The sequence below is a fragment of the Cupressus sempervirens genome, chromosome 10 (assembly GCF_028749045.1).
Source record: "Cupressus sempervirens isolate cs-2001-9-10 chromosome 10, ASM2874904v1, whole genome shotgun sequence".
Classification (NCBI taxonomy): domain Eukaryota; kingdom Viridiplantae; phylum Streptophyta; class Pinopsida; order Cupressales; family Cupressaceae; genus Cupressus; species Cupressus sempervirens.
This window is the reverse complement of record NC_143127.1, coordinates 612,703,725-612,992,082: the sequence shown is the minus strand read 5'-3', so window position 1 is coordinate 612,992,082 and position 288,358 is coordinate 612,703,725. Positions and strand designations below refer to the sequence as shown.

General features: G+C 36.4%; 3 protein-coding genes across 4 annotated transcripts; 1 reads left to right on the top strand and 2 right to left on the bottom strand.

Moving 5' to 3' along the window:
* Positions 1-73,925: 73,925 nt before the first annotated feature.
* Positions 73,926-270,059, bottom strand: LOC149535333 (putative serine/threonine-protein kinase SIS8). 2 transcript variants are annotated; one of them, XM_089807165.1, is made up of 14 exons: positions 269,764-269,913; positions 268,445-269,315; positions 244,649-245,086; positions 241,907-242,007; positions 240,038-241,470; positions 239,791-239,831; positions 196,889-196,957; positions 182,489-182,589; positions 142,787-142,865; positions 142,543-142,641; positions 142,236-142,304; positions 83,522-83,571; positions 83,182-83,358; positions 73,926-74,617 (listed from the first exon to the last, which is right to left on the bottom strand). In XM_089807165.1, exons 2-14 carry the CDS (start codon positions 268,973-268,975, stop codon positions 74,368-74,370), a joined length of 3,438 nt encoding a protein of 1,145 aa, XP_089663291.1. In that variant the 5' UTR covers positions 268,976-269,315; positions 269,764-269,913; the 3' UTR covers positions 73,926-74,367. The 2 variants fall into 2 exon arrangements, with proteins under 2 accessions (XP_089663291.1, XP_089663290.1); XM_089807164.1 differs by having other exon boundaries at positions 268,445-270,059.
* LOC149535335 (uncharacterized) lies at positions 130,877-131,759 on the top strand. Its single transcript, XM_089803482.1, has 3 exons — positions 130,877-130,986; positions 131,072-131,472; positions 131,577-131,759. Exons 2-3 carry the CDS (start codon positions 131,083-131,085, stop codon positions 131,757-131,759), a joined length of 573 nt encoding a protein of 190 aa, XP_089659608.1. The 5' UTR covers positions 130,877-130,986; positions 131,072-131,082.
* LOC149535334 (uncharacterized) lies at positions 156,403-159,447 on the bottom strand. Its single transcript, XM_089803477.1, has 3 exons — positions 158,285-159,447; positions 157,429-158,127; positions 156,403-156,459 (listed from the first exon to the last, which is right to left on the bottom strand). The coding sequence occupies exons 1-3, from the start codon at positions 158,420-158,422 to the stop codon at positions 156,403-156,405; spliced, it is 894 nt and encodes a 297-aa protein (XP_089659603.1). The 5' UTR covers positions 158,423-159,447.
* Positions 270,060-288,358: the final 18,299 nt, after the last annotated feature.

Here is a 288,358-nt window from a genome sequence, read left to right as displayed (position 1 = left end):
AAATTTCTAAAGTATTCAATGTATTTAGAAGGATTATTCAAAGATATATGAAGAGAAGAAATTTGTTAGATGAAAACAATGAGAATAATTGGGTTATATATATTTGTAGGCCTCCTCAAAAGAATAAAATTTATAAAGATGTAAGAAGAGATGTTGTTGAGCATTGGACCAACCACTCTTGTGTTTCTTCGAATAGAAGGCACATTATACAGATAAAAGATGAGGAGACCAATATAAAAATCACACATCCGAAACACTTTGTAGATACAACACAAAGTAAGATATTTGAAGCTTTCAAGCAATAATTTTCAACTATGGAATTTTGTTAAAGAATGTTTGAGAGGTTTCTCCTTTGTTTTGTATGCATAAATAAGGTACATGAAACTTATTGTCAAAACCATGTTGAATCTCATCTATACTTGCAATTATATAAAAAAACTATGGCAACACTTAAGTCAGATATGGTCGTCCTTGGAGGTATGATACAATTTGTGAAGTCTATTTTATGTGAAATATTAGAAGATTCAAATGAATTTTAATGCATAAAAAGTGCATGCATTTAGTGTGGAGATTTGTAAAAATTTCCATATCAAATAGAGAATATTGATATTTTAACATCAATTTTGTGGAATAAATTTGAGTATGAGACATACCAAACTAAGACTGGAGATGAATCTTTAAAAAATGCATTGAAGGAAAGTAAACTACCATACCTTGAGTTTATGAAAAAATTCTATATTATAATTTATCCACATATCCAACATTGTGATGGCACAAGATGACAAACTAAATAGTTTCATGCTTCCAAAAATTGTTTTGCACCTGGATGTATTCTTTTAATTGTAGATTTCTTTTTGAACTATACATTTCCCCCTCAATCAATGATTCAAGCTCAATATTATCATTCTGATCAAGCTACAATAATTATACAAGTTACTTGCGGACATGCTTAATATGATTTGGATGGAGTAGAAGTACTAATTCAGATAAACACATTATCATTAAGAAGGTTTATTATCATATATCATCAATGATAAGGTTCATGATAGGAGCTATGTAGCTCATTGTTTTGTATTTTTTTTGAAGATCTTGTGAATCATGGGATAAACGCTTCAAAATATTGGATTCGGTTTGATGGTTGTGTTAGGATAAACCACAGACAGAAATAAAAACTACATGAAAATATAACCAATAACAGAAAAATAATAGAACACACAAAAATGAACACAAGGCACCAAGATTTAACGTGGTTCATCCAATCCTTGGGCTACGTCCACCAAACAACAAGTTTGATCTTATTACAATCCAGTGATTACAACCTGATTACAATCCGTAATCCCTTACAGCTCAATACCGTCGCAAGAACCAATTTCGCATCACAACATTATGAAAAATACCCAACCCTAAGCCCTTTTATACAAGTATTAAACTGCTTTAGGGTTATAACATGTCGGCCATATGTCGGCCACTGCCCAAATTTTTTTTTTCGGGGCGATGCCCTGAACCCCACTATTTATGAAGTATGTACAGTACTTTCCTGATCAGTCACCACAATCTAACAATCTCCCACTTGGGGACTGATTAGGCTCCACACTAAACAACAATCTCCCACTTGGAGACTGATCCTGTAGCAATACCACATGGGGCTCCCACTGGATCAAACCATCCTGGACTCTACTGTTCTTTTATTCATGTTCAGTCTAAAAGACCAATCGAAGCTGAAGAGGAGTTCAACTTCTCCCTTGTTACAACCTTTGTCAACATATCTACTGGATTGTCATTGGTATGTATCTTCTCCAGCTTTAACTGTCCATCCTCCAAAACTGACTGAATGAAATGGTATTGCAACTGTATATGTTTGGTCTTAGAATGCAGAGCTGAATTCTTAGCAAGATGAATGGCACTTTGACTATCTGTGAACAAATAATTATCCTTCTGAGGATGTCCCAATTCTTCCAAGAAGAACTGAAGCCATATCATCTCCTTGGCTGCCTCTGTAGCAGGAACATTCTCTGCCTCTGTAGTGGAGAGAGCATTAATCTTCTGTAACCTAGAAACCCAGCTCACGGTTGCCCCACCAACAGTAAAGACATAAGCTGTAGTACTCTGCCTGGTATCAATATCCCCAGCCAAATTTGAGTCAACATAGCCCTGTAAATTAGTAGTAGAGCCCCCAAAGTGTAAACACTTATTGGATGTTCCTCTCAAATATCTGAGAATCCACTTGACAGCATTCCAATGCTCAAATCCTGGATGACTCATATACCTGCTAATGACTCCCACTACATGTGCAATATCTGGCCTAGTGCATACCATAGCATACATCAAACTTCCTACAACTGAAGCATAGGGTACCTTGGACATCTTATCCTCCTCTTCCTGTGTCTTGGGACACATCTCCTTAGTCAATTTCAAATGACTAGGTAAAGGTGTGCTGACAGATTTAGCATTCTCCATACAGAAATATTGCAACACCTTCTCAACATAATCAGCCTGAGATAGCGTCAAGGTTCTGTTCTTCCTATCTCTGCAAATCTTCATACCAAAGATTTTTTTTTCTGCCCCCAAATCCTTCATAGAAAATGCATGTGCTAACTGGCATTTTAGCCCCTTAATATGATGCATTTTAGACCCAACTATAAGCATATCATCAACATATAGACATAAAATAATGTAGCTATCATCATCCAACCTCTTAAAATAAACACAATAATCTGAATGACACCTGTTATATCCATGCTCATGCATAAAACTGTCAAATTTTAGATACCATTGCCGAGGTGCTTGCTTCAAGCCATATAATCTGTTCTTCAATTTGCACACTAAGTTCTCCTTACCTTTGACCTCAAAACCTTGTGGCTGAGCCATATATATTTCTTCATCCAAATCACCATGAAGAAAGGCTGTTTTAACATCCATCTTCTCTAAATGCAAATTTTCAGTAGCCACAAGACTTAAAATAGTACGAATAGAAGTCATTTTAACAATAGGAGAAAATATCTCATCAAAATCAATTCCCTTTTTCTATGCAAATCCTTTTACAACTAACCTGGCCTTAAATCTTTTCTTACCTCCTTCCTCTTCTTTCAACCTGTAAACCCATTTATTCTGTAAAGCCTTTTTACCTGCAGGCAACTTGCACAAATCCCATGTCTTATTTTTTAGCAAAGAGTCCATTTCATCTTTCATTGCAGACTCCCACTGAATCTTAGTATCCACCTGCACAGCTTCATCATAACTTTCAGGTTCACCAGCATCAGTAAGTAAAATAGAATACAAAGAGGGAGAAAACCTTTGTGGAAGTCTAATTTGCCTTGTTGACCATCTAACATTTACTGGTGTGTGTGGTATTTATTTTTGCAGTTGTTGCACATCATGAGGAATGGCTGGAACATCAGCTTTTGGAGTATCATCCAGCACTACATAATCATCTTCTTTCTTCTCATGTTGCTGTAATAGATTTTTGTATAACACTTTCTCATTGAATATGACATCCCGACTTCTAACAATTTTAAGATTTTCAAAATCCCAAAGCCTATAACCAAATTCATTAATGCCATATCCAAAAAAGACACATTTCTTTGATTTAGCTTCTAGCTTGGTTCTATTTTCAGAGTCTATATGAGCAAAAGCTTCACAACCGAAGGTCTTGAGAAAAGAATAACTCACCTTCTTACCAATCCATGCTTCCTCTGGAATAACACAACCCAAAGGAGTAGAGGGACCTCTATTAATCAAATATATAGAAGTATTGACAGTCTCCACCCACATGTGTAAGGGCAACCCATCATACAACCTCATGCTCCTTGCGCGCTCCATTATAGTCCTGTTCACGTGTTCAACCACTCCATTTTCCTGTGGAGTCCTTGGAACAGTTTTTTGTCAACGAATACCATTAGTGGAGCAATAATCTTCAAATTCATGACTGCAATACTCACCACCATTATCAGATCTGAGACATTTTAATTTCTTACCAGTCTCATTTTCAACCAAGCATTTCCATTTATTAAAAGTTTGAAATAGATCAGATTTCTATCTAAGGAAATAAACCCATACTTTTCTAGTTTCGTCATCAATAAATGTAACATAATAATGAGAGCCACCAAGGGAAGATACCTGAGCCGATCCCCATACATTTGTATGCACAAGCTCTAATTTCTCCTTTTTGTTTTCCTTCCCTGTCTTTACAAAATTCACTCTCTTTTGTTTTCCATACACACAACTTTCATAGAAATCCACATTCACACATTTTAGACCTGGTAAAACTTTCCTTGAATGAAGTACTTTCATACCTTTCTCACTCATGTGCCCAAGTCTATTGTGCCACAACACTGTATCAGAATCTACAACACCTATTTGTTCTCCCTGCTCAACTGCAGTAATTGTTCTTGAATATTCATTTTTCTCTGAAACAATCAAAGTAGAAGGAACAATATGACCTGTACAAAGATATAAGGTGCCTACTTTCACACTTTTTTCTACTACAAGGGAACCTTTTGAAACCTTCCAATTTTTATCATTAAAAGTAACTACACAACCCTCATCACCAAGTTGCCCTGCTGAAATTAAATTTCTACTTAGTTTTGGAACATGTCTTACCTCATGTAGTAGCCAATGATTCCCATTCTGCAACTTAATCTTAATTTTTCCCTTTCCAACAATCTAACAGGGTTCATTATCCCCCAAATAAACAAGCCCAAAATCCCCTTGGACATAATCAATGAAATAACCTCTATGAGGTGTAGCATGAAATGAAGCACCAGAATCTAAAACCCATGAATCATCAACACTCTCTAAAGATAGAAGCAAAGCGTCCTCTTCGGATTTGTTACTTACCACATTTGCCTCCTTGTCTCCATCTGATTTATCTCCTTCATTTTTCTTTCGATTCCAACAATCTTTCTTTTTGTGCCCTTATTTCCCACAGTACCAGCAATCATTTGGTCCTCTCGATTGAGACCTCCTCCCCTTTGACTTTCCTCTTGATTTCCCACGATTTCCAGAGTTACTTCCTCTTTCAGTCGTTCTGCCCCTGCTTTGTGCATTTAAAGCACTTCCTGATGTAGATCCACCTGAGGATTTTCTATGAGTTTCCTCACTTAAAATAACACCGATCACATCATCATATTTTAGGGTACTAGATCCAGGAACAAAATTACTCACCGCCATTACCAAGCCATTCCAGCTTTCAGGCAAAGAACACAAAATCAAGAGAGCCCTAATTTCTTCATCAAAATTGATACCCACAAAAGATAATTGACTAGTAATAGTATTAAACTCATTTAAATGATCTGCAATAGATCCACCTTCTGCCATTTTCATATTAAATAAACGCTTCATGATAAATACCTTATTTGAAGCGGAGGGCTTTTCATACAGTGTCACTAGGGTTTTCATCAAATCTTCTGTCATCTTTTCTTTTGTAATATTAAATGCCACCGATGGTGCCAAGCATAACCGAATGCTTTCGAGTGCCTTTCTGTCCAAAAGATCCCATTCAGCCTCTGACATAGTTCCCTAATTCTTGGCTTTTCCTTCCAACGGATTCCATAAATCCTTCTGATATAAATAGTCTTCCATTTGCATCTTCCATAACTGGAAGTTCTGCCCATTAAACTTGTCAACCCTCAATTTACCCTCATCTGCCATCGCTTCCACTCAACTGTGAGACTCCCACTTAACCGTGAGACTTTCCTGCAGAGGATAACTGAAAGACAACCTTGCTCTGATACCACTTGTTAGGATAAACCATGGACAGAAATAAAAACTACATGCAAATATAACCAATAACAGAAAAATAATAGAACACACAAAAATGAACACAAGGCACCAAGATTTAACATGGTTCACCCAATCCCTGGGCTACGTCCACCAAATGACAAGTCTGATCTTATTACAATCCAGTGATTACAACCTGATTACAATTCGTAATCCCTTACAGCTCAATACTGCCGCAAGAACCAATTTTGCATCACAACATTATGAAAAACACCCAACCCTAAGCCCATTTATACAAGTATTAAACCGCTTTAGGGTTATAACATGTCGGCCATATGTCGGCCACTGCCCAAAAATTTATGAAGTATGTACAGTACTTTCCTGATCAGTCACCACAATCTAATAGGTTGTGCAAGCAAGTACATTTTTTATGAATAACATACATATTTGATTAAATAAATTTGATAAAAAAATTTAAATGTTCGTTCATGTATATTTGTACTTGAATTCACCCCATGGAAATTTAAGCCCATAAAGCATTTTATTGGTTATCCATGCAAATGCTAGACACAATGTTAAGCTTCTTTGGAACTTCTTTGTAAGTGGACATGGTATAAGATCCCTCCTTGTATGTACTTATTAAATATGGATTTCTCTATTAAATATGTTATAGGAGATTAGAATGGATGTGAAGTAACGTCTTATGGTTTAGATGTCCTAATAGAAATTGAGATTAGTTGATACATTTATGTTTTAAATACTCCATGATTTGAGAGCTACCACATCATCTTGACTATTTAAACATTAATTTTTACTAACAATGATACGAGGTGTTTCACCTTATGATAATGATGTTAATTATGGTGCCTTAATGATTAGGTCATATGCATTTAGATAGCTCAGTATGCCCTATTGACGATGTTTATGATGTTTAAATATATGCATGCCTAATGATGATTATTCTAGCATTTTGTTTCGAATTAAAGAACATGTTATGATATACTAATAATGCAACTTTTAGTGGTTAAATATATGAGTAGAAATGAGATAATAATTATTTATATGAAAAGTTGATGTTTTGATTAATGTGATTTTCTAAATGAGTTATATATATACACACACACACACATGTGATTTTTCTAGAACTACTGATGTGTGAAATGAAGTGTGCAAGATTATTAGTTGAAAAATCTAATGGAGAATTGAAACTTGACCCTATGTATAGTTTGTGAAACTAGGGATGAGTCTAATAAAAGATGCAGACCCCGTTGTTTCGTATTTTATTTGTATCATAAATTTAATGTGTGTATCATTCTGTAATAGTTAAGTATTAATGTTTTGTAACAGTGATTTTATAGTGTCACTTGACACTCATGATTCGTATATGCATTTTAGCATGATAATTAGGGTTAGCTGAGTAACCTAAGAATTTGAGTTGGACTAGGTTAGTGATCTAATACTAATTAGTTAGTAATCAAGATTAATTACCCTAATCAAGGTTTAGTGATATATTGCATTCTTAGGGTTTTTAGGAAGTCCAAATATTCCAAGCATTTTTACAGGTCATTAAATAGTCCTAGAGGCCAAAAATTATGAAAACTAAGTACCTAGGGGGTATATGTATGGGTTGGAGGCATTTTCCACCCCTCTAGTTGCTTTTGTTGACTTTTGTGATCACCCAAAAATCCCATTTTTGCTTTAGTGCGAAAATTGGGTTTCACCATGAGTTGTCAAGTTATACTCCACCATGAGGTATGTCTTAATACAAGATTGAGTTAGAAGACTCTAAAGCCTTTAGTCAAGTGGGAGAGTTATTGCATTTTGTAGGTGGTTGAATTGGAAGCCTATTTAGTGGTAGATTTGAGAATGGAAGGTTGTTCACCCAACCTCTAGCTTTAGAGAGAAAAGTCAGGATTGAAGGAGAAGAAAGGATAACTCTTCTCAAATTTCAATTTTCCATAACCATATTGTGAAGGTAGGAATCCTTCAAGCTTGTGTCTTCATGTTGTGTTTCATTTCTTAAGGTAGGTTTTTGCATATGTATGTTCATGTGTTTGATGAACATGTTTGGGATGAGATTGTAATGGGTTTTCTTTAAATATTTTCCTTCGTGTTTTACATTTGGATTTTTGAGGGAAAATTGTAAGGGTTGTGTTGGTATTACTCACTTTTGGACAAGACAGAAGTGGCCATGTACATGAGGAGGGCTTCAGTTGGACTCTGATAGTGCAGAGTCTCTCCTCATGATGAGGAGAGGGAGATAGTAGGGTGTTATGGGCCCCTACTCCTCAGTACAAACCATTTTTGTGTTATGGGCCCCTTGATGAAATTGTAGATTTCATAGTGGCTACCTTGTTATGGAGCCAAGCAGGATCTCAGAGTTGTTTTCATTTCAATGTGTTGGGAGATTTCTCCTTGGGATTATGGTCATGTTGTAAAAATGTTATTAATAAAATCACCTTTGAAATGATTATGATCTTGGGTTTTCTTCCCTGGTTCTTTCCCAAGGGAGTCCTTGAATCAGATGAATGAATAAAAAATGGGGTGTTTTCGTTCATATGATATTATGTGTGATTAAATTTATATGCATATGTTTATTGGAAAATGGATGTAATAATGTTTTACCTTTATTATGGCATTTTTATACTCTGATATTCATTTGATTAATATTAATTGGACGAAATGATGAAATATGTAGAGTTATACAAAAATGATTTCAAACTATATTAAGAAAATACAAGTTTATAAATGACATTTTCATTTTGCATGTTCGTAATTACCAGGAAGCATAATATTCCTATTTGAATACTCAAGCATTACATTTAACATTATGTTTTAATCATCTTAGACAAAAAAAATTCCCCTTGGCTAAATAAATAAATTGGACAATTCAACACTTGAATATATATATATATATATATATATATATATATATATATATATATATATATATATATATATATATATAAATGAGACTCGAATTTTTTTTTCACATCCTTAGAGTAAAAAGGCTCTCTGGAATTTGTATTGGGGAAGAAATTAATTCCTCCCTTTGAACAGAGCATAATATGAAGATTCCTTAAAAGACCCTTATTTGGATGTAATTTATTTTCCAAATTTAATAAACAAAGATAAAAGAAAGAAAGTACAAATAAATAGATATTTAACTATCCTATGTTATCCTAAGTTTTCACCTAACAAACTTTTAATCTTAACTACCCTTTCCCCCTAAGTCTTCATCTACCCCTTCCCACTTACATCAATGTCTTCAAACACATGGGGAACTCCACAAATCCCTATCCCAATAAAGTACCTCCCTGAGTACCAAGTTGGAGTGAGGAGGGAATTTGGAGTAATGGGTTTTCAAAAAAAAAACAAATGAATTTAATGCTAAACCTTTTGACCACCTCCTTTTGGAATGACATCACTACACACCTTAAAGGCTTCCTTGGTAGGCATCCAAAACAAAAGAGATGGCCTTGTAGACCAAATTCAACACCTTGAAATTCTTGGACAACACTCTCATAAAATCTTTTTAGAGTTTGGGGAGACTAAATTAGTGTGGTGATAGGTGGCGGCTAGGAAGGTTGAAAACTTGAGTTTAGAAAAAAAAATAAAAAAAATGATTGCCTTCTTCATTCACCCACCCAAACTAAAACTACATTATCTCCTTGGGCAACATGGGAAGTTTGGTAATTGTGCCCACTTGGGCTGCTTGGGGCCACCATGTCCTTGGGGATAGGGAGGGTTGGGGTGTTGGGGTAGGTTAGGAATGTGTTAGATGTTAGTTTGGTTAAATGTAGTATAATGTTAATAAGGTTTAGTTAGTAGTTAAGTGTTAGTAAGGGGGTTGGGTTTAGGTGCTGGGTTACGTTAAAAGTTGAAGTTAGTTTGTTAGGTTCTTTTTTTTGTGTGGAAATTAAAATCGTTAGTATTGGTAAGAAAATCTAGGATTTAATTAGGTAGTATTTAGTAAAGTATAATGTTATTATAAGATTGTTATTATGTTAAGTTAGAGTTTGTAAAATTAAAATTAGATAGATAGCTTTATTTGGTAAGTAAGTTAATAAAGTAAAGTTAGAGATAGATTAGTTGTTAATGTTTTATTTTGTGGGGTTTTAATTTTTATTTTTATTTTGGTTAGTTAGTATGTGCATGGGTTTTAAGTTAAGTGTTATTAGTTTTCATTTTAATTTATGTTTATTAGTTAGTAGTGTTTTGGTTTTTTTTTAATATGTACGTCAATAAGATTATGGTTTTGAGTATGATTAGTGGTGAATTATTTTTGGATGTCTTGAGGTTTGACATTCTAAAGATTTTTGGACAAACTTTAATAAATATAAATAATTAAAGATGTGAGATTTAAATTATAAATTCAAAATCAGAAGATGCTAGGGTATTGACAGTGTTATAGGTTGAGGTTAACTAGATAACTTGTTTAGGGAATTAGGTTATGTTCTAAAATGATGTGAATGTTGTAAATTATTTAAAAGACTAATAGAAATGATTTAATTAGTTCAATGGCTATACTAGGATTTAAATGTGTAATGGACTTAGAGTTGTCTAGATAGCTTGATAGAGTGGTTTGGCTTTTGATTAGAAGATGGGGCAATGTTGTGATTAGTGTTTATAATAAATATTTTATGTTTTTAATTAGTTCTAAATAAGTTATGATAATATCCAGAATTAAATATTAATGTGTTATTAAAGACTAAACTTTAAATATAGAATTAGATTCTCCTAAGGATTAATCTATTATAGTGTTAAAATGGATAAAATCATAGTTGACTTATGAACCTGGAAACCCTAAAATGTAATTTGACTTGGAAGTCATGCCTTTGTGAATTGGACCAAAATGTAAATTGATCGACTCATTCAAACCGAGCTAAGTGTTCCTATAATACTAGGACTTAGGGTTTAAAACCTATGCATTGTGTTGGAATACCAACTCTATATCTTTATGATATGTATTCAAAAATTGCTTTAATCCTTGGTCAAACTTTCTAGAAGGTTTTCAATGTAGCTTGCAAACATATAGTGAATAAATTATTTTAAAAAAAAATTGTTGGTGTGTTTTTGCCCCGAATTTTGGGCATGACATTTTGGTAGCATAACCTAGTTCCATGACACTTAGGGCAATAATGGGTCCATGTTAAGTGAGGACATTTAAATTTTACTATATGAAGAAGGGATTTCTCCTTGCATAAATTTAATAAGAAAATGTATTCCTTCTAAACTATGACACCAATAATTAAACCTAAGTAAAATTTGAACTGGTATTAACGAATTTAAATGGTTAAGCATATTAGATAACCCGGTCTTAATGACTCAAAATGAATGATTAAATACAAGAATATTACATTTATATTAAAGTAGATTATGATATCATAAATAATTCAAAATTATATTGAACACGATCACCTCGAGCGAAAACTAAATTAAGAACCCTAAAACAACTTTGAATTATGAGAGTGGAAACAAGTAAATAACCTAGAAGTCAAAGAGAAAGTGTTTCACATCATCTCTAGTAGAAGTCAAATTGTGCTTGATCTGATCACTCATGGAGGAATTGTAATTCATATCAAGTATGGAGGTAATCAGGTAGACTAGTATTAATTTAGATGTTTGAAACATAAGTAAAGGAAACCTATAACCTTCATAATTAAATTTTGTACCTTTGGATTAAAATGTTGAAGAGATAAAATGGATGGTGAGTAAATAGGAAGGTAACACTTGAAGAGTATACCATGTTACCAAGTTATTGGGATACCTCCAACCTATTATGAATTTAAAGTGTATTATTCTAGTAAGCCTCACAAAGAAGACGCGAGCTAAATTGAAATCTACAAGTAACCTTTGGAAACCTTGAATGATAGGATTACTAATATGAGAAGCTATTCAACAAGTGAGATAGCTAGGAACACACAAAGAAATGGAGTATCATAGTCTATTATGAGGAATAGAACCCTAATTGGGGAATAAATCTATCTAAATATATAGTGGTAAGAATGCAATTAAATGGTGAGGAGCTTATAGCATATAGTATTGAATCAATAAGATAGGAAAATGCAAACTTTTGAGTTAGGGTTATAAGAGTCTAATTATGTTAGCAAGCTTAATTGTATAAGTATGAGTAATACTAATTTTTAACTATCAACTGAATGCTCACAGACTCTAGTTTTAAAATTATTGGATCAATTATAACTCTATAATTTAGAGAAAGTAAAGTCGCAATGAGGTCATCAACCTAATACAAACTAAAGGTTTAGGTATTCGACTTAAGTAATAAGAGGGTTATGTTGGAAAATTGATTGAAAAGATCATTATTGAAGAGGGAGATTGTTGCAAAGAAGGAAGATTGTTGGTAGAGAATGTTTTCAATCATTTTTTTGTCATTGATGTCAAACCTGCTATTTGCTAGAATGACAATTGCTTATAAGATCCAAGTACTATCACTTAATTGATTAATGAAGAGGATTTAATCAACAAGATGTGACAAAAGTACCTAAGGGAAAGGTTGAGTTATGGTTTTGTAATGAAGTGAAAGGATCAGTTAAGACAATGGTAAAATGATGTATTGACAATATACTTGAAGACATAGAGGTTGGCCACACTTAGAAACACTAAAAATATAAATTGTAACAAGGTTGTCTACAAAGCTTAACTAAATTCATCAGTGAGTATCGAGAAAGCTAGTTCATGCCGAGCAGATTTTCAGTTAGTGCCAAGCAAATGCAAAATCTAGTGTGTGTCGAGTGATATAGAAGGAGCCAAGAAAGTTTAGGTGTTGAGTAAATTTTAGGTGTTGAGCATCAAAAAAACTTAGTGGATGCTAAGTGAATCCACAGGAGGTGCCAAGCATCGGTAAAAATGTAGTTGGTGCCGAGTAACACAGTATGTGCTAAGCACCAAAATTTTAATAGTGTCAAACTACTGCATTATTAGAAAAGTCAAAGATTCTCCAAATCTGAGCTGACAAGGTTGTTACCTTAAATTTTGTGAACTAGATGGAGGATATGGATGATGAGCTGGAGGCACATAATTTTAGATAAATCATTTTTGGGCAAATTCTAGAGGATTCTTCATGATGTTTCTAGAAGGAACAAGATATGGGTTAAATTCAATGAATCCTACCTAATCCATTCAAATTGAAATTAAAGGAGGGAAGAATCGAGCATGAAATAAGATTCCAAACTTCTATTTAAGGAGTCTCAAGCCAAGAAGCAAGAGTTGTTGGTGTGCCAAATTGCAAAGTTGTTGAAGGGTGTCAAGGAGAAGGCATCAAGGAGAAGAAAGAAAAGAGCACAGAGACTCTTCTTTGATAAGTGGTCAGAGAGAAGAGATTGCACTGGTATATCAAGCATGGAGACTCAAGGAGACAAAGCTTGAAAGGAGGAAAAGCTATCAGAGCTACAGAGACTGAAAGCTAGGCAATGTTATGAGTTAAAAAGTGATTTAAAATCTACAAGTCAAGTTGTAAGCTGTATCACATCAAAAACCTTTTTTGTTACTCTCTAACAATTGTGTCAGCTAGGGTAAAATCCTATGGACTTAGGTTGGTTTAATAGCCATTTGTAAATCCTTTAATAGGGTGGCATTCCAAGTGAATGTTCTAAAGTCCTCTAACTAGGTCCACTTCTAATAGGGTGGATAAATCCTTTAACTAGGTCACATTTAAAAGTGCGTTGTAGCCTTTAACAGGGCATCACTTCAAAAGAGTGAGAATTGAGTAGCATGTTACTGGTGATTTTTTCCAAATTGGATTTTCACGTAAATCACTGTGTTAGGTGTTGATCTTTCATGTGTTATGCTTGCATGTTGATTTATAGTAACTTGCTAAGTAGGAAAAGTTTAAGCTTGGATGAATGAACAGCTTGATGGATCACTTTACTTGATGAAAAAGTTTTAATTGGACATTTGGACCTTGAATAACTAATTCATCCCCACTCTTAGTTATTCTAAAGCATTTCTAACAATTGGTATCAAAGCAATCTGCTGATTTAGTTTAAAAATACTAGAAGCAAAAAGATCAAGATGTCCAAGAGAGAAGTTCCCAAGCTTAATAGAGATAACTTCATTGCTGGAAAAGTCTAATGAAACTACACCTTGGATCAATAGGTGATTATGCAAAAACCTCAATTGGAGTGAAACATGTAGAGCCAACTAGTGCCCTTATTGTAGATGATTTGAACAAAAGGAAGGAGCATAATCAGGCAATGCTGGAGATTGCCTCTGCCCTCAACTATGCTGAATTCAATGACATCAAGGGATGTGATTCTACATTCAAGATGTGGAAAGCCCTGTTAGATATCTATGGAGGAGATCAGAATGTTCAAAGAGCAAAAAGAGAAAGCCTCAGAGGAAAATTTGATGACATGAAAATGGAGGAAGGTGAGAATGCTACTCAATATGCCTCTAGAATGAAAGAATTGGTAAGTGTATATGAGAAATATGTTAGCAAGAAACACTAATCTATTAAAAGACCAAAGCATTAACTAGCATAAAAATCATAACATATGAGATAGACAAAGTGAAAACCCTCAAATGAGAATATGAGCCATGGAATGGCTCTCCCAATGAGGATGGTCACTTGATTTAGGGATGAGTCTATTATGTGGATGTGGGATGTATGCTCAAGATATTCAAACTATGCTTCAATGGAGATGGAAAATGGCAAATTGGTAGCTTTGTGAGCACTCAATTTGGCATTATAAGGGTATGGTTAAGGGCTTTGTTTCTCAAACTAGAATTATAACTTTAACTCAAGGATTGTGATGTAATGGCTTAGGAGGGGATCCAATTTATAGGCTAAGGGCTTGAGGGTTTAAGGGCTAAGATGCAAGGATGGGGAAATGGTTAAGGAGGGCTAGGATTGCATGAGAGGAGAGCACATGGATTGTGCTTCCTTACAGCCAATTAGGGAGTGACACATGTCACCGGGGGAGTGGATGGAGGAAAGGACAAGGATGAGTCAACAAAGGAGGCTCAAGGCCTTAAAGACCCTCATAAATGGCTTGTAAGAGCAATGAATGGGCTTGTAAGAGTCTTTATGGCCTTGTAAGAGCATTCATGGTTGGGTGGTTAGGATATTTTCGAGGGAGTTGAGATTGTTGACTTTGCTTGGCTTAGGAAAATCTTAAGCTTGCTTAGGGAATGTGACAAGGTTAGGGGTGGGATTAGAGGTGATTTAGGATTTAGATTAGGGATGTTAGAGATATGCAAGTGGATGGCATTCAATGAGGGTGGGTGAGTTAGTAGCTAAGCTTGGTTAGTATGGGTGGATGGGGTGGATTAACCTAAAAAGGGGGTTTAGAGATAGGCTTAGGATGAGGATGAAGACTTTCTAGAAGAGTCTAGAATTTCCTAGGATGAGGATAAAAGGTTTTTTAGGAAATAAATAAAGTTCTATTTATTTCATGGGTTTGGGTTGAGGAGATATTCATTAAAACATTTTTAATAAACATGAGGATTAATATTTAACCTTAATTAAATATTTTGAGTTGGGATTAAGGGTAGAAAATGATGGGATTAGCCTTTAATCAAAATTAAAGAAGGATTAGAAGATTTTGGAAGAGGTTAGTGGTCTTAAGAAAATTGGCCAAGTTTTGGGCAAAAAATAAATTAAATATTTATTTTGGAATTTTTGGTCAATTTATTAATTAAATAATTAATACATAAGGAAAATAATGTTTAAATAAGATTTAAACATTTTTGGGAGGGATTCCTTAATTAAAACAAGGGGATTTAATGGCATAAAAATAAATAAATAAATAAATAAAATAAATAAATAATTAATAAATGATGATGTCATCAGGGAATTTTTCAGAAAATAAAAATACTTTATTTTCTAAAGGATTTTTAGGTGTCTACAGTAAGTGCAATAAGGAGTTTGGGTGGTCATTTGGAAGATGATATTGTCAATAAAAAATACTTAATAACCTTACTCCCTATCTATGCTATTAGAGTTTTAGCCATCCAAGAATTAATGTGTGTACCAGGAAACACACTAATCTTTGAAGGTATAGTAGGAAGACTTACTACATTTGAATTGTCCAAATTTGATAACTATAGACCTGAGAATCTTGAATCTGCTTTCAAGGCCAAGATGACATTAAAAGACACAAAGGAGGTGAAATCAAAGAAGAAGAGTAAAAAAGGAAAATATACATCCAGTGACAGCAACACATATGAGGAAGATGTGGAAAAATTGGAAGCATTATTGGCTAGAAGATTCCATAGAGGCAAAGGTAAATTCAAAGGTAAGCTTCCTATCATTTGTTTTAATTGCAATGAAGTAGGACATATTTCTGTAAGGTGTACACAGAAGAAGAACTAAAAAGAAAGAAACAAGTACAAGAACAAAAGAGAAGATGATAGCATGAATTACATGGACAAAGGAAAATGATGCTACATTGTTGAAGAGGATTCTGATGAGAATGATGATAAAGTAGTCTATGTAGCCATGAAGGATGAATCAGATGAAGATGAGACAATAACATTGGTAACCTGTGTAAACAAAAATGACAAGTGGATCATAGACAGTGGATACTCACATCATATGACAGGAGACAAAAGTAAGTTTATTACCTTTACTTAGTATGATGGAAATAGTGTTAGATTTGGAAATGATGCTCCATGTTAAATCAAAGAAAAAGGTTCTATTAAACTTACAAAGAAAATTTCATGTGATAATGCATACTATGTTGAAGGATTGAACTACAATTTGTTGAGTGTATCACAGTTAGGCAATGTAGATTGCAAAGTAGAATTTGGAAACAAAACTGCCAAAATCTATGACTTTGATGAAAATATGATAGGAAAAGGAGAACAAACTAGGAGTAACTTGTTTTACCTAGATATGAAAGATGCAATCTGTCTCATTGTAAAACTTGATGATGTGTGGTTATGGCACAAAAGACTATGTCATGTTAACTTTGATAATCTGATCAACATTAGTAAAAAGAAGAAAGTCAGAGGTTTGCCTAAGTTGAAGAAGCCTAAAAACACAATGTGCAAACAATGTCAACTAGGAAAGATGACCAAGTCAAGTTTCAAAAGCAAAACCTACACTTCCAAAGAAGTATTAGAGCTAGTCCATATAGACTTATGTGGTCCAATAGAAATACAAAGCTACCAAGGAGACAGATACATAATGCTATTTGTGGATGACTACCATGTTCCTAAAACAAAAATTTGATGCATTTCAAATGTTCAAGTGGTATTTGGCTAGGGTTGAGAGAAACAAGAAAGAGTCTAAAGTGTCTAAGATCAAACAGAGGAGGAGAGTTTACATCAAAAGAATTTGAGAAATTTTGCACTGACAAAGGAATTTAAAGACAAACATTAGCAGCAAGAACTCCACCTCAAAATGGAATTTCCAAGGGAAGGAATAGATCAATAATAGACTGTGCCAGAACATTGTTGATGGAGAAAAATGTTGCACTAAGTACTGGAGAGAAGCTGTAAGTACTATTGTTTACACCTTGAATCAAGTCCAAGTCAAGAAAGGTACAAATGCAACACCTTTTGAATTATGGTATGGTCACTCACCTAATGTAAAACATTTCAAAGATTTGGTTGTAAATGCTATATTCTTAAAGATACCAGAAATGAAAAGTTTGATGCAAAAAGTGATGAAGGCATATTTCTTGGATACTCCACTAGAAGTAAGGCATATAAGTGTTTGAATACTAACACTAACAAGATTGTGGAGATTGCAAATGTAAATTTTGATGAGCATGCAAAAGTCCAAATTGATGAATCTATGAAGCTAGAAGAGTACAGATCTTTTGTATACTTCTATGAAGGAATGCCTATTGAAGATGATATTGCCAATCAAGTTGGAAATCAACAATAAATCTTAGTATCAGCCGAGTCACAACTAGTGAATGCCAAGCTGCATTCAAAAGCCGAGTTGCAGAATGAAGAAAATGCACATTCTGACACTAAAGGTAGTATACATGAGAGAGATGATGAAATACTAGAAAGAGATGTACATAGTGACTTTGAAGCTGAAGAACCAAACATGGAAAGGACAGAACCAAGACTATCTAGGTATGTGAGAAGACATCACCTTGTAGAAAAAATCATTTGTGACAAGGATGCCAGACCAATGACAAGGAATAGACTGAGGAATGAATCATGTTTACTGAGCAAGATTGAGCCCAAAATAGTGAAAAATGCACTACAAGATGATAATTGGCATAAAGCTGTGGAAGAAGAGGTAGATCAGATTGAGAAGAACAAAACTTGGACCCTAGTTCCTAGACTAGCTGATAAGAATGTAATTGGTACCAAATGGGTGTTTAAGAATAAAATTGATGAGAATGGTGAGATCACAAGAAATAAGGCTAGATTGGTCTGCAAAGGTTATGCACAAGAAGAAGGACTGGACTATAGGGAAACATTTGCCCCTATTGCAAGAATGGAAGGAGTTAGAACATTACTTGCATATGCTACTTACAAATGTTTCAATGTCTATCAGATGGATGTTAAGTCTGCTTTTTTGAATGGCATACTAGAAGAGGAAGTCTACATAGAACAACCAGAGGGATTTGTTGATGAAAACAACAAGGATATTATCTGCAAACTGCATAAAGTACTCTATGGTTTGAAGCAAGCACCTAGAGCATGGTATGAGAGACTACACAAATATCTTGTGAAGATAGGATTTGAGAGAATAGATGAAAAAAACAACCTGTACATCAAGGCAGAAAAAGGTAAAGATATTTTGATATCTGAAATCTTTGTTGATGATATAATATTGGAGGAAAAGATGTTCTATGCAAAGATTTTGTTGATAAAATGAAACATGAGTTTGAGATGTCAATTTTTGGAGAAATCAAATTCAGTGTTGGATTGCAAGTACATCAATTGAAGCATGGCATATTTGTGACCCAATCAAAATATATCAAGGAGATACTCAAGACATTTGATCTAGAAGATTCAAAATCAGTCAGCACACCAATTGTAATAGGACATAAGTTATCCAAGAATGATGAGTCAGTTGAAGTAAATCAGACAATGTACAGATCAATGATTGGAAAGTTGCAGTATGTTGTGGATAGTAGACCAGACATTGCATTAGCAGTTGGAATAGTGGCAAGATTTTTTGTAAATCCAAGAGAAAATAATCTTATGGCACTAAAAAGAATATTGAGGTACTTAAAAGGAACTGATGACTTTGGCTTATATTATAAGAGGAGTGAAAAATTTGAGTTAAAAGCCTACACTGATGTAGATTAGGGAGGTAATATTGATGATAGAAAAAGAACCAGTGTAGGAGCACTTTTCTTAGGTAAAAGATTGATTACTTGGACCAGCAAAAAGAAAAGTTGTACCTCACAGTCCACAACAGAAGTTGAGTATGTTGTAGCTGCTATCAACTACACTGATATTGTATGGATCAAACATCTATTGCAAGGCATAAAGGAAGAGGTAATTAAACCTATGATACTCTATTGTGATAACACAAGTGCCATCAACATATCAAAGAATCCTGTGAATCATGCCAAAAAAAAGCATATTGCAATTATCACTATGTAAGAGAATCGGTGGAAGACAAACAAGTAAGGATGCAATATGTCAGCTCAAAGGAATAGATTGCTGACATCTTTACAAAAGCACTACCTAAAGATGCTTTTGAGTATCTTAGAGGTAAGTTAGGGGTGATATCCCTAGCCAAGGCTACATAAGTAACAACAAAGATTGTCCTACATCAAATGAGTTGATTATTAAAATATTACACATTGATGCAGAGGATACTTACTTTAGGATTTTTGCCTAAAGTAATCAAAGTACAAAAGTTCCAAATCAGTCACAAGCAAGGTGACAGAGTGAGAAATTGGAAATTCTAGAAAATGCCATACTTGCATGATAAGATGTTGAAATAACATGTCTTTGGCATTGTTGTCATAGAGGGAGAAATAGCAAGAAATTGATCAATAGCATTCAATTGGATAAAGGGAGAAGTAGCAAGAAACTAATCAAATCTACAAAATCAAATGGAAAGAGAGAGAAGTAGCTGATACAAAGATATAGAAGAAAGGAAAGAAAAAGGAAACAATAGCTAAGAGGGAGAAGCAAAAGTAAAGTAGTCGAGATAACAAATTGCTGGAGATTATTGGTAACACATTTTTTTTTTTTGGCATTTGATTTATTGTTTTAACCTAGTTAGCATTTTGATAACCTAGTTGATCAATTTGGTTTGCCATCAATGCCAAAGAGGGAGATTTTTGGAAAATTGATTGAAAAGATCATTATTGAAAAGGGAGATTGTTGCAAAGAAGGAAGATTGTTGGGAGAGAATGTTTTCAATCATTGTTTTGTCACTGATGTCAAACTTGCTATTTTATGGAATGAAAATTGCTTATAAGATCCAAGTACTATCACTTAGTTGATTGATGAAGAGGATTTAATCAACAAGATGTAACAAAAGCACCTAAGGGAAAGGTTGAGTTATGGTTTTGCAATGAAGTGCAAGGATCAGTTAAGACAATGGTAAAATGATGTATTGACAATATACTTGAAGACATAGAGGTTGGCCACACTTAGAAACACTAAAAGTATAAATTGTAACAAGGCTGTCTACAAAGCTTAACTAAGTTCGTTAGTGAGTGTTGAGCAAGCTAGTTCATGTCAAGTAGATTTTTAGTTAGTGCTAAGCAAATGCAAAATCTAGTGTGTGCTGAGTGATACAGAAGGAGCCAAGCGAGTTCAGGTGCCAAGAAAACTTTAGGTGCCGAGCATCAAAAAAAATTAGTGGATGCAAAGTGAATCTGCAGTAGGTGCTGAGCATTAGTAAAAATGTAGTTGGTGCCAAGTAACACAGTATGTGCTAAGCACCAAAATTTCAATAGTGCCAAGCTGTTGCATTATTAGAAAAGTCAAAGATTTTCCAAATATGAGCTGACAGGGTTGTTACCTTGAATTTTTTCAACTAGATGGAGGATAAGGATGATCAGTTGGAGGTATAAAATTTTACATAAACCATTTTTGGATGAATTCTGAAGGATTCTTCATGATGTTTCTAGAAGGAACAAGATATGGGTTAGATTCAATGAATCCTACCTAATCCATTCAAATTGAAATTAAAGGAGGGAAGAATCAAATGGGAAAGAGGATTCTAGACTTCTATTCAAGGAGTCTCAAGCCAAGAAGCAAGAGTTGCTAGTGTGCCAAATTATGAAGTTGTTGAAGGGTGTCAAGGAGAAGGCATCAAGGAGAAGAAAGAGCAGAGCACAAAGACTCTACTTCAATAAGTGGTCAGAGAGAAGAGATTGCACTGGTATATTGAGCATGGAGACTCAAGGAGACAAAGCTTGAAAGGATGGCAAGTTTTTAGAGCTATAGAGACTGTAAGCCAGGCAATGTTATGAGCTAAAAAGTGATCTGAAATCTGCAAGTCAAGTTGTAAGTTGTATAAGGTCAAAAGCCTTTGTTGTTACTCTCTAACAATTTTGTTAACTAGCATAAAATCCTATGGACTTAGGTTGGTTTAATAGCCATTTGTAAATCCTTTAACAGGGTGGCATTCTAAGTGAATGTTCTAAAGTCCTCTAACCAGGCCCAGTTCTAATAGGGTGGATAAATCCTTTAACTAGGTCACATTTAAAAGTGTGTTGTAGCCTTTAATAGGGTAGGCCTTTCATAGGGCATCACTTCAGAAGAGTGAGAATTGAGTAGCATGTTACTGGTGGTTTTTCCCAAATTGGGTTTTCACATAAATCACTATGTTATGCGTTGATCTTTCATGTGTTATGCTTGCATGTTGATTTATAGTAACTTGCTAAGTAGGAAAAGTTTAAGCTTGGATGAATGAACAGTTTGATGGATCATTTTACTTGATGAAAAAGTTTTAATTGGACATTTGGACCTTGAATAACTGATTCACCCTCCCTCTCAATTATTCTAAAGCATTTATAATAGGTTATAAGCCACGAGGCATGATAAGAACAATGATGATGACCTATATCGTCAGCAAGGAGATAGTTGGGAGAATGAATAAGTAAACTTTGACAACATCCTAATAATGGTTCTATACCTACCTAATTGTGAACCTACAACCTAAGGATGAATTCATAATTCATTTATGACTAAGATGCATGAAATATGAAATTATTGATAAGAACAATAGCATTTAGTGCATTCTCGGATGATAATTAGAACTTGTGTAAACAATGGAATAACATAGCTAGTAATATATATAGGTTGGAGAATCATACCAATTTGGTGAGATTGATAGCACAACTTTAGTTGATATAATGTGAGGAGTTTGACCTAAGAAGGATTATGGGTATATGCCCTAATATGCAATTAGTGAATTGAGGATAAGAGATTAGGTATTGTAACTGTAACTCAGAGTACAACTCTACTAACATTGATGTCCCCACATGTTTAGATTCTTCGAAAAGAAACCAATGTAACAACAAGAGGATGAAAGGGGAATCATTTTAGTATCCCAACATTTGTAATTTTGAGTGAGTTTTAAGGAGGGAAAACCCCTTAGTACAAAAAACCCTAATTATAGAGCAATTTTGATAAAGATAAGTATGTAGTTAGTATGTGGGATCAATCACAATTTGAGCAATATAATCTTCAAACTGCCATCTTATTTCAATTCAAGATCCCTAAAATCTATTTGGAAAACTTAAGATTCCTCATTTCCTTCATAGACCCTGGTACGATCATATTATGTCAGTACTGTACATTTTGTAAGTAATTAGATTTATTTCCTTATTTGTCCGATTTTAGATGTTGGTATTTTAATGTTCTTTCTTTTTTGCCAGCAACGTGATGTGGGGCTATTTAGCCAAACTATATTATTGATGATTCTATTTGCCTCTAGGTCATGTCTTTACTTCTTGATTAATTTTTTTTTCTATTGTGGCCACTCTTTATTTCTTTTGTTTTAGACCTTTGCGTCAGATGTTTCATCCTTGATATTGAATTAAAATTTTGAGGCACTTTTGTCTAAATTTTGTTGCCAAAGTGACATATGATGGGCCTACCAAAGGGATTTCTGAAAATAAAGTGATGTATAGCATTAGGGTATGGGGTTATTAGTGAGAGTATTCATGCCCCACCCTCTCCGAGGATTTCAACAATAGGACTAGTGAATATTTGTTGACTGTTATGAGTGAGTATGTGAAATTTGGAACACCTTATGATACTATTATTATTATAGAATCTATAATTATTTTATACTAGATTAGAATGTTGTTTATATGTGACCAATATGTTTCAAGAAGTGTTGACCTTGGAAAATGTACCCATGTCAAAATAATGGATTGAACTTCACTTTTAGTAATGGTAATTAGGAAATTAGGTTATCGCCCCTCAGTGTGAATAATCATTCTTTTAATAGGAGTAAATTTTGGTATAAGTTTAGACAACGTCTATCTTGGAATGAACATTTTAGTTGTGCGACTTCCAGGAGGAATTCAAAGGCTAGTGGGGGAGGATGTAAGGTCCCTCCTCATATGTACTTATTAAATATGAATTTCTCTATTAAATCTATTATAGGAGATTATAATGGATGTGAAGTAATGTCTTATGGTTTAGATGTCCTAATGGAAATTGATATTAGTTGATACATTTATGTTTTAAACACTCCATGATTTGAGAACTACTACATCATCTCGACTGTTTAAACATTAATTTTTACTAACAATGATACGAGGTGTTTGACCTTATGATGATGATGTTAATTATGGTGCCTTAATGATTAAGTTATATGCATTTAGATAGCTTAGTATGCCCTATTGACGATGTTTAAATATATGCATGCCTAATGATGATTATTCTAGTATTTTGTTTTGAATTAATGAATAGGTTATGTTATACTAATTATGCAACTTTTAATGGTTAAATATATGAGTAGAAATGAGATAATAGTTATTTATATGAAAATTTGATGTTTTGATTAATGTGATTTTCTAAATGAGTTTTAAATATGTATACATGTGATTTTTCTCGAACTACTGATGTGTGAAATGAAGTGTGTAGGATTATTAGCCAGAAAATTTGATGTAGAATTAAAACTTGACCCTATGTATAGTTTGTGAAACTAGGGATGAGTCTAATGAAAGATGCAGATTGAGAATTGTTTCATATTTTATTTGTATTATAAATTTAATGTGTGTATCATTTTGTAATAGTTAAGTATGAATGTTTTGTAACAATGATTTTATAGTGTCACTTGACACTTGTGATTCGTATATGCATTTCAGCATGATAACTAGGGTTGGCTGGTAACCTAAGAATTTGAGTTGGACTAGGTTAGTGACCTAATACTAATTAGTTAGTAATCGAGATTAATTACCCTGATTAGGGTTTAGTAATATATTTGCATTCTTAGGTTTTTTAGGAAGTCTAAATGTTTCAAGCATTTTTAAAAGTCATTAAATAGTCCCAGAGGCCAAAAATTATGAAAACTAAGTACTTAGGGGGTATATATATGGGTTGGGGGAATTTTCCACCCCTCTAGTCCCTTTTGTTGACTTTAGTGATCACCCAAAAATCCCATTTTTGCTTTAGTGCGAAAATTGAAGTTTCACCATGAGTTGTCAAGTTATACTCCACCATGAGGTTTGCCTTAATGGCATGATTGAGTTAGAAGACTCTAGAAGCCTTTAGTCAAGTGGGGGAGTTATTGCATTTTGTGGGTGGTTGAGTTGGGATCCTATTTAGTGGTAGATTTGAGAATGGAAGGTTGTTCACCCAACCTCTAATTTTAGAGAGAAAAGTTAGGATTGAAGGAGCAGGAAGGATAACTCTTCTCAAAATTTAGTTTGCCATAATCATATTGTGAAGGTAGGAATCCTTCAAGCTCATGTTGTGTTTCATTTCTTAAAGTAGGTTTTTGCATATGTGTGTTCGTGTGTTTGATGAACATGTTTGGGATGGGATTATAATGGGTTTTCTTTAAATGTTTTGTTTCATGTTTTACATTTGGATTTTTGAGGGAAAATTGTAAGGGTTGTGTTGGCATTACTCACTCTCAGATAGGGCAGAAGTGGCCATGTATGAGAGGAGGGCTTCAGTTGGACTTCGATAGTGAAGAGTCTCTCCTCATGATGAGGAGAGGGAGAGAGTAGGGTGTTATGGGGCCCTACTCCTCAGTACAAACCATGCTTGTGTTTTGGGAAATTGAGAAGTGAAAGAATGGAAGTTCTTGTGATATTAGCCTTGAAAGGGCATCTGTAAAAGAATAGAAGTTCTTGTGATATTAGCCTCGAAAGGGCATTTGTTATGGTGTTCTAGCCAACTTCTCTTACCTAGAAAAATCCACCTTCTCTCTAGTCTGGTTCAATGAAAAACCTATTGTGTAGACCTAGATGGGAGTAAATGATTGATTGTGTCTTCATGTTAAAATTGTTTGTCTCCCAGTCAGTTTCATTCTCTCCATAGTTCCCTTGATGAAATTGTAGATTTTGTAGTCGCTACCTTGTTATGGAGCCAAGTAGGATCTCAGAGTTGTTGTTTTCATTTCAATGTGTTGGGAGATTTCTCCTCAGGATTATGATCCTATTGTAAAAATTTTATTAATAAACTTACCTTTGAAACGATTATGATCTTGAGTTTTCTTCCTTGGTTCTTTCCCAAGGGAGTCCTTGAATCAGATGAATGAATAAAAAATGGGGTGTTTCCATTCATATGATATTTTGTGTGATTAAATTTATATGCATGTGTTTATTGGAAAATGGATGTAATAATATTTTACCTTTATTGTGGCATTTTTATACTTTGATATTCATTTGATTAATATTAATTGGAAAAAATAATGAAATATATAGAGTTATGCAAAATTTATTTCAAACTATATTAAGAAAATACGAGTTTATAAATGGCATTTTCATTTTGCATGTTTGTAATTATTAGGAAGCATAATATTGCTATTCGAATACTCAAGCATTACATTTAACCTTAAGTTTTAATCATCTTAGAAAAAAAAATCCCCCTAGGCTAAATAAATAAATTGGACAATTCGACACTTGAAAAAATAAATAAAAAATAATATATAAGTATATATATGAGACTTGAATTTTTTTTTCACATCCTTAGAGCAAAAAGGCTCTCTGGAATTTGTATTGGGGAAGAAATTAATTCCCCCCTTTGAACAGAGCATAATATGATGATTCCTATAAATATCCTTATTTGGATGTAATTTATATTCCAAATTTAATAAACAAAGAAAAAAAGGAAGTAAAAATAAATAAATATCTAACTATCCTATGTTATCCTAAGATTTCACCTAACAAACTTTTAAACTTAACTTTCCTTCCCCCTAAGTCTTCATCTACCCCTTCCCACTTGCATCCATGTCTTCAAATGCATGGGGAACTCCACACATTCTTGTCCTAATAAAGTACCTCCCCGAGTGCCAAGTTGGAGTGAGGAGGGAGTTCGGAGTAATGGGGTTTCAAAAAAAAGCAAATGAGTTCAATGCTAAACCTTTTGATCACCTCCCTTTGGAATGACATCACCTCATAGGTAGGCATCCAAAAAAAGAGAGATGGCCTTGCAGACCTAAGTCAATGCCTTGAAATGCTTGGAAAACACTCACATAAAATCTTGTCAGAGTTTGGGGAGACTAAATTAGTGTGGTGATAGGTGGCGGCTATGAAGGTTGAAAACTTGAGTTTAGACAAAAATAAAAAAATAATGATTGCCTTCCTCATTCACCTACCCAAACTAAAATTGCATTATCTCCTTGGGCAGCATGGGAAGTTTGGTAAATGTGCTCATGTGGACTGCTTGGGGCCACCATGTCCTTGGGGAGAGGGAGGGTTGGGGTAGGTTAGGAATGTGTTAGATGTTAGTTTGGTTAAATGTAGTATAATGTTAATAAGGTTTAGTTAGTAGTTAAGTGTTAGTAAGGGATTTGGGTTTGGGTGTTGGGTTATGTTAAAAGTTGAAGTTAGTTTATTAGGTTGTTTTTTTTTGTGTGAAAATTAAAATGGTTAGTATTGGTAAGAAAATTTATGATTTAATTAGTTAGTATTTAGTAAAGTGAAATGTTATTATAAGATTGTTATTATGTTAAGTTAGAATTTATAACGTTAAAATTAGATAGATAGCTTTATTTAGTAAGTTAATAAAGTAAAGTTAGAGATAGATTAGTTGTTAATGTTTTATTTTGTGGGGGTTTAATTTGTATTTTTATTTTGGTTAGTTAGTATGTGCATGGGTTTTAAGTTAAGTGTTATTAGTTTTCATTTTAATTTATGTTTATTAGTTAGTAGTGTTTTGGTTTTTTTTAAAATATGTACATCAATAAGATTATGGTTTTGAGTATTTTTATTGATGAATTATTTTTGGATGTCTTGAGGTTTGACATTCTAAAGACGTTTGGACAAACTTTAATAAATATAAATAATTAAAGATGTGGGATTTAAGTTATAAATTCAAAATTAGAAGATGCTAGGGTTTTGAGAGTGTTATAGGTTGAGGTAACTTGTTTAAAGAATCAGGTTATGTTATAAAATGATGTGAATGTTGTAAATTATTTAAAAGACAAATAGAAATGATTTAATTAGTTCAATGGCTATACTAGGATTTAAATGTGTAATGGATTTAGAGTTGTCTAGATAGCTTGATAGAATGGTTTGGGTTTTGATTAGAAGATGGGGCAATGTAGTGATTAGTTTAATGATAAATATTTTATGTTTTTAATTAGTTCTAAATAAGTTATGATAATATCTAGAATTAAATATCAATGTGTTATGAAAGACTAAACTTTAAATATAGAATTAGATTCTCCTAATGATTGATCTAGTATAGTGTTGAAAGGGATAGCATCATAGTCGACTTATGAACCTGGAAAATGTAATTTGACTTGGAATTTGTGCCTTTGTAAATTTTACCAAAATGTAAATCCTTTGACTCATTCAAATCGAGCTAAGTGTTCATTATGTTGGAATACCAACTCTGTATCTTTATGATATGTATTCGAAACTCGCTTTGATCCTTGGTCAAACTTTCTAGAAGGTTTTTAGTGTAGCTTGCAAACATATAGTGAATAAATTATTAAATTTTTTTTTGGGTGTGTTTGTGCCCTGAATTTTGGGCATGACACATGAAAAATAATAGCATAATGGAGGAGGAGTGTGCATGAACCATGCCCTTTGCGAATATGAACTTGCAGGTGCAGATGGTATTTAGTGCTTTTTATGTTTAAACTTACATTCTTCAATTACTATTTCTTTTAATCTAATAACATTTTTATATAGGTAACAACATAGAGAATTTAAAGAAAGATATTGAATGGTGCCAAACTCATTTTGCTACTTGAGACACAACATACAACAAACACTATTTTTCGGAAGTGAAATATGAATTTTTTTACCTGATTCACTATTTAAAAAAAATTTAATCATGTGCATTTTGAACTTTTCATCATATAATTATTTAAATCCAAAAATGTACAAATTTCATATATCATATTTGTAACAGATATTGATTGATCTAATTCTTACAATTGTCAATCAATTGTTGGTATTAGAAGTTTACATCAAGGGATGACCATTGGACACCACAAGCCTCCAATAATTCAAGTAAGATATAAATCATACTTTTGTGTTGATTGCATTTTGAATAATGCAATGAGTCAATGCAAGAATATTGCAAATGGATATGTTTCATAATGATATATGAAATAGTTTATCAGAATGCCTCCTTATAAAGATGATGATATTGACATAGATGTGCATGATCTTATATATTCAATCGCTAATAAACATGATTATGATTTAGCTATTACATGTGCATTTGTATACACATTTTGTTAACTTTAAGTGTTTTGAATACAAAAAAAACAACAATAGATCTTGCCCAATGTCTGTTGTAGTGCAAGGTAGGAGAATCCCCAAAGGAGATGTTCTAGCCCCCAACATTTAACCACACAAAGGAAACACAACAATAATGGAAGATTTGATACCAAATCATTATGTTTATTCATAAAATAACTAATTACATGTAATTTTCTGGGCTGTAAGGCCTTCCTAGTTATGACCAAATACAAACCAAGTACTAGTTCTACAAGATCCCTCAAGATCCTATCCAAACCTTAGCTTCTCTAGATCCACACTCTAGTAGAAACCTCCAAGGAAAATTTAAACTTGTGCTCGCAAGCCCACCAAGAAATCTTCTTGTTTCCCAAGCCTCGGCTACTAGCTCTTCTCCAAAATTCACTCCTCTACCACATGCTCTTCTCCAAGATGGATGAATAATGACTAAAGACTCCACAATACCCCCTACTTATACCCAACTAAGCCACAAGTTGGCCTAGTAAGCTAAAAATTAAATAACCCTTACATTAAATACATGTAGAGCCATAAGTTGGCCTCCAAAGGAAATTAAATACCAAATGCCTTTAAAGGCTTACATCACTTATTAAATACATCAAAAACAATTAACCAAGACCCAAATATGTCCACACAACTCCACCAAATCCCTCCAACATGTAGGATGGCCAACTACCCTAGGGTGCTCCTCCATTAGACTTCCCAAGTGTGAAAAGATATTCTCAATAGCTAGAAGAACATCTTTTAGGATTCAACACATAAATCCCAAACTGATTCTTCACATACATGTCCTCCAAGTCTTTAACTTGTACACTCTTTCCCTTGTTCTACTTTTACTTCTTCACATCCATCCTCAATGTTCTATAGGTTTTCTATCCATGTTGATCTCTAACCCTTTCAAAATCTACCAACTCAACTCGGCTACCAATACTTAGGTTCCTTTTACCGACCTCTTCATTCTACAAAGGAATCAAGGAGTGCTTCCCGCCACCTTTCACAATTGTAAACACATTCTTGAAACAACCATGCACATCCCTGCAATCATACTACCAAGCTCTACCAAACAAAAAATGAAAACTATTCATATCCATAATATCACACAACACTTGATCCTTATACTTCCCAATATGGAAATCAACAAGACACGAATCCCTCACTTCCAAAGTATACTCCCCTTGCAACCAGCCAATCCTATAAGGATAAGGATGTCTTGTTCTTCTCAAACTAAGTTTCTAAACCATCACCTCAACAAAAAAGTTATCAACACAATGACCATCCAAAATCACATTATAGACTTTACCACCAAACTTACAATAAGTTCTGAACAAATCACCCCTCTGACAAGATTCCAGTGTCCTCTAACCAACTAGTACTCACTAACCTAGAAAATTCTCTCCTTGCTCAGGTTCATGGTCTTCAACCTCATTCAAAATAGCTACTCTTCTATCACCAGCCTTCTGTAGACACTCATAAGCTTATTTTTCCTTGTTCATGACATCTAAAAAAAGTACCCTTAAATTCCCCTCTACCTATCCTTCTCTTCTAATAAAAAGGTTTTGGTTCATCTTCTACACTCGATTTAGCCTTTGTTGAGCAGTCCTACTTCTCCTTCTCTTGGTAACTGCCTTGATTCTTCCTCTTCAGCTTCTCTCCTACTCTCAAAGTATATTGATAAGAATCATCAACTGAAGAAATATTTAGCATACCAACCTCATCCTAAATATTTAATCTCAAACCATTAATGTATCAGGCTACCTTCTCCTTTGACAATTCTCTATGCCCAAACTGAATAGTCCACTTGTAGAACTCATTGGTATAATATTTCACAGTCATATCCTTCTGTTTCAAATTTTGTAACCTCTTAAACAACTCAAGTTCATAATCAACAGGATTGAACTTAGCCTTCAAATTAGTTACAATCAACCTCCATCTAGTGATCTTCATTTCACCTTCCTCCTCTTTGTCTCTTTGCAATTCCTTCCACCAAAGAGCAACATGTGCCTTTAGCTTAGTTTGTACCAAACTTACTTTGAGTGGATCCTTAATATCCTCTAACTCAAAGTAGTCTTTCGATTCACCAATCCAATTAATCAAATCTTTAGGATTAAAATTACTTTAGAAATTAGAAACCTCCATCTTATGCTTCAACTTCAAATAAGATCCAAGTCTAGCAAACTAATCATCCCCATTTCCCATAGGTCCCTCCACATGATCAATTCTATTCTTAGCATTTGATCTAGCAAATTCAAAGTCTTCAACAACTTCCTCATAACCATATTTAGTACCCACATGCCAAGGTACACCACCTATAGCACTTACGATTTCAAAAATCATATCACTCTTCATCAGTGCCATCTTAGATCTGAAACTAGCTTTAACCTTATCTATTTTAGATTTAAAATCTACTTTGACCTTCTCTACGATCCTTTCTTCCACAAAATTAGTTAGATCATCAATTTTCCTAGGGTCCAATATTCTTGGAGGCATCTTCCAATATTTTTGCAAACCCTATGCAACAAATACACAAATCCATAAGATCAATTAGCTTCACAAGATCAACCTTCTCTTCCAGCCTCCACACAAGTCCTTTTGCAAACTGCCTCAACTTCGATGCTCAGTCTACACACTCAAGAGAAACCTTTTCTCTGATACCACTTGATGTATTGCAAGGTAGGAAAATCTTAAAAGGAGATGTCCTAGCCCATAGAAAATAACCACATAATGGAAACACACCAATAATGCAAGATTTGATCCCAAATCACAATGTTTATTCATAAAAATAACTGATTACATGCCATGTGCTAGGATGTAAGGCCTTGTCGTATTTGTTAAAATACAAAGCAAGTAATAGTTCTAAAAGATCCCTTAAGATCCCATCCAAATACTAGCTAGTCTAGATCCACACTATAGTAGAAACCTCCAAGGAAGATCTAAACTTGTGCTTGTAAGCCCATCAAGAAATATCCTTGTTTCCCAAGCCTTAGCTACTAGCTCTTCTCCAAAATTTTCTCCTCTACCACATCCTCTTCTCCAAGATTGATGAATAATGACTAAGACTCCACAATACCCCTTACTTATACCCACTAAGCCACAAATCAGCACAGTAATTTACAAATTAAATAACCCTTACATTAAATACATGTAGAGCTACACATTAGCCTCTGACATAAATTAAATACCAAATGCCTTTAAAGACTTACAACACTTATTAAATACATCAAAACTAATTAACCAAGACCCAAATATATCCACATAACTCCACAAAATCCCTCCAACATATAGGATGGTCAACTTCCCTAGGATGCTCCTATATCAATTTTTCTCCTGCTTATTGCTGCCTCTTCCCACTTGCCATTTTCAAATTTCTTCCCTACATCTTAGACCCTTGGTGTTGATGGTGAGGGGGGTAATTTTCAGTCTGCTGGTGTTTTTACCACCTCTAGTATTATTGTCATTGGTAAAGCCTTGACCATTTCTGATGTTATTCCAAGCAAGGCTTCCTCCTATGGTGATCCCTCCTATGTAGATGTTTTTTGCTCTATTAGGTTTAATGACGACTCTCTCATTTTAGGTCCTTGTGATGAGAGTGTGTCTCTTGCTATTGTTGGAAGAGGTGTTGATTCTCTTGTGAAAACTACATGTGTTTTTAAAAGTATGGTATTTCCATCCTTTATTATTTTGCATGTTGTGTTTAAGGGTGTTTGGGACCTACTATTTAGAGTAAGCATTCTTATTCTGTGGAGGTTGGTGTAAAGGGAGGACTTTCTTGCCTACTGTTTATGTCACTTTGGTTGAGTCTCTCTCCTTTCTTGTTTACCCCTCCATTGCTATGGACCTTGAGGAAGAAACTATATTAGACATTGATCAACATAATAAGGTCCTCTTAGAGGATGCAATCATTTATCGCTTTAGGGGGCTCTGGCCTAGTGTCTCGGGGCTTCATGCTTGGATTACTATGTTAGAGTGGGGTTGCCATTACACCAAAAGATTGATTTGTCAAAATCCTAAGGGGAGCATTGAAAAAATTTCTAACATACTAAGCATTGTGAACCTCTAATTTTAGATGCTATTAAGATTCTTTCTTTGGCTTAAGGTTTCTACATTGCTAGATTTGATAATCCAAAGGATAGGAGGGTTTCCATTTGTGAATGTTTTTTTTACTTGGGAAAACTGATACCCACTAATGGTTGAATCTTGACATCAGGAGATTAACCCTTCCTTTGACTACTTTTGTAAAATTTCCATTTGGGTACACCTTCCTAATCTCTCACTTCATTTGTGGATGGACTCGATTCTTGAAACTGTAAGTGATGGGTTAGGAGAATTTTTAACGGTAGATTCTAAATCCTTTGATATTTTTTAATAGAACCTATGCTCAAATCCTTGTTGATATTGACATTGTTAAAGGCCTTCCCTGTAGAGATTAAACTTTGTACCACACAAAGGTCTTGGATTCAATCTTTAGATTATGAAAGTTTGTCTTTCAGATGCAAAAAGTGTTTCAGAACTAGTCATGTGGAAGAAAAATGTGAATATCCAGAACAACTAATCCTAAGATACCTTCCTCTTGGTGGAAGGGTGCCTCCATGCAACATTACACTATTTTTAAAAACCCATCTAAGGAGGCCAGAGATCAATGAGGCTGTAAGAAGTCTTGATGAACCTGCTAGATCTAAAATGGTCTTAGATCGGATGAGTCTCACAATGCCTTGGTTAGCAACAAGGTGGTTGGCTCTTTTTCTACTTTTGTTGGCTCTGTTAAGCTCCCTAGTGTTGTCCCTACCACTTTTGGCCTTTCCCAAGAAGGTAGTGTTGTTCACTCTATACCTTGTTTTCTTAGTGCTATGATAGCTGGTGTTGTTAGTGCTCGTGCCTCTTCTGGTGGGGAACCGACTACTATGTTTGTTTCTCTATCTTTGGGGGTGCAACCCCTTTTTTTGGGTCTATTAGCCTTTTTTTCAGATACAATTGTTTATGTTTGAATGGGTTATGTTAGAATTCCTAGTCCCTCTATTCCAAATCTAGCTCTAGGCCCTCCAGGTTCTGCTCGTCCTATTACCATTCAATCTATCACTTCCTCGAACCCTTCTCAATGTGGAAGATATGCATCATTGGATTATTTATCCTAGCAAAAGTTGTTGCTAAGTTTTAAGAGGGGTTAATAACTTTTAAAAGGAAAAAATAAAAGTTCACTCATGCTAAGTTTGATATGACCCTTTGCTCTCATAAAGGAAAATTTGATAGAATGTGAGGGCCCTTTTGGTGTTTTGGTTTTCATATTTTTCCATGCATCCATTTTGGTTCATGGTGCTCATGTGGGTTCTACCTTGTCATGCCTCTAATTTGTCCTACCTTTGTGTGCTTTGCTGAAAATCTCTTATCTTGGGTAGTAGTTCCCTTGTTTAACTGCTCTATAAAGGGTTTCAAGGTCCCTTCAAAACCTATTTTCACCTAATAAAAAAAAATCACATGTATTCCACTATTTTTTTTTAGTAATTTATAGTGATTGACTAAACAAATCTATAATGTCCCCTTTTTTGAATTAAGGAATGAAGGTTGGAACCTGTGACAAATTGTTAGTACAATAGGAGTTTACATAAAAAAATGTTATAAACATAGAATTAATTAGTATTAGTCTAAATACTACCATATATAAACCCTCCTAATCCCTTAGAGAGAGACTCTTCTTAGATCACCTAGCCCTCTGGTGAAAATTACGTCTCAGTTTGGAGATCATCATATGAAGAGTATCTTCCTAAGGCTAACTTAACTTGGTAGAGATCCCACCTCTGACCAAGTCTTTAACATATGCATATGTTTGACCACTACAATATATATTGTCTCTTAGAGATCTCTTATAAAATCTCTCTCTAGGATTCCCCTCTAAGGAACCTTGACATTCACTTTAGAATGCCATATATTCTAATTAATCTCTCTACTATGCTCTTACTTGGCTAAATGTAAAATATCTTCAAGGAATTCTCTTAACATTTAAACTATTGATATCAATTTGATCTTACCTTTAGTGTCTCTATTATACTTCAAGGATAAATTTCCTATTTGTGCGTATGTTTAAACGTGCACGCGCGCGCGCGCACACACACACACACACACACACACACACACACACACACACACACACACTTCTATTGATTGGTGGGTTGCGAGGTGATCTATGGTTGTTCTAAATATAGTACTATCTTGAGGCAAAGAATCTTCCCTATTAAATTAATGATGGTTTCAGGATAGTTTGTATGTATGCAATTGGATGATGACTTGTACTGCTTATCTCATGCTCCTTCCTTGATTGCTAATCAATTTTCTATGCTACTATCGAGTGTGAGAGATTGCTCGACATCTATACAAGGTAATTAATGTCACAGAATGTGAGGTGTAATTCTTTTCCTCTTTCTTGTCTTCAAGTATTTTGTTGTTCCTATAAACTGAGTTGCTAGTCTTCGTTCCTTGCTCTAGCCTCTTCCCATAATGTCTAGTCATGACGTTCATGTGCCTTGTTTGCCTATTATGCTATATTGATAGATTTGTATTATCTTCTTGTAATTCTTGGGTGACAAGTGTGTTCCTTCTATCCTCTTCTTACTTCGTTTCTTAGATGCTCCAAACATAGGATCCTCCTTCAATATTTATACCCCTCAAAGTAGATAGACATGTCATTTGAAGTATATGAATCATTTGGGAGGATGCTATTCAGTAATTTTTAGGATAGGAAAAGTCCTTTATTATTTTATAAATATATTATAATAATATATTATGTTTAATATATAGTAATATATTTAATATTGCTATATATTTTTTATTGGTATTTATTTGTTATAAGAATTTATTATATTAAATAATTATAATATAATAATATATGGTATATTAGTTAGTTAGCAATGAAAAATTATTCTCCATTTATTAGAAAAATTAAATTAGATATATACTTATTTTGGGTCCATTCCAATCCCTCCATCCCTGATTTGCTTGTCCTCAAGCAACTTAACACTTTCTTCTCTTTCCCAAGTGGCATCTTCCTTAGGTAGATCTTTCCATTTTACTAAAAATTCTCACTACTATGCAGGGACAAAATTTTTCCACATGGTACAACCTGCTATCCTAAAACCTTCTTGATTCTGGATACATGAAAGTCATTGTGAATCCAACAATTATTTGGAAGTTCTAATTCATAGCTCACTTCACCCACTCTTTTGATTACTTTACATGGTCCATAAAATTGAGGTATGAGTTTCTCTATTCCATTCTTCTTAATGGATGTTTGTTTGTATTGCTGTAATCCTAAGATTACTAGGTTGCCTTCCTCAAATTATCTTTCCACTCTCTTCTTGTCTACATAGATATTTTGTTGATTTTGTGCATTGTGCAATTTTTCCTTTAATTATTTCATGATGTCAATATTCTTTTGGATGAATTATTGGGTGCTAGGTACCTTACTTCCTAGGATAGTGAATTCCACGAATGTGGAAGCTTCATAACTATATAATGCTTTGAAAGGATTCATTCCTATAGACATGTGATATGTTTTATTGTAGCAGTGCTCTTCCAAGTGTAACCAATTGATCCATGTAGTTTGATGTCTTGTGACATAATTCCTTAAGTACCCTTTATCCATTTGTTTACAATTTCTATTTGACTATCAGTTTGTGGATGATAGTTGGTACTAGGAGCGAGTGAGGTTCTAGCTAATTTGAAGAGTTCTTACCAAAATTGGCTAAGGAACTTGGTGTCTTTGTCACTTACTATATTCTAGGGCAATCCATGTAGGCAAAAGACTTCTTTAAAAAGTACTTTTTCTATTTGAGGAGCCTTATATAATGTCAAAACTAGGAAGAAATGAGAAAATTTTGTGAGTCTATCCATGACTACATAGATGTTTTCTTTCCCTTGGATTTTTGGAAGTCTAGTTAGGAAATCCATAGATATACTCTCCCACTTTTGGTTTGGGAGGGGTAAAGGTTGATAGGTTGTAATAATCCTATCAGATGGGATTGTTTGATCTTGTTTCATTAACAAGTCATACTTTCTTGTACATGTTTTTGGATGTCCTTCTTTAAGCATTTCCATGAGTACCTCTCCCTTATATGTTTATATGTTTTGTAATATCCTAGATGACCAACTAAGGGATTATCATGATATTCCTTCATAATTCTTTCTTTTATTTTGAATTTTGGGTCAAATATATCCTTCCTTTGTAAAGGATAATGTCATTTGAAACCTTGAAATCTTCATTTGGTGCCTTCCCTTCTAATACCTTGGTTGCAAATTCATCCTTGACATAATCTACTATTATCATATCTTTCCAATTCCTAGATATGCTAGAAATGATATTAATATGAGACCTTCTTGATAACACATATGGTACTCCATTATTAATGCCTTTAACATATTCAATATCGAAATCATAGGCTTAAATTTTGCTTACCCACTTTTGTTGTCTTCCATTTAGATCTTTTTGATTCAAGAAGTGTAAACTATTATGATCGATTTTGATTATGAATTTTCCACAAACCAAGTACTGACAAATTTTTTCCAAGGCATGCATTATTGCCAACATTTCTTTGTCATAGATAAAATAATGTATTTTTAGCTCCTATGAGTTTGCAGCTTTCAAAATCTATAGGATGTTTCTTTTGCATTAGTATTGCTCCTATGCCTTCTTCTGAGGTATTACACTATAGTTCAAATGGTATGGAGAAATATGGCATGGCCAATATTGGGCATGAACTCATAGTAACTTTTAGTTGTTCAAAAGCTTGTTGTGCTCTTCCATTCTAGTTAAAAGCTCCTTTCTTTGTCAAGTCTATAAGAGGGGCTACAATTTTTAAGAACCCTTTAACAAACATTTGATAGTAACTGCATGATCCCACAAATCCTCTGATTTGTGTGAGGCTCCTAAGATTTAGCCATTCTTTTATAGCTTTGATATTTTCTTTGTCCACACTTACTCCTTCTTTATCAATCTTGTGTCTAAGGTAAAGTATTTCCTCATGTTCAAATTCACTCTTTGAGATTTTGGCATATAGAGATTCTCTCTCTAAAAAACTTAGGACTTCCTTGATGTGTTGTAGGTGCTCCTCCCATGTCTTGCTATAAATAAGAATATCATCAAAAAATATAAGAAGGAATTTTCGTAGTTGTTGTCTAAAGGTATGGTTCATATAGGATTCAAAAGTTACTGGCACTTTTGTGAATCCAAAGAGGAGTAAAATGAATTCAAAATGTCCATAATGACATCTAAAGGCAGTTTTTGGAACATCCCCATCTTCCATTTTGATTTGGTGGTATCCTAATCTTAAATCAATTTTGGAGAAATAGAAAGCTCCATGTAGTTCGTCCATTAGCTCACAATTCTAGGGATACGGTATCTATTTTAATAGTTTTTTTGTTTAATGCTTGATAATCAATGCACATCCTCATAGTTCCATCTTTCTTTTTAAATAATACTACTGATGATGCAAATGAGCTTCTACTAGGTTGTGTAGACACCTAAATCTGATTACATCACTAGGTAATATTATTTAGTCATCTTCTAGGATATTATGGATTAAATATTTTATATTTAATTAATTAATCATAATCCCCTAATTAATTAATTAATTTAATTAACTATAGTCTAATTGATAAAATTAAATGATTACCCAAAATCAATTTATCAATTAATCCCCATTCCTCTATTAAATTAAATAAATGAATAAATCTATTTAATTTAATCCCACATCCTCCTTCTATTAAATAAAATATTTCATAAATCATCACAAATCCCTAAACCATCCCTAAAACCTATCATCATAAAAATCCAACCTATTCACCCATGCTAAACTCACTTAGCTAGCTAATTAACCTACCTCATTAATCCCCAACCCACTTATCTCCTAATCCCCCTCCTAAACATGTGCACAATTTTAAGCATGGGTTAAGACTTTCCAACCCAAACCAAAATCAAAAGTCTCCCCTCACCCTCTTATGTTCCTATCCAAGAGCATTTATGGCTCTTACATGCCTTAAATACTCTTAAATTCCTCTTAGATTCCTTTTCCACACTCCTCCTCCTTCATAATTCCCTTTGGCCCTCCACTTTGACCATCCAATCCCCTTGTGACACTTGTCACAAGGCTAGGGATTTGAAGAAGCACAACTGATGTGCTCTCCCTCCTTGGATCCTATCCCTTCCTCACCCTTTCTCCATGCTTACATCCTAACCCTCCATCTCACCACCCCTTAGCCTATAAATTGAGCCCTTCCCCTCTCACAAATCATTCAACTTCCATGCAAACTTATAATGTCCCTTTGGAGAAATAACCACTGAACCACACCCTTGCCATGCAAGAATCCTCATCACCCCATACACCATATTTCATCCATTCAAAGAATCTTACCCATTGAAGGCTTGAAGCATGCTTGAGAACACATCCATCCATACTCAGACACATCAAAGTTATCAAGGTTACACTTGGGGGGCTTACCATTCATGGTTTGCTTTCCTCCATAGTGTTTCCTTTGTCTTATCATATGTAGTGCTAATTTACTTAGTTTGTGAATGTTAGGTAATTCTTAATGTTCTTTGTACACTAGATTTCATAGCTCTACATATTGGCACATCCAATAAGACACTGCATTTGGGTCACTTTTGATCATGTTTGCACCTATTTTTCTAACTAACATATTGTGATTTTTCTTGCATGTGTTAGGATTTTAAAATTTTTTTGTAGGTGCATAAATCTCAATCCAATAAGTGCTCTCCCAAACATATGACCAATTTTCCACCAACTCACTTCAAAAACACTTAATTTTCATGACCCTATGGTTGCAAGTTCACGGGAAACATACCCGTAGCATTACAAACCTGAAAATGCAAGATCATGTTTAGCTTGAATCCTATATACCACATGGTAGTTGAAACCTTCCCCATCATTCTTTCTATTTAATCTTTCCACAAGAATGCTTGTTATTGCTAGTGGGTTCACTGGAAAAACTTGCAAGATCGCTTGGCCAAAACAACCAACCCAGAAATCTAGTTTCCAAATTTTACCTTCAAACTCACTAATAAACTGGTCAGTAGGAACACCTTCCAAACCTGTGGAATTTTTCTATCGTGGGTTTTCACTGTAAGCATTTTTCTTGCGTCTTACTTTTTCTCTATTTTTCACTAGTTTTTGTACCATGATCCCACATTGTTTGATTGTATTCCTACATTGCGAGATCATAGGTTGACTTTTGTAGGTTTGCTAGTTTTATTAACCAATTTAGTTTTCTAATCTTTTTCTACAAGAAGATAGCTCGTAGGTACCTTGCTGGGATTCTAACTATCTATTTTTGTAGGTTTACTTAGTTTTAGTTGCCAAAAAATCAATCTTGAATGCCCAAGGACAAAATTTACACATTTTAATGGAATGAATGTTTACATAATTAGAAAAATCAAAATCTTGAATGCCTTAAAGAATGAATTAAAAGTTTTTTCATGGAATGCATGCTTGCATAGTTAAATCAAACAACTTCACAAATGTCAACATGTTAAAATCAATGAATGCAATGAACTTTCAATTTAAGTGTTAATGAACATTGTGGATAAACACTTCAAATTTTGGGCTTAAAATGAACATCACACAATCTCAAATGCCTTAAAGCAAAGTCGTCCTTATTCTCACCTCTTTCAATGTTTTCTCTTGCTTGATTTCTTTTATTGACTCAGCTTTATTATTTTGACCATCACTGTAAGTTGGAAATGAACCATTTATGTTAATTACAAGTGTCTTCAAATAGTCAATAGGATGGATACACTAAAAGCTTCTAAAATAGAATGAACCAAGTGCCTTAAGTGTCTTGAGATTGTGCCTTTTAGCATATCTTTGACTTCTCTACTTTTGCAAATTAGGACCATTTAAATATGTGATGCATGTATTGAAATTTGTTAGCAAGATCATTTGTAACAACCTAAGAGTGCTTCTAATGAGTTCATCATCCTTTGGGAAGCACGTCCCCTTTGGATAGAGGCTCAAACTAATAAATAATCTAGCCAATATATAAATGAGAGGAAGGCTAAACCTTCTTGCTCCATTAGGAAAGTTCAAGTAGTGTGTTTTCGGGGGTAGCCTGAGGTGGGAAATTTTTTCCACAATTTCAACATGTCTGGAATAGATTCTTAAGTGGATCACATACATAACAACTAGAGTGGCTAACTTTATAGACCTAATTATGAACAAATTTAGTAGCTACGCTTTTATCCTTGGTGTATTACTCATGGTGCAAGATAATATAAGGCTTCTCTGAAGTTACTTGACATATGTGTTTTCCCTCGTAGAGACATAAGGCTACTTGGGTTTCATCTCCAAGAGTTGTTGTCCTCGTAGAAGGGGGACTTCTATTTGTCATACCTTTAAGGATCATTGACGTGTAAGTTCATCGATCAACTCTTGTACTGACTCACCTCTTTGATTAGGGAAAAATATCACACTAGATCTAGAAAACATCAGATGTGCACCTCCTGACAAACCTAATGAGTAATACATTGAAACCAAAGTGACCTTAGGGATAAAATGTTTGTTTGAATTGTCTTATTTGTGCAAAAGACTTGTGAAATTTTTTTTGTAGAAAATACACATTTTATGGTTACTATCAAATTCTTTTACTAAAGAGATCATTTGTCGATCTCTCTCAAAGTTGCTTTGTCCTTTGAGAGATTATTTTCTCACAAAACACCATATCTGGTTATCAAAAAGAGTCTTATCTTTGTTGTTTCAAAATAGTTGTTAGCAAGTCTATTCACAAGTATTGAAGTTGATGAAAGATCAACCCCATAGCTCCCAAGAATCACCTGCATGCAAACACTTGTCATAGAAGAGAGAAGCAAAAAGCTATGGAGGCTAAAATTGCTAGATCCATAGATGAGACATTCTTGATGAGAAAAAATAAAGGTTACTATTATCAACAATGAATTAATCTCAATGAATGTTTACAATGAGAGATCATTTTATAAAGGAGATCGAGACCCTAAAAAGGTCTAACCTAGGTTGCATAATAATAATTAATAAAAGAATTAATTATTAGATGCCTAAAGTTTAGCTTAAGAAAACTAGAGTTAATTAGGAAATATATAATTACTCTAACACCCCCCCTAAGAAAAACTTAGGGAGTAGCTAAAAACCTAAAAACTACTACTGAAAGTAGATTTGGGTCCTAAAAACAAGCCTGATGAGGTACCCAAGCACAACCAAATCTCTGAAAAGAGGAGAAATAGAGAGAACCACATGGGAAAAACCTTACTCCAAAAAGAGATGGAAAAATATGTTGAAAGAAACTAGTGAAGGACTGAAGAAGCCTCTAAACTAGAGAATGTCCCATAAGATAGGAACAAAAGATGATCATGAAAAACACCATTGAAGCATGTAGAAGCTGCAAAGATCTCTCAAAAGTAATCATTGATATGAAGAACCTCTACTGAAATAGAACCTAACCAGGTAGAGAAGACTATAATCTATATTGAATCAGGAGGCACACAAAGGAAAACAACTAAAATCAAAGATACAGATGGCATGAAACAACAAAGCTTGAAGAACCAATCAATCAAACCAAGGAAGCATGAGAAACAATAGAAGAACCCCCTAATGTAGACAAGGGTGAGGTGATAGGCAATTGAAACAGTGGGCCAAAAGAACTGCATGTCAAGGAACCACGATCAAGATGCACAAAAGAGTACATATGTGTGTACTAAGGTGATCAATCTTAAACACAACATGAGGCTAATGCCACAAAGTGACACTCACTAGACAAAGGAAGATGAAAAATAAAGGCAAAACGTCAACCACCCATGACACTTTAATCATGATTAGTGCATGTACAATAAGGCACAAGATATGGTGAATCCAAAGAATATAATAATGTGCATGAGTGTCCTCAAATAAAATTTCTTGAATTAGAAGACAAAACAACTGAAATAAAAATCTAGATGCAATATGATACTTTATCTCAATGCATTTGCAAGAATGAATACAAATGATGTCTAAATAGACCATAAGGGACATAAGACTAATAAAATAGATAGTATATGTCATGAGGAATCATTTAAAGCAATGAAATTGATCCTCAAACTTGAAATAACCAAGTTATCCACTAGAATGCAAAAATATAGAAGACTAAATAGAATGTTTTTGGAGAAGAATTTGGAAAATCAACAAGCATCATTGCAAAGATCTTGGAAAGACCTTTCCAAAGATATAAAGTTTTCCCAAATCAGAGATCAAAAGCTCAAGATATGTCTCCTAGAGTAAAAAAAATACCCTAAAGTCATCAAAACTAAAAACCAACTATACCACTATGATGGGCTCGAAACTAGCTTTCTGACTATATGTTGTTTATGGAAAACACAGTCTGTATGCTTGAGATATGAGCAAAAAAGTGAAGGTAGGTCCAAATAGATCCCAAGGAGGTGACAAGAATGCTAATGAAGTGCTGACATGGCACTAACACAAGCAAGTGATGAGTCCAATTTTGATGGTCAAACAACTATCCAGGAAAAAAATGCCTAAAAAATGACCCCTACCAGAAATAAGAATATCCAATCACCAGAAACAATACAAAGATGAAATAATGTCATCGATGAAAGAGTCATTGCTAGAGTAAAAATTTGGTGGCCAAATTAGACATGTGCCAAAAAAGTATGCAATACTTAGAAAAGTGGAAGATAGAGCTTAAAAAAATTCAGATTGCCATAAACCACTATCTCTTTGGAAAACTTCCTAGAGTGAGAGCTAAAACCACATAGCAAGGCATACACTTCCAAGAAGCATGTGGTGATATGCTCATGTGTATTGGAGAGGTGGCCCACAAAATATGAGCTCCTAGATGACCTTCCCAAGGCCATGAATAGTGTGTCCCCACAAAAGAGGTGGATGTCAATCCCAAAAATAGGGGTAGCATGATGCAATGAGCCTCTAAAATTTGTGCACTGATAAAGATAGAGTTAGCCCAAAATAATGCCTTCCTTAATAAGCATGGCATAGTCACCACCATAAACAAGGCAATCATTTCCAACCTCTAATAAGAACATAGTATTGCTGATATGGCTCTCCAATCCAAGGCTCCACCCAAATCCCACTCCAAGAAAAGAACTGACACGATAATCTCTAACAATGCAAAAGCAAATTACCAATGGTAATGCCAAGAAACGAGCTGACAGGAGCGCAAATTTTTTATTATTATCAAAAAATGCATGCATGTGCAGTATAAGGGGCCCATCAGGAATGGATATTCCCATAGAAAGCCTTCAACATAGAGGAGGAAGAAGGATCACTCCAACAAAGGTGGCACAAAGTACGAGCCACCAAAGAATCTAAAAACCTCCAAAATATCATAGAATATCAAGCATCTTCTTCAAGCTCATCGAAAAACCCTTCAATAAAGTCACCAAGTTCATGAGTGCCACCCTAAGCCATGATTTCATGTCCTCCCTCTGATGGATCCAATTCTACCAAGCGATAATGAAAAGAGAGCCATTTAGCTTGTCCACAGTGCTCTGCAACACCTCAACGTGAACCTTAAGACTCCCCCATTGTCGACTCCTTTCAATTTCCAACTCAAGTTTCTTGTAGCACTACACTTTTCAACTTTGGCCTCCCTGCATGGATCAAGTGGATCAATATTTTTCAAGTGCTCCAGTGCATCTTGTAAATACAATCACAACTTCAAGAAAGAATGCACAGTCCAATAAAAAAAAAGATGCCTTTCGAATTGAAGTAGCCCAAAATCACAAGAACCACCAATAACACCATTACAATGCATGGGAGGAGGGCACAAGCCATTGATTGAGCACATGAACCAAGACTCCAATAAAATCTCCACCAATCACAAATAAGTCAAAGTCTAAAACTCCCCATAAAGGTTGAGCAGGGGTGACATGGTCAACTACCAAATCACAACACTAAAAGGGCATAACTCATGCCAAAAACCATGGGACATGGCCAAAAATAAAGGCCAAATTGGGTACTTCCCAAGGATATTGCGGAGCAAAATTCGTAATGCCACTCCAAGCCATGAGCTAGAAAAATAAGGTGTGGGTGCCAAAAAAATGGCGGGGTCTTTTGAAACGCTACCAACATGTATAGTTGTGGCTAGCTTGGAGATGGAGGGGGCCAAGTAATTTATTCAATCAAGGTGTGAATTCCCAAAAATACCTTGTGTAAGATGAAGACTCCAATCGCAGGTGCCATGTGGTGCAAAAACCTCCAACAACATATGGAGTACAATCAGGTGTTGACCATGCTCAAATGTAGGAGTCTGCACCCAAAATAGGTGGGGATTTGAGCATTGCTCATTGAAGGAGTTGCCATAATTTCTGACAACCTACAATTCAGATCCCAAAACACCTTCCATCATGCATTTTTATTAAACATGTTTTACAAAAAAAAATAAAAGTTTTTGTAAAAGAATTTTGTGACTTTTAAAATAAAAATAAAAATCGTCACCTTGATTTTTGAGCCCAAGGTGGAATGACCTTGGGCTAAATTTTTTTGCCTTAGATTTTAAAAGCAACCAAACTTGATGTATTTTATATGGAAATGGGGGTTTTTGAGCGATTTGAGCTCAACAATGATGTTTGTTTTTCTCAAAGTGCCTAAAAAATTAGTGACCCCTAGATCCAAAATAAATTTTTTCTTATAGCTTAGATTTGAAAATCGATGCTAAAACCCTAAAGAATAGAACATGGGCATGAAGATATGAAGCTCTAATACCATGTTGAAGTTGATGAAAGATCAACCCCATATCTCCCAAGAATCACTTGCATGCAAGCACCTGTCATAGAAGAGAGAAGCAAAAAGCAATATAGGCTAAAATTGCTAGATCCATAGATGAGACATTCTTGATGAGCAAAAAGAAAGATTTCTATTATCAAAAATGAATTAAGCTCAATGAATTTTTACAATGAGAGATCATCCTTATGAAGGAGATCAAAACCCTAAAAAGGTCTAGCCTAGGTTGCATCATCATTATTATTAAAATAATTAATTATTAGATGCCTAAAGTTTAGCTTAAGAAAAATAGAGTTAATTAGGAAATATCTAATTACTCTAATAAAAACAACTTTAGTCTAGTTGATTTTACTCCAACTATTCCAAAATCAATGTCATTACGCCATTTGCTGATAAAAATTACTGCATATCCACTCAAAATCATCCATTATTAGACCAAATTTACCTTCACTATCTCAAGAAGGTTGTTAGCAAGTCTATTTGCAACAATCCTAGGCCTAGCATGTTCTATTTTACTCCTTATAGTTAAACTAAAGCCATTTTTTCCTTTGATAAACACCATTTCTTAGGCCTATTTTGTTATCCAATAGATCTATGTTGTCCAACCTAAAGTAAAAGGTATATTGAGCATAGTCACTACCTTAAACCAATGGTTGTTATAAACCTATTAAGAATACCTGATGTCAGACCAACCCAAAACTAAGTTCAATAAGGTCAAACTTCCACATTATAAAGAGATAGAATCAAAACAAAAAAATTATACACCTAATCCAAGACTCAACAAGTTAGATCAGATTAAGAAAGAAGGTGTTGAAGTTGCTCTACAAACTGAGTGGGATCATAAACTTTAGAACTTACCCCTATGACGTGGAGTCAATCAAAGCCTTATCAACTATACTAGCTATACCCATTGTTGATTAGGATCTTCTTCTTCCACACACACTTTGTACTTATCATATCATATATTTAGGTCTCCATATATATCTTTATCCTACTTAGGCATTTTATAGATCCATCATCTTTAGGTCATGCTTTAGGAATCCAACCCTATCCAAATCAAACATCATAGATCACAATCCTACATCCTCTCCATAATACTTAAGAATTTTATGTCACTTTGTTGAGAATTGTCTACCCTACATCCTACATCCATCACACTATCTCTATTATCCCTCAAATTAAGCATTGTTTAAGGTAAACTATCTTTGTCTCGTGTGTCCCTCATCACCTTGGGCAAAAGATTGGGCTCCACACTTGATCATCATTTATCTTCCAAAAGGTCACAAGTCTACCTTAGAGTTAGCATCACCATCCTATCTTGAGCATACACACAGGGAAAAACATCTTCTCTCTTACTTTGACATCACATCATTCATCCTTAGGCTTCCTAGGTATCATATCATTAGACATAAGGTCCTTCTTGTACATCTATCATACATCTTTGTGCATCCTAGAAAATCCTTCCATCATAGTTTTGATTTCCCTAGAAAAATATTACAAAATCATTCACCCATCTATCATTGCATTCATTGTCCTACCATATTGCACTTCATCCTTAGGAACATCATCATTTCATGCCACCTACCACATGTCTTGCCAAGAATAAAAGGAAGAAGAAAGACATGGATCCTAGTCTTAGTGGTAGTTCAGCTAGTGCACAATCATATCCACCAGTATCTACAATCACACATGATCCACCACCATAGAATCCTGAGGAATTTGACCCCTCACTAGACATATAGGCCTTTATGAATCAACCCAGACACACAACTATCAACAATGCCATCATAGATCAAAATAGGGAAACCATAATGGAAAACTTCTTAAGAGATAATGTTGGTGCCTTCAACTTTGGAAGACCGCCACCTTTCAACATAACTGATCCTAGACATCCTTTGCTTGGATGATTACCACCACATATCATTCCATTTGATCCCAATGACCCCCTTTTTATACCAAATAGAGGATATTAGTCAATGCAACCAAAACTTACAAATCCAAATATACCATCAACCCAACTCGGTGCTCCAATCCCACAGAGAAATCAACCCACCATAGCATAATCTTTAGTCCACACCAGATCCCATCATACCACCACTACACTTTCTGCATCTATAAACACCACCAACTTCACTACTCAATCTACCTCTATCCCATTTAGGAGCACTACACCCTCCACTTCCACTTCATATGCATCTACTAGTGCTACTCTCTATCTCTCTCAGCAACACAACCAATCAACATCTCATTATACCACAATAATGCCATCCTTGGGGGTCCAAAAATCTACCTTTTATCCCACCTACTATCAGTAGTAACCCATTTTCTACCAGTCATAACATTGCCACCTCATTTCACTAGGTCCTTGGAATTTTACACAATCACAAGGTCCACCTACCTACCTTTTAACTAGAAATCCATTCATGCCTAATTTCCAACCACCACCACCATTTTTTGTCAACCCTACATCTACCATCACAAATTATTTTTCTATGCCACCTCTAGGAAGCAACCAAACCATACCACAATAGTTAGTACCAACACTAGGTGCATTTCCTTACACTATTTATTTGTTGCCATACAATTCCTTGTTGCCACCTCATCCAAGCACTCAATCCCAAACTACAACACCACTATATCCACCACCTCCACCTTTCCAAAAAATCCCACTATAGTCATCGCATGTTCAAACTTCATTACAACATCCTCCATCCAAAATTTAGTCCTATGCCTATCCTACACTATAACAACCACCTTATCAAAGCTACATCCAAAAAGTACAATAATATGTCCAACCACCATTCCAACAACCCATTACTCTTATCCCAATAATAGTTCTATCCACATTTCATCCACCACCTTATATGAACCAAAGCCACCTACCTTCACCTACACAATCAAATACATACCCTCCATTGGGGGCACTGAGATTAGGGGCACCGGTCATAACTCCTATCAATCCTGAATGGGAAGAGATGAAAAGTTCCCTAAAATCACTCAAGGATGGAAATGAGTCCAAGACCTTCAAGTTTGAAAATGATTATCCATATCCATTTGACAAGATGATAACCACGATGCCTTTCCTAAAACACTTTGAAATCTTAAAATTTGATAAATTTAGGGGAAAGGCAATCTGGTCAAACATGTCAAAGAGTCTTATATGCACCACAAGAAGTGGCTTATAATGACATATTCCTCCTGTGGATTTTTCTAAAAATTATAGGAGGCCCCACTCTTCAATGGTTTTGTCACATACCTGAGGGCGCAATTAGTACCTTTTCTAATCCGATGAAAGCCTTTGTAGCCCAGTATGCTCATTTAGTCGAGGTTGAGTTATCGATAGTGGATCTAGTTCATACCAAACAAAAAGGAGGGGAAAGCCTCATCAATTATTGGCAACAATGGCAAACTCTCACAACTTGGATCTCATGCACCATACTCAAACATCACCTTGTCAAGATGTTCATTAATAAAACACATCCAAGTCTTTCACACCACATGGTTATGAAATGCTTGAAAATATATAAAGACATCAAGGAAAAGGGAATGGGCCTCGAACAAGGGCTCATTAAAGATGGTGTCATCAAAATTTACAAAAAAAAAACCCAAGATCGAGGGAAATACAATGAAAAACCATGATATTAGAACAAAAATTAAAACGTGGTCATTGATGGTGCCACTGATACATGATAAGTTCATGTGGTGGGAGCAACACCCAGTGAACCTAATTTCCCTTATCCACAAATGCCACAACAACAATAGTCCACTTATCAATAGAGCATGTACCAACAATCATATCAATATCCCCCATCACAACACACTCAACACAATCCACAAGGAAAAAATCCTCTAAATCAGATGAATGCCATTACCATCGCAGCTGGGTCAAGGCCGCACGTCCAGAGGCAATCCTGAGTATACACCCCTTTAGGGGAACCACTCGATGTCATCTTTGAAAATTTGGCTAAAAGCAATCTTATTCGACATCTAAAGACTAAACCATTATAAAAAAAACTAGTCAAGGGCATCTTGGTATAAAAAAATGAGTTTTGCAAATTTCATCCTGTTAAAGAAAACCCCACCCTCAAATGCATGCAACTCAAAGACTACATGCAAGATCTCATTGATAAAAAGGAAATCATAGTGGAGGCACAAACTTCCCCAAATGCAGGATTATTGATATATCAAAATGCATTTCCTTCACATAACAAAAATGCGAGCAAAGCCCTTGTGAATGATACTAGCACTAACAACACGAACAAACCAAATAATGATCAAACCAAAAAAAACTAAACAATGATCAAACCAAATAAGGTAATAACCACAATAAATCACAAAACTATACCTCGGCCTACTACGACTATGGAAATCTGATCGGTTGCATATATCAGATAGAGCCTTTTGCAAATGTCACCAATATCAAAGGCCCAAACAATCAATGTACAGTTACCACAAGAAGAACTTGACTCAACATAGCTAGACCATCTGCACCTATCCCATCAGCCCCAAAATATAAAATCTTGGAACAACTTGGGAACAACCCAACCCAAATTTCTATTCTGGAGCTCCTGTGCACTAGTCCACTTTATAAGGAAATCCTTGACAATTCTCTTCATGAGTCTCATGTTCCCACTAATATCAATGCCACCGAATTCCAAACTATGGTAGGTCATCTCTCTACCTCATGTGCCTTGTCCTTCAAAGCTTCTAGCATCCTAACTATTGAGCCAGATCATATCCTTCCACTCTACATAACTGTCATGGTTTTTGATTTTGCTGTCAAAAGGGTCATGATACATAATGGATTGGCCTTAAATCTCTATACTTTAAAATTCATCAAACAAGTAGGGTACACTGAGGAAGATATTATAAATGAGGTCAAAACTATCAAACCTTATGAAAACTTGGAGCTTACCACCAAAGGAACTATCTTGCTACCCATCAGAGTTGGCCCTGCCACTTAGGAAACAATCTATCATGTAGTTGATCTTAACCTACTATTCAACATTCTCCTTGGCCAACCATGGATCTATGCTATGAAGTTTTTTCTCTCCACATATCATCAATGCATTAAATTTCCTCATAATGGAACTGAGATAACCATCCACATTAATCCTGAACCCTTTGGTTATTGCAATGTGATAGATGCCTCATATAACAACCATTTCCCTAGAATTGAGATTGGCAACACCATGGCTAGCTCCTTCGGTACTTGCCACGATCTAGATACCCTACTAGCCTGCACTCTTTCCACTGTTAAGATCAACCACCAAGGTTTTGGAGAATACATTCTTTTAGATGCCTTTGCTATTAGTGTTCTATCACTTGATCCACATAATTGGGGCATTCGACCTATTAGGGACCAAAGCTAGACATGATTCCTCAGACCAAAAAACTCAGATCCACCATATTTATTGCAAATGGGATCCTAAATGGAGAGGAAACCACCCCTGATATTGCTTCATAGCTATACAAAGCACCACCTCCAAAAGGTAAAGAGTTCCTTGAATACTTTAAACAAAAATAGCCACACTCACACTGCCTTTCTACTGAATAGTGGGATTATCAAGGAGGTAGCCTAGGCCATGAAGAGTCAAGCATTAGACACCCTGTAGAGGCATACAAGGAAGTGAAAAAGAATGGTATGAGATATGGACTCCCCACAACTAGGGGTATCACAAAAAACTGTCATAGCTTTTTAAATATCTAGAAAAATCTCGTCAAGGTCGAAGACATCATTGAGGAAGTCAAAAAGAAAGCCTACGATGATATTTTCCTTGATGAACTTATCTTAGGGGCTTTTGTACTCTATGAACTATCCATTAACCTCATCGACCTCCCTCTCACTCATCCTAGACTCATCAATTAGGGCCAACAAAGTGTTATTCATGTTGACAAGTTCTCTATGGAGCATGCGCTCCTTAGATTCATGGGAGCTAAGACACCACACAAAAAGCCACCACCACAATCAACTTGTTTCTACAAGTTGGATCCCAAGGTTACTTTGGGGAGGAGGAAATATCTAGTCATAAGAATGATCAAAAGAAAGACAACAAAAAGAAAAAGAGAAAAGAAAAAGTATTCCTTGGTGAAAAATCTTCTAGAGCACCATCAAATCACTTTAAAAATGAAATAAAAATAAAGGATGTATCCAACGGTGAAAACCTTTTTGAGGCACTTGAGGATGGAGATTTCATCGTTCCCCTACAAGATCACAGGCTACTAGTGTCATCAATCCTAAAAGAGAAAACTAGACCAGTCAATATCAGTCTATTAGAGACACCAAAAATTACATGCATTGCAACATCTTTACCACTTGAACAAGTAGGTCTTCTCATTGAGGTGCTTTGAGAGAAAATATTGGTCACTTTGCATGGTCCAATCAAGACATACTAGGGCTAGATCATAAGTTAGTGGTATACAATTTAGTTGTAGATCCAAAGGTCAAACTAGTCAAGTAAAAACTTTGAAAGATGCATCCCAAGGTAGCTTTATTGCTCAAAGTGGAGTTAGAAAAATTGCTAGATGCAAAGATCATTTGCCCAATTGAATACTTAGATTTGATCTCTAACATGGTACCTGTCACAAAGCCTTTTGGTGATATCAAGATTGGCACAGACTTCATAGGCCTCAACAAGGATTGTCCAAAGGATTATTTCCCATTGCCAAATATAGACATGATTTTCAATCTCACCGCAGGCAATGAGATCTTATCGCTCATGGATGGTTTCTCTTGGTACAATTAGATTTAGATAGCAGAAGAAGATCAACATAAGACAATATTTGCAATCCCTTGGGGGACCTTTTGTTATAACATGATACCATTTGGGTTGAAAAATGCTAGGGCAACCTATCAGCAAGCCATAATAGTCATCTTCCATGATCTTTTCCATAAAACTCTTGAAGATTATGTGGATGACATATTGGTCAAATCTCTCAATGCCCTTGATCACTTAGCTCACCTCAAGGAAGTGTTTGATCGGCTAGCCAAATACTGATTCATGCTTAACCCCAATAAATGTGTCTTAGATGTCACTTTGTGGAAGCTTCTAGGCTTCATTGTATCATGTCGTGGCATTGAGATCAACCCTTAAAAGGTCAATGCCATAATGGATATGTCTCCTCCCAAGACACTCAAACAAATTTGCTTTCTCCAAGGGTAGCTGCAATTAGTCATAAGATTCATCTCACAGCTAGTAGATAAGTGTCAACCATTTACACACTTGCTCAAAGAGGACCACAATTTCAGATGGGATCCTCTTTTCTAGCATAGCTTTGAATTGATCAAGCAATACTTGGAGAATCCACCTATCTTGGTTCTTCTAGTTGCAAGAAGACCATTAATATTATACATCACAGCTACCCCAATAACACTAGGTGCACTTCTCACATAGCTTGACAAAGGAAAAGAGAGGGTTATTTACTACATCAGCCACACTTTAGTTGGGTATGAGCTTAATTACACACCCATAGAAAAAGCTTGTTTAGTTGTGGTTTTCACTACTTACAAGCTTCATCATTACATGCCGAGTCACACAGTGCAACTAATATCCAAGATTGATCCTCTAAAATATATGTTGTTACACATAGTTTTCACGGGCCTCCTAGACAAATGGATTATGCTTCTTAGTAAATTCAACATCCAATATGTTGACATAAAGGCCATCAAAGGGAAAGCTATAACATATCACTTGGCCGATGCACCCTTGGTTGCTGATCAACCCCTCATTATGGAGTTCCTGGATGAACATCTCTTCCTAATAGAGGAACAACCATCATGGAAGCTATATTTTGATGGATCTTATACATCCCATGGTTCTAGATTTGGCATACTCTTGGTCACTTCTCAAGATGACTACATTCCTAAGTCTTTCAAACTCCAATTCTAGTGCACCAACAACATCTTAGAGTATGAAGCTCTTATTACAGGGCTCAAAATAATAGTTGACTGGAACATCATAGAAATATAGGTCTTTGGAGACTCACAACTAATTATCAAGCAAGTCCTTGATGAGTATCAAACCAAGCATGATAAACTCTAGCCTTACAAAGAATTGGTTGATCAATTAAAATAACATTTCATTCAAATCTAATTCACACAAGTACCCAGATTACAAAACTAGGCTGCAGATGCCATGGCCACTATTGGTTCACTCTTGGAGATTCCTTGGGAGGCCACACAATATGAATTAATACTTCAGAAACTACACGAGCCTACATATGAGAATGATGAATCAACATGGGTATGCATCTTGGTTGGTCCCCAATCCCTATGGTACCAGAAAATTCATGCTTACCTTAAAAATGGTATCATACATCCTCATCTCACAAGAACCCAATGCCAAAACCTTATTCACAGAGCATTCCACTACACTATCATAGCTAACAACTTATATCAGCAAGGTTACCATGATACTCTCTCTTAGTATTTAGACCAAAATGAGGTTGTAATGGCTCTCAAAGAGGTACATGCTAGACTTTGTTGTGCTCACATGAGCGGTATAGTCCTAGCCAAACAAATACTCAAAGTTGGATACTATTTTTGGAAATGATTGAAAAGATCATGAATGAAAAGTAATGGAACTGGTAAAGAATGTTCTCAATCATTGTTTTGTCATTGATGTCAAACTTGTTACTTGCAGGAATGAAAATTGCTTTAGTGATACAAATACTATCAATTGGTTGATTGACAAGGAGGAGGCAATCAATAAGATGTAACTAGAGCACCTAGAGAAAGGTTGAAGTTATGATGTTATAATGAAGTATAAGGATCAACTAAGCCATTGATGAAATAGTGTATTGATGTCATACTCTAAGACACATAGAATGGGCACACTAAAACACATCAAAGATGTAAGGTTTAGCTAAGTCATTTGTAAATCCTAACTAAGTTCATTAGAGAGAGCCAAGAAAGCTAGTTAGTGCTGAATAGATTCTCAGTTGAAGCTGAGCAAAGTTTAACTTTAGTGAGTGCTAAGTGATCTTCAAGTGCCAAGTGATCTTCAGGTGCTGAGTAGCCTTTAGGTGTTAAGTGAAGATCAAGTGCCGAGTGAAGATCAAGTGTCAAGTGAAGATCAAGTGCCAAGTAAAGATCAGGTGCTGAGCATGATACAAGTGTTGAGTAACATAGAAGAATCTTAGCATCAATAAAACCAATAATGCCAAGTTGCTGCATTATTTTGAAATTCGAAGATTCTCTAGATCTGAGTCGACATGGTAGTTATCTAGAATTTTGTGAATTAGATAGAAGATAAGAATGATGAGCTGGTGGCACAAAACACTATGTAAAATGTTTTTGGCGAATACAACTAGATTCTAGACGAAGTTTCTAGATAAGAGCAAGATATGGGATAGATACATTGTATCCTACCTAATGTATTGAAACCCTAAAGTTGGAGAGGGAGAATCAAGCAAGAAAGGTATTCCAGATTTCTATTTAAGGAGTCATAAGGTCATGAAGCATAGAGGAGGGTTAAGCATGAAAGGATGAAGTGCTAAAGAAGGTGCTAAGGAGAAAGAGAACATATATACTTTGTTTCGATAGATGACCAAAAATATGATTGCATTGGTATGATGAGCAAGAAGACTCAAGGTGACGAAGCTTGAGATGAAAAGCTGTCAGAGCTGAAGTGATCAAAGCCAAGAAAATGATTGAATTGAAGTGTAATCTGTAATCTATAAGATATGTTGCAAGTTGTATCAGATCAAAAGCCATTATTGTTACTCTCTAGCAATTGTAACAATTAGTATAAATCCTATGGACTTAGGTTGGTTTAATAGCCATGTTGTAAAACCTTTAACAGGGTGACATTCCAAGTGAATGTTCCAAAGTCCTTTGACCAGGCCCATTCCTAATAGTATGGTGAAATCCTCTAACAAGGTCACATTTAATAGTGTGTTGTAAGCCTTTAACAGGGTAGGCCTTTAACTAGGCATCACTTCATAAGAGTGAGAATTGAGTAGCATGTTACTGGTGGTTTTTCCCAAATTGGGTTTCCACGTAAATCATTGTGTCATGTGTTGATCTTGCATGTTTGATTCCTACATGTTGATTTGCTGTAACTTGCTAAGATGGTTGATTTAAGCTTGGATGGATGAATAGTTTAATAGGCTCACTATAATTGATGAAAAAGTATTATTAGGGCATTTAGACCTTGGATAATTGATTCACTCCCACTCTTAGTTATTCTAAATAATTCTAACAACTATTGGCCTACCATAGAACATGATGCTTGTGACTTTGTCAAAAGGTGTCTAGCTTGTCAGCAACATGCAAATATAATACGAGCTCAAGCTCAAGATCTTTAACCTGTTGCACCATCATGACCATTTTCATGCTGCGGGTTTGACCTTATAGGTATTATCAAACCTCTATCTTTAGAAGGTCACAACAATAGATTACTTCACCAACTGGATAGAAGCAGTCTTGCTTGTCACTGCCATAGGAGTTCAAGTTTCCAAGTTCATCCTTTATCATATTATATGCTGCTTCAGTATCCCTACCACTATTTTTTTAGAACATGGAGGTAATTTTGAAAACTTCAATATGGAAGAGTTGTGCACCTCCCTCCACATTCATCACCATTTTTAAAACCCCTACTTTCCACAAGGTAATAGTCAGGTTGAGACAACTAACAGAACCTACTCAAGATCCTCAAGAAAATTTTCAATGATTCCAACTATGATTAGCATTTGCAAATTAACCTTGTCCTATGGGATTACTGCACTTCATTCCATAAATCTACAGGCGCAACCCCATACTCCTTGGTCTATGGTGTTGAAGTCGTACTACCTATTGAAGTTGAACTCCCATCCTTGTGCATTTCTTTGCGAGGAAAAATATCAGATAAGGATTACAGAGTAGCCATACTCACACAACTAGACCTACTTGATGAAAAGAGGCAACATGACTATGACCATCTCATGGTCTATCAAAATTTCCTCAAATGCAACTTCAAAAAAAAGGTTCACCCATGCTAGCTTCAAGAAGGTGACATGGTCCTCAAAGAAAATATGAAAGTCCAGGTAGACCAAGAAAAGAAGGACAAGTTTGAGACCATATGGCTTGGTCCATATGTTGTTATGACATCTTTTGGCTTTGGAGCTTACCAACTATCAACCCTAGAAGGTGAAGTACTGAATGATCGCACCAACATCATTCACCTCAAGAAGTTCTATGCCTAAGCTCCTCAGTGTGTCCTACTAGGCCTATGAAAAAAACCAAAAAAATAAAAATAAAAATCCAAAAAAGCAAAAGAAAATAGTAAAAAGAAATCAACGTCCAATGGTGAAAACTTGGCAATTCAAGTGCCTTGGATAGGTATCATGGTGAAAACCTAGCAAATAGGTTCCATGTGTACTTGGACTTCCCATTATCTATTAGTGATCTACATCTGTTCACTATCTCCCTCCATATCTTGTTGTCCATCTTCCCATTTTTCCAAGGTGTTCCAACGATCCCATATCTCCATCCCTGAGCTTGGAAATCAAAACAAAGTAGTGTGTTATACCATGATTCTTTCCACATGTATCCTAACTCATATTTTATGTTCCACATGTATCATATCCATGTATCCTATCACATGTATCATATCACACATAGCTTCTCTCGTGTACCATATCTGTGTACCGTACCACTAGTAACTCTAGTAATGGTGCACTCTATCAAATCATTCACGCTACATTCTCATCTTGAGATTTTTTCTATTTTCAATATACCACTATCCTTTTACTCTAAACCTTTGTACAAAAACCCTTGAGCATATCTTGATTTTTTTTTTGCATATCCTTTTTTCCAGTCCTCCCTATTTTGGGTCATTCTTCAAAGTCTGTAGAAAATCCCTTGTTATCAAAGAGTTTTCCCTAGAAAGGTTATCATTTCTAAACTTGTCAAAAAATTTTGAATACTACCAAAAGGTCCTTGTAGGATGCATCCTTCCTCATGTCTGATATTGGTTCGTCAGTATCCAGTCCTACCAATATCTTTGGAAAAAGGTTACTATTTAATGGATTTTATCTTGCCTTCGATACTAGATTTCACTTTTTGGTTCTTGAAGTATCTTTTACAAGAACTTTAGTTGTTCCCTCCTCAAGGTTGCCATGATATTTTATATCATGGTGTGTTGCAAATGGGGCAATTCGAGCACAAGGTTTTGATTAGGTCTTTTTTTGCTTCTGAGTTAATTGGATGTGACCCTTGCATGTTCCAAACATGTGCTCATTCATGATCGAAATATCCCTAAGGGAAATATCATTTTCTTATGGACTACCCAATATCGTTTCCCCTATGATTCCTTAGGGGTTCATGTGTAATGTTGGGGAAATCCTTGTGTGCTTGTTCGATTCAGTCTTATGTAATATTTGGGTACAAGGCTTGATGTTCTTGGTAACCTTGGCCTACACCCTATATTCCTATGTCAAATTAAGTGCTCAAACTACATAGTGGTACTTCTTAAAGAAGTACCCCACCCTCAAGCTTTAAGCATCATTCTATCATCCCATCACTTTGTTCCATGACAAGAAAATCTCATTCATCTCCCTTTTACCACATCCATACTACCAAATCCTACATGTTCTTATCTGACCATACACTTCTATCCTACCTACATAACCAATTTTTATTCCTAAAAGCATTGCTAGATCTCCTATCATCTTATCCATGTTCCACCCCATCACCTCAGATCCAATCTAACAACCTATTCCCTTTTCCTTTTTGTCTGATCCACTAACCCATCGCATCTCCCTAAATCTCCTATCCCACAAGTATTATGTTCAAAGTTGTGCACATTTCTTCGGCCCTAACCAAGGCTATGGTTGATCAGTGATATGCTAAAGATCCTACCCCCACACACATATCCCTATCATTCTACTTGAATTTCATGTCATGTCCACTCATCTCTTACCAGATTACCATGATCTTTTTCATTTTTAGTCATCATTTGCATCATAATAATTCTTTAAGTCCCAAGTTACTTGTCGTTTCCATCATCATAATCTTTATGGTTCATTTTAGATCCATTTTCATTATCATAATTTTAAGATCCATTTCATTGTCATAGTTTTAGATCCATTTTCTTTATCACAGTTTTAGATCCATTGTTCATCATCATAGTTTTAGATCCATTTTGCTTATCATAGTTTTGACCCATTTTATTTATCATAGTTTTAGTTGTCCACTTCCATTATCATAATCTTAGGTTCATTTCCATCTCCATAATCTTAGGTTCATTTCCATTATCATAATCTTAGGTTCATTTCCATTATCATAATCTTAGGTTCATTTCCATTATCACAATCTTAGGTTCATTCTCATTATTATAATCTTGGGTTCATTTCCATCATCATAGTTTTAGGTTCATTTTTATCTTTTTCCATCATCATAGTTTTAGGTTCATTTTTATCCTTTTCCATCATGATAGTTTTAGGTTGATATTTATCCTTTTCCATCATCATAGTTTTAGGTTCATTTTTATCTTTTTTCCACTATCATAGTTTTAGGTTCATTTTTATCCTTTCTCATTATCATAGTTGTAAATTCTTTTTTATCTGTTTCCATTATCATAATTTTTAGGTCCATTTTTATCATTTTCATCATCATAGTTTTAGGTTCATTTTTATCCTTTTCCATCATCATAGCTTGTCCATTCATTTTAGTTATCATTTGCATCCTCATAGTTTTAGGTTGATTTTACTCATCCTTTTTCATCATCATAGTTTTGTAAGTTCATCTTAATTTTATCCATTTTACATCATCATAATAATTTCATCAGTTAGATTCATTTTTATCATACATCTCATATAGAACCATCACATTCTACATCATAAAGTGTAGTAACATCATGCATATCATACATCTCCTATAAAAAGCATCACATCTTGCATCAAAAAGTGTCAGTATAATCATTCATATCATATATATCACAAATCCACCATCACATCATACATAACACATGTCAACCCATCTTATACATCTATCCACATGCATCCCGTAAAAAATCAAAATAGTACAGTAAAAATCACATAGGCACAATACTCAGTACACATATATCCTACCCTAAAGAATACTTGTATATATACATCCCACATCCTCAATGAATAAAGAATGCATCACCCATCCCTGAAAGAATACAAAAGTCCATCATAGTCCAAACAAGTGTCCATACAATAACACTATCCACACAAATACATTCAGGTTTGTGCCCACAAATATACATCCAAAATACTGTACATCATAAAAAATACAACATATCACTGCTCCTCATCCTCGTCCATCACATCCTCATCATGAGACACATAAGGCTCCATCTCTACACCCTGTGTTGCCTCCACTGGTGGTGGTGGTGGCCTCATTTTCCCTCTTCCAGTGCCTGAGCTCTCTGCCTCATCCCTCCTACCCCCTATCCCCCTATCTTGTCTCTAGATCTGCCCTGACCTGTGGCTCTGCCTTGTGTGCTAAGACCCACTAGTCCTTTGTGAGACCCTAGTGCTCTATCCACTCTCTCCCCCACCCTACATGCTTGTATGAGTGCTAGTTGTACCCGACCATGTCGGTCTTCTATAGTGCTCAATCTGATCCATTGGCATTGTTGCATGATACCTCCATCTATAGAATCCTTCTCTCTCCTGAATGTCCTCCACCTCCCCCCTCAGCCTTCTTAGATCCTCCAAATCAGCCCCACCACCATCTGGGCCCTTAAGGTTTCTACCTCCACCCTCAACCATCCTAGCTCCTCCACCCTTCCCCCCACCACCATCTGTGCCTGCACGGTCACCACCTCTACTACCAGTCAGTCTCTCTCCTCCTGCACCATGTCTAATCTTCCCTGTAGGTTCTCCCTCTCCCCCTCCATCACCTCTGGTATCCCCTCTAACCACCCCAACTCCATCCACAATGTCCCCAATTCAACCTCTTCTCGGTTTGTCTATCCCTGAGCCACATCGCGCTCATGTCAAAACTGATCTTGCTCTATCCTAATTTGGTCCCTCTCTTGTTGTGTGTCTCACAACAACTAGCTCATGGTGTCATGTTCCTACTGAAGTGATGCGTACCTCCCAGTGAACCCAAAATCATCTCCTCCACTCGCAGATGATCATCCTCCTCCCCCAATAGGTGTCTCCCCCTATGTCCTCACCTCCTCCTATCTACCCTCTCCTCTCTTTGGTTGTGGCCTTGCCTCCTCCTGTCTCCCCTCCTCCTCTACCTCGCTCTACCTCTGCCTCTATGGAACCTTCCCCTACACCAATGCCTCAACCCACCATCTCAATCCTTGAGCCTCATATCTCCCTTTCCTTGCTTCTTGGGCGATCTCCCTTGCCACTATCATTTCTCTAGTCACCTATGCTTGACTTGTTGGCCTTAGGCACTAAAATTGATCTTTGTACTCCTGTGTAGGGCCAACATCTACCACCTCATCGAACCAATCCCAATCTTGAGGCACTAAGTCTCACCATGCTTGCAGCAACCCCTCTTTGGAGAGTTAGTCCAAATAAAGTCACATACTCTCTTATAACCCTCTAATACTAGACGGGTTCCTCGAGCACCACCTGTACCCACCCAAATGGTTGTAGCACCCTATTCAGCTAATACTACTCAGCAATATACTCCCATCGCCCAAAAATGAAACAAGGTGAAATGGTATAAGGCACCTGCTACCTCTCCTCAACCCATGGCCCAAGACCCATATACAACCTCCATATGACTACATGTATCTCATCCAATTGGACTCGCTAATAGTCAACCTCCTCTATATGATGACAGGTAAGAGGATCACCCTAGCTATATACCACAAGCTCCTCTGGTTACCTATCTCTCCACCCAATCGATCTGAATGCTGCAACATGCTCCCAGACCCACACCTATAGTAACGTAGGGAATCCTACGCTCCTCCCTTGGTGGCGCCTTGTGCCCTAGTAAACTATCTAGTGTAGGTCCTTATACAACTCCACTAACATCAATGAGCCCCATGCCGCTGGGACTCCATCATCCATGATCTGAATGATTGTTGGTATCAGTGCTAGTGTCACTCCTGTACCACCAATATCTAGGGCAATATACCTCGACACTAGCCCACACACATAAAAATATATCCTCTGATCCATGACCACTCGATCCAAATTCTCATGTAATGCAAACTAGCCCCTTCAGATATGAAACTTGACTCTGAGCCCCACCAATCATCGTATAGCCCTCTCTCCTGTGACATCCCTACTAGCCATTACTAATGTACCTCACATTGGTAGTCAGAGGATCCTATATACATCCTCTAGAGTCATCGTTACCTCCCCTATCAACAGATGAAATGTACCAGTGTCACTATGCCAAAACTCACATAACATTGTCATGATAGTCATATAGGTTCATGTATGGGGTAATTTGGCCAGGCATACTAGCCTAATGGCGTCGATCTTGGCCTAGTTCGCCAGTGTAAATTGCTCCCTAGCCTGAAGTATTGCAGCACGTTGCTCTCGCGATACCAAGGCATCTAGTGACCATTGCATCAAGCAAAGGGACACTCATGCCAATTCTCTATTCCTCTTACCAAAATTTCTATCTATGTTTCATCACCCTCCCTTTTCCTACCCACTCAAAACCTACCTCTATCCTTGCATTCCTGCAAGTGGGTTTGTGTTCCTATGAACCATTTTTCCCCTAGCATTCTCGTTGTTGTATTTTTTAGCGAGATCACTCCTTAACCTTTTCTAATCCTGCCCAAACCCTAACCCACGTTCCTACTACCCAACTTACACCCCGCGTTCTCACAACTCTAGATCACCATGGGAATGCATATTTAATGGTCTCCATCCCAGTTAAACTTAACACATTCTTGCATTGACTCTCTCTAACCCACCCTTATCTGCAGGACTACATTTCTGCTAATGGGAAAGCTTTCCTACGCTCAAGATTGCTAACCTGCAAAAATTGCTAAGCAGAATCATGTTCCCTCTAAATATGCATGTCAAACTCAATTTCCTGCAAAAATGGCTTTTGAACCTCATTTGTAACCTATCTCCTTGGCCCTTTTGTAGGATCACGAACTTGCGGATCCCTAGAGTGATCCCGCTAGACCCATGCCTGTAGGAACACTGTTTCCAAATTTTGGGATCGCTATAAAATATAAAATGCAATAATCACAAGGCAAAAGTTTTAGTGCTTACCAATTGGTCTGGTGTCCATTGTTCCCATACTTGTCATACCATGTTCTCTTGATGCTCTGGTCATCCTCGCGCAACCATCACTTCCTCCAAATCAGAGCTCCAAATCACAATATATCACTGTAAGTATGAGAGAAAATAACATTTTGGGCTCTCCTAGACCCTGTTATAGGCCTCCTATGGTGCCCTATTTCCCTCTATGACCCCTCCAACGACCCCCTTTTCCTCCATCCCTATTATTTTTGCAATTCAATTGCAATTTTAACACCTTTTTCATCCTTTTGCATCTTCCTGCTCACCCTGGCTTGCTGCACCTTTTCAAGAAGTTGTCAAGCCTCATTTTCTCTCTCCATCGCCTTCTTGAGGGGCACCACATAGTCCATTCTATCCTCTTCTACTCGAGACTAGGGTAACCATGTTGCCTTAAAAATCTTCTTCGCATCATTTATATTTTGACTTCTTTGAAATAGTGTTGTCCCAACATTATGTCAAAGAGGGGCAAAATGTAGACACCTAAATCTAATTACATCACTAGGTAATATTATTTAGCCATCTTTTAGGACATTATGGATTAAATATTTTATATTTAATTAATTAATAGTCATCCCGTAGTTAATTAATTAATTAAATTAACTATAGTCTAATTAAAAAAATCAAATGATAACTGAAAATTAATTTATCAATTAAATCCCCATTTCTCTATTAAAATAAATAAATAAATCTATTTAATTTAATCCCACATCCTCCTTTTATTAAATAAAATATTTAATAAATCATCCCAAATCCCTAAACCATCCCTAAACCCTATCATTAGCCAAATCCAACCCATTCACCCATGCTAACCTTGCTTAGCCAACTAATTAACCTACCTCATTAAGCCCCAATCCACTTTTCTCCTAATCTCATCCTAAGCCAAGCCTGATCCCCCTCCTAAACATGTGCACAACTTTAAGCACGGGTTAAGACTTTCCAACCCAAACCAAAGTCAAAAGTCTCCCCTCACCCTCTTACATTCCTATCCAAGAGCATTTATGGCTCTTACATGACTTGAAGGCACTTAAATGCCTCTTACATTCCTCTTCCACACTCCTCCTCCCTCATAATTCCCTTTGACCCTCCACTTTGACCATCAAATCCCTGTCACAAGGCTAGGGCTTTGAAGAAGCACAATCCATGTTCTCTCCCTTCCTTGCATCCTAGCCCTTACTCACCCTTTCTCCATCCTCACATCCTAACTCTCCATCTCACCACCCCTTAGCCTATAAATTGAGCCCTTCCCCTCTCACAAATCATTCAACTTCCATGCAAACTTATAATGTCCCTTTGGAGAACAAACCACTGAAACACACCCTTGCCATGCAAGAATCCTCACTCACACCATACACCATATTTCATCCATTCGAAGACTCTTACCCATTGAAGGCTTGAAGCATGCTTGAGCACACATCCATCCATACTTGGACACATCGAAGTTATCAAGGTTATACTCGGGGGGCTTACCATTCTTGGTCTACTTTCCTCCACAATGTTCCCTTTGTCTTATCGTATGTAGTGCTAAGTTACTTAGTTTGTTAATGTTAGGTAATTCTTAATGTTCTTTGCACACTATATTTCATAACTCTACAGGTTGTATAGTCCCATTTCCCAGAGCTCGTTGATAGTTTTCTCTATTTCCTCTTTATATTTGTGGGGATGCCTATAGGGTGTAGTGATTACTGGTTTTGCTCCTTCTTCTAATTCGATTGTGTGTTCAAAACCTCTTTTAGGGGGAAGTCTAGGGGTATATCTTTGAACACCTTCTTATACTTCTTAAGGATGGGTTGAATCTCTACATGAAATTCTTTTTTGTTAGTGGAATTATTCTCTAGGATCATACATTAGGCTATCATCTCTCCTTGGTCATGCTTTAATATTTTCTCCATTTTATTGCAAGATACTATCTTTGTTGTTTCGTCGAGCATCCCTTTTAATGTAATGTCTTTTCCTTCATGTTTGAAGCATATTTCCATATTTGGTCCATCCATGATGAAATGACCTAGGGAATTTATCCATGGAATTTCTAGGATGACATCATTTTGTATGTTCGCTACATAAAAGTCTCTTTTAGTCACATGCCCATTAGTGGTAATTTCCACTTGTGTGACCATCTTTCCACAATGATCTAGGGTGCTATTAGCCAACTTGACCCTAAAACCTTTAAAGTCTTGGATTTTTAGCCTTCTTTTTACTACCAAGTGTTTGTTGATAAAGTCGTGAGAAACTCTCATGTCCACTAGTGCAATTACTTTTTGTCCCTTAAGCATGCCTTTAATATGAAAAGGCATATTCTCATCCTGGGATATGACTGCCAATATTCCTTATTCTGATTCCTCCCTTCTTGCTCTCTTATTTGCTTCTTAAATTTGGTTTACTTGCCTTCTTTTGCATCGGTGACCTCATGCCCAAGGTTCCCTACATCTAAAGTAGACTTTTAAAATCAACTCTTCCCTTTGAGCTCATTTGTGTCCAGTGCTCCATGGCTTGTTACATAAGTAGCATGGTTTATCTTGGTTATCTTTCTTGGCCCCTTCACTCCGATAAATTGTTTCGAAGGGGAAACTTTAGGTTCTTTCTTTATTATTAGATTCAGTCATCGTTATTTTTCTTATAGCTTCTATATTTTGGGGCTCATGGGATTTCACCATAGTCTTTGTGGATTCTTTAAGACCTTTTATAAACATCTGTGTGAGTCTCTTTTTGGATAGATAGAGAATCATAACAAAAATTTCTTGGAATTGTTTAATCATGTAATGTCCTTGTTTGCTTAAGATAACTCTTGGAAGTACCATTCAATATCGTTCTCATCGAATCGGTTCATGAGTTTTTGGGAGAATTCCTCATAAGACTGCACATCTTTATGTCCTAGTGAGATACACCCCTGGGTCCACCAATCATGTGTTGCTCCCCCAAAAAGGATTACGAAAAATTGGAGGGTTTCTTCTTCTGTCATGGGATTTAGGATAAAAAATGTATTTAGTCTCTCTAACCATTGATGAGTTGACATTTCTCTTGATCCATTAAAAGTCGGGATTGTGACCTTGCTCATTTTGTGTTTAAGTTCTTCATTCACATAACCTCTAGGCATATCTCTTCTCTTATCCACACAAAATTCCCTAAAAGAGACTGCTTCTCTAATGTGTGGTTCTAGGGATGCATATGCTCTTGCTATATCTTTAGTACTAGATGAGACTTGCTCCACCCCTTCCTCCTCTCTTAGGTTTTCTCTTCTAGGTAAGAATGTAGGTTGGGGTAGACTCGTGCTTGAAGTTATATTATTATTTTCAAAATGGATTGAACTAGTTTCTCTTCATACGTTTGGTTGACTCCTTAAATTCTTAATTGAGTTTCCCATGTTTTGTAAGGCTTGTAAAAGGATCTGATTTGATTTCTCCATTTGGTTCAATAAATTTTGATTGGTTTGGTTGGTTTGCTCCATATATGATCTCACTTCATCTGCTAAGTCATTCATTGTAGTTTTTGTTCTCCTCTCATAGGTTTGCATAGGCCTTTACTCACAGGGTGGCAAGATTATGCTCTGAAACCACTGTAATGTCCCCTTTTCCGAATTAAGGAATGAATGTTGGAACCTTTGACAAATTGTTAGTACAATAGGAATTTGCATAAAAAGAATGTTATAAACCCAGAATTAATTAGTATTAGTCTAAATACTACCCTGTCTAAACCCTCGTAATCCCTCGGAGAGAGATTCTTCTCAGATCACCTAACCCTCTGGTGAGAGTTACTTCTCGATTAGGAGATCATCATACAAAGAGTATCTCCCTAAGGCCTCTGTTTTGGGATCTTTGATTAAACACTTAACTTGGTAGAGATCCCACCTCTAACCAAGTCTTTGAGCTATGCATATGTTTGACCACTACAATATATATATTGTCTCTTAAAGATCTCTTATAAAATCTCTCTCTAGGATTCCCCTCTAAGGAACCTTGACATTCGCTTTAGAATGCCCTTTATTCCAATGAATCTCTCTACTAGGCTCTTACTTGGCCATATGTAAAAGATCTTCAATGAATTCTCTTAACATTTAAATTGCTAATATTGATTTGATCTTACCTTTAGTGTCTCTATTATATTGCAAGGATAAATTGCCTGTATATATATATATATATATATATATATATATATATATATATATATATATATATATATATATATATATATATATATATATATATATATATTGGTGGGTTGCAAGGTGATCTGTGGTTGTTCCAAATACATTACTGTCTTGAGGCCGTGTTGGTAAACAGATTTGTCACAGTAGAATTTTCCCAACGGAGTGTGTGGCAAACCGTTCACAACAGTTGGATAGGCCTTTGAATATTTGGCCTTCCTCTGCGTTTAGAGGGGCAGCTCCCTCGTAAGATAAAATATGTGATTTTTCAATAAAGATAAGAAGAACTTAGAAAATAGAAAGGAAAACCATTGATAGCGAATGCACCACATGCCTTCAACGTTTTCATAAAAATGATGTAAACTATTAATGAGAGCAATCAAGGACTACGCTTGAGAACTTTCACTGACACAATGCTAATTCAACCATTCACGAATACTCACACCATACCATGGAAATACTCATAAATGAATCAACACCTCAACAATTCAGACCCTTTAGAAACAGAACGCCAAATGTACTTCCTTTATTTCTTTGCACCAAGAAAGTAAGAAATAACTGATTGCCAAAACAACAATTGTACACACTTTCCAAAAATTGTTTCGTTATCAGAGCATAAGTGTTCCCTATATCCAATTCCAAAAAGTCCCTTATTACATTGAGATTTAGAAATTTATAGCTATTCTAGCATAACCAACTTTTTGGGTTCGTAACTACCTCAAAAGTTAGAGTTTTGAATTTGGCATGCATTTGAAAATTAACTCTAATTCTAACTCATATCAATAAAACTCTAAATCCTAACTTTAGTTACAATAAGTAACATAAGTCACTTTTCACTGTAAGGTAATTAAAAATCTACTTCAGAGAAGAGACCACAATGTTGATTTCACTGAGGTAGCCTTCTATCTATTTCTTCTTTCCTTGTACTTTTATAGCCATCCCACTATAAAATCTCTATCCATACCACAGAGTATAACCATACACCAAAATATGTGTGCCTTCAAATTCAGCCTATGAGAAATTCCTTCAATAAAGTGATGAACATTTGAAGCATAAGTGGTCCATTGTGTATCATTGGTTAGGAAAAAGTGTCAATGTCCAATTGCATTCAGTCATTATTTTTGAAAGCTTATGTACTTGCAACATTTTCTCAAATGGTTGGCATGCAACATATGAATCACTTATTCATTATGCATTATTGCTGCAACTTCCCCCTTGAACAACGATCAAGATTGAGATCCCTGCCATCTCCAACATTGAGCCAATAGACAAAGGGTTGTGTTGTATCATCTTGAAACCATGCCTCATAATAGAATTGCAAATTGTGTCCATAACGGTGTTGTGGGTCAATAGCCTCAAGCCAGTGCTGTAAAGTTGGTTTGCGAGCCTTTTCATCCTTAGATAAGCCCTTTCCAACCTATGCAACCTTTGTTCTTGCTCGCTCTGTGCATATACTTCTGATGGTTTATTTGCAACGCATGATACCTGTCAACTTGTTAATGATCTTATATTGGCAGATTTGAGTTGTTACATTGGTAATAATTAATTGTTTCAAGCAATCACTTTCTACACCGGTGGCTTTCACATTCTCAAACACACCCCTGTTTTGTAGTGTCTCAAGACTTATGTGTGGATTTCTTCAATCATTAATCATCGAGCTTGATCACATTTCACACTTGCATCTCACTGTACATGATTAAGCTCTTCAATCTCTTCATTTGAAAGTCGGTTCTTGTGATCTTAATCTCCACTTTCCCTTGATGGTATATCTATAAACACACATTTGTCTGTAACGCATCTATACCGTTCATAAAGCTCAAGGACACAACTTGACATTTTGTTTGTGGAGTTGATTGTGTAGTGTTGAAGTTCCAAAGTTGCCTGCCATTATTTCTAGGCATTGAAAGGACCTCATTTTTTTTCTCTCTTTTCCACCAAATTGACAATGCCAACAATACTCTTAGCAAAGTTATGGACTTTCAGGATTTCGCCCATAGCCTGTTGGACAATTGCCATTGGTAAAGACCATCTCCTCTATTCTCTTGCAGGAGGTATATTGCTGTCCATTTCAGTTGAATTGAATGGCTGGAGAGACTCTTTAGCATGTGCTCTATTACTTCGGCATCCACAAGCAATTCTTAATCATTTAGAACATCATGCCCACATGGATTACTAATTAACTGATGCCACATAATGCCGTAGGCTATATTTGGTGATCGGCATTTGTAATCACTGTGAATTCGTTGCAACACCTCCTTCATAAGCATTTTCTCAAACATATAACATGCCTCCCTAGATGCTTCTATATTTTGCATGCTCCCATTAGCTATCGTGGCTAGAGAAATGGAAAGATGATTTTTCAAACAAGTCATTCACTGGTTGACCACCATTTTAACTACAACGTTGCTCAAGATCAACCTTGATGGAATAGTGCATATGCCTTGTGTATGGTATTACTTCAAACAACTCACGTGCCTGGTCTATGCCTAATCAATGTCACAGATCTGCAAGCAAGACAATAATTAGATGGCTCACTTGTCTGGTCTATGGTCTAATATGCCTTTGTCACAAACTGATATTGCTGAGTTTGATTCAATTATTTAATTATTTGGAAAGCATTCAAATTGAATCTCCAAGCCGATTGCTACTCCCTTTTCACATTTTGTCTCTTATCAGCAACTCAACTTTTAAAATAGAATGAATGCCAAGCCGCAGGTTGCAAAGAAAATAATGCACATGCCTCTATTCATACCATTATCATTTAAGTTTCCTGACATCTCCCTTGTTTGTCATTCCTTCAAACAAATCACGTATTGGCTTACTCGTCAAACTGCAGGTCTTGACTTGCATGGATAGCTAAGGGTATAAACTAGATTAAACAATCTTCATGCCTGGTCTATTTTTATCAAAATCATAGAGCTATCTTGCGTGGAGTGGCTGAGCAACGTGTTTCCAAGGTAGTATATCAAATAGTATGACACCTCTTGAAATCACAATCTTCACCTTTAAATCCACCATGGCTGACCTGCAAGTGCCTTCTCTACAAATAAAACCAATCTTCCAAGTTTATCAGTGAACTTTATTTCCAGCCAGCAATTGCTTTCAAGTTGAAGTTTGGGTTGGGAGGTTCAGGTTAGGATTAGGTTAAAAAGTTGGAGTATGGGGAGAAAGAGTATGGCTAGTACGTGGAGAGAGAAAATTTGAGTGAGAAAACCCAAACCCGCACTTCTCTCTAAAAGTTTGAGTATGTGGAGAGAAAATGTTGAGGAGAGAGTGAAACTCAAACTCAAACCCTGAACTTCTGTCTAAAAGCTTGAGTATGTGGAGAGAGAAAAGTACGGGGAGAGAGAAAGTTTGCTTTTACTTGAGGACTAATCTCTCTCTTTTTGATTAATTAATATAATTAAACCTCCCTATAAAATGCCCGAGTAACAGGCCGAACCTTCCTTAATAAATTAATGATGGTTTTAGGATGTTTTGTACGTATGCAACATGATGACGACTTGTACTGCTTAGCTCGTGCTCCTTCCTTGATCGCTAATCAATTGTCTTTGCTACCATTGGGTGTGAGAGATTGCTCAACGTCTATCCAAGGTAATTAATGTCGAGCATGAGAGGTGTAATTCAACAATGTCTATCTAGCAGAAAATTTGCACTTGATGTGAGAGTTTCTGAAATTAATTAATTAATTTATAAATCACAAAACAATAGTTCTGTGATTTATAAATTAATTAATCTGTGATTTATAAATAAATAAATAAATTTATAAATCACAGAATAAATAAATAAATAAATAAATAAATTTCACACTGTTTTGTGATTTATAAATAAATTAATTAATTTCAGAAACTGTCACATCTGGTGCAAATATTCTGCTATTTAGCCACGGGTGTCTAATTCTTGTCATCTTTCTTATCTTTGAGTATTTTGTTGTTCCAGTAAAGTGAGTTGCCAGTCTTCGTTCCTTGCTCTGGCCTCTTCCCATAACATCTAGTCGTCACGTTCACGTGCGTTGTTTGCCTGTTCTGCTATATTGATGGATTTGTCTTATTCGCTTGTAATGCTTGGGTGGCAAGTGTGTTACTTCCATCCTCTTCTTACTTCGTTTCTTAGATGCTCCAAACACAGGATCCCCCTTCAATATATATACCCCTCAAAGTAAATAGACATGTCGTTTGGAGTATATGATTCATTTGATAAGATGCTATTCGGTAATTTCTAGTATAGGAAAAGTCCTTTATTATTCTATAAATATATTATGATAATATATTATAATATATTCTGTTTAATATATAGTAATATATTTAATATAGTTATATATATTTTATTGGTATTTATTTGTTATAAGCATTTACTATATTAGAATATAATAATATATGATATATTAGTTAGTTAGTAATAAAAAATTGTTCTCTATTTATTAGAAAAATTACATTACATATATATTTATTTTGGTTCCATTACAAAATCAAGGGAAAAACTACAATCAATATAGCATGCAATTTTACTTGGAAAGTTTAGGAAGTGCATTCATTCAATAGCTCCGAATATTGGGATGTGTCCCACTTTCTAATTCAATATCATATCTTGGAGGCATTCTTTCTTGTTATAGTCAGGGCTTGACTATATGCAACAAACTCTTTTTATTTCCAATCTTGTTAAGAAGATTTGAAGATTTTTGTTGAAGGAAAATTATTGGCATTGCCCAAAGTTGTGTTAGCTGACCCAAAGAAAAACACACAGGAATAAAGCCTAGTAAGAATCATTTCTTATGATTTAGTCTCTTTTTATGTATACTTTATGTTATCCGAATTTTTCTTAGACTTTTTTACTCTAATTGACGGTAACTTTTAGTTTTATAAGAGTGCTCAATGCACAATAATTTATTAAAAGTAGTTTGTTCATTTTAAAAAAGGCAATATTACAATGATAAAACCAAGTGTGTACTTTACTATGTTTCGAAGTGTCTGTAAAAATCAGGATTCACACAACTATGAATTAGGTACCTTTCTCGATGATTTTCTCTAAAAGTGTGAAAAAATTGCATTGTTCCTTACACAATCTCTTTCTTTTTCTTTATGATTTTATTCTTATGCTTTCCTTAGGTGCCAAGTAGAATTGGTAGCAACTGCAATACATACATTAAAATGTTACATGATATGGGTTTATGGTTTTTCAAGAAATGGAATCGAGTTATTTTAAAAGTAGAGAGAGACTAAAAAGTTTGGTTCAGATAATTATAACAATTTCACTAAATCCTCCAATTTCAACAACTTCGGCAATTCCAGTGAACTTAATTAAAGGTAGTTGATTCATTACAGGACTTCATAATAGTGATTCATTATTTTTCAGCTTGGAGTACATGTTTAGTGTTAATATATTTACATTTAGGTCTATTTTAAATAAACCTTCATTAGGATAAAAACAACAAAATTATTTGTTACAAAAGCGTTCTAGCAGTATTTTCAATTTCTTTCAAGTTTATCTTTCAGTTTTTCTCAAAATTTTGTATGGTAGAGCTGAAAGAGAATTTTACAAGCTGCACATATATATCAATGTAGAGCACTTTCTATGCACATTTTCTTTATTGGTTCAATTCTAAATTTTCAAACACTTTTCGCTGTGCCCTTGCATTTGGCAAGGACTCTTGTCGCACCGTAACACTTGTTTGTGTACAATAACCATGGCACAACATCAATTATTTTCAGTTCTATTTTCATATTTTCTATGTTAGGCCTTTTCAAGTCTAAATATAGATAAATGTCAAATAAATCATCAAATGCTGTCATGTGGCAGCTTTCTTTATCTTCATAGTCAAGCATTGAAGACATCACAAACCATTGACAGTTTCTTAATGGTTTAGCTAAGTTTTAATTTGCTTCTTAAACTAATGTTTCATTTTCATTTTCATTTCATTTCAACACCCATTGTCCATATGGTGACATTAGCTTCATTATAGATATTGTGAAAAGCTCATGCAGTCAGATTATTTTTTATTCATCATTATCACGAAACAATAGCTGAGAAGATAATTTCAAAAGCCACCAAAAGATTCTGCCCTATTGAATGCAAGCCCATTTTCTAACGAAGGGTCTACAAATTATTATTATTGTACAATTCTAAAAGTGCTCTCAAATTTTCTGCACACAGAAATTAAACTGTGTTTGCGATAGTTTGGGAACATTCTATTGCATTTTCTTACATGAATAAGCATTTTGATTGGCATGTGGCATGCACAAACACAAGTTGACTGGTACTTCAAGACCATATAGAACTTGCAAGATGTTCAAATAAAAGCAAATCTTAGAAACAATAATATTGCTATATTACTCTCATGGTGCACAAAAGATTGTAAGAAATTAAGGATATGGTGGTGTTGAGCCATCTCTTCATGAATGAATAGAATTTTGTTGTTTTTCTTAATGCATATAGAAGTTCTTTTTGAAAAATGATATTCTATTGGATAGATGATCGCCTATTAATTATTAGTTTGAACAACATTAAATATAAAAATGAATGTAAATAACCATAATCAAATTTATGTCCTACAAAAAAAATGGTTGCACTTGTGCCAGCAAATATGCCTCCAAAAAGAGAAAGTATCCTTATAAATTGGAAAACTGTGTAACCATATTCTCTTAGAGGAACAATGTCATGCTGCACTGCTCTAACTTCTAGCACATTTATATTATCAAATAACAATCTCGTCTTTACAAATCTCAAGATTACAAGACAATTTTCTCTTGGTGTGATGATTAAGTGTAGAATATATGTGCGAAAATCTCCAAGCTCCAAAATTCCTGCAAAACATGATTGACAGGGCAAAACAAAATGTTCCAAATTCCGGTCAATTGATTTAACCAAATTCCATTATAACAATGGAAATTGCCAAGAGCATTGACAGCCTCTGACAATAACCGTTGAATCTTAGGCATCATTGTGACACCAGATTAAATAGCCACACAGATGAAACAATTCTAAACTCTTCTCTGAAATTCCAACCGGATGACAGTGTTTCGAGGCAAGACTCCAATTGACAATTATTGAAAGTTTATACCAGCTTGTGAGGACAGGGATTATAGACTAGAAAATACAAAACTTAAAACAAAACGCCTTTCTGATCACAGAAACAAATTCCCTGTCCGGTTTTTTCATTTAAAAGTCATGCATTTGAAGCTTGAAGAATGCAATGCGAAGATAATTTCCATCATCATTTGCCATATCCTTGTGGCATATCTACACGTAGTTTGAGGATATAAAATGGGACAAATATTCTGATGATTCACACTTTCGTAATATGCATTCTTTACTACATGAAACTAATCAACAAATGAATAAAATTTATTACCAATTAAGAGAAAGGAGAGGAAACTTTCATTGCACTGGGCACTCAGGGCCTCTGCTCCAGTTGCCAATCTGTGAATACAACTATACTCACTGCAGTTCCCGAAACCTTGACTTGACCAATTATTGGATCAAGATGAATCTCAGAAGCTTATTAATCATTGACAGCAATTTAAAAGGCTCAAAGCATCTGCACAGGAAGCTCTAAATACTTTGAAGTAAACACAGAGAGAAGCGACATAATCAGGATATGAATGTCAGGAGGACATTTTCCCAAGCAGCAAGAAAAAACAAACTTCTATTCTGTGCATTATACATTGCATGACATGTAAGATAATGAATATTTCAACGATTATTTTTACAGCCTTAGGCTGGAAAAATTAAGCACCCAAACTCAATACAGGCCTTGTTAAAGATGTCACGAACCAATAGGTTGTGTGTCTTCGTTCCCCAAAACTTTTAACTCAGTTTGGCTGGCAGCCATATCCTGCTCAAGGTGATTTTGTTTTGCATGCAGTTCAATCTTAGTCGGTGCTTGTCCCTTAGGTAACATTGACAACTGGCTATTTGACATACTCGACCTGGATGCCTGTGTAGATAACAAAGGTCTTTGTAAAGTCTTCAAAGCAGTCATGATATCGGAAAATGATGGCCGCAGCTTTGGATCACTGCAGAAAAAAAATACATACTAATCCAATGTTCAAAACTTTTCAATTTCAGATCAGCTAATTCCAAATATTGAATGTTCAACACAAACCTTGCTTACCTTGAAAACCAAAAATAGTAAATGCTCAAACTTCTAACAGATCAAATAAGGTGCACTTAAGAGTACAACGATTTAATACAAATTTTAGAGAAATGACAGAAAAAGGTGAACTCGGTCCTTTTATCATAAACAATAAAAATCATGTTACATGCGGATGCGTCCCCTATTTTTGGCCCTCTAGGAAACATTCGAGAAATGCATCCCCTATCGTTCCTCCATTCCCATCCCAAAATGCCGTGGAACATTTTTTAAAACCAAAAAAAGTCAATGTTTTTCTTAAGACATCAAAGTTACAAATCCAAGTTGGCTTTGACATTAACTAATGGTTCTAAGTTGGCAGTAAGTTGAATCTATGTTTCATGCATGCATCAAACTGTTGGAGTTGCAGGCTTATTTTGTGTCTCAGACAGGACAATTTTCTGATTTCACCATAAATGTTATCATTAAAATCCAGAGGATATAATGAGAACAAAAAAGCACATTTACCTGTTCCTATGGAAGATTATAGTGATACACGATGTCGACATTTCCAAATTTGGTAGGTGTGAGTACTGTCTTCTGAATAAAATGTGTAAGTCAGTGATCTAAATTCTTCTGATGATCAGATTATTCATTTTCAATGCAATAAAGAAATAGTTTTTGCATTGACCAGGGTAAGTGTACTTTTCATTTGTAGGAATGGATCTTTTAATAAATTAAGGAAAATGATAATCCCTGGCCAAACAAGAGGATTACAATGGTAATTTGACCCTATAAAAACATAAAGGTAACATGATAACATCTGATCCTGTGCCTGATGGGGCAAACAATCAACAACTTTATGAAAACAATAAAGACTGGATATACTAGGTGTTGGAAGTTAATTGGTAAGGTGAGATACTGAGAGGGGGGGGAATTAGGATCACAAAAATTTTTATCCTTCAAAATAACTTAGCTGTATTCACCACTTAATCCATCTCATATCTAGATCATGTATAACATAACTTTAAACTTGAAATGCTGAAATGAATCTAACTATTCATACATCCATAAGCTTAAAGATAAACACATAACACAAAAGATTTTGGTTACCCAAAAACCCTCCAAGGTGAAGGTAAAACTTGGGTGGGGATGACACCCACAAATCTTCACTACTGTAGTAACAAAGTTCGCCTGTTAGGGCTACAAATGTGATCACTTTTGATGATCTATCCTATGAGGGGTCTGCCCTATTAAGAGCTTTACACGACTGTTAGGCCTACCTTGATTGAAGGATTTAAAACTTACAATGAAGTAAGCACTCTGTTAGGAGATTTACCTTGATTCACTTGCCAAAATGTATTAGTACCTGATCCTTCAATCTGCACTCACAATGCTGATTACGGATCTTCTCTTTCCAACCTCTGATCTGAACTCCTATCTGATCTATCTTTACTCTACTCTTCACTGCTTCGCTCGGTCGCTATACTCTGTTACTTCACAACTTTGCTTGCAGCCTCCAAAACATAACTTCTTCGTATAAACATTCACAACACTTCACATCCTTACAAAATAGGGTTTAGGATCTGCCTTTAAAAAGACATCTGTAGAGTCTTCTAGAATAAAATCAACGATCTGGATGTTTCCCCTTTTGCCTCTTAATTTGATTGGTTAACTTTCCTTCATAGGGATTAATGATCCACATCAAAATGCATAACAAACTTTGTAACAAACTCTACGATCATTAAATGTCGTTTACATGTTGGCTCAAAATGGTTTACCTCAAAGTTTGTGCCATTCTAGACATTTTTGTTCAAACTGTGTTACTCGGTACATATTGTCTCTGATGCTTGGTCATAACTGTTCTGCCTGTGGACGCTTGGCCTCAACTAGCTCGACTCCTTTTGCATGACTCGGAATCAACTCTTTCTACTTAGCATTCATTAAACTCGGCAACCATAGAATTGTTCGGCTCTTATAGAGCTCGGCATCAACTCTTTCTACTTTACTCGACATTCACTAAAATCGGCTTGCATAGGGATACTCGACGACCATAGACTTGCTCGGCTCCTCGAGCTTGGCATATACAAGATTATGTACAAGCCTTTAGCAAATACATAACTCAGCCTATATAGAGTGACTCGGTCGCAGTGATGACCGACCAACTCTACCTTCTATATGACTAGGTGTTTGACACTAATAAACAAAAAAACTAGAGAGATCAACACCAGGAACTGGGGCCATACCCAGCGTAAACAAGTATGATGCAGGAGCATCCTGGGTGTAAGGGCAATCTTGCATCACCCAAAAATATTTTATTTTTAGCCTTTTCTATTTTAATAAGGACTAGTAGACAAGGTGATTACTATTTATGAGAACTTGCTATTTTTAGTTAGTTTGTCATACGAGCTCGGAATGTTCTCATTTTCTACAGGAAGGTTCATTTTAGAGATATAAGCCTACCATAAAAATATCATTGCTCCAGCTTAAATATTAGAGAAGTTATTGCAGATTTTCGGTGGAAAAATTTGCAGAAAAATCTTTAGGCTCACTGTTGGAGGCCTTAGAGTGCCCGGATGAGGTCTAAAAACTCGACGGAAAGGCGCTAGGGTTCTTTCTAGCCTATAGATGAAGCGTTGGCGTTTCCGAAAAGTGGTTATAATAGCCAATCAGAGCAATGGTTCATGAGTTATGGCCTTCGGAAATTGGGCTACTGAAATTTCTAAAATAATTTGTCAAAGATGTATTTGGCCAACTCTATGTGTATTGTTAGGATTTGTCGGCCCTAGGTATTAAGTTTGAGCATCTAGAACTTTCCCGGGTGGCATAAAACTGCCTATTTAAGAAAGGCCCGAACATTGTCTAGGACAGCTCTAGGTGATAGTTCACAACACTATCTTGCAGATTATTGTAATGAAGGCGCCCATTTTGGGTTAGCATATTGTAATTGAGAATTTTGTAATTCCGCATTTGCGGTGATAATAAGAAGTCCATATTTTGTTTCTCGCATTTGCTGTTGTTTCCTTGTTTCTGTTATGAGTTTATGGTATTAAGGGGAGTCCCTTGCGACAAAGTAGCTCACTATCATTTTGTCATGGCTTTCTGCTGGTTCATGTTTTGCCTTTCAATTCGTTCTCGATTAAAAATAAAAAATGATAATCATAACATTAAAATCTCAGCTCCACATCTGAATCGCATTTCATTTATGCAAAATTATGCATCATGAAGGCAACAGATAATTACTTTTTAACTCAGACTATTGCTATTCTAATATTGTTATGCTCAGAAATTATTACAGCAGTAGTATTATCAGCAATTTCATCAAATTACACTAACCCAAAAAGGCTGACCTGGATAGTAGAAAAGCCAATCACCAATCTCCTTCAACTTGCTTTAAGCTGTATGGACACCCCAAAAATTGTACGGCAGCTAAGAGAAGGGTGGGATTCCTTTCTGGAAGGCTGTAATAGCCTTGCTGGTGCTTAGTATATGCTGCACTGAATGTTTCCATAGCTTAAATGCCTTTACATGCCTTAATTCCACCTTTGTGTGGAATATGTGAGGTGTACAGTACCTTTTGTGAGCACATATAAAGGTACAGCTGGGGTATTTCACAGCTACTATGAATGTATTATTTTAATTCTTTTCTCATAGTACTCAAAGCATTATAACATATTTTATTTGTTTTTTTCATATGCACAGAACATAAAATCTCTGCTCATACCTGCTTGCACACACTACACTTATATTTTGAGGTTATTTCACCATTTGCAAATATATCATTTGCCTAGAAGTCTGAATAATTTGAATCTTAAAAACTGAAGCTGGCAAACCAGTTTATCCAAAAAATTAATCAAACTTTCTCTCGACCTTACCAAACCTAAAGCAATTCTGCACACCTGTGGATTTTAAGTATATCCACAAGAGATTGGTTGAAATGGGTTTTCATCCAATCAACCAAGAAAGAACCCAAGGATTTCCGTCGTAGAATTGTTCAACCAAAAGCAAAAGCTCTGAAAGCTCTCCAAGAAACAATGTGTCAAGAATCAATTGCTTTTGGCTCTCAACTCTTTTCATATCCATCTTTTAGAGAACTAATTAATTTTCTTTTCTTTTATTCCATTTTCCTGCTCATTAAGTGACAGTTTATAATTAATCCATTAACATAAAATAAAGTCAATTAATACAGCCAAGGTTCATCTTTTAATTAATTAAATATAAATAATTCCGAGAAGCTTAAGACTTCTTCAAATTTCATTACTGATTATACTTTTAAATTAGCCTTAGCTGCTGATGCATAGCATCCAGCCCCAGAGGCGGAGGCGGATGCGTTCAGGTTCTGATACGTAATAGGATGCCCTATGGATGCGCACAGAAGGCACTATCTGGGGCATCTGGATGTGCTTGGATGCTAAATTGAGCATCTAGGAGCATCCAAATGCCTCCATGTGAAAAAGGGCCAGTCAAATTTTTTTTGACCAAAAAACAACTTAAAAACCATTAAAACATATGCAATATATCATTTTATAACATATTTTTGCTCCTAATTCCTAAAAGAGGCCATTCAAGCATTTTTCTTCTCATTTTGTTTGCAGTTTAGCTCTTTTCTCATTTGATCTTCATTTTGGCATTTTGAAGGCAGCATGATTATTTTCAAAGAGGATCATTCATGGGGTGTCAAATAGCTTCCACAAAGGAGTTCTAAGCATCTAATGTAAGCATTTGATCCCATTCTTAAGTCCTTTGATGGTTTTTTTTGAGATTTTGATGATTTGTTTTCATATTTGTGAAGAAAATTTTCAGATTTTTTTTCATTTTTTTTAATACATAAAGAAACAAGTTTAGCTATCTATTTTAAAAATTTTGTATTAGTTTTTTCACTTGTATGCTTGATGTTCATGTTCTTTCTAATTTATATATATATATTTTTTATAATAGCAAGCAATTAGATTGTATTGTGCAAGAATGACCACTACCAGTAGTCAAAGTTCAATGGCAGGGCAAGGAAGCAGTAAATTCAAAATTGATATAGGATCTCCTTTATGGAGACATACCACAAGATTATCACAAGTTATAGGAGATGGGTTACAAATTTGGAAGTGTAATGTATGGTCATAGTAAACCATTCAATAGCTCATATTCTTGGGTCAAACTTCATTTTATGGGCCCTTCTAGAAAAGGAATGAGAATGTGTAAAGGAAGCAAAGATGGAAAAGGGATGATTGATGCACAAGTAGCATGATTTATAAGAGAACAAGAATAGGCTGATAAATTGGTTAGAAGATTGAAAAAATCTTCTTATCAATCACCATCCGGAAATTAAAAAAATGTGATTTCCCACTGATCTAGTTGTATCTTCCAAACATCCATTCTTGCAAGTACCTACCGGAAGAGGAAGATGAAGAGTAGAAATCATCGACCATAAAAGTACATTAGACATGACATTTAAAATGGAGGCAAGGGAGCCTGTTGATCAAGCCATTGCACGTTGCCTATATGCAAATGGTTATCCTTTCAACTTGGTGAAATCATCATATTGAAAGGAGATGGTGACAATCATCAATAAAGCATTGGCTGATTACAAAGGTCCTTGGCATGAAAAGGCACGTACTATCTATTGCAAAAAGAGAAGACTTTTGTAGAAAGATCTCTTCAACTAATTAGAAATTCTTGGATAACTTTGGGTGTTTGTATTGTTTCTAATGGATGGAAAGATACCAAAAAACTGACCATTAATTAAAGTGATTACAATGTCCCCCAAAGAAGCAATGTTTTTGAGGACAATTGATTGTCAAGGGGAAGTGAAAGATGCACACTTCATTTCCAGGATTCTCATTGAAGCCATTGAGATGGTGGCTAGTAAGAATGTGGTCCAAGTGATTATAAAATATGCCAAAAATTCTAGGGGTGCAGGTGCTTTGGTTGAGGCTCGGTATGACAATATTTTTTTGGACATCATGCATCATACATTCCCTCAACTTGGTCATGCAACAAATTGACACTCAAATGAATTGAGTGAAGTAAATATACAAAAAGGGGGAGGAAGTATAGATGTTTGTGACAAACCATCATATGTCACAACCGATATTTTGATCATCCTCCAAATTGGAGTTGCTGAAGGTAAATTCAATTTTTTTGATAAATTGAATATAACTTTGCTTAATATTTATTGACGTATTCTTATCAACTTGCTAAGGTTGTTGAGAGCCGATTTGCATCTCATATTATTATTATGAGACGACTTGTCAAGGTGCAAGAGGCATTGAGCCAAATGGTTATCTCCAACCAATGGGGTATGTGGAAAGCTTCACAATTAGAGAGGGCCCAAAAGGTCAAGGCATTGGTCTTGGACGATGATTGGCTCGTGTGTAATTTTTATTGGATTTCATTGGTCCTATCATGACTAAGCTTGGATTTGCTAATACATATAACCTTATTCAGGGGATCTGTGCCATGGCATGGACATGATGGTTGAGAAGGTAAAACTTTTCATACAAAACACATGAGAATGACCCCACAAAATGTGAGACCTTGTGCAATAAGGTGGAATGCATCACTCATCATCGTTGGGAGAAGATGACCACCCCATTGCACCTCCTTGCATATGCCCTATCTCTGTGGTACTATACGAGGAAGTATTTGCTATGCTAGATAGAATAGCACCATATGTGGACGAAGACGTTGCTACAAGGTGCTAAAAAGCTTTTGTAAGACTCTTCCTAGATCAAAAATTGCACAAAAAAATTAGGACAATATTTGGCTTATTTGCCTTGAGGTAAATAAGGTCGAGTTGCAATGAAGGACCAAAACAACATGGGAGCTATCACATGGTGGTACCTCTATGGTCAGCCATTTAAGCGTCTACAACCTCTTAATATCTAATATCTTCTTTTCACTTTTAATATCTATGTTTAATTTTGTAAACATTGTCTATGTTGCAAGTTCTTCAGCTTCTGAACGGAATTGGAGTACATACTCCTTTATCCACTTCATGAAGCGTAACCAGTTGGGCTTAAAAAAGCTGAAGACTCTGTATATATTCATACCAACTCACATCTTTTTGTCACGTAAGGAGGATCACTACAAGGAAGGGGTAGCCAAGCATTGGGATGTAGAACTTGAGTGTGCAAACTTGGATGCAACAATTCAAGATCTTACTGCAATCATGGTTGATGGTGGTGATAACATCATGACACATGGTGCATCTAGCACACGTGGAAACCATTTTGGGTTCAAATGATCTTGAACTTGTAACAGCTGGTGTAGTTAGAGATGATGAGGATATTTTGCAAATCCATATGATTATAATTCTGAGTAGTGAATCTTGAATCCTTGATTGATGAACATTGAATCATGAACTAATTTTTTATTTTGTAATTGTAATGATTTTCTACAACTTTGATTTGCTTTGGGATCGTGAACGTAGGTGTATATGATATCACTTATTAGTTATTTCAATTTCAATATTTGTGAACTATCAAATATCTTGATCAATGGTGAAGTATCATACTATCAAATGATTTAATTTTGTATATTTCTAGCATTTCTTTGCATATATATATATATATATTCTTTTTTTCTTTTTTTTTTTGGTGGGGGGCGGGGGGGCGTGGTGCTTAAAAAAAATTTTGAAGGCTTGGTATACATTCATACAAACTTGCGTCTTTTGTCATGTAAGGAAGATCACTACAAGGAAGGGGAAGCCAAGCATGGGAAGTAGAACCTGAGTATGCAAACTTGGATGCAACAATTCAAGATCTTACTACAATCATGGAAGAAGATGGTGATAACATCATGGCACATGGTGCATTTAACACAATTGGAGCCGTTTTGGGTTCAAATGATCTTGAACTCGCAGCAGTTAGCGTTGTTGGAAATGATGAGTAATGAATTTCTCAACTCTGATTTGCTTTGCAATTGTGACCATGGACATATATGATATGGCTTATTAGTTATTTCAATTTGAATACCTGTGAACTATCATATGTCTTGATCAATGGTGAAGTATCATACTATCAAATGATTTAATTTTGTATATTCTAGCATTTCTTTGCATACATATGTACACACACACACACACATATCCAAAATCCTCCAAAAAAAAATCGGGCATCCGTGCACCTGATTCTTGAATTCACGTCCGGGAACTTAGAAAATAGCTGACTTAGCTTATAGTAATAAAATAGGCTAATGGTCTCCACTAAATGACTCATTTGAAAAATGGGGATATTACATTCTCATATTCTCATGTTTTCTGAATAATCTACAAACAACAAAAATTAATAATTGATATTATTATTATATGAAAATATTTCTAAATAAATAAGAGTAAACAGAATGCAAGATGCCAGAAAGCATAAATCTAAAATAATTTCAGAAAGGAGAATAGTGGAGACTGTTTTAAGAATGTGTGCAGTCACATAATAGGTATAGTCTTTCTTGAACTTTATATTCGAACATTGTTAATCAAGACTTAACTGCAAAGTACTAAATTTGACATGTACTCACGTGTGCCAACATTGTCTTATGATGTCTGCAATCATAGGATTCATATCATTTGGGATATCAAGTTGTCGATGCTGAAAGCCCACAGCTCCTACTACTTGCATGGGATTCATTCCACCCCATGGCTGCTGAAGTGTAGTAAGTTCCCATAATATTACACCAAAGCTATACACATCGCACCTGCAGTTATATAAACAGTTTTAACCACAAAAAATCAAACTATTTACATAAATACATAAACATCAACCATATATAGCTAGTGTTAGATATGTATCACACATTCAAGTCACATCTCTCACATGGTTTATTACTTTAACTTAATTTGAATGTTAGTCAAACGTACTTTTCATTTGATGGTTCATTGCGCAAAACTTCAGGAGCCATCCACTCTGCCTGCAGTTAAAAAAATGGAAATTCAATAAAAATTCATTGCAAAAAGTAAATGCAATCAATGAACCAGAAAATCACAATAATAGCATTTAGTTACAAAAAGATCTTGTAGCATTAAGATGTGCAAACAAAAAGATATCTTTAAATACTTTAATCTTAAATTCAAAGTCTAGGCCCCACAGAATCTCTCAATCAGAAACTATCCTCATTGATCACGTCTTCAATGCTTAAAATTCTAGAAACCTGGGTATATAGAAGAGGTGATAAAGGGAAATCTTTCTTGTTATCATAACACATTGTTCATATTCCTTATTATGTGAATTCTAGTATGATGTGCATTCCTATTTAATTGACATAATTTTCATGTTTTATATTTCAAGTATAAAACTTCAAGAAAGCCTTACAGTCTGTTTGATTGTCAAGAAAACATTTCAAACTCGGGCAATAAATGACTAAATTATGGCTATATAAACCACTAGAATAGTTAATCCTCCATGGATGTTACAATGGCTGATGTTTGCAAACTTTGTAATATAAAACAATCCACGCTTATGTTCTCTAGGGTCTAAGTCATAATCAGGTTTGATTATTGTTAAGAATAAGAAAACTACCTACTCAAAACAAGCTAGTTACCATAAACCATAGTTACACCGCCCTGGGAGACGGGGGGATGGGGGGACAAGTTTCCGAGACGGGGGGACAGAGGGGCCTTGATTTGGGGACGGCAGGGGGACGGCGGCGAGGGATGGGGGGTGGCGGAAGGAGTAGGGGTGTATATACTAGACATATGGTATAGCATATACCATATCAACTAGAATATCATGATTCATGATCAAATGACAAACAAACAATGAACATTAAACATTGAACATCAGCAAATAATAAATATTAGTCTAAACTCTATATATCAGCCTTCAAATCAATAGTATGAGTATCTAGATTCTACTATCTAATAGTAATCAATGATCATATGAGTCATGACATAAAGATGATTACAATAAGTATCATGTGCCATGAATCATGATATCAAAATAAGTGTATAATGCAAACAAAAACTACAAGTCTCCAAGAGTCCAAATCAAAATGTCAAATCAATGGAGACTCCTTGGTGTCCCCCCACAATGAAGGAGACTTCTTGGTGTCCCCCCTCAATGAAGGAGACTCCTTGGCGTCCCCTCGCATCCCCACACTCGGAGACCTCTAGCCGTCTCGAAGACGTCCAACGGCGGTAGCGCTCTAAGTGGCGCCGCCCGAAACGCCGAGACCCCGTCCCCTTGTCTCGGGGACATCCTCATCTCGGAAACGGCCCAGTTTTTGGGGGGGGATGCGTTCCCGTGTTACACTGCCATAAACCATCACGTATAGAACACCATCATACAAAACAAAATATTAGACACATTAATGCAACTTGATTTCACTAAAAAAGAAAAAGAAAAAAGAAAAATCATATTTCAAACATTTCTCTTTGCTGTATCAATGCAAGAATGCTTTTTTACTTTCCATTGACAATTAGAATGGTTGAATAACAAACAGAAGGAAAGAGTACTTATTCCTTCATCAACTTGACTGAACTTATTCTTGAGAAAGCGTGACTGCTACTCATTACGTAGAAACATGAGCTAGAGCATTGATTTAAGAAGGAAACCCATTCTAACAGAATGTACCTCAAAAATTCTGTCCTTTATATTTAGATATACACAACACTAACACTACCTCATAAAACAATCTAAATGTCACAAACAATTATGTTGAGATAACAAGGGCAGTACGTGCATATTCAAGTAAATCATACAGTGCACTTGCTAGAGGGGGTTTACATTATATATAAATTCTTTTGGAATTTTTTTTTGGAATTTTTTTTTATTAAGGAAAAAACAGGTTTTGATGGGACCCCGCAAACCCGTTACAAACAGATTTTAAGGGTGATTGGGAACCCAACTAATATGAGATGCTGCAACAGATAGAGCATTTGCAAACCAGCAGCCCAAAGCCAGCAAACAGACAATAGCTAAAAATCACATAGCATGCAAAGCACTAGCTTCCCCCAAGAACCCAACACACGAGGTCAAAGCCTTATATCAAAGAGAAAATCTCCTAAGAAGATCCAATGGATTTTGAAGGCTCCCTGAACCATAAAATAGGGTCTTTAACATGGCTCCCAAAAGTTAAAACCATCACCACAGACTGCCACATAAGATAGAGCATCAAAGAGTAGGCAGAAACTATGGGGTTTAGGGAAGCACCCCAAACCAAACTAGGTTTTGACTTGGCTCCAACAACGACCTTGGGTTTTAAAATGGCTCCCAAAACCATATCAGAGATTTGAAGAATCCCCAAATAAAAACAGGCCACATCAGGAGGTAATTCAGGAAAAAACTATCTAGAAGCTAGGGTTTTAACATGGAACCACAAACCAACCATTTATGGGCAACAAAGATTTTCCAAAAGAACAGATCCAATCCCCCAGGAAATATTTCCCAGAAGAACAGACCCAATCCCCCAACAAAACTCTCCTCCACCTATATAGAAGGGGATACCACCTCTATAAGATAGTTTGAAGAAAGAGTCATCCTCCTTGAAAACCACTTCTAAAACCACCCCTCCTTACAACAATCAGCTGCAAGGGAAAGCCACTCTGTGCCACAGTCAACCTCACCCTCAAAACACATCACCAACTCCATAGATGACAAATCCATTAGTAGGAAATGAAAGCAAAGGAGACAACAACAAAAAGCACCCAGCCCACCAGTCAGGTGCAAAAGGAACCTCATAAAAACAAGGGAAGGCTTTGCCTCTATAGAAGTCTCCAAAGGAAGAAGCGGAATAGAGCCCCTAAGAGTCCACCAAAACAACGGGAAAAAGAAGCACCGGACTGCATCTAGGAACTGAACAACCCCAAAACTTGAAAGCCTCCTTAACCAAAAACATCCAAAGGCCAGAGTGGGCCCTTGAGAAAAATTTCAGTGTCCAACTAGTCACAACTAGAAAAACCAAACAACCAAAGAAAGGAAAAATCTCCCCTTTGCCTTAACAAATGAGCTAATCTCGCAGCCAACAAAGAAACAAAGGTGCAAAAAGAAAAAGAGAGCATAGAAGCTGCACTACTGAACAAAGCAAGACCAAAGCCGCTATAGGAACTGGATCCACACCATTCAAGGAAACCAGCCACATGCAAGGAAGATACACAACCAGAAGAGACAGGCCTCACAAAGGGGAGTGAAGTAAAGCATGCATTAATAGAAGCCAGCCTCATAGCTTCAACCACAAACGATGGATCAGAATAGCACTGTGGCTCATAAAAAAGCAACTAAATCCTTGCCCACTCACCCACAGAAGAGCCCCATCAAAAACCATCCAGAACCTAGCATCTTTCACCCACAAAAAAAATTACTTCTATCAATGTCCAGGTCTTCTCAACCAAGCCTCCAACCCAAGTGGACCTAACCAAAAGCTTCCAGAAGAATCCCCTAGCCACAACAAAGGACTTCAAATAGCACCGGCAGGAAGCATCTACACTTAACAAAGTAAGTAGAAGTCACAGAGATGATTGGAGCAACTCCAAAGAAAACAACTGCCTAAATTAGAGATGAAAAATAACCTGGAAGAATGGTCACATTCAAGAGGAACCACAAAAAGTAGACTACGGGACAAGCCTTCCTAGCAGTTGCAACCACAGAATCTACTCAAAATGATACATAGGCTCACCAAAAGTCTTGCTAAGCCTCACTTTTTAGCTTCCTCGCAGTAATTAATTGCTTTTGGCACAAGGAAGTGGTTTCATTTTCAGATCAAATCTGTCTTCAGATTCATGCGAGCTGAAAAAGTGGCATTTTACCTTGAAGGATGTGGACCCCGCATGTCCATTGATTGACACAACTGTAGACTACACACGTGTCGCATGGGCAGGAGCTTTTGGATTTTCCTTTGCTTGAAATTGGGCTGATGGCACACAGCGATGACACAGCGCGTATAGGCGAGCATTCTGAATTTGCCTTTCTTTTGAGCTTCAGAAACCTCTGCAGTTTTGACATGTGACACATGCTATAGTGAATGCTCTGAAAGTAAAAGCTCTTTGAGGGAATATAGCTCACCATCTTGTTGGATACTATGTCAATTTGGTAGTTTAACGACCCCAACTTTGCGGGGTCATAACTTTCCACTCGGTGCTTAGAATTTTGAACATAAATTATTAGAAAGGTCATCAAAAGATCTATTTCAGTCCATTAACACAATGCCTCCAGCAAACTGAGTTAAGGGACAAGCAACAATTTCGACCCCTCTATTTCGCTTTGAAGACCTTTGAAAATGGACATTTGTAGAATACAGAAAAATACCAGATAAAGATTTTTCTAATTTTCTAATTTTTGCACCTTTTGTCACTTTTGCACTGCCTCTAATCACCTTTGGACTACTGTGGATGAATGTTGCAGTCGATAACATCTACAATAATTTCATACATGATTTCTATAAAAAGAATTCATTTCAAATATTTTTGCTTGGCTCTATTGGTGCTTGAAAATTTGAACAATGCTTCAACAAGAAATACAAGTAAAACTCATTTCAAACTGCTCACAATAAACTTTAAATCTCTATATTCACCTAAATAAACTTGTTGAAATGTTTTTTCCTTAATTTTTAATAATTTTTACTAGATAATTTATTCCTCAAAAACCATGTCTACCACTCAATACAAATAGATATGAGCTACAATACAGATTTTAAAAGGAAAACTCACCTAACCAAATATAGCCTCCAAGATTCTATGTGATCTAAAACTCACTGCATAAAAGAGTTTATATATTATCATCAATATTATCATCAATATCCTAAAACAACCTCCTGTGTTGAAGTGAATGGAAGTATACTATCACACAAACAAATCATTAGGCACACTTATTAGATAAGCTAAATTTATTAATGTCCAATAGAAGACCACAAAGCGAGTCAAAGGGACTGCCAAAAACAAGAAAAGGGGCTTGCGCAGAGCAGGGACAGGAAATAGTACCTAAAGAAAAGAAACAGAACAAAAGGAACAACCAAAAGAGGGATAAAGAGAGGGGAAGAGGGGAGGGGGGTCCCAACTAGGAAAAAATGCAACCCCAACTACAAAATATGCTCTGCCGAGAAGAACCTCAATTCAAAAGGGTAATTTGAGGAGCTAGCAGGAGTTTTGGATTCCTTCTAACACTTTCTGGAGGGAGAGGAGAACTATTGCAAAAGAGAGCAACTCCTGGAAACCCCATGCTGAAAATGGTTAGAAGGGGAACCAAGCTAGCGCTTGGTACCACGTGCTGAGTGAATCTTGGAGAAGGAGGTGATAAAGATGACAAGATTGACTAGTATTGTGGCACTGATGCTATAAAGTATAATGAAAAGTCCTGGAGCATAGTGGTCTCTTGAATATATATCTAAAAAAATTGGAGAGGGATTGAGCTTCCTTAAAGAGGCAATAGAATTTGCATTTGATCCCATAGTATATAGGACAAACGAAAACGAAAGGCTCCTCATGCTGAATATCACTCATACAACATAACCAACAAATTCTACTCTCTCTATCCAACAAATGATCAGACTCAATGTGAAGACGATGAGAATCCACCCTGAAGGAACCAAGGGGAATTTTGAGAGAATGTGCCCAGTGGTGGGATAAGTAAAGAGGACAAACAATGAGTCAATCTCTCAGCTCCAAAAAGTGCTTAGCATAGAATGCCATCTTTGGGCAAAGACACCTATAGCGGTTAGCCCTAGTGTGGATGAACTACATTAAATGTATTTTATGACAAACTTGTTCAACTCCTATATAGATGGGAGGAGATAGTGACGAGCATCCAAAGAGAACTATAAGGGAGGGAGATGATCCATCTTACTCCCAAAAAACTCAAGAAGGGCCAAGACTTTATCAAACCAACCATGGGCTTGACCCAAAGAAACAAAACCGACAATGGAATCAGAAGAGAAGTAAAAGAGGTAGGTGTTTTTGGGCTGCCCCTCCCTAAAATAGGAAAAACTCTACAAGCAATACAAAAACCAAATAAGGTCAAAGATTGCCCCAAGTCTAAAGAAGTGAGACTCAAACTCAATAAGAATGATCTTATGAGGGACAATCTGCTTGAATTTGATGATGCACCAAAGGAAAACTTGAATGGTTAAACCTGCTCTGTAGAAGCCCAATTAGACTCCAAAAGGAGTGGCCATCAAACCACAACACCATAAGATACCATAAGATAAGATAATATAAGATAATCTATTATTGTCCAATAAGAGACCACAAACAGGCCTAAGGGAATGAAGATACAATAGGAACCTAGAAGGTAGCAGGACCACCAAACGGTGTCCAAGTAAAAGGGAGCAAATAGAGCAAGAAGCCAAAAAAGGGAAACAAAATCAAAAAAGGCAAGATTACGAGACCACGAAACAAATAGCGGTTCGTAGTTGTCAAAAAGAAGCCCAAAATCGAAGGATAACTATTTGTGGGCAGAGACGTCTGAGCCCGTCGTTAGAGAAAGGGGGGCTACTGTTGCTAACGATGTAAGTGCATAAGATACTTTGTGTGGCCTCACTGATCTCGTGTGAGCAACAATGGACGGGTTCCAAGCCCACTGGGTTCCTCTGGGAGAGGAGTCTTGAGTGAAGAAGAAGGTGATAAGCTAGTGAAGGGACGCTAACCTATGGGGGCATAGCTCCTGAAGAGTGAGATCCCAAAGATGAAAGGCCTCTTGGAGATAGAGTGCAAGACATCGCTGATCATTAGATCTAAAGGAGGAGAGTGACCCACACTCTCTGAATAAGCAATGAAACTTCCCACAAATCTCGTAGTAGATCGAACAATAGAATAGAAAATGGATCTCTGTCTCAGCCACACCCATGTCACAATACTGACAAATCTGCTCATCCCTACTGGTCTAGTGATCTGTCTGGATACGAAGCCGATGAGAGACAACTTTGAAAGAACCTAACTGGATACGAAGAGCATGAGGCCATCACGTGGAAGAGTAGTAAGGTCAAACAATGATGTCATCTTGAATGTGAATATAGTGCTCTGCATAAAAGGCCATACGAGGGCAGAGGCTGCCCGACAGGTCAACCCAAGTCACGTGGATAAATCTCCTATAAATGTCCATCCCAGTGATGTCATGTCCCCATTTTTAGCAGCTCCTGCAGTTGCTGTCATGTCCCCTCTCTAGTCTGACTAGCATAGTTATGGCCTATTATTGGAGTCTCGTAGGCTAGCAGTAGTGGATAGAGACTCATATTGGATACTCAATGACCAGAGTTGGTTGTATAGTTAGTTTGAGAGTCAATTAGGGCAGTTGCTTAATCTTAGGAATTTCCCTAGAATTTAGGAGGTTGTGGTAGTGATCAAATTTGAGGTTTCCTTGGGACCAATAAATGGTTTCAGTTTTAGGGTGATAGGATATATTCCCTAGTTTTTAGGGATGGGACTGTCAGTTGGCGCACATTGCCTGGCATTAGTCACAAGCAGGTGACAGGACCAGTTCACTGGTTATTTGGTTGGTTTGGCTTTCCAGCTGAATAAAAGAAAATATTAATATTTCCTAAGTTTGCATTTATATAAATTAAAATAAAGCTATTTATATAGCTAATTGGAGTAATAAGGGGATTTTGGTTTCATCTGGTTAGACAAGCCTATGTGTTATAGCTCATTGGAAAGGTCTTGAATTATTATAACTTATTTTCATCATTCGGAAACCTTCGAGCACCTAGAGTTATGTTATTTAAGAAAAGGGGTGTTTTTCCTATACATAAAGGCCTTTTAATTGAGAAGATGCCATTTTATAATAAAGGGAAAGCCACATTCTCTCTTTAGGGTTCGATTGGCTTTGAGAGGGAGATAAAAGGAGATGTTGGCTCATTCTTTCATCATCTTTTACATCTTCAATCTTGGTATTTGCGATTTTTCTCTAAGGAGCGATTCTAGAGGACTAGGACGCAAACCCTAGAGCTTGGCTATTGGGACGCAAACCCCAATAGGTGGTTTCAGCAGCATTCTACAGTATTGTTTCAGCAATTGACAAAGATTGTTAAGTTCAGTGTTTGGGGGTGCTTGTGCATTACACATTGGGGGTCTTGTTTGGCACGTTGGGATCTTCTTGCTGCCTTGGTGTCACTATAGCAGCCGTATGACTACCTTTCAGTTGGCATGTGGTTTGTTGGTTGGCTTACGTCAGCCATCTCTACCCTTTTGGTGCGTGGCTGGTCCATTCTTGTAGCGGGCGTCATCATTCCTTGTTTGTAAACACCTTTGTTGGCATACTGATTGCATATCTTGCTTGGTACGATTTGTGGCTATTCTAGTTGACTGAATATTATATTATTGCACGTTGTTTCTAGTCTATTTCATATTTGCTATTGTTGTTAATTATTGTTTTACTTTATCTAGAAAATAAAAAAGAAGAAACAATCCTTTTGCAACTTCTATCTAATTCTCTAAGACCACAAGGAAAGCACAGGAAAATCTATTATTTAATCAAAATTTATAGAAGTTCAGTGAAACGATCCTTTTGGGATCTTTGAGTGGTATCAGAGCCTGAATCCTACTAGCCTGTAGGGTTTCAATGAAATTATCACAACAGGTTACAGAAAAAGGTTTGATAATTCATTTCAGCATTTGACATCTATTTTCATATATCTTCTATGCATCCTGGTGGAGAAATACACAGGCTCTACGAGCGCAGGAGAAATCAGTGGTGAGCAAAGGCTGCCAGAGAAGCAGAGGCACCAGCTATGGGTGAGGCACAGGGTGCTGCTGGTGACGGCATGTCTACGGAGATAGAGGAGAGAGTTCATGAGAACTCTGTTACTACGCAGCCCAAGATAGTCTAGACACTGGATAGATTACAGGATACCCTGGAGCAGATAGAATTGGATAGGCGTGGAGGTAGACAGGAAAAACAGGGAAGGAGCAGGTTAGTTTCCGTTGTAGGAAGCCAACACAGTCATTGATCCCATGTCTCGACAGAGCACTCCCTTCATTCCCATAGGTAGGAACGTGGACGTATTCTTGCTCTCGATAGACCTTTATTGCCTCAGTTTGGGCAAGTTGAGCAACCAAAACAGGTGGAGCTACTTGAGGTTGGATTCTAGGATTTAGTCATGGCAGCTACAGCTGAGTGGAGAACCCTACCCCCAGAGGTTAGGGATGTTTTTCCTTTTCCACAGTATTGTGCATAGCGTAAGGATAACACCAGGTTCAGAGGAGACAGGGGCTACAGACCACAACAAAACAATGACCTCAGTAGAGCTACTGGGAAGATCGCACTAGCTACCTATGATGGCACAGGTGATACGAGCACACGAGCTTGGGTGCATAAGTTGGATATCTAGAGGCTATACAGTTTGTGGTTTTGCATTTAGACGAGGTTGCCTATGATTGGTGGCACCATGGATTGGTCACCCAGGATCACGCCATGGTTCACTCCTATGCTGAATTCACTGAACGACTCATTGCTAGGTTTGATCGTAAAGACAAAGAGCTTTACTACCTAGAGTTGGCACATATTAGGCAGACAGGGAACATGGAGTCTTTTGTGAATGAGTTCCAGTGTATTGCAGTCATGGTTCCGGACATGTCTCATAGTCGTTGTGTGATGCTTTTCATAGAGTGTTTGCAGGACCGGCCGAAGGGACTGGTATGAGCATTCAGGCCAACTACCCACAAGAAGGCCATTGATGTTACATTTAGACTAGACACCCCTCCTACTCTTTATCAGGCAGATAAGAAACCTTTCAAGGATTCTCAGCCTCCCCAGAAGGTCAACACTACCTAGGGTAGAGGGGGACCACCTTATAGATCTCCTAGGATGGACCAGGAGTCGAGGAATGAGCTGAGGAGGAAGAAACTATGCTTCTCCTGTAAGGAGCCATGAGAGCCTGGACATCATTGCCTTGGTAAAGGCAAGGTTCATTTGATAGAAGTGACATTTGAGATAGGCGAGAAGATCCCTAATACTGATATTGAGGATAGTCTGGAGGAAGTTGAGCAGGGACACCCACAGTTAGAGCTAGACACTCTGAAGCCTTTGGCGTCAGCTAAAGTGACTATGGCTACTCTCTCTAGTTATCCCAGATTTCATGCCTTTCATTTGAAAGGTACATTGAGAGGCCAGTGAGTTATGAGCTTAGTAGACATAGGTGCCACACACAACTTTATTGACCAAAAGCTATTTGACAGGCGTGGGTTCCAATTCGAGGAGTTTGTTGGTTTTGGAGTGAAGGTTGCAGATGGTGCCATTTTGAGCTGCACTTAGAGGATTCCTCAGCTTAGCATCCAGATGGGGGACTATACTCTGACAGATGATTTTTATGTGCTACCCCTGGAGGATTATGATGTAGTTTTGGTATGCAGTGGTTACAAGGTATTGGGCGATACATCATTGACCACCACCGCATGCAGCTGGAGTTTCTTTCTGGAAGGAAGAAGACTATCTTGACGGTGGCTTTAGACGGTGATCCTAAGGAGGTAACTTCCCACAGGATGGAGACTATCATTCGTCATGATGACATACTATGGGCTACATGTTGTTTTGTGAGACCAAAATACCTACACCTCATGATGGCAGGGCCTTTCATGTAGACATACAGTCAGTGATGGATCGACATGGTCGAGTCTTTGGTGATATACCTCCTAGTGTACCTCCTAATAGAGGTTTCGAGCAATGGGATAGAGATGGAGGATGGGGCTAAGCCCGTGATTACTACCCCATATCGTCATCCTAGAGTATACAAGGGTGAGATTGAGAGGACCATCCATGAGTTACTAGATATAGGATTCATTCACCCTAGCTCTAGCCCTTTTGCTTCTTCTGTAGTGCTTGTTAAGAAGAAGGATGGGACTTTGCGGATGTGTATTGATTACAGAGCCTTGAACAAAATAAAATCAAGAATAGATACCCCATTCCACGCATTGATGAGTTGTTAGATGAGCTACATGGAGCCATCTACTTCTCGAAGATTGATATCCATTCGAGCTATCATCAAATTCATGTGTGGGATGAGGACATGCACAAGACTGCTTTCCGTTGTCACTATGGGCACTATGAGTTTTTGCTGATGCCTTTTGGCCTCACTAATGCACCTGCCACCTTCTAGTCTTGTATGAAGCACATCTTCAACAAGCAATTGAGGAAATCGGTTTTGGTGTTTTTTGGTGACATATTGATTTATAGCTGGACATGGGAGGATCATCTCAGACACATTGAGGAGGTGCTTAGCATCATGGAGAGTCAGTCTCTATTTGCTAAGTTGTCCAAATGTGAATTTGGACTCAGAGAGATTTTATACTTGGGTCAGGTGATCAGTGCAGAGGGAGTGAAAGTGCATGAGAAGAAGATTCAAGCAATTCGCGATTGGCCCTCTCCCAGGAACATTACTGAGTTGCGTGGGTTCCTTGGTTTGTGTGCCTATTATAGGGGGTTCATGAGGGGATTCTCTTAGTTAGCAACACCTTTAATAGATCTCACGAAGAAGGGAGCCTTCAGATGGACAGAGCAGGCACATGGAGTCTTTGAGAGACTCAAGGAGGTTATGAGCACTTGTCTAGTTTTGGCACTCCTTGATTTCTTGCAGCCATTTGTACTTGAGTGCGATGCTTCCGGTGAAGGCATAGGGGTGGTGTTGACGCAGAACAGACACCCCATTCCCTAAAAGAGTAGGAAGCTGTGAGATAATGATAGGTTGTATTCCACATATGACAAGGAAATGTTGGCTATCATGCATGCATTAGCCAAATTCAGACAATACCTTGTTGGCAGCAAATTTGTGATGAGGATGGACCATAATAGTTTGAAATAGTTTCTTGATCAGATAGAGCTTAATGATAGACAACAAAAGTGGGTAAGCAAGGTGCAGGCGTATGATTTTGACATAGAGTTTGTCAAGGGGAAGAACAATACTATTGTTGATGCACTTTCTATGAAGCCATCACTTGCTGCCCTATGTTCATTGAGCAAGATTTCGGCAAATTCTAAGGCTCAACTTTTACTTGAGTATTCCAAAAATAAGCATGCTTGTGAGATAATGGATGGGTTGACACAGGATGACGGATATAGTGTAGTGGATGATGTCATCTACTACAATGGCAGGGTCTACCTTGTTCCTGAATCACAGTTGAAGGAGCACATTTTGCATGCTTACCATGATACTCCTACAGTAGGACATCCAAGTTATGGTAAGACCTATAGGGCGGTACAAGAGAGATTCTCTTGAAAGGGTTTTAAGGATGATGTCTTACACCATGATCGTGAATGCATGACTTGTCAACTAAACAAGTCAGAGCATACTTTTCTGGCTGGATTTTTGTAGCCTCTGCTTATACCGAAGCAGAACTGGATAGGAATATCTATGGACTTCATTACAGGTCTTCCTCGAGTTCAAGGGGAGGATTGTATTTATGTTGTGGTGGATAGGTTGACTAAGTATGCCCACTTCTTTCCTATTGTAGCGAACTTCACAACTTCATAGGTAGCCGAGTTGTTTTTTAAGAGAAATTTAGACTCCATGGTCTCCCCAAGACCATAGTGAGTGACAGGGACAGTAGGTTCATGAGTTCCTTCTGGCACGAACTTTTCAGGCTAGCAGGCACAGAGTTGACTCCCAGCACTAGCTACCATCCTTAGACAGATGGACAGACTGAGGTAGTTAATAAGTGGGTAGAGGGGTATTTGCGCAACTATGTGTCAGGGCAGCAAAAGGCATGGGTGCATTGGCTGTATTTGGGCGAATATTGTTATAATACTATGCACCACATGTCCATTGACATGACTCCCTTCAGAGCTCTTTATGGCTATGAGGCATTATCTTTTGTTGATTTGGCTTGTAGTGACAGTAGAGTTCCCTTGGCGCAAGATTGGTTGCAGGAGAACCAAGATATCATGAGATCTCTTAAGGAGAACTTGCACCATGCTCAGAATCAGTAAAATATGTACGCTGATCAACACAAGATAGAGAAAGCATTTGAGGTGGGTGACATGGTTATCCTTCATCTATAGCCTTACAAACAAAGCACCCTTAAATAGGAAGGAGCTGAGAAGCGCAAGCCTCATTTTTATGGACCTTACAAAGTACTCAGGTGAGTTGGAGAGGTGGCCTATGAGATTGAGTTATCACTAGATAGTAGGGTTCATAATGTGTTCCATGCGTTATGCCTAAAGAAGGCACTGGGGCAGTATATTATGGCATCATAGGATTTACCTCCTTTGGACGAGGAGGGTAAATTGACTTTGGTCCTTGAGGAGATTCTGGAGGTCAAGGAGAGATGATTGAGGAGTAGGGTGATTCAGAGTACTTGATGAGATGTAGAGATTTACCCATAGAGGACGCAACCTGGGAGGATGAGTCCATTTTGCAGCATCCAACATTGAAGTTGCCTGTGGGCAAGCATCTTTGAGAGGGAAGGACTTTCATGTCCCCTCTCTAGTCTGACTAGGAGTCTCGTAGGCTAGCAGTGGTGGATAGAGAATCATACTGGATACTCAATGACCAGAGATGGTTCTACAGTCAATCTGAGAGCCAATCAGGGAAGTTCCTTAATTTTGGGAATTTTCCTAAAATTTAGGAGGTTGCAGCAATGATCAATTTTGAGGTTTCTTGGGACCAGTATACGGTGTCAATTTCAGGATGATAGGGTATATTCCCTAGTTTCTAGGAGCATCCCTAGTTTTTAGGGATGGGGCTGCCAGTTGGCCCACATTGCCCGACATCAGTCACAGGTTATTTGGTTGGTTTGGCTTTCTAGTTGAATAAAAAGAAATATTAATATTTCCTATGTTTGTGTTTAAATAAATTTAAAAAAAACTATTTATATAGCTAATTGGTGTAATAAGGGGATTTTGGCTTCATCTGGTTAGACAGGCCTATGTGTTATAGTTCATTGGAAAGGTTTTGAATTATTATAACTTATTTTCATCATCTAAAGACCTTCGGGCACCTAGAGTTATGTTATTTGAGGAAATGAGTGTTTTTCCTATACATAAAGGCCTTTTAATTGAGAAGATGCCATTTTATAATAAAGGGAAAGGCATTTTCTCCCTTTAGGGTTCGATTAGCTTTGAAAGGGAGATAAAAGGAGATGTTGGCTCATTCTTTCATCATCTTTTACATCTTCATTCTTGGTATTTGCGATTTTGCTCTAAGAAGCGATTTTAGAGGACTGGGACACAAACCCCAAAGCCTGGCTATTGGGTTGCAAACCCGAATAGGTGGTTTTAGCAGCATTCTACAGTATTGTTTCAGTAGTTGACAAAGATTGTTAAGTTCAACGTTTGGGGGTGCTTGTGCATTGCACATTGGGGGTCTTGTTTGGCATGATGGGATCTTCTTGCTGCCTTGGCGTGACTATAGCAGCCGTACGGTTGTCTTTCAGCTGACACGTGGTTTGTTGGTTGGCTTATGTCAACCATCTCTACCCTTTTGGTGCATGGCTGGTCCATTCTTGCAGCTGGCGTGATCATTCCTTGTTTGTAAACACCTTTGCCAGCATACTGATTGCATATCTTGCCTGGTACGATTTGTAGCTATTTTGGTTGACTAAATATTATATTATTGCATGTTGTTTCCAGTCTATTTCATATTTGTTGTTGCTGTTAATTATTGTTTTACTTATATTTGGAAAATACAAAAAAGAAAAAACAATCCTTCTGCAACTTCTGTCTAATTGTCTAATAAGACCACAAGGAAAGCACAGGAAAATCTATTATTTTAATTAAAATTTATAGAAGTTCAGTGAAACGATCCTTTTGGGATCTTTTAGTTGGCTTGGTCAGTTCACCATTGTGACCCTCGTGAGCTGACAGTGGGATTTAAGGGTCTTTGTTGTGGGGTTATAGGATTTCCAGCAGCCTATGGTGTGTTTTGGCTCCATTTGAGGGACTTACTAAGTCAGTTGTTGGTTTCGATGAGCTCAATTGAGTTAAAGGAGTTATTAATGTTCCCAATTTTATTTCGAGCTTCTAGTTTGGGGTCCAAGATTCTTGGAGGGAGCGCCTATTTATAGTAAGTCACCCCGTCAGGTTCATTCAACACCTTTTTTCACGAGGATCACTCTAGTGTTGTTAGATTTTGATTTTGATTCTTCTTTAGTTGTTTTCGCAAGACGGGTGAATTATTATTATTCATCTAAATATGTTGAGGTTGCCATTTTGTTGGCGTTGTATGTTGTTGGAACGGGGTTGAAAAGTTTTAAATCGTGGGCACAAGAAACAGTGGCATTGTGTTAGAAAATTATGTTATGGTGGAAAAGGTCATTTTTGGGAGCCAAAAAAAATTAATAAATTATATTGACACTTTATTATATTTTAATGTTGTGTCGAGGAAGCTTCTTAAGTGGAGTTCATTTGGGAAACTTGTGCTATTTGGAGATTATAAATATGAACCCACTTGATGAGAAAAGCATCCGATCATTTGATTATTTTATTTTTCTTTATCCTCTTTGTGACATTTTCCTAAAGTCCTGAATTTTTATGCCTCTGCTGAGGTATAAGGGTATGGAGTTTTGAGTTATTGGGACCGTCTCATACTGTATCTACTGTGGCTGAGAAGATAATTTATTTGCATCGTCCGTTACTATTCAACTGTGGCTAGGAAGATAATGTGGTGCTGAAGAAATTCAGTGATTTGGGTTACTGATTTGAATGCCCTTTATATTTGCTGTTGTAGGCATTTATAATTCCGCTATCCAGGGGTTAGAAATTGGTGAATGTTGCAAGAGTCTATGAGCTGTAAGAGCTTTGAATTTTCTGAATATTTTGTTGGTGAATGCCCAAACATAGGCGATCTGATTTTACAAATCTGAACGCCAACAGTGGCGTGACTTTCCTGTACTGCTGTGGTATTTCTATTCCTGGTCGGGCCTTGGAAGAATAATGACACTCCTAGTGTTTTAAGGATCTGTTATAGCTGATGCAAGTGTAGCATTCCAGGTTGAAGGAAGTTGATGTGAACATTGTCTTCCATCTGCTATTCTGGAAATAATCATTGGAAGACCAGGTTCTCTAATAATATTGTAATTTTCTCTTTTTCCAATATAGGTATAGTTTGAAACAGTTAACTGCAAACATGAGTACTGAATTGATCTATATATATTGCAACAGTCAAACAAGTTTTTTTAGCGTCATGCTATTTCCTATTGAGAATTAATAAATCTTAGTTTGTGAAGTCCAAACTTGTTGCACAATTAATGAGAGTTATATGCAGCATTAGTAAATTCAATTATAACTGCATTCATTAGCAATATAGAGTTAGCTAGCCAAGTGTTTGACATAATGCCCAACCAATGAATTTATGAATAAATTGTGGTTGATTAGCCATAACCAGACTAAGGGTTACAACAGGTGATCTCATTCAGCTTCTCCTGTGGGGGAAGGAGGTAAGCGGGAGCATCCAAGGGGTACTAAAAGGGAGGAAGGCGGTCAATATCAATATCCATAGAGCTAAGGAGACAGGAGACCTGGGCATACCAGCATCTACCACAACCAATGGGGTCAAGGGCAGCAATTGAGGCTGAGGAACAATAGGACAAGTAGGAATAATAGTATCTGCCATCAATAGAGCCCACAAATCCCCTTAGTCTGTGAAGTAACCAAACCAAGTCAAAGACCGTGCAAAGTCTAAAAGGATGGGCACCGAACTCGGCCAAAATAATACTGGTAGGAGTGGTTCGCTGACATTGGATAAAGCAACGAAGAAGAAGAGTTTGCACCCTCTCCACCGAAAGCCCAACCAATCAGTGGCCAATAAGGAGGGCCCCCAAATAGTTGAACCATAAAGAGCGGTAGGTCTAACTAGGGGGTCTAAGATAGAAATCTTAGATGTGGTATCTTGAAAATGGTGTTTGAAGCACTATCTCTCAAGCAAAGCAAGTGAACTAAGCCCTTTATTGACCCGCGGTGTTAAGGTTGGTCTCATATTGATACACAGCCCGGAGAACCTGATGCCCAAGTATGTGTAGCTGGAAATCATCTTGTGTCCCTCTAAAGAAAAAGTGAAGACGTGAGGTTTTCAAGCAATTGAAAACCATAACCCGCGTCTTGCCCAAGTTAGCCACCAGTTGCGAAGAATCAAAGAAGGGGGCAAGGCTATCCAAAAGATGTCATAACCAATCCGAGGAGGAGGATAGCAACACAATGTTGTTCACTAAGAGAAGGATGGAGATCAAGACCCGACGAAGATAACAACTATCCTCGGGGAGGGAGAATCTCCTCAGATAAGTCTCAAACTCATCAATGTAAATACCAAACAGTGTTGGAGAAAGAGGGCAGCCTTGCATGGAATCGGAGAGGCCCAAAGGAGTCTTGAGATGACCAACCACCCTCTCGTAAAGTCTCACAATAGCTACGAGTAGTACCTCAGAGATCCCAATATTTCTGACCCGCTGAAATAATGCTGAACGGGGAACAAAGTGAAAGGCATTGCGAAAATCTACAATGCAACAAAAGACTTTTTCCAAGCAATGCCTAGCCTTCTCGATAATGGCCTTGAGGGTGAGAATATGGTCTGTAGTCTGAGAATAAGCTCTGAAGCTAGCTTGACCTCTGGCCCTACAACCCAATTTGTCTAGTTGTCTCAAGAATACTGTGGCATAGAGTTTGGCAAAGGTGTGTCTAATCGTAATGGTCCTATAGTTGCCTAGATCAAAGGCTGGCACAACCTTGTGGATGTGGTGAATAATATGGTGAGACCAAGACGACGGAAAGCCAGTACACACCACTCTGTTAAAGAGAGCAGCAAGAGACAAACCAAGAACAGAGATCCCCAACTTAAAGAGCTCTACGTGCAAGCCTCCCTCATCAGCAGCCTTGCTACAACTCATCAAACCAACGATTCTAGAAAAGGAGGGATCCTAAATGGTGAAGGCGAAGAAAGGACCTGCAATCATCATCAAACCAACGATTATGGGGATAGAAGCTGGGGCAAGAGGGGCGGAAAAGTGCAGGAAGGAGATGATGGCGGTCTCTCAGATCGCCATTGAGATGGTGTCATAAATGGTGGAAGCACATGATAGATCCATAAAGGGATTGGCCTGAAGAGAGCATCTGAGGTGAGTGATGAAGACGTCATAGTTAGTGTTTGTGAAGGAAAGGTCGTGTGAGTAGGGGGCCAGCGTGGGGGCAGATGGTGGTGGAAGGGGGGGGAGGTAAGGAGGCATGAAAGGTGAGATTGAGGAAGGAATGGTCAGCCAGCAGGAGGTGGGACACGAATAAGTGGCTAATGAAGAGGATGAAGGAGGTGCAAGCGAGGGTGTAGTCAATGAAACTAGCACCACCATAATGGGTAAACAAGTAAACGACCCAGAGTCGAGGAAGAAAGGAAGACCGTTAAGAACCACGAGAGAAGAAGAGTCATAGAGATAAAGGAGGTGCTTGCCATACTGTGTTAGGGGGCCATCAGTATCATTAGAGGGACATTATAAACCAATTGTAACACTGTCAAACTCAGAAGTACAGAACAAATCAATCCACTGATCATGAAAAGGGGCATGAAGATCTCTGGTATGGGAATTGAAATCCCCTAAAACAACCAAGTTCCCCAAACCAAAGAATTTGTCAAATCCAATCGCTGAGGTCACCAAAAGGGTGTCCCTTGAGACTTTGGATTACATACAGAGATGTAACCAATGGGAAGTAGCAAACTGCAATGAAAAGATCCCCGTTAGATCTGCCTCTAATACGGACCCACAAAAACCTAGCAAGACTATCTGAATGCATAATAGTTGTCATGCTAACCAAGTGATCGCAAATGAGGCATGCAACTCCACCATTCCCCTTAACACCCCCAAAAAACCTAACCTCATCCCAATGAACTGAGAGCCACTGATACCCAAGAATATCAGAAAGAGGATGAGTAGAACTCTCATGCGTCTCGATAACAAGAATAACATCCATAGCACCAACAACATCCATAAAAAGACCAGGCAAAGACCAAAGAGTACCATTACCGTTCCAATAGTGTTAAGGAATCATAAAGCCTCCTCAACCCATCTTGATTGTAATGACCCTTGTCAATAGGCCACTAAAAACCTCTAATGCTGAACTGAGAAATTTTGTCAAACACTTCACATACAAGGGTCATATGACTGATATAGTATTTCAGTTTGCTTTGATGACTTTTTCTTCAATTTGCATCAATGAGAATCTTTTGCAAGAAGACTCAAAATTGACTACACAATGACCTAACATGAATGTGCAACTTATTTTGACAATATTCAATGCATATATGTAACTAAAAACTACTTGCAATATGCTGTTACAGCAAATAGTAATTATGACAAACACTTTGGATGCAACTTATGATGGCGTTCATGCACTTATAGCCAAGTGGCATTAATACAAACACTTGGTATGCAGAATTATAACATTATTTATGCCAAAAAGAGAACCTACAGCCAATTGACATTTTGTCAAATTATTGGCATGCAAACTAATAAGCTGATCATGAATGATAAATACATATTCAATTACAACTATATCAGACCAACAACTTATGTCTCCTTTATTGCACATAAAATGTCAACTACAATGCTAGTATGAAATGGCCAAGACTATTGGCTTACATTCGCAAGAATAATGCTTAAATCTGTTACAAACTTTCACCTACAGCCTTACTTTCTAATATGCATCTAAATGATAAGAAAAATGCATGAAATATCCAAAGGAACCTGATTCTAGATGGCTGTAATAATTTTCACCAATGTTGCCTTTCTGTTTTGTTATTTTGAATCTGCTTTTTCACTTTGCTTTTTCGGATTGCTTTTTTGGACTGCTTTTTTGGATTGCTTTTTGTACTCAAATATTGTTTCTCAATGTAGCACAAATAGAAGACTAAAGTATCTTCCTCCTAGTTGCAATAATTCTAGTGATATTTCACACCCTCAAAATTGCTATCAATAGGAAGTTTTCGTTTCCTATGACAAAGAAGTAATTTGCAGAAACCCTAGGCTCCACAAAGTGAAACAACAACAACATCAAATCTACCTTGCTGAGAACGAAGCCCAGGATGCCTATTTATTCTTTTTCTCCACTTTCTCCAGAAACTTCTAGAACACTATTTTATTTATTAAGTGACTTTATAAAATATTCTATAATTCAAGTCACTTTATTAAATTAATTAAATATAAAGTTACCTTTTAATATTTGTTTATTTGATAACTTTATAAATAATTAACTTAATACCACTTATTTATTTAATTAAAATAATTAATTAGTCATCCTCATAAAATATTCATTATTTTGGACAACTTAATTAATTAAATTAATTAAATCAAATTACCTCCAAAAAAAAGGGACATGACAGTCTGCCCCTTGAAATTGCTTGTCCCCAAGCAATCTCAGCAACAAGTACCATTCTCCTTGACCTGAATCCCAAGTGAAAACCTGTGTAATGTCCCAATCTTCACCATACTCATGTGAAGAAATCATCAGCATCAACAATACGAAAATCAACAACTGAGAAATTGCACTCAACACCCAAACAACTGATATCACTGACAAAATCATCTGAAGACCAACTGTAGATGCCAATAGAAGAAACCACTTTGCGGAACTCAAGCCAACTGAAACATCAACACTATCAAAACTCAAGTCCCTGTCTAACTGACACTCACACCCAACTGCACTTTGGATATGACAACAGCCATAGGTACTTGAGTCACTGCCACCAAATCCAAACTCTGATAAATTGTCCTGGGTGTGTCGATACTGCAGGCTGTGTAACTTGCACTGCCAATTCCATCAGCAAAAGATGGTGCCAATCCATCCCATAATGGATGGTAAAAAATTGGAGCCGATCTACACTTGCGTGAAATCAAATCTTCTATCTCTAGGTCAAAAGAAAAATGATGAGCGTACCCCACTGTATAATGCCGGTAGGAACCCCCAAACTCAGCTACTGGCTCACCATCACTGAACTGGGAATCAACAGATGGCTCCAATCTCCGACTCCGAGTGATTGTACGTTGGATAGGACCCTGTGCAATCCACTCAACAAACCAAACCTCAAAATCCTTGTGAGGTAGCATAGTAGAAAAGATCATTATAATCTCCCCAACTAATTTGCAAATAACACTAGTACCTCGGATGAGAACACCTTCTGACACTTTATGCGAGTCCAGATGAACACTTGCACTATCTAGCAAATACTCCATGAACGGTTTAGTGCAGTAAAAATTATACGAGGAAGCATCAACATACTCCCCTACACACCACAACTGATCCCTTTGTAAAGGTGGCACGACCAACTGTACCACACTATCATCTGTGTGAGAAGAATCAATCTGGAGACGTGACTCCACTAGTATCCCAAACTCATCAAGACCAAGTACTCCCAAATCTTGAACATGTGTGTCAACCCCAACATGTTCCTCAGTAACAATTGCAGGAGTGTACTCACCACCAACCACCTCAATATACAAATGAACTGGGTCTGGGGCTGGTGTAGACCGCAAATGCTCCAACTCCACGGTCACCTCCTCTAACTGGAACTGCGACTCCTGTAGATCTCACTGTGTGACCTCCAAAGCCTCCGTAGTCACTGTGAGCTCCTGGTTAAGCTCACTCACCTCCTCCTCATGATCGAAGAGTGCCTTATAGGCTGTACTCCCCCACTCAACCAGGTGATCACAGTTGGCTACCAACTGTAAGTAATCCTGTCTCAAAACCCTGACAGCTTCACACAAGGCATGAACCTTTGCCAAAGAAAGGTAACCACCACTGGACTCATTTGTCATAGAAGCACCCCAATCAATAACGGCCAACAACTGATGAGCGATATCAAAATGCTCAAGAGTAGTAATGATATCTCTCTCGCCAACTCTCAATTGGCCGGTCACATGTTGACTCTGCACTATGGGCCTCCTATTAACTGTCTCGAATACGCTGTCCACACTATGAGGGAAAGTTGAATCAAACGACCTCCCCTCAAGATCACCAACGCTCAGTGTACTTACATCTGAGTACACCTCCACATTCTGAACGCAAGCATCAGACTCATCCTCATCTAACTCCGAAGAAACTGCTGCTGAAACTATCTCATCATCACAATCTCTAGCTCCCTCGTCCTCTGCAACTAACTGAGAGTCCAGATCCTGACAAATATCATTAGGGGTCACTGACAAAGTAACTCCCTCAACTGACAAGGTAGCCGTGGCTGAAACAAACTCTTGCCACTCAGACTCTACCTCATCCTCATTCATCTTTATCTGGTTCCTCAAACTGTGTAAACCATGCGGAGTATCTCTAGCTTCATCCTTGAAGTCCTCCTGAAGTATTGTGTGCACAACATCTTCCTCCAAGCTGGTTTGATTTTTGTCCTCCCTAGATTCGGCTGCAAATTGCTCGTAGAGGTTTCTAGATACCTCACTTGTAGAGACCTCTTGTTCCTCGCTCTCTTTGTTCTGTGATGTAGTCCTCTTAAACATGAAAACCATCAATTCATTCATCCTTTTCTGACTTTCATCCAACCTTTTCAAATTTTGTTTAAGCTTCTTCATATCCTTGTCCCATTGCTTTTGGGTACTTGAAGTAAACATGATTAACTAACTAATTCAATGTCCAATCTACCCAACAGGATGGCAGGTCAATAGCTTCGATACCACTGTAATGACCCTTGTCAATAGGCCACTAAAAACCTCTAATGCTGAGCTGAGAAATTTCGTCAAACACTTCACATACAAGGGTCATATGACTGATATAGTATTTTAGTTTGCTTTAATGACTCTTTCTTCAATTTGCATCAATGAGAATCTTTTGCAAGAAGACTCAAAATTGACTACACAATGATCTAACATGAGTGTGCAACTTATTTTGACAATATTCAATGCATATATGTAACTAAAAACTACTTGCAATATGTTGTTACAGAAAATAGTAATTATGACAAACACTTTGGATGCAACTTATGATGGCGTTAATGCACTTATAGCCAAGTGGCATTAATACAAACACTTGGTATGCAGAATTATAACATTATTTATGCCAAAAAGAGAACCTACAGCCAATTGACATTTTGTCAAACAATTGGCATGCAAACTAATAAGCTGATCATGAATGATAAATACATATTCAATTACAACTATATCAGACCAGCAACTTATGTCTCCTTTATTGCACATAAAATGTCACCTACAATGCTAGTATGAAATGGCTAAGACTATTGGCTTACATTCGCAAGAATAATGCTGAAATCTGTTACAAACTTCCACTTACAGCCTTACCTTCTAATATGCATCTAAATGATAAGAAAAATACATGAAATATCCAAAGGAACCTGATTGTAGATGGCTGTAATAATTTTCACCAATGCTGCCTTTCTACTTTAATATTTCGGATCTGCTTTTTCAGATTGCTTTTTTCGGACTGCTTTTTTCGATTGCTTTTTCAGACTGCTTTTTCAGATTGCTTTTTTGGACTACTTTTTCAAATTGCTTTTTGTACTCAAATATTTTTTCTCAATGTAGCACAAATAGAAGACTAAAGTATCTTCGTCCCAGTTGCAATAATTCAAGTGATATTTCACACCCTCAAAATTGCTATCAATAGGAAGTTTTTGTTTCTTATGACAAAAAAGTAATCTGCAGAAACCCTAGGCTCCACAAAGTGAAACAACAACAATATCAAATCTACCCTGCTGAGAATGAAGCCTGAGATGCCTATTTATTCTTTTTCTCCACTTTCTCCAAAAACTTCTAGAACATTATTTTATTTATTGACTTTATAAAATATTCTATAATTCAAGTCACTTTATTAAATTAATTAAATATAAAGTTACCTTTTAATATTTGTTTATTTGATAACTTTATAAATAATTAACTTAATACCACTTATTTATTTAATTAAAATAATTAATTAGTCATCCTCATAAAATATTCATTATTTTGGACAACTTAATTAATTAAATTAATTAAATCAAATTATCTTCTTTTGGGGAGCAGACCTAGAGTCCCCACCAAGTGAAAGACTGTCCCTGATAACCGCCTTAAGGTTGTGGATGATCGCCCACTTACCCTCCTGGTAAGCAGTGGCAACAAGAGCACGGGCCTGTTTGAGCTCAGTAACTTGTGATTTAGTAAGATCCTCATCGAGATGAATCTTTGAGGGTAGAGGGAAAAGATTCCTACATGCCCGAAGTACACGCAACCTATCTGAAGAGTTGTGAAATCTGAGGAAAAAGGTGGATTCATATCCAATCCAAGATTTATCAATAGACCTATTAGGCAACTCTAATTGATTGCAAAGGAATGTGTGGGCAGCATCAAGAGGCTTAGCAGTGGATGGTGGAAGACCACAGACTTTCAGGTTAAGCTCCCTGGACCTCTGAGCTCTATCGTCTGCTAATTTGGTCTGCACTAACTCCTCAACCCTGTAGATATGAGTGGTGTTGTTGTTGTGGTAGAGAGAAGCCTAGGTTTTAAGTTGCTGTTCAGTGTCCATTTTCAAAGAATTATGTTTACCGGCTAACTCTGTTTTCTCATTAATGACATCCTTGATACCAAAAACCTGAGATGTGTTGGAGTTCACAGGTTCCCTTAGGCCTGCAGTTTCAAAGGTAGCACATGAAAGTTTAGCAGAGAGATCTAAGATCTGTAGAAAACTGGAGTTGATCAAATATTGTTGTTTTGACAATTTCGGAAATAGAGAATCATAGCTGCTTTTAAAGCTTGCATTCTTCGATTCAATTTTAGTTATACGCTCCATCAATTACTGGTAAGTGAGAATAGTGGCAGACCCTGCAGGGGTAGGAGGATCCATTACAGGCAAGAGCAGCCACAATAGACTGTCTAAGGATCCACGAAAACACTAAGAACACCATGCTGGAGAACAACAATAGACCAAGAGGAGTGGAGACTCAAAGCACAAGCCACCCTGGAATTGACTAAATGAAGGCCTAGGTATGTCATCAAAGGGCAGTGAAAAGAAGCTTAGACCAATCCAGTTGCAATGCTCGACAAATGAGACACCCAACCTGAAGAAGGCACAACATCCGCATACACAAACTACTAACGACAAGAAAGAAGCCACACACTTGACAATAAAGAGACCACCAAGAGAAACCCAACAGTCGCGGAAGGGGTTCAGCAGAGAACCACTGGAAGCAAGCAACGCCCGCACATGCGCTTAGAAAGGCACGCAAGAAGCTATAGGAAACACCAAAGCACTCACCTTCTTTGCATAAGAGCTAACACAAAAAAAAACCGCGAAAGCACACCAACAAGCAAGGCACAACTGTGAAGGCAACCAAGAGAACACCGACGGCAAGAGAGGAAGAATGATGAACGACGAACAAACACAGGAGAAGCAAAGAGCAATCGGAGAAGAGAATGGAGAACACGGCAAGGATAAAGACGATGACCAGGAAAAAAAAATGACACTAATGCAAACACACACAAATCAGATCAAGACCCAGCGATCAGCAACATGCAAAGCCATCAAGCTCGTGCAGCTAGAGAACCAACCATAAAGAGCAGTAGGCCTAATCACAGAGTCCATAAGTGTCATCTTGGATGTAGTGTCCTGAAAAATGGTGTTGTAAGCACTCTCTTTCAAGAAGAGCCAAAGAACCACAAACTCCTTTGATATGCAACTAGAGGGAAGGTCTCAAACAGAAACTAGGACCAAAGAGCTTGATCCCTAGATAAGTGTTAGAAGAGATCTCAACATCAACCCCTTCAAAGAAAAAGTGAAGGTGGTTTTAAGGTAATTGAAGACCATGACCTTCATTTTTCAAAAAATAACTGTCAGTTGTCTAAGGTCACAAAAAGCCACAAAATTGTCTAGCTGTCTCTAGAAACCCTTGTGGAAAGAAGCCAAGGGATCAACGTTATTAGCAAAGAGCAAAATAGAAATCAAAACTTGATGTAAATGGCAACCATCCATCAAATGGGAATGTTCCAGAAGATATCCCTCCAACTCATCAATGTAAATACCAAACAAGGTAGGAGAAAGTAAGCAGCCTTTCTTACTGACAATGGTGTTCTTGATAAAGTAAGAGAATCTATGGTGGGTCTTAAAACGACCCAAGACCCTCTCATAAAGTCTCATAATGATCATTAGAAGAATCTCAAAAATACCAATTTTATGAAGTCTCTGATAAAGGACATTCCAGGGCACAAAGTCAAAAGCTGCCCACAAAGCAGCATCTATGACATTAGAGTGCTTTTGTCACCATTTGTAATATTTTTGGGTAACATACTGAATCCTATCATATTTTTTCTTAATTCTATTGGTAGATGATCTTTAATATTTTTACATTAAGAGTTCACATTGCTTAAAAGAGACAAGAAAAAATTCCTTTCGGATTTATGAACATCTATTTCAATTTTCTATATTTACTTGAAAGAAATTCTTGAAAAGATTTCTCCACTTATTTCTTTAGAATTTAACTAGAGAATTTATTCCTCACAGACCATGGCTACAATTCAAAATATAGAGATATGAACCAAAGCATAGATTAACAAAGAAAACTCCTAACTTAATGCTGACTCCAAAATTAGGCAAATAATATTATCTCTTTCCTTGCGAGTTACCAAGAAAAACTAAAATGATTCCAATTCACACTCAATCAAAAGAGCTATAACATGTGAAGATACTTATAGAGAAAATTTAGAGCTAGAGTTTATCTGAACATTTACTTCTAAATCCTCATGGACCAAGAAACTCAGAGATTCAATAAAGAAGATATCTTTACGGACCAAGAGACTCTTATAGAGAACCAGCAACTTGAGGGTAAAGTAACATTCTCAAAATGGCTTCTTAGCATTGACAACACTACAATGAAAGCCAAGGTGTTGGATTTGACAAGAAAACAACAAATGAGAAGCACCCAATTGCACATTTTTCTAGCCGATCTAGGTAAGAACACTATAATGATTGAACATACATTTTCCAGAACTTTATGCCATAATGTTGGATGTGCAAATTTTAGAGCAGCTAGCAAGAGGTTATCTTAGAGATTGGAGGCAAGTTGACTTTAGGAAAGACCATCAACCACATCTTTACCCTCTGCGCTATTATCGAAGATGCTTGTGATTAGTCTTCCATATTTTCATTGTTAAATAGATTTCAAAAAGGTTGATGACTCAATTCCAGGATGCTTTTCCATAGGATGCATAATGTTGGCATTCTTGATTCTCTGATTACCACAACTTCCAAGCTTTATGAGATGATTTTTAGGCATTTCGTACCTGTCACAATTTTCTGAACTTTCTAATAAGTACCATTGGAGTCAAACAATGACATCCTCTCTCGGGAACTCTCTTAAGCATTCAGATTGATGAGTTAAAGAAGTTTCTTTGGCAACATACACTTATGGGTGATGGTTGCATTTTACATAAGGTGGTTATAAGAATTGTAGATTTTACATATGATGTTTTCTTCTCTCATTCGACCAAACAAATAGATGCACTTGCTCAATTTTGTGATGTTTTCTGGTTTGTGGTCAACCTTGATAAAACTAAGCTCATGATTTTCAACATCTTGAAATGTTCATTTTACATCTCAATTTTGCTACAAGGAGGCAACTTTGGAGATTTATTTTACTCACATGTACTTACCATAAATAGCAAGTCTTTGAATAACTGCTCCAGTCAATAAAACCCAAACTCAACATTGTTACAAAGTTGTTTAGGCACCCTATTAAATATAGAAATTTTGATTTTCCTAAAATAGACACTAACTATAAATAGTAAGTGTGTCAAACTAATCTAGACGGAGAGCAACCTTGAACATCCCTAATCTTTGGAGTAGGAATTGACCTCTTTTTCTGCCAATTGAGACCCTCTAACCTATTGACTTAGCCCACAAGAGCCACTAATAGGAAAATCTGAACCACCAACCATGGTGAAATAAATTGGAGACAACCATAAGGAGGTAAAACAAGGAAGCTCGAGATAAAAGATGAACAAAGATCTAAAGGCACCAATGAAATAATAGGTTTCTTATAGACCTTTTTCTATAGGGAGGATGATGGATGATGATTGATTTGACTAGTTTGATGTGATGAAGGATACATTTTGCAAAGACCAATGATCTATTGCTAAATTAAGATTCCTATCAGAAGAGATAAGCAAGACACTTGAACCTCAAAGGGACTAAGGGAGTATTGTTAGGGTACTAGCCAAATAGGGCCAAGGCCTTGACAACACAAGGACAAACCAACACAAAAAATGGGACATAAAGACACAAATATACAGATGAGACTAGGTAAAGACACAATTGATGCTATGTACAAGACAATAGTTACAAGATGTACAAAGGGTTGAGATAGTAGATTGATGATGCAAAGACAAATATGATGTTGCCTTAGACAAGCTGAAAAGTCAAGATGGATGGATGGTGGATGGGGTATTGTTGGATGTGAGAATGATATATCTTGAAATGACACAAGGATTGGGAAGGATGCATCCCAAAGGTGATTGGATTGAGATCAAGGCTTAAAAAAAAATTAAAAACAAAGCCAATGATGTAATTGGATGAGCTGATTGTTGTTCGATTTTAGGTAATTGGAGAAGATGGTTAGGATTTGCATACGATGGTAGATTGTGAGAACCATTGGAATAGGAATGAATGACACATTGGCATTGGATTGAATGGAAATAGCTTACAGCTAGATACTAAATACAAGGGATTTAGGAGGGATGGGGAGTTGGAGGATGATGCAGGTGCATCCTTGGGACATTGGCAAACTCGCATCACCAAAAATATTTACTTTCAAATTATTTGTTTATTGTTCATTTGGACAGTTTTTTTGTTGTTTTAGCCTGCGATCGATTTGGTTGGCTTGATTTCTTATGCGATCCCTATGGCATGGTTTAGGCATCATAAAGTTCCTATGTCTAGCTTTGCATTGTGTGCTGATGTTTCCAGATGAAGTTATCTTATGATTGGTCTGGTCCTATACTAGCTTTCCTATTCTAACAGTCACAGTAGCAAGTTTCAGCTTGCGATGAAGATTCACAACATGCGATGCAAATTGGTGCATTGTTCTATGTTGTTATATATTTGATCGATCCTCTTGTATGTTCGTACAACATATGTTATCATTTGGGGTTGTTCTTATGTTTTGGGTCTTGACCTATCTATTTTTAATACGTTTCCTTTGTCTTGGAAAATGATGATTGGATTAGCCGACTTGTGGTTGGTAATCTTGTATATATGTAGGGTTGTAGTTCTTGTTTAAGTAGTACTAAGTGTAGCAAGAGTGCTAGAGGATTAAGAGGTTAGAATAGATTTTGAGAAGCATGTGGATTATTTAGTGTTTGTTTGTGGATTCATAATTTTGAGGGAAGATCAATTGAGAAAGAGCAAGTGGATGTATCTATTTAGGGATGATCAATTAAGAGAGGCACTGGATGTATCAATCTTATTGCAGTTGTATATTGACAATGGTGATGAAATATTTGTATTAGTAGGCCAACTTGATGATATTATAATAATCTTTTTTTCCATTTTGTGTCTTTCTTGTGGGTTTGTTTGTCTATTTCTCTTGTGGTTTAATCTAACTGCAAGGCCAAACATCTCCTTTTGAGATTCTCTCTCTTGACTATGTTAGTGGAGACGATTAGGGGATTTGAGGATAGAAGCATTAACATACAAGGATTGATGGACGGAAGGAATACCAATAAAGGGATAGTGAGAGAAGGATTGGAAGATGAAAGAATTGGAGATGACGGGTGGATAGAAGATAAAGATTAGGAGATGGAAGGATTATGAATGAAGGGATGAGGAAAGATAAAGATTGGGAGATGAAAGGATTGGGGAGGAAGGGGTAGAGATTGGCAAGGATTGGGAGGTGAAAGGTGGATATGATAAGGTCTCCAAGGATTGTGTCACAAAGGAATAAGATGCCCCAATTTAAGATATGTCACTGGGGATGAGGCATTAAGAGGCACATGATAAAATGGAAGATGGGATGACAAGAGGATGAGGGAGTTAGATGGAGGACAAGATGATGGGTAGGGGAGTGAAGAAAATGTATGATAACATGATGGGTGAGTAAGGGAGAAAGATGGAGGATAATATGATGTGTGGAAAAGGTTGACAAAGGTGGGGGGGAGGGATTATATGGATTGGAGGAAGGATGTGTGGTTAAGTTTAGGTGGGTGAAAATTGTGATGGGAAAATGGATGACAAAAGGTGTCCAAAGAATAGATACTTGGTGAGCTCTACTCTTATCAAGATCCAAAGGAAGATGGCGGAAGGGAAATGGACAAGACATGATAGGTATGGTAGGTAGACGAGATCAAGTGGTGGAGTGGTAGCTACAAGAATTTGCCCCCAAGTGTGCAAACCAACTACATGGAGGAATTACACGTGATGCTTATTTACCAGGTGTTTATCATGGTACTTGTCCAAGGCACCTTTTTGTCAAGTTTTCACCATTGGATGAAATTGTTTCTCTTTACTCTTTTTTTAATGACTTTTAGAGAATTTTTGGAGGGAGTTTATAGAGAGATAATAGGGTGGATAAATGGATTTGGAGGAGATAGATTCCAAATGACACCAACAAAAATAAAACGGGGTAAATATGTTGGATATAAAAAACATGAAGTATTTTTTATCATAGGACTTTAGGCCAAGAATATAGCATACCTCAACGGGCTTGAAACCAAGTCAAATGGACACAAAGTGCAAGGATAGGTACCATATCAAGTTCATATCATACACAATTTGCAGAGCACCAAGAACATATGGACGAAGGATGGGATAGTTTTGAACGAGTGGGAATAAAAGCCTAAAAGTCGCCCCAATGACACAAATGAGTATCACACAATAGAGAAATTGTATGACAAGGAAGAAAGTGAGAAAACCGCTTGGCTTGAGCAATTGCTAAACAATGAGTCATATGTGAGGCAAGAGCTAAAAGATAGAATTGTATAGGGTTTGGGAACTTGCCCTACAAAAGAGAGTCTGTATGTGGTGACATCACATCTGTCCAAAGTAGAAAATGAGAGACCATACAGGACATATGAGAGAAAATTCTAGAACAACGACAAATCATATGCTAGTACTGTACACTACTGGAGAAACCACATATTACAAGCAAGGTGGTCACATGTGATATTTGAAACTATATGAAACAATGTCATACAAATGAGGCCATAAGGAAGATTTGAGACTGTATAAAACAAGTTTGTACACAAGTTGGAAAAGTGAAGCATGTCATATGAGAACAAATTTGTATGGAAGCCAAACTGTACATTGGCAGTGTAAAAAGCTAGCAGCCAATGATACAGAGAGTCGTACTGTATAAAAAGCCAAATGTATGGTGGAAAAAGTCAGCTATATAGTGTAGAATGCTAGTCGTACATGGAAGAAAAGAGGATGTTGTACAAGCCTCGAAAAAGCCATTTTGAGACATCATAAAAAGTAAAATACAAGCAAGAAAAGGTTGCAAATCATACACAAAGGTACCACCTAGGTTGAATGGATAGATCCTACCAAACAACATGTGATAACAAGTTTTGGGCCATCTTAGTGCCATCCTTCCATACAACAACGATTCCTTGAATTTCATTGCTTTGTTCAACAAATTGGAGATTGAGCACGGTGCACAACTGCATTTTTGGGCTTTATCAATATTGTTTTTGACATCTTAAAATTCATAAATATGTGTTGCCCCTAGACCCCTACAAGGGGCACTGCACCTTGACCCCACTAGGGGCACTACCTCATGACTCCTACAAGAGGCATTGCCCTTTGACCTCACTGGGGATGTTACCCCTAGACCCCCATTTGATTTTTTAAAGTACACTACAATGTTGTGCTTGCACAATACAAGTCATTGTCTTACACTTTTTCCATGTGTCTCCCTGACTGTTTCTTGATGTATACTTGTCATCAAGAAGTTTTTTTTTTGGGGGGGATGATGTACAATGCTTATTATTATGTTTGATAATATTGATTATCCATCAGTGTACTAATGGTCGTCAATGTATTAATTGTCGTTGGTTGACACTCTCAATGATTTCTAAGTGTTGGTTGGATGATGGTTATGTTCGTTTTGGCAACCGTTGGGTCCTTTAAATATGTTGTATACATCGCCAAGGAAGGTAGTAGTGTACAATAGGATGAATCCTTGGTGGACCATCTTTGGTCTTCTTCTCTGTACCAAATTCATGAGCTAATAAAGATATATTTTACTCATATATCTACTATGCACTATCATTTGTATTATTATGTCATGTATGCAATTTACCAAGCATACCAATTAACACCCTTCATCATGGTATAAAACTTAACTTCTAATAGAATTTATTCATAATAAAACTTAATGAAAAAATTTACAATACTCTAAAACTCATCCTATACCAAAAATGTTCAATTTCCCTATTCTATACAACAATTTTCATCTTTGAGAGTAAAAATGAACGAACAAATATACAAGGAAAGTCGTTCTAAGGTTTTGAATATCTATGGACGAAGGTCACCAAGAGACTATGGTACTTGTAGATTGATACTGGTACTAGTATGACAAATTTTCAAAAAAAAGGAAACGAGGGTACTTGGAGACACAAATTTTGATGAATAAGTTTTATTTTATATATATATCAGAAAGAGGTCAAGCCAGCAGATTATTTTATTATTATTGTAAGTAAATTACAATATAGTTCAGTCTTTGTTCTATGCAAGCACTGTTAGGAAAGAACAAAGTAAAGAAAACCTTCAATCTTGCTTGGGACTTATACAATCCGGATTACACATTACAAGTTTGACTAACCCACCTTAGACTAGCAGTAGCTGATGACAATCAAATATCCTCATTTACATGTCCAGAAATTTTGGAGTACCATTATTACAATTAGCTTGTTCCATAACCTAACCCTAACTTAAGCCAATTGGGGCACGATTCACACTCACCATGCCTTTAAAACTTAGTCTAGGTGTTACATATAAAACCTTTTTTATGGAATTGTATGAGGCAGAACCCTATTAACCAATGATGTCCTTATCTCTTATGACACCATCCCTGAAAATCAACCTGCCAATGTGAGCAATGAATCTATTTGCCAATTGTTAGTAGGAAAGGGAGTCATATATCACCGAATATTAGTGTTGCTCATATAATTATAAAATTTGCAGCTGAAAATCCTCCTCTCACAAACCATTGTGGAGCAAGCAGAATCAACTATAAACTGAGAAAATCATAAAGATTCATAACTTGTGTCCATCAAACCAGATCAAAACCAACTTCCTCATCAAGAGAGCAATTGCACATATATAACATATTGGTATAAAAGATGGAAATATCAAACAGTACTACCATCAGCTGTATGCAATCCACATGTGGTCTAAGAAGCAAAACGATGAAAATCATGTTAAGAATTCTGAACAGTGATTAGCAATGATAGCTAGTCCATTCAATCACTATAGCTATTTTAACCATAGTTAAAAAGAAAACAGTAATGTGCTCATTCAAACCACACCTTGAGCTATCTATTTGTCTACCTTATAGTGCGCTAACTATGACAATAAATCTAATTATAACCATGTCTTATTCTAACAAAATTTAACCAATAATGCACGAGATTAATTTGAGTGAAGAGATGGCTATTAGTATATAGATGCCAGCCCTCTACAACCCAGCACACCCTTCATAGGCTCTCACATAATACTAAACCATTGAATAAGCATAAAGAAGCAGGAAAAATATCCATTTAGACCTTAAAAAAACTGGGCTGCCAAAATTAAACCCTTTATGATGGTAATTCATGGTAGAAGTGCTCCCAAAATAAAAGAAGCTCATAATAAATGAGGAAATAAATATAAGAAAATACCATATATATATATATATATGAGCTGACAAAGATAACTGGAGCACTATCAAAGAGGAATGTATATCGGTAGACAGCTAAAAATGGTATAAATACATATTTGCAAATATATATATACATGCATATACATATACATATACATATATATAATATATATACATATACATATATGTATATGTATATATATGTATACATATATATATGTCTATTAACAGCAAATCCCATTATAACCAAACCAGATAATAAGAATACATTTGTATACATGTAAAAGTCAGTAAAAGTATAAGAGTATATAAAAACAAAATTATATATATATATAATGCAAACTTAAAAAGTTGAAAAAAATCATTTAAATTCATCAAAATTTGGGTGCAACGCTAAGTTCTGCAAGAGAGTAATCAGCTCAGGCTGGAGAATTCATTAATGATCAATGGAATGTAGTTAGGAGATAACAAGATAAGAACCTCCATGTCAGGAATCAGATAGGAAATCGTTTGCTTCATCTGGGCATAAACATAATTTAGAAACAGTTCAAGGTTCAAGTAGTTTCCTGGATACAGTGAACCTAAGTTTTAGAAAAGAGGAGCTACAGCGGATGCATAATGTGCAGGCAGCACTGTTGAAGCCATCTGTGTTAAAGTATGCAGCTTCGGTCAGACAAACGCTATGAATAACAAATCTGAACTGTATGCATATATACATATCAATATGACATACATATTGATATGTATATATACATATTGTCAATACATAAGTTCGATGTTATTCTGATATTGTTTTCTGAATACAGCTGATGCACTCGTATATATATTTCATTGATAAAAGTTCACATGTTCATATGATTATCGGCATGGCTGTAGATGCCGACCATTGTTTATCTCATATGATTATCGGTTTGACTGGAAATGTTGATACTTATTTGGCATTATCATTCATGCAAGTATTATGTGTGAGTTATACACAATAATGAATTGCTGTAATGTTAACCAATCTGCATTAGCAATTGTTATTGTTAACTAATCTATGTTAAGATATAAGGGTGAATGGTCATGGCCATTCACCCACATAACCTATCATAGATTATTTACATCATATGAATTCATTCTTGCAAGTATCAAAATCAATAAATACAAAGCAAGATCTGGAGAATAATAACAGTTCTGTGATTGAAAAATTCCTTATCTTTAGCAATGCAAATACATTTGCAACAATCCTTCACATTTTAACATGGTGTCAGAGCCAGGTTAAGGAAGAACCGATTAGATTTGAAATAGCAGACTATTTGGACTTCCAAATTTTTTTATTTGTATATAATGTTTTGGTTAGAAGGCCTTGATATAGTTCAGAACAAAAATTTAGAGTGGAGATTACAATTTGATATTTTCAAGAATCCAAGGTGTATGATTGAATCTGAATAATAACTTTTTGTGCTGCATCAATGGCTTCGATCATAGGTCATGAATATGCAGGGATTCAGCATTTTTTCTTCTTCCAAGAATTCATCACAGAGACCTAGGCAGCAACATGGAGTAAGAGCCTATGCGGGGGCCTCTATTTGGTGAAGAGTCTTTAATTCTGATCTACAGATCAATTATATCAGAACAGGAGCTCTTGTCTTGCTTTACCACCTTTGTTTAACAAAAAGTCACCACCACCTCTGGACAACTCATATGGAAATAAGTTTGGTTGGCAGTGAGTTACCACATCTGGGAAAAATTTTATTTTTGTTTTTGGCATGGTGGACAGTTTGACATTAAGTGTATCGGTTGGCTGCAAGATCCCACTATTAGCAGATGTCTGTCATTATTGAAGGGATAGGTTTAAGCTCGAAATAACTGGGAATATAAATACTGTCACTACTACAATTATTTATGCCTACAAACTAAAATTTAAATGCAAAGGAAGTTGGAGCTGAGACATTAATGTTGTTGCTGACCAGTATTAGTTTCAGGTTGCCACTGTGCTTGGAGCAGATATTCCAGTACTAGACGATTGGTTAGTGACAGCTTGGCTTTGCAATCATGATCACTGACTTGCATTTCATTATTGCTATTATATTTCATGCTCACTTTGCACCAGCAAATGAAGACCTTATATATAAATATATGCAGAACTGAGAAGCATAATAGATTGCATTTAAGGAAAGAAGAACTTGATAACTGCTAGACTGAGTTAGTAGCTGGGAATGCTTCTTCAAAGGACGAAGTCTAGAACACCCGATAGAAGTAAACTTGAAAGACCCGAGGTTAATATTGAGTATGCTTTACAATCTATTGGATACTAGTTGCTCTGGGAGGCTCACTTCTCAAATCAACCATAGCTATTTTCTACCTGCAAGTGTATCAAGTTGAAGTTTCTGTGCTGAAGATGACAATACAGTCCTATATCATATGTGAAGGTTTGGATTCCTTTGGAATATTAAGGAGAGAACTTTAGAATCTCTGAATAAGACAAGTTGGAGCATTATAGAAAGTCCAGCTTGTACAATCGCGCGCTATAGAACCTTTATTTGTATTCTCCTTGACACTTGCAAATATGAATATATGAATCGTACTTGACATAGTGCTTCAAATAAACTATGATGTGATGATTCCAGAGATGCTAGAAGATGCAAGATAGATAAAGAAAGCAACTACTAAAATTGTGCCCAAAGGCTAAGCCATTCTTGCAGGTCCATACACCTGGTTAAAAAAAATTCTGGGTGGTTAACAATTTTCTGGAAGTAGACTCAAAATAACCACTGTATGGGGAGCTATGAAAAATTCAGACCAAGCTTGTGATGGTGTCACTCCAAATCCTCAAGAGGGAAATTAACATTTCCCTTCAAGATTATTTTTATCAACTATTTGGGACGTCTTTAGGATGGACCAAGAAGCATAAGAAATTGAATTCAAAGGAAAGAAAACTTGATACTTCAAGTTATGAAGCTGAATTGAAGATGGACATCAGATTCAAAGGGAGCCTGATAATTTATTAGAGGAAATCTTGGACGAGGAGGTCAGAAGGTTGATATCACATTCAAGGTCTAAGGCAACCTTGGACGAGAAGGTTGATGCATATACTTGGAGGTTCAGATAGAAGCCACATTATCATGAATGTTTGGTGTCACCAAGCCTGGGGACAAATCCATAGTTTATTACATTCACTCATGTTACTATGAAATCAGACAAGTACATTTATGTACGAGAAACTACTCCTATGAATAATGTTGTGATCATAACATAGAGTTTTGCTTGGATCTTTGATCATAGTGATTTAGAGGGAGTATGTTGGCATAAAGGTATTTGCCATTAGTGACAACACTCATTCTACAGTTCAAACCGAGTGTCGAAGACACAGTTCAAACCGAGCGTCAAAGACACAGTTCAAACCGAGTAAAGTTGCACTTAGTGTTAACCAAGTGGAGTGTTAACCGAGTAAAGATAGAAGCAGTGTTAACCGAGTAAAGATGGACGTAGTGTTAACCGAGTGAAGATGTACTTAGTATTGACCGAGTGAAGAAGGACTCAGTGTTAACCGAGTTCAGTCGGTTAACAAAGAAATTAGTTTTTACCGAGTGACACTATATCTACCGAGTCACCAATGGTTACCGAGTTCCAGGCAACATTGTATGACTAGTATGAACCGAGCCCCTACCTCTACCGAGTGCATGACGATGCCGTGTAAGTAGTGTATGCCGTGTATCAGAAGGTCATCAAGTCTATCTGAAGAACCCGAGTTTATTTTACTATTTGGCCGACTCAGTTATATTTTGTTTACTTGTGTTCAGCCGACCTTGCATCTATAATTACTGAAATGGTATATAATACAAAGTTGTAATTGTTGTAATATGTGAGACATGTATGAATATATTGTGATACAAGAGACAGATGCGAATTCAGCAGCAGAGCAGTATATTAGCAAGGTTCACAAGGCGCAGTAAAGATTTCATCAATCACAAGAGGTGATTATTGCAAAGGATCTAAACAAGGTATATTTAGATTTGATTGGTTCATCCTAACAGGTTAATCATCTAAAACCCTCTAACAAGGTAGACTTAACAGTCTTTGTATAAATCTCCTAACAGAGTGCATACTTGTAAAGTATGTTTTAAATCCTTTAACAAGGTGGATCTAGCAATCCTCTTTGCTCCTAACAGGGCAAATCACCAGAAGTGATCATTATATGCCTTAACCGGCTAACTTCCTACTGCAGAAAAGAAGCTTTGTGGGTTTCATCCCCACCCCAGTTTTACTTTCTATTTTGGAAGGTTTCTGGGTCACCAAAATCTCTGTGCATATGTGTTATGAATATTTATCTCTTGCATGCATCAGATTAGGTGAATGAATGATTTTCCAGTTTATGCTGAATTAACTTAAAAGTTGTATAGTTACTGATTCACCCCTCCCCTCTCAGTAACTTGTTATATCTTGAATATTTACAACAATTGGTATCAGAGCTATTTGGTTCTCAGGACAAAGCTTGACAGCTTGAGCAAAGATCAAAGTCAATGGAGATATTCAAACTGGAGAAAGTTATAGAAAATGAAAAGCTAGATCTAGAAATGGCCATGGTTCAACTCAAAGAAGCAAAGGAACATCTTTCTCAATCCCTAAAAAGAAGAAAGGAACTTGCAAGACAAATGAATGACCATCTTTATGTTGAAGAAAGGATTGAAGATTTGTTACCATCAAGTAATTCAGAAGAAGCTGACAAAGCAATCAAAGAACTTCTAGAAAAGAATGGATCTCTGCAAGAAGAGGTAAGAAAGCTTAAAAGAGAGCAAGAAATACAGTCAATCAGGCTATGTGAAGTTTTGGAACAAAGAAACAAAGCACAAGAAGAATTGGAAGATAGAAGTCATGAAATTCATAATCAATCCCATTAGCATGAAGATCTTATAGACCAACTCTCTAATGCAAATGAAGAAATCAGGATTCTCAGAGCACAAAATGAAAGAATAAGGAATGATTTAAACACTGAAAAGTAAATCAATGAAAGTCTACAGAGTGACTTAAGAACTGAGAGACAAATCAATGAAAGCTTGGAAAATGACCTAATCTCTGAAAGGCAAGTCAATGAAAGAATGATGAAATTCCAAACAGATATAAATCAATTAAATCAACAAAATGAGGAAAACCTTCATAGACAAAAGGGTAAGACAGGTCTTGGATACAAGGAAGAAGGTGAATCCTCCAAACAAGGTGAACAAAGGAATAAAAGACCCACTTGTAATCACTGTGGCAAGTTAGGACATACATCAAACAAATGTTGTAGCAATGGGAAAGCAAAATTCAGTGGCAAGTGCTTCAATTGCAATCAGCATGGTCATAAGGCAAATGAGTGTAAAGAAAAACCAAAATTTGAGGGCAACTGTCACAAATGCAAAAAGCATGGTCACAAAGCATTCCAATGCAAAACCAAATCATTCAATCCAGCTAAACAAATTGTCAAAGCCATATTTGGATGGGACTACAACACTTGGTGCAGATGTCACTATTGTGGAGAATATGGACATTCTGGCATAAATTGTGCTAGACATCACCTAAGAAAAAAAGACACTACAGTAAGATGCTATACATGTACAGAACTTGGTCATATAGCTAAAAATTGCATGAATATCAAAAGAATTGAAGATGAGAAGAAAATCAAAGCAGACAACATTCGGAAGCAAATGAAGCAACAGTGGATTCCAAAATCTACCGAGCAAAATAAATCAAGTAATGGAAATGTCACTCAAGAAATGGGTGATTCCACCATTTCCAATTAACATTCATAAAAGAGAGATTGGAACTGCATCCTCCAAGATTTATCCTAAGCAGCTCCAAAGGAAGAAGGATGATCAAATCAGTATTTCAGATACACTTTGACTTCAAGACGGTTCAAGACTTTACCGAGTTCGGTCGGGTGTAACAAAGCTTCATTAACCGAGTAGCAGCTACCGAGTTAGGTCGGTAAGAGACTTAACCGAGTTTGGTCGGGCGCAACAAAGTTTCATTGACCGAGTTGTGTCAACCGAGCAAGGTCGATTCGTGACCTAACCGAGTTAGGTCGGTACTTCAATGTTTTCATTTGATCGCCGAGTTGATAATATCTACCGAGCTAGTGGATGACAACCTGTCATTTCATCTACCATCGTACCAAAACATTTATGGCGAATTTGTTGTCAAAAGGGGCAAAATTTGATCTCATTTTTTACTGCGAACAAAGAGCTAAGTTATCTCCTCCGATTCCAAAGCGAGCTTAAAGCATTTTCGAGCGAATTTCTCCAAAAGGGCAAAGAATCTGTTCAGAATTTTTCTACACCTACCGAGTAGCAATGGCATCCGGAAGTGGCAGCTCCAAGACAAAGAAAGGTTCAGAAATGCTGGTTAGAGGAGAGGAATGGAAGACCCCGAACTTCAAATTGGCACCGGCAATTGCAGAATCATTGGACCCTAACGGTGCTCAGTCACAAATCCCTCCAAAGGTACTTCTTATTAATGACATTCGCTCTCATTTCAAGTGTTCCATTCAAGAACTTGGAAACCTAGAAATTGACAATGCCCTAGGTGAAATGAGCGTAGATGGAACCTTGAAACCCGAACATAAACATCTTGAAACAAAAGGGTTAACCCATATTTCGCATTTGCCAAGGAACTTTCAAGTAAAATGGGTTAGGTATGTACTCTGTCGGGTTCACAATGGCCAATTGTGGTTAGAGCAACCAGTACCTATCACTAAGAAAATGATTAGCAAAATTATTGGACTCCCCATGTTGAGCAAAGCCAAGACTACCAAAACCCTAGGTCGGGAAGAATTGCAGAGACTAACCCAAGCAGAATGGGATGGCAGAGGACTTAAGCTCAGTACAGTAACTGACGTTGAATTGAGATTTGGCATTCACGTCATTGCTCATAAAATCTACAATTCAAGCCGTCCAAACAGTGTATCCTGTGAAGCTGTGGATTTGGCATATAAAATAGTAAAGAAGAATGTAGAGTTTGATTTATCGGAATTGCTTTTGTCCCAATTCAATAAAAATATGGAAAGCATAAGGACTTCCAAAAACAACTCCTGTAAATTTGGTTCACTTTTGATTTGTTTGTTTTTCTATATTCTAAAGTCCTTTCCATCTAAAGGATCAATAGTATGGAAAAAGGATATCCCAATTCTTTATCAAATTAATGAATTCATCGCCGAATTAGGTGAAAATTTTGACAGTGTTTTGGATAGTTATTTTGAAGAATTTAAGGAAAGAATGAACAATAGGTTCCGAATTCCTCCAAGACTTGTTGAAGAGTACAAGGAAGATGTATGTTTCATGGTAGACTGTGACAAAGTATACATACAGGCAGTCAGGCCTCGGGTATCATGGGTGAAACCTCTTCCCTATGAGGTAAATATTGATGAAACCAGGGACATCATAGAAGCACTGGTAAATGAACCTGTAGACCCAAGGCAACTAGTTTTTGGAACATATGATGAAGCTAAGGCCAGAATTGAGCTTCAAGTTAAAATCCCTCAGGCCATTAGCAAAGGAAAGAGGAGCATAGCCAAACTGAAAACAGATGTTGGCCCTCTCATGATAACAGAAGGAAGAGGAGAAGATGAAGAAGAGGTGGAAACCGAGTCTGAAAAAGAAGAAAAGCCTCAACGAAAGAAAGGTAAGGTGACTATCACCAAACCTACAAAGCAAACTACTTCAGTGTTCTCCAGGAGAACAAGATAGGGAAAGAAGGAATCTGTACTTGTTAAGCCTCCACTCACCCTTGAGGCAAGACTGAAGCAATTAGATGCAGGAGCTAGCTTCACAAACTTCAAAGCATTAAAGTTTGAAACCAGAACAGAACAGGAGAAAATGTAGATTGAGGAACTGGTACTGAACAAAATGGGTAAATGGAAATACTCCCCGGACCAGATAGCCTCTCAGATCTCCAAAGAGCTATTGGAGAGGTTGCAACCAAGATGGGAAGCTGCAACCAAGACTGTCAAAGACATTTATGAGCAGACCCTGAGGAATCTCCTACCGAGTCTCACTGATGCTGAAGTGAAGAAATCACTGAAAGACCACGAAGGTAACATGATGATTAGATTCCACACTTGTTTGATACTTGTCAAAGACATTGAGCATGTAGTAAATGATGCAACAAACATGTGGAAAAATATCTATCATCTACACAAACCTAGTGATGATACTGTTGAAATCAAGGACAGTGACAACAGTGATGATAATGATGATGATGATGATGGTGATGACATTGAAGACATTCCAGAAGACCTGCAATCAATAATGTTAGAAGTTGAGGAAGAAGCTGAAAGAGAAATGAAGGAAGAAGCAGAACAAGCTAAGGAGGAAGAAGATCCACTAATAATTGCAGCCGAAGTCATTGCATCTCTTCCTCACTCTGCACCTAAAACAGGTACATCAACTGTGGAGATAGCTTCTACTGGTGAGATTGTGAGCTCAATAGCCTCATCAATTGATCAATTTTCACCTGTCTCCTCTCAGCTCCGGCTACCATCTATGCAAGTGTCTACCACTTCATTAACCGAGCTGCAGCCACCTTCTTTGACCGAGTTATCCTCAGTCACAGCAGTAAGTTTCTCAAGTATATCAACTTCTACTGTAGAGTGTACAGTAAGTGTACCTACAGGTACTACAATTTTGACTTCTCTTGCTCCAATTTTGGCAACTGTTAGTTCTCCCACTCCATCCTGTACAGCAATTTTGGGAGCAACACCAATTTCTGATACTATTAACACTTCTCTCAGTCTTTCTCTAGTTAGTCCTATTCCAGTTTTGTCAGCTAGTCCAGCATCATCAACTATTGTTTCAATTTCAAAATGCAAAGGTGCAGTCACTACAGAAAAACCAAAGAGATACATGTTTTCCAGTAAGGCAATGGATGAAGAAATAGATCTGGATAAGGACATTGTCATTCCTAAGATAGATCTAGATACTGCATCAATTAATGAAATGAGAATGCTTAGTCAGCTATTAGAGCAGAAAGCTAGGCAAAAACAGCTGAGGCATGAGAGAGACCAGGAATATAGCATTATTGAGAATGCTAAGAATATCATAACAGATGCTATAGGTGTTGAAGTAGATTCTACTCAACACATTTTGATTCAGTTAGAAGAGGCTGTATATAAATTTAATGAGGACAGCTCCGGCCAAGAGAAATTGATTGAAAAGGCAGAGAAGAAATTTGACAATAAGGTGCTTGAGCACATTGCTCAGCATATTGCAGTAAAACAGGTAGAATTGTCTACAATTTTGAGTAATTTTGAACATTCTTTTAATAATGTAACTTCACTTTTTGGCAAACTCTGTGATGTTACCGAGTTTACTAAGGAAATAAGAGAAAAGTTGAATAAAATTGATGCGGATATGAAGGTCAGTGCCCAAATGCTGCAATCTGACCACAGTGCAAGTTCATCCCATCATTTGAGAATAAGGTTTTTGTCAGAGAAACAGGCAGAATTGCTGAGAGAGGAAGCAAGGATCAGGTCTACTCTGATTGACATCCAGAATATGATCCTTCCTGTCATGGACACAATGCAGAAGCATATAGCTCATTCTAAAACATTGATCCATGACAACAACTTCTCTATTGTAGATCACATGATTGAACTCTCTGCAGAAGTTCAAATTGCACTCTCCACCAGCAAAATTTTGCAAGAAAATTGGGATAAGACTTTGGTTCTTATTCTCAAGGTACATTCAGAATTTATCTCTCATTTTGGAATCTCCGTGTAAATATATACTGTTTGGCATTATTGTAAAAAAAAGGGGGAGATAGACTTCAAGAGCTAACTGTGCAAAAGATATATGTATTGACTTATAAATACTGTACATATTGTATGAGGGAGATATATGTAAATAAAAGGATATGTGTTGCAAGATTTGCAAAAAGATCAATTTTGAACTGTATGTCATTTTTATTTTGCACATAAACTTTGATTCATAATTGTTTTTTGTCACTAAATGCCAAAGGGGGAGATTGTTGGCATAAAGGTATTTGCCATTAGTGACAACACTCATTATACAGTTCAAACCGAGCGTCGAAGACACAGTTCAAACCGAGCGTCAAAGACACAGTTCAAACCGAGTAAAGTTGCACTTAGTGTTAACCGAGTGGAGTGTTAACCAAGTAAAGATAGAAGCAGTGTTAACCGAGTAAAGATGGACGCAGTGTTAACCAAGTGAAGATGTACTTAGTATTGACCGAGTGAAGAAGGACTCAGTGTTAACCGAGTTCATTCGGTTAACAAAGAAATTAGTTTTTACCGAGTGACACTATATCTACCGAGTCACCAATGGTTACCGACTTCCAGGCAACATTGTATGACTAGTATGAACCGAGCCCCTACCTCTACCGAGTGCATGACGATGCCGTGTAACGTAGTGGATGTCGTGTATCAGAAGGTCATCAAGTCTATCTGAAGAACCCGAGTTTATTTTACTATTTGGCCGACTCAGTTATATTTTGTTTACTTGTGTTCAGCCGACCTTGCATCTATAATTACTGAAATGGTATATAATACAAAGTTGTAATTGTTGTAATATGTGAGACATGTATGAATATATTGTGATACAAGAGACAGATGTGAATTCAGCAGCAGAGCAGTATATTAGCAAGGTTCACAAGGTGCAGTAAAGATTTTATCAATCACAAGAGGTGATTATTGCAAAGGATCTAATCAAGGTATATGTAGATCTGATTGGTTCATCCTAACAGGTGAATCATCTAAAACCCTCTAACAAGGTAGACTTAACAGTCTTTGTATAAATCTCCTAATAGAGTGCATACTTGTAAAGTATGTTTTAAATCTTTTAACAAGGTGGATCTAGCAATCCTCTTTGCTCCTAACAGGGCAGATCACCAGAAGTGATCATTGTATGCCTTAACCGACTAACTTCCTATTGCAGAAAAGAAGCTTTGTGGGTTTCATCCCCACCCCAGTTTTACTTTCTATTTTGGAAGGTTTTTGGGTCACCAAAATCTCTGTGCATATGTGTTATGAATATTTATCTCTTGCATGCATCAGATTAGGTGAATGAATGATTTTCCAGTTTATGCTGAATTAACTTAAAAGTTGTATAGTTACTGATTCACCCCTCCCCTCTCAGTAACTTGTTATATCTTGAATATTTCCAACAGAGTAGACCATGGAGATAGTTTCTAGACAAGATACATTATCACTAAAGAATGAACGGCTGATATTCTCACCAAGTCTCATACCAAAGTGAAGTTTGTGCATCTGGAGACTAGCTTGGAGTTGTGAAGAATGAAGCCCTTGCTAAGAAGGAGTCTTAGCACCAGTGATTTCTTGAAATGTACTTTATTGGATTCTTCTCTATGAGAGAGAAGCTTAAAGTGAAACTCTTGTTCCACCTTCTGAGAGTAGTTATGATGGATCCACCCTTTGATATGGCTTATGGTGGATGTCGTGTGTGATGACATGACAACACCACGTGAAATAATCTGTGGTAACTCTAGGTAAAATCTTTTATTGTCATGTGTGTGACTCCATGACTTTATGGGCCCCCCTATATACATTACTGAAAGGTGACAATCTCTCTGATAATGGACACTTGTATTCAACATTGTAAGCTGACAACTTTACAATGTCTACTATCACAGCAAATATCATGTTGACTTGATATTCATGGAAATGTCTTGATAGTTAATATCCCATGGACTTATTGATAGATATCATGTTGACTTGATATAGTTTGTATATCAATATCAGATTAATGAGAATCGCCCAAAAATCGCGTGAATTGGCGATTCAGTGATTAGATTCATGGATGGCGATCTTTTTGGAGTCGGAAATCGCCATTGCCAATTTCATCGGGCGAATCGCCTGAATTGCCCAAATCGGCGATTCATCCAAAAAATCGCCCAAATCGCCTGATAAAATCGCCAAGAAATTGCCCGCGGCCAATAAAGTATGGACTTGTAAAATTTAAAAAAATCACTTGTTTTTTTACTTTCTTTTTGACCTATTCTCTTTGTTATAACCCTAAAGGGCCTTCTATTTGTTTAACATGAGTAGAAGAGAGGAAAAGTGAGAGAGAAGAAGAGAAAATAAAAGCCATAGGTTTCTAACCGCCAAGAAGGAAGAGCACAAAAGAGATCAGCAATCTATTTGGGGAGGCCATCAATTGCATTGGGAGCATTAAGGAGCCAATCTCAACACTCCTCAACTCATTTGCAAGAGGTAAGTGCTCATTTTTTTTGGCATGTTAGTGTATTATGCATTTTTTGTTATAGTTTTTAAGATTTTTAGTTTAGATCTTGAATGTTCTTTATTTTTACTAAGTTGCAAACTAGGGTTTGTTGTTTTGTAGCTTTTATTAGCTTCAAACTTTGATATTTCACATAAAAAAATTTATTGCAGCAGCCTTTGCTTTCATTTTTCGCAAATTCGCAATGGGTAGAAAAGATGAATGTTGGAAATATAATGAAGAGTTTCCTGGAAGAACCAAATATCAAACAAAATGTATTTTTTGTAAAGAAAAAATAACTTCTGGGGGTATTTATAGATTGAAATACCACATTGCTGCTATACCTGGACACGATGTTACAATTTGCACTCACCAAACTCCTGAGGCAAAACACACTTGCTTAATGGCATTAGAAAAAATTGAAAAAGACAAAGCCAATAGGAAAATTCAACTTGAAGGGTTAAGGGGTATTGGCTCCCATGTTCTCGCATCCGCAACCGCATCCACATCTGCATCTGCATCAGCTTCCGCATCCGTAGGTTGTGTTGGAGAGGGTTCTTCTAGGCCTCCTTTTTATCCTAGTTCTTCTACTCGTGCTAGTGCTAGTGTTAGTGCTAGTCAGTCACATACTGAGACAGAGTCCCACACCAACTTAGTGCAGCTTAGAGTGCGGAAAAATAGAATGGATAGTTACTTTGTGCCCCGCATTACTCCTGGTTCCCAACCCATGCTTGAGGGCATGGGTTTGAACAAGGAGATTCATGATGCTGCCAAAAAGGAGATATGCAAATTTTGTTACTTTTGCAACATTCCATTTATTGTAGCCAGGTAATTGATTCTTTTTTCTTTGTTTTCTTTAAAGTTAAAATTAAAAGTAAAAGTAAAACTTTAATTATATCTACTTGTTTTATAATTTGAGTCTTTGACAACTAAATTTTTATTTGTGACAGGGCTCCTTATTGGCAGAACATGATAGATGCGGTTGCTATTTGTGGTCCAAGGTTTAAAGCCCCAACTAAGGCTGAGTTGAGCGGATACCTCTTGGATGAGATGGTAGAGGACATGAGGGTTGAGCTCGAGGAGAACCGAAAGGAGTGGATTACAAAGGGTTGCACCATCATGATTGATGGTTGGACAGATAGGAGGAATAGAAGAGTCCTCAATTTTCTTGTATCCTGTGAAGGTGATTGATCATTCTACTTTCCTACATACATAATTGTAAATTTTGATTTGTTGAATGCTAATTTGTTGATGATCCATTTAATATTCTAATTCGTTGTTTTGTTACTTGTAGGATATACCATGTTCATCAAATCCATCGATGCTTCTGCACATGTAAAAAATGCCACATACTTATGTGAGGCTATTGAGGAAGTCATAGCAGAGGTGGGAGAACAAAATGTGATCTAGGTGGTGACGGATAATGCAGCAAGTTATGTTGCTGCAGGTAAACTTTTAACTTTTCAAGTTTTGAAAATAAATTTATTTGAATTTTAAAATTTGAATTTCTAATTGACTTAAAATTGTTGTAGGTAAACTTTTGATGGAGAGGCACCCCACCATATTTTGGTCCCTTTGTGCGGCACACTGCATTGACCTCATGTTGGAGGAAATTAGCAAACTTGAGTTTGTCAAGTCATGTGTGGAAAGGGCAAAAAACATATGTAAATTCATTTATAATCATTCATTTGTCCTTAGCACAATGAGGAAGTACACAGAAGGCAAGGAGTTAGCTCACCCAGGTATCACGAGGTTTGCCTCGAATTTCATCACCCTACAGTCCTTGTTGACATCAAGGGATGAATTGAGGAGCATGTTTGTTGGGCGGGACTGGATTTCCTCTTCCTATGCTATGACCACTGCAGGGATAGATGTGGCAGATTGCATATTTGATGAGGATGGTTTTTGGAAACCCGCTAGAGAAATCCTGAAGGTAAATTTATTGCAATTTAACATTTAGTATTTTACTTTTACTTTAAGTTATAATATTTTATATTTAAGTTTTCACTCAAATTTTTTGTTTTACTTTATATGTAGGTCACTGAGCCCCTTGTAGCTTTGCTACGAACTGCTGATGGGGAGAAGCCCTCTATGGGCTACATTTATGAGGGCATGGATAGGGCCAAGGAGGCCATCAGAGCCCAATATGCAGGAGTGCAGGAGAGGTATGGCCCTATTTGGGACATCATTGATAGGAGATGGCAGAATCAGCTCCATTGACCCATCCATGCAGCAGATTATTTTTTGAATCCGGCATTTCATTTCCGTCCTGAGTTCAAGGCGGATGCGGAGGTTCTCACTGGCTTATACACAGTGATTCAAAGGTTGAGTAGTGATGAAGATAGCGCTACTGCGATTGTTGAGCTAGACCAGTTCAACAATAAAGAGGGGCCACTTTTCTCTGGCAGGATGGCCATAAATGCTCAGACAACACTACAGCCAGGTAAAAATTAAATAATATATTCAATGTTCATGAATCTAGATTCTAAACTTAAAGTTGATTATGTAATTTTAGAGTTAACTTGTAACTTGTAAATGAGACTAATTGTTTCTATTTTCCCTTATTGCAGATAGATGGTGGCAAATGTTTGGGGCCACAACCCCAAAACTTCAGAAAATTGCCATCCGTATTCTGAGTCAGCCAAGTAGCACTTCTGGATGTGAGCGCAGTTGGTCCATGTTCGAGCACATCCATTCGAAGAGGAGAAACAGGTTGACAGTGCAGAAGTTGAATGATATTGTCTTTGTTCATTACAACCTCCGTCTTAGGATCAGACAGATTTTGGGCACTGACTCCTCTCCGATCATTCTGGAGGAGATTGATTCAGAATCAGATTGGCTCACAGAGGTTGTGGATCCAGTCTTCACTGAGGAAGACCGTGCGTGGGTTGACCAGGTGGATATAGAGGCTGAGGCAGCTAGAGCACGTTCTTCAGGCATTGGTAGATGCACACGTGCATGCATAGGCACAGGCCCTAGCGACGTTCGTGAGCCCATCTTACATGTGGGAGATATGGCTCGGCAGTCCTCTAGGACCTATAGTAGACGCCTTGCTACTAGGCAGACTGGATACTTAGAGGCTAAGGCTGAGGTTGCAGCCGAGCTTCAGGATGATGTTGAGGATGATGATGATGACTATGAGTTTGAGGCTTGAGCTGGAGCCTTGTTTTTATATTTTGTTTGCAGATATTGATACTGAATCATTGATAGACATATGTTTCAAACTTTCATGGATCTTCATCTTAGATTCTTACATACATTTATGATTTGATGTCTTATGGATCATCTTACATGCATTCTATGATTTAAATCATTATGATCATTTGATTTCTATTTACTTCAGCTAGCCTACAATTTACATTTTAGATAACATAGTTACGTATGTGATGGATTTTATGTTCCATGTTTATGTATGTTAAGTTTTAACTTCTATTTGATGATGTTATAGTGTGTTTAAGTTATATTCAATAAAGGGTGCATGAAATAAGTTTTAAATTATTAAAATCTTTAAATTTAAAGGGTTTTTTCAAATTTGCCAATTTATCGCCGATTCATTGTTGATTCATTGCCGATTCACGATTCGATTCGGCCTTGCCGATTCCGATTCTTGTTACTTTGGTATTAAGCCATGCGAATAACCTAACTGGAAAGATTACCATGTCCAGGAGAGAGCACTATCTGCCAAGTTGCTGAAAAGTGGGAAGGGAGAATGATCTTGAGTATTTTCTGAGATAAGGGGCATTGTGTAAACAAGGGAAGGAACTAACCTTGATAGCATGGTAAAGGGCACATCACCTTGGTGTATGCAATGTTCTAAACGATTATTATCTTTGATGGACCTACTTTGCATCATCAACCCTATGAATGAGTTTTTACTAGGCAAAGCATTCCCAATTTTGTTTCTATAAAATAATAAATTAGATGTTTGGAGAAAATATTACTTATAGATAATAAATTGAATGTTCAAATTATTAGAATAAAGCTTGAGATCAAATATATAATATAAAACACAAATTAGATCAAGATGAGGTTTATAACAAGATTATTCATAAATTGATGGCATTATAATATCTATTATCAATCACATATGATTGAATTCATCGTGATTTTTTTATTTTCCAAACTATAATTGACATATTTTCAATGTCACATTGGGAGGCATCCTTGGGTGTATTTTTAGGCATTCCCATCCTATCATGTTTTGGGGATGCCAAGATACCTCGTAAATGTTCTTAGGTACCTCGTAAATGTTCTTAGGCCCATAGATGGACCAACAACATTCTGGAAATGGCCAGGTAGGAATTTAACCCACTGGAAAAAAGAAATATTAATCGGGGGTGGCGGGGCCCACAACTCTCCCCCACCCTCCTACACTCCTTTTCAAAACCTTACATTTAATACAGACCCTCTTACACTAACAAACATAAAACTCATTCATTTTACACTTTTATCTTTTTGCCATTTTGTGAGAAGGGAGAAAGGAGAGAAGAGAAGAGTAAAGCAGTGAGAACAAGAGAGAAGAGCATTGACATGGTCCTTTGAGGTAAGTTTTGCATTGAAAGTTCACTTTTCAAACCCCTTTTGAATATTTTCTCTTCTCTTCAAAGTTTCATACTCCTAAGGCATTCTTTTTGCCTTTTTTTCCCAGTTTGCAGCTGTTTTATTGCATAAAAACAATATGGGCAGCAGTTGGATTTACTTTTTTGGAGAGGATGTGATTGAACAAATGACCTAGAGAGGTTGATGCAAGAGAAACACAGCCCTTGCCAGCAAATTACAGAACCAACCACAAAACGTTTGCTGAGATTCTGCATTCAATTGAACATTATGATTCCAATAGAGGAAAAAACTAAATTCATATCTAATCTGCAGCAAGCTTTTTATATTTATGGCCTTTAATGGCCTCTCTCAAACTCACAGCTAAACAACTCTCTCACATGCCACACTATCTTCTCCCTAAATTTAGTCATCTATTTCCCATTTGCAGATAAAACAGTATAATGTTCTGTTTCTTTTTGTCACCATTATAATCTGGAGCCCTTTTTTTATTGCGCAGCCTCTATCTATACTCAGACAGAACCTCTTGCTTTGGGCTATTACCTTCTTGCACTGCAGCTCCACACACAATGATTATTTGGTTCAATGAGTATTTGAAGCCGGTTTGTCTTCTCCTGCAATTTGATTCATCACAGCCCCTTTGCAATGTATTGTTCCTTACATATTCTTCTGCCCCTTATATGTTCTTCCTGTGGCCTGTCATGTACCTTTTTGCTGCCTTCCGTTGCACTTTGACACTTCGCTCTTAATTACAAATATTGTATCTTCCTTATTTGTTTGACTTTATATGGCTGAATGGTTTGTGATTGATAACTGAAACATGTAATATATTTTCAAATGATACTAATGTATTTTATTGTTCAATGTCATGCTGAAGAATGGTTACAACTGCTGCCAATGTTAAAGATTTCTGAGCCTGCAACATTTCCATTTTGTGCATATTTGCAATCATCACAGTCCAAGATATCAGTTGAAATAGGGATTAGTCAAACAATCATGTGCCAGGTCTGTACTTCCACATTTGAAATACATCTAACAGGGCAGTCACAATTACTAAACTGAATCTTTGTGGAATTTGGCTATTGCATTTGTTTGGAGATTTCTAAACCTAATTAACAAATCCATTTTGTGTTTGACTTTAATCATTTCAGTCCCTGAATTCAACAGGCCACAGTATTGATATCTAGAAAGCAGTTGCATTGTTTATTTATTTTAAAATTTCCCTTTCACCCTCCACAATTAATGTCATCGAGAAAATGAAACTCTGCAAAGCTGATTAACGGGAAGCTAAACCAAACTAAAACTTGTCGAGAGAAATTCAAACAAATTCACTTTGGCAGTGATCATGAATATGCCTAGGTGCTCCTGCATCAGAGGTGCCAACAGTTCATTAGGGTGTGTGGGTTCTGTAGGTGAGTGGAAATAACACTTTTGAATGCCATTTTGGTTTCCTAAAAGTTTGTGCAAAGGGCCCATTTAACCCCACCAAAACCTTTACAGTTCGTGAAAGTTTTAGATAATAACAGAAATAATTAAAGAATAGACGAGTTTTGTCATTTGTGTAAGAAATTTCAAATGGAATGACTCCAGGGTTCCTAATCATCTTTTGTGCATGTTTGTATGGAGTTAGGATTTGAGAAGAAAATACCTAGTTGAGAAGGGTGAGGTTTCTAGATTGTATATGGTTGAGGCGAGAGATAAGCATTTTCTATATAATCTCTACAATCTTCAATTCTTTCCATGGATGTTAAGACTTAAGAGGTGAGAGTGTTCTATCACAGGAAAGAGAAAAACTAGTGATAGGTTAGGCACAATTGTAGGGAACGAAACTTACAATCATGGGAAGAGGTAGATAATGCATATGTCAATGTTTTGCATGTTGGTGCTGTTAATTCTGTAACTTTCAATCATGCTGATCTGATCTTGCAATATATATTGATCTGAAGTCATTGTCTTATCCTCTTAAGGATATCGGCGCCTATCTTGGAGTACTAGTTTAGGTCTAACTAATCACTTTTGTTAGTTTAGGACTAAACTTGTTAGTGCATGGAAAGTCGCTGACTTTAAGGGATGAGTCAAAATAGACTTTGGAAGGCACATGCCCCTTGATCTCTATATTTAATAAGGGTATGGTTGAAGTTTAAGGACACACAAGAAACAATAAGTCTGCTTCTTAATCAATACTGCCCTAAGACGAATTGCAGAAGTGAAAAACATTTTCAGAATTATATCTCTCAATTCATTCAAGACTGAACATTGAAGATTATCTACAGCAAGCATAAAGAAGGTATAATATAAGTTTGATTCATATCAGAATTTTCCAGAAACTTATACATGGTATCAGAGCCAGGTTGTCGAACCTAGGCTCTACAAAAATTAAATAATCAGAATTGATATATATCTAGAATCATTCTCCTATCTTCAATGGCATACACAATCAGACCCGAGGACAGGTTTGATGGGAAAGAACACTTTGATTCTTGGAAATTCAGAATCATGATGATTCTTGAAGAAAATGATGTAAAACAATTTGTTGATTCAGTATCCAGACAACCTACTGTTGAACCTCATAAAACTATTTGGAGTAAAGGAAATAGGAAAGCCATTCAGATCATATTAGATGGAGTGAAAAATGATATAGTAGCCATGCTAACGAAACATCAAACAACATTTGATATAATGAATGCATTACTAAATGCATATGAGGTCAACAATGCAACTAGAGTTCTCACACTAAAAGGGCAACTATATCACATACAAATAAAGAAGGGAGAATTGATGAATTCTTACATCCTAAGGGTTGCTAGCCTAAGAGATGAACTTGCAAGTATAGGAACCATCATTAATGACACGGAACTAACACTGATGGCTATAGATGGATTACCAGATTCATGGGAAACATTCGCACAAGGAGTAAGTGCCAGAGATAATCTTCCTGACTTAAATAGACATAAGGGAGATTGTCTTCAGTAAGACTCTAGAAAACTTAAGTAAGGAGGAAAATTGAAAACAGAAGATGAAGAACTTCATGTTCTTAATACAAATCGCTATAAAGGCAAGAACAAGCACTTCAAGAAGAAAAGGGGTAATCAAAAGAATGACAAACCTAAGAAAGATTATCCAAGATAAAATGCTTCAGATGCGAAAAGCTTGGACACTACAGATCTAATTGCCCTAAGAATTCTAGATAGCAAGTGAACTGTACAAACGTTACTAGGGAAGAAGATAACTATGATCTCGAGAATTGTGTATTATATTTGGCAGTATCAAATGAAGTCTCAAGTAAAGCATGGGTGATCGATAGTGGATCATCTTGTCATATTACAGGATACAAAGAAGCACTAGACTCTATATTAGAAAAGGTTAATGGCGACGTCACCATTGGTGATAATTCAACACATTCCATCAAAGGAATTGGAAATTGCACCTTGAAACTAAAGTCAAGTAGTTCTCTTCTTTTCAAAGGAGTACTCTATGTACCAGGAATAAAAAGGAATATAATCTCAGTTACAACACTTGAAGATGATGGACATAATGTTGCATTCATGGATGGTAAAGTCATAACTTGGGCTAAGAACTCCTCTTTTAAGAAAGCAAAATTGATTAGTCAAAGAAAATGGTGTTTGTATGAATTAAATTCAGAACCTAGTGGACCTATTCAAGCCTTAATTCATGAAGCTGCTGATATAAACAAAATATGATACAGAAGGTTAGGACATCTAAATTTCAAAACCTTATCAACTATGGAGAAGATGGTTACTGGTTTACCTAAGCTAAATAAAGATCACTCAAGCATATGCAAAGGATGCACTCTCGGTAAGAACACCAAAAGTCCATTTCATGATAGCGCTAGAAAAACTAACGTTTTGGAATTAATCCACTTAGCTTAATGTGGACCTATGTATGTTCCTTTTCTTGGAGGACTCTGGTACTATATACTTTTTATAGATGACTTCTCTAGGAAAACTTGGATTTACTTCTTAAAATGCAAACAATCAGAATAAATCCTAAAGGGATTTAAAGAATTTAATTCTTTAAAACCTTAACTGAAAACTTATCAGGACATAAAATTAAAGCTCTTAAGATTGATAATGGAGGGAAATACACCTCAAATTTGTTTAAAAGGTTTTCTAAAGAAGCAAGAATTAAGAGGAAGTATACCGTTTCTTATAACCCGCAACAAAACGGGGTAGCAAAAAGGAAGAATAGAACAATTATAGAAGCTGCAAGAGCTATGATATTTGATCAAAATCTAGAATATTATCTTTGGGCAGAAGCCTCTTGTACTGCTATCTATATTCAAAACAAAAGTCCTCACTCCAACCTTATTGATAAAACTCCTAAAGAAGTCTTTACTAAGGTTAAATCAATATAAGTCATCTAAGGATTTTTGGGTGCCTAGTATATATACATATTCCAAAAGAAAAGAGAACTAAGTTAGAACCCTCTAGGAGGAAAGGTATTTATGTAGGGTATAGTGAAACATCTAAAACATATAGGGTTTTCATACCTGGTCAAAAAAATATTGAACTTAGTAGGGATGTAATTTTTGAAGAAGATTTAGCATTCAAAAGAGCCCAAACTTCTGAAGAACCCTCTCCATTACGTAGTTATGAAAGAAATATTGAATCGAATCTCAGAGGGAGAACATTGAAGAAATTTAAGATGAAATTCAAAATCTTGATCTTGAAGAAACTCAAAATTCTAAGAAAAGACCACTTTGGGCCATTAAGACATTAGAGGAAGCACAAGACTTCGCTGCACCATCCGGAACAATTAGAGAAAGCAAAAGACCCAAAAGAATTTCTAGTTATACAGTAAACATGAATGATTTGTCTAAATCAAAACCAACCAATATTTCAGATGCTATTAAACATACAACTTAGAAGGGTGCTATGATGAAAGAATAACTATCCATTATAAAGATTAATGTTTGGGAAATTGTTCCTAGACCTAAAGGAAAATTTGTTGTCTCTTCCAAGTGGATATTTAAAATAAAGCATACTGCTGATGGTAGCATTGAAAAATATAAAGCTAGATTTGTAGCCAGGGGATTCTCTTAGAAAGAAGGGATTGATTATGAAGAAACCTTTGCTCCTGTTACTAGATACACCTCTATAAGAGCAGTCCTAGCTATTACAGCATCGAAGGGATGGAAAGTATATCAAATGGATGTAAAAACAACATTCCTAAATGAAAATATTACAGAAGAGGTATATTTGGAGCAACTTGAAGGATTTGAAATTCATGATCCTAAAGTTTTTGTTTGCAGGCTCAAGAAAGCTCTCTATGGGCTTAAACAGGCTCCAAGGGCTTGGTATGAAAGAAGTTAATACCCTCATTAGTATAACCTCTAAAAAAGTGTTGTGAACTATGGGCAAACAATTAAGGAAAAACGTTTTGACCATTCAAAAAACAATGATTTGAATATAAGAAAGTTATCTATAGAATAAGAAAATGTCATCTGTTACACGCTGAAAAAATATGTAACTAGAAGTTCAACTAAAAAATTCAATAAAGAAACGAGAATACTAACATAACCACAATTTATTCTACATACATAAATTGTTATTTTGAGTGCACACTAGAAATAATAAAATAGAGAATGCTTAGTTAACTCCAAGCATACACTTAACCTGTCATTATCATGTTTCAAAAGTCACCTTCTCTCACAAGGTAACTTGTCACATATTTGACTCTGCACTTCTTTCCCAACTTCAAGCAAATGCTGTCTACTCATGCTATTGAATCAGAATTTTTAAGCTTGTTCTATGTCATATCCAAGCCCTTTTCTGCTGATCTACCAACTACTCCATTGTATAAGGAATGGGTTGTGTAGTAGAAAACAACCAAGATTTAAAAGCCTTTCAGCTTCTGATTTTGTGTACATGATGATCACATACTCGTAGTTCTCACTGTGAAGATGAAAAAATTTCATTCTATCTTTTTTTAAATCCAGATTCAACCTACTACAAAGCAGCCAACCCCTCTTTCACTTTTGTAGCAGAAACCCAGGCTCATATTTGCATTCTTTCTAGGCCAGCATCTAGCAGGCTGTATGCAACAGCTCCAGCATTCAACATTTACAGCAGCAGAGAACAGTGACGATAAGAGGGAACAAGAGTTAGAATAGAATTGTCCTCCTCTGTCCAACAGTCTAGATAATATAGCTAGCATATTAACATGTTGGGCCCAAAGCACATGGTACTTTTTCTGATCATGCAAGAGATGGTATATTCAAACATTATGCAGATAAAATCAGATATTTCTAACAGGATTGTCTGGGATATATGGAGAATACACAGAAAACAACAAAAGAATTTGTTTTTTAATGTATCACATTGGCAGTAGTCTAAAATTACAAACTAGATGAGTGAGATAGCCTATGCAAGTACTATGGCATTTGCATGAGTTATGGTAATAATCATGAATCATACAAAGCACAAAAATGAGTGAAGTTCGGACTTTTTTTCAAACGTCCATGAATTCTTGAAATGTCCTAAAGGAAAGAAAAATGTCAAATAATTAGAGGGCAAATCTGAATAAAATAATCAACAACCTTGGTTGCAGAGCCACATCCAATCTAGTTCATTTCAAAGAGAAAGATATTGTTACAAACTGAAACATGGAAATATCAGCACAGATAAGTTGGATAGATTTTCCTATAATTTACAAATGCTGGTACCAGTTGAGGTTCAGGCTTGCCAATTCAATTCACAAATTCAGGCAAAACAAAATGACCATTGGGTTTGTTTTGGTTTGTCCATACAATAATGTAAAAAAAATAATAACTATGTACATATTTATAAACTACAATCAAGAATTTCAATATATGTATCTGTAAATATACTAATATTTTAGTCTATGATAAAATTACAGCTTAAAAGTATTAATAAATTATTATTATACAGTGTTGTATTGACTCTTGATGACTAGTACCCAATGTATAAACTATAATAATAATGAAGTTATAAACACAATATATTAAAATTATTAATACATTAGTAATTTTAAAAGTTGATGTACATATTTCATGATCACAATTTCTGAAAAAGCCTGCACTGAATTGGAATGAATCTGATCTGGAATGATTAAAGGTTCTCCAGCCAGCTATGGGTTCTATATACACCACCGAGCTGATAACTACAGAGAAGAAAGGGCACTGGTGCATGTTACCAATATATTGCTTTGAATTACTCTCAGCGGCAGTATCTCTCTCTGTTAAATGGGCTGCAACAATATTTCAACTTCAAGTATCCTTTTCCTTTTTGGCACCATATCCATATCTCTATGGCTAGGTGTGACTTGAACAGCAGTAAAATGCTAAAAACCTGTTGGATTCATTGTGAAAGGTAGAAAAGGCAATGAAATTTGTCCAATATTCATCCAGGTTCATACTGGATGTACTCACAGGCATTTTGGAGAACCCTGGATGGACCAATAGGCAGATCGTTTTCAAGTCTGGACTAGGTTCACATTGGACACCGATCCAGCTAGGTTCTCAGATGAAACGGTAACATAGATTTTCCTCAATTAGGCATTTTTTTCCTACAATGTAGAAACCTAATTCATATTAACCCTTATGAAGCTTCACTTTGTGAGAAGGGGAATCTTGTGAACATTCTAATTATGTACACAAAAAACAGTTTAAATATTTTAATAGTTTGCAGTAAACCTCATTTTTATTAAGTATATCTTTAAACTAGCAAAAGCTACAATATGATCAAAACCCTAATTACACTCTCCATTCTGCATTTCTTCATTGCAGGTGGTTTAAGTTGGCACACAAAAATAATAGATAAGCCCTTATAGAACTGGCTGATAGCTATACAAACAAAATCCACAACTTGATATTGACTTTTGGTATTAACAACAATGAGGTAGAACTCAACGCCAACACATCCAATACATTGAATTTACAGATTAAGCATCAAACCCCATAACAATTGAATTGGAAAAAGAAAATATATATTCATGTAATATACATCAGATCTACTTCTAAGGTGTCTCTTCACACAAAATTATTCACTGCAAATTAGTACACTAAACTGTAGCCTTAATATAACTATAAATTAAAATGATCCTTAGTTGTTTGACACATTTGATCATTTAATTCAAGGAAAAGATTCTGAATATTACCGTTCCTGCAGTTGACCTGGATGAAAGAAATGTATTATGCTTCATTCGTGACAATCCAAAATCGCAAACCTGGAGCCAAGATAAAAAACATTAGTTCATAACTTAATATCATGAAAATAAATCTCAACCAAAAAATTCTACACCAGTGAAACATAACTTTGCATTAATTTAGCTTCCTAAAGACTTTACATGCAATCAAAGTAATCATATACAAAATACTTCAAATAACAGTTGCTTTTATATCCATATAACATCCCAAAGATTTTACAAACTACAAAAATAGTTACAAATGAAATACTGCTGTCACCTTCACAACCCAATTCTTGTCCACAAGTAGATTTGGAGATTTTAAATCACGATGTACAATCACTGGAGTACTGCTATGAAGATAGTTCATCCCTTTGGCCTACAAATATCATCATAGATAAGAGTATATATAAAAAGTTAAAATACTGAAGGACAATCCAGTATTCAATTGTTTAGAAGCATACTCAAAACAATTCTCAGTTGACTACAGGCAAGAAGGTAAATAAATAAAATAAAAAACGTACAACATCCAGTGCCATCCTTAGCCGCTTCTTCTCATCCAACTGGTTATTCGGGCGATGAATCAGTCTATACAGACTCCCCCTGCAAGACAATGTCAATCCCATGTTTATGAAGGATAACATGTTTACCATTTCTCAATTATCCAAAGAATGCAACACCTCTAAAATAGAGCTTAAAATGCATTTTATGTTATTCCCGCCTAGCTACCCGCAGCCTTGGAACACAAAGTTAAAATCTATATAATATGCACGTTTCAAGTGTAAAAACCCATTACTTTCTTTCAGGAGTGCAAACTCTCTTCTTTGATTCCAGAAGAAAGAAACAAGATTGAAGTATTAGGACTTACTATATAAATTATTTGAATGTTGAATGCTGAATCTACATGTAAACATCTATTTCTTTCTGTTTAAGTCCCTCATACTAGCAAGTGTGTCTGGCAGGTATAGTCATCTATTTTGGGAGGACTTACTGTGTTGATCACAAACTTCAACCAACTCAATCCTTAAGCCCCATAAGCACAGCCATGTTTCTTTATGGATTATTTTGTAATGATAAACCCCGCCATCAATCAAGCACCATAGAGAGAATGCAATCCTAAGAAGCATTGCAACCTGTCTATGCCATACTTAACATACGTGAATGCACCCATGGAACAATTAATATACACGCAGTGTGCACATAACCAATTTATACATTCCAAACAAAACAAAATAATATTTTCAGTTCTGCCTCTTTAAAAATCTATATCAACTGAAATTTTGACACTTGGAGTCAGCTGACCCATTTTGGACTTGGACTACAACTCTGCAAAAAATACTCAGCATGACTTGCAAAAAAGAAATTAAAACAAGAAAAAATATGTTTAACAAAAATAAAAGGATGCAATTTTAGTCATAGAAAAAATAAAAACTAACATGAACAAATTACCATAGTATACTAATGCTAACATAAATAAAACAAAATCTGTCGAAATGTAACAAATGTTTCTATCATTGAATGTGTTATGATGTGGTAGTTGTTTTGTAACTTGTACAAACAATAAAGGATTAGAGATACCAGCTGCTCAATAAATGAAAGGCTAAATACGCGCTTTCACAAAATTTTGCATATTGTAAAGTATTTTTATCTAAGTCACCGATACGGGTGCGGACACAAGAATTGGGTCTGCAGTTGCATGAAAGTGTGTTTTTTCTTTTTGTTTTGGGGTGAGGGGGGTGGGGGGTGAAAGTCCCCAAACTCGTTGTGAGTCATAGGCAAGTTTGGCAACTCGGCGAGCTGGGTCAACCTAACCGAGTTTTAGGGCATGACTCACCCAACTCGTGGGGTTTGAGCATGCATAACTCAGCCGGGTCCAAGCATACGCTTGCAAGTTTACAATTCCACACTTGACTTAGTGTGCAGGAGCATTTATAAAAATATAACATTTGGGTATAAGTTACATTTATTTCCTCTCTGAAACTATAAATATTGTTAGAATGTTTGGGATAGGTATCAGCTTCATAGAGTTAAGATGCAAAATCTAGATTTTGGGGTTTTTCAAAAAATTCCATACTCAGCCAAATTCCAAGATTTGGCACGCCTTCAGCACTCTAACCTCCCATAACCTATCCTAGCTTTCTAAGGTCAAACTGAGCTAGAACAAGGATTGTCTAAAGGTTTTGAGTTTTTAACTCATTTCACCCAAAATCCCTTTGGTTTCAATTCAATATTCCTAAATAACTTAGCTACAATTTACATTTTACGTATATGATGGATTTATCATTTATGTTCCTTGTTTATGTATGTGATGACAAATTAGCTTCTATTTGATGATGTTATAGTGTTTTAAAGTTTTACTCAATAAAGGGTGCATGAAACATGCTTTGAATCGTTAAGAACCTCTAAATTTCAAGGGTTTTTTCATTTTGCTGAGTCGTTGCCAGTCAAAGCCAAGTCATGAGTCGAGTCGACCTTGCCAAGTCCGAGTTTGGGAACTATAGCTTGGATGCATTATATATATATATATATATATATATACAAGGAATATGCAAAGTTAAATCATTTGACAATATATTGTATGATACTTCACCATTGATCAAGATATCTGAGAGTTGTTGAGAAACTTGGGTAGTTAGGTAGTTGGCATAACCGAGGGAGTTAGACGGTTTGCCTCGCACCCCTTTGGACACTATATGTATGAACCTTCATTAGATGGCATGTGGTGTATTACAAATGTAACCTTGTGTTTGGTGATTAATGAATATATGAATTACTTCCAAGTTCTCTATATTTCTTGTATTGAATACCTTGCTTCTATATCTATGCATAAAATTCTTATTACACCAGGAGGGTAAACATTTGGTGCCATTGCTAAATTGAATTTGAAAAGCACGGTAATGGAATAGATGAGACTACTTGTGAACGACAACAAGACAACCAATGAAGAAGAAATTATGGAACGTTTTGAAGGGGAGCACGCTTTGACAACTGACTTTCCTATTTTCCCATGGGCCACCATTGAGACATTTGTACAAAGGGAGGCTGTGCCAGAGAAAGTTCCACAATAATTTGTGTGGGATGTACTGAACGTTAGTCCAGCAGTGGATAGGCTTTTGCACCAACTGCCTCACCTATTGGTGTAAGCATTCCTCATGCAGCGGAACCAAAAGGAAGAAGTTGAGCACGAACAACGTCGACAATAAATCCTTTGGAACTTTGTTGAAAGCAACCATTGAGAGGGAGATGAACACGATGCATCCCAACGAAGGACCAACCCATGAGCTTTAAGACTAGGGAGTGGCAAATGAAAAGAACACTTGTAAATCTATAATGACAAGGTCGCACAATCGACCCATGTTGTTGTACGGAGATATAAATAAATAAAAAGTGTTATGTTTGTTATTTATGATTTTTTTTGTGATGCCTAATCTATTAAATAAAGATAGAAATAACAAGGAGACAAATAATGTTGTACACGACACACACCAACCCCTAAGTCTCGCACAACAAGCCTAACGAATGTGGAGGTTCAGGCAAGTCGCCGAGGGACAACCAAGTGAAGGGTTGCTTGAAGGGGACCGCAGAGGGTGACCACGGTGGTGCTACAGGAGGTGCAGTGACCGAAGGGGAAGGCGGTTCGCCAGATTACTAGCGAGTGATGAGTAGTGATGAGTTACTAGAAGAAACATGACAAAGGTTAAATTAGATTGAGGAAACACAAGAGGAGTTCATAAATTTGTCTCGTACACCAGGGGTAGAGAGTCAGAGCAAGAGTGAAGAGGAAACCACCACAGCTAGAGGTGTCGAAGCAACACGAGCACGGGTTAACCAAGACTCCTAGATTGTTCCTCACATACCGAATGAGCGAATATAGTTTGGTAATCAAAACCCTTTTCTGGACCCTACCACACAACAATGCAACACAAGCAACACGGGTGCGTAGGTGCAGACCTTGCATGGGGCACAACCGAAACAATCGGCACAACCGGTCGTACAAGTGCTAGCACAATAATCAGTAGCCATAGTGGCGAACAAGCAAAATTTACCCAAATTTATGGGCCAGGCAAAGGAGTATCCTGTCCACCATTGCCGAACGTGTGAAATCATTTGGACGACAAATAGAGTTACCGACCAAGATGAATGGGTTAAACAATTCCCCACTACACTCGGGGGACTGATATTCCGGTGTAGATAAGACCAACTTGACGACTTGAGATAAATTGAGAAAGGAATTCTAGAGGGAGTTCAAACTACTACGAGATGACAATGAAATACTCAAAAATCTATGGTATGAAACAGGGAAGAGCGAGCACATTAGAGCCTACGGACGGTGGCTGAAGGAATTACTTGGTAAGATGGAGTGTGCACTAGGAGACAAACTCAAGAAGAGATGGTCCGTCGAGGGACTCAAAACATCTCTCTAGAGAAAGATTAAGATTGTACCTCCTACTTCATTGAGAACGCATACAACCATGCCATTTTGGAAAGTGAATACAAGACATCCAAGAAAGCTAGAAAGTCATCATCGGATGATGAGTCCTCTGGGGGAAGCAATAATGACGACTGAAGAAAAAAAGTGCGTGCCCTACAAAAGGACCTCCAACGAGTGATGAATGAACTGAAGGTGACAAAAGGAGGGCCTAGCAAAAATGAGGAGGGCAAAGTATGGTGTACCAACTGTTAAGAAGCCCGACACAAAAGGTTCTTGTCCTAAGAAATCATTTTGTGACATCTACCAGATTATGGGTTATTCCACTAAAGAATGTCTCTACAAGATGAGGGTTAGAAACCAACAAGTATTGTTTACACAAGACCAACCCTCCACATTTGGGACGGGTGCCCAACAAAATAACAATAATGCGACTTCTAGCAGCTACAAAAATAATTGATGGGGAGTTCAAGGAAACATCAACAATAATCGTACCCGCATCCACTATGACGCAAAAGGGAGACCGATGACACAATGTCGAAACTGCAATCAATGGGGACACTTTTACTGGGATTGAGAGACCCCGTAGAAGATATGTAGGTGGTGTGGCCCTGGCGACCACGAAGACACCAACTGCCCAAAGCCTAGCCTCAACCTCCTTGACGTCAAAGGGAGAAGCGAGGAGGAAGGAATTCTGGCAATCGCATGTGCACAAGGCAAGAAGGTTGTATATTCTAACCCCTGTATGGAAAACAAAGGGCATTGGAGGCAAAGGTTGATATTGAGAAAGAATTACAAGCCCATAAAGACTCAAGGGATACGACGGGCACCTCTACTCGAGTGATGACAAAACAAAATATTCTAAGGCAGGTGATGCAACTAGAAGTTTCGGTAAGGGTCAAGGACCTATTTGACACAATGCCCCACCTCTGTACAACCCTCCTAAACACTCCAACAACCACTCCATCTTAGGGCGAGGATGGCTGGCAATGGCCAAAGAAAACCACAATTGGAAAAGTAACACTTCATCATTCGAGAAGGGTGGAAGCAAGTTCGTAATTGATTTGAGAACCCAAATGGTCAAAGAAGAGATGACATCCTCAAACTCCAAACTCAACGAAGGAAAAAGCGACATGGAACCCAATGACAAAGGGGTATTAGAATTGAAGAAGTACTCAGATGATGTAGACTCCATGGATAGGCTATTCCATTGCAAGATAGGTGACTATGAACTATTCATGTCATCTTGCAATGTGTTGGAAATTGAGGAGTAGAATGAGTTCCCTCCAGAATACACATATTACAAGGGGAGGCTAAAGTTAAGGATAGCCTTACCCACCAATTCCCTAAGGATGAGCCTATCAAGTACCAAGAAGCCAAATTATAGGAAATAAATTTGGGAGATGAGCACAACCCAAAAACCATCTTGATAGGGAATGATTGGGATCCTGTATTAAAGGTTGCGACATTCAAAATATTTATGAAGTACAAGGATGTGTTCGCATGGATGTACAAGGACTTGAAGGGTGTACCTCTGGAGTTATGCATACACTAAATTCCTGTAGTTCCTGGAACCCAACCTATGCACAAGAGGTCGTACAGAATGAACAAGAATTATTCTGCAAGAGTGAACATGAAGATTAAATTGATGCTAGAGGCAGGCATCATTTTTTGAGTCCAAAAAAGTGAGTGGGTCTCTCCCATAGTCATTTCCTCAACGCAATCACTGTCAAGGACTCGTTCCCTATTTCGTTCACTAACAACATTGTAGAAGTAGTGGGCCATGAAAATTATTCATTTATGGATAGGTTTTTTGGGTATAACCATGTATCCATTGTGGAGGAGGACAAATTAAAAACAACCTTCATAGTGGAAGATGAGATATACACATACAATCGTATGCCCTTTGGCCTTTGCAATGCACTGACTACTTTTCAGTAGATCATCCTACACATCTTTGATGAGATGTCAGTAGGGAACTTTACAACATTCCTGGACAATTGGTCAATATTCAATAGGCAAGCCAAGCATATTGCAACTTTGGGGGAGTGCATGGAATGGTGTTGGTGATCTCACCTCACCCTTTACATAAAGAATTGCCGCTTTCTAGTGCTACAGGGAAAGTTTCTTGGGCACATAGTAAACATGGACTAAAAACCAACCTAGACAATGTACGGGTTATAGTGGAAATGTAGGCCCCTATAGATATGACTAGAGTCAAATACTTCCTCGGTCATATTCGATATTATCGTAGATTTCTCAAAAACTTTACACAGATAGCATACCTGTTGGATAAGCTCACGAGGAAGGGCGAGCCATACATTTGGGAGGAAGCACAAGGAGAAGCCTTTGACCAGTTAAAAACAAGGTTGTTGGGTACTCCCATTCTAGCATTTCGTAATTGGGATAAGGAGTTTCATGTACATGTGGATGCATCGAATTACACCATCGAGGCCACCTTGGCTCGGGAAGGAGTGCATGGACTGGATCACTCGATATACTTTGCAAGCCAGTTGTTGTCCAATGCACAGAAGAATTATAGCACCATAGAAAGAGAAGCCCTTGGAATGGTTTACTCTGTTCAAAAATTCGGGCACTACCTATTGGCTAACCTGTTTACTTTCTATGAGGACCACCAAGCTCTCATGTGCTTGGTCAATAAGCACATTATCCAAGGGAAAGTCAGTCGATGGCTTTTGCTACTCCATGAGTTCACATTCAAAATTGTGGTACAACTAGGGCGTAACCACGTGATTGTCAATCAACCGTCACATATCAAGTCTAGCAACCCATCCGTCAGAGTAAATGATGACTTACCAATACACATCTATTTCAGATTGTTGTACTCCCTCCATTGGACACCAGTATAAGGGAGTATCTGTCCACAACCTAGTTCCCACGGGACATGCCTCTAGGAGAACGGAGAAAGTTGGTTTTGAGGAGTAAGACTTTTCAATTGATCAATGGATTACTATACAAAATGGGGGCAGACCATGTACTTAGACGATGTGTCATGGAAGAAGTACCATTAGTACTCCAAGAAGCCCATGGAGGATTGTTGGGCAGACACATGGGTCGTGATACAACAAGGAAGGTTCTCCTAGTTGGCTTGTGGTGGTTAGCACTGCATAATGATGCAAAAGAATGGATTGTGGGCTGCGACACTTGTCAACGCGTAGGCAAGCCTCTTGAACGCAACTTCATGCTATTAAAACCTTCACACGAATAGGAGTTGTTTGAAAGATGGGGGTTAGACTTCGTTGGACCACTACAAGTTAGTCGTACCAAAAGATGTCGATACATAATAGTCGCCACTCAATACTTGACAAAATGGGTGGAAACACGAGCACTGACAGATAACTCTACATTGAGCATGACCAAGTTCATTTATGAACAAATCATAACAAGGTATGCCTTTCTGATCCAACTGACCAATGACAGATGTGGACATTTTGTGAACCATTTTATCAAGTTGCTCACCATCGAATTTAAGATTTTCCAAACAGTTTGAAGCCCATATTATCCTCAAGCAAGCGGTCAAGTAGAGATAACTAATAAAATTTTGGTCGGAGTCATCTATAAGTCGTGCAGAGTCAAGGGTGAAGATTGGGAGGAAAGATTACCCTCTATGTTGTGGGCCTACCGCACCTCCTACAAGTTGACCACATGACACAGGACCTTTCAACTGATGTACGAGCAAGAGGTAGTAGTACCTACAGAGTTTATGGTTCTGAGCCTGCAGATAGCTATTGATAACAGGCTCGACGACATGGAGAGCCTAAGGGAGAGGCTCTATGCCTTAAACAAATTGGACGAGAAAAGGGCAATGACTCAGTGGGTGCCCGAGGTGGCACGACAACAGAGGAAATTTTGGCATGACAAACATTTGTGACAAATGAGGTTTCAACCGCGCCAATTAGTCTTGAAATTTAATGGAAGGAGCGACACCAAGTTTGACAAATTCAAAGTAAAGTGGCTCGGGTCCTTTAAAGTTCAAGAGGTTGGAGCCAATGAATCAATCAAAAATATGGACACTTGATGGCCGAGAAATTCCTGACGACACGAATGGTTCAAAGCTAAAAAATTATCACCAGAGGCATGAAGGCCAAAGAGGTAATGATTAATGAGCGGAAAGGAGGAAAAATTAGACTTAGCCAAGGTAAGCTTTAAGCAACCCCTCTCCAGAAAAAGATATAAAAATATTGGCAAATGTTACATTATTTAAATATTTTTAGAACTAAATTTTATTAAAATTTAGTGCTTTTAAATATTTTTAAGGACTAAATTATTATTTTCTAAAATTAGTTAATTGGCGAATATTAACCACTAAAAAATACCTTGGACTAAGGTACAAATTAACAAGAAAAAAATGGAAAAATAAGTAATTCAAGGACCATACAACACCGTACAACTACATGTAGATAGCGTACAACCTTCATTGAGGAGAATGAAGAATTAAAGGAAGCAAAATCACTCATGCACTACCGCACACAAAAAGAAGTTGGATCATCCACACCAAGTAGAAAAAGTCGTAGGGGCGTATTGGGGAAGTGGCGGAGAACTTGAGCCAAGAAGATTGTGCACATTTACAAGACATTGTACGGACTAGGGAGAGTGTGCATTGTCTACCCAACATTGTACAACCGTATAGACGAAACACATAAGAACAACACCATACAGCTCAAGGGACTCGATTACAAATTCTTAGAGGGGAATTTGGAAAGACACCTTATGACAACTAATGCAGAGGAACATTAAAATTGCATTGTATAGCCATCCATTGAATTTAACATCATACGTAGAGCATCTGAATTCATCACTCAACCAACCAAAGCATCGTACAGCCTGCACAGAGCACTTAAGCTTGGAGAGAAAGGGTTTTGTTGGGTGGTGAAAGACGTACAAGCAATCACTAAGTAGGAGCGTTGTATGGACAGCGAAGGCGGGCACAAGGTAAGTAGTCGTACCCAAGAACCACGAAAAACTTTAAGGCAGGTTCACGGCCTCACTGCAATCAACGAACGAAGTGATATGCATCATCGTGGGGTATTGGAGAATCTAACTACAAGTCTTAAATGATTGAGAGCAATTACATCAGGTGAAGAAGAATAGTGAACAAAGAGGATCACATTAGAGCACGGGTGAGAAAACGTTTAAGGGTTGCAAACACCAAGGTGAAGGAGGATACCAACTACACCACACAAATATTCAGCTCTCAGGTCTTAAACAACATTAGAGGGGAAGGCATGGAATCACAAAGGCAAAGCCATCATATAGATTAAGGAATGAAAATAATCTAGAGGCACATTGAAAAGAGTCACATACATAGCTAAGAGGTTGTAGCCGTACGACCGTATTACAAAAAACCCTAATGATTTTTGCAATCGCACCTAAGAAAAGGATAAGCCACACCCCTAACCGTTTCTTGCACAAAAGACAAGAGAAAACCATTATGCAGTCTGCTAGAGAGAGAAGTTGGAAAGCAAAGTTGCAGGTGATTTAAGTATAAACAGTAAGAATTAGAATAAGCACACACAAACTCTACCCTTAGACATGAGAGTTGTAGGAGGAACGAGCACTTACAAGAAAAATAAATTAAGGCCAAAGGTTTAGGGCCAACAAATGGCGTCGACAGTTTCTCAGAATGATTATGTAACGACACAAACAATTACTTTTGAAGGCCTCAACGGCTTGGATTGCAGGAAATGGTGGTATGAGAGTGCTGACATACCAAACAATTGATTTATCAATGACAAGTTGCGAAGAACACAAATCCAGTGCATGAAACAGATGCTGATCTTTTGTATTAAAGATTTTGAGGGTGCCTTACAAGCGATGATTGAAATGTTTGATAGCTTCTCAAGACAAAGCATAGTTCCCTACCTGGGCCATATGATAGAAGTTTCATTCATAGCAGCCGACTTTTGAAGTGTATTGGATTGCCAAAGAAAGGGGTTAAGGTTGAGTTGAAGCCCAAGAAAGAGAATCGACAGAATAAAGTTTCTACATTAGGCTGATCTATAGAGAGAACCACACAATTGTAGAGGAGTCCCTCCGAAGATTGTCGCACAATAGAGGAATCAAGAAGACATTTATCTAGGAAGGCCATTCGAGATGTCTGATGGATGTCATGAAGAGTCAGTTGACAGGTTCGAGTCGTGCCTCTGATATTTCCTTTCCACAAGTTTCTTTGATGAATCGACTAATGGGTGGCAAATTGTTTGATTGGGCTACACTATTATCAGAATGCATGTATAAGTTCATGATACTCTAGCACAAAACTTTTTATATGCCCCATTATGCCATTGGACTACTTTTGGACGCTGTAGTCAGCCAGGTTCCACATGACATTCTATTGAAGGAGATCAGATTGGGACCATTAGCACCTCATGAGCCCCCCATTATGAGATGGCATCACCTGGATACACCTTGTGGATAGAAGGTGACAAGTCAAAAACAGGCCAGACAGAAGATAGATGCCCACGGGCACACCGATAGCAAGTGACATGAGACAACAGAGAGTGCGAGTGATATGAAGGAAGCCCGCCTGCACAGGTTTTTACAGAACCCAGGCGATACTTTAATACAGCATAGGAAAGTATCGCGCGACATGTGCACTTACACTTGTGTAAAAAAAAAAATATTCTGGCTTGTATTTCATCCTTGTTCCAAGGATCTCTCAGCAGGGCATTACAGAAGACAACACTCAAGCAGATGAGGAGGATGAGATGGAGGCAGTGTCAGAGCCTCGCTCACTGTTTGTGTCCTATGTTGTATTCAACAGTGCATTTGGTGCCCACTGCGAGTACTCTCCTCATCTCGATGTTTGGCCAAATTTGGACCTCGGTTGTTATTACTTCACCAGTTCTAACGACAGCAAGAGTCCCCATGACAGTACCCAAACCAAAGTCTACAATAAAAGAAGCCCTAGTAGTAGTTCCCGAAATAGAGTGTCATGCCTCAAGCAGCGGATGCAGTTTCCATTGGAAGAGCAGTTACAGAGTTGCAACCTTCACCATCTAGAGATGTGTTTCAGGAGGTCATACTGAGGGAGAGTTTGGAGGTAGAAGGTAGCGTGTCACAAGTCCGACTTGAGGTGATTGGATCGGATGCTATGGTGACAATTGACACAACACTATTGGTTGGTCTTGCAAGAGATAGTTGTAGGAGTATGCCTCAGTAGGATGCAGTGATGGACCATGCAAGCACCTATCTCATGAAGAGGTTTCAAATTTCCCTAGACACACTAGAGCCCTCCATTCAGTCCCCAATGAGGGAAGCCCCTCCTCCGGTGGTAGCATTGTATATGGCAATATAGGGACTTGTAGCCGTACTAGAGTTAGAGGGTACAAGAGACCGAGACCAGATGACACTTGATAAGGAAGTAGGTATAGCAGTGGGGAGATGTTCTTTAAGAGTAGACGTAGAGACCATGTCACTGACGGTAGAGGTGTTGTATGGTTCAGATGATGAGAGAGTACAGGCATATCTTACCACTCTTACTGATGTGGTTGAGAGAGGTCAGGTGCTTGCACATGCAACACAGACTAAAACAAAGGATTTGACCCATGTTTTATACTATATGTGATAGGGGTGCCCTTCAATCTTCCACACTTGTTTCAAGGCAAGGGGATGGCTGACAATAGAGATGCTAGAGATGATGGCCGAGCGGACTACTGAAGAGGCATCGATGACATATAGCAGCTAGGTTACGAAGCTCACCTGAAAGATAGTAGAGGTGCATAGGGACACTATGCTTAATTGTGTGTGGAGGTGGATAGGGCGGACATAGCTACTCAACTAGTCACCCAACAGGTGGATTGGGCGAAGGAACCTACAACACTTATGGCTCAACTAGAGCCCGCCACACAGGGTTGATATATGGTCGAGACACAATTAGCTAAGGCGACAGTAGCATTGAGAGGAAGGAGGCTGAGGTGAGGGATGTTGCGCTTATGCTAAAGAAAACAATACAGGTGAATACATAGGCACGGGCAGATTTGCACATCTATACCTAGCAAGTGTACTAGCTCTAGCAGCTAGTGAACCCTCTAGGGATGCTTCCTATGCCCCCCTCTTCTTCTTAGTCTCATGTTCTATAGTTGTTATCATCCCCATTTTGTGTTTCTGTCCTGGACATTTTAGATGTCATCCGTAGACGACTTTCTTTTTTGGGGGGATGATGTTGTGAGGAAACTTGGGTAGTTAGGTAGTTGGCATAATTGAGGGAGTTACACAAGTGTGACTGTTCGCCTCGCACACCCTCATACACTATATATATGAACCTTCTTTATAAGCTAAGGCATGTGGTGTATTGCAAATGTAACCTTGTGTTCAATGATTAATGAATATACAAATTACTTTTGAGTTCTCTATATTTCCTATATTGAACACCTTACTTCTGTATCTATGCATTAAGTTCCTATTACCCCACGAGGGAAAACAATAGTTCACAAATTTTCAAATTGAAATAACTAATAAGGCATATCATATACATCTGTTCACGATTCCAATGTAAATCAAAAAACATTACAATTACAAAATCAAAATATAGTTCATGATTCAATGTTCATTGATCCGAATTAGAATCATATGGATTCACAAAAAAAACCACATCATCTCCAACTCCTCCAACTACTGCAAGTTCAAGATAAGAGGAGAGCTTAGTTGCTGTTGTCGGTAAATTCTATATTGTAGCCGATGGGTAGAATAGTATTTAAACGGGCACATGACGGTTGAGTCACCCCTTCGGGAAAGTATATGTACACCATCTAGAAGGGACTTTGGATCATCATTGTAATCATCATAACCAGATTGTAAGCATTGAAGTGCATATTGCTTATATGAATAAAGCATATGTTCTATGTTATATCTTACTATACTACATGCGATAAGTATCCCTTTTACCCTGTACGGTAAACATTTGGTGTCGTTGCCGAGGATCGAACCCGAGTCACCTGCGTGATAGGTGGGAATACTCACCACTATATTACAACGACTAGAGCCCCTAGACCCCCAGTCAGTTCAATTATCAGTTGTGGGAAGTGTGACTAGTTAATGAGACCTAGAGCTATTGCAGGCATGGAGTGTCTGTCTACCAAAGGTGGAGACAGCACTGAAGCAAGCCTTTCGAGAGGGGTGCTATGCTTTGAGGCACTTGGAGTAGGTGTTGGATGTGAGGTTGTCTTGGTGGATGCATAGAGAGCTTGAGAGGAGTTGATCATCCAGTTGGAGGCAGTAGAGCGACATTTGGCTCAACGTACCCAGGCGTAGGAAGCAGAGAAGACGGTACGGGTGGCTATCAAGGTCAGCTTGGCTAGGGAGGCAGTATTGTGTTAGCAGAGGCTACAGATGCAACACATTTTTTGGAGACCAGTTTGGTGTAGGCATAGGAGGAATGTGAATGTGATGTGAAGGAAAAAAATCTATCTTGTTATATTTAGTCATAGTTAATGTATTCCATTTTGTTAATCTGTCTCATTAATTTTGTAATTGTCGTCCGGAGACGACTTTACTTTTTGGGGGGGATGATGTCGGTAAATTCTATATTGTTGCCGATGGGTAGAATAGTATCTGAATGGGTGCGTGACGGTCAAGTCACCCCTTTAGAAAAGTATATGTACATCGTCCGGAAGAGACTTTGGATCATCATAATCAGATTGTAAGCATTGAAATGCATATTGCTTATATGAATAAAGTATTTGTTTTGTGTTATATCTTACTGTACTGCATGCGATAAGTATCCCTTTTACCTTGTACGGTAAACAGCTGCAAACAAAATGAGATGCAAAATGACTGAATGGCCTCTTTTAGGGCCCTTTTTGGGTTTAGGAGCTAAGTTGCTGGTTCGTGGTTCGGTTCCGGGTTCGGGTTCGAGAACCGGTTCGCTGGTTCGACGAAATTTTGGAAAGGGGTTTGGGTTCGTTTGGGTTCGTTAGTACAAAAACATGTAAAAATTATAAATATATATATATACATTTTTATGAAGCATGAGTTAAAATTAGAATGTAGCATAGTACCATAAACACATTTAAAACTTTAAAACAACATAAACAATAACATATCAATGTATCATGGTGAGCATACCATCATATAGTAACATAATTCAATCAACTTCAACATCAAAGATGAAAGATTCAAAACATTTAAAATATCAAGTTCAAGTGTCATTGTTTCACGTTCAATGTTTAACAGTAACTAATACAATGAAAATCTATTAAAATTCTGAATTTCTAGTTCTAAGTTCTTCATTCTTCATCTTCATCTTCTTCATATTCATCTTCTTCTTCTTCATCTTCTTCTTCATCTCCTCCTTCTTCGCCTACGCTATTACTTGCACCAAGGCCAATGGGATCAGCAACAGAATCAACAATGGTATTGGCATCAAAGTTATCAAAATCATCAATTGTAAGCGCAGCAGTGGAAGCATCCAAGTCCGCAATCTCTGCATCTACATCCCACTTCTTTGTCTCCCCTTCTTTGTATTCTTGACTCTTGTGTGAAAGAAGGCGCAAGTTGTTATGCACAAATACCAGGTTCTCGGCTTTTTTTTATTGCAACCTATTGCGCTTCACCGAGTGGATGAAAGAATAGGTGCTCCAATTTCTTTTTGATGTAGAAGAACTAGCAACCTATAAAGACAACATAGGGTAGGCAATTAAAAAGGAATTAATTCAATCTTATTAAAAAATTCTTTTGAAGATAAAGTGAGCTAATTTTAAAAAAAATAAAACTTACTTGTGATATAACTTTGATTGCAAGGGGCTGCAATGTTCGGAATTTTTGGCCATGGAGGTACCACCAACCATGAGCATGCTTCTTGAACTGATGACAAAGAGCATCATTACTTAGACCTGTAGCATTGACAAATGCTATGAACTCATCCATGATTACATCTCTTATATCATCATCAGGAAATATTCTTCTAAATGCTGCCTGGTACCCGTCAGACACTTCCATATCTCTGTATGGTGGCAACCTTCCTGGTAGATCACAATATTGTGAGCTATAGTATTTGGGGGTCAAGGCATAGGCAAGCAAATGTAATGGAGTGGTCATTTTGTTCCATCTTTCATCAATAATTTTTTGCACTTGTTTGAAAAAGGTCTCTTGCGGATCTTGCTCCTGCTCATTTATAACTTGCCTGATCTTCTCAATCATTGAGTCTATGCCATCATAGATCTCTCCAAGGCAAGGCCTATCCATGTCAGTGTACCTAAGCATGCTCATAATGGGCTCGGTGATCTTAAGGAGATATTCCACACGTTCCCACCATGAGTCAGCCAATAGCCTATCCTTTATTTTGTTTGCCCTTTCAGTGTTCTTTTGCTTCCATACACCCCAATTGTTGCTGATTACCATACCTTGAAGTGCATCTTTCACTTGCACAAGTCGTCTTAAGACGATTATATGTGATGCAAAACGGGTCTCAGCAACCTGTGACATAAATTAGAGCAAAAAACAACTATTAGATACATATTTTAGAAAATTAAGAAAAGTATACACATTGGCAATTGCACAAGTAAAATATGAAAAATCAGAACTTGTCAAATATTAAAAATTAAATTACTAATTTGAGTTCAAGTTCATTTACCTTCAATAGCTCCAATTTTGAGTAGTTCCTGAAAAGAGATTGAGTCATGTGGTGGTTTGTGACAAACATTTGTATGTCCTCAGCCTCTTCACACACTGTTTTGATCCACTCAATTTGGTTCCCAATCTTTTGTAGCATAAGATTGAGTGAATGGACTGCACAAGGTGTCCAAAAGATATGTGGATATCATGATTCAACCAACAAACCTGCTGCTCTACAATTCTTTGCGTTGTCCGTTATGACTTGGACAACGTTTCTTGCACCCACTTGTTCAATGGCCTCAATTAAGATATCAGCAATAAATGGCCCATCTTTTACTTTGCCCTCACAATCCACCGCTTTCAGAAACATTGCCCCTTTAGGGGACACCGCAAGGACATTGATCAAGGGACGGTTCCTAGAATCCTTCCAGCCATCTGAAACAATTGTCACCCATGTCTCAACCCATGAGTCCCTTATGGGCTTCAATTGATTTTCAAGCCGTTGGACCTCATCATCCAACAAGGTGGTGCACACTTTCTCATAACCGGGGCCACAATACCCTTTTGGAGCTTCATTGGCACCCCTCAACATGTCCTTCCAAAACGGAGAGCGGACAACATTAAAAGACAACCCATTTGCATAGAGGCATCTTCCCACCTTAATGTCAGCAATATCATGAGCCTTGTTTTGAAAAGAAGTTTCTATTGGCCCCTTTCTTTTGTGTACAATGGGGACAGATTCAGTGTCAATGTCCATTGTAGTATTGAAGAAGGGATGGTCTTGTACAATAACATCTGAGGGGGGCTGCATTCCCTTAGCTTTTTTACTTTTATTGCTACTACTACCGAGTTCTATTGCCCTGTGTCCTTCTCTCTCTTCTGCTGCCTCATGCTCTTCAATATATTTTAACACGGTGTGATTTGGTATAGGGACACCATTTTTGCCAAGGCATTTCTTGACTCCTCTTCCAGTATAACCACATAGATGGCCTACCACACGATAATAAGAACTATTTCTTTCTACATCACATCCTCAACATCTCCAACGGAATGCACCACCTCCTGGAATGGGTTTTATAATGTCTACATACTTCCATAGAGGAGAATCAGAGTTGGTTTCCATTCTTTGTTCGGTGTTGCCTATTGATGAAGAGGTAGATGACATTACTTTCGAACCTTTCCCTATGGCAATAAATTACTAATTAGATATATGTTCATAATCTATATGCAAGAAAATGACGAATTTTGAAATAATGGAAAAGATTCAAGAACTTAGAACATATGAAGATTGAAAGAGAAATGAAAAAAAAATGGAAAAACTAGAACAAAACAATAGTAAATGGAATAAGATCTTACCTCTTGGTCCTTTTCCAGCCATTGCAAGTTTGCAAATGTGTATAAATGATGCACAAACACTTCAAGAACACCAACAAGTCAATCTTCAAACTCCTCCTTGCACGACCGGATGCTTGCTCAAAAACTTATGTGCTCTCCTTCAAGGCAAAACAACCTATTTAGAAACAACAAATGACTATGAGAGAGCAAAAAACCAATTCATAACACCTTTTTAGGGTACGTGGACCCCAAAAATTATTTAAAAATGCAAATAAATAACTTTAATTCCGCGTCCGTGGGCGGGTTCTTGGCTGGGTTCGAACCTGGTCCGATTTTCCTAGCCTGGTCCGTCCGGGTTCGAACCATGGTTCGAACCAAGATTTGAAAATCGAACCCTAGGCAAACCTTGGTCGAACCGGACTAGAATCTCGAACCAGTTCGAACCAGTTCGAGGTCCGGAGGGGGGGGAGGGGTACCCGTGTAACTTAGTTTAGGAGTAAAAAAGAAGGAATAAAAAATGTAATTGTACACATGTTTTAATGTTTTTAAGTTGTTACTGGCTAAAATAATGTTTTCAACTAACTGGGCCCACAGATGCCTAAGGAAGAGCCTGGGTGCTCTGTGAATGCCACCCGCAAGCTCATCCATAGGCATCCAGAGGCCCAGGATGTGCTTCTAGATGGCATTCACAGGGAACCCAAATCAGAATCTGCACCTGCCTGCATCAGCTTCCGCTTCTGGGCATAAACAGAAAGCATCAGTAACTGAGATTGCTATATCTAACTTTAAAATATTGTCTAAAACTTTAAAGCACTGCCTTTTTCATTTCAACTAAATTTACCAGTCTTCAAAAATTGTCATAGTTATGAGACTGCAAGTCTCTGTTATGCTTGGTGACTCGGAAGAATAGTGGCAGAAAATATTAGGTTGGAACTCTGCGAGTTTGGTATACTTTTGAAACCACAATGTCAATGTCTACATCCTTCAGAATATAGAACCAACTAGTTGTTATCAAATCATGCCGTCAAAAAAATTCCTAATTGGGAATAGTTGAATCAAATGCAGATGAATCCTTATAGATGACTTAATTTAGAAAACTATGAAAATATTCACTTACAGATGCAAATTCTAAAATAAAATAAAAGTATAATAAATGTGATGTGCCATATAATTATCTGTGTATGATGTGAAACCACGTGTTCATTTGGTTGTGGAACATTCAAGAAATGAATGACCTTCCAGGTTTCTACAACCAATGAAAACTGAAACAGCGATTGTTTGCATGCATTCTTTTTCTTTGTACTAAGTGTTATATGACTATTTCTTAGTTAATTTCTGAGTTTATATTTATATCAAACAAGATTATACGTATGGGATAAAAATCTTACAGACCAAAATCCCACTTACTGTTTATTCTCATCTCTCCAGCTGTCTGGACTCTGCATATTCTGAAATCATTAATATCTGTCTTTAACAGCTGTTTCAACTACTTTTAATTCATTGTCATCTAGCCATTACATACGTACTTTACATTTATTTCTATCTACCCACTTGCATATGGATATGATAAATATCAATAGCTGAATTACCAATTATAATAGATTCTAGTCATTTCCTTCGTACTTGAAGTAAGTTGTTCACAATTTCTACAAGATTTCAATTTTACTTTAGAAAAATTAGCTCAAAAACTATTTGACCTGCCTTAATAAAGTTCCTTTTCGGCCAAAGTGTTCCATCTCTTGTCATAAATGTGAATCCAAACATTGAGCAAAGTATCTTGAGCCAAAGATTGTTGAAAATTGGAAAATGGAAACATCAAGATGAGTGGTAGGAACTCCCTACAAGTGGTTTGGTTAACAAAGCTTAAGCTTGCTCAAATGACCACACCATGGATGTCAAGTTGGGCTTGAGGGTGAATGGCATTATATCCAACTGCTTGAAGAATGGTGTAAGATCTATAAAGCTTAAGCTTGCTCAAATGACCACACCATGGATGTCAAGTTGAGCTTGAGGGTGAATGGCATTAGATCCAACTGCTTGAAGAATGGTGTAAGATCTATATCTAATGGGCTTCAATTTATATCAACTCTTTTACTAAAAACTTTCTTTATGAACTCACTTGACGTAGGTCATGAAGTGTCTTGAAGTTGCTTTGTTATTGCCAAAAAATATGCCAAATTTTTGTGTGAATTTCAACCAGAATATGCACAAAGAAAGGTCACTCATTCTTATATGGTTGACATATTGCCATATAAAAGACCTTGTGACACTTTCAAGATTGATGATGTTACGTAAGACGGCACCCACCAAACTTTTCATCATGTTATGTCTGGTCATTCTCATTCATAGTGCTCCTACAAAGCATTAAATTTGGGATAGATTTTAGCCAATGGTCCTCTAAAGTTTTGTCTTTGAAAAGTGACTGTCCGAATTGATTTTGGAGAAAATCACGAGGGCATAAAGGCTGAAAAAGGCATTGCATCCTGTTGGGTTATATGCAAAGATTTTGGTATGATTCAACATGTTTCATTGATATGTTGGGACATTCTATAAGGATGTGAAGATAGATGATAGTAGACAAAATGTTTTCGGAGGTTATTGGAAAGTTCAATTTCAAACATAAAATAAATTTCAAAATAATATAAGGTGCAAATATTCACAGAATTTGTTGGAAAAAAGAAACAAGTTGGGTGTTTGTTGCAACCTTCCAAGGAAGGAATGATTTTATATTCGCAGTTCTAAGGAAGATAAATTCAAGGCATGAGATCTCAGCCAAACACTGCAAGGTCAAGAGCCAGCAAACATTTTCTATATGATTCATACTTGTGCAGAGGTTGGGGTCAAAGACTAACCACAATCACTTGGAACTCCAAAGCTTCAAATCAACAACACTAGCCATTGGATCTCACTATAAACTAAGGGCCTTCATTTAATATTGGCCTTAAAGCTTTAATAAAACCCAGGGTAAGTTTCCACTATATATTTATACAATTGAAAATTCAAAGCTTTTTCAACAAATGATTTGTTCATAATATAATAGTCAGAGCTCCTTAAGTTTTGATATCCTAAAATGTCAATCACAATAAAATCAAAGCCTAATTGTGGGCCATTGTTCCTCTACGACCACAAGGCTTATTCCCTTTCCTTCTCATAATCTTAAAGTTTTGTCAACTACCAGATCATCTTAGAATGGTCTTGACTGTTCATGTTCTAAATTCTCAAATGCCAAAAATTGGCCTGATAGACTTTGATCAAAAGTTTAATCTTCAATCCATGCTCGCCCTCATTCCATTTCATCTTTTCAATTCACCTATGATCTCCCCCTGTCAGATGAAAGACAAATCCGTGTGGCCTACAAGATATCATGCCTTTTTGAAAGCTAATACCAAAATCTTCCCTAATGCACTCATAACTAAATGGCTTATGTTACTGTGATTTTGAGCACAAAACATACCAAAATTGAAATCCAAACTGAAATGCTTGTAGAGTTTATTAAAATTATATTGTATAATTTACATCGTAACGGTCATTTAAGTTCCTTAATATATCAGGTCACTTAATTTATCTAGTTGGTTGGATAGTTAGGTATATTTCTATATCAGTTCTCAGTTAATGGTTGTTTGTTTTAGAAACATCACCTTTGTAATTCTCTTTTTAAGGAGCCTTTGTCTCCTTTGTAATTACTCATTCAATCAATCAATTATCATTATATGGTATTAAAGCCCATAGGTTAGCTTTCATAGTTTCATTCCTGGAATTAAACTCCAGAAGTTTTTACTAAACTTTTATGAAAGTTTGTGTAATCTAATAAATTTTTAGAAGTTTTCTTCTGCTCTTTGTTAAAAAAGTTGAAGGTTTTGCAATTCAATACCATCGTTAACCAAGTCATGATACTCAAAGGTGTTATGGTCTGAAGAATGCTATTCAGAACCATATTGATTCTAATGCTATATCTACTGATGCTCAAGTTAATCTTACAAATAAATCTGTTGCACCTCCTAATCAGAATTTGCAAATTTACACTAATCCTTTACCTTCATGTTCAACAAATGTCAATGACCAACCTTCTTCCTTTGACATTAGTTATGATGATAAGATTGAAGAAGCTGGTCAAGTGGTTAATCATGTTGAGTCTCAACCTCAACCTCCGATTTCTTCTCCACCTAAACCTAAACAAACACCTCCTATCACCTTTAGTCAGTCTGATATGTTTAAGGCACCTAATGGCCCTCTTTACATCACTGCTAGGATTTAAGGTTTTTTATTGCAGATTTTGAAGGTTTTCTACCATGTACGAGGATTTTTTTTGTTTTCCGCATTCAAGGGTCTCCATATTTGTTCATGAAGTGAGAGTTCTATGATTTAAACACATATAACAATACATCGCAGCAAAAGTTAGTTGCAAGGAAATAACAAAGAAAAATAATTACATAACACAAAAGACACTGATTTATGTGGTAAAGGCTTGACAAAACATCAAGGAAACAACCATGGGGTAAGGTATCGGTACTCTTATTGTTCAAGAAAACAACTGCAATCTTCACAGTTGCTGTGTGAAGTGCCTATGAAAGTTCTTACTGAACAATTCCTTGATCCTACTATGGATGATGCAAGTACAAGTTATTAGAATATTTTAGACGTAGCTGCACTTATTGACAATATATAGGCAATTGATTGTATGATCTAATGGATACATGCATGAATATGTTTTATGAATTGTTAATTCTGTAACATTGAAATCATACTGGTCTGATGGAACAGATCGTACAGATCTGATTATGCATAAGATGCCTTTGTAAAGAAAGGCCTATAAATATAATTGTTTAGTTTTCAAGTATGATCGGCGTCTCCCTTGGGGTAATCTTGTTTTAGTTTAACCTTGAACAAAACTAGTTAGTTTAATTGATAATTTATGTATTCCCTAATAGGCGCTGATTTTGAGAGAACAATTCTGGCCGACCTAGAGAGGGACATGTCCCTTCTAGGGGCATGCCCCTTGGGTGCCACATTTATGGAGGTTATGTTTGTGGATAAAGGACACACAACAAATCTAAGTCTGCTCCTTTAGCATACATTACCTCATACGAATTATAGCAGGATATACATATTATTGCAGAACTATTATCTCATAAAGAAGGACCAATATTCAATCTGAAATTTATCAAGACAATCTCCAGCACTCAGAAGGTATTATATCAGTTTGAATTAGCTGCAGAATTTGCAGAATATTTACATGAATATGGGTTCACTAAGCTGTGAAAATTTTTATTTGTACATCTGGACCTTGGATAATTGATTCACCCCCCACCCCTCAGATATTCTAAAAAATTCCAACAATTGGTATCAGATCCATCTGCTTAAGTGGACTAGTTTGAAGGTACTAGAAGCAAAAGATCAAGATGTCAAAAAGAGAGGTAGCCAAGCTTAACAGGGAAAACTTTCCTGCATGGCAAAGTCTGATGAAGCTACACCTAGGAATTGCCTAGAATGTTCTTACTGAACAATTCCTCGATCCTACTATGGATGATGCAAGTACAAGTTATTAGAATATTTTAGACGTAGCTGCACTTATTGGTAATATATAGGCGATTAAGTGTTTTTATTGCAATAAAAACTGCCAGGTGATAAACTACTACATTTTATCGCAAATCTTTACCAGTGACAAGTTGCCAATTTATTACTGATAAAATAGCAAAAAAGACCTTTATTTATCAGCCACAAACACCTAATGGGGAATGACAGAAAAACAAAAGTTCATTCTTTATTTGTAGTTCATCCAAATCTGCAAAGAATTGCCCTCAGAATCTGATGTCAACCTTGTAGTTCATCCAGTTGTTAGTACAATTGGAGCTTGTTTGAGGCCATCCACACAAAGAAAAGAACAACTTAGCGCAGAAATGCCTCAATAACCTTGTCTTTGGGCAATATAACCTTCAGTTGTGCATAAGAAAGATAGAGGAAGAACTAGCTGGTCCACTTGATTTGGATGACACAGATCCTTACTATGATTATACATCACAGAAGCAGCCTCCATTGTTTACAGAGGATAAGATCTACAATTTGGAGAGGCAGGCTATGGAGGAGGGTGGATTTGCAAAGATATTGGATGACATTCAGGAGGATGAGGAGGATCAGAAGGTTGAGGATGATCATGATGAGTCATTGCCAGTGACAACACCATTTACATCAAGGATGGAGGTTGAGTCATAGCCAGTTGTGTGGAGGGAGGAGGCACAACCACAACGGACTTCTAAGATTAGACCCCCTACCCCTCCAGTAGTTTTACTAATGTTGTTGGGAACGAGAAGAAGAATATGTTGATTATATTGATGTTGCACTTATATTTGCTTGTAATTTTACAGGACAATTTGCTATTTTTAGTGTGCTTTGGGTTCATACTATCAAGCTATGGCTACCAACCATAAGCATTCCACATGAGGATGTCATTTTGTACCCTATTTGAATTTAAATATATGCAGACTAAACTTGTTTGTTTTGTTTACATATTTACTAACTTATCAGATGCATCTCCTCATTGAATTTTGCAAAAAAAATTGCATTTCTAATTAAATTAAAGCAATTTTTTAGGTGGTCGACTTTTTTGCCGATAAGTTGCCGATTAATCTTTGATCTTTTCTCAATTCTTTTTTTTTTTGCCCTTAGCTATAAGTTCCCGATAACAGTATTTTCAAGTTTCAACCATGATTTTACATTCTTTGAATATTTTAGTATCTCATGTCATTTTTAGAAGACTTTAGCTTTAGTTTGAAACTCTTGTAAAATTGTTATCAGTACTCATTGAATCCATTAATTCAAACAAGCAATACGATTCATGTTATCAAATATGTAATTTTCTAGGCATCATTTTTCTGGACTTCATATTTGAAGATACCTGAGTTAAAAATATTAGTGAGTTTCCATAATGATTCAAGATTTTTCTAGCCGCTGTTAATTTTATGGGTGAATTTTCTTCCATGTGGTTTTCTATGGCATTGTGGTTTTATACCTGCAACCATGTTTTGCTCTTCTTTGTGTCTCAGTGCTGCACTTGTTTGTGCCTCTGCAATTCGTGCATTTTACAAACATGCATTCAACCCTTGTCTACCAATGCATTTCTTTTCTACGTGTTGTGACGAGGTTTTGGCGGTTCATTTCTAATATATTTGGCCCTTACATAGCCATGCCCATACATTTGCAACAACTGACAATATTTTTTCTCCTTTAATTCTACCCACATGTGACACAAATCGGAACCATCAAGAGTTGTTTTTCTTAGCCATCTACATCCGTTTTGTTCTAGATGACTTGTCTGCACCATGAAAATCCTGCATCCATCTTTGGACTTTATTTAAAGTTTTCTATGACCTACAATGATTTTGCCAAAAACATCAGCTAGGGTTTGACCAAAATTCTATTTTTTTTAAAACTTGGCTAGGGTGTTTTTATTTTGGCAGCTGCTCTGAAAATCTTGTGGGTGTCTAATTTAAAGAAAAACCTAATTTTCCCTAGGGATTTTGCAACAATTTGTCTTATAACATGTGCTAATTAATCAACTTCTACTACCTTGATTTTTGTGCCTTCGTAGGGTTGACCAACAACCGCAGAAATCATGATGGCCTCTTTGACCAACATTATGTTGGAGGGCAATCAACAGTTCCAAAAACACCTGGAAACATCACATGATGACGATGTTTAAATATCGGTGCCTTGGGAAGATTAATCTGGGTAGAAAAACACGTCCTACACATGTTAGAGCAGATCAAGACAAATTTGATGAACATAATTGGGAAGTTGTCATGCTTATCAAACTTTTTGTTACAGATGATCAACTCCCTCAAGTGTTGTCTAGCAAAATAGCTAAAGAGATTTGGGAACTCTTCGACGATTTTCATAAGACCTTCAACAATAGTTGAGCTTTCTTTTTGAAGAATATGTTGTTTTCTATCATGGATGAGAAGATGTCTCTACAAGCACATCTTACAAAGATCAAAGATATTTGTGGCCACTTGAAGGCTATTGGCCACAAGATGGAGGAAAAAGATCTGGTAGTGATCACACTAAAAAGCCTACCTCAATCCTATGAGCATTTCATTCAGATGCTCAATATCATTTCTATTAGTGTTGATCCTAAGTTTCCTAATCTTTGCATCAAGCTTTTGCAAAAAGATAGATTGAAGAAACAATTTGGAATTAGTACTAATTCGTCCTTCACATAAATGGTGACATTCATAGCCAAAGCTTCAAACAACAACAAAGTTAAACTTCGCTCCTGTGAGCAAAAAGTGCTAGTGATGTAGAGAGATTAACCTTTGCTCTTCAACTCTTCAAACTTCTTCAAACAATCACACAATCTGTTTGTATCTGCCCTTCACTAGGTCCGCTTAACCCTTTAATTAAAGACTTCCAACCTTCCTACTTCAACACATCCAAGACTTGGGGATTTTCGCTATTTCGTAGGTATACAATTAGGATGGTTGCGAAACTGCAAAATTTTGCTATTTTGCAGGTACCAGAACTTGCAGGTTGCGAAATGGCGAAATCCTGCTACAAGCCCTGCCAGACCTGTTTTCTCTACTTAGCTTCAGATCTTTTCAAATGACTCCAAACTATTTAGGGTTCCAGATATTCATTAAATAGTTACACAACATATGTCAATTTTGACCACACTTGTTTGGATCACCTTGACTGTATGAAACAATCTACTGCTGTCCTAGGCCTAATCATGCCACTTTTACAAAGCAACTGTGTCTTAAACCTCGAACAGAAACCCCAAACCTTCTACAATATCTTATTTTGATGCCAAACAAAGGATTTCACTGCCCTTTAGCCCAAAATCACCCTTCTTATGAGCTTTCTACCAAACCCTCCTATTTGTGTTCCCAAAACTGGGGCTTTCATAATCACCCACTTTCATACACTGTTGGAACCCAAAAGTTGAATCACCTTTCTTAGGACATGTCCTAACAACTTCCAACATAAAAACTTACCCCTTCTTAAGGCAACTTATTCGCTGCTATATCTGTACCTTCATTTTTATGTCTTTTCCCAAGCAAATCAATCACCTTTAGTGGCCATCCTGAACTTATTGTCCCTGGATTAGAACTGGTTAGCAGATGATAATCATAAAATACATCAGAGAGGACCCATTCTACAAGTTACAGCAGTTAGACATAAAGTAGAATGGTCCTAATTCATGGAAAGACTCTCAAAACCTAGCTGTTCCCCAACATTGCCTTGACTACAGTAAGTACAAATAGATTGGAGTGAACAGGTTAAAGCCTCAAAATGATTTAAGCATGTATAAAACACTGATAGAAATTAATTTAGGACATCAATCAATGCAAACACAAATGAACTTTAAACTATGAGCAACAAAAGCTTGGAAACAATGAACAAATGACAGGAAATCTGATTATTCTTTATTGAAATCTTATTTAAACCTTACACATGCCTTCTTTGGCATATATTTATCAGTCCTAAGCAATCCATGGGCTTTGAAAGCGCGTACAACTTCCTTAACCCCTTAAACTTCCATTACCCACCAAGAAGAACTAACCATTATGATTTTAAAATTTAGATTTGCTAAACTTAACAAATCAACTTTCAACTCCTAAGAACCGACACCAATGTCTTATTTTGCCCCCCATTACACTATTTATGATCCTTCATTTTCCTATTGACCCTTTTGCCATTATTTGTATCATTTTACAAATGTTGGTCCTATGGTTGTTACCAAGACCATTAGGACATTTATCTATTTTATTCATTTTATTACATCCAATGGCCACCATTTATATGCCTTAATACATCGTTATTGAGTCTTGTAGACCCATGCACATCCTTTTCATTACTTCATGTCTTCAGAATCTCCATTGCCTTGTTAGATGCCCTTGCATCAACAAGGTAAACCTTTTGCATCTTCAAAGAGGAAGAGTGTTCAATGCAATTATCATCACAAGTTTGGTCAAATGAAGATAGATTGCAAGAAATGGTTGGCAATTGCTCACATAGTTCATGTCTTTCACAGATTTAGTGATCTTTCGAGAAGGTGAGGAATATACTATAATTGGAAAGGACAACGTTCAAATTTCACTTGGTGGGAGAGAAACTTGATCTTTCTCAATGTATACTTTGTCCCAGGTATCAAGCTCAATCTATTGTCAGTCAATCAGATTATCCTGCATTCTCCACTGCTTGATGTCCTCTTCAATTTTCACAAGTGCAACATTGTTTGTAATAACCCGCACTGGTCTAGCTTAACAAACTACAAATTCCTTTACACTTTAAGCATTTCATCAAACACTTGCCAGTCAAACTTGATACCCCTGTAATGAACCTGTCTGGCTCATGCTGTCTAAGCTGGAGGATTGAGTAACTAACTTTGTTCTTAGTCTTTTGAAACTATTTTCTTTTCTTTTGTTATGTGGAAAATATATATGAAAATTAAATTAAATCCAATGCCAGAATAGTCTTGAAACAGTTGTAGATTTTGTATTCACATTTTTTTTCTGAATTTGCCACAATTCATGCGATACACCAACGCAAAGTTCACAAGCAGTCAATTTCTCGAAATTGTAAGAACCTGGATGTCGATTCAATTTTTTAAATTAATGCTAGCTATAGTTATCTTGGCCGCTCTTTCTTAAGTCTCAAGTGGCAGTAATAATGCAAAGTAATCCACCCACAATGGTTGACACAGCCTAATAGTGATAATGCAGTCTCTGCATAGCCAACCGCAGGCTCAGTGGTTAAATGCAGGCCCTACTGTATGCTTGTGGCTCTGCAGATGAGATCTCAGCCACTATAATGTTGAATACAGGCCAGGCAAATTAGTCACGCAGCCCTCAGAATGGCGTGTGGCTTCAGAAGATGAGTGAGCAATGCTTCCTCGAGGAAATCGTTGCCAATTTCTGGTAAAACACAGTCTTCAGCACACTACACTTCTCCAAAATCACTGGTATATTCAATACAATTGCAGCCTCCTCTACGAAGATCAACCTCTCAGTAATAGACAAATGAAATCCTCAACGAATCTCCTGATTTTCTATCAAGTAATTTGACTACTCAGTCACCGTGAGAACAGTAGGAGAAGCCACTAGCAAATTCCCAGAATACACAAGCTCCAATCTCACTACACATCAGCCTTCAAACCCTCAGATAATTACCAAGATAATAAACAAGCAGCAGGATACATAGAATAGATATAATAACCAGTCACAATACACTTTACTTCAGTAGTTAATTGGGATTCACAACATAATCTCAGACACCTCAGATCTTACTCTTATATCTTAGCAAGGGAATGAAATTCACAAACCAGATAACTCTCTCAAAAAAGAAAACAAAGCAAATTAGACAATTGGATGCCCTTTTCGTCACAATGGGCTCATGTTTATAACACCAAATGGCACTTAGGTTCTTTATCACAGCTTTCACTTAAGAAGCTTCATCAACACAATATCATTTCATAACATTAAATATAATAAAGTGCCACTATAATAATGTAATCCTTAATAATTAATTAATAAACATGAACCTGTCCATTAAATAGCCCCATCCAATGCAAGTGATGACCAACTGCTAGCACCACCAACTACATTGCCAAATATGGCAATTGCCCAAATTAGACTTACTAAAAATAAAAAGTCCACAACTGAGACCCTCAAATCTCACTTTCAGCTCATGAGCGTCACCATGATCAACTGACTTAATCAACTGTAGAGACTTGCCAAAAATGGGGACATTACAGTCCTCCCTCTCGAACATTGCTTTCCCTCAAGCAATCCAACAATACTCTGAAACCTCCACCCAAATCCCGTGAAGAACCTCATGATAACCCCATCATCATTGAACCGACTGCATACTCATAACATCATCAGGACCAACCACATAACACCTAGAACCTGTGTTGATGATGTAGAAGTCAGGGGTATCAACGGAAAACAAATCCAAAGGAGATCTTATCATATTCACCTTCACTGTATCCACCAAACCATCTTGCCAACAATCCAACTTAGGCACAGGCCAACTTTGCACCCAATACAAGTCCTGAAAATGGGGGTTGAATATGAGGCTATAGAAACTCATCACCATATACACTCTACTACCGTTAAGATCATCCCTATCCTCATCCTCAAGGTGCTATGATGACTCAACCTCGGTCTCATCAGTATAAACCCACATAGCCTCGTTCGCTACTCCCTTTGGTCTCAATGTGCAAGTGTGACCTTTAGAGAAAGGCCCCTTGCACTAATAGCAGAGTTGTCTCCTCAATTCCTCTCTAGAAGTATCATCAATCTTCCCCGCTGACTTGCCCTTGTCCTCGACAACTGGCAAGGACTCTTCAGTAACAGGTGGAGGAAGTTAAGACTTTGAAGCAAACTTGCCTCAAGAAGATGACTCTAAATCCCCTGCTTTCCTCATTGCCTCCTGCAAGGAAGACGGGTACAATGACTTAACCCATCCTTGGAGTGGCTCAACCAAACCCTCCATAAACAACATCACTCATCTGCGCTCTAATATATCATAGACCATGATTGAGAGCCTTTGAAACTTGCTAATGTAATCCTCTAAACCACCAGATCGCCTCAACTGGGCCAACTCATAGAAGTACAACTTGGGACCTTTCCTATCAAATCTCTTGATCAATCGCTCCACAAAATCCTAATAGGACTTGATCTGATCATATAAAAAGGAGACTAACCCATGGTACCACTTGTCATGGGCCACTCCGTCAAGATGCAGCACTCCAAATTTGATAGCGTCCTCCTCAGTCACAGGATGCAATGCCGAGAAAGTGTTGATCTTATGGATCCAAGCTCGGGCTGTAACTCTCCCACTACCATTCAAGTGCTCCAATGGCATCTTACTGGTAACCTCACACAAATCAGACTATTGAGGACTCGATCTCTTAGGTGTTGACCTCGCTCTAGAATGCTCTCGTTTCTAAGTCACTAACCTATCAATATTAAGATGTTTATCGCTTGCGGTAGAGCATCTCACTCCGAAAAGTGTGCCACCACTACTAACTGCAAAAGATACAACCTTAGGCTCAATTCTAACTGCATCCTATTGCAATATTAGATTGTTTCTAATATTGAACTGATTCTTTCCTAAACTATTCTTTCCTAAATTAATTATTTCCTTTCCTGTAGCTTTCCTATAGCTGTTTCCTTTCCTGTAGCTTTATGTTTTTTGGCACACAACCATATATGTACCTGTACAGTTTTATGTGAATACAAATGAATGGAAAATATTCTTCAATATTTTTTATTTTCAAGTTGGTATCAGAGATTTGAAGCTTGAATTATTTGTATCCCTTCAGTGAACTATGGCCGATTTAGATTCGGAAGTATTTGAGAGCAAATCATTTGAAAGCAAATCTGCTCCCATTATTATTCAATCCAAAGGTTCATCATTCAAGGCAGGGATTACACTCGATGAAGCAAACTATGATTTGTGGTCTCAAATCATGGAGATGCATATTGCTGAGAAGGAGAATCTCTCTTTCATTCATGATAACTCACAGCCACCTATCGAGAAGGATGATGGATATGAGAAGTGGTATGCGGACAATCAGAAGGTCAAAAGATGGTTGTTGATATCTATGTCCCCAAAAATTATGAAGCGATACATTCACTTACCAATTGCTCGAGATATTTGGAAAGCTCTTTCTAAGGCTTTTTATGATGGAGCAGATGAATTGCAAGTGTTTGTCTTGAATCAGAGAGCTTTCTCTGCCAAACAGAATGGCAGATGACTTTGTGTATCATGGAGAATTAACCGAGATTTTTGGTGAGTTGGATCATCATGATAAAGTGATCATGGAAAGTGAGAACGATGTTGAATCTTACCAAAAATCAGTTCAGCAACAAAGGGTGCATATTTTTCTTGCTAGATTAGATGGTGACTTCGAACAAGTTTGTGGTGAAATTTTGAGAAAAGATCCTATTCCCGAATTAGAAGCATGTTATGCATTGGTCCGTCGTGAATCTATTCAACGGGAAGTTATGATCATATCTCCCCCAAGGCCTACACAAACTCATGCACTATCCATGCATGAAGCACCTTTTCTGGATGAGATAGATGACGATGTGGATTCATTCTCCATTGTTTTCACATCTTCTATTCCAGTTTCAGAAGTCAATACATTGGCTTTTCCTATTTCTTCAGCCGCTCCTCTCATTCTAGCAAATGAACATTATGAACATTATGAACTCTTACAAATGGCAAAGTTTCCCAACTTGATACGTCTTTGACGAATTTTGAGATTTTCATGACAGAATCATCTCATCATGCTCCTATGAATTCAGCTGTGCAAACTGAATTTTGTTCAGTCACAACAAAGATACAATCAGGATCAATGCCAATGGTCTCCACTGTACCTGCTTCCATAGATGAAAGTTTCAGCTTGCCTGCATGGTTGAGTAGGATCACAACGATTTACGTGCATTCTAGCTTGCACCTTCCTCCTCACAAAGATGATGAATGAAAGCAACTGGCAACAAAGTTGTGGGGTATAGAATAAAATCAAATTGTACTGGATTTTTTTCTATTAAACAAAGTTAAGCTGTCTAGCATACCTTTAGCTTAAGTGGTAGCGGGTTTTCAAATGGTTCTCCTAATCTACTTGCACGTAATGTCCCCATTTTTAGCAGGTTCCTACAGTTGGTGAGGTCAGTTCACCATTGCGACCCTCATGAGCTAACAGTAGGATTTGAGGGTCTTAGTTGTGTGGTTATAGGCTTTCCAGTAGCCTATGGTGTGTTTTGGCTCCATTTGAGGGACTATTTATAGTAAGTCAATCTATTGGTTCCGATGAGCTCAATTGAGTCAGAGGAGTTGGAGGATGCTCTCAATTTTTACTTCGGGCTTTTGGTTTGGGCTCCAAGAATCTTGGAGGGAGCATCTATTTATAGTAAGTCAACCCGTCAGGTTCATTCACTTTCATCATCAGGATCACTTTGGTGTTGTCAAATTTTGATTCTGATGCTTCTTCAGTTGTTTTCACGAGACGGGTGAATTATTATTATTATTCATCTAAATACGTTGAGGTTGCTATTTTTGTTAGTGTTGTTGGTTGGTCACCTCAATCTCATAACTCGTTGGAACCGAGACGAAAAGTTTTAAATCATAGAACAAGAAACAGTGGCCTTACATGTCAGAATTTGAAGTTAGGGTCGAAAAGGTCATTCGGAGCCAAAAGCAATTAATAAATTAGTTTATAATGGCACTTTATTGTGTTTTAATGTTGTGTGTGGGAAGCTTCTTAAGTGAAGTTCATTTGGAAAACTTTGGGCCATTTGGAGATTATAAATATGAGCCCATTTGATGAGTAAAGCATCCGATTATTTGTTTATCTCTTTGCTTGTTGTTTTTGTGACAATTTTGAGTCTGTGGTTTTGCGCCCTTGCTAAAGTATAAGGGTTGGATTCTGAGTTTATCTTGCAATTTGCTGCTGAGGTAAAGCAAATTGTGATTGCTTCTCTACTGTATCTACTGTTATTGAGAAGTTGATTGAACAAGTGTTGAAGATTGGATTCTGGAGAGCGAATTGAAGGCTGAATTATTAATTTTATGCTTCTACATTCTAGCTGGGAGTTCAATCTAAATGTTACAGGGCTGCTGTTTCACTATAGGGCAGCAGTTTATCAATTGCAGGGTCATGTTCACCTAAGGAGGGTTTGTGTGACATTTCTAAGGGGCCATGTTACAATTTCCAACAGCTGCATGTTCACCTAAGTAGGGTTCGTGTGACATTTCTGAGGGGCCATGTTACAATTTCCAAGAGCTGCGTTAAATTTATATGGCCTGCAATATATATTATTGGGGCTACTGTAGATTCACATTGCATTGCAAATTAAAAGTCAAGGCCAATCTATATTTCCAAGTTCTTGGCATTTTAAATATTATTGCTGCTACTATTTGTTTGAAACATTGTCGCTAATGAATTAAAGCTGGAGCAAATCATTTGTCTTTCATAATTGTATAATTGCATAGTTCGTAGAGCAGAATTATGAATTAATGTTGGCATTCATGCAAACTTCTTAGTATTAAATTGATCTGAAATTGTAAGTGCCCAATTGCATTCACTAGTGTAATTTCGAAAATCAAATTATCAAATTTGCAACAATAACAATAAAGATTGCCAAATGTTTGATGAAATGTTAGACTATTGATTAGCAAAGGAAAATTGATGATTGTTACGAATATAGCCAGCTGGGGTTTTTACATTGCATCATCTAATGTTACTGACGATGAACCATATATAGTAATTGGTGAGTTGCTTACTAACGATTCTTTTAAAATTAAACAACTATTATCTATCATAGCATTCAGGTTTGATCCTTTCGATATTGAATTGTTGAATTTAAATTAGTATAATACATTTCAATATTTTAAATTTATAATGGTTTTGTTTAGCGTGTGACATTCTATACTTAATATATTTTGCACACCCATTACTTGTACTCAATTCAGAAATGTATGCTAACTATTGAGCCATTCAAGCATACAATGACTCTCATTGATTGTTGCAGTCTAGAGTAGGAGATCACAACCACAAAGTTGTACTTATTGGCTTCCATAAGACCCATCAACAGCACAAAATTGATTAATAAACTCATTTATATTAGTCGTGTGATCTTTGGTAAGCCACCTATTAAAAAGGTTTATCTTCATGGACCATAAATTTCTGACTCTTTCTATGGATTAAGAAGCCAAGGCAAACAATGCTGATAAGCATCTTCCTAAATAAATCAAACCTCTTCACACCATGCTCAAAGACCATAGATACTACGCAAGCTATAAACTTGTTTCTCCAGAAATATATGGAGCAATTTTGAGCTGCAATGACTATTATTTAAGATCATAACTCACAGTTCCCGAGTCACTTTTGTTTGAAGTTACCAAATCCAGACAGATTTGGTTCAATTCCAGCCACATTCATTTTTGGACAAGCCCGATTTCACTGATTACGTACAGACTTCTTGATTCCTATAGAAATTTTGCCAAAATTTCATAGAAGATTCCAGATTTCCAAAGTTTTTAATCTCCCAAACAAATTGGAGTTTTCAAATCTGATAAATAGCACTTATCGGATTACCATGGAAACTCCTAGGTGGTGATTTGCACTTCTCTACTTTTTATGCGTAGACTGATTGCCAATATAAGTTCTTAATCATATTTAATTGAAGCTTTTTTTCTCATAATAAAAAAAACAAAAGAAAACCAATACTCATCTCATTAAAATGGCTACAACCAAGCTATTCATATTCCTATAGGGCATTCTTCATTTCAAGTTTGTTATTCCTTCAAACCTTTGGTGTGATGTACTGTCCCCTCCTTAGGTAGGTAAATTGACGGATGAGGTTGGCCTGTTATATGGTTCTCATAGGCCAGCAGATTGCATAGGGGATCCATTCAGGGGACTTATGGAGACATATCAAGGCTTTGTGAGCCAATTTCGGACAGACTCCAAGATTTTAGGAGCAATCACTATTTTTTAGGGATGAAATGGGAGTCGACACAGATGCACCAGGAGACCTACAGGATCAGCCTGGAGACTTTTGGCACGGTTCCTATTTTTCTAGGAGAGTTCCTAAATTTTAGGAGATTGTCAATTAGCTCTAGTGATCAGACAACATCAATGGACAAGTGTCATCAGGAAGAATTCAAATTGGGGTCCAGAAGAGCGAGCTGCAAATAAATTGGAAATAATTAGTTATTTCCTAAGTTTGATGTTAATTAAAAAAAAGGGCGATTATTATAATTACTTTATAATATTTATTTTTAACAAATTATAATAAAGGAGGCTTATTGCACAACTCCCCAAGCAATAACGTAAGGTTATAACTTATAAGAGGGCCATTTTACCATGACAAACAGGGCCTCCATTAGAATTGATCCCTATGTAAGGGGGATTGTTGAGATAAAAGATTTTTATGTTTATTAATTTAAAATCCTCAAACCCTAAAAGAGTTTGAATGGCTCATGGAAGGAAAATATTAAATATAATTGGGAATTTTGTAGATCTGAACACCATGATCTGGTAGCCAGTCATACCACTTTGAAGGCCAACACCTTCAGATTTGTAGTTTAACATCAAGGCTTTAAGTATTCCATGCAGCAATTTGTATAAACTCCTCTTTGCTATTGTAGATTGAATGCCAATCAGGGATTGCCAGTGATAATCAAGAGTTTTATAGAGCATTTCAGACCTCTATATTGAGCCGTACAAATTCAGAACATAAATTAGTGATCCACAGCCTATAATGTCCCCATTTTAACTCCTCTCTTAGTGTCGGTACCAGCTAGCAGTATTGGTCTATTAGTGGGGTCTTGTAGGCCAATGAGATGGATAGGAAACCATTTCAGGGGCTTGTGACAACATACTGGAACTTGGAGAGCCAATTTGACAAGTCTTGGGCAATCTCTCAGGTTTTAGGATGAATCCCTATTTTTAAGGGATCATATGCGAGTTAGCAGGGCCAGGGACAGACTGGGAGGCCTCCAGGATTAGCTTGGATACTTCTGACACAATTCCTATTTTTTAGAAGAGTTCCTAATTAGGAAGGGATTGCCAGCTAGCTCGCTATGGTCAAACAACATCAGCAGACAAGGGGCATCAGACAGAATCCAAATCAGGGTCTAAATAAGCAAGCTAGGAATTATCGGGAAATAATTTAATTATTCCCAACTTAGGAAATAATTAAATAATAAAACAAGTGATTATTTTAATCACTTATGCTATAATAAAGTATTATAATATTTGGACCAGGTCCCTACACATTAAAATTAAGTTTATAACTTAAAAGGAGGCAAGTTTATAATTGAGTAATGACCCCTCATGAAGTTTCAATCCATAGGTGCGGGGCTTAGATGAAGTAGAACACTATTATATAGTTAAAGGGGTGAATAAAACCCCTAATTTCGAAATTGCACTCAAAGAAAAAATGAAAATGAATAAAAATTGAAAAAACACAAAAAAAAAGAAAAAATCAGACAGCCAAAAGTCTACATCCAAGGGAGTTTATAACATAGCCTGGATGTAGAGGTTAAGATAGCAGTCATTCCCTAAAATACAGAGCTTTCCCAGTGTTTGCAACCAGATCTGAAATCACCAGCCGTAAACAAGTCTGTCAGGTCAGATACATTCCAGTTTGTAGTCACTTTTTGTTATCATCTTATAATCTCTTGGTATGGCTACTGTACAGCTTTTGGAATTGAATAAAAATGGTGTTTTTATATTCAGCTTTAGCATCAGATTAGGGTTTGGAGTAATTGCATCAGTAGTTTCCAGCATTGTTTATTTATTTAGCACTGGATGAAATGAAATGAAAGAGTTTTAATAACATCCACGAGATCATTGGTCTAAGGGACCAAAAGAAGAGCCAGTTAAGAAGCCTCCTGTAATTTCTCCAAGTTGTCCCTTTCGTTGTGGATCTGCATTAGGAAGGTAGCTGTCTTGTGTAATCTTGTCTCCTTGAAAAGTTCCTTCATGTTGCTCACCTGTAGGCTATCCTTGTGTTGGCTACAAATATTTTCATATGAAACGCAATCTTTGACAAAGTGTCATTTCGTTTCCACCACCCCTTTGCTGCAAAAAGTACAGATTCTTCCCTCCCACCCTTCTTTAGGAACCTTCCATCTACCAGTTTCACATCACAAGTGCTGAGAGCTAGTCCTTAGTTGACCAATTAAAATTTTGGCCTTTCCTTTAATTGCAGATCTTAAATATTCTTTATCACCATGATCCCATGTGTGATTAAATTCTTTGATGTTATAGGCTTTTTTTTCTACCTATCTAATTTGTCCATGTGACAGTCCTGAATTTCTGTAGCACCCATTTCTTTATCTCTATATTGGTGTTCAGGCACTCTTGAGGATCAATGTTTCATTTGTTCAACCACTTTGCTCTTTTGTTTCTTCCATATTTTTTCCTATGTTCCTGCTCCTCGCCAACCACCAACTTAGGGCAGCGATGCTTATCCATATTTCCCACTTTTTTAAAATAGCTTAGCAATCAGATAATTATTGAGGCCTCAACCAAAAACATGCCCGCCTCTGCCAAAAGGATCTCATAAGGAATCATTGACTTGACCTTGACGTCAATAGTAATGAGATGTTTTTGGATTCTTCTGCCATTTATGATTTGATATGCTGCTCCCTCAAAGCTCACATCCATAAAGAATAATCAGAACCACCCAAAGACCAAAGAGGGTCTTCCTAGTCTTCCAATCCCACAACTCCACTTTCCTACATCTATTCTGAAGAAGGTAAGAGGCCTTCCATCCCCACTATATTCTTTTTGATCTGAATGTTTCCCACCTTAATCTATAATGGAAGTCAATTCCTAGATATTTGTACTCCTCACAAGTTCTAATGAGCTTCCCTCAAATATGAATGTATCTTGCTGCTTTTTCTTTCAAAGAAAAGATCATGACTTTAGTCTTACAAGTATCGGCTTCCATCCCTACCTCCAAGCAAAAAGTCTCTAAATTTTTCAAATGCTCTCTCAAACCTTGAGCAGGTTTTGCAATAAGGATAAAATCATCAGCATAAAGAAGCAGTTTTATCACATAACCTGCCAATTGTATGCCTTTTCCATTGGCTTTCTTTAGCCACTTTTCCAACTTATCAATGTAAAGACAAGAGAAAGTAGGGGACAAAGAACACCCCTGTTTGACCCCAATGTCGCTCCCAAACATTCAAACATGCCCTTTTTAATTCTGATTTTTGCTTTAACCTATTCATACAACTTATAAACAGCATTCCTGTACTCCTTTGGCACTTCCAATTCTTCCATTTTATCCCTAGGGACAGTGTCAAAAACTTTCTTAAAATCCACAAAGTGGCAAAAAGCCTTCTCTCCCTATTTCTCCAACACTCTTTCAATGAGATATCTTAGAATGATGCAATGGTCAATGGTGGAGTGTTTTGGTCTGAAACCAGCCTGACACATTGCATATCATTATTTTGTTTTAAAAAACCCAAAAATTCAGAAAACACAGTAAAAACAAAAAATCAGAATCTCTGCAAAAAAACAGACTTAGCAAAAACCAATGTGGGAGTGATCACTACATGCAATATGAGATTTTGGTTGCTATTCAAGCTCCAAATGGATCCCAAGAGCATAAGGAGAGACAAAGATTCTATGATATATCTTTATTTCTGAGCTTATTTTTTAATTTAAATTTACGCATGAGAAACCTCTATAGGCTAAATACCTTATGATAACATTAGTGTTCCCAGCCCTTTTTGTTTGTTTCTATCTTTCAACTTGTTCACCTGTGTTAACTCATTTATATCTAGTCTGTACTGTTGTCCTCCCTGTACACCTATATTAACTCCATTTCTATTGACCTCTTACAGATATTCAAACTACTTCTATTTTATTGCTGTTTACCTATTGCGTACCTGTTTTTTATTCATTTCTATCTACCTAGCTTTTTTGTATGGAGGGAAGACCACAAAATGTACAAAATATGGGCTCAGTGAACCTATTTTCCCACTTGCATATGGAAAACAATAAAATACAATAGTTACATTTCTTACTATAATAGATTTATCATTTTCTCATCAAAGCTTCTCTTGATGGGACAAGGCAATTCCTAACTTTTTAGGATAGAGGAGCAAGCTCTTCAGAGTACAGAAGAGAAAACCGGTGAAAATGATTTCAAATTTTCAACAGCTTGCATTCAATATTACAAACACAAATTTGGGATAATGGAGAAAAGTGCAAATGCATATGCCCAGTTGTTGTTTTAAAGAACCACATGTAACAGTACTTTAAAGTAACTTAAAGTAACAATATGTTAAGATATTTCTCTCTGGAACTTAATCTGGGAGTTTTAAGACTAGAGTAACAATATTTCACTTTAGCTTCAAGAAGCCATATGCAAAGTACTTCAGAAATTTCTTTCAGAGATTAACATTAGAGTAACAATATGTTATAACTTATCTTGATCAGTTAATTTGAAAACTTAAACTATGGCTGTAAATGACCGGATACTTATGCAAGTTTTGATCAGCCGTCAGCCATATCTCTGTTACATAGTTTATCAGCCATCCCTACATTTTTTTAATTTGTTAACTACATAAATTGTAGTTCTCCTTTAACTGGTTTCAACTTAAACCATTGGTACAGTATATGCTTTATGAACATTCATGTCCTCCTTAACTTTCCTTGCATGTATTGCTACCAGTTATCTTGCAGCTTTTTATAAGATACTACAATCTCTGGTATATGCACAATGCACAGCTGTATGAGCAACTCAGTTAAAAAATTTATTTCAAATTAAAAAAGAGTAGTAGAAATTTCAAAGGGGCAAAATAGATCTACCTTTGAGAAACTCCAGCATTCTGCTTATGATTTCTGAATCTTCAAATTGACCCACATATTAAACCAGTTATTCAAACATTCTAATCTACTGTAGTTTTTGCATTGGCAGTTTCAATTCCACTACGTAGGTTGTAACTTCACATTACCTCTTCATTGACCAAGAAGTTATAAGCAATAGATCCATGATGTTGAACAAGTATACAGAAGAGTATCCCAAATTTTAAACACACTTGTTCAAAATTCTAATTCAATACTTAACTGGTTATTTACAGGTATGATGGTCACAGAAATAATTACAATAATAAGCATAGTAAATAGATATTTTCTATATTTTATGCAATATAACTCAGAACATTCATCTGCATACAAGCTGTACTACAATACTTGAGCCATATTTGAAACTACCTCAGTTCTAGTCTTCGCACAGGAAGAGACTTAATTGTTTACATATTAATCAGAAAAGGTTCAAGAAATTTTAAATTAGTTAATCAAAGTAATTTTGTATAGATGAACTATTTCACCTTAATCAAAGTAAAGCTATTTTACCTTGGAAGGAACTCTGTTACTATTGACAGATTTGGAGCACGAGTAATCGCACCCATAAAGAGAACAACATTGGGATGCCAGAGCCTTTTCATAATTCGTACCTGAACAAAAGAAATCAAAAGCCAAATATCATTTGCATTGATCTATGTAAAAGGCCACAAAAATGTTTCAAATCAACAATCTTTGATTAAAAAAATGAGTTGTACTCAGGGTTTAAAGCTTTAACTTTTGAAGCACTTTTTTAACAAATCCAAGATGAAACAACATTTATTAAAATTTTGGTTGATGTTGTTTTATCGGTTTTAGAGATGACGATAATAGTTTGACCTCCTTGTATTGAATTAGTCATTAAATTTAATTGACTAAAAAAGAAGAAAAATATGTTTGGCATCTCGATTGTCCGTCTGCTACATAATAGAAATCTAACTTAAGAACATTCAATGTATACATCTATTCAAAATCCATGTATTCTCTGCAAGTGTGATATAGAGTTCATGATTTATTTTGACAACTAATTTTCAATTTTAATGGGCATTCTTGTTTTTGAGAACATCACATTTTATACGGAAACAACCTTCCAAAGTCACTCATGCTTAGTACAAAAAGAATACTGCTATTTGTAAATTTTACAAAGAACCTTCATATCTGACAGTATACTTGCACCGTCTATATAAATAGTTCTTTGGGTTAAATACGCATCTGACAGCAACTTAATCTAATGAACACTAACATGAAACAGTTGTCTCTAAGGCAGTCTGAATGAAACATCACAATTATCTTACAATGTCATTGTTAGAGCCAAAATAATGAGAATTGGAATCGGATCGGAATCGGCAAGGCCGAATCGAATCGTGAATCAGCCATGAATCGGAATCGAATCGGAATCGAATCGGCTATGAATCGGCAAATTTAAAAAAACCCTCTAAATTTAGAGATTTTAACAATTTAAAACTTATTTCATGCAACCTTTATTGAATATAACTTATATTATTAATATATCAGTCCTAGGCCCGATTTATATAATTGGATAAATCAGATGTATTATATTTGCTAAGAATGGGAGAGTGTTATTAACTTATTTGATTGAATACCCAATGTTCTAGTGGTCCATATGAATTCAGATCTATGTTGCCTCATTGTTCTTCTATATGACACCATTGATATAATCATCCCAATTGTATTTGTTGCACATGTATAAGAGTATGTATTCTTTGGGTGTTTCTCTTTCTAAGTTGTCAAACCCTGACATTGTGGGGAGATTTTGAATCCTTTCCTTGGTGGGTGGAAAACTGATAGTTCTATTCCTTATTGGAGATGAATGATTTACTATTTTAGTCAATTGTATGAGAGGCGTGACTATGGTGCTTAGTTTTGTTCCTTTTTTAATTAAATAAAAATTTAAAAATAAAAATCTGCCGATTCATGGAGCCAATTCAGGGGATTTTTTTCATGAATCAGCGATTCAAGCAATTCATGGGAAAAAATCAGCTGAACTGATTCACGACTCATAAAAAATCACCCAGCCTAAATCAAATTGCCAAACCGGCGATTCAAGCGATTTCATGGCAATTCTCGGAACTCTAATTAGAGCACATTAGCACCATGGATGTACTTTCTTAAATATTTGTCATTTAATAATTAGTCCTCAAGTTTATGGTGTGCTCCATTCTCACCTATAGTTGGTAAGGAAGTTGTAGAATAAGTTGTGGACATGATAATTACAATTGCAATAAAATTACTTTTGGCCCTTTGGGACTTAAGTGCACATTCTCAATATTATTTCTCTCAATTAAGTACTGAGACTAAGCTTTAATATTAAACTAATAAACTCCTACAAGAAGATAAACACAATGCCATGATACAATAGTAGGCCTGTCAAATTTCTCTGGAGCAATTCTCCATTGAAAGCATCTTGCTGCAGTATAGAGATTTCGGGCAAAAAATTATTGTAATCTACTGTACAAATTATGTACAAGTACTTTCTCTATCATAGAGAGGAAAAAAAGGGAAACTGAAGAATTTCTACATCTGCAATTATTCATGGCAAATGCCTTGTCATAAAATTACACGCTAGACCTATATTTCAAGCAAAGGATATTCAAAGTGAAAGGATTCTAAAACTAATAATTAAAAAATGCCCACAGAAGTAAAAGGAAAAGTAGGGTATTTTACTGAACATAGATAGTTAAGGGCCAGTTAAGGCTTAAAAAGATTGAAAACGTTTAAATAGTTTGCAGACTAATGGATACTCAGAAGCCAAAAGTGCTCAGTGAATTAGTCCCCCACCAAATTTTTGGTGAGTGCTCAACAAGTTTTGCCGAGTAGTCTACAGAAACTTTCAGAGTACCAGAAAAACATTTCAATTTTCTATTTCCTTTTTTTAGATTGTTTTTTTTACTCAATTTATTTTTTACTGCTATGAATTTGTATAATTTTTCAATGATTTTCCTAGGTGTACAAGAATTAGATTTATTTTTTATGCCCGTTAATAGATTTTGCAAAGTCCCAACTCAGTTAAAACTTTGACCTGCTAAATCTGAGTTGTTAACCCGTGGTTTATATTAAATACAGTACAGTTGGTCCCGAGTTATAACTAGAGAGAATTTATAGCACGTAGTATCTTCATTTGGTCGGTAGGAAAGACGAAATTGAAATACAGGATAACATCATATGTAAAATTGAGAAAAATATTATATATTGTCATATATTAAAATAGGGAAGGAAAGGTCCTTTTATAGTCCACAATACCAGCCATATGTTTTTGAGTCTATATATGGGGACAGCAATATGGGACTACCCCATACTCCTTGTGGGAGGAACCTACATGTGCTAAAAATAAGGTGTACAGACCCTATCCCCTTGTGGAATTTGACCTTGTGACCTCTCTTTCAAGAGCACAAGTTCTCTAACACTAGGCCAACGATCAGCCAAAAGCAAGATTTCAAATTTTCAGGTTTGTGAAAATCTCCTTTCTGCGGCAAGACTGCCAAAATAATCTCATAAGTTGTTGGCTCTGGTACCGGGTTATGAATGAGTACAGGGTTCTAAAATGCTGATTCAGCAAATATTTATCTTGGGTATTGTACGTTTCATTTAGGCTATGTGTGTGTGCACGCATCTAAAAATGTACAATATTGTAAATACTTTGATAGTAGAATACTTCATCATTGATCAATAGTAAAGATAAAAATAATATCAATTGATAGTTCAAAATTTAAATACTATGTCATATATGTCTACAACAGTTCAAATTACAAAATTTGAAATAAAAATAAAAGTATAATTGTCTTCAATGTTTATCAAAAGGATCGAGATCAAGGTCATTTTTTTATTCCACATATTTTGAACCACAACTAATTGAGTGTGTACCACTAGGTGCATCATTTGTAAGAACCTTGTCATCATCTATATTGACTTTAGCAAGCTCTACAATAGATGCATGCAAGTTGGAACACTCAAGGTCTATGTTACAGGGTCCTTCCTCTACACTCCCATGGTCTTGGTATGGTCCTTTGTGGGTATGACCAGGGTTGTGCCCACAGCCTGTGTGTTCGACCCAGACAATTATCCAAGCCAAAATTCACCTCCAGATGTGTCCAGCCAGCGAATTTGGATGTATCTGAATTCTTTTTTGTTTTTCTATTGTAAGGTATCCATCTACAGCAGTGGTAAAAATATTGTCAAACCATGGCATCAAGGAATAATCACCGGTTGCTATGCAAGTGTAATATTAATCATAAACCCTTGTATATTCAATTCTCAATCTAGGTTGTTGGTTCAGGTTCGGGCTTGAATTTGGGCTTGAGGGTTTGGTTTGTGCATTCAGGAAAAAAAAAATTAGGGGCTTAAGTTTGTTTTAGGCTCATCCAAACAAAAATATATAAAAAATCAGAGATATATACATATTTGCAGCAGTAATTAAGTTCAAGATACACCACCATCTTAACAGTCAAATATTGGTCAAACTCAAATGACATTTATACCTTAAGCATTAAACTTTAAAAAAATGTCAACTATCAACAATCACCCATCATTGATCAAATATCATATGGGTCATCAAAAATATCGTCACCATCATCCATAACAGATGACTATTTGACTTGGGTTTACTTGACATCGCAATCATTTGTGATTATGAGTTCTATAGACTGTAGTCTCAGTAAACTATGAATGACATTTCATAGATACAAATTGATGAATCATATCTATGGCTCTTCTTAGAACATTGTGATACATAGGATACTCTTCAAAGAACAATATGATCTCTCCTTTGATACCACTATCATTTGAAGTTTATTACGATTCTAATGATGGTTTAACTGTACACAGTCTTTGTTTGGTGCTCTATCACAAGGTCCTTAAGCATATTAAGGCAAGTTCCTTTTGACTTTATAAGATCTTGAAGTATGTCAAGAATTCAGATCAGGCTTAAGGTATCCTTAAAGTAATGAACTTGTCCTTAGATTCTAACATGGCTCTAGCCCTTACTATTATCTAGAGTTCCTAGATTCGATGAGTTCTGGGTCGGGTGACCTTGAATGAGTCCCAAGGGTTTGGACCGAGTCTAACTTGTGACTTGCGCAAACTTGCAACTCGGCAAAAAACTCAGACGTAATGAGTGGCGATGATGGGACTCGGTCAAAAGAATTTTGCAATAACAAAAGTCTTTTAAGTTGTTTCTTTTTCTTCTATTTGGTATTTGCAACCCTAAACATAACTTCATTTCTTTCTATTTGCAAAAAAGAGGTCAAGTTGAGAAGAAAAACAAGAGTCCATAGAAGTGCAACCAGCGAAAAGGACGAGCAAAATATCTTCAACAAATCACATTGGAATAGTGCAATACTTGCATTTGGTGCATCAAAGAGTCACACAAACAACTGCAAAGATCTCTCATCTCATTTCAAGTTTGTTGTAAGAGGTAAGAATTAAATTTTATTAGAAAATATGTATGCTTTTTTTGTATTTTGAAAACAACAATCTTCATTTTATTTTTTAAACAAACCAATTCTTGTATCTTTTCCTTTAAAATTTCTTCTAAAAACAATGTTGGTTTGTTGATTGTTCTTTCTTTAGAGTTTGAATTCGAAAGGAAAATATTCAAGAACTGAAAATTTTTTAAAACCCTACTTTTTTGGGGGTACAAACCCTATTTTTTAATATTAGTTTACAAAATACAATGCACAAATGTTAACTATTTTGGAATATTGTCGGAAGTTTTCTTCCATGCCTCCATACCATCCTAGAACTTCTGCTAATGCAAGTTCTTTTACTTCTACTCCTAGTAGCACTATTAGCTTTAGTCCTCGAGTTTGGAAATCTAGGTTAGATTCATATTTTGTGCCATGCACTACTAGTTCACAGCCCTTACTTGAGAGAAAGCCTTGGAATAAAAGGGTAAATGATGTTTCTAAAAAAGCAATTTGCAGGTGTTGGTGCTTTTGCAACATTCCATTTGTTACAGCAACATAATTCTTTTTTATTTGATTGTTTTAAGTTTATAATTTATAGTTTTCTTTGGTTACACCCCACAGTTCAGCGATAAGTTGTGAGCCTCTCATCTAGGAGGTCTCAAGTTCAAGTCTACTTGAGCCCCATGTTGATCTTGGCTCAAGCCCATTATCCATGAAAAAAAATAGTTTTCTTTGTCTAATGATTTTTTATTAAATGTACTTAATGTATTTGTGACAGGTCTCCTTACCAGCAAGTCGTGGTAGATGTCATAACCATTTGCGAGGTTGGGTTTAAAGCTCCTAGCGATAATGAGTTGAACGGCCCACTTTTCTTAGATATGGTTGATGATGTAAAAGTTAAAGTAGAGGACCAATGTGTGTTTTTGAGCAAAAAAGTTGCACCATCGTGAGCGATGGTTGGACCGATAGGAGGAATAGGACACTCCTAAATTTTATTATTTCTTGCTAAGCTGATTGACCATTATTCTTCCTCAAACGCATTGAATTATTTGAATTTGATATAGTGATTAATTTTGAATTTTGTAATTTATGATTTATTGATTGATCATTGATTTTGTTTTATTTTTAGGTTCCACCATGTTCCTCAAGTCAATTGATGCTTCCTCGCATGTCCAAAATGCCACGTACTTATGTGAGGCTATTAAAAAAGTCCTAGGTGAGCTGGGTGAAGAAAACATGTTCAAGCGATAACAGACAACACAACAAATTATGTTTTTGTAATGATCTAAATTTGACCCACTAACGAAAGACTGGATTCCTTTGAGAGCCAAGTTCAACATACATACAAATATCTCCAAACTAGATAAATCAATGGAAATATCTTATTACGGACAAGGAGAAGAAATATTTTAGTTGCAAGAGTGGGAAGACTAGACGATAGAGAGTCTTTGCTCCAAATCTGAGCATCTTGTCCATGAATGTCGCTGCAGTGCCCAAACGTCTTGTATGGACTGACACAGAAAAGGCTTAGAATTTGATGAAGACCTAGGTTTGTGCTTTAGATAACCTACAAAATGAAAAATTAGAAAAATGGCAATAAATACTATATAATAGAGATAAAATAAACAAACAAAATATTCAGATACATGCAAACCTCCATGTGGTTGAATGTCCTAAATGAACTTGCACACATACAAGAGAGGGAAAATTATTTTGATGTTTGGAGACTTGCCTTAGTCAAGTCCTTGTTTTGATGTTTCCACCTCCACAACAGCCAAATAGATAGAAATATTCAAAACACAAATACGTAACTAATGACGTAATAGAAATAAACCTCGTTTGACGGAGAAAACCCCCTATTACATGAGATATGCAAATAGAAATTAACCTTGCTAGTGGAGGAAAACCCCTATTGCATGAAATGAAATAATATTCATAGAAAGGGAAGTGATGACCCCAAAGATGCTTAAAGACACAAGTGAAATAGAAAGATATTATAAAATATGTTATATGAGATCATTGTAACAAGTACAAGAGCAAGTGTTGTGAAATTCAAGATAATGAGAGTAGAGAGAGAGAGAGGGAGCTAGAATCAATCCAAGAACTTAATTTAAAGAGAGAATAGGAGGGGGAAAAAGGCTTTCGGGCAGTTATAGAAGATTCACACTGACAAAAGCAAGTGACAAGTGGAAAGCATGCACGGGACCGAAATTTGAACATTGAGATGTCGGTAGACGAGTGCATGACCCGCAAACGTCCATGAGATGTGCTAGTGTTGCATCCCCTATTTTGCTCAATTTTAAATATTCTATATAGTTGTTGAGACTTCATGTGAACTTGAATTGATTAGTGAAAATTGGTTATTCATTATGGTTTCATGTGAAATTGAAGTATTGGTTATTCATTATGATTTCATGGAATAAGAAATATTGGTTAAACGTTATGATGTCATATGAATTAGAATAAGGTTAGTTGACATGGATATTTGATTTCATTAAAATGATTTGGAAAATATGTTATTACCATGATAAACTTCTTCTGTAGGAACGTGATGAAGGTGGGGAAAGCATTGCCAAAAAAGGAAAGGGCATGAGAGCACCATCTACCATTGAGCTAACAGGTATGGGTCCTTAACCACCTTTGTCAAGGGAAAGCTGGACTAGGCAAGCAAAGGTATACCAAGTGATTACCATGAGCTAAATTGGTCAATGCACTTAATAAGATAATAAAATAATTGAAATAAAACAAAAGGTTACCTTTATATATATATATATATATATATATATATATATATATATATATATATATATATATATATATATATATATATATATAGGGAGGATCTCAAAGCTTTCTATCATAACAAACATGTCTCAATATAATGATACCATGCTACCTACATGTATGTGTACATGTATCTACATATGCGTAATTGTACATGTATATACATATACATGTACACATGCATAAATTCAAATATGACATATATTTCAAGTGAGCTTATATGCAATGACATCAAAAAGGTCCACTTTGATGACTTTATGCTTCTAAGTTGAATTTTACATGCAATGGCATAAAAAAGGTCCACTTTTGATAAATTTAAGTGATTTAACAAGCACATGTCAATTTAATTTCGTCAAAAATATTACTTAATTGGAACATAAATCATATTTACATATCATATTAACAATATAAAATGTAAATATCATTTAAAAAGTAATATTTTACTAGAGCATTTGATTTAAATGTCAAAAATTAAATTGAACTATATAGTTAATATAGTCACTTAAGTGAAAAATCAAAAAGTAAACTCAACTTAAAATTTTAACATAAAGTGCACTATAGTTACTTAAAGTGAAAATTTAAATGATAAAGTAACTTAAAAACATAACATAAAGTGAATTTAAGTTATATTTTTCAAAAATTAAATGTCAAATTAAAAATATAACATGATATTTTCAATTCGTGTTGTTGCATAAAAAAGATCCATTTTTCGAGCACTAAAATGGCCATATCTTTTGATTGATAACTCCGATTAAGGTCTAGGTTAGATCAAATCGAAGGGGAAACCAAAAGCCATAACTTGAGCAGGAGCAAAGGACTAAAAATCAACAAATGCACACTCAAAAGTAAAGAAAATGATGATGAAGGCCTCAAAAATCAAGCATAAGCTCGACAAATAGAAAAACGAAAAAGACTTAACGAAAGCCTTCAGTAAAAGAATTTGATATGCGAATAGGAGTTGATTGATCAATCAACATTAGGCAATTGGATAACAAATTCAGCTTAGAGAGATGCGAAACTAGTTTGAAAAAGTTTTGTACTTATACCTATATTTTGTGGTGACAAAATGTAGGACAACAGTAATATGATGCAATTCTTGTAATATGAATACAATGTGGGTATGATAGCAATCCTTCTCAGTGAAAAACAATCGCAGGTAAATAGAAGGCTTCCTTTCTTAATGCATGCTCTGTTCTTTCATATGCTCTTCTGCTTGGAGTTACAAGCAAGATAGAGGAAAGGTGGCATGATAGGAGTTACGTTGTTGGCTTATAATTCGAAAATTTCAATTTTAAAATGGGCCGACAAAGACAAATGGTCAGTGGGAGTAATAGCAATATAGGCCGCTAAAGAAAAGAAATATATTTCAAGTGAGGATTTTTTTTAACCTTCAAAGCCTTGGAAAATAAATTTCCTATGATAATGGAAAGAAGTTGCAGCACTCGAGGAGAGAATTGAAGACAGTGACTTTTCCTGTAGTTGATCAGATTTAGTTGACATGAGAGTGTGCAAATTAAGGAGGAGAGTTTTCTCTACATCAATTCCTCTTGATGCTACAATGACACCATCATTCAACTTTCATCTTCATAGATTATATGTTTAGGATGATCTAACCAAGAGAATGAGGGCAGTGTTAGACTACTTTGTCATTGATGTCAAATCAGACTATTATATAGATATATTGAACAGATTATATCAATACTATGTCTGAGACATTGAAATCGGTGGATACTAGTATTTTGTTGAAGCATGGGTATATAAAAGCATTTGTTTGTATATTCACATGGACATATTTGATGCACCGAAAGTCTGCCGAAATTGAGGATTTTGAATTAGTCCTTGTTATTATTAATGTTGATGTATATCAAAATTTTCTGTTTAGATTCTATGAGATGGACTTCAATCAGTGTGCAAGAGTTAGCAGATGCTGAGAAATGTTTATCATATTCAAACACATTCAAATCTTCTCATATTTTGATGTGTGTGCTGAAATTTCCATTCCATGGATTTCATATTCCATGAATATTGTAGACATTACACAATGACACTGTTTATATTTCTAATGTATTATTTAGTTTACTTTATTTCCTTCAGAAATTCACATTTATACTTATGTGATCAATGTAAACTTGTGTATGTGTGCAAAGAAGCTTATATTTATCTCGTGTCTTTGATGTTAATTCACTAAATGATGAATGAAAAAGTTATAAATCCTTAAAAATCTTTGAATTTCTTGGGCTTTTCAATTTGCTAAGCCCTTGCCTTAGTTTTTGCTGAGACTAGATGCCAAGCTCAAGTCTCAGTCAAAAATCAACTTTCCGAGTCTGAGGCAAGTCCAAGTCTTGTAACTACGCTCCTAGGACTAGACCCTCTAACTCTACCGTTTATTAGAATTGGGAAGCGGAAGAGTAAGATGTAGAATATTTTGATGTTGTATTTACTTATAGTTTGAGAAAGATAATTTGCTATTTTACTTTTGCTTCAAACTATCAGGCTACCAGCCATCAGCATTCCGCGAGGATGTCATTTTGTACCCAATTTGCATTTAAATATATCTAGACTCAGCTTGTTCATTAAAAAAAAATGCATTTCTAATTAAATTTAAATTGCCAAATTATTGCCGAGTTTTTTTAGGCCTTGGTGAGTTTTTGCTTTTGGCAAGTTTTTCAACCATGGTCCCACCATCATCCCCACCTTGGCCCACCTGGCGCTCATCTCCCTCAGCTTCCCACAGTCCAAAACTCTATGTAACATAGAGAAATACAGCATCAATTAGCAAGATAGACAAGATATTCTTCTATTATAATTTATTTCAAAACAGTATCAAAAGATAGAAAAGGATAAAGAGCTCCAACTCTAAATCGTAGTAAAGAATATAATTGCAGGGGCATCTACTTAAATCAATCAGCCAACACACATTGTTGGCATGACATTCTCCAACCCCAAATTTTCGTGATCAAACATTTGGCTGGGATGACATCCCCAAACCACTCAGCCAGACAAAAATGTTCATTAGAGAGAATATCAATAGCATTATTTTCTTCCTAAGTTCAACACCAGTTACACAGGTCAGGGTTCAATGACTTCCCAAGCTCACAATGCATTGATTTAATTACAGTGCCCTTTCTGAGAAATTCAATTGTACTTTTGAGATAATATTTGAGTGAGCACCTGAAAATACACAGCATTTATTCACAGAAGACTTGAACTGTGACCTGCACTGCACCAAGATAGCAACTTTAAACACTAGTAATGAGGAAGGGATAATGTTCACCATTTATTGTTTCTTTACCAAACAGTCACCATTGTTACCTAGGTAGGATTTTTCTACATCTCCCATTAAGACCTTAGATTCTCCAACTATGGCAACATCCAGAATAACATGCTTCATCTTTGGCCAAGTTTGTTTGTAAGGATAAGTCTACTTCTGTGACTACAGAGAGTTAGGTGCAGACATATCACTGCAGATGAAACTTTAGTTGTTCTATTAAACTAAGCACACATCTACAGGATTAAAAGTATTTTTACTGCTAAAAAGGTAGTATATTCTGCAGAAATTTAGGTACTTGTGTGTCTTATAAATAAAATGGTAAGATGAGTCCCTTGCTAATTGACGAAATGCATTTGTCTAGTTTGCTAAAAGTTATTTGTTAAAGTTGGGGGCTAAGAAATCAAGCCTCAGATGGAGTGAAACATCTCCAGCTTCTCTATCCAAGCCATTCATCAATTACAACATAAATATGATACAGCTTCTCTAAGATGTAATGGTGACTAAACATCACAGTTCAATATACAGAAAAACACAATCTATATCACATGCTCCTTCATCATCCCCTCACCCAAGAAACATTTATCAATCAAAAACTTACATTGGGAATAATGGATGCATGCTTGAACATTAAATCACTCCCAACTGATCCTCTAGTAAGTCCAATCCAAATTAAGAAATCTATTTCCAGTAATAAAATTTAATCTAAGTTGCCGGTTCGGGTTCTGATTCGGGTTTAGGAATGGGTTCCAATTCAGACAAAAAACAAATCCATCTGGGTTCATGGGGGGGTTCATGAGTGCGCACATACGCATGCGTGCGTGTGTGTGCATATGTGTGTATACAAGAAAATAAGAGAAACATAAATAGTTGCACAATCAATCTCTAGCATCTTCTCTTCAAGTTTGCAAAATGGACACACCAAAAGAAGACAGCCAAATTAGAGAGTACATGAGAGATAAAAAAAAGTTTGATATATTCTAATAGGCTCCTTTCAGGGTTAGCAGAATAAATAATAAATATAAAATATTTTTTAATTAGTTTTTAAGTTACTTTTTGGCATCATGGGCCATGGTTCTCATTGGTCCCTAAAGGTCCGCCTAGGTCCTCTCGAGTCCCTGCCAAAAAAAATGGGTCCATGGCGGGTCCATGCAAGGCCCACACCACGGACCGTGGGTCCGTATAGTCCATGGTGCAGACCCACCACGAACCTGGCTGAATCTGAACCCATGACAAACCTGGACCCGGCTGGCAGGGTCGGAACCCTGCATTTTAGATTTTAATTGATGCCTAATCTTATCCACTTAGACTTACCAAATAGACATTTGTCTATTGTAATGACATGTCTGTGTTTTATCAACAATGGTTACAACACTACTAGAACTACTTTTATTGATTGCAAAGCACTTGAGACAAGGTTTAAAATGTGGTACATTTTTTTGAATGTCAGAAAGCATGGGGAGCAAGAACTATTTTGTAAAATCAAACCCAACAATAATTCCAGAATAATAGAAATAAGATAGTTCATGTCAAAGGATTTGCAAATGGGGTGGCAAGCAGAGTGGGTTTAACCAAGAGGGAACACTGTAGTTAAGGGTGCTCGCACTGGAGTAGTATTGGGATGGGTGACCTCTCAGGAAGTCCCGATGCTTCACCTCTATGAACATCACCTAGATCCAATGAGTGCTAAGTGATCCATTTATTCTCATGGGAGATGGATTCATGTTTGAATGACTACTCATGATGCATGGGTCACTGAGTTTGACTCAAAAACTACATAGTTAAATCTTGATAGCAATATCATAATTTGACTTGCTGTGGAAAATATCTCCTACTTATCAATTGATGAGCTTAAGGGGCTTTCTAATGAATGGTTCATAAGGCACAACACTTGGTGAAGGTTTTGCAAATGGGGTTGCTAGCAAAGTGGGTTTAACCATGGAGGGAACTACGTAGTTAAGCATGCTCGAACTGGAGTAGTACTGGGATGGGTGACCTCCTGGGAAGTCTCGGTGCTTCCCCTTTGTGGGCATCACCTAGATCCAATGAGTGCTAAGTGTTCTTATTCTCATGAGAGATGGATTCATATTTGAATCACTACTCATGATGCATGGATCAATGAGTTTGACTCAAAAACTACATAGTTAAATCCTGATAGCAATATCACAAGAAAGTCCATATTTTCCAATTACTGTTGGCATAATTATTTAACAACAGCCAATGTTAACAAAAATTCTACACCAGTATACATTGTTTCTATATTGAGAAAAGTACTTGAGTAAGAACTATGGGCTTGAAGGGATATTTTTGAATGAAATAGTTGAAAGAAAATTGAGACATGAAATTCGACAATATATACTTCTGGAACTGAATCATGTGAAGTCTTAGATTGACATTAGCTTGAATAGAGATTGTTACGAACTCCATTTCCTGAAAACAGGATGAAAAATGTCCAATCACTTTTCTCAAACCAGAACAAAAATGGCAAACAAAATCTACATGTGTCTTGGGCCTTGTCTGAGCAACAGCATGTTTGGACCCTGGTCATTGCAGCAGGCTTGCAAGATGACTGGTTCCATGTCAGATGGGATGTCCCTTACAGACAAATTCCATGGTCCAATCTATGTACATGCAGATAGAACCTTGTGACTATACATTGGAAGGCACTTCTGAATAGAAAAAAAAATTATGTTTCAGATAATGACATTGAACAGGTAAGTTTTGAACTCAACGGCACAGTTTCAGATCTGGAAATTTTGTCAAGCATTGCCCACCCAATACCTGTATGTAAGATAGGACGCAAAATAGCAAAAGTAGCAGTACAAGGATTCTCACATAGAAAAAAGTCACAATTATGTAGCAATGATGAATAACCTATTTCAGCATTAATTATCCATTTGTCCAAGACACATTTGATCTGTTACTCTCTGTACATATAGCTCATATTAGAATTTACAAAAAATTAAAATTAAAATTAAACACAAGCCACATATAAAACATTATGCCATGGTGGACGTAACACTAATCCACTATGAAAAATGTCAAAGAAGTCTCAAAGTCAGAGTTGATTGAGCTAGAGCATGCTTTAAAAAAGAGCTATTGCAAATATTTTTCAATGAACAATCTTACTGATTCACAATACATGATTCGGTAGCACATTTCAATCACTGCAAAGCATAAATTGAACTCCTAAAACTAGCTAATCATGACAAAACAAAACTAGTCAAACTGAAATGTTAATTAGCTAATGTTGTGATGCAACCTTGCGAAGCATTATCTAGCTTAAATTTGGAGGAAACACAGATACTCTAGGTATTAGAGTTAAGCAAGCTATCAAGCGAATTGAAAGTGAAGAACAGAACAGAAATTATTCAAATATCAAGAAAGGTTGGATATAATGAATCTTGGTTTTCATATGAAGGAGTACCAAGATAATACCTCACTTCTGAATTCTTCAAGTGCATCTCCTGATATGTCTTGGTCTAAAAACTTTTTCACAGCAACTTCCTGTCAATTTGAACCAACTTGAAGCCTAAGTTTTCTATCTCTAAAGAATCAGAATTTTTCATGGTTTCACTCTCACCAAAAAAACAGAACAGTGTGTTAGAAATGCATATCATGCTGAACAATGAAAAGGTGTCACATGTTTAGAAAGTCGAACATAAAGATTGATAGCGGAATGAACTTTCATTATTTACCGGTGTAGCACCATAGCCATATTTTTCTTAAATAACATTCTAAGAATATCTAGTGTGCTGTTGAATTGTTTAAAATGATTTATGTTTTCTGGTTTTACACTTTATTTATCAAACTTTTATAGACATTGTATTAATTCTTAGTAAGTGTTACTCTATGTGCTATTTTGATAGAATTTTGTCAGCTGCTATGTTATGTGATCTGATTCTGGACTCTGCTGTAAGAAGAAACAGTACCAGGTCCTGGTCCTGGTATAGAGTCTAGACCATGTATTGTTCACTGAAAATACATTTTTTCGAGTAGATTGTGCATGGGCAGGACTCGCAAGCCACTCTCATACCAGGGGCAATACCCAATATACAATCTTTTAAAAATGCAATTCTTTCAATGAAAAAACAAAAAACAGACAAAAAAATGCAATCTAAACCTAAAAGCAACTAGCTAACTAGAATTGGCACTACTTGTGGTCCCAATGAATCAATCGATGAGAGCAATGCTTTCAACAACAAGCAACAGAATAGCATTGAACATTTGATCACTAATTAGTGCTCTTTTTTTAACATATGCCATAAATGCAAACCTTTTCAATTTATCTTCAACATTTGGCATTCAATTATTATTTGTCAGTTGTGTATTCAATTTTGTGTATCCTTTCAATTTATGGCTAATTTTTATATACGCATACATACAAATATAGATGTGTGTATTGTGCCTATACACACACACACACACACACACGTGTATATGTCTATATACATATAGATATCTATATTTACATACATGCATATATACAATACATAAATCTCTGTATGTGTGTGTATACATACATGTATCTATATAGATATGACATGTGTGAGTGTGTGTAATGCAGCTAAAATAAACCAAGGTAAAAAGATCACCAAACAGCTATACTCAACCCAAACCACAAACCAGTAACTTGAGGTATGTGCAAGCCATATTTGTATGCATATTGAAGAACATTTCTTATTAGTGGATGCCTTTTTGTCATGTTACGGTATATTTTTTGCAGAGAAGTTTTCTTTTTCAAATAGTTACAGCTTCGAAATTAGATATCACCATCTTCATGTAGAAATATCACTTCACATTGTTATCTCCCCACAGCTCCAAAAGAAGTTTCTACATATTAAATGGCTTTAAAGAGTGGGGCTCATTTTCCTATAACAGTCAAAGTGGTACCTATAACACTAAGATTAATAGTTGAAGCTATAGTTTAAACTTTTAAGACTAGTCAAGTACTTGCCAAGCTTGTGAATATTCACCTTTCCTAAACCCTCACAAGTTTACTTGCACCTGCATCAAGGAAAAAACTTGACATATACTTGCAGAAACTCGGCGAATCCCATACAGGAATCTATGCAGTAAACACGTGTTTTGACATGATTTAATGTGGTAAAAGCGCATTATGGACACAATTTTTTGCATTAAAACCTGCCCCAATGCAAAACAACTTCACAGTGGGTTTGGGCAACTCTGGAGTCTTGAATTTGATAAGTTACAAAAATCATGCATTTTTTTCTTGTGTTTTTCTTGTTTCATTTAGCATTATGAGTAATATCTACAATTTCCATTCTTAGTTAGAAATAATGGAAACCGTTTACATCTGATACTTGCAATGGTTAAAAATATATTTGGAGATATTTAGAAAAACAAATTCAGAGATTTTCTAACCTTCTCAAGTTTTAACTTTGAACTTCAGAATAATCTTGCATATAATAAGTTTATATTAATTATATATTATTCATTGCTTTACTTTTGACTTTTTGAGATTAAAATTTTTAAGTTTCAACTACTCTGATTAAAATCTAGGTTACCGATTTGGATGCGGATTCCGAAGCGGATACGGGATGTGGGGATTTTCTTTTTTTTTTGGATGCGGATGCGGGAGGAAACGTATACACACACACATATATATATATAAATTATAATATTAACATATGCAAAGAAATGCAAGAAATATACAAAAACAAATCATTTGATAAATCATAATATGACTATGAATCTATGATACTTAATAGTTAACTGGAACCCTTAAACAAAATTTCAAGATATTTCAAAATTCATATGATATTCATATATCAATATCAATATGTGCTTGTCCAACATTAGCATTTAGTCTTGACTCTTAAACAATAAGTTCAAATAGGTCATGTTCAAGATTCCAACAAAATAAAATTTAAAAACATGGTAAATGATTGAAGTTTGAAGATTCAATCAATCAGAGTCTGACTCTGAATCATTGGGATTCGCAAGAAAATCTGCATTCTCATTGTCATCTCTAACTGCTGAAAGATCATTTGAACCAAGCATGGTTCCACTTATGCTAGATGCACCACGTGCCACACTATCATCATCACCATCTCCAACTGTAACAAGATCATGAAGTGTTGCATCCAAATCTGCACACTCAGGGGCTACATCCCAAAGCTTTGTTGCCCATTCCTTGTAATGATCATTCTTACGTGACAAAAGACGCAAGTTGGTGTGGACAAAGACCAAGTCCTCAGTTTTCTTGGAGCCTAACCGGTTGCGCTTCACCAAATGGATAAAGGAGTATGTACTCCAATTCCTTTCAGCAGCAGAAGAACTAGCAACCTATATAGTTGTCACAAAACATACAAATGAAAAGCAAATTAATTTTATAGAATGTGTGGAACACTAAATTCTACAATGCAAGTGTAAACATAAAATTTTAAAACAAATTTACAAAACAAAATAAAAAACTTAATTGTGATAGGACTTTGATTGCAAGAGGTTGAAGATGCTTGAAAGTTTGACCATACATGTACCACCATGTGATAGCTCCCATTCTATTTTGGTCCTTTAGTGCAAATAGAGAATGCTTTAACATCGAAGCAAACAACCCAAATTCTTCCCTCACTTTTTCATGCATTTCTTCCAGTGGAAAGAGTCTTGTAAGGGCTTTGTGGCACCCCTCAGCAACCTCCTCATCCGCAAATGGTGCAACTCTACCTGGCATACCAGCTATCTCCTCACTATAGTACCTAGGAGATAAGGCATATGCAAGTAGGTGCAATGGGGTAGTCATCTTATTCCAGCGATGGTTGATAATTGCTTGCACTTGTTTGCATAAGGCTTCACATTGTGTGGGGTCACTCTCATGTACTTGTATAGAATGTTTTACCTTCTCAACCATGATGTCCATGCCATCATACACATCCCCTAAGCAAGGTGTATCTGTATCAACAAAACTGAGCATAGTCATGATGAGCTGGGTGAAATCCAATACATATGCCACACGAGCCCACCAACTCTCATTCAAGATCAAATCCCTGATCCTTTGTGCTCTTTCTGAATTTGGGATCTTCCATACACCCCATTGATGACCGATGACCATTTGACTTAATGCATCATTTACCTTGAGGAGTCGTTTCATAACGATTGTATGAGATGCAAAACGGGTCTCAGCAACCTAAGCAAGTTAACAATATGTCAATTGACAATATAATTATAAATTTTAATTTTTAACTAAATTACAAAACCATGAAACTTAGTAATTTAAAATAATTAATTTACCTTCAGCAACTCCAATTTGGAGTATGTTCTAAAAATGGATTGTGACATGTGGTGGTTGGTCACAAACATCTATATGTCCCCCCCCTCTTCATATATTTTCTTCACCCAATCTACTTCAGTGCCAATCCTCTGCATGATCAAGTTAAGGGAGTGAACAGTGCATGGAGTCCAAAAAATATGGTCATACCGACTCTCAACTAAAGCACCCGTACCCCTGCAATTTTTGGCATTGTCAATGACCACTTGTACCACATTCTCACTACCCACCATCTCGATGGCCTCAATGAGAATTCTAGAAATGAATTTTGAATCCTTCACTTGCCCCTCACAATCAATGGCCTTCAAAAACATTGCCCCTTTGGGGGAAATTGCAATCACATTAATCAATGGCCGGTTTCTTGTATCCTTCCAACCATCTGACACAATAGTTAGACACGAAGTTTTCCAAGATTTTTTGATTGGTGGAAGGTCTCTCTCTATATGTGCCCTCTTGTTGCAATAAAGTTGTACGCACCTTTTCATAGCCCGGGCTTGTGTAGTCAGCTGGTGATTCTTTGATTGCTGCCACCATTTCCTTCCAATATGGTGATCTTACCAAGTTGAAAGAAAGCCCATTCACATAGAGGCAATATGCAATAGCTTCATCAGCGCAATCTCTTGCCCCCATTTTAAATGCAGTGTCCAATGGGCCTCTTTTGCGGATTGAAATTTCCACTTCTTCCTCATCCTCTCCTGGCATAGGTACCTGCAAGAATGGGTGTTGGGAGGATGCAATTGGTTCAGTGGGTGTCTGTGGCTTGCTCTTTGAGGAAGGACCTTGACAGTAGTTTTTTTTTGATCTATTGATCAATGCATCAGCAGCTTCTTGTTCTCTTACAAATGAAAGTATTTCCACACTAGTCATCCCAGTACCATTTTCGCCTTTGCACATTCCAAATCCTTTGCCAGCAGGGCCCATAAAATGAAGCTTCACTCAGGAATATGAGCTATTGAAAGGTTTTCCTTTGTTACTTTGACAATAATTGCACTTCCAATAGTATGAGCCACCTTCTGAAACCTGTGATATCTGTGTTGTATGTCTCCACAAAGGAGAGCCTACATCAATTTTGAAATTATCAGTCCCTTCCCCTCCTTGGCCCCCCATTGAACTTTGACTAGCACTACCACCGATATCCATTCTTGCCTAGTTTTTTGCAACCTATTTTATAAGAAACCAAATAAATTTTAATTAGTTCCTAACAACTATGAAAATCAATGATCATGCATAAAAGTGGAAAGAAGTGAGAAAAACTACTAAAATAGATACCCAAAGTTGCTTCTACATATCTTTCAAAAAAAAAATTTGAAAAAAAAACTTTTAAAAAATCTTCAAGAATTTGAAAAAAAATCATCAAAAACTCAAAAAAAATCATCTAACTACTCAAAAAAAGGATTGATCACTTACCTTGAATGGTTTAAACTTCTTTGAGAAAGCTATCTCTCCCTCTTCGATCGATCCTCTTCGAAAATGCTAAACTTAGCTTCACAATGAAGGAGTGGCTATAGGTGCAAACAAAATTCTAAAATGACTCTTGTGAATGCTTCTATGTTGACTTCTAGGGTTGTTTTAGGGTTTTATTGTGAAAAAACACTTTTAAAATGCTTTTCATCACATGTTGTTATGGAAGTTTAAGTTAAAATAAATGACATTTTATTACTTTTTAGGGCTTAGCTAGCGTTGGGCCTGCGGATGCGCCCGGATGCCCTGCGGGTGCTAGCCGGAAGCCATCCGCAGGCATCCGGATGCTCATGGAAGCTGAGTACCCGGATGCTTGCGTATGGCTTCCGGCCAACACCCGTAGCGCATCGGGGCGCCCCACGCATCCGTCCACATCGGATGCGGAAGCCAGGCCACTAAGAGACGAATCGATATTTGAGATTAAAATATATAAAGAATTTAAGATATAAAGGATTCAAATAGAAACTTTCTTATTGAAATTTCTAAAATCTAGAATCTTATATTAATTATTTGTAATAATAGCATATATATTATTTATCTGTAATATATATATATATAGAAAGTTAAAATTGTTTATTTGTTAAAAATTATTTAGAAATATATGAAATGTAGATTAAATTTGAGAGGAAAGACGGTTTGCAAGTGGGGTGCGCTGGTGTCACACATCCCTGATCATGCATCTTATCCTATCTGCAGACTGCTTCATTGTTGCTTCTTGGTGCATCCTACCTGTACGGAGGTTGCCATGTGTCCTGCTTTTCTACTCAGTGTGGATTGTTTCTGTCCATGTGTCTTTCTTTGCTATCATTTTTGTAAGTGCTTTCTATTTTGTCCTTGTTTTCTGTCCTTCTTCATAGTCGGGTTTAGGGGTTCAGCTTTCTTTCTTGGGATCGCATGTATGTGCCCTTATTTTTCTTTGAAACTTGTTGTCTTGAGTGTGGCTTGCTTTGTGTCCCAGATCTGGTTGATTGATGGTCATAGGAGAATCTACTGATGGAAAGGAGAGGCCAAAGGATGGCAATAATGAAGGGAACAGACAAGATGAAATTAATAACAATGTGGCTCCTAAACCTTTGTATCGAGCCGTTGTTGCAAATTCTTTCTCTCCAGTCTTGCCTAGGACTGCCTCCTTCAATGGAACCTTTCAAATGTGAGAACTGGAACCTAACAAAGAAAGGACCGGTACCGATAAAGATAGACGTGAAGGAGGAGATTCTTCAAGAGGAGAGGAATGTGGGGGAGGCTGTGAAGATAAGGTTTTGTTGCCTGCTGTGGAGACCCTCAATCTTGTGCCAAGCGATGACATGGTAAAAGCCATTAAATCTAAACAAGATAGATTAGAGAAGGTTTCAATTTTATTTTATTTTTGTATGGATATGAAATTTTTACCTGCTATAATATTCTTGGACAACTGGTTTAATAACGTGTGAAGAAAAAAATTGGGAATCTTGGTTAATTTTAGCAAAATGATACTAAAGGAAATGTTTGTTATCTTCCTTAAAAATCGTGTTACGCAGGAAAAAGTGTTGAAGAAAGGATTATGGAATGTAGGGCAAACATTATTTAGGGCTTTTCCATGGTCGCCCAAGAACAAACCCGACCACATCCACTCTCCTTCTCCTTTCTGGGTGGAAATACAAGGAGTTCAGCCTAAGTTCTGGTCATTCTTGCCTCACATGCTGAAACCCCTAGGGTCAGTTCTCCAAGTTGAGGACTCCAGGATTACTTTACCTCATCTTAATGATCGTGCCCTTATTTCACTTAACCATAGTATTTTGTTTCCTAATGAAATTTCTGTGAAAGTAGAGGAGGATGTCTACTGTTGGAAAATATGTAAATTTGTGGATGTGGGAGCCTGCTTCCACTGTAAAATAAATGGCCACAATCGTAAAGACTACCCAATGTTACAAAACATTCAAAAGAACTTTGACCCCCCGATCAATAATGGACCCTTGGCTCATAATAATAAAGATAATACTGATAAGAGCCCCAATAGTGTTAATCCTGCTAGGGACAATGGTGGGAATCAGGTAGATGAATCTAGCCCCCTGGAAGGAACACAAGATGGTCTCTCGGAGAAGTTTGTAACTCTGACTAATCCTCTTTATGAAGATGAATATGTTGTTCAACATTCCAAACAAAAAGGAAATAATGGAGTTTCCAAACTGTTTGATTCTCGACCGCAATATATCCCTGTTAACAGAGAGAAAGGTAATAATGACAATGCCATTAGATTGAATGCGAAACAACTGGCAAAAAGATTAATGCTAAGATGGATTATGGATCGAACAAACACTCCTTAGGACAAAATGATGTGTGTCGTGATTCCATACTCGATCATCCTAAGGAACCGACCTTGAAAGAAATGGCTCACAGTGGTATTGATTCTCATGTTCAAGCTGAGGAAGGATTTACGGAGGTAGTAAACAAGAAAAAAAAAGGAAGACATATGAAAGAACCAATAGTGGAAAACTCTATGAAAGGAACAACAAGTTACAACAATGAAATCCCAAAATGCTTCAATAGACTATGCAAGACTATAAACCCATCCAAATGTCTATCATGAACTTACACATTCACAATTGGTACATCAGGGGCCTCGAAATGCCTAACAAAAAGTACATTGTGAGAAACTGGTGTAATAAGTTGCATAACAAAGACATTATGTCTTCAGGAGATTAAAGTTTCAAGTTATCATGCCTTTAAAATCCTCAAATTTCTTTGGGATAAGGCCAATTGCTTATACTCTAAGCATCAAAGAGGTAAAGGGGGTGTGGCTCTCCTAATAGGCCCTAAGAGGAGTGATAAAATGGTTTCCCATAACACTTCCCCTAGCCAAAGACAAATTTGGGCAACCTTCAATGACAAGAACAAAACCATGGGTGTTTGTAACATCTATGCTTCTAATGACTACAGAGTAAGAGCTACATTGTGGGATTGGTTGGCTGATAACTTGCCGGAGGGTAACTGGATCTTCATAGGAGATTTTAACATGATTGAAGACAGTCAAGATAAAAATTGTTGGCTCGAGGCAAGAATGGAAAGGTAATGAGTTGTTTTTTTGGTCTAAGTTCAAAAGGAGATTCAAAGTAAGAGACCCTCTAGAAAATAGTAAGAAAGAACTAGAACGAATATGGTTTACATGTTGTAACAACCAAGCTAGTAACAGTAGAATCTATTGCAGATTGGATAGAATATACTTGAATCCCTACTCTTTTGGCTTGAATCATCAGCCTAGAAAATCTCCAATAATGGTCTTTATGGTTAGCATGTCTGATCACTCACCTATTTCAGCCCACATTCATTATATTGGTGATGTTGGCAATATGCCTACTGCTAGAAGGAATCCTTTTAAATTGAACATTTCATTGTTGCAAGATGAGGATTCTCCTAATGCTATCAGAACTGCCTCTGTTCTCACTAAATTCTGCAATGGTAATAGCTGGTACCAAATAGTAGGAACTTGGAGAGACATTTTCCAGATCATTGGGACTAAAGAAGCCAAGGATAGGAGGCAGAAAGGGAATGTGTATCAAATGAAGCTCAATGAGATAGAAAAAGTTCTACAAGACAAAGGGAATGATGTAGTACTTGAAAATGAATTGATTAACACTAAGATGCAACTGAGTAAAATTCAAAATTATAAGATTTGTGGTCAGAAAATTGGAGCCAAAGCCAACTGGCTTAAAGATGGGAATAAAGGGTCTAAATGCTTTTTTAACTTGATTAGAGCTTAACATTCTAGAGAAACAATTGACTACATTCAAACAGAGAATGGACTCACTAGCAATAACAAGGAGATTCTTGGGGCATTCTATAAGGATTAAAAGGAACTCTTCTCAGCAGAGAGATTGAGCAGGAGAATAATGAGAAACTTATGAAATGCCCTAAATTCATTCCAAAAAAAGTATCAAAGGAACAAGCCAAAATTCTCAGTCAGATTATAGACATTCAAAAAATTGAGGAGACTGTTAATTCTTTGGCTAATGGGAAGTCGCCTGGACTAGATGGAATTCCTGCAGAGATCTATAAGAAGAAAAAGAGTGGAGTTCAGGGGAACTGTTGCAGCTGTATGAGGAAGCTTTTGAGTATAGATCCCAAGTGAAAACATTAAGAGAAGGGTTGTTAAATTGTTGCCTAAGGGAGAGGACAAGTCCCAAGTCAGGAACTGTAACCAATTACTTTATGTAGTGCCCACCCATAGATTACTTTTCCATTATATTTATCAAACTCTTTTATGCCTATTCCATGGATGTGTTAGTTTCAAGGATATTATTTCATTATTTATACTAGAGATATATCAATAAAGAATTACTTAGTTCACTATATTTCATATGTTGTTTAATGATTATGGTTATTGGTCATTAATGATGCTTTAATGATTCATTTTTTAATTGTGATTTGTTTCATAGCAATGTCAGATGATGCTTTAATAATGATTACTTCATATTCGTAACAATGCATTATTTTATCTGAGGATTTGATGTTTGAATTATATTTATTATGGTACTTATCCCATACTTGCATGTGTATGATGCATATGTTTGTTTTATCTTTCTATTTGTTGTGTTTGATGTGATTAAGGGAGAGAGTCATAGTCACCTGCTAGTCGGGATCTGCACGATATACCACTTCCTGCCACTACTTGTTTAATTTAAATATATTTATATACATGTACATGCTCGTCTTTTATGCAGAATGTAGGTACCGGACATCAACTTCCCTGAATTGCCAAGATGAGCATTCCTTATCACAATAACTCAATGGTAAAAATGGAGAGATAATGTTCAGGTCCAATCCCAGCCACAGCCTAAATACTTGTCTTGCAAGGAGGACTTGTAACTGACTTTTCACTCTTTTTAAAAACCCATGAGTTTATCTTTGTCTATGTTGTTTGATTTTGAGTTTTGGTTTGTTTTAGTAATATTGCTTTTATGTGGTTTTCACCATGTGATTTATTTGGTAAATGATTTAATTATAATATTTTGGTTAATCATATAATATTGAGAATTATTAAATATTATTTGATTAAAAAGAAAATATTAAAGCATGAGAATATTTAATTAATTAAATATGTGTTTTAATTTAAAAGTCTTAATTTAGAAGTCTAAATTTAGAAAATTGGTTAAAGAGAAATTAGAATATGATGATATTTAATTAATTTAATGATGATATTTAATTAATTATTAATTAATTAAATATGTACTTCAGTTTAAAAGATTTAAATTAAAAGTCTAATTTAAGAAGTTGGACAAAAAAAAAGAATTAAAATATTAAAATATTAAAAATTTAATATTACTTTATTATAATTATTTATTTAATAATAATTAAATTAGAGTTACATTTAAACAATGAGCTTTGATGATTATTATTAATTTAAATAATAAACTATGCTTTAATTAGTGCTTGCACTAGCACTAATTAATAAACTAGAAGAAAATAAAATATAAAAGAATGAAATTTAAAGATAAAATTATAGTTTTAATTGCGGTGTAGTTATATTTATTTAATTTAGGAGTTTTATTTTAATAATAAACTCTAAATAATGTTATTAATTAAATTAATAAATATATTATTAAAAACACTTCGAAAATTAATTAAAGAGAGAAAACTAATTATTTAGATTAAGATATTTTGTAATTAAATATCTAAAAGAGTTGTGCATGAAAAGGTAAAAGATAATAAAGTAATAAACAATAATTGATCAGTGAGTTCCCTCTCGTGATTGCACAATCAAAGCCCCAATTTAGGGGAGAACTCTTTATCAGAGATCTAGAGCTCATTTTGCAATTACACAGGTTTTGAGGAGCAAAATTAGGAATTGGATCAAAAGAATTGTTAAAATTTTTGGAGGGTTTAGATTTCCATGCGTTCACAGATTGTCTCAAATTTTAGCTATGGTTTTGAGGTAGGGTTTAAAAACCCATTATAGAATTTTATTGAAAGATCTGTCTACTTTGTGTCTTTATAGGTGCTTGTATTATGCTTAATTATTTACTATATTGATTTTTGGATAAAGAATTATGTTGTAGATTTTGAAAAGGAAAATTTATTAATCAAGAAAAATTGATTGCAAAAAAAAAAACTGTAGAAATTTATTATGATTATATTCTTTTGAAACCCTTTTTAATATAGGGAAAATTCGATTATAGAAAATTTGGAAAAAAATAATAAATTGAATAGTTACGGTTTCAACTTTAAATTTGTCATTAAAACTATGTGATTATCATCAACATAGATAAATATTATTCTTATATATAAAGTAATTTAATTGCAAAATTTATTGGAAAGAAAGAAAAAAGATTAATTGAGAAGAAAGCACGTTGTAACTAAACATATATATGCATTTGAAAACAAATATACTAAAAATAGAAACTAAGTATCGTATGGTTACATGCATGTGAAAACAAATATGCTAAAAATAGAAAACTAAGTATAGTATGGTTACATACATGTGAAAACAAATATGCTAAAAATAGAAAACTAAGTATAATATGCTTGAATGATTTGAGAGATCAAAGACATGCAAAAATACTAAATGCATGTTTATTTTTATTTTATAAAAATATAATTTAATTTTCAAATTTATTTGTTTAAAAATAGTTATTATTATTTATTCATTTCTAAAATTAAATAAATATTATCCATTTAGTTATAAAGTGAATGTTAGTATTAGTGATTATTTAAGTCTAATTAAACTCTTAGTTGCATATAAATAATTTTATAATTATTAATACAAAAGGGAAGTTAATAAATAAATATTTATAATTTTATTATATTTTAAGAGAAGTTGTGGTAGAGTTCAATTTGTAATCATTTAGTTAATAACTATTTGACTTTATGAGAGAAATTATAAATAATTAAATTAAATTTATAATTTTATCTCTATTTGCATTATGAATTAAAGAAAAAGTAAATATTAGTATTAGACTTAAATAGAAGTCATATTAATATTTTAGAAATGAAATTGATATAAGTATTTAATCTAATAATATACATTTATGTAAATTAATAACATGATAATATTGTATGATATTTTATATGCACAAAAAGATTAGATATTTAAATACTTATTGTTTTTAAATAAGTATATTAGCATAACAATTTATATTAACATGTATATTCTTACTTTATTTCTAAACACATCCTTATGACCTAAACTAAACAAGAGAAATTGGTGGAATTAAATCATGTGGCTGAAAACTATGTGTTTTCTAATATTCTTTTTATAGTCTTGTGATGTTTATTTTCTTGATAATTTTTTTTTGTAGGTTGTTTAGTTGGCCAAGTTAGGATGTGCACTAGAGGCGTTTTTGAGATTTCTTTTATGATTATTTGACTAGATGCCATGATGAACTTTATTATTTGAATTGAGATTTATGTTTTATGAGCTTAATGCTATAGAGCATTTATGAGAACTTGAGTTTTCGAGGACCAATGTTATTTTTTGGGTTGCCTATTAAGGAACCGAATTCAATCAATATTACTCTTGTGGTATGGGACACTATTGTGGTTTGTGATTTTTTGGAAGGTAGTCTAGGTGCATGCCTATGGGAGTGGCTTGCAATGAGGGTCGAGGCCCAAAGTGGTTGTCAGGGAAACTCATTGTAAGTTGTGTAACAAGTGATAATATAGTAATTAAAATATCTTGCCTAGGCCTTTTCCTTGAGACACACTAAAAAGATAAGTTAGAAATGTTTGCCTCGCCTATGCCTTGAGTGCTTGTACAGGCTAAGGATGGGAATAGGATGATACCTAAGTGAGAGGTATGACTAGTTTCCTCGTCATCACGGGAGGGTATTCTAGTTCCGCATAGAGTCACTAGGGGGATGGGGTCCTGAGAGACTGCCAGGGTAACCTTAGAGTTGGCTCATGTGATGACACTCTATAGTTTGTAGCTGAGTCTCCTTCATGGTTTATTTATATATATATATTTGCCTCTAGTGGTGTATTTGTTGGATATTGCTTTTGATAGTGTATTTATTGTGAATTGTTACTCATTGATTGGATGTCATTTATTGTTGACAGTTGACTTTTATTAATGAATGATCAATTATTCATTGGTGGTGTTTTTATTATTAGAGTTAGTGATTGGTGGTTTACTTTTATTGACGACAATGGTTATCTGTTGGTCATTGTGTTTGTGACACTTAACATTGATTTCGAGGTGGGTGTATATTTTTGGTCTTGGTATTTGTATGTTGACTTGGTATGAGATGTTAGTATTGGAATGAGTGTCCTTTTGATTTTGATTATCTCTTCTTCTTGAGTAGTTTGTGTTACCCTTGAGGTAGTTTTGGCTATCAGGATTCCTTGCTTAGGATTCTTTTATGATTTGATTATCTGTGTGTGGATAGTACATTATCTCTCCTATACTGTGGGAGTGAGAGCCTGATTAAGTGACCACGCAGTCGAGAGGTAGTGTATTCTTACCATTTGGGTCCCCCTTAGATTGACAGTTGTTGGATGCTCCTTAATATAGTGGTACTATTATCATTCTTCCTCTTATTTTGAAGACTTCTATTCATTTGATGTATCTATGTATCATGTGTTTTGATGTATCTATGTATTATAAAAATTTTCGAAAAAATTTAAGTAATAGCTCTGATACCATGTTACAAAATTCAAGAAGAGTTGGCAGATTAACGGATTTCCGGATGATTAATTGATTAACAGAGGAACACATGTGTTCCTTATAAAGAATTACAAGGACGTTGTTTCTAAAAGAAACAATGTAGACTGAAGACGGAATTAGAAACAAAACTAGAGACAGGATAGGAAACATTCCTATCTGGACTGAAGACAAAAGAGACGGGATAGGAAACATTCCTATCTAGACTGAAAGACGGACTATAGACAAGTAGTTGACTATTATAGAAAGTATAAGATATTATCTTAATACCCTCCCTTAATGGTCAACATACGGATGTCGGAACATTCTGTGATAACTGAGACCCTCCCTGGATCTACAGAATGCTGAAACCAAGAAGCTTTGCCAGAAGAGTGCTATGACTCAAAATAAGTTGCATTTACAAAACTTCATTTTTGTGGAAAAAACGGTAAAACCCAGAATCTCACACAACCTTGCGTATTACAGACAACTTGAAATGATTTTTGAGGAGAAAATCAACAAACCCAGAATCTCACACAACCTTGCGTATTACAGACAACTTGAAATGATTTTTGAGGAGAAAATCAACAAACCCAGAATCTCACACAACCTTGCGTATTACAGACAACTTGAAATGATTTTTGAGGAGAAAATCAAAAAACCCAAAATCTCAAAAACAAATTCAGAAGGCGAAAAATGCAACTTCGCCTTGATCAGGACCCGGAGAAGTTAGACACTGCGTAACACCAAGAACAAGTTGATTGGTGTTTCGATATTCGAAGATTGCGATGATGCGCTGCTTCCAGGTTCCATAATTGCGACCATTGAATTTGGAATTATGCTCAAGCAAAATATTTGTCAAAGATGCCATGGCACGTTTTTCAATGAAAAATTGTGAAAATCTGTTAAGGCACGTTCTTCGAGGCAAAAATATGAAAGACCCAGAAGAATCAAAGAATGCCCCAGAAGAGAGCTCAAAAAACCCAAAAGGAATCTGCTGTCGTTTTCTGAATCCGCTGGCTCGAAAATCGAGGCACAAAAATCTAGGCACCCAGAAAAAACGGACGACAACCCAGTTGAGTTCTCAAAAAACCCACCAAGAATCTTCACACAAAATATTTTTTCGACCCCAAAAATTAGGGTTTCGAAAAAAAGGGTTTCGAAAAAAAAGGTCCTGGCTGAAAAAGGCTTGATAAAACTTCAAATTTCTTGATAAAAAATGGCAGATTTTTCTTCAAGGATCGATGTGCATGGACGAATGGGGCTAGAGTGCGCTGAACAAACATAGGCAGATCCGAGTTCGGGAATTTCTCTAGGCCGAAAACCCTAAGTGGGTTTTAGAGAAATTCAACAGAAATAATTTTGAAAAAATTTAAACAAATAATTTCACGAAGAAATTATAAATTTTTTCGAAAAAATTTAAGTAATAGCTCTGATACCATGTTACAAGATTCAAGAAGAGTTGGCAGATTAATGGATTTCCAGATGATTGATTGATTGATTGATTGATTAACAGAGGAACAAATGTGTTCCTTATAAAGAATTACAAGGACGTTGTTTCTAAAAGAAACAATGTAGACTGAAGACGGAATTAGAAACAAAACTAGAGACAGAATAGGAAACATTCCTATCTGGACTGAAGACAAAAGAGACGGGCTAGGAAACATTTCTATCTAGACTGAAAGACGGACTACAGACAAGTAGTTGACTATTATAGAATATTAGAAAGTATAAGATATTATCTTAATACTTGTATCTATTTTCACATACCCTGTGACGTGCAATGGATGTTATTCATTAGATGTGATTTGATATTATTAGTTGTACTTATGCATTTGCTTATATGATTATGTATGTGTTTATTCATTTTATGATTATGGACATTGTAATTGAGACTTAAACATATTAATAAAACTTTATTAAACGTGACTCAACATGAAGGAACCCTTCAGGAATTGAAATTGTATTTGTAATTGATTACGTGTTCTTGATGTGTATGTATATATTGCTTCCGCATTATTGTTACTTTGATGTTGTTTAAACTTTTTTTTTTTTAATAGTTCAGTAAACTTTGTAACATATTAGGTTTATTTCTTTTGGGTTCCCGAGCAGGGCGTTACACTTTACTTAATATGTCTTACAAAATAATTGCTAAACTTTTGGCTAAAAGAGTTGCTAACATGCTCAATGCCATTGTCTCTATTACTCAGATTGGTTTTATCAGAGGGAGATACATCTTAGAAAACCTGATTACAAGTTGGGAGGCTATGAAGTGAGCCAAAGATATTAGGCAAAATGCTGGAATGATTCTTCTAGACTTTGAGAAGGCATGTGACAGAATTGAGTGGCAATTTGTGGTTGGTGTCTTGCAAGCTATGGGGCTTCCTCTTTTTTTTGCAAGTGGGTTAACATTCTTTTTAAGAACTCTTCTGCTGTTATTGAGGTCAATGGTGAATTCTCTGATTCTATTACCTTGGGCAGGTCCACTAGATAGGGTTGCCCCATAGCCCCTTCTTTGTTTGTTTTGGTTGTTGATGCTATGTTTCTATGTCCTCAAAGTCACTGATTTGGGTCCCCACCTTAGGGGCATTGTTTTACCTAACAATGATGAACTGATATTGGAACAGTTTGCAGATAATAAATCTCTGTTTATTGCTCTCTCAAAGGTTAACTTTGACATCATGTTAAACAGACTCCTACTTTTTTGCAAAGCCTTTGGGGCGAAGATATCACAGATGAAATCTTCAATTATTGGATGGGATAAAAACCCTCTTGGATGGGTCATGAATAAGCAGTGGGTTGGGCCTCATACGATTAAGATACTTAGGTATACCCTTTTCAGTAGACCCTTTCCTGTAGGACATTTGGAATTGGATCTTTAAAAAAAAATTGAAAATAAGCATATCAAATGGCAGACACACATGTTATTGATTGTTGGAAGAGCACAAATAGTTCAAAAGGTGCTTTCCACTCATGAATTTATTATGCTTCGGCATGGTTGTTTGCCAATTATCAGTATAATAAGCTTGAGAAAATCTTGAGGGATTTTCTAAGGTCTGATGGCAATGGGACTAAAAGGAGGTATTGTGTTAAATGGGAATGGTGTTGTTATCCTAAGGAACTCAGAAGCGTTGTGATGAGGGATACTAAAAAGAAAGGTATTGATCTTGCTTCTTAATGGATCATCAAAGCGCTTAATGGGAATCAGCCTTGGAAAGTGCTGCCCAGAGACAATCATTCAAGAGCCGGAATTAAAAAGGGCAAATAGTGGATTGAAGTCCCTATGATTGATATGGCTGGGGGACTTCCATGTTAAGATTACAGGGTCCATTGTTTTCCAATCTCTATGGAAGGCTTGGGGCCAGGTCAGACACTTGTTGTGTTCAAGGAGTGTTGTGGCTAAGAATCCATACTATGCAGTTTTAGATAGATCTTTATGGTGGGGGGTCTATCTTAATAATAAGTCATTGGCTCTAACCCAATGTTGCTCAGAAAAAGCTTGGAATAACAAAGACATCTCTCTGTTACAGCATATTGTGATGGAGAACTGGATGGGTTCTTGGGATGATATAAGATCAAAGTTTAACATTCCTATCTCTCAAAAGAAAAGTTACCCTTCAATTGGTAAAAGCAATTGATAATTTTTTTCCTGGCAAGATTTTAATACTTATCAATTCCTTGAATAGGTAAAATGGTCAGACAGTAAGCTCCTGAGAGAGACTTCTTCTAGGCAGATTTATAAAATGTTGAATTATGATATGTACATAATTAATAGAATCAACCAGGTCTGGGGCTTTAGTTGGTTATGTTCTAGATAGCAATTTATTTTTTATCTATTTTGGCACTCTCACGTTGAGCCCAATAAAGTGTACTTTAGATGGATGTTACTCCTTAAGAAACTTGTGGTTGGGTCTTTTCCTTCCCCTATGGGAAAACAACCTATCATGTGTCCTCTTTGCAATTGCATTGAGTCCTTTGAGTATCTTTTATTTTAATGTAGTTTTGCTTGCTAAGTCTGGTCTCTTTTGTTTGGTCATCCTGTCAAGTGGAACCATAAACCAGGTCTGTCTTGGCATGAAGTCCCTGCAGGCTTTGTTGTTATTTTTGATTCAAAAGTGGATGCTTTTTGGTTCTCTCTAACTAATGAAATTATTTGTTTCATCTAGAAGCAAAGGAATGAGGAACTCTTTCAGCATAGGCAGTGGGACCTTACTGGGTTTTATCTGAAACTCACCCTCTCTCATATAATGTCACAGGTCACTGGCATTCTCGAGGTCCCAAGAGAAAGATTTTTGTCCCTACTCAAAGAAGGCAATATGTTGATTTTTAAGGACATCCAGCTTTCAAACTTTATGGAAACAGAACAAGATAAAAAGATGCTCAATGATGATAATCCCAGTGTTATACCTCAACAGGAACCTTACTCAAATACTATGGAAGCTAATACTGTTTAGCATGAAAGCCAAGTTAACAATCTAGAACAAGACAGGAACACACAAGGGGATGACTTCAGAGGCAACCAGGATGAACATTTTTTCTATGGAGATAGTTGGGAAAACCCCAATATCAAGATTAGCTACAATGATGGATGGAATTAGTCAAAAAGCTTCTTACCTTCTTTTTTGGTTCGATAGTTTTAAAATCTTTTTGGCATGTAATGTATATTTGTATCTAAATCGTTATTCTGGGCCACAGTCATTTGATAGATTCAGGCTGTAACTGATCGACATCATATTTTTTATTTGACAGACATATGCTCCTATTTTCAATTGATAAACTATCTCTAATAGAAAAAAAATACTAAATGTAGTGAAAATTTGAAAATTATTTACAGTTTTAGTGCTTTAGTTCAATGCTTTAGTTATTTTTTTATTGCTATGTTGTAGGTCAATTTATAACCACAATGGCATCCAACTTTGCATTTGCTTTGAATTCTGCATGTGCAAGTTAACCTATTAGAAGGAAACCCCCTACTAGTGTAATCCCCACTTGGAAACATGGTATAATGGGACCGGTATTAGGGATTTTAATTTGTATGCACGAAGAAGCATGGTGGAGGCATCAATCGCCTCAAATACCATCTTGCAGACCTTCCTTTCCATTATGCCAAGCCTTTAGTAAAAGCCCCTGAAGAGGTCGAAAGATGATAGCCCTCCTTGCAGCACTAGATGAAAGTAAAGTGGAGAGGGCAAACCAACAAGCAGCCATACAAGAAGCAATTGCTCCTAATTTGTCAATAGGAGCTGAGATGGATGTGCAACATGTTGGCTCTAGTCACAGCATACATGTACATGACCCATTTTCCTCCTCCACTTCAAGCGTATTCAATTTCTTGAGCCTGGAAACGAACAAGGATTACAGCCTTCATAGGAAGCTACAAGGTGGAATAGGAAGGTGTAGAAGGAAGTAAAGAAGGCCTGTGAGAACTGTTGGTATCATAAAAATATTCCATTCAATGTGGCAAGGAGTTCATATTGGGAGAGTTTGGCACAGCATTGACACTTGCAGGGAAAGAGTTCACGGCCCCTGATCCAGGAGATTTAAGTGGTAGATTACTCAATGATGCAATTATAGATGCAAAACAAAATGTGGAAGCTGAAAATAAAAAATAGAAGAAATATGGATACTCAATTCTTTTAGATGGCCAGACAAATGGAAGAAATTCCGCTCTTATCAAACTTATAGTGGTTTCAAATGGTGTGATGGTTTTTCTTAACTCAATTGATACATCCAACCCAATAAAGAATGCAGAAAATTTGGCTTGATGTTGGACATGTTTTTAGAGATGGACATAGAAAGTGGTGTCCAAGTTGTTATTGAGAATGCAGCACCATATGTGGCAGCTGGAAGATTGCTTAAAGAGAGGCATCCAACAATTTTTTGCACATCTTGTGCAGCTCATTTCCTTGACCTTCTTTTGGAGGACATAGGCAAAATTGATTGGGTGAAATCAATTGTAAAAGAAGCAATATATATATATATATAAAGAGAGGCATCCAACAATTTTTTGCACATCTTGTGCAGCTCATTTCCTTGACCTTCTTTTGGAGGACATAGGCAAAATTGATTGGGTGAAATCAATTGTAAAAGAAGCAATATATATATATATATATATATATATATATATATATATATATATATGTTGAAGTTGATGAAAGCTCAACCCCACAGCTCCCAAGAATTCACTTGCATGCAAACACCTGTCACAGAAAGACAGAAGCAAAGCTATGGAGGCTGGAATTCCCAAATCCGCAAAGGAGACATTCTTAACGAGCAAAAAGATAAATTGTTATTAATCAAAATGAAGCAATTTACAAAGAGAGCAATTAATAAAAGAATTAATTATTATATGTCTAAAGTTTAGCTTAAGTAAAATAGAGTTCATTAGAAAATATCTAATTACTCTAAAACTCACCTTAAGATAAACTTAGGGAGTAGCTAGAAACCTAGAAACTACTATTGAAAGTAGATTTGGGTCCCGGCAACAAAGCCTAATAAAGTACCCAAGCACAACCAAATCTATGTAAAGAGGAGAAATAGAGAAAACCACATGGGAAAAACCCTACTCCAAGAAGAGATGGAATGAATGCTAGAAAAACTAGTGAAGGACTTGTTGGTTCCCAAAACCATAGATTGGAAATCCAAGAGCTTGCTACTTCTCTGATAAGATTCTGCAATCAGTTCTAGCCAACAAACAAGAATCACCTTGATTCCCCTGCACTTCAAGCTCCACTACACCTAGGCAAGTAGACCTTCTCCTTGAACCTGATCACTTGGTTCGGAGCTTTTCTAAAGCGAATTTAAGCTTTAGAGAGATCTTTGGTTGGCAAAGTCCTTGAATTCGATTAAAATGAAACTGAATGTTGAGTATTTGAAATAATTGAATGAATTGTATAAGGTTTTTTATTTAACAATGGATTGGAGGTTGTAAGAAGGAAGTTATAGATTTTCTGACTTCAAATATAAATCTAATAGACCAGTGCTTTAACTTATTCAAGCAATAGAATCAACTACAATGAAGATTATAACATACAACTTTAAAATGTTCTACGCACACAAACTATAAACAATTTAATGATCAAGATAGGACGGATCAAATATACACACGTAATCATAAACTAGTCTAGATTGCACTTTAACTCCTAAGGTCGGGGAGACAGACTGGACACAAATTCAGAAAAAATTAAATATTTCAAAATATCTGCGATGATTGAGTTTAAATTGCCATAGATGACCTCGTCCACTTATCTGACATAAATATTTTATGAAATTTTAAAAAATAATTATAAAGGACGAATCAACTGCAATTTAAATCTCCATGCCTTTAATAAAAATAAACAAAGGACATTGTATTTTATTATTAAAATAAAATAAGTAAATTTACATTACAAAGTTATATTAAAGCTCCTTATCCCTCTGTACAAGATATATAATACTTCTTTGTAGAATGTTTTTTTTCGAATCTGTCTTCTTTGTTCCAATATGTCTTATTTATATCTTTTGTTCTTATAGGTGTGACTTTTCAACTTTAAATTATATCCTTTCATATATTCATCACACCATTTCGTTTGCCCCAACATAATCATAACTTATGGTAATAGCTTGATTTCATATTTCTAATAGTCATAAACATCTATTGCCGATGGAGTTCATAAGGTATTTGTCATGCCATATAAGACTTTGGTTCCAGACATCCAAATTATGTCTGCAGTCATACACGTCCAACTGTGCATTTGGTAAGATACTAACACAATCCTGTATGTTTGAGATGAAATTCTTTAATATTTCATCAGTCTCTCTCCTTTTGCGTCGTTCCTTGACATGGTGGAATCTACATTCGAGCATATACAAGACGTGGCTAAGCATTATTTCCATGATTCATTCTAGGTGGCGTTCAGGCACGATTTGGGGGCACATGTTATCGTGTCTCAATCACTGCACATATACTTGGTGTGAATAGACATTATATTGGTTATGTAGGTGCAGTTGGACCTGGACTTCTTCCATCCTTACACGCCCATGTCTCTACAGTTTGTACTACCCGTATTCTTCTCAAAAACTACATCTGGTCAAAAGGAATCACCATCACAAATATCTGTCTCTGATTAGGAACTCAAATGTATTGTCATTCTGAGTTTATTGCATAATACATTATTAAATTAGTTTCTATTTTTATTGTATTTTTTAATTTTTATTTTGGATATTGTCGTGAGACTTCAACATTCACTCGATACTTCTGGAAGGATCATAGTTTTATTCAGCATTTATAATATTGCGTGATGTGGAGGGCACATCATCGATGTACTTGAAGATCTTAAACTTATTGTCATATACCATAGCTGGCAATGCTTCTTTGACTGTTGGTGAAATACTGACAACACCACAAAAATATGAAAAATAAATCACATCTATGAATAGTTGCATATCATCGTGCCAAGATGTCTTTATAGCTCCATCATATGTCATTGTCTAGACTGTAATACACTCTTCTTGGGGTTCTAATCCTTTTACTGTGTTTGATTCCCTATAATTTTATTACTCATTATATACTTTAATTCACATGCATTAGTATTTATCTTCTATGATATCTTTAATAATATAAGTGATTGTTACACTTCTTGAGATTACTGCTTGTGTGCAATCCTCTTGACATGTCTCGACTTCTCTATGTCAGGACTTATACAGATAGCTCTAAAACTAATATCCCTTTTCTCTTTGATTTCCTATATGGTTTCTGAATCACAATAATACTGCTTTACACATGAATAATGTTAATATACTTTTGATGTCACTCAGTCTCTTATGCATCATTCGTGATATTTACTTGAAAACATTTGGACTATCTTAAAGGTTTAATTCACTGTAATCTGTTAACTCCATAACAATGTGTTTGCTTCTTTACCTTATCCTTGACTTGGGCACCTAATTGTTGTTTGGAATTTCTGAATGTTCATACTAACTATCCATCTTTGCTCTCCTTTCACAAAAAATAGAGACTAAAAAATAGGACTCCGTCAAGACTAAAGAAGCCTCCTAACTAGAGAATGTCGCAGAAGATAGGAACAAAAAGATGATCATAAAGAATACCATTGAAGCATGTAAAAGTTGCAAAACTCTGTCAAAAGGTAACTGCTGATCTAAAGAACCTCCACTAAAATAGAACCTGACCAGGTAGAGAAGACTATAATCTACATGAGTGCTCTCAGAAGACACTCCTCAAATCAAGAGGCACACAAAGGCAAACAACTAAACTCCAAGATACAGATGGCATGAAACACCAAAGACTGAAGAGCTGATCAATCGAACATGGAAGGTTGCAACCAGAGTAGGAACGAAAATAAGAGTCTATAAGGTAAATAATTCATCTCACTAAAATGCATAAGTACCCAGCCATTGCATCCGCCTAGTACATAGAAACAAATACTGAATACATAGCTCACTCCATCGAACCAAGGAAGCATAAGAACTAACAGAAGAACCCCCCCCCCCAATGTAGACAAGGGTGAGGTGACAGGCAACTAGAAAAGTGGCCAAAAGACCTGCATGTCAAGTAACCATGATCAAGATGCACAAAAGAGTACATATGTTACTGGTGATTAATCTCAGACACGTCATGAGGTTAATGTCTTAGAAGAGAAACTTGCTAGACAAAGGATGATGGCAAACAAAGACAAAACATCAACCCCCCATGACACTTTAAACAAAGTAGTGCATGTACAATAAGGCACCAGATATGGTGAATCCCAAGAATATAGTAATCTGCATGAGTGTCCTCAGATAACACTACTCATATCTAAAGGCAAAACAAGACAAAACACGACAAAACAACTGAAACAAAAATACAAAGGGAATATGGCACTTTATCTCAGTGTGTTTGCAAAAATGCATACAACAGATGTCTACAAAGACCAGAAGAGACATAAGATTGATACCAGTGTAATGGGACTGCCAAGTCAAACCAGGACTCTGCGAGTCAAAGGCAGAGTCATGGTTTCCGAGGCAATCTGCCTCTTGACTCGGACTCGGCCAAGTCTTGGCAGAGTCCACTCGGACTCGCCGAGTCCATGGACTCGCCAGACTCGCCAAGTCCCAAGGTAAAAACATCAACCCCCCATGACACTTTAAACAAAGTAGTGCATGTACAATAAGGCACAAGATATGGTGAATCCCAAGAATATAGTAATCTGCATGAGTGTCCTCCGATAACACTACTCATATCTGAAGGCTAAACAAGACATAACAAGACAAAACAACTGAAACAAAAATACAGAAGGAATATGGCACTTTATCTCAATGTGTTTGCAAAAATGCATACAACAAATGTCTACAAAGACCAGAAGAGACATAAGATTGATAACAGTGTAATGGGACTTGCCGAGTCAAACCAGGACTCTTCAAGTCAGAGGCAGAGTCATGGTTTCTGAGGCAATCTGCCTCTTGACTCAGACTCGGCCGAGTCCTGGCAGAGTCCACTCGGACTCGCCGAGTCCATGGACTCACCAGACCGAGTCCCGAGGCATGTACTCTTGCCGGCGACCAAGTAGGAAAAAGTGAAAAAAATAAAAAATGCTTTGTTTAATATGGACTTTTTTGCTTCTTATAACATGTTATTGACCTAAAAAGGTCAATCCACCATTTGCTTGTGCTCACAAGAAAGAGGAAAGAGTTAGAGAAGAATATTGGGGTTCTAAGAGAGAAATCCGCAAACTAGTTGGCTCTCCCATATTGATTGCTAATGGTTTGTGCATAAATTTTTGCTTGCATTAAAGCATTGAAAGGAGCTTAAGGGAGCATTTGGAGGAGGTTTTTACAAACTTGCATTTCCATTGTTCGTGCAAATTTGAAGAGGTAAGCTACAAGTTGCATTTCTTTGTGTTGTTTAATTTGTTTTGTAGTATGTTTTAAACTTACATTCATATTTTTTAGTATTTTTACTTCTCATTTTGTTTAAATTTGTTTGGTCTCTACTCTCTACTACTAGTCTACTACTATCTACTATTTTTTACTTATAATTTTGTTTACATTCATATTGCAGCAGGCTAGCAGGAAACACATTGAATTTTGACATTATGTCTCAGGGTGAGGGAAGTGGAACTAGGTCTCTATTTAACCCTAATGCAGACCCAAGTGCAATAGCAAGGAATAGGGCTTGGAAATATGCCATCCCAGGGCACAAAAAGGAGTTGTTACATGTTGGCATTGCAATGTAGTGTATAATGGGGGAGGAATAAATAGATTGAAGTATCACCTAGCACATATACCTAGATGTGATGCTAAAAAATGCAAAGATGTACCCAAAGATGTTATGCGAGACATGCAAGCTCTTCTAGAGGAAAAAATGGAGAAAAAAGAATTGAAAAAGAAGCAACATGAAGAAATGGCACCACTAGCCAGAGCCCAACAGGGATCTTCTAGCTTTCGCTCTCCATTATCCCCTACTCCACCTATGGATGCCACTACTTCTACGAGTGGGACCATTGGGCCTCGCATTCGTAAGCAAAGATCAACACTCGATTCCATGTTTGCTCCATGCACGGCTCCAGATGCACAACCATTGCTTGAGGGCATGGGTTGGAACAAGGATAAACATGAATATGCAAAATTGGCACTTGGAGACTTCTTCATCTACAACAACATTTCATTCAATGCAGCAAGGTACTTATTTATTTCAAATTAAATTTATGTCTTCTCTTGCTTTCAAAGTTTCAACTTTCAAGAGACAATAATATGCTTATTTTGTTTATTTTAATTTGTATTTTGTTTTCAAATTTATTTATAATATACTAATTTGTTTAACTTTAAATTTTATTTTATTTGTTTTAGGTCCCCTTATTGGCAAATTGGAATTGATGCTGTTGCTGTTTGTGGTCCGGGGTTCAAAGCCCCTACTGCTGAAGAGCTAGGAGGCCCTATTTTGAACCAAAGGGTGGCTGATGTAGAAGTTGAAATCAAGGAGCAGTGTGAGGTGTGGAAAAGGAAGGGTTGCACCATCATGACTGATGGTTGGACTGATAAAAAGAGTAGAACACTCCTCAACTTTCTTGTCTCCTCATCAGGTAAACCGTAATTGTACTTAGAGTCTTGGACATTAAAAATTTAGAAGAAGAACTTGTACTTAAGTGATTATGTTTATAAATTATGATTCATCATTAATCATTAAACTAATTTGTTTCTTTTTCTTCAAATGCCACGATTTTTTTGAAATCAATTGATGCCTCAAGAAAAAAAAAGAATGTTGAATATCTTTGTGGGGTAATGGATGAAGTGATAAAGGACATGGTGAGGAGAATGCGGTGCTGATAGTTACAGATAATGCAGCAAATTATGTTGCTGCAGGAAAACTTTTTATAGAGAGACACCCTCACTTATTTTGGACCCATTGCACTGCTCACTACATTGACCTCATGTTAGAGGATTTTGCTAAAATCCCTTAGATAAAAACAATTATAGAGCAAGGAAAGAGTGTATGCAAATTCATATATAATCATACATGAGTCCTCAATCTCATGAAGAAACGCAATGGGCAAAAGGAGTTGTCTCGTCTAGGGGTTACTAGATTTGCAACCAATTTTCTCACATTGAAATCTTTGCTTGATTCAAAGGGAGGTTTGAGACGCATGTTTGTTAGTGAGGAGTGGATTGCATAATCATATGCAAAGACCACTACAGGGATTGCTGCAGCTGATCATGTTTTTTATGAGGCTTCTTTTTGGACACTGATTGCTGATATTGTGACGGTAATTTTTCTTTTTGTCCTCATTTCAACTTTATTTTGTTTATGAAATTATGTTATAAATTATTGTTCATTTTTTAAAGAAAAACTTAAAACTGATTATTTATTTTCCAACTTTCATAATGATTGCAGTTTGTAAAGTTGTTTGTTGTTCTCTTACGAACTGCTGATGGAGAGAAGCCCTCAATGGGTTACATTTATGAGGGCATGGATAGGGTGAAGGAGGCCATTCGCTCTTTTTTGGCAAAGAATCGAGATAGGTATGGGCCTATATGGGATGTCATTGATAGAAGTTGGCACAATCTACTTCACAGGCCTATACATGCAGCGGCCTACTTCCTTAATACAGCATACCAATTCAGCCCACATTTTAAGACTGATGATGAGGTGTAGAGCGGCCTCTACAATGTTATAGAGAGAATGTCACCTGATTCAGCAGTTGGAACAGATATATTACATGAAATTGAGCTGTTTAAGAAAGCTCAAGGGGACTTATTTACATAGGAGTTGTGCAAGAAAAGTAGGATAGAATTGATGCCTGGTAAATACTAAAAATCTTTGATTCTACATCCTAATTTCTAATAGTAATTCTATTACAGTATTACCATTTTAATTTGATAAATTCAAAGTTATTGATATGATTCAAAATTTTCTTGTTTCAGATGCATGGTGGGAGATGTTTGGCATAAAGGTGCCAAATTTACAGAGGATTGCGATTCACATCTTGAGCCAGCCATCTAGTGCATTAGGATGCGAACGTAATTGGAGCCTATTTGAGCACGTACACTCAAAGAAGTGCAATAGGTTGGCAGTGAAAAAATTAAATGATCTTGTCTTTGTTCAGTACAACCTTTGCTTTCGCCATAGACAGATCCTTGGCACCGATACATCACCGATTGTATTAGAGAATGTTGATCCTCATGCAAAGTGGAACACAAAGATGGCTGATCCTGTCTTCAGTGATGAAGATGTGGAGTGGGTAGATCAGGTGGATCAGGACGCTGAGGTAGTAGCGATGGCAGTTGAGGAGGCTAGAGCGCGAGGAGACAGAGTGCAGGACCCTGAGGCTAGGAGTGATGGATCTCAGTCTGATGACGAGGATTATGTGGGTGAGGATGAGGATGATGATGAGGATAAGGATGAGGATGAGGTTCAGGCTCAGCCACAGACACAGGGAGAGAGGATGGCTCTAGAGTCTTCCATGACTTATCTTAGGCGCACTCGTAGGAGGACACAGACTACTATGAGCCTTTGTCTTCTAGTTGTTATTGTGATTATGACATATGTTTTGAACTTATGAATTTGATACCATGAAATTTGTAATCCATGAATATGGTAGACATTTGAGTCTTTGACACAGGAGTGACACTATGTTTATTACTTTATAGTTTATAACTTTATATTGTGTTATTCAATTTTTTTCCTTCAGAAATTCGCTTTTACACTTATGTGATCTATGCAAAATTGTGTGTATTAAGTAGCTTCTATTTATCTCAATTACTATTTATTTGATGTTAATTGACTAAAAGATACATGAAACAATCTTAAAATCCTTAAAAATCTTTGAACTTCATGGGTTTTTCAATTTTTCAAATCCTTTTCAATTTAATGAATCATCTAAAGCAACGAAATCGATCCCCGCACCTGAAACAACCAAGATATCCACTAGAATGTAAAAATGCAAAAATTTGAATAGAATGTTCCTAGAGCAGAATCTGGAAAAACAACCAACATCACTGGAAAAAGCTCTAAAAGATCTTTCCAACGATATAAAGAATTCCCAAATCGAAGATCGGATGCTCAAGATGTCTCCTGGAGTGCAAAATAGAACTCCTGAACTTGACAGCAAAAAAATGTGAGATCAAAGAGGGATTAATATATATATATATATATATATATATATATATATATATATATACACACACACAACTATAATTAAGTTTGTCATTATATTAATAATATTGATGAATAGACATGTCTCATGAAAGAACATGTCTCTTCTCTTGGCTATTTCCTTAAACAAAATACAGACATTATGGCAATGCTATTACATTTGTGGTGATCCTCTAAAAACTAACATGGTATCAGAGCAAGTTCGAACCACTGGAAATCTAAAGATTTTTTTTTTTTTTTCAAATGAACATTGTATAAAATACAAGTGCTTTAACAAACACCCGCACAACAATGTCGCCAAACAACAAAGAAGACTGTATAAAGTAGGGGAAAGAATATGTGAGATCATAGTCCATACACAATTATCCAATTCAAACATTCACATCGATGTCGTTAGACAATAAATTGATAGTGAGGATACCAAACAAAAATTGATGAAGTCAAAAGAGTCAGAAAACCAAGAAAATATTGAAGTCTGAATGGAAATAAGGAGCAGATTTAAAAGAGGGCAGCAGCAAATTGATTCAGGGCACAATCATGATAAGCAATTGATAGGACATTTGGTTGAGATCAATTCCGACATCGCTTCCACCTTTAATTAATACAATTCTTAGTATGGAGGACAATGATTAGAGAGTTTGCATGAAGTCCCCAAATTTGAAAAAAGAACAAGAGAATTAACTTGGTGAAGAGGATAGTCAGCCTACACCTAGATAAAAATACAATCCCAAGCAGCCTAAACATAGCTGGAAGTTATCAGTATATTAAAAAGGAGATTTATCAGCATAACCAAATAGGGTACGATGCCTAGATAGAGGAGAGATCAGTGCAGAACCAGATATTTGACTCCATGGTGGTAATAACTATTAAACTCTGCAATGGATGAGAGAAGACAAAACATAAGAAATATATCCTGAAGACATTTGACAAGTATTTGAACAAGCAATAATTACAAACCTGTCAGAAGGAAGAAATGCTTACAATCACCATAATAAGGACATTAGCAATGGAGGAAGAAAAAGAAAGCACACATCTGACAAAGGACCATAGGAAGAAATAGATAATGAAACAAGACAACATCAAAAAATCAATGACCGGTTGCTGCTTGTTATGCGTATCTAATTTTTTGAGTCGTCCTTTGCAATGTCTACGTCATTTGCCCTAAATTACAAGATTGGACACGTCAGATCATCTCGGGTGTAAATCATTGGTAGAACGTCGTGTTGTAAGTAGGAGTATGAAGAACATTGCCTACATTGTGGGACCTACCACTAAGGTAGTAAAGATACGATAATAATTGTTTTGCAATTCAAAATGTTACCACTATGAATATGAAATGGAATAAAACAAAGAAGTCAGTAGCGACCGCTAAGCGACTAATGGTAATAATAGGAATCAAAGCAGTCGTATTAATTTATCTATATTTTTTGAATGATTTTATATAATTATGTAAAACTATTTATTATTTTTGAGTATTATAGTAGTCTCTCTCTTGTGGTTTTACATACTATAAGAGTTATGTGCCTTGATCTTTTGAGAATGTTATTGTAGGAAGTGAGAGATTCAGAGGGAGCCTAACATTTCATTATAGGCAACCTTGAAAGAGAGGGAATAGATAGAGGATATGATTCAGTCAACCTTCGATGATCTTGATCATATTGATTCAGAAGGAGTAAACCATTTTGTAATGGATTATACTTTGCATGGTAGATGTTTATATGAATATCTATGCAAATCATGATAGATTATACTTTGCACATTGGATGTTTATATGGTAAGCATTATGAGAATGCGTGTACACATACCTTATAAACATTTTTTGAGTACATGGTGAATGTTATGCAAATTGATGTCCTGGAGGCCATTACATAGAGTATTTGGTGAATATCATGGAACTTGATGTTCTAGAGGCCATTACTCACAGTACTTGTTGAATCGCTTGCATCTCAACATTCTGAAGGCCATTACTCAAAGATTATTTGGTGAATATCATATATTGTTATTCTAGAGACAACTACTCAAATATGATATCAAAATGGTAAATATCATCTGTTGATATTCTGGAGACCATTGCCTTATTAAGTACACGATGAATATCAAGTGTTGATATTCTGGAGACCATTACCCAAAGTTTTGGTGAATATCATATGTTGATATTCTGAAGGCCGATACTCTTGATATCATATGTGATATCAAAATGGTGGATATGTTTTGATCAAAGATATCTTTAAAATTTGTCAGACCTAATATTACCAATGGTGTAATACATGTCCTGTGTTTATCCTCCTTAGCTAAGAGGGAGTGTTGATGTTTTGGTAGCTTTAGGAGGGTAAGCATGTGAGATCAAAGAGGAATTGATATAAATACTTATATATAACTACAATTAAGTTTGCCATTATATTAATTATATTGATGAATAGACACGTCTAATGAAGGGACATGTCCCTTCTCTTGGTTTATTCCTTATACAAATACAAAAGGGCATTGCCATTTGGAAAACGCATACCAGAAATTATGGCAGTGCTATTACATTTGCAGTGATCCTCTAAAAACTAACAAGAGAGCTATCAAAAAGCATCAAAACAAAAAACTACCTGTACAATCACGACAGGCTTGGAACCATCTTTCTAGCAATATCTCGTTTGTGGAAAATTGAGTCCGTATGCCCGAGATATGAGCTAAAATGCAAAGGTAGGTCCAAACGAAGCTAGAAGGGCAAGGAGTGATGATACAAGCACTAACATGGTGCTAACATCACGAGGCAAAAAAATGCCAAAAAAAGTCCCTCTTGCCAGATAAAAACTCGCTAGAAAAAGTACAGTCGCCGAAAAAGGGAGTCGGTGCCGAAAAATAGTTCTAGTGGCCATAAAAGACGTGCTAAAAGGAGATCTGTCATTCCAAAAAAATCACAAATAGACTTGGAAAACACCGCCAAGTCCACCAAAAAGTACACACAAAACTACTTACCAATCTTGGAAAACCATCGTCAATGACGGGAAAACCGACCATAATTACACTTGAAAAAATAGTGGTCAAAAATACCACCATAGTAGTTGGCGTTGACACGGGCAAAAAATCACGCCAAAGCCCATAAATCAAGCCAAAAAATAATGGTGCCCAAGCGTTGATCATGTGCATTACAAATCAAAGTCCCTTCTCAAAAGCACGACAAACAAGGCAGTACACTGGCATTGAGCCACGTAGAGGCAAGCCTCTCCAACACAAAAAATGTGCTTTGAATAGCTGCATGTCGTGATGTAGAAAGAGCTAGTTGGGTGGGAACAACGACACTAAGCGCGGGTGCCAAAAAAGGTTGCCTCCATGTACTACGCGCAAAGAGTGGATGTCATGAACTCCAAAAAATTTGCCCCTTCCCTGCATATTAACGCATTTCCCAATCAAAATGTGCCCAAAACTATTAGTAGAGAGCCCTGGGACAAATTCCATGTGCTGACCTTTGAAAAGTGCGCAATTTAATGCCAAAAATTTTGCTTATCGCCACCAAAAATTCGTACCCACAAATGAAGGGCACAGGCCGAGAGGGGTGATGTGCAGAGACACGCGGACCCAAGGAGAAAGGAACAAGGCTCCACCAATCACATCCAATCAAAAACGCACATTAACATGTGCTCCAAACATAATGCCTTCAAAACTTTAATCGCTAACAACTGCTCTCCAATTTGTGTTTAATAAAAAATGCATGCACAAATCAGGTAATGTGGAAGCGTGTGGCGTCGCTTGTCCACGGTGAAGTGCTGCTGATATGGAGAGGGTTGCAAAAGAATCCAAGCAGTGTAGAAGTCAAGGAGAGGGCAGACTGGGTTCGCGTGGGGTCCCAAACAAAAAACCACCAAATTGAATAAGGGTGCAGGTCCAAGACCGTTGGTGGAAGCCCAAAAGTCCTTAACAAAAGTGCCCCAAACACTGACACAAGCGCAGCACTCGAGAAAAGGACAGCAAGCCTCTACAAGCTCGCAGGCCTAATAAATGGACCCCCATAATTTTTAAATCGCCTCCTGTTTTTCTACATGAATATGTGATTTTCTTGATTAAATCAAAAAATCGAAAGGGCCAACGATCTAAAAAAACACACTTGCACTAATATAGTTTTTTAATAAAAAAATATCTCCACATCATAAATCATGCCTTCAGTTGTCAAATGAAGAGTCTCTCAATTCTTTATATATATATATATATATATATATATATATATATATATATATATATATATATATATATTGTATTCAATGGAAAGCCTTGTATTCAATCATTTTATTATCAGTGAGAAATTTTTCTGGTGTGGCTAGGTTTTCCCTTAGTTAACGGATTCGCCTAAAACAGGTCGGATTCAAATCCAATTCGGATCTTGATTCGGGCATGGATTCATGAGGATTCGGGTAGGATCCGCAATCCTACCTGTGGATCCACCTAGATTCGCAGTCAATTCTTTATATATGTTGTATTCAATGGAAAGCCTTGTACTCGATCATTTTATTATCAATGGAAGAGATATTTTTCTGGTGTGGTCAGGTTTTCCCTTAGTTAACGGATTCGCCTAAAACAAGCTGGATTCGGATCCAATCCAGATCTTGATTCGAGCATGGATTCATGAGGATTTGGGCAAGATCCGTGATCCTACTTGTGGATTCGTCAGGATTTGCGACCCGTGAATCCAAGTGTTTCCACAAGCAGGATCGCAGATCTTGCCCGAATCCTACGCGAATCCGTGTAACAGCATGAGTATACCGTAAGAATCAGTACACAAATCCTACCTGGATTCCGCATGAATGAGTAACATGAGTATCCCCTGCGAATCAATACATGGCTCCTACTTGGATCCTGCACGAATGAGTAACAACATGAGTATACTTGTAACTCATCAATACCCATCTGATGCAGATTTTCTTGAAAGTCCATTTGATGATTGAAATCAAAAACTTTAATCTTGACTCTTTTATGAGTGAATCATGTTACAAACTTTAAGTCTAATGATCTATATTTTGACTTTTCATAATTTCAATTTGTAATTCAATAATTCAATGTGAATGTATTGATGTTCTTTATAATCATGAAATTAAATCAATGATCAAGTACACTAGATTCATAGATCCTTACTAGAACCATAGACCCATACTATGAAATGATTTAGTTTTAGAAGTATGTATATTTCTCTTGGTTTTTAGTATAAACAGTATATATAATCATGAATCCTAATTGGGAAAAAAACTCGCAAATTCACGGATCTGATTCATATGCCTGAATCGGATTCATAACCCAAATCGCTAAGGATTTTTCCCTTCTAAATTGCAGTGTTTTCCCAAGATAAATGTCTTGTGTTGTTCGTACCTATTTTTGATCTTTATTGTTGTTTTCTTTATTTTTGGGCAAAAACATTAGCACCCCAAAAAAAATTGGTCTCCATGTGCAGCCCATTGCCTTTGCCTCATGTTGGAGGATATTGGTAAGCCTGAATGGGTCAAAACATACATTGAAAGGACCAAGAATATCTGCAAGTTTATCTACAATCTATTAAGTTTATAATTGTGATAATCTACTGGTCTAAGAGTGCAGACCACACCTAGTCTTCCTCCTCTTTAAAATCATTTCAAGGCATTAAATATATAAGTTACAACTCTTGTTATGAGCAATGATTTCTGAGATAGATTAATATTAAATACCAACTTAACACATTGTGTTAGTTATTGTTTGTATTAAACATCTTTGCTAGTCGCCAATTTCTGGGAGAGGAGTTTGAGCTGACTTAGGAAGGGTCATGTCCGTTTGAGGGACATGTCCTTTAGTCATGATATTAAAGGAGGGTGATATTGTAGTTTGAGGACACACAAGAATAGTAAGTTTGCTCCCTCAAGCAATATTACCCAGTCAAATTTATTGCAGAGATAAATAACTTTCAGTTCAGAATAAAGTTGACAACTCCATACTTCAGATTATTAAGAAGTTCATTTTCAGCAACCAAGGATACTATACAAGTCTAAATTATTTAGTACAGAATTTGCAGAAACTTTACATGGTATCAGAGCTCTACTAGTTGAACCTAAGCTTTGCAAATTTAAGTAATTAGACCTTATATATATCTAGCATCTATCTCCTATCTTCAATGGCATACACAATCAGATCCGAGAATAGGTTAGATGGGAAAGAACACTTTGATGCCTGAAAATTCAGAATCATGATGATTCTTGAAGAAATTGATGTAAAACAATTTGTTGATTCAGCATCCAAACAACCTCCAATTGAACCTCATAAATCTATCTAAAGTAAAGGAAATAGAAGAGCCATTCAGATCATATTAGATGGAGTAAAGAATGATATTGTACCTATGCTAACAAAACATCAGACAACATTTGAGATGATGAATGCATTAGGAAATGCATATGAGGTCAACAATGCAACTAGAGTTCTCGCACTGAAAAGGCACCTAAATTGCATACAAATAAATAAAGGAGAATCAATGAATTCTTAATTCCTAAGGGTTGCCAACATAAGAGATGAACTTTCAAGTATAGGAACCATCATTAGTGACACGGAACTAACACTGATGGCTATAGATGGATTACCCGATTCATGAGAAACTTTTGCACAAGGAATAAGTGTCAGAGATAAACTTCTTGACTTCAACAAACTTAAGGGAGATTGTCTTCAAGAAAAATCCAAAAAACTAAATAAACGAGGGAAACTAAAAACAGAAGATGAAGAACTTCATGTTCTTAATACAAACTCCTATAAGGTCAAGAAGAACCATTTCAAGAAGAAAAAGGGAAATCAAAAGAATGGGAAACCCAAGATAGATCTATCCAAAATAAAGTGTTTCAGATGTGAAAATTTTGGACACTACAGATCTAATTGTCCTGAAAATTCTAAACAACAAGTGAACTATACAAATGTTACTAGGGAAGAAGACAACTATGATTCGGAGAATCGTGTATTGTATTCATCATTATCAAATGAAATCTCAAGTACAGCATGGATAATTGATAGTGGATCCTCTAGACATATAACAAGATACAAAGAAGCACTGGACTCTATATCAAAAAACGTTAATGATGAAGTCAACATTGGTGATAATTCAAAACATTCAGTCGAAGGAATTGCAAATTGCACCTTGAAACTAAAATCAGGAAATTCTCTTCTTCTCAAAGGAGTACTCTGCGTACCAGGAATGAAAAGAAATCTAATCTCGGTTACAGCACTTGAAGATGATAGGCATAATGTTGCATTCATGGACGGTAAAACAATAACTTGGGCAAAGAACTCCTCAATTAAGAAAGCGAAGTTAATTGGTTAAAGAAAAGGATATTTGTATGAATTCAGGATCTAGTTGACCTATTCAAGCATTAATTCATGAAACTACAGACATAAATGAAATATGGCACAGAAGATTAGGGCATCTAAATTTCAAAACCTTATCAACTATGGAGAAGATGGTTATTGGTTTACCTAAACTAAATAAAGACCACTCAAGCATATGCAAAGGGTGCGCTTTGGGTAAGAACACCAAAAGTCCATTTCAGGATAGCACTAGAAAAACAAATAATGTTTTGGAATTAATTCATTCAGATTTATGTGGACCTATGTTTGTTCCTTCTCTTGGAGGATTTTGGTACTATATTTTGTTCATAGATGACTTCTCTAGGAAAACATGGATTTACTTCTTAAAATGCAAAGAATCAGAAGAAATCCTAAAGAGATTTAAAGAATTGAAGACATTAACAGAAAACTTATCAGGCCATAAAATTAAAACTCTTAGAACTGATAATGAAGGGCAATACACCTCAGATTTGTTTAAAAGATTTTGTAAAGAAACAGGAATTAAGAGGGAGTACACCATTCCTTATAATCCAGAACAAAACAGGGTAATAGAAAGAAAGAATAGAACAATTATACAAGCTGTTAGAGCCATGATATTTGATCAAAATCTAGAATATTATATTTGGGCAAAAGCCTCTTGTACTGCTGTCTACATTCAAAACAGAAGTCCTCACTCTTACCTAAGAGATAAAAATCCTGAAGAAGTATTTACTAAGGTTAAGCCCAATTTAAGTCATCTTACGATTTTTGGGTGCCCCGTATATATCCATGTTCCAAAAGAAAAAATAACTAAGTTAGAACGCTCTGGGAGGAAAGGTATATTTGTAGGGTATAGTGAAACATCTAAAGCGTATAGGATTTTCATACCTGGACAGAAAAGTATTGAACTTAGTAAGGATGTAATTTTTGAAGAAGATCTAGCATTCAAAAGAGCCCTAAGTTTTGAAGAACCTTCTCCTTTACCTAGTTCTGAAAGAAATACTGAGTCTGAGTCTCAGAGGGAGAACATACAAGAAATTGAAGATGAAATTCAAAATCTAAATCTTGGAGAAAATCAAAATTCAAAGAAAAGACCACTTTGGGCCATTAATACAATCGAGGAAGCACAAGACTTTGTTGCACCTTCTAGAACAGTTAGAGAAAGCAAAAGACCTAAGAGATTTTCCATTTATATAGCAAACATGAATGATTTGTCCAAAACAGAACCAACCAATACTTCATATGGTATTAAACATACAACTTGGAAAGAAGCTATGATAGAAGAATACCAATCTATTATGAAGAATGATGTTTGGGAAATTGTTCCAAAACCTAAAGGAAAATGTGTTGTTTCTTCCAAGTGGATATTTGAAATAAAGCATGCTGCTGATGGTAGCATTGAGAAATATAAAGCTAGATTTGTAGCCAGAGGATTCTCTCAAAAAGAAGGGATTGATTATGAAAAAACTTTTGCTCCTGTTACCAGATATACCTCTGTAAGAGCAGTCCTAGCAATTGCAGCATTAAAAGGATGGGAAGTACAACAAATGGATGTAAAAACAGCATTTCTAAATGGAAAGATTACAAAAGAAGTATATTTGGAGCAACTTGAAGGATTTGAAACTCATGATCCTAAGGTTTTTGTTTGCAGGCTCAAGAAAGCTCTCTATGGGCTTAAGCAGGCTCCAAGGGCTTGGTATGAAAGAATTGATAAGTATCTCACCAACTTAGGATTCTCCAAAAATGAAGCCGATCCAAATTTACATTATAAAAGAAATAAAGATGATATGGTAATTCTGATACTGTATGTTGATGATTTACTAATAACAAGTTATGATCATCTCATAGATCAATACAAGAAAGATCTAATTAGAGAATTTGAGATGAAAGACTTGGGACTCCTTCATTACTTCCTAGGACTGGAAGTACGGTAGAATTCTGACCGTATCATACGTAATCAAGGGAAGTATACATCAGATATTTTGAAGAGATTTGGAATGTGGAATTGCAAGTCTATGTCTTCTCCAATGGAGACTAATCTACATAAACTTAAAGAAGTAGCAGCAGAATCACCTTCCATAGATTCTACTCTCTACAGACAGATGATTGGGTCCCTTATGTACTTAGTAAATACAAGACCTGATATTTGCAATGTTGTTAGTGTCTTAAGCCATATTATGTGTGAGCCAAAGGAGATTCACCTAGTTGCAGTTAAACACATTATGAGATACTTACAAGGCACTCTTAATTTTGGGCTCAAATATGAGAAAGTTGGCTTAGATTTACATGGATTCACTGACTCAAATTGGGGTGGAAGTGTTAAAGACAAGAAAAGTACTTCAAGATGTTTCAGTTTAGGGTTAGCAATGATATCTTGGATATGCAAAAAGCAGTCTTTAGTAGCTCAAAGCTCCACAAAAGCCAAATACATTGCAGCAACAATGGACTCTCGAGAAGTAGTTTGGCTAAGGAAGTTACTTGTGGGATTATTTGGTCAAACCATGAATCCTACAATTATTCATTGTGATAATCAAAGCTCTATAAAGCTTTTAGTGAATCCAATTTTTCATGACAGGTCCAAGCATATTGAAATTCCTTACCATTATGTAAGACATATGGTAGATAGGAATACTGCAAAATTAGAATACATTTGCACTACAGATCAGACAATAGACATACTCACCAAACCTCTATCTAGAGTGAAGATAGATCACTTCAGGAGAAGACTTGGTATGGTTGAATTGTAATCCATTTGTATTATTTAAATTATTGATAAAATAATTTTATTTGTCAGGCTATTGACTGTTATGGGCTCCACCATTTGCATTCATTATTTAAGAGGTGAGGATCTCTAAGATAATGAATACTTGTATAAAAGACATTATGAGAGATGACAATCCCTTAGATAATGTATTGAACAGTAGAGAACTACTGTTAGATCTAGGTGAGTTCAAGATCATTTGTGAAATAAGCATTTCTATGCCTATTTATCACAACTTGGATAAAGTAAGAATTCATTCTTCAGTCTTTATTCTGTTTTCTAGTAGATCTTAACTCAAGATTAAGTTGTGATATAGAATAACCAATTCCTATGAGTCACAACCTGGATAAATGAAGAATTTAATCATGCTTTGGATTTTATCCTATGTGTATTACATTATGTGCAATAATGATATCACTAGTATAAGTAATGAGTCATATCACAAGATGGTTATATGACTCAGTATCTTGTGATGCTATTTTCTTAAGAAGATTCAAACAAATGTAGAGTATCAATCTATGCTTATTCATCGTAATTGATGATGCTAGATATGTTATCTCTTAGTATGATTATCAAGTTAAGAGGGAGTGTTAAGTCTATAACTGTGATAATCTACTGGTCTAAGAGTGCAAACCGCACCTAGTCTTCCTCCTCTTTATATCATTTAAAGACATTAAATATATAAGTTACACCTCTTCTGATGGGCGACCATTTTTGAGATAGATTATTATTAAATACCAACTTAACACATTGTGTTAGTTATTGTTTGTATTAAACATCTTTGCTAGTCGTCGATTTGTGGGAGAGGAGTTTGAGCTAACTTAGGAAGGGACATGCCCTTTAGTCATGATATTAAAGGAGGGTGGCATTGTAGTTTGAGGACACACAAGAATAATAAGTCTACTCCCTCAAGCAATATTACCCAGTCGAATTTATTGCAAAGATAAACAACTTTCAGTTCAGAATAAAGTTGACAACTCCTCCATACTTCAGATTATTAAGAAGTTCATTTTCACCAACCAAGGATACTATACAAGTCTGAATTATTTCTTTACACAATCATGCATTGGTCCTGAGCATAATGGGGCAATGCATGGGGCAGAAGGAGTTAGCTTGTCCTGGTATCACAATGTTTGCCTAGAATTTCCTCACAATAGAATCTTTGTTGACATCGAGGGGAGATTTGAGGATGTTTGTTGGGGTGGAGTGGACTTCCTCTTCCTTTGCTACAACCACTGCAGGGATAGATGTGGCAAATTACATTTTTGATGAGGCTGGTTTTTGTATCCCTTCTCAAGAAATTTTGGAGGTAAATTTACTACAATTTAACATTTAATATTTACTTGTTCAATAATTTAGCCTTACTTTTAATTTATATTCGTTTTGTAACTTTGTAATTTTGCTTAATTTTTTATTTAATTTGTGACTTAACTGTGTTTTTTTTACATTAAATGCAAGTCACTAAGCCCCCACCCCCCTACTCGAAGAGGCAAAATAGGTTGTTTGTAGAGAGGTTGAATGATCTTGTCTTTGTTCATTACAACCTTCGTCTTCGGACCAATCAGATTTTGGACAATGGCTCATCTTCGATCACTCTAGAGGAGATCAAGCCAAAGTCATAGTGGCTCATTGAGGCTACCTATCCAATCTTTACTAAGGCGGACCGTGATTGGGTTGAGCAGGTAGATAAGGTTGAAGGTGTGGCTATGGCGGAGGAGGCTAGAGCACATTCTGGCACATGCACACGCATTGTTGATGTTGATCATGAATCCACCTCATAAGTGGGGGCTATCGCTACTCAATCCTCTAGTACCTACCTTAGACAACTTGGTAGAAGGCAAATAGGATACTCAAAGGCTGAGGCCGAGGATGAGGATGAGGATGAGGCTTGAGCTAGAGCCTGAGCAAATAGACCTGTTCTTTGTTTACAATGTTACTATTTACACTTTATAGTTACACATACGTATTTCATGGAACATTTTATGTCATTGGTTTCATGGATTTTACAAACATTTATGATTTGACAACATTTATAATTCCATATATCTATGTCATATGATTCTATGTTTTTTATTTCCTTCAGCTATAATTTATATTTTACGTATGTGATGGATTTATCGTTTATATTCTTTGTTTATGTATGTTAGCTTCTATTTGATGATGTTATAGTGTCTTTAAGTTATATTCAATAAAGGATGCATGAAACAAGTTTTAAATCATTAAAATCTCTAAATTTCAAGGGCTTTTCATTTTGCCAAGTTGTTAGCAAGTCATAGTCGAGTCACGGGGTCAGCCTTGCCAAATCCAAGTTTGGGACCTGTGATACACACATACATACATATATATATTCACCCATGGGTTCTTCAATTGATGGTTGAGATCACCACAAATAAAGAACTTCCGCAATCAGAAGCCACAAGGATTGCAACTAATTTTCTAAAATTGCAAAGCTTTACTAGCTCATTGACTCCCTTCAAGCAAATGTCTATGAGTCAACCATGTGTAGACTCACCTTACTCATAGGAGGCAAATGGAGAATAGATTGTAAGAATATTTTTTAATGGATAGCAATTGAGCTTGTCAAGGTAACTATTTTTTAAAAACAATCATCATAAATTCATAATAGTTATTAGTTCGTGGCTAGCTATTAGACCCAGTTCCACTTTCTAGTTTTGTATGATGATGCCATTGTGCAAGCCATATGTATTCAACAATCAAAATTTAATAGAAAAAGCTTCTTCATGGTTTCATTTGATACATTTTGTAATTCAAGCTGGCTGGGAAAAAAGTGTTTTAACAAGAAATTTAATACTTTTTAAGTTGTCGAGTTTTTGCCTATTATTTGCTAGGTACTCTCCAAGTCCAAGTATGCGATCTATTGTTGAAGCATTCGTATAATAAATTAAATAGGTTTGACTTGTTGGTACTCCTTTAAAAAACACAACTGATTAATATTGCAAATGTATTTCAAGGTTTGCTAACAAATATAACAGACAAATCCTTCCTCGACTGATGAATTTCATCTGGATGAAGCAAATGGTGAGCAATTTTAGAATTCAATAATGACAAAATGGCAAACCTTAAAGTTGCAGAAAGTTGTGCATGGTTTCAAGAAAATAAACACAAAATCCCATAAATAAAAGCATGAGTGCATGAATGTCAATAAGACAAAAAAATACAAAACAAAATATATGAGGAACCAATGTCAAGACTAGAGAAAACCCAAGTGTGTATTTCAGTAAGAAATTGGACCAATGTCCTGTGGCAGCAAAATAAGCCAATAAACTGCTGGCTAGATCATAACTAGCAAGGCAAATTGGAGTGAATAAAGCATCTGAACTGATTCGACCACATAAGAATACAGTTAGGTAGAAACCAACAGGACAAAAGATGAGATGGCTGTACAGAAATGCACTACATGGCAGCATAACTAAGCAGTCAATCAGCTGTTAACATTTCAGCTCCCAACCATGATCTTTCATTACTAGGAAGCTATCTATAGCACAGTTAATTACATAAACCATGCAGAAATGAAGCCCTCAAGGTCCAATGGGGTTTCAACATCACACCTAAGTGTGTATTAGTTATATACTTATGGTGGTGATAACCTTTCCATCCAAGGCCAAAAAAGATGAGCAATTACCATAGGGAGTGTATGAAAGAACATGTAAGTGAAATTTTGAGGCTCCCTAATTAATTTGCTAGACAACATAGTTCATCCATACCTTTAAGTAACCAAAAACAGTTAAGTCTAAAATACAGATGGATCCATAATGGGAACCAGCCCAACTGTGTACAAAATAAGTCTCTCAGTGTATAAGATCTGTATAACACAATAAGCTAGTCACAAGTCAGGCAAAAGCAGGTTTACAAATGCTCCAATTATTTTAATCTAAGAAGCAATGGAATAGACCATGACATCAGGAATGTTCTAAGAAAACCAAACTTAAGTAAGCAATTACCAGAGCTATAAGCACTAAGAAATACAGAATATGTAATTATAGTACGTTATATTATGATTGCCGTTACCAACAGGAAAGTGGCAGAAGAGACTACATGCAAATTTGGAGACACTGTGCAGTTGATTTGAGCCTTAAAAATGCATGCAACTATGAGGCAAGAAAGCATCTCAAAAATGAACCAAACAATATTTTCCAAATTTCTTATTTTTGGTTCCCTCTTAGTTACTAATAACAATGAGAATTATGCCAGAATATAAAATAGTGAAAAAACTAATGGGGTAAGATTAGCTCAAATCTTGATATGTGAAGGACAAATAACTTACAGTTCCATGCCAATCGCCTCTATATACTTCACCATAGGAGCCTACACAAAAACATTTATATCACAACAAATGAAAAAATGCAGCCAAAAATCAAGAAGTAGAAAACTGGGATGAAATGTCAAAACAAGTTACTTCAATCTCCAACCAACACATAGCCTAAGGCCTTGCCTAAACTTTCTATAGTATTAAACAGGAAAAGGAGATTCACCATTCAAAATTTCTCCTTTTGCCTGTGCTGTTTACTTACCAAGCCCTATGCGTTCACCCAAGGTTATGTCCTCCCAAGGAATTTCCCATTCTGCTACATCATCAAGTCCCATATCAGATTTTGTACTTTCATTCTCAGTTGACTTGTCTGAGCTTCTCTCCTCTTGCCAGCCAGCTTTATTTGCAGGGCCTGCCTCAATACACACTGCTTCTTTTCCATGGTAGCTTCCTTGTGAATTTCTAACTGCTCTATTTTCTTCCACACATTTTGCACCACCATCTGTGACTTCGTCACAGAGATCCTCAATTATCTGAGCCCCATGATCGAGCTGCTCATATCTCCTGCCTACAGCTGCAGATGTTGCTACAACTACCGCAGCAGTAGCTGTTGCAGCAGCTGCTACAGGAACTTCAAGTGTTGGATCTATGTTAGTTTTTGATGCTGCTACAACCATTGAAGATGCTACAACAGCTGCTGTAGCAGCTGCAGCTGCAGCAACGGGCACATGTCTTATCAACCCTGGAGGAAGGGTATCCTGCACAGTAGCCGCCAAAGATGACGTATCTGTGGTAGTTGATGAAGCTGCATGGGAGCAATCACTGGATGAAAGCACAGGAATGGGATCAACCAACTCTAGTGGTCGTCGATCTCCTAGGCCCTCTACTGAATTCAGTCTTCGTAAATGTTCTCTTGAATCTCCATCCTTAGTTGATGAAGCAAGCCGAGGAACAGGAGGTAGAAGTTGGGAAGATAATCCACTCTTATCTGCATGTCTAGCTCTATGTCTTTTCTTCTTTTCATTGATCTTATCTTCATTATTCTTCTTATCTTCTGTAACCTGAGCCTGAAGTTGTTCAGCAGAAATTTCAGTGAACAAATTTGGTGGTGCAACCACACCACTTTCCAACAATACATCATGTAGCTTTTGTGCTAATCCAGGATTTTCCTTAGCAGCATCCATCATGTATTGTGAAACATCCTTAACTTTCTTTCGCCGTACAGCTGGTGAACCAATACCTTCTGTCCATGAAGGAGATCTCGCATGCGAATAGGGATAACTTGACCTACCTGGAGAAGCCCTAGGAGGTGGTCTCTCAAGTTTATGAAGATCAGAATTTTCATCCGACTCTGACCTCAATCTGCTTTCCTCATAGATTGGTCCTCCTTGATTTTTGCCAATACCACCTGTATTCCCGTGTGAATCTCTAAAAACCTCCACTGAGACACCCAACTTAGAGGCCACCCTCCCAGAATCTAGTTTCCTCTCCTCCCTGTTTTCATCATGTGAGCAATCAGCCACAGAACTCAGCAATCTACCTTTAGATAATTCTGCCGATTCGACTTCAACATCTTTTAAGGATTCATTGATTGTATACAGTGTTTTCTCGGATTTGACCTGGGGTAGAATTGTTCCAGTTGGATCAACTGGGATAAGAGTGCCTGGAGCTCCCATCAGATCAACAATATACTCCCTGCCATCCACAAAATTGTCAATTTCCAATCTCACAAGTCCTTGGCCTTTCAATGATAAAAGAAAGTAAAACTCCCTGCCATCCACAAAAATTGTCAATTTCCAATCTCACAAGTCCTTGGCCTTTCGATGATAAAAGAAAGTAAAGGACTTTAAAACTAAAGCAAAAAAGGTTTCTGAATCTATGATTTGGTTTTTCACAGAGAAGAAAACACTAACGCTTCTAAGACACAATTGATTAAGACTAAGAAATGCTTGGGACAAAGAACATTGTATCTTTCTTAATCTAAAAGGTATGGTTGTTTCATCTGGAACTCATCAAATGGTCCTTGATTTTCAATAGGGAAACAGCCAGATGACACACATCTAAGGAACCTCAACTGCTTGTCTAAATCTAGTTGACTCCAAACTAAGGTTACAGCAGATTGACATTTTACCTCTCATTAACCTTTATGATGTTCACTGCCCCATCATCTGTACCCATGTAATATCTTCCCTTGACCAGCCGACATGGAATGCCGACACAATCAGCCAATACCTGAAAACAGTACAGCAAATGTATGAATCATTCAAATCTATACCATGTTGAGTACTAGGCTATGGTACACAAATTTACCACAATTGAACCAGGTCAACAATCACTGCAATATACGCAATCTTAATTCAATAGTATGGAATTCTATTGTTTGCAAGCTGCCATGTACATTGGACACAATAGTCAACCAGCTACCTTTTTTTTTATCATGACAAATTTTCAAACTCAGGCAGAAAAGGCTCTTCCAAATGGTCTCTGCTATTATGAAATTAATTATTTTAATGGACAATATGTATACCCATCCATGCCAAGACTATTAACTAGATATGTTTTCAAAAGATTCATTCAGAAAGATATATTTTCTTGCAAGCCCATCCATTATGCAAATGTTAAGTTCCACATCCTGTCATGTCCCCTCTTGAAATAGGATTTATTAATAAACAATAATAATTAAATTAAAAATACCAATCAAAACAATTAAATAAAAAATATAAAAGAATAACATTAAAAATAAGTAAAATTTAGTTAAGTAAAACAAATGGTCAAAAGGCATAAATGGAAGAGTTCCCTCAAATGGGAGGTATAAATGAGAGAGAAGAGACCTTCATCTGATGGGGAAATCCAAAAATGGGAGAAGGAAGAAAGAGTGGAGCAAGAGAATTAAAGAGGGATTAAGGGAAAGGAAAGGGAAGAAAATAAGGAAATGCCTTCCAAAAATGTGGTTGTGATTATGAAGGGTTGTGAACTCTTTGAAAGGGTTGTGGTTATGAAGGATTGTGACTCTTTGAAAGGGTTGTAAGTATGAAGGGTGGTGACTCTCCAAAAGAGGGACAACAATTATGAGAGGACGTGACTCTTGTCAAAAGGGAGACAAAATGAGGAGGTGTAACCTCTCCCTCACATGGGAAGAAATTAAGAAGGAGAGGGATCAAATGGAAGAGGGGAAAGGAGTAGAGGACATCTAGAGAACCTTAATTAGCAGAAATTAAAGGAGGGATCTAAAATAAGATATGTAGATCTAGAAGAAGAAGATATGCAGATCTCAAATGCAATAAGTGCGGATTTGAAAAGTAGCAAAGATGGATTTGAGAAGTGAGACATCAGAACTGAAAGGGACAGCAATTGTTGTTAAACAGACATCCCTTTTCTCAACCGAAGGGTGTGACCCTTTCATAAGTTTGCATTAACAAATGAAAGGGTGTGACTCCCTACACTCAAAGGAGATATAAAAGAGAACTTCATTGAAGAAGGGCATGGGATCACGAAGGGAGAGTAATTAGGAGAATAATATAATATTCTCAAAGGCAACAATGAAAAGTGGCAACTCAAATCTTATGAAAGGTGGTGACCTTTCATTTATTGACAGGAATCCTCTGTTTTAGTAAAAGTCCTCCAAACTTGGACAGAAAATAACCATGAACGACATGAGAAGAACATAATAAACTATTGGGCTTACACGAGCAATATAACTAATCTAGATTCCAAATAATAATAAAATGTTAGGAACATCATTGTTAATGCATAATACTTATAGTTTAACCTCTATAATATTAAAAAGGGAGCTTTTGAAAATACATGGAACTTGAAGTAAGCATAAGGTTTAAACCTTAAGCTGTCCTGAAAAATGTTCCCTTGTAAGAGTATTTTTAAACATCCTCCAACATAAAGTATTGTTTGATTGAAGCCACGAAAAACTAATAACAATACCTTCCCATAAAATAAAGCCATACAGGATAGACAAAAATAATCCTATTGTTTCATAAGAAATCTTTGGGAAACTTGCCACATCAATTCCTACAGCAATCAACAAGTGTGATACCTCATATGGTATTGAACCATAACGATTACAGAAGAAATAAATATTATAGGTCCACACCCGTATCATATATATGAGGTCCTCATTTGGTGAGAAAAGATACTTCATACCAAGGGAGACAAGTCAATGAGTAGTAAGATTTGGAGAATATAGAGGAAGATGTGGAAACCTGAAGTTGATAATCTTAGACTCTCAAAAAGCCACCAAGACCTTGATAATATAACAAGATTTAGTCACTAAAGGAATGACTGAAGTGTCTTAACATTTACTGAAGATGGGTAGAACAATTTATTTGATCAGAACTTTTCTTCAGATTTTTCCTGTTGTGATTTACTGCAGTGGAGGATGTTACTTTAGTGTATTTTCCAAAATCACTTATCAGAAGGTGCTGAAAGCTCCAAAGAACAGAAACTGTACCAATCAATAAGATGTTCTGGGAAACTAAAGTCATTCCCATGCAGGCACAAGGTTGTGATCAGTTGGGAGACATCGGCTATAAAAGCACGTGACATTAATTGGAAGCAATAATGCACTACCTGTGAAACCTAAAAAATTTAAAAAACTGTAGTCTTCACCTATGATTTTTTTTTTTTTTTTTTTAATGTTTTTCCTTTATGACATGCTCCTGTGTGTAAGCAATTGAAGGATGTTACCAAAAATCATTATGCTGACAAAGGAATGCATAATGTTATCAGATTAAAAAATTTATAAAATGGAAGTATGGATAGACACACAGATTTTCCTACCATGTTCCAACCATTAAAATAAATATAGATCTAAGCTGCAAGAAAATTAATGTATATCAGTGAGAGAACATCTGCAACTAACCTTAAACAACAATGCCCGATGCCTGGCTAAACCCACTTTCAACTGACCTAAAGGTAGAACCATGTTATTCAGTGTAGACCTAAGATCATGTCTTGTCCTTAGCCAGCGCCTCAGCATGTCATCAGGATCACCAACTCGTCCTCCCATGTCATCACTAACCAAATCAGCAAGTCTTTGAATCAACTTACTTCTGGTCCACCTTACCATACCTGCATTGGATTCAACAGCCAATGCCAACGCTTTCTTTTCAAGCATTGCCAAATCCAAATCCAATGTTCTATTGACCAAAACAGCTTCCCAGGTGATATCTTCCGTGAGTGGTATTCCCTGCAGATCTATCAGAGAAGGCATCTTATCTGATTTAGAGTCAGACACCACACCATACAAGTCATAGAAATCATCTACCACATGGTCATCGTAATTCAGGGCATTGTAGTTCTGTAAAACACAAATATATACAACAAGACAGTGAGAACAATGAGCTGACTAATTAAAAGTTATAACATAATGAAACTTCAGTAAAGAAAGAGATAAAATGTTGATTTGACAAGCAAGCAAACAATCAAGTACTTGTAAAGGCTAGAACCTATTTTGTATCTCATATTAGCAACCTGGACATTCAGGAACAAATTTCAGAATAAGGAACAAATAATTCTTTGTAAATTAGATGATTCTATTTTTGTATATTTTCTGCATGTGCCATAACAGTTGCATTCCATTTTGAGAAAATACTGAGGAGTACATCAATCATAGTCATTAATCGTACAGATACAAAACACAACTAAATGTCTACAGAAAAATACTAGCAAAACACTTGTCCAATAACTCACTGCAGCCTTATTGGCAAGTATTCACCTAAAAAATAGCACAGAACTCACAAAAATCAGCACAACTGTGCCAATAACTTGCCTAGCAAAAAAATAATGCAGTCTGCCACCACCCAATAAAACACTGATTTCACTTCACTTTTTGTACTTTTTCCTATGAGATTTTGACCTACTGACATATAGAGAAGATTGAACTTGTTTGCAATTGATAATGCTAACAGACAAATAGCGTAGCACATTACTCATCCAATAACTCACTGCAGCCTTATTGGCAAGTAATCACCCAAAAACTAGCACAGAAGTCAGTAAAACTCAGCATAACCATGCCAAAAACTTGCCTGGAGAAAAGAATATTGCAGTCTTCTGGCACCCAATAAAACCCTGATTTCACTTTACTTTTTGCACCATTTCCTTTGGGCTTTTGACCTAATGACATATAGAGGAGATTGAGCTTGTTTACAAGTGATATTGTGTGACTCCAAATGACAGTGGATTGGTTTTAGCAAATTTGCCAACCTCAATTGAAATGCATGTAACAATTTTTTTCTTTTTTCTTTCTTTTTTTTTTTTAATTTCTGGTATTCACTTATTTTATTCTAGCTGCTAGGCTATTGTTTAATTTTTTTCTTTTTGCAGGGGTTTCATTTCTATTATTCGGACAGAAAAATAGCATCCCCAATAAACAGAATTGGTGGCAATGCTAAAGACATCAATCGGAAATATGGCAGAGCGGGCACAAAGCCAAGATGCTGGTGTGCAATTATTGTGGGCTGCATGATAGGAGATATTAATCACCTTAAATGTCAACTCGTATGGATCCCTAGCCAAGATTTGCAAATATGCAATACAATGAAGGCTGATGTTGAGCAACAGGTTTAGATTTTCCCTGTATCTTATGAGGAGAAGAAATTTGCAATAAAGACACCTGCAATGGCAGTCATCATTAGTTCTTCTGCAAGCTCAGAGGCAAACTTGAAAGGCTCTTCCAGTGGCCCACAGATATGGAGATATCATGCAACAGATAGTTACCCATCATACACACATGGTTTTCCATTCCTCTGCAACATTTCCAGTGCACAACTTTTGTTGGAAGGTACTGCATGGAATCAAGAAAAGTATAACGAGGCCAAGTTGGCATTTTTTTCATTTTTAGGTAAAACAGTAGAATACCATTTAATGATGTGAGGAGCTCTTATTGGAATGCATTGGTCAATGCATTAACCATAATGCAAAAGAGGTTCAATGTATGAGTCCTTATGAGTGCAGCATCATTGGAGGCTATCATCAGAGACAAAGATATTATAATTCAAGAATAAAAGAAAATTTGGTGAAGGGGCTGGACTATTTTATCTAATGTATGGCAAGCTACAAAACAACCAACTTCCTTGAGGCTTTAGAAGAACAACTAAGGTTCCTCGACCTAATTGATGCCTCCAAAGAAATCAAACGAGGTGGAAAATGTACAAGAAGTTGGGTCAAAAGGTGATTGAGGTCAGCATGGAGAATATTGTGCAAGTTCTGAAAGGCTATGCAATTGTAATGTGGCAAGTGGTACACTTCTTGAAGCAATGCACTCTTCACTCTTTTGGCACCCTCGTGCCACGCATTGAATTGACCTTCTCCTTAAAGATACAGAAAACTTAGATGCGACCAAAGTATGGTGGAAGAAGCAAGGGACATTACAAGATACATCTGCAAACACTCGTGGGTACTTAATCTAATGAGAGAGCACACCAATGGAAATGAGTTTGTGCAACCAGAAGCCACACAGTTTGCCACCAGTTTCATCACACTGCAAAGTATTGCAGTTTAATTACAATCTCTTAAGCAAATGTTTGTCGTCGGCCGAACTATAGATAGTAGGGGGTGTGCGGACAGTTGTTTCAGATTGTAGTTGGCTCTCCTCTTCCCTGGGCCTCTTGTTCCAGAATCATAAGGTCTAGCAGGGTTCTCAGCATCCTGGCGAATAATCTGTTATGAGTACGAGGTGCTTGGAAGGTCCTTATTTGACAAAAGTTGAAGGAAGGAGGATAATAAAATCCTATTTTTGGATTTCAGTGTCAAGGCAAGTTAAGATTTAAAAATATGTTATTTTCCATTAATTTTTTTTTAAAATAATTTTTTTTTTTTTGCTTTTTAAATTTAAATTGTATTTCTTGGTTTTCTATAAACTCATAATTTGTATCTATATACTCTTATTTTAAGTGTCAAAACCATTGGTTAGGGTTATACAATAGGTAGAACGGGAGAAAAAAACCCAGAGGTTAACTTTCTAAAGGCCATAGGCCATCCAACATTTGTATGGATCATACAAGAAAAATATATGAACCCACTTAGCGCATTATTAAATGAAGTTGACACAAACAACAATTTGCAATTTCATGTTTTAGCTTACTACTTGAACCCAAAGTTTTTTTTCTCTACAATCCAATCACAGTAAATAATAGGTTATGGATGTTAAGTCTATCAGTTTTCCACAATCCATATTGACGCATATATTCTTTCTAGGATAGATTGTGTAAAAAATAATTATCGCCAACATTTTGGATCATACTACATAATTCATCCTCACGGTGCAGGAGAGCAAAAGAATGGATGTCCTCAACACAAGTATGGAGAGGATGCTACATAATGAAGTCCTTAAAGACATCATTTGTGATAAGTAGCAGATTTATTAGATCACAAAGGGGAGGTAGTTTTCTTCAGCTTAATACATTTGAAGGAGAATGACTCTACAGTCAAATAAAAAGAAAATAAAAAATGTAGTAAGCCAGACTTCAGTTTAAGGTTTAATTATAATTTATTTTAATTTACTAGGTTGCTTGCAAAGTTATATCATGGTAGGAAGATTTTGGTTCAAAAAGACCTAATCATCAATGCTTCACCATCTGCACTTTGTCCCAAACCTATATAGCATTTCTAGATGTGAGCACAAGTGGAGCACATTTGAAACCATACACACAGAAAAGCACAACAAATCAACTAAAAAACACGTAACTGACCTTCTATTTGTGCAAAATAACCTCATCTACGAGCCATGCTGGTGAAGAGGCAGAAGATGTGTCCAATGATTGACCTCAATGAGATCAATCCATATTTATATTGGATTGATTAAGATGTGAAATCTATGTTCTCTATAGATGAGATTCCTGAATTGTAAAGGGAAGCGGCAATGGGAGCTTCATCACATGCACATCATATGCCTAGGGCTGATGCTAAGGATGATATTGTTCCTCAACGTGAATCATTACTACCGAATTCAAATGTTACCATACAGCCACCTGGAAGCTTTAGTCATAGAAAAAAATGTAGACTGAATAAAGGTTTATATTTTTTTAATTTCCTTTATACTGATTAATTATATGGCTTATAGTATTATGATGCATATTAAACTAAGTCGTCAGTTCAGATGTGGGTTTGAAATTCGTTCAAAAATTTTTAGGGGTGGGTTCAAATTCGTTTTAAGTTCATCCATACAAAAAAATATGTTTATATGTATGTATGCATGCATGGGGTTCAAATTCGTTTTAAGTTCATCCATACAAAAAAATATGTTTATATGTATGTATGCATGCATGCAGAAACAAATAAGGTTATACACCAGTATGCTAAGAGCAAGGCAACATAGCAAAATACACCACCATGTATATTGATGTTTTAGTCCAAAATTCAAATAACATATGTTTTACCTTTCTAGCATTTTCAGTGGTCTATTTTAGGGTTGGTGGGTTGGATTGACTAAAATAGACCAAAAAAATCTTTCTAAAAGTCAAAGAAAACACATTTTTTGTCCAATTTGTGCCAGGTTTTTCTGACAAAATTTGGGCAGACTTTGAAGGTCTGGAACAGACTTTCACAAAAATATGATAAGGACTATACTTTTGCAAGAACTGGACCAGACTTTGGGGTTGCTAGGGAAGAATTTGGAAACATAAACCTATCTTTTATCAGGAAATAAATGAGAACTACTCATGAGCTCTCTAGATTCAGTTTTATGTGACTTTTGTTATTTTACAAAGCTATGAAACTTTAATATTCAAAATATTTGCAAACTCTAGAGTTGGATTCAAACTAGCCTGCCAAGCTTTTGTCAAGTCTGAACCAAAATTTGGCCTGCTAAGATTTTGCTAAGTCCAAGGTTTTTGAACTATGATTAACTCATATAAGCAACAAAGAAGAAATACAGATGTTCCAATTGGTCCACGTAGGATGAAGATCAGGAACAATGCCTTGTTCAGTTTGAAATGTATTAGAAGCTGAAGAACTATACAAACAGATTAAGCATCCAGTTATGAGGTCTAACATTCCTGCCAGGAATGTTTTGATTGTCAGAAGAAATATGAGTTTGCATACACAAACGGAAGAATCTCTATGCCACAAATTGCAGAACATTAAACTTTTAAAGCATAATAGCATTTACCGATCAACTTGTTTGTAGCTGGACATGGGAAACCTTGTCATAGAGTATTCTAATAATGTGATCACCAATCGCACAATGCCAGTGCTCTGCAGTTGACCACTCAGGGCCTTGTTCTAAGATTCAATGCAAAATCAAAGACAATAGAGACAGCAATAATCAAAATAAATGTTGATGATGCATAAAAAGGAGCCCCTGCTAAAATGTAGACATGGACCTCATTAGAGATTAGAACAATCTAGTACTAATTGCCTTAAAGCTTGGGAACAAACAGACATTTCCATTACTGAAGTGACCATTTGTTTTTCCAACAATAAAATATTCATCAAAACACCAGGACTTCCTAGGAGGTCACCCATCACAGTAGTACTCCAGCTCTCTTGGGGGAAAGGGGATCCACTCAAGCCTTAGAGCAAGGATTCAGCAGGTTAAGCTTGGAGTAGGTATCCCTGTTAAGCAGCATTTTTTTAAGCTCTAGAAGACTTTGATTGGAAAATTAGCTAACTCCTCCAGAGAAGCGAAAGAAATAGATATATTTTGAATTTATTATTTGAATGATTATCATATTCTTAAGGCCGATGGTCCCAATGCCAAACAGCTAAATAACAGCATTAAAAACATCAAAGGTAGAAATGTAACTATATCTTTGGATGTGTCTTTAGTGTTAAAAGTTTGATCCTCGCATACCTCTACACAATGAAAATAAAGCAGTCACTAAAATAGTTTTCTTGCCTCATCTGCTTAAGCTTCATGGAAGTAGAGCAGCTTGATAGGTGACTGATAGCCTGAATCTCACTGTGAATGTGAGAATTAAACAGAAATTTATGCAAAAGCTTTTCCAAACTACTTAAGATTCAATTAGGGTGTTCACAATCATTTTTAACAGTGCCCTTGGGATTTTCTTTTAGACCTTGCATTGTAGCCTAGAATCCTTGACTTTTGCATAGCTAGCTTTTGCCAATTTTAATTATCAATCAGTGATGTGCCAAGACTGGACTTTCTTCTTTGTGGCACTCCCCTCTGAATTATGGTCCTCTTTGCCTCTCCATAGCAAGTTTCCCCTCTTTTATGCCTTTGGCACTCAGGATAGTACGTTTCTGGACCTTTGACTGTCTTTATTGCAGCTGTGAGAATTGCTTTTTCTGTAGATCTGACTTTCACAGTGGATTTGTGGGGCCTGCCTTCAACCTGCATTTTAGAGTTTCTTTGGAGTGGGTCTTGTGATTGGTTTATTCACAGCACTTGAGCCTTGGTGGATCAGCCTCTCTGTGGGCTCTGTGATGTGGTTACCTCTTGTGCATATAGATCCATGGGGACAGAAGGTTCTGGTAATGAAGCAAGGGTTGATACAGAATCCCTATATGAGATGGCAAGAAATGTGAAGCTGCAAACTCTCACCAATTATGAGGCAATCATGGCAGCCGAGATGAGGAAATCTAGCCAAGATCTTTAAAGCCTCTAGAACCCTGTCTGGATGATTCAAATATTAAGGGCCCACTTGGTAATTGCCTGACCAGATCCAGGCATGGCCAGGGAAACTCAAACTATTTTCATACTTGCATCTGCCTCCTGCAGATATCAAAATTATACCAATTGGTAATTGTGTGCTTAATGTGAGAAATAAACTAAATTTTAATAATTCTGTCCTGAATGCAAAATGAAGTTATCATCATGACATTTTGGAGGGCAATTGAAGTTTCTAGAATGAGCTGATGAAACAGTTAGATAATGCGGGATGCAGTGGAACAGCATCCAATTTGAAGTTCAAGTCAGGGATTACCACTCTTTCTAACACGGAAGGTAGTTGATAATGCTGAATCACTGATAAGGAATTTTAACTTTATTTTGTGATAACAGAATGTGATCTCACCCAGTTGAAACTTAAACTGCAAGCAATGTTGACAAGGTGAAGGCAGAGGAAGACCCTCACAATGGTAATTAGATTCCGCTTCTATTAAAACCAGTGGATATATGTAGAAAGATTTATCTGAAAATTTGATGTTTTTAGTTTTCATCATTCTGTATTTTATGAGATAGTATATAAGATGACAGTTTCAATGGTGACTTTAACCTATTCTATGGAGTATCTAGCATTGTCTGTAAATACTAAATTTGGTCACAGCTTTTTCCCGGGGGCCTTTTTCCCATTATCAGTTATCATAAGGAAAATCCATTTTTCAATCACAATTCTCGGCATGGGCTCTATTTCAGATACTTTATGTGAAGTTTTTGCAAATTCTGTACTAAATAATTTAGACTTGTATAATATCCTTGGTTGCTGAAAATGAACTTCTTATATTCTGAAGGATGGAGGAGTTGTCAACTTTTATTCTAAATTGAATGTTATTTATCTTTTGCAATAAATTCGAATTGGTATTATTGCTTGAGGGAGCAGACTTGTAATTATTGTGTGTCCTCAAACTGCAATTATTCCTACCCTATTTATCAAGACCAAAGGGCATGTCCCTTAAAGGGACATGACCCTATCTAGGTCGGCCAAACACCTCTTATAGAAATCAGCACCTAGAAGGAAGTAACACGAGGTTAACTAACATAACCATTAGTTATGATTAGTATACAATGTAATCTCTGCCCAAAGATCGCTGCCCATTCTAGAGTCAAGACTGATGTATATATATGCCATCTATGATATAATAGATGAAGATAAAGGTGCGGTCTGCACTTTCTCAGACCAGTATAGTTATCAATGTTAATATTTAACACTCCCTCTCAACTTGATAATCATACTAAGAGATAACATATCTAACATCATCAATTACGATGAATAAGCATAGATTGATACTCTATATCTATCTGAATCTTCTTGAGAAAATGGCATCACATGATATTGAGTCATATAACCATCTTGTGATATGACTCATCCCTTATACTAGTGATGTCAATATTGCATATAATGCAATACACAGGATAAAATCCGAAGAATAATCAAATCTTCATTTATCCAGGTTGTGACTCATAGGAACTAGTAATCTTATATCACAACTTGATCTTGAGTTATGATCTACCAGAAATAGGATAAAGTCTGAAGAATAAATTCTTCCTTTATCCAAATTGTGATTAATAGGCATAGAAATGCTTACATCACAAATGATCTTGAAATCACCTAGATCTAATAGTAATTCTTTACAGTTCAATACATTATCGGAGGGATCGTCATCTCTCATAATGTCTTTTATACAAGTATTCATTATCTTAGACATCGTCACCTCTTAAATAATGAATACAGATGGTGGAGCCCATAACAGTCAATACCCTGACATATAAAATTATTTTATTAATAATTTAAAGAATACAACTAGATTACAATTCAACCATACCATGTCTTCTCCTGAAGTGATCTATCTTCACTCTAGATAAAGGTTTGGTGAGTATGTCTGTTGTCTGGTTTGTAGTGCAAATGTACTCTAATTTTACAGTATTCCTGTCTACCATATCTCTTACATAATGATAAGGAATTTCGATATGCTTGGACCTGTCATGAAAAACTGGATTCACCGAAAGTTTGATGGAACTCTGATTATCACAATGAATAATCATAGGTTTCATGGCTTGCCCAAATAATCCCACAAATAACTTCCTTAGCCAAACTGCTTCTCAAGAGGCCATCACTACTGCAATGTATTCGGCTTTTGTAGAGCTTTGAGCTACTGAAGACTGTTTTCTGCATACCCAAGATATCATAGCTGATCCTAAACTAAAACAACATCCTAAATTACTTTTTCTGTCTTTAACACTTCCACCCCAATCTGAGTCCATGAATCCATGTAAATCTAAATCAACTTTCTCATATTTGAGCCCAAAATTAAGAGTGCCTTGTAAGTATCTCATAATGTGTTTAATTACAACTAGGTGAATCTCCTTTGGCTCACACATAAACTAACTTAAGGCATTAACAACATAGCAAATATCAGGTCTTGTATTTACCAAGTACATAAGAGATCCAATCATCTGTCTGTAGAGAGTAGAATCTATGGAAAGTGATTCTGCTACTACTTCTTTAAGTTTATGTAGATTAGTCTCCATTGGAGAAGACATAGACTTGCAATTCTACATTCCAAATCTCTTCAAAATATATGATGTATACTTCCCTTGATTAAGTATAATGCTATTAGAATTCTGTCGTACTTCTAGTCCTAGGAAGTAATGGAGTCCCAAATCTTTCATCTCGAATTCTCTAATTAGATTTTTCTTGCATTGATCTATGAGATGATCATCACCTGTTATTAGTAAATCATCAGCATACGGTATCAAAATTACCATATCAGCTTTATCTCTTTTATAATATAAATTTGGACCGGCTTCATTTTTGAAGAATCCTAAGCCGATGAGATACTTATCGATTCTTTCATACCAAGCGCTTGGAGCCTACTTAAGCCCATAGAGAGCTTTCTTGAGCCTACAAACAAAAACGTTAGGATCATGAGTTTCAAATCCTTCAGGTTGCTCCAAATAAACTACTTTTGTAATCTTTTCACTTAGGAATGTTGTTTTTACATCCATCTAATGTACTTTCCATCCCTTCAATGTTGCAATGGCTAGAACTGCTCTCACAGAGGTATATCTGGCAACAAGAGCAAAAGTTTCTTCATAATCAATCCCTTTTTTCTAAGAGAATCCTCTAGCTACAAATCTAGCTTTATATTTCTCAATGCTACCGTCAGCAGCATGCTTTATTTTAAATATTCACTTGAAAGAAACAACAGATTTTCCTTTAGGTCTTGGAACAATTTGCCAAACATCATTCTTCATAATAGATTGGTATTCTTCTGTCATAGCTTCTTTCCAAGCTATATGTTTAATAGCATCTAAAGGATTGGTTGGTTCTGTTTTGGACAAATCATTCATGTTTGCTGTATAAGTAAAAAATCTTTGGGTATTGCACTTTCTCTAACTATTCCAGAAGTGCAGCAAAGTCTTGTGCTTCCTCGAGTCCTCAACTATTTTAATGGCCCAAAGTGGTCTTTTCTTTGAATTTTGAGTTTCTCTAAGATTTAGATTTTGAAATTCATCTTCAATTTCTTCTATGTTCTCCCTCTAAGACTCAGACTCTGTTATTTCTTTCAAAACTAGGTAAAGGAGAAGGTTCTTCAGAACTTAGGGCTCTTTTGAATGCTAGATCTTCTTCAAAAATTAGATCCTTACTAAGTTCAATACTTTTCCGTCTAGGTATGAAAATCCTATATGCTTTAGATGTTTCACTATACCCTACAAAAATACCTTTCCTTCCGGAGGGTTCTAACTTAGTTTTCTTTTCGTTTGGAACATAGATGCATATAGGGCACCCAAAAATCCTAAGATGACTTATATTTGGGTTTAACCTTAGTAAAGACTTCTTCAAGAGTTTTATCTCTAAGGTAGGAGTGAGGGCTTCTATTTTGAATATAGACAGCAGTATGAGAGGCTCCTGCCCAAAGATAATATTCTAGATTTTGATCAAATATCATAGCTCTAGCAGCTTCTATAATTGTTCTATTCTTTCTTTCTGCTACCCCATTTTGTTCTGGATTATAAGGAATGGTGTACTCCCTCTTAATTCCTATTTCTTTACAAAATCTTTTAAACAAATCTGAGGTGTATTCTCCTCCATTATCAATTCTAAGAGTTTTAATTTTATGTCTTGATAAGTTTTCAGTTAATGTTTTGACTTCTTTAAATCTCTTTAGGATTTCTTCTGATTCTTTGCATTTTAAGAAGTAAATCCAAGTTTTCCTAGAGAAGTCATCTATGAACAAAATATAGTACCAGAATCCTCCAAGAGAAGGAACAGATATAGGTCCACATAAATCTGAATGAATTAATTCCAAAACATTGTTGGTTTTTCTAGCGCTATCATGAAATGGACTTTTGGTGTTCTTACCCAGAGCGCACCCTTTGCATATGCTTGAGTGGTGTTTATTTAGTTTAGGTAAACCAATAACCATCTTCTGCATAGTTGATAAGGTTTTGAAATTTAGATGTCCTAACCTTTTGTGCCATATTTCATTTATGTTTGTAGCTTCATGAATTAAAGCTTGAATGGGTCGACTAGGTTCTGAATTTAATTCATACAAATACCCTTTTTTCTCACCAATCAACTTCATTTTCTTAATTGAGGAGTTCTTTGCCCAAGTTATTACTTTACCATCCATGAAAGCAACATTATGTCCATCATCTTCAAGTGTTGTAACCGAGATTAGATTTCTTTTTATTCCTGGTCCGTAGAGTACTCCTTTAAGAAGAAGAGAATTTCTTGATTTTAGTTTCAAGGTGTAATTTCCAATTCCTTCAATGGAATGTGCTGAATTATCACCAATGGTGACTTCGCCATTAACCTTTTTTGATATAGAGTCTAGTGCTTCTTTGTATCCTATTATACGTCTAGAAGATCCACTATCAATTACCCATGCTTTACTTGAGATTTCATTAGATAGTGATGAATGCAATACATGATTCTCAGGATCATAGTTATCTTCTTCCCTAATAACCTTTGTATAGTTCGCTGCTTGTTTAGAATTCTCAGGACAATTAAATTTGTAGTGTCCAAACTATTCACATCTGAAACACTTTATTTTGGATAGATCTTTCTTGGTTTTGCCATTCTTTTGATTTCCCTTTTCCCTCTTGAAATGCTTCTTCTTGCCCTTATAGGAGTTTGTATTAAGAACATGAAGTTCTTCATCTTTTGTTTTTAGTTTCCCTCATTTCTTTAATTTTTTGGATTCTTCTTGAAGACAATCTCCCTTAAGTTTGTTAAAGTCAGGAAGTTTATCTCTGGCACTTATTCCTTGTGCAAAAGTTTCCCACGAATCTGGTAATCCATCTATAGCCATCAGTGTTAGTTCCGTGTCACTAATAATGGTTCCTATACTTGACAGTTCATCTCTTATGCCAGCAACCCTTAGGAAGTAAGAATTCATTGATTCTCCTTTCTTTATTTGTATGTGATATAGTTGCCTTTTCAGTGCGAGAACTCTAGTTCCATTGTTGACCTCATATGCATTTAGTAATGCATTCATCATATCAAATGTTGTCTGATGTTTTGTTGACATAGGTACAATATCATTCTTTACTCCATCTAATATGATCTGAAAGGCTTTTCTATTTCCTTTACTCCATATAGTTTTATAAGGTTCAACATTAGGTTGTTTGGATGTTGAATCAATAAATTGTTTTACATCATTTTCTTCAAGAATCATCATGATTTTGAGTTTCCAGGCATCAAAGTGTTCTTTCCCACCGAACCTGTCCTTGGGTCTGATTACATATGCCATTGAAGATAGGAGAATGATGCTAGATATATATAAGGTCTGATTACTTAAATTTGCAGAGCCTAGGTTCGACTACAAGACTCTGATAACATGTAAAGTTTCTACAAATTCTGTACTAAATAATTCGGACTTGTATAATATCCTCGGTTGCTGAAAATGAACTTAATATTCTGAAGTATGGAGGAGTTGTCAACTTTTATTTTAAATTGAATGTTATTTATCTCTGCAATAAATTCGAATTGGTATTATTGCTTGAGGGAGCAGACTTGTAGTTATTGTGTGTCCTCAACCTGCAATAATTCCTACCCTATATATCAAGACCAAAGGGCATGTCCCTTAAAGGGACATGACCCTATTGAGGTCGGCCAAACACCTCTTATAGAAATCAGCGCCTAGAAGGAAGTAACGCAAGGTTAACTAACATAACCATTAGTTATGATTAGTATACAATGTAATCTCTGCCCAAAGATCGCCGCCAATTCTAGAGTCAAGACTAATGTATATATATGCCATCTATGATATAATAGGTGAAGGTGCGGTCTGCACTTTCTCAGACCAGTATAATTATCAATGTTAATATTTAACACTTTAGAAACCCTGCCTAAATAATGTGAATCTCAAGTGCCATCTCAGGGGCTGCCTGACCAGGTTTCCACACGAACAAGGTTGTATTAATTCCAGTGGATATCTGTAAAAAGACTATCTGCAAACTTATGTTTTCAGTTTTCATCATTCTAACTTCCACAAGATCGTTAGCGTGTAAGGAGACAGTTTAACGGTGACTTTAACATATGCCATTCGAGTATATAGTATTATCTGTAAATATAGTTACAGCTTCTTTCCGTCAGCCTTTTTCCATTTAGTCTTATCAGTCGTCATATGAACAATCCATTTCACAATTATATTCTCAGTATGGGCTATATTTTGGTTCCTTTAGAAACCCTGCCTGTATAATGCAAATCTTAACTACTCTCTAGGGATGCCTCACCGGGTCCACACACAAGCGCGGAGAACAAAAACAGTTTCATGCTTGCATCTCTGTTTGCTGCAATATTAAGTTATACTTGTTGGAAATTGTGAGCTAATTATGAGGAAAATAAAAAGTCATTTTAGTTTTCTAATGGATACAAAATGAAGTCATCATGATAACATTTTGGAAAGAAGAATAAGTTGCTGAACAAGTGAGGAAGAACATTTTGAAGTGTGTAGCCGTAACTCTGCAACTCTGCAACTTTGCCGCCCATTTTGTTTTTGACTTTTGAATGATGGAGGGCCCTAAACCTCCGGATCCGCCTTCTTGCCCGGACCTACAACTGGTGCTTGCGGTGAGTAGAGATGTTGACCAGTTGTTTGGCGGTGGGTCCATGGTGTTTGATGGGTCGGGGTATGTCAAGCCAGCTTTGGAGGATGGACGGTCGAGTGTGGACGTCCTTGAGCAGGTGGGAGGAAGTTCTGCCGGTTGTCAGCATGGAGATGCCCAAAAGTTGGATGTGGGTTCTCTGTCAGGATGGAAGAATGCGCTCGTGGGTTCCAAGATGTCCAGCCCCATCACGGAGAATCCCACGGTAACACGTGGACAAGATGGACCTGTGATTGCACTCCCTGATGGCATGATGGATAATGTGACTTCTGGCCTCAAACTTTGTGTTGTTGGCAGATTTGTTGCTTTCCGCCCTTCTATCGAGACGGTAAGGAAATGGGTGGACCATAAGTGGAAGGTCAAAGGAACTGTAAGTGTTTCTACCATGCCAAGTGGTCTTTTTTGTTTCAGATTCACCACGAAAGAAGATCTCATGGCGGTTCTGTCTGGGACTTGGTATTTTGGGAAGCACTGTCTAGCCCTGACTAGATGGCATCCGAGCTTTGATGCTGGTTTGGAGCTAAACAAACTTGCCCCAGTTTGGGTAAGATTACCTGGCCTCCCTCTGGAATTTTGGGATGAAAGGATATTAAGATGGGTGGGGAACTCTGTTGGTCATTTTGTTACTACTGACAAAGTGACAATGCAAAAATCGAGACTTGTCTATGCTAGATTCTGTGTGAATGTAGCACTGAACAAAACACTACCTACTGTGGTCACTTTAAAAACTAAATGGAGTGAGAGAGTTCAGCCCATAGAATATGAGAATGCTGGCTTGTTTTGCCAAAGATGTGGGCAAATCGGTCACCTTATTGTAGATTGCAAAGCTAAAATGCAAAAAGATAAACAGAAGGAGTGCTCCCCAAGGATAGTTATGGAGAACATTGGGGAACCTTCTGTACAGACTGAGAAGACAGTAACGAATCCTCCTTTGACCTTGCCCATTATGACCCCCACGTAGGAGATGAGTCCTAGGGGTAAGGAGACTAAGGAAGATGAGAAGGCTCAGGAGGAATACCCTTTCAAAAGAGACTTGGAGGATCTTCTAGGCTCACCTTTGGCGAGGTCTTCGGCGGAAGAGTGTTTGGAAAATGGAGAAATAGAAGGAACCAACACTATACAAGATTTGACAACAATCCAGTTTGGGGGGAGCATGCTTGAAACCCCTTCTAAGGGGAAAGGGATAACCCCCACTTTCATGGACTCCTCAACAACAGGGGGGGGGGACCATAAGCATAAGGAAGGTGATATAAGGGAGTTAGTTTGCTCCCCTCTGAGGATAGTAAAGGCCTCGCAGGCTGAGATAGCGGTGAGAGTAATGGCAAGCATTGATAATATGGATAAGGAGATGAGCCCCTCTTTGCCTCAGGAGGATAATGGGGAATGGGAAGTGCAAAAGAAGAAGAAAAGGGGAGGGAGAAAACTAGATATTGGAGTTTCAGGAACAGCAGGAAGACCATCAAGCAAAGTTACCAGGACAAAGCAAACTGCTAGAGATGTAGCCAGTGGTAAACAGCTTACACTGGAGACAGTAACAAAAGGTAAGAAATGAAACTCCTTTCATGGAATATAAGGGGATTGAATAATCCCCAGAAGCAGTATGCTCTCAAGCAATTAATATCTCAGGAAAAAATAGACTGTGTGTTAATTCAAGAGACAAAAATGTCTAGCTCAAATTTTGATAAAATTGCTAGCTATATCTAGCCAGGGGCGAGGTATATACATAGGGATTCGGATGGAGCTTCGGGGGGAATTGCTACCATGTGGAATCTAAACTCGTTGAAGGGCTATGAGATCTGGAAGGAAAAAAACTTTATAATTACTCATTTCCAATCGAATAGTCACAGCTGGAAACTGATTAATATCTATGCACCTAATAGCAGATTAGGGAGGAAGGAAATGTATGACAATTTGATAAGGATATCTGAAACTATGTTGGAGGAGAAATGGATGTGTATGGGTGATTTCAATACCCCTCTTTACCATTCGGAGAAGAGGGGAGGCAACAGAGAATGTCAGGAGAGCTTGCAAGATCTAAGTGATTTTACGGGGAAGCTGGACTTCATGGATGTGGAGTTGAGGGGTAACCCATACACCTGGACTAATAATAGGAAAGGAGAAGATCTCATTTAGGTTAGGCTGGACAGATTATTACTGTCAAGGAATTGGAATAGCATGGGCAACTCCTACTTGGAAAATCTCAACAGAACGGTGTCTGACCACTCACCCATTTTATTCCATTGGGAGGATGGCTATAAAGGGGGAAAGAAACCTTTCAGATATGAAATAATGTGGGAATCACATCCGGAATTCAAAGATAAGATTCAAGAGTGGTGGAATATAAGAATAGAGGGTACTGCAATGTACTGACTTACCCAGAAACTAGATAATATTCGAAGAAATGTCAAAGCTTGGGCTAAAAGTTCATTTGGGGATCTGTTTAAAGGTAAAGGAGAAGTAGAGGAAAAGCTAAAAAAAAATCCAAGGGGCTATTGCAGAAGGGAATAACTCGGAGGAGAATATTCAGGAAGAGGAAAAACTTAGAAGGAGGTGGAAAGAGATCCTGCAAAAGGAGGAAATTTTCTGGAAACAAAGATCTAGAATCCAATGGCTGGAGGAAGGGGATAAAAATACCACCTTCTTTCACAGATCTGCTTCTAACCACAAAAGAAGAAACACTATCTCAAAACTAAGTGATGAAGCAGGAAGGGTATTGAAAGAGCAGGAGGAAATGGGGAAACTTGTGGTTGATCACTTCAGTAAGGCGCTTAAGGAAGATAACTTTGCTGGGAACCAGGTGATCAGGAGAAGTCTGATTAATTCAATCCCAAGGAGTATAAGAGAAGAGGAAAATAATTGGATCCTTGGTAAGATCTCAGAAGAGGAAGTGAAAAAGGCAGTGTTCTCAATGAAAGCTTTTAAGGCCCCGAGCCCCGATGGCTTCCCACCTGCTTTCTTTCAGCATTTCTAGGAGGTGATCAAATCAGAAGTTATTTGGGCGACTAGGGATTTTTTCAGAACTGGCAAAATTCTACGGAGCATAAATAAGACCTTTATTGCACTAGTTCCTAAAAATTCCAATCCTCTGAATTTGAATGATTTTAGACCTATAAGTCTATGTAATACTATTTACAAGGTCTTTGCCAAGGTTTTAGTGAACAGATTAAAGCCTTTCTTGGAAAAAATTATTGGTAGTCCTCAGAAGGGGTTTGTGCCAGGAAGACAGATCCTTGATGCGGCTATTTCAACCCATGAGGTTATCCATTCAATGGAAAAGAGCAGGCAACCTAGAATGGCATTCAAGTTAGACATTTCCAAAGCTTATGATAAGGTCAAGTGGGACTTCCTTCAGGATGTACTAGAAAGAATTGGATTTAACAATAGGATTATAAACCTAATCATGTTGATGGTGAGCTCAATGCAGTACTCCGTCCTACTAAATGGATCCCTATGGGGTAACATAATGGTAGGAAAAGGCTTAAGACAGGGCGACCCCCTCTCACCTTACCTTTTTATCATGGTTGCTGAAGTCTTGGGAAGGTCATTCTGTAAATTAGCTGATTCGGGCTGCATTAAAGGTGTGAAACCAGCCACTAATGCAGAAGTTGAGGTTATTCAGCAATTTGTGGATGACACCTTCCTATTTGGAGAATCTTCAATCATGGAGCCCGAAGCCTGGAAAATGATTTTACATAATTATGAAGAAAGCTCAGGGCAACGGGTGAACTACCATAAAAGCAAGATTTATTTCTTTAACACTAATCCTTCACTTCAAAGAAGGATTAGGAAAATCTTGGATTGCTAATCTGCTTGCCTCCCAGACACTCATTTAGGCCTCCCCCTCACTACCAAGGAGGTGTCTAATGAATTTTGGAATTCGATAGTAGAGAGAATTCAAAAGAAGCTTGCAGGGTGGAAAGAGAAGATATTAAGCAATGCCGGAAAACTTCAACTGATTGCTGCTGCCCTTCAGGGGATCCATATTTATTTCTTATCCATATTTAAGATTAATCTTAATATGGCCGAGAAAATTGAGAGAATTCAAAGGAATTTCCTGTGGTCAGGGACTGAAGAGAGAAATAAATTGAATCTGGTCAACTGGGAGGAGGTGTGTAAACCAAAAGCTAAGGGGGGGCTTGGGATAGAAGAATGAAAGACCTTAATAAAGCTCTCCTTACAAAAATTGGATGGCGACTGGCAGAAGGAAACACGGGGTGGGGAAATATTATGAAAGCTAAATATTTGTCTAATACCTCCTTTCGGCGGAACTTGTATAATAATGACCTCCCGAGTGGTTCAAAGATCTGGCAGAACATTATTAGAAATAGAGGACTGCTAAGAGAAGGATTAAGGTGGATTATGGGCAATGGCTTCAATATAAGGTTTTGGGAAGACAGGTGGACGGAGGGGAAACCGCTGGCTTTAAGTAAATATAGTGGTTTAAAGGAACTCCTTAAGGAGGACATAGGGGTTAGAGTGGGAGACTACATTGATCAAGGGAGGAGAAGGAAGAAGCTGTTGAAGGAGGATTATCCGCGGGAGATAGGTATTCTCATAGAGGAACTGGAAGAACTAATAAAGGAACAGAGGATCCCAATGCTGCCACAGGAAGATGTATTAGCTTGGGATTTAACTCCGACTGGGAACTTCACTGTCAAATCTGCTTATACCCTAATGTTCAGTAAGGAACTATGCCCAACTACGTGGAGTAAGGTTTGGATCAGTAACCTTATACCTAAGATTAATTTCTTTTGGTGGACGGTTCAACATGAAAAAATCCTAACAATTGATAATTTGAAAAAAAGGGGATTCTACATAACAAACCGTTGTTGCCTTTGTGAACAAAAGGAAGAAAATATTTACCACCTTTTCATTGAATGTCAGGTTGCGGTTGACATCTGGACTAAGGTTTGGGAAAGATTGGGGGTGGTTTGGGTCATGAAAGATAACTTGGGACAGTTTGTGGATAATTGGGATTGCCCATTCCATCATCCAAGACTAATCCTCTTATGGAAGTTTATCCCACCATATGTATGCTGGCACATATGGAAAGAAAGGAATAACAGGATATTCAGGGGAGAAAATAGGACGATTGAAGTGGTTTTTGGAGTGATGAACAAACTGTTGAAGGAAAATATAAGAGTAGCTAAATACAAGATGCCAAAGGAGGAACCCAAAAGACTTGAAGGCATTGTGGCTGAGAATTGGGGTTGTCAAGAGGACTTCTTCCTTTTTGATAGCTCTACTAGGAGGAGGAGACAACAGACAATATGGAGACCACCCACCATCACACAGTATAAACTGAATTTTGACGGAGCTGCGAAAGGAGGGCAGGGAACGGCTAGTGGTGTGCTGAGAGACAGGAATGGTGATGTTCTATTGGTTTATGCAGGCCAGGTGGAGATTGGTAGCAATTATGTGGCAGAAGCTATGGCATTATTATGGGGTCTACAACTCTCTAGGGAAAGAAACATTTTAGAGTTAACTATAGAAGGGAACTCCAAACTAGTGATCGATTGGGTAAAGGGGGAGGCAAAATTGGGATGGAAGATTTGAAATATCATCCTGGATATTAAAAATATATTAGAGAAAATGAGAATGGTCCACCTGCAGCATATCTACCGGGAGGGTAATCAAGTGGCAGACACTGCGACTGCCATGGGGTTTAACGTTAGGGCAATCACGTGCTGGGAAAATTTAGTTGATATCAATGAAAATCTAAGGATGTTGATATTCAAGGAAAAAGGCGGCAGAATTCAAAATGATGATCACTAAATTTAAAAGTAAGGCCAATTTTGGCGAGATGGGGAACTTTGTCGCTAAATTTAACTTTAACGTTTTGGAAATAAGAGATAGATGTGGCCCTACAAATGACAAGTGGAGTAATTACGAATTAAGGAAATTGTCTTTTCGCAATTATGGTAACTCGGGGCAAGCTTCAAATCGCTTCCCAAATGGAAGTACGATAGATATTATGGATTGGGATGTCAGAAATCGACGGGGAGAGAAAATTAGGTTTTTTAATACCACGAATCTCATAATAAGATATTATGGGATTCTGGTGCTCATCATACGCGGGTCTGTAATTTTGATCCCTATTCCCCCAAAGAATTAAAGCAAGAGAGCAACCACAGAGAATTGGAAAGCGATAAAGTTTTGATGCATATTTCTGAGAAAGAGAGTCAGGATAGTGGTGAAATTAATATGGGAGGTGATCTGAATCGGTTGGAACCAATGAGACTTGAGAACTTCAAGGACAGGATGGCGACCTGGTATCTGCTTAAGGAAGGGGATTTTTTGCCATATATGATGTTCATGGCTGGGCACGATGAAAATTGTGCGTTACAATTTGTGAATAATTGGGATGATAGGAAGGTCACAATCAACGGCATTACTTTTCAAGTCACGGAGGAGGTTATTGCCATGGCAACAGGACTCACAATGAAGGGAAACAAGTGGAAGAAAGTCACCAAAGTCTCAGATGAGAATAGCATGAAAAACTTCTTTGCGGAGAATGAGGAGCCGATTTGCTATAGAGGAGGGTTTAAAAGGGATAAGCTACCTGAGCCCTGGGATGATGTGTGTCTGGTCCTGATGAAGTATCTCACCCTGGAAGGCAGGTTTGGAGTGTGCTATTACTATCATTTTCCCTTGTTGAATCATTTTAGAAATAGGGATTTCATTTCCATTCCGTTTTTTCTTCTACATTCGCTTGAGGATATGATTAAGGATATTAAGGAAAAAAAAAAGTAAAGGCCTAAACTTCACCATTATTCATCAAGGGTTAATTTTCCGTCTGTATCAGTTCCACTTAGCTCTATGTCCCCCCAGAGAGATTGTTGTGGAAAACCCCCGCCATAGTAGGATTTCCCCCCTGAGCTCCAATACGGGGACGAAAATCCATACTCCTAGGCCATCTCTTAGTAAGGATACTAAGAAAAAGAAAAAACTTGACATAGCCATAGAACAAAAGGGAAACAAGAAATTAAAAGTTGATAAGGTGGTTGAGGTTGTAGGAGAGAATTCTGGTGAAGATATTGGGGGAAAAGCAAGAAGGAGGTCTGGTAGGCTAGCTCAGTCCTAGGCTAGGGGTAAGTAGAAGTCAATTAGATACCCTGTTGAGGAAGTTGAAGAAGATAGCTCTAACAATAACAGTGATAGAAGGGAGGAGGAAAGCATTTCCAACTCTAAAAAGGATGATGGTAATGAGGAGGGGGAAAAAAGTTTCAATTCTGGGAACATTTTGATGGATGACACTCAAACTCAAGTGTCGGACGGCAAAGAAAGGAATACTGAGACAACCCATGTTTCAGCTAGCTTCTCACTTAAACCCATTACTTTTTGTGATGAGACGAGAAAAAAGGATAATTCCCCTATTACCATTTCTTCCCCTGTTAAGGAAAATTCGAAGATTTCTTCTAACCCACGGGTGCTGCAGGATAAACCAAAGGGGCAGAAAATGAAGGAGGTTGTTGCTAAGAAGGTCGAGGAGCATAAAGAGGAGACGGTGATGGTGGAGGAGCATTACAGAAACCTAGAGGAAAGAGTCAAAGCTTTGGAGGAGGGGTTTTTCACCTTCTCCAAGTTTGGACTTAAAGTTACTCATGCTGCTGCGACTACCCTCCAATTGCTGGCACAGGAGAAGGAGGAAGCTGGCTTGGACATGGAGGACAATAAATTACTCTTTAAATTCCTTGCTGACGACTGGGCCCAAATTCTTCTTCATGCAAGAGGAAAAGGGAAAAAAGAAATCTAAGTCTTTTTTTATTTCTGTTCAGTTATGGGGTCCATGGATCCAAAGACTTTATATACTGTTATGACAGTTATAGTTTTGCTGGTTATCAGCTGTAATTAAGATTTAGGCCTGGGTGCCTTGTTGGACTTTGGTTAGTTGTTTGTGTTCCTTTCTGGTTCTAGCTCTCTGGTTTTAGGTTCTTGTCTCTGACTGCTGGTTCTCCTGTTCTTTTTGTCTGGTTTTGTTATTGGTTGGTAATGTGCTGGTTACCAGCCTTTTGACTGTTAAGGGCCGACCCCCTTGCTTTTGGTCGCTTTTAATTTCAAAAACATTTTGGAAAGAATTGAAGCTTCTAGTACACTCTATGGACTAATGAATACAGCAAAACTAATGTTAGATGCAGTGAAACAGCATCCAGGTGGATGTTTGATTTAGAAATTGCCACTGTTTCTAATGTCTGGAAGCATGCTTAGAATGCCAAGAAAATGCGATCTCACCCAACTGAAACTTTTAAACTGCTACTAATGCTGATAAAAGAAGGTACTGGAAGACGCTGACAAGGTAAACTAAATTCTCGATATCTTGAATCCAGAGGATACTGGATATCTAAACAAAAGTTATCTGCAAATTTCAGTTTATGTTTTCTCTTTTCAGCATGCTTGCTTCTATGAGGTGGCTAATATGCAAGGAGAAAGTTTAACCTATGCCATCTGAGTACATAGTATTCTCTGTAAATATGGTCCCTTTTTCTCTCCAGTAATAACTAATATCAATTGTCACAAGAAAAAGCTATTTTAAAATCATAGATTCTCACTATGGGCTCTATTTTGGCAGTCCTGTATGGAATTTGATGGAAATGCTCAGATAGAGGAGAGAACTTGTTGCAAAAGGGATTTTGATTGCTCCAGCATAGAATCAATCTTTACTCCTGCAGGAAACCTAGCAGATGCTACTGGTTACAGAAATGCTCTATGGTTGAGTTCCCAGCTGAATATAGCCATACACCATATTCATCAAGATATTTATATTTGGCCTGTTCTGAACCTACTGTTAATACATTTATGATTAGCAGAAATAAGACAATGATGACCCTCCAATGTTTTGCTCAGAATGGTATCAGCAGTTGAAACTAAATCAAACCTTCAGATGCTGGCAAGAATTGACATTCTTAAAAAAGAGGTCAGCGGATTGACATAATGCATAGTATGTACATATCAATATGCTTAAGAAAAAAGAACTGACAAAGCCATATTGGTAGAATAGTTGAAAAATGTTGTAATTGGCAGATTTTCTAAATTATATAGTAATTTAACCCTTTAATTAAAACAGTGAATATGAGTTGTACCAAAACATATAGGAAATTTGAGCCGTTAACAAACGTAAAAGCATGCAGGTACAATCATCTAGTTATAAGTAACAATTCAGAGAAACTGCACAATTTTTAAATTCAAGCATATAAAGATTCAACAAAATTGCCTTCTGTGAAACTGAGTCAAATGTCATCACCTAAAGTTGATAAATTGGTTTCTCACATGTAGCTAAAATATTGAGAACCAGACACTCATTGCAACTGACACTTAAACTGTCTACTTTAAATCAAGACAAACGGGGTCCTGATATAGTTTTTGATATCTTCGACTTATCTCATTCCCTCATTCACCTGCCTTGATAACAGTAAAGATTCGCTATATTTATGGCATTCTGGAGGCAGTATCAAGTAGCCCAGATAAGTTTTCAATAGTCACACCAGAATATCACAATCTGATGGACTACAATTTTAGGATTACAATTCGAGTTCACAGGTATGGGAAATACTCCCCATACTATCTTTACGAGGAGGGCTTACATTCCACAGCAATATTATCTTAACCCATATTGAATAATTTCATGTGATGTTTCACATTGAGTTTTGAAGTTAAAATGGTGAGCAGAAATGGCTCAAATTTGATTTTGCAACATAAAATTGGAGAGAGTGACATCAGGCATCCCCAGAAAGACGTTCATGTTACCCGGTGCTAGCAATAGGATTATACGACCTATTCTTTGGGTGCAAGTGAAATTCAAAATTCCCCAACAATCCTCTGTCAGTCAGCAATTGGCAATCGCTAATGAACAGAATTAAACCACAAATTCCCAATATTGTACAAGAAGCTGATACGAAAATGTAATTGCATATAGGGTGGACTCACCCAATATCTGTACGCAACAACTTCAGCTGATGTGTTTTGGGTCGAAGAACTGGAACCAAGGCTAATTTGTTTTACAGCCTCAATCTGAACTGCCTCGGGATCATCATTTACACTCAGCGCCATGGCCAACTGTATTTGATACTCTTCTTCCATTGCTGGATCAGCGACCTGCATATCCCCAACATTTGTAGATACTAGTTCACTTCCACCCATATCAAAACTGCCACTAGGGGTTGCAGAAGCACTTCCTAAGGTCTCCAGTCTATCTTTTGCACTACTTCCGTCACTTGACTCGCTAGGACTGATATTAAATGCAGAGGGAGAGCTGTGCCTTGTCATGGGAGCCAGCCACCCAGATAGACTGGAAAACGGTTTCTGCTCAAAAACAGTCGAGGAAGACCCTGAAGACTCTGAAGGAGATAACTTGCCTCTATGGCTTCCCTCAGGAAACCTGCCCTTTGGAGACTTCGAACAATCTGCATCCTCTGAATGGCTAACCCCAATGTGAAGCTTCCTAAGTAGATTTCTCATCCTTGTTTTGGACAAAAGAGCAGGGAACTTGCCACTGCTAGCCCAAAGCAAGTCTCTTTCCTTTCAAGCATAGAAAAAACCTTGTAACTGCAGATAGACAGTCTCACTGTACCGAGCCCGAATCGCAACGAACAACATTCATGTTTCACCAAAAGCATGACCTACTGCACTTGGAATTTGACGGCTCCAGACTGTACCCAATTCAACCAAGGCTGTACCCAATTCAACCAAGTGCGACTAATTTTATAAATCCATAGCTAAGGGCAGCCAAGTCGCTGCTACCTGATTCAGATCGATTCCATCCCCTTGCTCTGTTTCCTGACCCTCTCCATCATCCCCACTGAACATAGTGTCAAACCCAGAATTCTTTAGCTCAATCCCAATTAAAAATTAAAATTAAATAACATTAAAAAGCATAGTCTCTCCCCCAGCCCTTAAGGAACATTATCCGCCTTGAACCAAATGATCCCCAACTATACCAGAATAGCTTCCAATTTAACCTCTAACAAAACTCAAATTCCAAGCACGAGAAAAACATGCACAGAAGCAACTTAAATCCGATAGGCCAACATTAGTCCTCGGATTGAACAAAACTAACCTATTAAGGATGAAGAATAAATTTCGCACCAGATTGGGATAGATTACTTGTTTACAGACGATAGATTTTAGAACCATGATTTAAGGATCTGCTTAGAGAGTGTCTACGTGTGACGTGACATAACCTCGAAAAATAGGCCTAAAATCGTATCAGAAAAGGGAATAAATTACAGTGCAGGCCTCTGGATTACCTCATTATTGAACTAGCGATTATTGGTCAATCCTTTAGCCCAATCAAATCCTCACATTTTCTCCATGGTGGTGTCCTTCAGATAATTCTTTGAAACAACATCTGAGAGCCACCATGGCCTGAAGTCGTCAAGACACTAGCAATAAACCGTAAGTGTAGCATTTCATGATTGGATTTGTTGGACCAATAAACCCCATGGATCCTGCATTGCTGACTAACGAGATTACCAAGACTCCAAAATTCGCTGTATTCCAATAAAAGGAGATAGAACCCGAAAAAATAAATAAACTAGACTATCCAAAGACCCCCCAGCCCCACTACCTAAAAGTAGAAACTTCTAAATAAACTTTGCATTGCACACAATATTTTTAAATTTTAATTAGGCAAATGGGATCGTGGTAAAGGCATTATGGGAGTTTTAGTAACGATCGCACGAAATAAGAATGCAACGGAAAATGGGTGGACAACTTGCATAAGATTGATGTCTACGAAATAAAGTCATTTCTGCAGGGATGCTCTCAATGGACCATTTTCCTGTCTGTGAAATGTTACGAGGGCATCAACCAAGGGGTTGAAATAATGGACGGTGTAAGTTGTACATCCATTCTGCATAGCTTGGACTGTTATTAGAGTTATTTGGGGTGAAAATTTTGGGGTCAGATTTTTCCTATTTACAAGGTTGATTGAATAAATTTTGAGAAAAAAATTTTATAGATAAGTCTGTTTGAGTTAGAATCATATTAGAAAAAAATTGGAAAAAAAAATTATGGTTAAGTGTGCTTGAGTTAGAATCATATTAGAATAGGTGAATTTTTTAAATGTTTAATATTTCATTTTTGTGAAGATTTCATCAAAGATGGTTTGTGTAAACTATTAATGAATAAAGATATTGTTAAATAGTCAATCAGTACAAAATATACATAATATTTGGTCATTATATATTTATAGTGCTTTAAGATTTGTTCTTATTTTTTAAAGAATGTGCATCCTTTTTATAAATTAAAAGGAGTTATATACTTTGTCTATTTCTTGGCTTATAGGCATTGTTTTTTTATATTAAAAAGTAGCAAACATGAGTGTTGTCCCTAACAAGTCTAAGGGGTGACAAACAACAATTTACACCTATCACATAGAGAATCACAATAAACTAGGCACCCTAAAGTTTTCATATCAAAAACAAGCAGCACCTATATGAGCTAATAAAACCCATTATATCAACCTTCTTTTGGAAACTAACAAACCTATAGCTAGCATTGGGCATAGCTATAAAATACATAATAGCAATTATTATCAAAATAATTGGATTACTACTAGTGTTCATCAAAGTAAACATCAGAGTAGTCGAAGTCTTAACCATAGACCATCAAGGGGCATGCCAATCTAAAATATAAACATAGACCAAAATGGCATCATAAAAATATGAATGAAATAAAATGTGGCATTTTAGGCCACTCCAAACTAAAGTGTAAAGAATATACAATGAGCATATCTCTAGTCTTTCTTATGCACGCAATGCTTCATAAACATCATCGTGGCCCATGTTGTTATGTAGAGCCAAATTAGACTCAGAGGTTAATTTTGCTCAGTTCCTTCGACATGGTTTCCCCCTAGATTTCTTCTACAAGGGTTTGGGGTAGCAGCCCCATGATAGGGGTCAAGAGGCACTGCCCCTTGCAGGGTCCAGGGGCAGTGCCCCAAGCACACTCCTTGCAACAATATTTGGGGGGTCTAGGGGTATCACTCTCAAGGCCAAAAATAAATTTACCATTGTAAAAGGCATTGGGAGTTATTTTTATATTGGATGACATATTCTAGCCCTAATTTTGTAACCACCATAAGTCTTGTATAAAATGGCTTAGGGTTAGGGATTTTTATTATGTACGATGATCTAGTAGCTTCTTGCAACGATTTTGAATTGCAAGGGATTGCAGATTGTAATCAGATTAAAATCACTGGATAATAATATTGGACTTGTTGTCTGGTGGACGTAGCTCGGAGATTGGGTGAACCAAATCTTTGTGTCTTTTGTTCGCTTATGTGTTCTTTATACCTTTGTGATATTAATTATATTTGCATGTTATTGTTATTTCTATCTATCTAATCCTAACAGGGTAGTCTTTTGTAAGGGACATGAACACTTATTTTTTATCAGCTTCATCATCATCCTTAGTGAAAGCATCTATATGTAATACGCATAGAGTAGTGGTGGAATTATGCATGACCTTAAGGGCAAAGTGGGAAATATTGTAAAGTTGCTCCTCCATATCCACAATAATGTTTTATAGATTACCTATCTCCTCCTAGATAGAGTCATATTTACTGAATTCCCCCTCCACAAGAGCCTTACCTTTGTTAGTAATGACAAGCATTACCTTGACCTCCTCCAAAATACAGGTCGAATCACTAGAGTTAGATTTAATGCTTGCAGAAATGTCAGAGGAGAAATCAACAAAAGTTGAAAGGATTTCTCCTCCATAATATTATTTTCCTTAGACCTATATTCACTTTCTCCCCAATCCCAATAATCAAACTCCTTTAAGTTTTTTTCTCTTTTTATAGTTCGATAGCCAAAGTAGACATGCATAATGTACTAGTCTCATTGATATTTTCTATGTTTGAGTCAATTCAGTAGAAATTGAACTTTGCTTCTTCTTTTTTGCAACTTTGGCTTTGATTTTGGGGGGAAGGGTGCAGGGATTTTTTTAGTGGCGATTAGTCGCCAGTTGGCGAATATGTCCCGATCCGGCTATAGAAATTGGCCAAAAAAAACACCGTATACTAGTTGACCGGTTCACCCAGATTTTATAAAATACTCATACAGTGGTCGAAACGTTCGCCACTATTATTACGTAATTTCAATTTGGTAGTTGGGTTCTTCGCCCATATTTCTTTGTAATGTTTACTCTTATTCACCACAGAATTAATTGACTATCTCTTTCGACAATCATCATTCGCCAAATTCCCATTTTCCTATGTGAAATTTTTATTTGTCCTAGGACCCAATTCGCCATACATCACACACAATGGGGTCCCAAATTCTCGCCCTATTTGCCCACTCGATTACTTGAAATTACGCAGGCTTCGCCAAATATTAATTCTTATCATATGTAATGGTCGGCCCATTCGCCAAAATGAAAATGGTTTATTTGTGGTTGTCTATTTAAGACATGAGTTTCATTATTGAAACATGCCGAAAGAAGGAGCCTTCTTCATAGTATTGCGATTAGTAGAGAACCAGAACGACTACGACTACAAGTCCATAGTATTTTATTGCAACCTTAATTTGGTGGAGATGTCACAGTCAAATTTAAATAGGAAGAGGAGTAGGACTAATGAAGATGGAGATGTCTAAGAGAGGCCAACGAAATGCAAAAATATATCTTCATACTTTGGCAGGGGTAGACGCAACAGTGTTGGTCAAAGTAAGGAAGGTACATCATCAGAGGAGCCTGTACAATCTCAACCTATACAGGAGTCCATTCAACAAATTGGGGAGCCTAATAAATCTAGTGATGGAGTTGTAGAACCTGATATCTCAAATGAAGATGACCTTGAAGAAGAATATCCAGTAAATAACCAGTACCAGGACGAATCAATCAACTTCGGTGATGATGATGGTGTAATTAACAGTAATAGTGACACTAAAGGGAGAGGAAAATCGAAAGAAAAAACTAATCGTCAGTGGGAGATGGCCAAGAGATTTAAATTTGATTGGGCAGCAAAGTATCCATTCATTAAGCCCGTGGACAATCCAATTGTAGGTGAGCTACCAGTAGAATGCAAATGTGCAATTTGTAGTTGGAAGTATAAAAAGGAAAAGCGGTTGCAACTTAAACTAGACACCATAGAGAAACATGTTGGTAAGATTTACGAAACCTCAACTATAGATGGTAAGGAAATAAAAGTGGTAAGATATAAAACAAAGGAGCAATGTCAACATAAAAGGAATGCTGAAGAATATTATATGTTTCAAAAATTTCAGACGAAGCCTGGTGAAGTTCAACGTTCTATTAATGCTATTTTTGCAAAAGCAAGTGAAGTAGAAGAACGTGGAAAAGTTGTTCAATTAAGTAATGTTTTCTATATTTTGAGCAGAGGGCATCCAATGACAGACTATTCAGAAATGAGTGGTTTTTTACACTTTTTGAAAGTTCCTAACTATCCTATCAGTTATTGGTCGATAAACAATGGATGGGAATGGGCAAGTTGTATTGTGCAGGTTGAAATAGAGGATGTACAAAGAAAAATAAAAGAGTCAACCTTTATTGCATTGTCCTTAGACGAAGTTATGGCAATAGATAATACGTCATGGGTATGCATGCATGTTTATACTGTACAGAATAATGTTCGCCAACCACATCTACTATCTGTTGATAAATTGAGAGACAATGCGATAGTAGAAACTTTATTTCAATTAGTAAAGAGCAATTTAATTGAATATGGAGCTATGGATGAATTGACAATAGCGAAGAAGTTGGTCTGTGTTGGAGCGGATGGAGCTTCAGTAATGCAAGGTCAAAGGAATGGTCTTTGCACAAAGATGCAGGTTTCTTGTTCACCATATGTTGTTGCCATTCACTGTATGGCCCATTGGATGAATCTTGCTTTTAGAGTTGTGAATAAGTTTCCTTCAGTAAACAAGGTTGAAGATTTAGTAAGAGAGTTGTATGCATATTTTTGTCGAAGTCCCAAGCGTTTTAGGGAATTCCAGCACTTTGCTGATGGAATTACCGATTGAAACAAGCTTCTAAAAGATGTTGATACCAGATGGATCTCTTTGGATGGACCAGCACATCGAGTATTTTTTGAATATCAATCTTTGATTGGACTGATGTACGAAAATCGAGACAATGTAGAAAATCAAAGATGTGGCGACCTGCTTCAGAGGTTAAGCAATATAGAGATACTTTTGACTTTGGCATCTCTTCCTCCCATGCTAGAAGAAATGAGGTTAATTATGAAAAAAGCCCAGCAAAGAGCCATGTATATTGCAAAATATGCTCAATTGCATAAAATGTCATGTCGAGCCCTCAATAGTCTCTATCGTACTGACCTAAATTTATTCGATGATAGATTTAATCACTGGCAAAAACTAATAGATTTGGACAATCCTAATAATTATTTAAAGATCATTGAAAATGGAGATTTATGTGTTTGTATAAGGGGATTTCAGATACCAATGTACTACAGTGCCCCAAAGAAGCGAGCTACAAGAGTTACAAGGGAAGAGTTTACCAAGATCGTCGAGTCTATAGCATCTACTACAAGGGACATAGCCTATAGAGTTTCCTCTGAAATAATATCACGATTCCCATATGATCAACTGCTTGAGCCCATGGCAATTGTGTTTCCTCAATATTGGTCCTTCAATAATAAGGAAGATTATCGTAGAAGGCTATTGATTTTGATAAAGGAATTTTGCAAATCTATAGAATTCAATGGAGTATCAACGAAATATTATATGAGGGTCTTCTTAGACAACAATCAGGCACCTTTGCAAGGACCATGAAGCATCAATATCAATTAATGCGTAACCCACATGAAGAGGGCTCGGCAACAAAGCTTTAGACAGAACTAAAAAAGAGCACATTGTTGCGTGAAGAAATTTCATAGTACTTCAAGCTTGTTGATCTATGTCAAACCATGATATTGGGTTCAGTGGAGGATGAGAGAGTTTTTAGTGCTTTGGGCTTCCTAAAATCAAAGCTAAGAAACAAACTAGACAAGAATTTGGAATCATGCTTGAGGGTATACACATCTAGGTATAATGTCAATACTTTTCCTTTTCAAAAAGCAATGGAAATCTGGAAGAAAAGATGCAAAAGAAGAAGGGTGGGACTAGGCAACACCATTAACTAATCTCCTATAGCGACTCCAAGTGGGACAAGTACAGTTGGCAATGGCACTGGCCATGGGATTGGGAGTCATAGAAGCGGAGGTCAGAGTGAACTTGAAGTTGAAGAAGACACAAACGAAAATGAAGAGAACAATGAAGCAACTGGACTACCTGAATTGGATGATGATGACGACATAGAGATGAATTGGAAAATTTAAGAAATTTTTGCTAAATTAGCAGTGGCAACCAATAGGTATTTTTTGAACTTATTAACTACTATATGATATCCTATCATTCAATGTTCATTTTAGAAAAGCAAGAAATTAGAATGTATTATGTTTCATCATTAAAATTTGAGAACAAAGAGTATTCTTACTGTAGAGTGTAGTTTATATCATGTCATCAATGATCATTCATATTTGAATTTGAAATTCCTGAATGAAATTTTGTTTTCTATTTTATTCATTTATTCAACATACATTGAATTGGAAAACATAAAAATTAGATAGAATCATAGATTCAATTCCACAATTAATAATTATTAATGGTTCTCATTTGCAATATTCAGCTAATATGGTACAATTCTTGTAAGCTAATGACCCTAAATTCCCTTTTATAGAAACAAGGGAGCAACAACAGCTTTAGGTCGATTTGCCTAATGTGAAGTCTCAAAATCTAAATCAATAAGACATCTACAAGTCTACAACATCTCTACAACTTTAGTTGTACATTTCTACATTTGAAAGGCCGATTTAGTAAATTAGCAATTTTAGCATAGGCAATAGCATCTGCAAGACTGCAACATTGATCCTGTTCAAAAAACAAAGTTCAAACTTGTTACTTTAAACTCAATTCTAGAGTCTAGACTGTAGTATGTAGGATAATATGAAAGATATTCATATATAGTAAAGATATAGAGATGATTGAAACTGAAAGTACTTTCACATACAGACTATAAGTTTTTGTAGTATGCTCCATTCTTCTTCGGTTGGAAGGGCAAAATTTTTGATGTTATGGTAAATGACCTACATTCTCATCAGCATTCCATACTTGGAAGAGCGAGTTTCAAGCAATGTTCGTTCCACTAGTGCATGCAAATTTGTGAATGTTTTGATGCACTTTGCAATGCCTTCATGAGTTCTGTCCTGAGGAAGGTTGCCTAAATCAGAGGTTATTTGGTCCTCCAACTTTTGTTTGTAAACTTCTCTTCCAACGAAACCCGTTGTTGAGAAATCAGGTCCAGGACTTGGTAAACCAAGAGATATCAATTTTGTTGTTTTATTGTTCATCTTGGCGAGCTTTGGCCCAAATAAAGCAAGAACTTATTCTACTTCTGTTAATTTTTGACATTTATGAAATACAGAGGTCACCTTTATTATTGAACCAATGCGGTCCTGAATTCCCTTGCTTGCCAAATGCCTGTTAGCAGTGCTGTTGATTTCTTCCATAATCCACTTTGCAGTTTTCTGTCTCTGACCAAAACTTTTGTTCTCCTCAAGTTGCTCTTTCAACTTCCCAAAAACATTGTAAGAGCTTTGTAGAGTTCGAACCAATCACACAACCTATCAGCAGAAGTCTTTATTTGCCCCTAGAAGTAATTTTTTATTTGCTTTACTATATTACTTACATGGTCATTCAAGCCATTTTCATATTTTTTAATAGTATCATTTGCCTTCTTTAGGTCTTCTTTCATTTCTGAGTACTAGTGTTCACTATGTTTTCTTATTTGCTCTGTTTTATTTTCCCACCCTTTTGCTTTCTCTTCCCACTCTTTTGTTTTTACCCTCTCATTTTCCAATTCTTTATTTAACTTATTGTTTACATTTGCAACATTCTCCAAGTTTCTATATAACTTTGTTGAAGAGTCTTTTTCATCTTGGAGTTTTTTTCCCATTTTTTCCAAATTTTCTCTCAGAGTTTTCAATTCTACATCCATTTGTTCTTGCTGTTCAGTTGCTTCTTTAGAGCCAGAGGATGAATTTTTTATCCTTTTATCTAATTCTTTGCACCTATTTACTGCTACTTTCTCACTTGCCTTTACATTTGCCAGGTTTACCTTTAACTTATCTATTGTGCCCTTAAGCTTTCCTTTCTCTCTCTCCAACTTCATCAATGAACTGTAGACCACTTGGTTGGTCATTTTGGACACATTTATCTTGTCCACATTTTTAATTTTGGATAAATCCATTTGGAGGGTGTTAACTTGAAATTCAAATGGATCTAACTAACTCTCTGGTGGATTCTTATCTCTAGCTGGGGGCATAACAACCATGAATTCCATCATATCTTTATCTGGGTCATATGTGGGAAATAACCTGTTGGTTACAGGTTCTGCATCATGAGCTGCAGCAATTGCTTCCATCTTCATTGTCTTACTATTTTTTCTATTCTTGTTTTTTGATTTTTCATAGTTAGTTACAAATTCATTGTAACGAAAATCATGATTTTGTGAGACAATTGAATGTTTGAATGGTGAAATAGCAGTAGCACTTGCTCTGATGTACGAGCTTCCACCAATACCATGAGGATAACCAACACCTAGACCCATTAGTGGGGTTTGTGGACTGTTCTGAGGGTTTTGTCCTGAAGGATGGACAATTGTTGGACTCACAGTCACCATTGGCATTGTTGTACTAGTAGTACTACTAATACTTGTCATAACCTTCTGCTTCTTTACACTTTCTTGATCTCCGAGACCAATTTTTTTTGCATCTATATACAATGTCCTTTTCGGACCACTAGTTGTAGTTGTACCCATGATATCTACAGATGTGGGAGTGACAGTTGATTCAAATTGAATCTGAGTGCTTGGAAGTGGAACTGTAAATGAAGTAGGAACAAATTTAATTAACTGAGATGAATCCAATGTGGATGGAATTGATGAGTTGATGATTGATCTCCATACCGAAGGCCTGGTTTTTTACCATGTTTTGGTGCTACAACTGGTGGTTGAGGTGGTAACCAAACCCCTTCTCCACTAGGACCCAGACCACCAGAACCCTGGTAGCCCATTTTTTCTACAATTTCTGCCCCTTTTCTATATAGAAGTTTGGTGGATGCATCAACTCCTCTCTGAATTTGTGTACTGGATGAGGGATTCAAAGAATCTTGGTCATCATAATCATCATTAGTATCACTGTGATGTGCTTCAGGTGGATGCTCCTTATTCCACAATTCGTCAAATATTGTATCCTCTTCAACCTCATCACGATCTAAAGAGGTCTTTGGCTCACTGAGATTCTTCCTCATTTCCCAAAATTGAGAAATTTTGCTTTGACTCCATCCAGCATCTATACAATCATTCATTAGCTCTTTTGGAATAGGTTTTGTAGATGGTTTATCAAATTTCTTGTATAAATTGGACGATGTCATGCCCTGCACTTTTCCTTTCTGTTTGTGCAATGCCATTATTTGTGATGACAATTCCTGTATTGACATATTATTTTCAGCAGCATATTTCTCCATCTATTTTTTGACCTCCTCCCAGGAGTCCATGTTTTTAAATTTTTTAATCAAAGGCATACTTTCATGTTGATATTTGCTTGCAGAAGTCCCAATGCCCTTAAGCCTTGCTCCAATTATGTTCAGTGGATCATACTGCCAGTGACTGTCAACATCAAATTGAAAAATTGAAAAAAAGGCTTCTGCCACTTTGAATCCTCTTCTCTCAAATGTGAACCCTCCAAAGGAGAATGGCAAGGAGGGAAATATCATTTTCTTTTGCTAACCATGAAAGAGTACATCTGTGCTCTCCATTTGTCATACATATTCCAATGCAAATACCCTCTCTGTTACATGTATTGGAAGTTTGTAGGGTTCTACCCATGAACCGTAAAACTTTAACACAGTGTACTCTTCCATTAAGTACCAGTCAGCCAATTGTAGTTCACTTCCGAGTTGAATGCAATTTCTACAAGTAACATGCAATCTACGCATTGGAGTGCCTATAATTTTATGGTACATTGGTGCCAAAAAGAAGTCTACAAAATTGTTGTAGTTCCTTCTGTTATCAATCATCCTTATCTGAGGTGTCCACTCATATATTGGATTTTGGCCTTGAGTCTTGTTTGCCTCAAATAATGCACGATGCTTTGCTAGGAGAAGATAGCACAAGTAGGTTGTGAATCTAAATGTCTTCTCTGAACCTCTTTGAATCATTAGTAATTGATCTTGCATGCAACGAACAATGTGCTCAATAAAACAATATCTTACTGGTTCTTTTTTAAAATGAATATGATAAAGCATTGCAAGAATGCTGGCATCCACTTGTTTGTTACTATCCAATCCCAAATAAAATGCTAGCAAGAAAATATTGTCCTGTGCCCATGGCACAAAAAATTCAAAATCATAAGGAGGCATGTGATTTGGACTCAGCCAACAACCGCTTGTTATTCCTCTGATATAAGAATCTCTCTATTCTGCATCTAATTTTTCATAATCATCTGCCAGCTTTCCTAGGTCAATATGTATGTTTGACTGTTGTTGTTGAAACCCTAGGTTCAACAGACTAGCAAATTCACTCTTAGTTATGGACAAAATTTCCTCCTAGGTAATTTTATTCACAATTGCTTTTCTATTTTCATCATAATTTTTGACGCAGAGCATAACAATTTCTAGGCAAGGGAATACTTGAGGTAACGCCATGTGTGTCGACCCAACTAGCCACGGTGCAATTTTATTTGCAATTGCATTTACACTAGGGTTAAATGAACAAAATTTTGAAGCTTTGTTTGGATCGTTCCACTTGTTTTCAAGTGCAAATCTTATCTCCATTATACCCTTATTTCCATGAATAACAGGATCATGTATATCATGGAATAAATCACTGAAACTTGGTGTTTTAAGCATATTGTGGAATTCTGTTATTTTGCCCATGTTATTCTTGGTATTTGTTTTGGCCATCGTGGTAAATATTTAACACAGCTACAAGCCTACAAGGGTGATTCAAAATTAAAACCTTATAGACTAAATTTTTTATATAATATAAATAGTAAAGTTGTAAAATTTAAAATGCGGGACGTAAATTTTTAGGATTTTAGTAGTTACACTTACCCGTTCACATTCACATTGCCCTTAGTTTTGATTTTTGTAGAGAGCTGAGAGACTGCAGTTTGTTGCTTTCCTCGGACCACAATCCTCAACCTAGAAATTAAGAATCCGTAACTTTGTTGCACTGTAACTTTGTAAATTGTAAATTGTAACCCCTTTCTAATTTCTAAATCTGCAGACAACATATAACTGCAAAATTAAAGAAACTTAACGCGCCAAAATTGTACAATTTGCACTCTATAGTCTATAGTCGTCACACTTGTCACACAATACACTTTTAGTTTAAATGTGAGTGGAATTGTGGACCACTAGTGTTACCTAACCTGTCATAATGTATTAATGTCATTCATAACGTCACTGTTAATTGCAAGTGGAATGTGATTATTTCAATGTGTTAACTGAGCAATGACACGTGTCATGATTTTGGGATGCATTTGAAATGACAGAGTTTCTTTTTCCTTTCATCTCGAAACTCAACTTCGATCGTTGATCTATAAACATCCAACGACACCAGTGAATGGTGTGGTGGCCCCGTGGGTCGTGGGTCCCATTCCCATTAACTAAGCTAGTCAAGTATCAGGATGACTCACATCACGAGTCAAACGTGTCAGTGTCACGTCATCACCAAATTGAAACTACATTGTTATTTGTTGGTCGACCGAGGAGTTTAGTGACACATGTCATGTTTTCGAGACGCATTTGAAATGACAAGGTTTCTTTTTCCTTTCATCCCGAAACTCAACTTCGATCATTGATCTATAAACATCCAACGGCATCGGTGAATCGTGTGGTGGTCCCGTGGGTCGTGGGTCCCACTCCCATTAACTAAGCTAGTCAGGTATTAGAATGACTCACATCACGAGTCAGACGTGTCAGTGTCACATCATCACCAAATTAAAATTACATTGTTATTTGTTTGTCGACCAAGGAGTTTAGTGACACGTGTCATGATTCCAGGACGCGTTTGAAATGACAGGGTTTCTTTTTTCTTTCATCCTGAAACTCAACTTCAGACATTGATCTATAAACATCCAACAGCACTGGTGAATGGTGTGGTGGCCTTGTGGGTCGTGGGTCCCACTCCCATTAAATTACGAGTATAGTTAGTATATTATTAAATTATATAACTACAATGATGTATATTAATTAAAATAGTAAAAGAATATATAAATAAACATTATAGTATCATGCTAAATTATAATTAGATGACATCCTAAAGAACATTTATCAACTAATTATACATGAGATATAGATAAAATTGTATAATTTTTTTTTAAAAGAGTTAAATTGATTAATTTCAATTATTAAATTGTTTGATATATCTTGTTCAAGTGATAAATTTATCCAATTGCAGAAGCTGGACAATATTCTTAAGGTTAAATATAATGCATAAAAAAAAAACATAAATTAATTTTAAAATAACATTTATGCTTTAAAAAAACCAAACAAACTTATAATAAATAAAGTTGATAATATACCAAGCTAAATAATTTGAACTTTATTAAAATTGATACAAAATTAATATTATGTATTTTAAAGTATAAATTAAAAATATCAATATAGTAAAAATTATATATGTTAAATAAATGTATAATCTAATAAAATTATATATATAAATAAAAAATAAAAGAAAATTTATTAAAAGCATTGGTTTAGATATATAAAAATAAAAATAATTAAATTCTAATTTAAACTTATATACAAATTAAAATTAAAATAAATATGAAATTAAACTATATAAAAAATAATTTTTAAAAATTGACAATTTAAAAGAGTTAAAATGTCTATATTTGAATAACATTTTACAAATTACAAAGATAAACATTAATTAAAACTAATTATCTTTTTTAAAAAAATTATCCACTTGTCACAAATGTGGAAAAGATAAAATTGAAATTAATGCATTCATTAATAGAGGTGTTAGAAAAATAATTATTTTAAAAAAAAGTTTATCCACTTGTCACAAGAAAATATAAGGTTGCAATTAATGCTTGCATTAATAGAGGTGTTGAAAAAAATAGTTGTATTTTTTATGAAGAAAATTGATTTTTTTCATTGCCTTTTTCATCATGAACCAATAAAGTTTTAAAAATTTGTATTTTTCAATTTAAAAAAAAATGCAAATTAATAAACCTTCTGCAAACATTAGTATATCAATGAAAGTTTTAGATTATAGAACTAATATGGAACTAGGTGATTCCATTAGTTTCTTGCCAAAGGCAGGAACTAATAATATTTTATATTCAGATAGGTTTTTATAAACAATTCAATAGAAAATTCAAAAATGCAAAATATTGCAATGTTGCATAAGTAAGCATAAGAAGTTAAAACAATGAAATGCAATTTTATATGGAACTGAAACTCTAGAAATTTTATTGATATTTCCATAAATTTACAAATTTACAAAATCAGGGAAAAATCCTAGACTCTAGAACTACTGTACTATTCGTCGTAGAAACCACCACAATTGACCATAGTTGCGAATTCTTGTAGCCAGTTGTTGCCATCTTCCACTTCATCCAGGAAAACCATTTTCGAAGAAAATTCAACCCAATTCTTGCGCATTTCCTATGGTGCTGCAACTGCCCAGCAGTCAAGCCTAGTAAAAATGGTTGCAGGACCACATTCTGGCCAGGTTCTAAAAGCTTGTGGACTTCACCCACCCAAGGGATTTCCACTCCTAAAACTACATGAGCGACAATTTCAATGTCATCGCCCAAATATACTACTTTAAAAATCTTCCTCAGGAGTAGCACAATTTCAGCCCTTGCTTCTCCGTGGTCAAGCAAGGAGGCTAAAAATTGTGACGTAATGTCACTGTTGACATGATACCGATTTTCATTCTTCAAAAACTCACGCCCCAGAACCATTTTGACAGTAGCAATAAAAAACTTCACACCAGAGCATGGAACAACCTCATTGCAAATTGACAAGAGGTTTTCCTTAGGAACGCGACCTAGAAAGGCCTTCTGCTCCTCTTCCAAAGTGCATCTCAGGCAAATAGGGTTGTCCATCTTTACTGCAAAGCTCAAACTCTAAATTCTAGCAGACTAACACCAAACAGACTAGACCTATCGACTACCAAAAATGAGATGAGAAATGATGAAAGAAGTAGCTTAATCGCCTATAAATAAGCTTGGTGGGCAAGGTGCCAAGGATTATTTGTTTGTTTCCGTCCGATTGCCAATTCAATTACATTAAATTAGCAAATATTCTCAAATCTTGAACATAATTGCAAGTCCGTGCCGAAAAGACCAATTGTAATTAAACACTAATACTGTCCATTGTCCTATAATGCGTGTGAAGCCACTTAACCGATGGAAAAGGCCAATTGTAAATTTGTAATTAAGACTAATAGTACTACTGCTAGTGGACTGTGGCATGTCCTGTAATGTGTGTGAAGCCGCTTAGCCGATGGAAAAGGCCAATTGTAAATTGTAATTAATAGTGACAAGACATTAATATACTATCTCCTACAACTTAAGTGATACACGTTGGACAAAAACGTGTCACCATTCCGGAGACTTGAACAAGATCGAGGCTTCATTCTAGACGTTTGGTAGTGTACTAGCGAGAGAATGTCGCTATCACTGACATGGCATTTAATTCTTTTTGGGTGCACTGTACTCTGCATACAACTTACCTTGATACGTGTCAACATTCCGGTGACTACCTCGACAATTCTTCTTCCTTCAAAAAATGTTGGCCGAAATTAAACCTTAGCCATTGATCTTGGATTATCAGACGGTCTGAGTTATCAAATAATACATTTAACATAATTACAGTGGTAGTGGCAAAGATTATGCTTCCATAATGTACAGTCAAACAACCACGTCTTTAAACCATCACTTGCCAGTTGCCAATAATTTATGTAAGTTGGTATGTTAGGTTAGGCTACTTATTTCCCATCTTTTGAAAATAGCCATACCAACTATAACTTTTTGAAAACCATTCGCCATAACAAATAAATTAATTCAATTATTTGGAAAATAATTTCGCCACTTTTTTATAAAAAAGGTATCGATTATTAAAATATTCGCCAACCAATATCCATATTTCAAAATATAATTCACCATCAATATTAATAATTTTATTAAAAACAAAAATTATAATTGCCATTATTTTATAAAAATTATCTAAACTATTAAAAAAATTGCCACCAAATATCCATCCATTGATGCATAATTCGCCAACACTATTAATTTTTTTTTCACCCAAATGACATGCGATTCGCAACAATTTTATAAATTTTGGGAGGGGGTGTTCCTTAAAGTTATCCCTGGAAGGGTGCTCCTTTTCTCGTCCTTCTTTTGTTATATTGAGTGTTATTTATTACACAATGACAATAGTAGGAAATTATCTCCTGAAAGGATAATAAAATCACCCCTAAGGTAAGGCAAGAGCCTACAACACAATGCTAAATTGTGAGTCTCTTATCTTAGAGATCCTGGGTTCGAGATCCTGGGTTCGAATCTACTCAAGTTTAATAATTAATAACAACACATAATAATAATTAATCTTGGTTTCAAACTCTTACTGATCAAAAATAAATAAATAAAAATACCCCTAAGGTTCTTGTAGGTTAACTATCTGGATAACTCAATTGAAGACTTATGTGTTTGTTCACAAGGAAGCCTTTGTTGATTTGTAAATCTATAGGGTTGTAAGCAATAACAATGGCAACATTTTTTTTGTAATTTTGTCTTTTATGATGAAATATAGATTTATCAATTTAACTAAATTCTTCTAAGATGAGCTCCTAATTTAACTAATTTCAAAATAAATCTCAAAGAGATTAGGGTGACAAGAGCTTCAGAAAATTACACAAAAGTAAACCTATACAGACATAATGTTAGCTCCAATTAATAATGTAATTGATGATGCTATGAATATATGTAAAAGAGTCATATCAGTTGTTATGTTGTCATTGATGTCAAAGTCTTAGTTGGCTAGACATTATGCTAACTCAATAGACTGCTATATCAATTTGATCGATGAAGAGGATTTGATTAATGCAGAGGATTTGAAGAAAGTATGTTGAAGACAAAGTTGATAAATATGGTATTCAATGGGCACTTGAATAAGTTGGACAGTGATAATGTAATGTTGATTTGATTGTTTTATGGTCATGAAATATTGTAATGTATTGAGTTGTACAAGCTATATCGAGTGACAAGGTTAAAGAAGGAAGATAGTATTCGTTGAGTGACTACAGTGTTCACTGAGTAGTTGGCAAAGTAAAGTGAAAGTTTAGTATTTCTCTAGGGAGTTTAGTATTGATCAAGTGTTATACTACTTGTTGAGCTATCATTTTGCATGATTCTTAACAGCAGGAATCCTTTTGAACTCCTCTCTTGAAAAGCTAATATGGGATCAACTCCAAGGTTTTGGGTAATCTTGTGACCTACTGGAATTCGCTCAGTAGAAGATAAATGTGAGTGTTCACAAGGAGGCCTTTACTAGTTTGAACCAATTTCAGATAAGATGACCAATCTACTTGTTTCAAAATTAACCACAAAAAGAGATATATTTTTGGTATTTTTTGTTTATAATGAATGTAGTTTTAACTATGCAACTATATGAATTCCTAAATTAACCAAGTGTTTGTAAAAGCAAATAACAAAGATAAGGTAACAAGAAGTTTAAGAAAATGACTAGAAAAGTAAATCCCTAACAAAAATAAACCACGAAAACAACACGTTTGCGAGTTAAGCCTTTGAAAAGATTAGTAGCTAACCAATGAAAATAGGAGCAACACTTCCTTAATTCCATAGATGCAATCATTGATGGAAATTTGGTAACCATAAGATGTTCTACTTTTCATCAGATCACAAGGCCATGAAAAGTGCACTCATGCAAGACAAAAAGCTATGTAGGAACAAAAAGGGTGACCTCTTCTCCAACTAAGTACGTCAGCAAAATTTGTAAACCCGTAGCAAACACTAGAATTAAAAGATCGCTCAATCAAAATAACACAATAAAACTATTGGCTCCATTACATTCCATGAATATACATTCACAAAATATAACACATTCGGGCAAGAATAACTACACTCCGAATGAGAGTACCAATAGCATGTATTATTGCATCAAAATAATGGTAGTTTAGAATACATATTACATTCCTGAATTTATAAGAAATCTTCTCTACAATTTGTGTTGAGAGTGAGATATCTCTTTATGCAAACATATGCTTCTAAACTAATAAAACAAATCTATTTATGTACAAACTGACTTTCTAACTGGTGCTAAGTAGGACTCTACCCTTGCTTATATCAATTTATGGGTGCATGAGCCTTTATATGTCTTAAAACAAAGAAAACATGAGAAAATAAGAAGAAGAAGTTGTCAGATGATTTAGGAGTCTTTGGAGGTGCCAAAAATAAAAGCTCAACCTTCACTGGGTGTTTGTGTATCACCTATTTTAGTAGAGTAACATGAACACTAATGTATAAAAAGCATTTTCAATACTAAAAACAAGTAAACACTTATGATAGGACCGATTTGTTATCACCAAAAATGGAGGCAAACCAAGAATGGTAAGCTCCAAATGGTATAACACAATGATGCAATGGATTTTTCCTTGATTTTAGGAATGTATGCTCACAAGTTATGCTTTAAGCTTAGATGAATGAATGAAGTGAGTGAGGCAAGGTTTCAACAATGGAGTCATGGAGTGATTCCAACATTATAATGGTATTTTGGTAGTTTATGAGCTCTCAAAATAGCATTATAACTTTGCATGGAGGATGATTGATTTTAGTAAAGGGAGAGGGTTCAATTTATAGGCCAAGGGCTTGACGGATGGAGGGCTAAGATGCAAGGATGGCAAGATGGTGAGGGAGGGCTAGGATGCACCTAAAGGGGAGCACATGGATTGTGCTTGTTTAGCACCAATAGGGAGGTGACACTTGTCACAAGGAGGATGAGTGTGAGAGGATAGGATAAGGGTTGGTCAAAGGCTTGATGAGGGTGGTTGAGGATGTAAGAGTCATGAGTGAGGATGTAAGAGCTATTTATGGCTTTGTAAGAGCATTGAAGGCTTATGGTTGAGATATTTTGGAGGGAGTTGAGAATGTTGACTTTGCTTGGTTTAAGAAAATCTTAAGCTTGTTTAGAAAATGTGACAAGGTTAGGGGGGAGGATTAGGCTTGGTTTAGGATTAGATTAAGGATGTTAGAGATGTGCAAGTGGATGGCATTCATGAGGGTGGGTGAGTTAGTGGCTAAGCTAGGTTAGTATGGGTGGATGGGGTGGATTTAGGCCATATGGAGGATTAGGGATAAGTTAGGGGCTATTAGATTTGAGGGATTTATTTATCAAATAGGTTTATCCAATAAAAGGGGATTTGGAAATAGATAGGAGAAATAGGATTAATTGACAAATAATAGGTTATTTGATTTATCAATTAGGACTATAGATGATTAAATAAGATTAGCCAACTAGGGGATGGCAAAGAATTAATTAAATAGAAATTTAATTAGTGATGCCTTTAAAGATAGCTAAATAGGATTACTAAAGCGGTGTAATCAAATTTAGTTGTCTACATTTTGCCGCTCTTTGACATAGTGTTGAGACAACACTATTTCAAAAAAGTTCTAATTGAGATGACACGAGGAAGATGTTTTTAGCAACAAGGTTGCCCGAGTCTCAGATAAGAAGAGGAGGGACTAGACTTAGATGATGCCCCCTCAAGAAGGCGGCGAGGAGA

Excerpts from the sequence above, each read along its gene's own strand:
- LOC149535335 (XM_089803482.1), top strand. The coding sequence starts at position 131,083 with ATGGAGAGGCACCCCACCATATTTTGGTCCCTTTGTGCGGCACACTGC. Across the intron at positions 131,473-131,576 it reads CCGCTAGAGAAATCCTGAAG|GTCACTGAGCCCCTTGTAGC; the intron begins GTAAATTTATTG and ends CTTTATATGTAG.
- LOC149535334 (XM_089803477.1), bottom strand. The coding sequence starts at position 158,422 with ATGCTACAAAAGATTGGGAACCAAATTGAGTGGATCAAAACAGTGTGT. Across the intron at positions 158,128-158,284 it reads CAAAATTGGAGCTATTGAAG|GTTGCTGAGACCCGTTTTGC; the intron begins GTAAATGAACTT and ends TTTATGTCACAG. Across the intron at positions 156,460-157,428 it reads CAATCAAAGTTATATCACAA|CTGTTTACCGTACAAGGTAA; the intron begins GTAAGTTTTATT and ends TTTTGTTTGCAG.
- LOC149535333 (XM_089807164.1), bottom strand. The coding sequence starts at position 268,975 with ATGAGAAATCTACTTAGGAAGCTTCACATTGGGGTTAGCCATTCAGAG. Across the intron at positions 142,305-142,542 it reads ACAAGAATTGGGTTGTGAAG|GTTTGCGATTTTGGATTGTC; the intron begins GTGACAGCAGTA and ends TCTTGGCTCCAG. Across the intron at positions 83,572-142,235 it reads CCAGGTCAACTGCAGGAACG|GCAGAGTGGATGGCTCCTGA; the intron begins GTAATATTCAGA and ends TTTTAACTGCAG.